The sequence below is a fragment of the Heloderma suspectum genome, chromosome 11, assembly GCF_057233095.1.
Source record: "Heloderma suspectum isolate Gila_16-S chromosome 11, 16-S_ref, whole genome shotgun sequence".
Taxonomy (NCBI): Eukaryota; Metazoa; Chordata; class Lepidosauria; order Squamata; family Helodermatidae; genus Heloderma; species Heloderma suspectum.
Window position 1 is genome coordinate 38,487,675 of NC_139468.1, and position 288,358 is coordinate 38,776,032.

Sequence of the window (288,358 nt, forward strand, 5' to 3'; positions counted from 1 at the left end):
AGTGGATACTGGAGTCATCATTCGATGTGCGCATGCATGTGTGAGCCAGGTGTACGGTCTGTGGGGTGGCCGCTATTGAATTGCCAAAAAGAGGAAACCAGCATGACTAAAGAGGACACCATTTTGCATAAAGCTGGAATTTGCCGATTTATAGAGAGAAATGCAAATTTGGAAATAGTTGGTTAAATAAAAATGTGGGACATCTCACCATAGTGTGGGAGACGGTGCCCAGGTGAGCTGGGTGCTTTGCTCAGTCTGCTGTCCAGGTGCTGTGGATGGGCACCTTCATGGCCCCTGCACTCTTCAAATGGGCACTTCACAGAACAGACTGTCCCCTGTAAAAGACGACACAGGGGCACCCTAACTCTGGTCTGAAATAGACAGGCATCACATTGCAGAGCAGCGAAGGAGGGGAGAGAGCATCATCAGGCAGTAAACCCAAGGAAAAAGCATTGCTCACCCTAAAGAGCCAGTCTTGAGCCCGGAGCTGCTTAGAGCACCTGGAAACACTCATGGGAGTCGGCTGATGCAGCGTACAGGCAGGTGGGCTCTGCAGCCTAGATGGCACCTTGGAAGCATGGAGCCCAGGCTTCCATGGGAGCATCCAGGCCAGGCTTTGATTATTCATGAAATTCATCATTCAATTTCATTCCTGGAATTTTGCAGACGCTCCAGATGATGTCATCTTCCACCTGTAACCCTCCCGTGTTTTCCCACTGCTTCCTCTGAACATCTCTACACCTGCAGTTTAGCGCACATCCATGATTGGCCACTCATGGACATTTGCGGGCCCATTACGCGATGTTGTAATCCTCCAGTGATTTTCCCGCCAATTCCCCCTGCCTATCCCATGTTATCCCCAAATGGAAAAATGCAGAGTTTCTTTAGCCTGTGCAACAGGGGTGCCATGACCTCCCTATGCATTTCTCCCATAGTGCGAAGAAATCATTGGGTGTTGCAGCTGTGGGAGGTGGTTTTGGTTTGTTGGGGGTGTGGTCATGAGGACGATGGCATTGACGTTGGGGTGGTGGGCATGCCGGTATATTGGCCTGCTAGTTTTGTCCCATGTCGGCTTGCTGCCATGCCGTGACTAACTGCAATGCACCAACTTTTGCTCCTGACGCTGGCTGCTTACTCATGAGACACAGAATGGCCGGCATGCCGGCATGCCAGCAGTTCACCGGGAAGCTGGTACCTGTGGGGGCAGGGTTTGGGCAGTTCGGTGGAGGTTGCTGTCCACCCGCATTGCGTGGCAATCAGGAGGGAAAGGGGCAGGAACCAGGGAGGAAATTTCGCAATGTCCCCAGTGCAGATAATGGCTTTTTGTGGAAAAGTAGCCACTCCATGAAAAGGTAAGGAATGGGATATAACGAGGTAGAAACAACTATGTGAAGTAGCCTGATCTAATCCCATGATGAAACCAGATGGGGAAAGCACTGGTATGGATGGAGATTTCTGCCCCCATGTCATGAACCCCTCTGTCTTTTCACTTACCAGAAAAAGATCCACTGAGGAGGAAAAGAGGGAATAGCTGCATCTGTGCCTTTTGATAAGTGGTGGTAGCCCTCCTCCTGGAAGAACCCTAGGCCTGCAGTGAAAACAGTTTCAGGATATTGATGATGATGATGGTTATTAACAACAACAACAATGATAATAATAACAATAAAAAATTCATAGCCCGCCTTTCCTCATGGCTCTCCCTCTGTATTTTATCCTCATAACAACACCGTGAGGGAGCTTAGGCTGAGAGATGGTTACTGGCTTAAGGCCACTCTGTGACCTCCATGGTTGAGTGAGGATTTGAACCAGGGTTGCCCCAGTCTTAGTTCAACACACTAACCACTACACTACACTGGCTCTCTGTGGTGGCATCTGAGATGCATGACAGCAAAGAGCTCTGGTTCAAGATCCCCTCCAGCCGCTCAGGATCATACAGGCTTGGAGGAGGCCCCCCCCCCACAATTATGAAATTATCTCCCCGACAAGGCCCCCCTGGTTATCTTTTTGGCACCAGGTTAAAACTGCCCTGTTCTCTCAGGCATTTGGCAGCACATAATGAGTTTTAATTAGGTCCTGGATCATCCTTGGCTGATTGTTTAAAATTGTTTTAAAAATTGTTTTTAGATCTGTCGTGTGTGCGATCTGTTTCTATGTCCTTACGTAAAAGGTTTTTGTATTTTGCGTAATGTATTTTAATAGTTTTTAATTTTTGTGAACTGCCCAGACAGCTTCAGCTATGGGGTGGTATAGAAACAGAATGAATGAATGAATGATTTGAAGAAGGAGAAGGAGAAGGAGAAGTCATTCTGAGAGGGAGTTCCAGCTATAAGGGGCAGCAAGAGAAAACTGACTGCGTGTCTATGTGTATATGCTGGAGTGCATTGATACTAAACCCTTGAAATGTGCAGTGTGAATGCTAAGTACTGTTATGCTCATGTCAATCAAAATACTTGGCATGAAATTGATGAGGAAGATGGTCCCGCTCTGCCCTCTTTGCCTCCACATCCTACTCAATCCACAGCATCCATTGCAGCAGGGTGTGTATGTATGTGTGGAAAGAATAGAATGAAGTAACTCAGACATTTTAAATAACACCCCCCCACACACACACACACACAAGGTGTGTTGGGCTGTTTAAACAGCAAATTGGATGAGCAAACTAGCCACAATACACTTCTATCAGATGTCTAATTGGACCGTGTTGCTGCCGAGACAGGCCATGTTATACTCATGCAGAGCGATCACTCAGTAAGGTGGTGAACAAGACCAAATGATCCTTCAGAGGCCTTGGAAGGCTTTTTCCATTCCAGAGGGGAGGCTTCCGTTTCTGAAACTTTTATTCCAGTCTTAATTGCACACAAATCCTCACATTGTGAGCCTCTCTGTGGACAAGTGGCACAACGCGGAGGCGGAGGGGTTGGTGCGCTGAATCGTTGGCCCGTTTGCAAACTAATCAGCAGGCTACACAACGGCGGGATGCCCACTGTGGGCGGATTGGTAAGCGCCCTGCGCTCCCTCTCTGCCTCCTCCCTAATTAGATGCTCAAATCCAATTATTATCTGTAGCCCCGAGAGCTGCCGGATGAAATAACAACAACACTCTTGCCCAATGAGTTGATGGCTGGAAAATTGTGTCTTTGGTTCGCCAGTTGTGGAGGCTGCACTCTTCCAAAAAATCTCGTGTTTGAGAAATGAGCAGTGGCCAGGGTGGCAGCTTTTATGGGAGGTCAAGGAGTATCAAAGGACCCACCCTGCCCTACTGCAGGTCAAGAGAGGCGTCTTCCTGGGTCTCTGGCAGGTTGCCCTGTAGTTCCTTTCTCTGGCCAGAGCTTGGGATGGTGGACATGGTGACTCCCCACCTGACATCCTGCTCTCCAGTTCAGGATCTGTTATGGGCTTGAATCCTCTTGTCAGATGCAAATATTGTCACTTGTCTTTTAATAACCAGCAATTCCAGACGACTGCAGTTATGACAACAGTTTAAATGGAAGGTCTTTTACAGCAGAGTTGGACAAACTGAAAGGTGATAGGAACAGCCAACAGGAAGTTCTGCACCTTGTACTTCCTGCCCCATAATTCTCTGTCTCATCCAGAACAGAACATTTGCCTCAGCTCCTTCCCAGTCTGCACTGACCAAGGAGAGACCATGTCCCCCAACATTTCACAAATGAAAACATGGGTGTGCTTGTAAGTAACTCCCAGGCACTCTGGGCCAGTTTGCATAATCAAACAGCCCACCGTGGCTTAATTAAGCCATGGTGGGCTGTGGTGCATGCCAGTTCATGCAGGCAGCCGTTTGAATATCACCCAGCTGCAGCTTGGTGTGCTATGTAAACCTGGGTGGCGGGGCTTGTGCGAGGGTTAAACAAGACTTGCAAACCCATGACCTTTAAGCCTCACACAAGCCCTGCTGCCTGGGTTCACACAACATGACAAGCCGCAGTAAGGCGTTGAATATCCAAATCCCACCCAGCACATGCTGGCATGTGTTGCAGCCCACCATGGTTTATTTAAACCATGGTTGGCTATTCTGATCGTGAGAACTGGGTTACTATGTCATATTGTTGAAAGCTCTTCTCCTCCTGGCTATATGCTATATCTCCTCCTCCTCCTCCTCCTGCTTTTAAGGATAGAAATATTTCCAAGATAGCTTACAAGTACAGTCAAAATACAATAGCAAAATCACAAAATCAGTTTACTCTGCAATAGCCCTGTCCTCAAATGATTCAAAAGCCAAGCACACCATTTTGATAAAGATATGCTTTTTTAAAAAAGCCATAACTGTCCAACAACGTATAATCAACAGCTCAAAATATAAGTCAGCAGCTGCAGTGTGTGAAATAGCAGGCTGCACACGGCACGGTGCCTTAGTGTTCATGCGCATGCACTTAGACGCACGTGGACTAGAGACAGGATACATTAATTTCACTTTTAGAGATCCTGTGAAGGACGCTGAGCCCTGAATGATTCTAGTAACTCACACTAACATCATTTCAATAAGACATCCACAAAAGGCAAAAATAGGGCTGGCCATTTACCACAGATATATACATTGCCCCTGGTAAGTGGGGAGCAGCTGGAACGTATGGGAAACCAAAGTCACAAACATTTATACTTATACTGATTAGAACTTTGATTGGAAGTTTGTACTTCTTAATGATTTAGTTAAGGGAAGCAGGGCCACTCCGTCGGCTCTGCAGAAAAGCCAGCCCAGTCAGGGTCGTCCTTCCATCAGGTGTCACCTGGCAACAGCCATTCCATCAGGCTGCAGCAGAGGGAGTGGTGGGAGGCAGGGCTGCCAGCAGCTCTGCTGAGAGACCAACTCTTTTTGGCTCCCCTTCCCCTGGACTGTTTCTAGTTCCATTAAAAGGACTTTGTAACTTCAAGATCCCTGAGTTTGCTTTTTTACTCCTCCCTCCCCATTTGTTTTCCTTTTTTTCTCCTGTCTTTTGGACTGCAAGCCTGAGGGCAGGGACTGTTTTATTATTGATCATTCTAAGCTGCTATATGAGTCTTTTGTGGCTGAAGAGTGAGTAAAAATGTGGCAATTAATTAATTAAGGGCTCAATCCTATGCATGTTTAGACCCAATAGAGTCCTACAACTCCCAGTATCCTTCCAGCCAGCCATTCTGGCTGAGGAATGCTGTGAGCTGTACAACTTTTTTTTTCTGTCTAAACAAGGATAGAAATGCATCCAAGGATAGGAATGATTCCTCTCCTCCCTTTCTGGGTTTTCTTTAATCCATGTCTTACTTTTGTTTAATGATCACTTTATTTTAAGATATTTATTTTAAATGTTTAGATTTGCATTTCATGAAATTGCTTAAAATCTTAAAATAAAGTCCTCTTCCTTGTCCTCGTCCTCGTCCTCGTCCTCCCCTTCCTCCTCCTTGTCCTCCTCCTCCTCCTCCTCCTCTTCTTCTTCTTCTTCTTCTTCTTCTTCTTCTTCTTCTTCTTCTTCTTCTTCTTCTAAAAGAGATGTTCTGATAAACTGTAACCTCTGTTTAGTGTGTCTCTGTTCATGTGCTCCTGTCCCATTTCATTAAACTGCCCTGCAAAAGAAGAGGGACCATCAACGGGGAGTGTGAGCCTTTCCTTTATTATCTTCTATCTTCTGCTCTTTTTTGTCTTGTTTTGAAGCAAAGGGGTGGCAACAGCATTGTCGATACCTTTCCTGAGGTCACTTCTATGCTGTGCCTCATCGAAAGAGGCCCAAGTCACAGACAGAAACCTTTCTGTGCCCACATAAGAGGGAAGGAACACAGACACTCCTTTTCTTCCTCTCATGTGAAGCCAGGCAAGAATGGCATCTGATGAAACAAAGCTGTTGTTGAAGATTTGGAATTTCGCACTCCGGATTGGGCCAAGTGGAGTTGCCAAGGCCTTTACACGCCTGGGATGACTCAATTAGAGAAGACATTTGGAGGAAGAAAAACATTCCATTTGGCATAGACGCTGGAGTGTATTTGTTTTAGCGTTGGGCCCACCTTTATGTCCCACCTTTTGCCTTCCTCCCCACTTTATATGGTTCTGTCCTTGTGCATCCTTGCCCCATAATCCTTTCCCCTCTTCTGCTGATACTGTGTCTTACTTGCTGCCTAGGTGCCATTTTCCTGGAAGAGTCAGAGGGAGGAAAAACATTGTTTTTGTAGTTGTCTAGCAACCAGATGGCATGCTGTTCAGTTGCTAGGCTGTCATGAAGTGCTCCTTCTCCATGAAGTGGTGTGAACAGTGGGGGCTGCATCGTGGTCACCAGGGGAGTGAGCATCTGGCTTTATGGAGCCATCTATGAGCACAGACAGTGTGTACTATATCCAAATGGAATACAAGAACTAAAGGTTAACAGGAGTTGCATTTCCTTCCTTCCTTCCTTCCTTCCTTCCTTCCTTCCTTCCTTCCTTGTATCTCATCCCACTCTGGCAGAGTCAGACCAGTGTTTTTCTGGATCTTTGGGCAAGAGGCTCTCAGTAAGATGTCCTTGTTTCATATCATCCATAGACATGTGTGAAGGTTTAAGACCTACAGAGGCAAAAGGAAAAAAGGTCGGGCTTAGAGGCCTGGGTTTTTCTATTGGGAAGGGTTTAGCCCTGAGAGGAGTAGTTTCATTTCCCCGGTTAAGTTTCATTTCTTCAGGTTTGAACCAGTACTTTCAGTTTTGAGGGAGGAGGGTATATAAAGAGTGAGAGAGCCAGTAAGAGCAGAGTTGAGGAGGCCAGAGCCTGAAGAGCGAGCAGGAAGAATCATCAGCCTAGAGAAGTCTAAGTACAGATAAAGGAACTTGGCGTTTTGCAACTTTTATTTTCTCTTAATGCCTTTTGTGTCACTCAGCTCTATTGCGTAAATACCTTTAGTTGTGGTTTGCTTGCTTTAATTGACCAGTAAACTGTTGTGGTTAAACCCTGTGTCCAGAGTGACAATCACCCCACGTCTATAGCCTAAACCCCATATTATTGGAAAGGGGAAGGTAAAAGAAGGAAGGTGGGGCTCTTAAGGAGGCAAGAGATCCTTAAGGACTTGCTCAGGGGCTCCAGGTCATATGGGGAACCCTGACAACATGTGAAGAAAAAACAAAGCCCTAGATAATGTACGGACTGATTTCTGACTCCGTAAGCACAGCAAGCTCCAGGGAAGTGGTATCCAAGGCAAAGGCCATTGGTTCTAGACAAGACTTCTAGTTGAACAGATGCATAGAATGTAGATCTGCAGATGACAGCAACGTTTCCTGAAGCTGGCGTGGATGGGGGTCGTAGGTCCCACATGCGACTGTGCACTAGCAAAGCATCTGGCAGTTTTGGGCTCTGCAACAGTCCTCTGGGCCTGGCAAAGGTGCAACCCCGACTGCTGCTGATGCCGAGCGTTTGCTGCTCCTGAACCTGCTCGATTTTCCTCACAGCGAGGCAGTCAGACTCTGCTTGGGTGGAGGCCTGATCGGTACGGAGCCTCCATCAACACACAGCCTCCAACCAATCACTCAGTAAGCAGCAATGATTCATGTCGGCAGCCCCTGCAAAGGCACCGTGGGACTTCAGACCCAGAATGATCTTTCCTGGCTGCTGGCAATGATCTCTGGAGGTGATACCATATGCTCTGTTATAAGAGCTGTAACAACAACAACAAAAGCAGTTCCCCCTTTTTTCCTTCAGAATTCTACATCTAAATCCAAGGACGCATAAGCATGTAAAAAGAGCCCTGCTGGATCAGACCGAAGTTCTATCTACTCTAGAATCCTGTTCCCACAATGTCCAACCAGGTGCCTCTAGGAAGCCAACAAGTAGGACGTGAGTGCAACAGCATCCTCCCACTCGCGTTTCCCAGCAACTGGCATTGAGAGACACGTGGTCTCTGATACTGGAGATATTACCTAGCCATCATGGCTAGTAGCCATTGATAGCCATATGATCTTTGTCTAATCCCCTCTTCACACCAAGTTGTTGGCCATCACCACATCCCATGGTAGCAAATTCTATAGTTTTACCATGCACTGTGTGAAGAAGTACTGGAATCTATCCCGAATCTCCCACCACTGAGCTTCATTGGATGACTCCAGGTTCTAGAGATGAGATATGGAGAAAACGGTCTCTCTATCCACTTTCTTCATACCATGCATCATTTTATACACCTCTATCATGTCTCCCCCCATTCACCTTTTTTTCTAAGCTAAGCAGTCCCACATGTTGGTCCAGTGTCAGGAGCGCCCTTGCTGCCTTCTGAAATCCTCAAGTAGCCAGAATCAACACGCAGACAAAAGGGCTCTTTTCCAAGGCTTTATTTCTATTCCACCTAATGATGCTTACAGATGCTAATTGCCTGAGCCTAAGAGGAAAACTTAAGGGAGCAGCCTACCAGGGGATTCTAGCCTTAGGGAGTCAGTTGGTCTCCATTTGGAGGGAAAGGGCAAGAAGCCTCTGAACTTAAGGGCTAGGAGGAGAGAGTCCACCCCTTTCCCATGGGGCATCAGGGCGCAGCTGTTGTCGTTGTGCCAAGCGGGCTGAGCGCCTCCTCTTGGCACCCACAACCTCCCACTTGTCTCTGTACTGGTGCCTTGCATCTAGAAGCTCCAGTTGTCCCTCCCTTTCCCTGCCAGGGTCACTGTCACTCTCAGGAATGTGAGCAGGGAGGGGCTCTTCCTCCAGCTGTGCCTCTGAACAGTGCGCAGGTTCCTCTCCCACGGTTTCTGTCTCTTCCTCAGAAACAGAACTGCTTTGGGACTCTATGGGCTCTGATCCAACCCTGACATCCAGTCCACTGAACATTTGAGCTGCCCTTTTCTGCACCTTTTCCAGCTCTACAATATCCTTTTTGAGGTGTGGTAACCAGAACTGTACACAGTGTATCAAGCATGGGTGCCTGACAGATTTGTATAAAGACATTATGATGTTGGCAGTTTGATTTTTGATTCCTTATCTAATGATCCCCACCATGGGATTTGCCCTTTTCATAGCAGCTGCACACTGGGTCAACGTTTTCGTGGAGCCGTCCATCACAATTCCAAGGTCCCTTTCCTGGTCAGTCACCATCAGCTCAGACCTCATCAGGGTACATGTGAAGTTAGATTTATTTTTTGCCCCAGTGCACTTGCTCACATTGAACCACATTTGCTGTTTTAGTGACCATTTCCTCAGATTATCAAGAGCTTTTGAGCTTTTCTCTGCCTCTTTTTGTCTTAATTGCCCTAAATAATTTGGTGTTGTCATCCAACTTGGCCACCTCACTGCTCACTCATAACTCCAGATCATTAGTGAACAAGTTAAAAAGCTCCAGTCCCAATACAGATAAACTTTTTACATCCCTTTTTACATTGTGAGAACTGACAATTTATTCGTACTCTCTGCTTAACCCCCAAGGTGGGTATCCATGTATGCAGTTGCCTGATTCCACATAGAGTGTTTAGGAGGAGGAGGAGGAGGAGACACTCGGAGAGACTGAAAGAACTGGGCCTGTTTAGCCTTGAGAAGAGAAGATGGAGGGGAGATATCATTCTTCAAGTACTTGAAAGGTTGTCACAGAGAAGAAGGCCGGGATCTCTTCTCTATCATCCCAGAGTGCAGGACACGGAATAATGGGCTCAAGTGACAGGAAGCCAGATTCCGGCTGAACATCAGGAAAAACGTCCTGACTGTTAGAGCAATACGACACTGGAACCAATCACCTAGGGAGGCGGTGGGCTCTCCCACACTGGAGGCATTCAAGACGAGGCTGGACAGCCACCTGTCAGGGATGCTCTGACTTGGATTCCTGCACAGAGCAGGGGGTTGGACTCGATGGTCTTGTAGGCCCCTTCCAACCCTACTATTCTATGATTCTATGAAACACCTCCACATCTTTATACTTTTTAGAGTTACTACCATGAACTCAGTGATGTGCTAAGAATATCCATCTGTGTGGATGTGCAAAAGCTGATACCGTCAGAATCCTATCTACATGGATCCTTGTTTCCTACCCCTGCCCCTGAGTCCCGCTGGGATTCACCCCATAAAAATAACATGGTTTTTGGCGAACAGTTTGTCTCTGTCTTCAGTGCCTATCTGCCCTATTCCAGCAATGGAACATTGTTAGCAGATATTACTTTAGGGCTTCTGTTAAGTAAGCACTATTGAGGGCAGTGGTGGCTGGTGGCTCCTATTTCAGTGGGGTTGCGAATCCACTCTGGACTAGAAAGCCTTTAGCGTGCATGAAAACTCCATCCCAAAGACAGTGGGCATTTGTGTGTGTGTGTACTAAACAACCCTTCTCTTTCTCCTGGTGTTTGTTATCATCTTTGGATGCCACGGGGCGGAGACAGACACTGGGATACTTGATTTTGTTGGCGGACATAATGGGTTGGGTCCATTCCAGACTTAGTCACACTTAGAGTAAACCCATTGACATAAGTGGAATGTAAGTGAGCCATGACCAACCAAAGTCCCTTTGATTTTGATGCATCTACTTTTAGTGTGACTATGTCTGGATCTATCCCAATGTACAGAGTGGGGGAGGGGGGAGGAATTTCATTAACAAAGGCAAAGTTCATTCCCCCTGCCTTGGATTATATCCCCATAGAGTGTTTCCTTCACCAACTCTCATTCAAAATAAATATATGAAACAATATTCAGGTGCTGTACTTTTGGAGGGAGGAAGGCATCTATGAATATGGGACACATATTAACCCGGTTTCAGTGGGGCTGCGCATCCATTCTTGGTTGCAGTTGGAACCAGCCAGAACTCTAAAGGTGCTATCCAAGATGCTGAACCTATGTTGGGGATAGGGTTCAGCACCTCTGATAGCTCCTTTAGAGTTGTGACTGAAACCCAGAATGGATTTGTAACCTCACTGAAATTGGAACCACCAGCCTCCATGTATCAGCCCATGAGTTGTTTCACTTGGGTTGTGAGAGCCATGCATGAGTGAGTGAGCAAGCAAGCTGCCTCCCACCTGCTCACCACTTCTGCTTTGCATCCAATTTAGTAAACAATGTTGGGTTGTTTGCTGCAGTGTCTGAACCTGACACTCTTGGTTGTTGTTGAGACAGAAACCCAGAGTTTTAACACATGGTTTGTTGTTGGGTTAAAACTCTGGGTTGTTTCTCCCTCAACCCAGAGCACCAAGTTTGGCCTCCTAGGTTGTTTACTAAACCAGAATCAAAATGGAATTAACCCATGGTTGGTTGTAATGTGCAAACCAGGTTATTATATAGTTACTCTGTTTCCTGGATCTAGCACAGGTAGATGAGAATCCATCAGTTTTCAGTGAACTGTGAAGGGTGGGGGCCGGGGGCGGAGGGGACGGGGACGGGGACGGACAGACTGCAATGTGGGGGAGAGAATGAGATGCTTAGAGGCTCTAGAACAGAAACTTTCATTTCAGATACGATCATGCTGTGTTTTTGGAAATGTCTTCTAGAAACAGATAATTCTTTAAATTCTTTGGGGAGATTGTTCTCTTCAAAAGAGAAATAGCTCAGTGAAGCTGGCAATAGCTTTCTATTTTATTTTATTTTGTTTTTTGTCGTCTAGTACAGAGGGTGGAGAGAATAATAATTACAGAGATCATTTGGCTGTTTCCTCCAGAGATGACAGAATGTGCTATTCTGCCATTTTCTGACTTTGCCTGCTTTTAACAAAATTCAAGAGAGATGGGGAACTGAATGGAACATTACAGATACAACAAAACGTTATCATATCCTCTGGTATTGCTGACCAAATATATCCAAACCAGAGTTGTTAGGAAGGGTGTGGGCAGGTTAGTTGATACATCCATCTTTGGTGAGAATGTTCCTCAGTGTGCCCCATCTGGAACATGGTCGCCACTTAATGCCAGGAATTTCTCTGCATTAGAACCAAACAACCCTAGATTTCTGCACAGGGACCTTCTTAAGCAATTACTTGTAGCAACAAGGTTCTGTATAAGCACACAAGAGGAATGCTAGCAATTGTAGGCCTTTTTTTCTGCCTAAGCATGCATAGAATTGTACCCTAAAAACTCTTTCTGTGTGTGAGATCTGCAGTGACCTGTTTATCTAGGGATATGCACCAACCACAAGATTTGATTCAGACCCTGATTTGGAAAACAGCAGAATTTGGCTTGGACTGATTCGGAGGGTGCCCATTTTGCTTGGGTCCAAATCCAAATGATTTGAAAATCCAAATCTTCATGCCTCCCATTGGCTATTGCTGGAAACCAAGAAATGGCTATATAAAGCTCTTTTTCTGTTTGTGAGAAGAGGGGTTATGTCTGCCAAATGCCAGACAAATAGGTGCAGGGTTGTTTTTTTTAATGCAACATGCCTTTAATTTTTGATTTTTTTCAAAAAAGTGAATTGCTGATAACTTTTTAATTGCTTTGCAGAATTGGATGAAATCTGCAGGGATAGTTTCCCCTTCTGAGGGGATCAAACCTGCCAAGTTTCAGATGAATAGATTCCATTCTTTTTAGTGCAAGAGCAGCTTTTACAATTTGGGGGTTTCAAAGAAAGCATGCCCTTATCCCCCTCTGTTTTTTGTGGGCTATTGTTATAAGGGACATACAGAGGTGGCCCTGGTTAAGAAACCTGCAAAATATCAGATGGATAGGTGCAGTGTTTTTTGTGGAAGGATTGGATCAGTGATTCACTTCCCTTTATCCCTCCACCCTCCATGGGCTTTTTGGCAATCTGTATGAATATGTCACAGAGGTCTCTGCAGGTAAGAAGCCTGCTAAATGTCAGATAGGTGCAGAGACTAGGCAGTTATGATGAATCAGAAGGTTTCTTTCTTTCTTTCTTTCTTTCTTTCTTTCTTTCTTTCTCTTTCTTTCTTTCTTTCTTTCTTTCATTTTCTGATCAATTGGTACCGAAGTCACAGAAAGCGCAACAGGACAGGAGTGAATGAGGAATGCGAAGCATACTGTGGCTTGATCATCCACCATTTTCTAAGCACGCACTCAGTGCTGCACCCTCCCAGGTCCCACAGACTCCATCAAACCTCTTTTAATGTTCCTGGTTGAGAGCAAAAAACACCGCGCTCTGGATCAGTCTTGCAATATTTCATTTCAACATCCCTCCCCCAAAGCACTGGGATTGGAGAGCCCCGGTAAACCGTTGTGATTAGAAGCTAGAACTACCAGTCACAAAACAACAACACCTCCTCTCCCTCCCCCTCCCCTGCCTGGTGTTTTCCTTATATGGAGAGCTTGGGGGGAAATGTATCAACTTTTGCAAACACGCTGAGCATTTCTACACGAGGCTTTTATTGCACGCTTGTGATTGGTCACTCACAGAAGTTTGCGGGTCCTTTACATGACATCATCAACCTCCAGAGTATCTTCTGCTCTTTTTGAACTTTATCCCACTTTTTAAAATATCAGAGATAAGCCAATAAGAAATGTTAATATGAGATATAGGCAGTGTGTAATGACAACATTATGCTATAATACAGCCACTAGATGGTGCTGTATAATGAAACATATAGAACATTGCCGTGAAAGGCAGTTTTCAATTCAAATCTGGTGGCCCCTGTGTAGAGGAGCCCATCATAATCCCATAAAGAAACTGGAAGCAGAAAGCCCCAGTAAGGATGAGGGATTTCAGCCTCATGTGATGAATCTCACTGTCTTTGTCTCTGTGTCCCTCTGAATCCCGAATATTCAGGAGTGTTCAGTTTTGGATTCGGTCCGCTTCAGAGGAGCCCCAAATTTGTCCAAAGCAACCAGATTCTGTTAGAGATTCAGTAGTATCTGAAATGCACCCTTACTGTTTACACATGCCAGTTGTCATCTGATGTTGCAGTAATGGAGCAACTGATGCACACATACGTGGGAACAAGCTGTACCACCCCTAAGCCATGTTACATGGGTTCTAGTTCATGGCACCTTTAGAATATATGTACCAGAAAGCTCATCTGAGGACACAGGTGATGAATGAAAATAGTGCTTTTAATATCATTTACAGCAAACTTACAGTACATTATTTCACATCATCACATATTTCTAAACTCATCTGGAAAATATAAGCTCGCAAAAATACAGAATGCAGCACTCAAAATATACTGAGCACAGCCTTTCTTTTTCTTTTCAATTTGTCTCCCTCTCAGTCAAACATATAGTTAGATTTTTCTCATTTCTTAAATAAATCTCTCTCCCCACCCCACAATTAAAATTTGTAAATGTTGGCAGAACCCCAGTCAAATGATGAACCAGCCAAGGCAGGAACACTCAGAGGATCATCATTTGCATTCTTTGGAACAAACCCTCTGTTTGGGGCATGATCAACTCGAAAGCATCAACATCCTGTCCGACAAAAATGGGGAATTGATGGGATAGGGCAATTAAGCACCAAAGTGAGTGAGGGTTAGGCCCTTAAAAGCGAAGGTGAGAGAGGATGTTTTGAGCCTCAACTAACCAGTGGAAGCTGGTGGCTCCGATGTCAATGGGGCGGTAAATCCACTCTGGGTTTCAGTCAGAACTCTAAAGGGGCTAGGTAGCTCCTTTAGGGTTCTGACTGGTTCTGACTGAAACCCGGAGTGGATTCACTGCCCACTGACATCGGAGCCACCAGCCTCCACTGCAACTAACCCCTCTTTTTTGTCCCAAGTGTTCTATGGGATATAAACAAGTCCACCGTTTCTGTAACTATTTAGACTCAAAATTCTGCACCAAGGCAATCCAAATTCTGTGCGAAGAACATCTCAGTTCTGTGCCTGGTATAAATAACGCAAATTTGCACAATGTCTGTTATCTTGCATAATTTCTTCTGCTGCTTTTAAGATTTTGCTTGATTTATTCCTGGTTTAGCCAGTCGTAGGGAGGGCTCGGAGCTCTGTAAGCCCCTGACCCTGAGGAATTTGGTTTAGTTCCCAGAGATCTCTGGGGTCATTTACCATACATGACCAAGCATATCTTTGCAACAAGAAGGACTAGAAGCTTGCTCTTCTTCAAATGAAAGCTGAATAATGAGCCCACAGCCACGCTCTGCTGATTTTCTGTGCTCCCATGGCCTTTCTGCTACACCATTGAGCCTGGAGCCGCTGCAGAAGTGTTCTCCTTGAGCAGAGGGGCCATAAGTAGGGAAACTGCTCACATGAAGACACACTCATACTCCCGTACTAAATCTTTCCCATCCCACTTTTTTTCACCATCACTATTTAATGGCTGCCAAGGGGGCAGGGAGAGGTGGCTATGTAGAAGCAGCATAAGGGCAGAGCTCTGTGCAACCCTCAGCCTCCGCTCATCATCTTGTACGGCTTTTTCCAAAATAAGATTTTTCTGGGCACCGCCTGCCTCCATTATGGTAAGCAGCATGTCTGCTCAGAACACCCGCTTCACTCACAAGGGAAGCAGCATGATGCCAAACACCAATGGCTTCCTTTAAATCAAGTCAAACGCCCTGATGCTGTCCATTTAAGTCCCACCTCTTGCTTCCATCACCGAACTCAAGGGGTTCCTGAACAGTCTCCCCTCCAAGCACCGGCCAGCCCCAAGCCTGCTTAGCTTCAGTCTGTGCCATATACCTTCAGGCCATGCCTGGGGATTCCTAGGCCCACTTGCCTTTGTTACAAATGTGCTTTGCTCGTGTTCCTGTGGACAGGCTCTCCTCCCTCTCTGGTATTATTCTGGCCATACATTTTGTTCTCCAGGCCTGTCATTGATGACTGGCACTAGTACGAAACAGCAGCTTCTTTTTCCAACCCCAGCCTGTGCTCCACACACAAACCAGGCCAAGGCCGCCTCCTTTTTCAACCCACCAGGACACACAAAATATTCGCAGGATACTCAACGCTGTGAAACTCAGAACTGAGAAACCCTCTTTGCAAATTTCATTTTTTCTCTGATGGAAAGGGAAGGCAAGGATATAACCACTCTGATAAATTATTTGCTCTAAGTTACAAGCTGTACCTGATACATTTCTTATTGCTTATGGCCATTTCAGAATGGCACTCAAGACACATGGATTTTTTCTGCACAAGACACAACTGGAACAAAAACGGGTATATATGTTTTTCATCTTTCCGTTAAAAACCACACCACTACCACGATGAACGGGGTACACATCGCGTGGTACGATGGACACTCTGAGTCCATAATGCACCATACACATTCCCCTAGAATTAATCAGAGGTTTCAACAAGGTTTTGGATGGCTGGATTGGAATGAACAATGCAGGGAAGATCCTTCCTATTGCTGCGAGAGGCCAACAAACACACTACTTATACCAGGGATGCAGAACCCTTTCCAGGCCAATGGCCAAATGCCATGTTGGGGATGCGCTCGGGGGCCACATTCCAGCAGTGGGTGGGGCTAAAGGCAAAAGGGGGCAGGGCCTCCAAACCCCAACTACCAGCATATTGTAGTTTAAAGCCCTTCCTGCCAGTAGCTAAGTCTTAAAAGGGGCATTTCAACCGTTAGAATGGGGAATAAACTGCAAAAACAGGAAACCCACCAAATGATCTGTGATTGGGGGAAAGGGATGGGGCCAGGGGAGTGGCCTTCTGGGGACCCCCAGAGGATGGGATTGGGGCCTCAGAGGGAGGAATATGGCTCCTGGGCCTGTACCCCTGGCTTATAGGATATTCCGGCTTCTTTCGGCAGCATAGAACATCTGGAACAAAGTAGGAACAGGCCATCACTTTTTGCGGATGCTGTTACGGAGATCCTTTATTCTAATGTGTATCATTTCAGTCTTGCTTTAGAAAATGTGTTTTGAAGATGATTTTCCATTTGCTTATGTGCCCTGCTCTGTTTGTGCAGCTTGGATGGTTGCCTGTATATGCCACATTTGTTGTGGCCTGAAATGAGCTTGGTGATGGCCTTGGAGGTTCAGCAAATAAAACTGACCAGCTGCCACCGTGCCCATGGTTAAAAACAGAACATACCAGAATCATAGAATAGTAGGGTTGGAAGGGGCCTTCAAGACCATCGAGTCCAAACCCTGCTCAATGCAGGAATCTAAGCCAAAGTATCCCTGACAAATGGCTGTCCAGCCTCGTCTTGAATGCCGCCAGTGTGGGAGAGCCCACCGCCTCCCTAGGGAATGGGTTCCATTGTCGTATTGCTCTAACAGTCAGGAAGTTTCTCCTCATGTTCAGCCGGAATCTGGCTTCCTGTAACTTGAGCCCATTATTCCGTGTCCTGCACTCTGGGATGATCAAGAAGAGATCCTGGCCTTCCTCTCTGTGACAACCTTTCAAGTACTTGAAGAGCCAAGAGCACTATCCTATCTCCCCTCAGTCTCCTCTTCTCAAGGCTAAACATGCCCAGTTCTTTCAGTCTCTCCTCAAAGGGCTTTGTTTCCAGTCCCCTGATCATCTTTGTTTCCCTCCTCTGAACCCTCTCCAGTTTGTCTGCATCCTTCTTAAAGTGTGGTGCCCAGAATTGGACACAGTACTCCAGATGAGGCCTAACCAGTGCTGAGTAGAGGGGAACTAGTACTTCCCGGGATTTGGAAGCTATGCTTCCATTAATGCAGCCCAAAATAGCATTTGCCTTTTTTGCCGCCATGATTTACCTCCAGGCTCATCCAAATTCTAACAATGGCTTCAGTGAAAACACAAGATACTCTGGAAACATCGTTTGGTGAATTTCTAAATCTTTCCAAAATGTACCTCAAAATGAATACTAAAGTTGTACAAATATTGGGGGATTAGAATACAAGCAAACCAGCCCAAAGTAGCATTGGCCTTTTTTGCAGCCACTTCTAAATTTGGCTGCAATCCTAAGGAAATAGGAGCCCTACGCAGAAGGCCAATGAGCCCCCCACCCCAGTGATTAGAATTGTGTGACGGGGAAAGCAGGGGTGAGACTATTGACTTACCCTGTCTGTCTGGGGTGGGCAGCAGTGAAGGCTGATGGTCCCCGATGACAGTGGGGTGGTGAATCCGCTCCAGGTTTCAGTCAAAACTAGTGGGAACTCTAAAGGAGCTGTCCAAGGTGAGCACTTTGGAGAGCTCCTTTAGAGTTCCCACTGGTTCTGAGTGAAACCCGGAGTGGATTCACTTCCCCACTGATATTGGAGCCACCAGCCTCCACTGGTGGGCAGCTGTTTCTACTTCCGTAGGCTCCTGATGTGATTAAGGGCCCAAGCAGGGATAAGTTGAAATCCATATGTATGTCTCTTCCCACCCCACCCCTGCATTTTTACTCTACACCTGGTGTAGGGGCTCAAAGCAATCCAGATTGGGACCCTGACTTGGGTGTTAGGAGGGCTTTTAAAATCCAGATTGGGGGCCCTGCATCTACCTTGGGGTAAAAAAAAGCCATAGCTACAAGACATAGATTAAAGTATGGTCTGTTTTGGTCTGCTCCAGGGAGGTTATAGGGAAGCCTTCTTCAACCTGGCACCTTCCAAATATTTTGGACTACAACTCCCATCAGCCCATCCAGCATAGCCCATGATCGTGGACGTTGGGGACTGTAGTCCAAACACTTGGAGTTTGGGGAAACCTGTTCTAAGATCTCTGTTGGAATCCTTGGACATTATCAAGAAAAAGGTGGGATGGGGATCTCTTGGGTCAGCCTTGTAGTCAAAGAGGAGCCTGGTGGCCAAAGGTGACCAGGACTTGCATGCAGGCGAGTGAGAGGGCTGGCGGAGGAGGGACCCCTCAGCACAGAAACCAAGTGGGCTGCTAGAGGAGGGAAGCCAGATTAGGGCCCTGACTTTGGGGTTAGGGGGGCTTTTAAGATCTGGATTGTGGCCCCTGCACCTACCCCAGAGTAAAAATGAAGGGGGGAAAGGCATAGCTGCTTGATACGACTTTAAAGTCATGTCTGTGATCTTCCAGGGATCTAAAGTACAGAGGGAGCCAAAAGAGGTGGAGCGGGCTTTCAGCTGCAGCAGTGCACCGAAGGCTGCAGAGACGGCCAAGAGAATGCAGCAGAGAGGCCGGGGGGGGGGGGCAGGCTTGTCCCTGCTCTCCCCCTCCTGCGGTCCTAATCGCATGGGGAGGAGGAACTTCTGGATAGGGCTAGCTCAGCCTTCCCCAGCTGGGTGCCTTCTCGATGTGTTGGACTGCAACTCCTATCATCCCCAACCAGCACGCTGGGAGTTTCAGTCCAATACCTCTGGAGGGCACCAGATTGGGGGAGGGTGGACTTCAGAGTGATGGACTTGGAGTCGGGAGACCTGGGCTAGAATCGCTGCTCCGCCATGAAGCTCCCCAGATGACCTGGAGGCAGCAAGTCTCTAGGTCTGAGCCCCTTTGAGGAAGCACGGGACGCAAGAGCGACACCCAAAAATAAAATTTAACAAAGGGTAGGCTGGCCATATGTACCATTTTAGACGGGACAGTACCGTTTTTTTCATATTTCCCGACCGTCCCGTCATTTTAATATAAATGTCAATTTTGTCCCGTTTTTAATTTTTTGTAAAAAAACCTGTACGCGTTTATCATAAGGCTCTATGCTAATCAAGGCGTGCAGTAAAACTACTAGTGTGACTGAAGAGGAAGCTCCATTTCCTTTGTCCAGCCAGGCCAGGCTTCTTGAGCTGGCGACGATCAGACGCCGCCCCCCGGCTTGTCGGCAGTGGCGGGGAATTCAAGAGGGGGCCGCTAAGCCCCATTCAGCGTGTGGGAGCCAGGAGGGGGAGTCTTACTGTTATTTCTACCATCATTCCGCCCATTGAGATTCTTTCTGCCCTACATTCAGTTTGATTCGGACTTTTCAGACTCGCATTTCGGTTCAACGGGCTGTTAGCTATTTTTTTATTACAGCGGAACTCTCCGGTGGGACGTTGGCATATACCGGCTTGTGATAGCAGTCGGGGTGCTCATTCCTTTTTCTTTTTCGTGTATGTTTATGATTTTTTGCAGTCTGGCCACTGCAGTCCTGCATTAGAGTGTTCAGTGTGGTATGCCATACAGATTTGTTTACTGCACATGTGATATTTTATATGTATTTTATATATATATATTTATGAGTGGGTTTTTTTGTGTATATGCAATAAATTAGTGTTATTCATTTGTGCCCCTTTCCATGTTCTTTCGCAGCAAGTTTAGGTTGTTTTTTAGGTCTCTTGTAGCCTGAGAGACCACAAAGGGAGCTGCAGTTGTTTCGTTATATTGTGGTTTTTCATGAATACGGAATATTACATAACCCCGTCCCATTTTTGTCATCCCAATATCCCGTTTTTGTCTCAAGGAAATATGGTCAGCCTAAAAGGGGCAACTACTAGGCGTGGCTGAAAGGACAGTTGTCAATGGTGCACCGGAGCAGATTTGAAGCCCTTGTAAAACATGGCCTTGAGAAAACACAAGCTTGGATTTCAGTGGCCTGCTTTTGTTTCTCTTTCCTGGGGAAAGGTTGTACTTCTTCTTTCTCTGTGGCCAACCCAAAGAAAACCACTGTGGCTTTAAAAAACCACTGTGGCTTTAAATTCCATGATAACCAAACCCAATCCCTGATAACATCTGCTTCCTTCTTTCTGGGTAATATTATGAAACTGGAAGGAGCTAGCTGTGTGTGTGTGTGTGTGTGTGTGTGTGTGTGTGTGTGTGATTAAAGACACATAAACTCAAAATAATTCTGAGGGTCCTCCATGGGAAGGATCTATATGTGTAACAGAATGAGTGGCAGAATGTGATGGAAGACAACTAGGGCAGGGTGGCAGGCTGGGGAATGCTGGGAGTTGTAGGACTTTTATTTGCCTAAGCATGCATAGGTTTATGGCCCTAACGTAGTAAATGGTTTATACCACTTCAGACTGCAGGTTGGGAGATCACTTTGAATGCTCCACTATATAAAAAATTATCTGCAAGTAGAAAACTAGCACAGCAGGGATAAGGCTGGGCTAGGAGCCTCTTGCAGAGCTAGGCTTTTACTTGCAGGGAAGGGTTTGTTTGTTTTTTACATGAGGGAACATTCACAAATGATACCCCTAACCTGCAGTCTAAAGTGACTCTAGGACTTTATTCAGGACTCAGGACTCTACCGCTGCATTCTGCTGCAGGCTTACATCCACGCTGAAGAATTTCAGGGGAAGCCAAAAGTATTTTGCAGTGGCCCATGATGTCTCCAAGGATTTCATGTAAAGTGAATTTCAGGGTAAATTAAAACATCAGAGGAATTTTGACGGAAATCAAAAACATTTTGATAAGACTGGACACTTTCTTAAAAGTAAAGAAATAGTTGAGCAAGAAATGGATAACTGCAGCCAGGCAGGGCATTTTTAGCAATGGTATAAAAAAGATGAAAAGCCAAGTCAAGCCAGTGATCAATTCCATGCCCAAAGAAGGAAAGAAAAGTGCACATATTTTTAAAAGGGTCCCAAAGTTTTATCCCACCCATAATGTACGGTGTTTGTACAATTATTACACGCACACCCCACAGATGCAAAAAGACCTTTGCTTGTGCAAAGGTTTGCTTGTGCATTCTATTATTCTCAATCCTCTTTCACTCCTAGCAAAGGGGTGCGGGGAGAGCACCCAAACTACAAAGTTGGATTTCAAGCAGTCAGGAATTAAGCACAAAGGCAGATTATGTCGCACAAATCTGAGCTGGGAAGGTCTTCACCACCTCAGAGGTCACCCAGATATGACAAGCACCAGAGTTCTGGCCAGACTCTTCTTCACACGTCTCTGGCTCATGGCTTCTCATTTGTACAGGCCACCCGACTTCCTGCTTTGCAAAGGTCAGCTCCTTAAATGTGTGGACCATTTCCTTACCAATCTCTCCCCATCCCCAAATCAGCCCAAAGCCCATTTTCCTGTCCATGAACAGAAAGCCAAAATGGGAGTGGGGATTTTGGCTCATCCCCAGCATTACCAAAATCAGTCACCAACTCTGCCAGACATAATGGCCGGGGTAGGTGGGTGGGTGGGCAGTGCAGGAGGCTGGCTGCTCTGGGATGGGAGGGACCAAATGGCAGCTCCTCCCACCCGAGCCCATGCAGAGCGGCCCTGTCTCACCTGTCGCTCGGAGAAGCTGACGTATCCACAATAACAGCATTTTACTATGCAATCCTATGCATGTTTGGACAGAAAAAAGTCCTACAACTCCCAGCAAAATGTGAAGTACCATGGAGAGCTCCTTCAGAGATCTGACTGAAGCCTGGTGTGGATTCACCACCCCACTGACATTGCAGCCACCAGCCTCCACTGTACCACACCTTATGTTAAGCCTGGCCAGTTTATTTTCCCTCGGAAATCAGCCATGTGGGGCTCTGATCTGGACCGGAAGCACAGTGCACAAAGAGGAGGCACTTGAAATCACCTCCCACCTGAAGCTCCAATTTTCATTTGCCTTTGGGTGCCAACAGCCATGCGGGAGGTTTCCAGCAGGAAACAGTGCCAGGGCAAACCCCCGTCCTTTCAATGCACCAGGTTCCCAGTCTGGTTCAGGGCTCCATGTGGCTGCTTTCTGAGGAAAGAAAACGGGCACACTGAATGTATCTCTTGGCCTGCAGGTGAGAGTGATGATTTCTGACAAGACCTCCCCGTGGAAAACGGAGGCCATCAAGTCAACCTCACAAGATCTTTACCTTCTCAGGTATGCATTTCTGCACTGACCCTAAATTTGTATGTTGCATGAATATGATCTAGTACGAAACACACAAAGAGCTGTGCGTAAATGGCCTCTTGAAGTTTTTCGCACTATTTGTGGGCAGAGAAAGTGAGGGGACATTTTCACTGAATTTCTCCAGGGAGAGGAGAAATTCTCCAGCAGGTCCTCACAGGCAGGTATCACCAGTGCCAGTGGGTGCAGCACAGCTTCAACTTCTTTTTACCCGATCATTGCAAGGTGGCTGAGGGTGCCATGTTCTTTCATTCTATTACACATCTCTCCATTGCCCTGCAGTCTCTTAGGCTGCCTGCACTTCCTAATGTGGAAAAAAACACTTATGGATTTACCACTTGATGTTTCCCCCTGGGCTTTAAACTGAAGTATGGGAAACTGAGGAGGCTACAGGCTGCTGGAGAGATGACTGTACAATGAAAGACAGGAACTCGCACACACTCCTCAGCCACCTCGTAAGTACGGTAAGCATAGGAACCCTGAACCCAACCCATGAGAATTTCTCTGAAATTTTATTCTCCTTTGAATCCCTTTTCTAAAGCAATTTCTTTTCTATCAAAGTGAATGAGAATGGTCGAAAAAAACATGGAAGAATTTTTTGGCACAGCACTACACACAAAGAGAGAGTATTTAAAGATAACAATCTGTAAGTATTTTTTTTTTTTAAATCTACACACAAATTTCAGGGGGTTGTACTTGTCAGTTATACAGACACAATCTAAGACAGATGCAGCGTCATGCTTTGACTTAATTAATTGGCTTAGGGAGACAATTACAGCTATTTTACCAGCTGCAATATACTAAAGCGATGTCCATGTTGCAGTGCAAAAAGCAGAGCTGACTGTCCAATGGGTATTAAAAATGGCACTCCATAGCTGTGTAATGACCCTCCATTTCTGCTCCCAAAGCCCTGGACCATGACTCCAAGCCAAGACCCACATATTAAAATTGACAAGCCAGGATTCAGAGAGCCAGACAAGCTAGTTCCCTGTGCCCAAGGGGGGCTTTGGGCTTGTGTTTTTTTTAATGGAGGGGAGCAGGTTGGAATATGGAAGAGAAGGAGGACTCCTGTTATGTCACGGACTGAAGCCGTGTAAAAAATAAATTGCGGCTTGTCTTAACACGGCCACTGTTGGGTGTTTTAGCACTGGTTGGTTTTATCTCCTCTTTAAAAAGAAACTTACTGTTATATTTTTCTTTAGAAAAACATGGCATTATATATTTTTATTATTGTTGTTGTTAGCTACTATGGGCAGTACATGTAGAAAGGCAGGATATGCACTGAAATAAACAAAGATTGCCCAGGACGTTGTGGGCTCCGGCCTCAGAGCCTTCCTGGGGCAGAGAAGTGAGGAGGGATGTGCAACTTCGGCCGATGCAACTGGAAAGCCACATGATTAGCTTTCTGGATTGGCTAATCCTGGTACAGATACCAGGACCCTGGCTATCTGCCTTGGCCAGGTCGAAAGAGCAGGGCCTTCTGGCTGCAGTCCCCCTAGCTCTAGCCCTTGTCCACATTTCCAGCTACTGACCCCAAAGAACCTCTCTTGGAAAACACACATTCAAGATCAGTCTTCAGGCATGGCTACCGATGCATCTGTTGGCGGCATATAAACCCAAGAGCAACGTTGAAGTAGCGCTTTGGATTCTTCTGGCCAAAATATTTGCTAAGCTTTTGGCACAGTGAAATATATTCCTAAAAACATAGGAAGCTGCCTTAGAGTGAGACAGACTATTGGTCCATCAATATCTATATTGCTTACGCTGACCAGCAGAGGTTCTTCGGGGTTTCAGGCAGGGCAGGGGTCTCTCCCTGCCTTACCTGGAGATGCTGAGGGTTGAACATGGGGCAATCTGCATGCAAAGCAGGGGCTCTCCCACTGTACTTTGGCCCGTCTCAAAGGGGAGGATTCAAAATCTTGAGTTCCTTCCCCTTGGTTCTTGTTCACCAAAGGCCTTCAATCCTGCAACTACATTTGAGGGTCAAGCCAGTGCACAATATTTTCCTTACATTTAAAAAAGAGCTAAGAAGATATTCCATGTTTTATTTCATATATGAAAATGGAATGAAAATGGTTCTTTGGGTTTCAAGTAACAATTCTGAACCTGTCACATCCCAAGATATTTCAAGGCCTCTGTCGCCAGCAATGGAGGAGATGTGGGAATGGGCAGCAACTCCTGGAGTCTTGCTGGGGTTACATCCTGGCCTTCAATACATCACAACATGCTCAGTAGCCTCTCTACAGATCAGCCTCCTCCAGGCTAGTGCCCTTGTGATGTACTGGACTACAACATCCATCATCCTCAGCCAGCATGGCTGGGAGTAGTAGTCCCACACATCTGGAAGGCACCAGAAAAGCTGCTCTAAGCATTTGTGAATTGACACACACAAAAGGAAAACGCTGGACTTTGCAACAATACCATCTCATCTGGATCCAGCATATTCCACTGGATCTATTGCTGATGCCGTGTTCTGGATAGTAAGAGGAAAAGTACACCTTACAGAATTTAGCTGGGCTTCTGAAAGCTCTCGGCCAAGAGATCCAAAGAACTCGGGCACATCCAGTGGTGGTTGGACATTTTCTTTTTTAGACAGCAGACCCCACTGTACCCACTCCTGGCGATCTGGCAAGCTGTGTTTGGAAGTGGCCTCCATTTCAAAAGCAGCATGCATGTGCACGCGGCTCTTTGAGGAACCAAATCCAGAAATCCCCTTGGGAGCACAGAACAGTTCTTTGGATCCCATTCCTAGTGAGGAGGAATTTAGCTGACTCAGTGTTCTCATGGTAACTGTGAAATCAGAGGACTGATTTCCAGAACCGATGTACCCGGGGCCTGCCTGCTTGTTATAGTTGGGTTTGCTGGTATGAAAGCTACAGCATAGGGCCAGATGGCTGCTGGTTATTCCACCAGAAGCCTTCCAAAACGGGCTGAGCCAGTCAAGGGTCAGCATGGCTGGGTACCTATGGAGGGCCCACACCTCAGCAGGGGGCCTACTGACAAGAGTGCCTGGACCTGTTCCTCCTCCTCCTCATTGCAACTTTTTCACCAGCATTGCAAAAAAGTTCATTGCAACTTTTTCACTTGACCTGGACAACAGTGGTGGTGTGAAAGAAGAGCGGTCGATGCCACGGTCTGCATGGTCCCTGGCTCTCTGCCTGGCAAGCAAGCAGGGGGTGGCCATGATGAGGAGGGGGGGGAGCAGCAGCAGGTGACAATGCTGGCGAGAAGGCAGGCTCACGGGGGGAGAGAGGGAGCAATGACGGGGGTCTTGCCCAAGGGCCCTCCAAAATCTGGAGCCCGTACTGGGTCGAGCATTGGGGCACCCACACACTCACGGTGGAGCTTTGACATCACCCTCTTCATCACAAGCAAACAGCAACCTTTACATACACATACGCCCACCCTGCCCCCAAACTGGTCCCTGAACTGAGCTTAATCAACATTACCCATTTAGAAAGCCTGGTTTCTTTGAGAGCCCATCTTCCCCTTATGCAGAATGAGGCACACTTCAAAATGTGGGGTGTGCGTTGGACTTTTGAATGCTCCCCCATGGGGAAAAGAAATCCCAGCTCCCTGCGTGCAGCACAGCTAGAACATCAGAGATAAGGGTTTGACATCCACCTTCTCCCTCCTCATTCCCAATATACAGAGAAGGGGCTTTTTTAAAGGCTGTTTTGTAATAAGTGACACAGTCCAGAGTCCTGGCATCTAATTCTGCATAATGCATGTAGATTTGCATTTACGAGACAACGTATCGGCATGACAGGTCTGTGGCTCTGAGCCCCACGCGCCACCCAGAGAAATCACACAACTGACTCTGTGTCCCAAGTGTTGCTTGGGACACACATTTCTCAAATCACACCCTTCCCCTCCACGCATCCTCGCTCCCCGTCTGTCCCATGCAAACTACTTTGGAACTTGAGGGCTTTTCAAAACCAGTGATAGTAGGAATTGAGGAGTTGCCATTCAAGGAAGACACAGGGTGAGACCCATTTGCACACACCCTAAATTCCCATTTGAAACCGACATGCATCCAGCTCCTATCACCCTGTGAAACAAAGTCATGGATTCCTGTACAAAAACAAACCGTGAAATAGTACACAATGCTGACATTCCTTTAACCCAGGTGGGGAACCTGTCTCCCTCCAGATTTGTTGGATTACAACTCCCGTCATTCCCACCCCTGACCATGCTGGCTGAGGCTCATGGGAACTGGAGTCCAACAATACCCTTGTTTTAACCCATCTTGTTCTCTTCAGGTAGCCTCCTCACCTTCACTCCCTTTATAGCATCTTTTTTAAAATATCAGTTTTAATTATTTTAGATTTACAATAAGCGAAGAACTAATAATCAAGAGCAATTAGAAAAACAGCACAGAACCAACCAGTTCCTTTCAATTATATGTATTTGGTCTACAGCAAATACCTGCTTGCTTCTCCCTCTCCGGTTCTTGTAAACCAGCCTTCCCCAACTTGGCGCTGTCCAGAAGTGTTGGGCTACAACTCCCATCACACCCACCCAGTGGCCACACTGGCTGTGGATGATGGGATCTGTAGTCAAACACATCTGGGCTGCGTCATGTTGGGGAAGGCTTGATGAACCTTTTAGCCCAGGAACTTCAGGACTGCAAGATCTCTTTTTACTAGAAACCCAAGATCCAGCAAGGCTGGTGCAAAAGACATACACTTAGAATTAAAGAATTCTGAGTCCAGGAATTTGTTTGGAGTACCAGAACTGAATGGAGCTCACAGTCCTTCCACACAGAAGTCCACTCCTGGTTATCCCAAGCTTTCTTTATTTCAGCAGGAGAACGTAGTGTGTCTGTGCGTGTTTGGGAGGGTGGGGGAGTAATTTTGGTACTGCTATCGTTAAACAATTGTGTCTTTGGTGATCTACTGCAGATCACCCAGAGATCTACCAGTAGATCCTGTGGTACCTTCGGCCCACTCCTGTGTTAGCCTCCTCTGCACTGGACACTCCTCTATTGCAGGTAAAGTTGACGAGGTATCCAGATACGAGAAAGCATCAATTATATTGGAAAAAATCTGCAGGTAGGTGAAAAGAGGGCAGCAGGGACAGGGAGTGGGACGGTGTGTGTGTGTTTTAACAGTTCTGCATACGGAACCCTGCCAGTGACTTAAGGGCTGACACAGGCTGGAATGCACACAAGTGTGCACTGCATATGCAACAGAAAGACTGAGGGCAGGTGAAGATAACTGTGTACGGTGAAGACACACATCACATCACAGGCACAACAGTTCACTTGCCTGCAGAGTGATTTTTATCTGAGCAGCTGATACTACGACATATTGTCACCTAGGGGTGGCCTGAACCGAAGGAGATGCTGGTGCTGAAAGAGACTCCCAAGATGTGGAGGGTTGTTTCATGAGGTGGGGGACACACACGAAATCAAAACATTTTGGGGTGTGTGTGTACTTACCTTTACTAGATGTATGCTAGCTGTTTCTTTATTAAATGTTTAAAAAGTTCTCTCCCTCTCTGGCAACGAAAGAGAGAGCGAGAGACAAAGAGAGAGAGAGAGTGCCACGGTCAGATGACTGCCATTACTCCACCCCAGAATACCTCCCTGGAATGATGCCACAGGAGGCATTTGGGGGGATAATAATGGGGGCGGGCAGCCCACAGCCCCAGATCTCTCTCTCTCTCTCTCTGTGTGTGTGTGTGTTTACTGCAGAGGGAGAGAGATTTTTAAAACTTTATGAGAGACACAGCCAGCATACAGCTAGTAAAGGTAAGCGCCCCCCAACATTTAGATTCAATTGCCCACCTCTGAAAAATGGCCCAAATTGCTCCTCCATTTCCTTATCCTTGAATAGGGCAGTGAATTGGGGAGGGGGCATTTTGTCCCGGCCCTATAAGACAGCACCACAAAACAGAATGTTGGATCAGCAAGATGCTTCCCACGGTAAGATGCTGTGTCTGCCCTCAACCCTGCCCCCATGTCACGGACTTCTTTTTCTTTTCTTTTTTAAAGTGGCACATATATTTATGTATTTGTTCATTTTTCGCTGTACCCCCTTCACTCAACCTGGAAAAAAAAAGATTTAAAAATTGCTCAGGGTATAGGAGCCTACTGTGCTCCCCCCGTCATGGCCCACTTTTCCCTGGTTTAAACTCTATTATACTAGAAACAGTTGTTTTTTCAGAGCTCGTACCAGGACAGAAAAATGTACATGTGTTAGGAAGGCAGTGATGGCTCAATCACACCTCTGCCACGTTTGAACCATAACATCCGTCTTCATCTTTCAACCATCTTCATCCTTGTGTAATTTTAAAAGCTTACAGAATGCAATCCAATGCCCCCCTCCCCCCACCAAAAAACCCTTTTCCAGCACGGCCAGGAAACCCCACCCCAGCCTATTCCCAAACCAGAATGGAACCAGACTCTGAAATATGTTAACTAAATGATGCTGGTGCTTCAAGAGTGGCGACATGACACGTGATGCCTTGGGCCATTTCAGCTGCTGTCTGGAATTGTGGCTGGTGAGGATGAAGTTGAATCAGCTGAGTAATTCCAACATGGCTCCCTCTTTGATGTCAGAGGGAGAGGGGGAAGGAGAGAAGAGAATGCTGGGACTGGATAGCCCCCAAGTTTACATCCTTTTCTAGCGTGTATTGCAAAGATTACCCCAGTGGTGCTCGAGTTTCAAATAGCGCATATTTTGGACATTGCTGTGGCTTGCGTCTTCATTCTGCTTTGCGGTTTGCTTGTTTGTTTTGCCTTTATGCCCAAGGACAGTCATCTGCTCAGCTCTCGATAGAATACTGGATCCCAAAACGTTGGCAGCCACCGGCCGATGTGTCTGGTGCATTGATGTTCAGCTTCACATCTCCACGTCTCATGCCAGACTTAAAAAATGATCCTGTTCTCTCGAATCTTGCCTGCGCCTGCTTTTGAGAAAAGGGCAGAGGTCCACCTCTGTCCCTAATGATGTATGAGAGTATTTTGGAACATTGTAATAGTTTTTGAGATACAATGGTGGCCGCCATTTTGCTTGTACTTTCCAAAATGTCTTTGGGTATTATATTACATTTTTTCGTCACTCTCTCTTTTTCAACTTTAAAAAGGACCTTTGGGTTAACAACCCACCCTTACAGTCACTATAAAACAGACTCCATGTTTTCGCACCACTCGTGGTCTTCAAGGTTGTAGATAAATTTTGTCCTATGGGATGGGTTCTGGCCAATGGGGTCCTGTCCCAGATTGTCCAGGGTCAACGTGGAGGCGAAGAACTCACTGGTACTGAGCCCACCTTCGTGGTTCTTGATGTATTTCTTATAGTTCTTCCTCAGGCATTGCCAAGTGGTGGTGTACAGGATGAATGCAAGTGATTTTAGGGTGATAGCGATGCTCACATACAGGTACCTGTAGACGACGTTGTCATACAGAGCACACGCTCCTTGTTCGCCACAGAATGTGCTCCAGAACAGGCATGTGGAATCAATTCCTGCTCCAAAGATCAGGGGAGGTGGGATAAAACCTGTGCAGGTAGAAAAAAAGAAATACTCATACCAGCCGGAACATATGTAAAGGGGACATCTTCGGAGCCCTTTAAGGATTTAAGGAAAGCCGGATCTACTGGATCAGACCAAAGGCTGTATTCTGTTCCCAGAGGGGCCAACGTGGCACCTCTAGGTAGCCCACAAGCAGGGGTCTTCCCACTCGTGTTCCTAAGCAACCGGTATTTAGAGCTGGGGTGGGGAACATGCAGTCCACAGGCCATATCTGGCCTGTGGGAGGCCTCCTTCTGGCTTCCGCCCTTATCTCCTGATTGCAATGGGGGAGGTGCAATTTTTCCATCAAAAATGCCCCTAGGCTGCAATTAGGCTTTTTCTTTTTAAAAGCCTCCATGGTCACCAATGGAGGCTTTTTAAAAAGCCTCCCGTGTAAAATGGGAGAGAGCAGGAGCAATCCATTCTCTCCCATCCTACAAGTGAGGCTTTTAAAAAAGCCTCCATTGATGACCATGGAGGCCTTTTTTAAAAAAACCTAATTACAGCCTAGGGCATTTTTGGCGGCAGGTGGTGCTGCTGGCTAACCCTCCCCTCCCCAATGCTGTGACCCCCCCTGGGAAAATCACCCCTCTCTCGCTGCAATCGTGCTTTTTGAAAGCCTCCATTGCCACCAATGGAGGCTTTTTAAAAAAGCTTGATCACAGCAGCAGAGGGATGAGGCGTGAGTGAGTGAATGAAGAGTGGACAATCACATTGAGGCTGCTAGCCCACTGCTAGCATGCAACCTCTGGCATGCTTGCCCAGAACCACTTCAGGCCGTAGGCTGAAAAAGGGTCCCCACACCTAGGGATGGACAGATTACTCACTGTCTGTTCCGTGGTCTTTTCTGCTGGGGGGGGGGGAAGGTGATCTGTTCCTCCCCCCCCGGAATCCTCCGGAGCGGCTCCGCTTCCAGAGGATTTCGCGGAGCTGCACTCCAGCTCCGTTGCGCTGGTGATACTGTAATGGCAGCCGCCATTACCATTTCTCTGTGAGGAGTACAGCCGCAAATGGCGTTTTTTACGGCTGCAATTAGGTAAAAAACAGCGCTTCATGGCCGCAAGTGGAGTCCACTACGCCATTTGCGGCTGTATTCCTCACAGAGTATCACCAGCGCAACAGAGCTGGAGTTCCGTTTCGCCGGAAATCCTCGGGAGGCGGAGTGAGTGTGCTGTTCTGCCGCGAATCCCAAAGCATCTGGCCTCATTTGAAAGGAATTCTCCATGGTGGAATTCTCTGCCATCCCTACCCACACCTGATCTACAGGCATACTGCCTCTGATACTGGAGAGAGCATATTGCCATCTTTCTTGACTAGTATCCACTGATGTAGTCTGGCAACATTTGATGCTGTAGCAGTGCGGACACCGTCGTTGTAGCTGACCATGCCACATATCCTTAAGCATTAACTTAAGTGACAACAGCCTGAGCAGTTTTAACAGCGCAGAATTAAAAGAACTACTTTGGTTTTACTTACCTAACAATCGGAGGAGAAGGAAGAGGACCCCCAAAGCATATGATTTCAGCTCAGGGCTCACTGTTCTGTACAGAAGAGATATTCCAGCAAGAAAGTAAAAATTAAATTTAAAAAGGGATTCCTATCTTCACATTGCTTTAATTAAAAGACCCCCACTACCCCCTATAGCTGTGCTTTGCTGTTAGCCAGGATGACATGGTCATATCTTGAAAAAATAAGATAATCAATGGGCTTTGTTCCCTCCCACTCTTGTTCCCAACCTTCCGCCTGCAAATCACAACCCTTGTAAGCCACCGCTTAAGGCTAGGGATACATGAGAAATATGTTTCAGTTCATGTTTGATCTGGATTTACCCAGTTCACACTTTCTGGATCAAACACAGACTCGGACGTAATCTGCAATCGAAGTCCATACATTTCCGAGCTTGCAATGTGATTTGCGGACCAAAAAAAATGCATTCAATGGCATGCATATATTTGAAAAACGCACAGGAAAAAATGCGCAGTTTTGAAAAATGTGCACAAATATGCTTGAATCAACAGGAGAAGGATGCATACAGTTCAGTGATGTGTACAACTGATGCGTATATTTGCAAAAGTATCTGCGGATTTTCATCCAGAAAGAAAAAGCAAGAAACAAAAGGCACAATCTGATACGGACTTGAGTCAGAATGAACTTCCAGATGGAATTCATAGAACTCAAGGTTTGCTGATTTGCACCTCCCTCCTTAAGGCATGGGTGGGGAAAGTCTGCGGTCCCAATCCGGCCCCTCAGAGTTCCCCTGAGGGGAACATACCTCCTTCTTCCCCTGGCCCCACCTCCTTTCCCCTGACCACCAATCATTTGGTGTTTCCTGCCTTTTGTGCAGTTTTTCCTCCACTCTAAAAGGTTGAAATGCCTCTCCTACCACTGGAATGCGGCCTGTGAGAGCTTCTCCGAAACTGAACACAGCCCTTAGGATGAGAGAGGTGTGCTACCCCTGACTTTCACATAAATCCATATGATTATATGCCAGACATAAAAGCAGCCCTGCTAGATCAGTCCCTCTAGTCCAGCATCCTGCTTCTGACAGTGGTCAGCAAGGTGCCACCAGAAAGATCACATGCAGGACATGAGCACAAAAGCCCTCTCATGTTTTCTGTACCCCGCCCCGCGCATCTGGTACTCGGAGGTGGATTGCTACTAAACAAACAGTTGACAGGTCGGGCTGATGAAGCTGATGGTGGAACACCCTTCCCATGGAGTTGTGACAGGGTGCCGACATTATAGTCTTTTCAGCGCCAGGTCAAAACGTATTTGTTTGCCCAGGCATTTTAAATGGATTTATGAAGCCGGGAGTTGTTGCCGCCTATTTTGTATACCTTGTCTTTTTGTTGTGGTTTTATTAAAAAGAAAGTCCCTTTGCATTTCCCCCCCCATGAGAGCAGTCAGGTGGGTGACCACATGTGAGAGAGCGCCTTCTTTGCGGTGGCCCCACACCTTTGGAACAAGTTGCCATCGGAGGTCTGCCATGCTCCGTCACTGCAGGCTTTTAAGAAGGTCTTGAAAACGAATTATGTGACCGTGGCCTTCTCTTGATACGATTGCTGTTGTTGCTGTTTTTGCTGCTGCTGTTAGTTTTATTATCGGCTTTTATTGTTGCTTTTATTGCTACTTTATTGTGCTTATATTTTTATCGCTTTTAATATTTTAATTTTCTTATGTATTGTATTGCTGTGAGCCGCCTTGGGAGGGCTTCTGCCCTGAAAGACAGTCAAGAAATATTTTTTTTTAAAAAATAAATTTTGTAAAACTCCCTTATACCGTGAGATGAAAGGCAATGTGTAAGTATTTTAAATAAATTATGGATTGTGCCCTTGTTAGACAGAAGCTTCCGATCTTGGAGGTTTCCAAGTATCTAATGCTCTGTCGGGCTGCTGCTGCCAGGGTGGGAGGACCAACAGAGAACGTCCTCCTTTTATCCCCTTTTATCTCTACACAGTCCTCTGGGCCCATCTAGCAGAGGTTTGCTGGTGAGGCTGGAGAGACCATAGGATTTAGAAAGCAGGCAGCATGGTTCTTTCCATGGTGGCTGTGAGCAGGCAGGGGGGGGGACTGGATTCCAGCATTGCCCTTCCAAGGTCATAGCAGTGTCTATGACCTTGGAGGAGGGCCTCCAAAGAATCCTATGGTCCCTGGGACACTCTGGACCATAGGATTGTACTCTAAATATTGTTCATTCATTCATTACATTTCTGTATCACCCAATAGCTGAAGCTCTCTGGGCAGTTGACAACGTGATGAAACATAATATAAACCCTTTAGCACACAAATATTTAGAGCACTTTGAATGGTAAAAAAAAATAATTAACACTAAAACTACCAGGACCCAATAAAAAACTAACATTAAAAAGCTCCATCGCATGCTGTCAAATGCCTGGGGGCAGAGGAAAGTCTTAACCTGATGCCAAAAAGGGACAATGTTGGCACCAGGAAGACCTTGCTGGTTTTTTAAAAAAAATAAAATAAAAACAAACTCTAAAATGTTAGGACATCACAGGGAAGGCAGAGAGAGTGAATTCACATGGAGATGATTCCCAGCTGTGTTACTCTGTTGCAGCCAAAACTACAAAGAGCCCTGTGGCACCTTAAAGGCTAGCCCATTTATTCTGGGATAAACTCTCATGAACTACAGTCCACTTCAAAGGCACTCTCCGAGCCTCACGTCCTAAGTGCTGTAGGACTGGCCAGCCAGGGCTGGATAAGGAGCTTTTGGTACTCAGGCGCATTGCTCATAAAAGGGAAGTTAGTGTTTGGACTGGCTTCGAATTGGGGGAGATGAAAGCTAGGCGCAATCACAGCTTTCTGCTCTGAAGCTGGGCTAGTAGCACCTTCAGAGCAAGCACTAATTAGCTCCTCACAGGCATCTTTCGTGCCATGGGAAGCCGCTCATTCGTCCTCAAGGCACCGCTGGGATGCGAGCATGGGAGAGCATCGTATCGCACTCTTTGCTCGTAATTAAACTGAATGCTGCACTAGAAATTGGCCTATTTGGGAAATAAAACACTAAATTTGGCAGCCTGCACAGAAAAGAGCAACCAAAACAGTCAAGGGGTTGGAGCACCTTTCCTATGAGGAGAAAATGAAGCGTTTGGGGCTTTTTGGTGTAGGAAAAAAGACCATTTAGTGCCTAACTGCATGTTATGTGAGTTGCGTGGCTTGCAGCCACGTCACAGAATTTTAAAAACTTAATCCAAGGTGGGTAGGTATAATTTGCATTGGGACTGCAGTTCACAGGGAGGGGTGGTTTAACCTGCCCCTCCCCAGTCACAGTCCTGACAAAAAGCCCCACTCCTTGTGCTGTGACTAGTAATGGGGGGTGGGGGGAGAAGCAAACGCCTGTTGGCGCCACTGGGACCTTTCCCCACGCTTGCTAATTGCAGGATGCGCGAGGTGGGGGAGGACGGTTTCAGTCAGGAGAGCGGCTGGGGAAAGCAGCGTCACATCCTCCCTCCAAGTGCGCTGCGCTCCTGAGGAAAACTGCCCTTCCCCGCTCCTAGGATGAAAGGGGCAACATTTCCCTGAAACAGCTGCAAGCCACGCAGTTCACACAATGGGCTCCGGGTTTCGGAGGGCCCTTGGGAAGTCACCCTCCATGCCCCCCCCTCAGGGAGTCTTCCTTCTCACCACATTATCATCAGCTGCTGTTGCTCCCCTGCCTCTTCCACATCATTGCTGCCTCATTCTTGCTCGACAGACGGAGAGCCAGGGAGCAAGTCGGCCATGGCATCTCCCGCTCCTCCTTCTCACCAGCTCCATCGTCTGGGCCAGAGCGAGAGGCGGGTGAACAAGCAGGTCGCGATGGGGAAGAGGAGGAGCAACTCTTGTCACCTGGCCCCCTGCTGTGGTGCGGGCCCTTGACCGGCGCCCAACCATGCCTGCCCTTGACGCTGGCCCTTCTACCTAGGCCCTGAGGGGTGAGTGCGGAGAAAAACACACATGTGGTAGATACTTATAAAACTATAGAATCACAGAATAGTAGGGTTGGAAGGGGCCTACAAGGCCATCGAGTTCGCCCCCCTGCTCAATGCAGGAATCCAAGTCAGAGCATCGCTGACAGATGGCTGCCCAGCCTCGTCTTGAATGCCTCCAGTGTGGGAGAGCCCACCGCCTCCCTGGGTCATTGGTTCCATTGTCGTGTTGCTCTAACAGTCAGGAAGCTTTTCCTGATGTTCATCCGGAATCTGGCTTCCTGTCACTTGAGCCCATTATTCCGTGTCCTGCACTCTGGGATGATCGAGAAGAGATCCTGGCCTTCCTCTCTGTGACAACCTTTCATGACTGGTCTAGGGAGACAAATTGGACAGAGAGACCCTCGCCCCCACAATGATGGCAAGGAAACTTTTACCCCCACTGGGGCCACATCCTTAGCGACTGGCAGTACCAAAACACACACACACACAAAACAAAAGCAAAACAGCTTCTGTGCTGTGTGGCGAGGGGTTGGCTCCCCTCCTCAATGTGCAGCACAGAAATGATGTGATCTGGCTTGGGGAGGGGCGTGTCCAGTGTGGAGGGGCGTGGCTTTGGGCAGTGGAGGCTGGTGGCTCCAATCTCAGTAGGGCAGGGAATCTGCTCCATGCTGGAGTCAGAACCAGTCAGAACTCTCAAGGAGCTCTCCTAGGTGATTTGCTCCTTGAGAGTTCTGACTGAAACCAGTAGAGGATTCACCACCCCACTGACATTGGAGCCACAAGCCTCCACTGACAGCTGGCTGGGGGATGCTGGGCATTGTAGTCCAACACATCTTGAGGGCACCAGGTTGGGGAAGGCTGGACTGGACGCACATTTAGCCTGTTGCAGGAGAGCTCTTCTTAGACGTCCTCCAATGGCATTTGGTCTGACTGCGAATGTCCTGAACAAGGGACAGCTCTTTAAAAACCACTGAATTTAAGAGAATATGTAAGTCACAGGTGCATGGAGGTTTGGGGGGGACTCCTCTTTCTCCCTCCCCACAACACTGTTGATTTTATACCCCACTACCACAGCTGCAGTACCACAGTGACTACAGGACTGAATTTTGATTTTTTTTAAAAAAATCGAGTTTGAATCTCACCTCTCCCATGATCCCAATAGGTGGCCTTAGGCAAGCTGCTCTCTCTCAGCCTCCCTGCCACCCTGCAATATGGGCTGAATAACACTGACCTACCTTACAGGGTTGCTGTTGTAAGCACTGCAACAAGATGACGGGTTGGATCCGAAGGTGCCCTTCCGCTCAAGGCACGCATCCTCTGTGAGTGGAAAGGCATCTTCCTTGAGTGGACACCTTGGGAGCCAACCTAATGTATGCAACATGTATTATTAACACTCTAGAGTGGTACTGAAATGCGAAGTACTCTGACCATCCGTTGTAGGCCTCTGTGCCCGCTTTTCAGTTCTTTTTCTCCCTAAACTGAGAATCCCCCCAACGCTAGAAGAGCCTCACCTGATCAGAATGATGACGGAGGGCGTCTGAGCCATGGCTCCAATCATGCTGCAGATGCACATCACGCAGAGGAATGTCAGGAAGGCTTGTTGGCATCCGGGGCTGGGGCACTTCCCAGGAATGACCGTGGCATTCTCGGCTGGGACCAAACTGAGGCATGCGCAGCTCGTGAGATTCTGGAAGAAAAGGCAGGGTGGCCTGGTTCAGGATGCTCACGCTCTCCTTATGCATCGCCAAAAATAGAGGACTCCAATGTGCATAACACTTGCATAGGCTAAGTTATACGTAGAGATGCACATTTAGAAATAATGACTGTAACTCCGCCACTGCAATGTTGGCTTTTTACACTGGAAGCAAAGAAGTCAGACACGAGGCAGGGAAATGGCACCCCCCCTCCTCTGCCATCTGGAAGGAGCAGAGCGGTCAGGACTCTTTATAAGGACTCTATATAACCAGCCCTAGATAAGTGGTGCGACTTCCCCTTCCCTTTGCGCTTTCCGCTTGGCTCTTCTAAGTCTTTGAAATAAGCACGGTTGCAAGAAAATTACCATTGGCTCAGACCCCTTGTGAATACAAGGATAAAAGGAAGAATCTGCGTTCCTGCGTTAGGTAAAAACATTTCCAAATTAAAGCTTCTAATTACTTTTTGATTTACCCTCCCCTTCACTTTCCACCCACCTCTCCTAATTATGCCGGAGTACATTAAAAAGTAAATTTGCATGGCCCTTTGTAGCCTCCTTTTGTAGCCTCAGAACAATGAGGAGACAAGTCAAATCCTCCTCTTGCAGAGTGTCGGCGGAGGCAATGCTGATAGCAGAACCCCCACCCCAGAAGGACAGTGGATGGCATTGGCTTTGGAGGGGATTTATGCAGGGGCTGGATGCTGGAACCACACAATCAACATGCAGTCAGAAAGGGAAGAAAGGACCACGTTCCCTTTGATCTTCTAGCCAGCACTGAATGTTGAAAAGAGCCTTTGTGTGCCATTCACAGATTCCCTCACTCCCTTTGAGTTTGCCTTTCTAGAATTTCTGGGTGGGGCGGAACATAAGAAGAGCCCTGCTGGATCAGACCAAGGGTCCATCTAGTCCAGCATTCTGTTCACACAGTGGTCACCCAGCAATCGACCAAGGACCCACAAACAAGACAAGAGTGCAACAGCAGCCTCCTGCCCATGTTCCCCAGCAATTGGTGTCCACAGGCTCATTGCCTCTGGTACTGGAGGTAGCACATAGCCATCAGGACTAGTAGCCATTGATAGCCTTCTCCTTCAGGAATTTGACTAACCCCCCTTTAAAGCCATCCAAGTTGGTGGCCATCACTACGTCTTGTGGTAGCGAACTCCATAGTTTGGCTACGCACTGTGCAAAGAAGCCCTTCCTTTTATCTGCCCTGAATCTCCCATCAGCAGAGTTAAGTGAGAAGTTCTGTAAAGACACACACAAAAATAAAAACCAGCCAGGGCTGGCTTTGCAGGAGGCATTCCAAGAGAGCGGCAGTTTTCAAGAGGTTCCCCATTCAGGGCATCCTTCCCACACTGGCTTGTTTGTTGAGGAAGCCCTCGGAAGATTCTGAGACACGTCCGAGTCTAGGCTGCACACTCCGTTCACGTTGGAGCACGGCCAGACTTGTTGGGCATCACTGTTCCCCTGTGTGAACTGTGTTTAGAACACAGCCGCCTCTCCCCAGGAGCTGAGAAGTCACAGGAGGAGTTTGGTAGAGGGTGGCCATCGGTCTCTCAGGGAAGCTTGCCTGCAATTTGAAAGCATTATATAAATATAAAGCCTTCGGTGGTACACAAGATCCTTGGAAAAGGGTTGCAGCTCAGTGGTCGAGCATCTGCTTTGCATGCAGGAGTTTGTTTGTTTACGATCCCATTTTTCTGCCAAAGAATGGCACTCAACACAGCTAACAATAAAAACCGAATTAAAATGAGATCTTAATTAAAACTTAGCATAAAAACAAACAAATTAAAGAACACAATTAAAACACACACACAAAAAAAGCAGGATCAGCAAATTAAAAACAAACAAACAAACCTTCAGTAGTAGGCTGGCTATATGCCAAAGGCCTGCCTGAATAAAAATGTATTTTCCTGCCAGTGGAAGGACAGCAGAGAGGGAGCCAACCAAGCCTCTCTCAGCAGGGAGTTCCACAGCATGGGAGCGGCTACCGAGAAGGCCCTCTCTCACGTCCCCACCAAATGTGCCTCCAGTGGTACCGAGAGAAGGGATCTGAAAACCCAAGCACACTTGTATGGGAGAAGGCAGCCTGTCCCCAAGCTGTTCAGGTCTTCATAGGTCATAACCAGCACTTTGAACTGTGCCCGGAAACCAGTGAAGCTGAGGTAACAAAGCAGTTGTGTGCCCCGGTCAACAGCCTGACTCCAGCATTCTGGACCAGCTGAAGCTTCCAAACAGTTTTCAAAGGCAGCCCCATGTAGAGCATGGTACAGTGGTCCCAATGGGATGTAACTAAGGCATTCATGGCAGTGTAAGTTCCCAGAGCCAGTCTTCAGTTAGGCCTGGGAAAGACCCCTGCCTGAAACCCCAGAGACCCATTGCTGCCAGCCAGTGTTGACAATTCTGGGCTAGTGGTCGGACTGCAACGGCTAATGGCCACTGACTAATGGCCAGTGGTTTGACTCCATGTAGAGCGGCTTCCTATTACTGATCTTCTCTGTGAAGAAGCCCCAGCAAGCTTCCAAAGAATCCCCAAGTTCCTCCTTGCAGTCTGAAAACAGTGGTTTTAGAGGAAAATAAAATGATGCCGTTAAAATAAAACAGGTTCCCATCAGGATCAGATTTTGCCTGTCATGCTGGGGCACCCTTGAAGTTCCACAACAGTTTAATTTGCAGCGGCTTCGTGGCCTCCAGTCTATGCTTTCTGATACTGAAACTATCAATATCCTTCTGAAGTCCAGATGCAGCTTCTCAGAAAACAACACCAGAGTGGGACAGTAAATGAGCGGCGTTTGGAGGGGCGAATTCCTGTAGCTGAGAGGCAGGAAGGAGAGCTGGTTGCAGCGCCACACAAGCCCAGCGGGATCTGGCCCTGCAGGCTGCTTGTTGCCGGCTGCTTTCCCAGATTCGTGGTTCAAAGTGTGAGAAGGAACTCCCTACAGAGGAGTGAGCAGTTGCTAGGGAAGATACACACTTCTTCCTTCAAGCCTGTGTGAAGCTGCCTTATACCGAATCCATCTAGCCCAGGGGTGGGGAACCACAGGCCTGGCGTCTCAAGCTGGCCCTCTGGGGCTCCTCAGTTGGACCCAGCTCCTTCCCCTGGCCTCCCCCCCTTTCTCCCAACCACCATTGTTTGATGGATTCCCGGCTTTTGTGCCCCCCCCCCCCCAAGTTGAAATGCTTCTTCTAAGATTTAGTTTCTGGCAGTGAGCTCTTCAAGCTAGAGCATGCAGGGTTTGGGTTTTTTTCGGTATTTTTGGCTCCACCCCTTTTGCCTTTGGCCCTGCCCACCACTGGAGTGTGGCTCCTTTGAGCTTCTCTGAAATTGGATCCAGCCCTCAGGCTGGAAGGGCAGGCTGTGTGGCCCACCGCTCTCTCCTCCAAACCTTGCTGCTGCCTCCCAGCATCTGCCGCCTGAGGCAACTGCCTCAGTCTGCCTAACGGTAGGGCCGGCCCTGCTTGCTCTGGTCCAGACAATGGGGGTGGTGAGAAGGAGGAGCAGCAGATGCCACGGCCGACTTGTTCCCTGGCTGTCTGCCTGTCAAGCAAGCCAGTGGTAGCAAAGATGAGAAAGAGGGCGGGGAGCAAGGGCAGCCGGTGACAATGGTGGTGGGAAGGCAGACTCACTGAGGGAGGGGGCCTACTGAGGGTGTCTTGCCCAAGGACCCTGGATTACCCGGAGCTAGCGCTGGCTGGCAAGTCAGGGTTGATGCCTGAAACCACCTGGCAGGTCAGGAGCTCTGCGCTTATTCCTACCCTCTGTATGGTGTTTTAGTCACCGTATTGGTTTTTATTTGATCTGTGGTTGTCTCTGTGTTCTTATTTTTCTCTTCTTGCGAGCTGCCTTGGGCACCTTTGGAGGCAGAAGTGGCAGGACGGGGAGTTTAAAATAAGGGTGGAGCCCCGGCAGAACCAGCTTGGTTCTGGGAAAAACCTGGCAGAATATGGAGTTTACTAATGTTTTGGACCCTGAACACAGTTTTACTAGTCAGAGCAGTAAGAAACACCAACTGTTTGGCCACCCTGAGAGAATGGATGCGCCTCCAAGGGCATTTGCTGTGGTGTTTGGTTACAGAAGGAAGCGATTTTAAGAACTGCACATGCACTTAGAGAAGGGGAGAAGAGAGGCTTGACTGGTAGCAGGTCTGGAGCAGAGGGGGGCTCATCTCTTCTCACAACAAAGGAGTAACCAAGAATGGAGGCTTCTTTGTGTTGCATGGGCCACCTTCCCCCACAAAAGAGAGAGGCCTGCTCTGCGCTTCCTGGCTTTTAAAAGTCTTTTTAGTCATTCTGGGAAAGTGGCTGCTTGCACCTTAAGGCTTATAGTCTTCTGCTTTTCCAGAAAGCTCCCACATGTTCTCCCCTCCCCGCAGTACCCACTCTTTTCTGGGCCTAATGGCAGCACAATGGCAACAAGCAAGCCTGCAAGGGTGTTTTCTTGTGTGCCACAATAGCAACAAAAGGACCTTCTGTTCAACCGCTACAGAAAGCAGCAATTTTGCACTTCCCGCCAGAGAACCTTGGCCCTTCGTAGACGCCATGGCACACATTCACTGAAGAGAAGAGAGGCAAAGGCTTTTGAAGATATCGCTGGAGCAGAGAACGGCAAAGGAATACAGTCTGGCGAGATAAAGAAAGAGCTGAAGCGATCGGGGATAATTGGATCTGGTGAGCTTTGCTGTTTGAGCAGTATAAAAAGCCCTGCTGCACTCTTTGCATTCAGCAAGATCCCCACATCCCTAGGTGGGTTCAGCAACATAGAGTTCATTTTCGGAATGTGATGCAATCAAGGCTCGCTGAGGATGCCGAGGTAGGAAGCATCACTTTACTTCTGCCGTGGGGACTCATTTTAACCAATTCGCCTTCAAACTTCAGTGATTGAAAATATGCAGACAAACACTCACAAACACAGTGTGCTTCCACACTAGGCACTAATTGGGGGACAGCTTCAGTTTGTTTACACATGTTTCATGGGCCGTCTACACACGACATCGGAATCAAATGGATCTTCTACTGTATTTTCCCCCTTGTTTTTGCCATCTCTTCTGAGATCACAGAAAATCTGACCTGGGCTAAATCTACCCTACTGCTTTATAGCGGTATTGCGGTGCGCTGATAACTGTTGGGGCATGTTACACATTCGATATACTGCCTTTGTAGTGCTATTTCCTGCTTGTTATTCCACGTTATCCAATATGCCGCGACAAATGTCATTGTGTGTCCTACAACAAGATAGGAATATGCAAGAAGGATATAGCGTTACCGTGCTGGGATTGTAATGATATGACACAAGGTGTCAATCTGGCCTTATTTTTGGCGAGGGACAGAACAGCGGTGCAATTGCCACAAGGCAAAAAAAGTAAGCAAGGTGTCTGGTAGGAGGAGCGGTCCACCGATGATGTGGCTGGGTGGAAAATGCCAATGGCTCTTTTTCTCTCGCCCCCACCTCACTTCCCAGAACAAGCCTGAGGGGATCTTCTCAGGGCTCCAGAACTCCTGATCACTATCAATGGTGCTGGTGGTCCTCTCTGCTTCCATATGATTAGGAGGCTTCCATTCCACAGCTCAATGAGGCTTGCTTCCATGAAGGTGGGTATGATGTGGAAACATGCCCCATGGAAGGCAACAGGACTTACCTCCAAGTAAACATGCAGAGCACTGGGCTGTAAAAGTGGCTATGCAAAAATGAAGCAAGCAGTTCCTTGCTGCGGACTCTGCTCTAACCTAGGGGCTAATCCCAGGGGTTGGGAGGACAGGAGGTAAAGGGTGGAGGGACACATATGCCCACTACAAAGGGAGAAGAGGTGCAGCTAGCGCATAGGGCACCTTCCCCCCTTGGACTTGCTGCTCTGTCCCAGGACTGGAGCAGCTCTGTGGCTGGTAACATGAGTGCCTGAGTTCCAGAAGATTCCCCCTCCCAAGCCATGTACAGGTTCATTGTTGGTATACTTAAAAAACATTGTAGACACTGTGGGGATGTTCACACAACATGCTAACCCACACTCAGTGGTTGAGTGTGGGTCGTTTTGAACTGTGGGTTGTTTGTTGAACCGTGGCTTAGCGTGTTGTCTGAATGCAGCCAGCATGGCTTGTTAACCATGTAGTGTGGCTTGTTAACCGCCCTGAACAACAAACCATAGGTTCTCAAGGTGGCTTATTTGAGAAAAATAAGCCACACTTCATGGTTAACAAGCCACCTTGCCTGTGTTCAGACAACATGATAACCCACTGTTCAACAAACAGCCCACGTTTCAAAACAACCCATAGTCAACCACTGAGTGCAGGTTAGTGTGTTGTGTGACCAGCCCCATTATAGTGGAATTACATTGACAGTCGCCCTGGGACTGGAGTGCACAAGGGAATCACGCTCTGGCTTCTGCCATCTGCCAGGGGACTCAGGGCCATTGGCAGTCTGCACCCATTTCCCAGGAATAACATCAAGGCAAGTGGAGGCCAGCCTGGCCCATCCATCGGCCAGAGAAGATGGCAGCTGCAGGGAATTTGCTTGGGGAAAACTCCCTGCCAGAAAGAACACTCCATTCCAAGGGACAGTTGCCCTGGGAATGCAGAAGTGTGTGTGTGTGTGGGGGATGCCCTGGCCCCATCCGTCAGCCAACGGAACCAGAGCCCACAATTGCTACTGCAGCAAGAAGACCAGCAAGGGAAGATCAGCCTGGCTGGCCTGCAGCATGTTTAGAGGCCCGCTTGGAGCTCATCACCTCCTCCTGGCCTTGAAAACTGATCTCCCTCCACTCCCCTTCCCTGCTGTGTCTCTTGTCTTTTTCGTTGGTAAGCCTCATGCCAGGGTGTCTCTCTCTCTCTCTCTCTCTCTCTCATTCTCTCCCTCTCCCTGATGAGAGTGGCTTTGGGAGACAATAGCTGTCTGAAAGGTGGGATAAAAATGCAGTAAATAATAAATAAATTGTGTTCCAAATCATTAAAATAAAATAAAAAAATCCAGGAAGTGGTCACTTCCTCCATGCCTTTTGAGAAGCGGACATTTTCCTCCTTTGCTATGTGGACAGGCATAGAGCATAATAAATGGAGAAAACCATGCTCTGTTCAGGGCCTTGGGGAATCCTTGCTTTTCAGCAGCATTAAAAGGCCTCCAGTGCTGAAGAAGCGACCCACAGGGACACACACATCTCAGATACCAGCTCTGGCTTGTCTGCACAAATTAGTTGTCTTTCTCTCCAAATATCGGGGTTTTGAGAACAAAGAGAAATTATTTTCTTTGTCAAGCTTTAGAGATTTGCTGAATTCACAGCCTGTCATTGCCTCTCTCCTGAGAGAAGTCGAGAGAGATGAAAGCTGTGGGGGGAGCAAGGATGAAGGAAATGTAGCCGGAAAGGTGTTACTTTGGAGATAAATGAGCCTCTTGAAGAAGAGCAGGTTTTCTTCACCAGCGATAGCTAGTTAGCAATTGCAAAGACACTCCCCCCGCCTCCAGACATACACCTTGCCTGGTGGTCCTTGCAAAGGAGAACTTCCCAGCTGCTAATGCGGCTGGTCGCCTCGCCTGCACCAGCTCAATTCCTTTTCCACTTGGTTCTGGGGCTGGGTTGGTGGAGAAGACTCAAGGAAAAGCAGCTGCCACCACAGAAAATGGGAAGCGACTGGAGGTGGTGCAGGATGAGAACTTGGCTGCAGGATGCTGCAATTCTGCAGGAGCAAAATTCAGCAGGCTGTAGCAACACGGTGATTCTCAAACAGTGCAGCAGGCCCCCTGGGGAAGGGAGGTGCAGAATTCCTGGGAAGGAGAGGTTCCTGCAGCAGCAGGAGTCAGAAGCACTGTCCTCCAAGGAGCAGAGGTTTCCGTGTTGCAGCCACCCAAACTGCTCCGCTGATCTTGGAAGCTGCAGAGAGGCAGTGTGGGTCAAGCTAGTGTCTGGCCACAGGAGCTCCTCCTTGCTCCCACCTTCTTTGGCTGGCTGGTCTTAGAGGGGAATCTGAGATGCGATTCTGGTCCTCTTCTAACACCAGTGTTGTGTATTAGCACCCCAGTACACACTGGGCTCCATGCATACAGCAGTGGTGCAGGGATTCTGTCGGCTTGTCTGCCTAACCTGGCTGGGTGTGTGTGTGCTCAGGGTGTAGAATATAATCGGAAAGGGGAGGGATTTGAAAAGGTGGCAACAAAGGCAGAATTCATCTTCCTGAAAATCCCATCTTCCAGGTTTTTAAAAAATTAAGTTTCTAGCCCCTATGGATGCAAAATATATGCTTGAAAGTACATAGTCAAGTGCATGGTTCCTGAAAGCTCAGAAACCAGAGGGTTGGCAGGGTCTGCTTTCCTGCTGTTGGGAATGTGGCCTCAGGGTCCCATGACTAGCAGAAGCAGAATAAATGATCCACAATAGCCAAAAGTTGTACATGAATTTATACTAAATAGGAGACATTGTGCTAATGTGCTCTGTATTTGAAATGTTGCTATCACTCTTGGCCCTTTTATGAGAAGGCAGCGCATAAATGTTTTAACTAAATATGCGTAATTTACTCAGGTTGCTGAATTCCACCTTTCGCACCTTGGATAGCTCCTTCAGAGTTCTGATTGAAACCTGGGGCAGATTCACCACCCCGCTGGCATCGGAGGCATCAGCCTCCACTGGAACAGTGTCAACAGATGCAGATTGTCTCTGAGAATAAGCATGGCTTACCGTACTAGTGCACCCAGCAAAGCAGGCAGATAAGTACGTGATTCCATCTGCCCCACAGACAGGAGTGAAGGAATCTGTTTGGCATTTACAGTCGTTATTGCAGGCAGAATATGGGGTCAAGCTGGAAGATGCTCCTGATCTGAAAGAGAGAGGGAAAGGGTGGCAGGGCAGTTTGGGGTGGGGTGGGGAGAGAGATGAAAGTAAGAAAGGAAGAAGATCCAGCACTATTTCTCGCCCAGGAAACCTTTGCTTCCAACAAGCTCAGAAGTCCTTATAGGTACAGATCGCACAGAAGGTGAAAAAGGAATGGAAGGAACTCCAGGGTTTGACAGATGGAGGTTAATTATACTGAGCAGCCATCTTTCCTCTTGGCTGGAACAGATGCATGCTGGGAAAACCAGAAGTGATGTTCAGCGGAGGCTGCCTTGGCACTGAGAAGCTAAGAGATGCTCAAAGCCTTTATGTCATAAGAACACTAAAGCCCAGCTGGATCAGACCAGGGCCTCTCTAGTCCAGCACCCTGCTTGCCACTGTGGCCGAATTGATGCCTCTGGGAAGCCCACGAGTGGGACGTGAGGGCAACAGCACCCTTCCACCCGTGTTCTCCAGCAGCTGGAACTCAAGAGGTGTGCTGACGCTGATCCTGGAGGGAGCATACAACTATACCGACTAGTTCTCATTGACAGTCTGATCCTCCATGAATTTGTGCTTTTTCATCCCAGCCAATATGCTGTTGGGAGTGAAACAGGGGTGTTTCTGGCCCACCTGGGGTTCCAACACAGCCTCTAGGGATCCCCAGAAGCCCCCCCCAACCCCCCCAACTGCTTGATGGTTTCCAGGCATTTGCTCTTTCCCCCCATCCTAAAAAGCTGAAATGCCTCTCCTAAGCCTTAGGTACTGGCGGTCAGAGCTTTAAGCTACAATAGGCTGGTATCTTTGGTAATTTTTGTCCCTCCTCCGGCCCCTTCTGTGTCACCCCCCCCCCCCCGTGGCCACTGAGAGCTTCTCTGAAATTGAATTGGGCCCATGAGCAAAAAGCAGTTCGACACCCCTGGGGTAAAGTTTTCCAGGCAAAACCTGATCCAATGGGGCTAACAGCAGCTGGAGGACAAGTGTTTTAGATGTGTGTGTATGTGTGTGTGCACGCACATATGTAAGTGTGTATATAACACCACCATCCCAGCGCTGGTGCACCAATCTAAATCAGAATCCCCTGAAACAGCATTAAGGTAGAAAGAAAGAAAGAAAGAAAGAAAGAAAGAAAGAAAGAAAGAAAGAAAATTGTGAGAACCAATCACAGATCCCTTGCATAACATCTGTTTTGGCCCTTAGATTGCTCTCATGATCAAACAGAAGCCGTGGACAAGAATCTTTGCATTCAACAGCATATCGGGTCCTAATTGTACAGAGAAGGCCCCTCCAAAGCAATCCCCCATGGGAAGGCTTAGAAGTCTGGAAAATCTGATGCATTTTATGATGAGTTCATTAAAGAGAGTTTTATTCAGTTAAATATGAAAACCAATTGCTGCTTTAATTTTTTTAAAAATGAAATGCAGAACACTGTAATATTTCTTTTTGTACCAGGGAAGCAGAGTTAACTGCACTTATTGATTTTTTCCCCTAATCAGTTTTTTTTTCCAGTTCAGATACTCTTGAAGCACTTAAAAGAAAACCCTAAGTGTTTCTTGTAAATATAATTCACACTTGCTAAATGAGATCCCAATCTATTCAGGGCCTGGGGGAACTTCCCCAAAAGTTTCACGTTCTAAATTTGCCAGAAAGCCCACATCGCTGGTAACAAATTGTCTCTCTTATACTCACTTGTTTCCATAGGGAACAGTCACCCCAGCCACGGGTCCCGTGTCACAGCCCAGGAAGAGGAAAGAGACGTAGCAAGCTGTGGACACCAGGTTGACCAGCATGGCCATCCGAATGGCTCCCAGTGCAGAGAGGCTCAGCTTCTTGACTAAGAGGCCTCCCAGGAAGATGCCCAGACATGCGCAGGGAATGGCCGTCATGCCTGCAGAAACAGCAGAAGGTTGCAAAGGACTCCTGATGGGGGAGACCCAGGTTCAAATCCCTATTCAGCTATGGGGCTCAATTGGGCCAGTCACCATCTCCCACCTCACAGGGTTGATGTGCGGATAAAACGTGGCATCAAAGGATGTGGTATCAATGTAACAAATAAATCTAGAAATGGTTTTTAGTTGATGGACGCATGTATTATAGCAGGTGCCATGATATGAGGTGCATTCCCCGCTTTGTGCAAGAGAAGGGACAACGCCTCACCTAAGATGGGGCCTCATAGAATAGGAGGGTTGGAAGGGGCCTATAAGACCCTCAAGTCCAGCCCCCTGCCTCCCGCAGTTCTTGCATTCATATAAGGAATCTTTTTGTTCCCCAGCAGGCTGCTTAGTTGCTCCCCTAATCTTCATGTTCATATATCTGGGCAGATACTCTAACAGCATTTGTGCCAAAGTACTAATGGACACACAGGAAGAGACAGTGCGAGAGAAACCGAAGCAGGGAGCTTTGGACAGAAAATGTCATTGCAATGTGTGTGTGGGGTGGGGGGTGGCAATTGCTCCGGATCAGCCCTCGCCACCGATCTCTTGCTGGCTGCATTTCCAAACGGAGATGTGCCAGATTAAATGGGAGGCATGAGGTCCTTTATCAGGCCACACAGAAGAGCGGGGAGAAATACCAGGAAGCCAAACTAAGCAAGCACCCAGGGGTGGGTGGGACCTGTAGGCACAAGGGAGGGACAGGAGGGGTGTGGGTGGTGTGTGCATGCATTCCCTTCCATATTCCAGCTCTGCTTACAGAGGCCAGGCATGACCCCATTTATTCTCTGCCATTTTGTGCAGATGACGTCTGTCCATATGCGCTGGCTAACGCGCATTCTGAAAGCTCGATGAGCAAGGATATCAGGCTGTGATATGGCCTGTCTGGGCATCACCGGCTGAGCACAGCTTAGTTTTACACGAGATGCATGCCAATGCGCAACTTGCATACTGGATCTGCACTGAGGAGAGCTGCCATCACCGGGACAAAGGGCTGTCTGGCAGATCAGAACAGCGGTGGGTTACCCCACACTTCCCTTCATTGAAGAGGGAAACCTCTACAACAACTCACTGAGGGCTTTCTGGGTAAGCTCCTGTCAGGGTTGGATCTGAGCCCATAGAGTCCCAAAGTAGCTCTGAGTCTGAGGAGGAGATAGAGTCTGTGGGAGAGGATGCCCCTCAGTTTTCAGAGGTGCAGATAGAGGGGGAGCCCCCCCCAGCTTATATTCCTGGGAGTGAAACTGACCCTGGCATGGAAAGGGAGGGACAACTTGAGCGAGGCGCAGCATCAAGCGAGAGGTTGTGGGAGCCGAGCTGAGGTGCTCAGCCCGTTTGGCTCGATGCCAGCAGCTCCGCCCCGAGGCCCCATGGGAAAGGGGGAGAATTTCCCCTCCTACTCCTTAAGTTCAGAGACTTGCCACGCTTTTCTCCAAACAGAGACCAACTGACGTCCTAACCCTTAGAAACCCCTGGTAGACTGTTCCTTTGTCTTTCCTCTGAGTCTCAGGCAATTAGCATCTGTAAGCCTCATCAGGTTGAATGGAAATAAAGCTTTGGAAAGCAGCCCTTTTGTCTGACTGTTGATTCTGGCTATTGGAGGGCTCAGAAGACTACAGGGGCATTCCTGACAGCTCCAGCACCTTGAATTGGCCCTGGGGATGAACAGCAAGCCTGTGCAGTTGACATAAAACGGGTGTCACGTGGTCTGAAGAGCACACGCTGGAAAGCCCTCTGCCTGCGGTAATCTGCTCCAGTGCTGGCTCCAGATTCCGGAGGGGCCTTGGGCAAGACCCTCCAAAGGCCCCTCCCTCAGCGAGTCTAACTGCCGTGGCCCCCAGCTGCTCTCACTGCTCCTCTCGCTCCTTGTTCCTCCCACTGGCTTGTTGGACCGGCAGAGAGCCCAGGAACAAGTCGGCCACGGCCTCTGCTGCTCCTCTTCTCAGTGCCACCATTGCCTGGGCCAGAGCAAGAGGCAGGTGAACCAACGGGCCGCAGTGGTGCAGAGGAAGAGCCGCTCCAGGGGGCGCTTGCTGGTGGGCTCCTGCTGGGGTGTGGGCCCTTGGCAGGGCCTGTCCATGCCCACCCTGACACCAGCCCTGCTCTGCACCAGCTGCCTGGGATGGCAAAGGGAGGCGTCAGCATCGGGATGGGTGGCCTGCTCCAGCTACTCACCCAGCAGCTGGTTGGCTGACGACGTCGTGAGATTGAACTGCTGCTCCAGATACTTGCCCAGGAAGGCCGCAAAGCCGGCAACCACGGCGATCTCCATGCAGGCAGCAAGGACAATGCAGGTGAACACTGGGTTGGAAAGCAGGTGCTTGGTGACTTTGGGGATCACTGGAGGGAAGACGAGGGAAGGCGGTGTCACAAAGGCATTCTGTTTGAGCATCCCTAGGCACCCTTGAGACGTGCTCCTGGCTGCCTTGGAGCCAGCTGTCTGCGCACAGTTCCCGTGTGGCTGGGAGAACGCTTCAGTGCGCCTGCCACATGGGTGGGAGACTCCATCATGGGGCCTTGTGCTGCTGGTCCTGTGGGAAAGATCCACGCCATCGAGCCATTTAACCCTTTCCTAGCCAGGCACATCTGCTCATGGATACGTGACTCCTAGGCGGCCCTCTTAGGACATGTGTCTGTGTGGGAGGGCAGGATGAGAACTAAGGGATGGACATTTCAGGAGTGGGTATTCTGGCTAAACATTAGGAGAAACATCCTCAAGGTATTAACTGCCTGATGGTCCAATGGACTGCCTGGGCAGGTGGAGGGCTCTCCTTCACTGGAGGCATTTAAGCAGAGGCTGGATCACCATCTCCTGCGTTGCAGATCCTGTTCTGAGCAGGAGGTTGGACTAGATGACCACTAACATCCCTTCCAACTCTATGATTCCATGAAGTGGCTCTTGTTTTGGCAGTGGCACTGGTGGTGCCAGATTCCAGGGTTGGAATATTTGAGATTTCCTGAAGGAGACTGTGAGTCCGAAGGGCACAATCCTATTGACTGCACCCTCAGGGATTGGAGGCCCCCAAACTCACGTCATCTAGTGCAGAGTGAGAGGAGTGGCAGAGGTGATCTTCACCTCCCTTTTCGCCTCCCCTGCAGATTTGACTGGATGGAGTTTTTAGCCTGTCTAGTGAGGGCACCGGTGGGGGAGGGAAGGAGGCTGGAAAAGGCTCAGGATAGCTTGTATCCTGGCCTCTCCAGTCTCCTCCCCTCCCAGCTCACCAGAATGTTCCCTTTCCTCCTCGGAGGTCACTTTTCTGACCTTGGAAGGCAGCCAGCGTGGCTCTTTCTGTGCCGGCCACGAGGGGGTGCGGGAGGCGGTCAGATCTCCAGCTCCCCTCCTGAGGTTGGAGCACTGTCTCTGACCTCGGAAGGGGGAATCCAAACAGTCCTATGGTCCCTGGGACGCTTGCCCAGGGACCATAGGATTGCTCTCTAACTGAAGTGACATATTTATCCCACGCCATCTTTGGGATTGAATTCCAGGTGTTATATAACATCCTATATAGTGTACTATATAGCATCAGATTGAATTCACAGAATTCTTTGAAATCCAAATCCTCAAACTACTGGAAACACTAGCCGTGTGCTCCTCCAGAATGGTGAAGGTTTCTGTGTTTTGGGGCATTTTTGGCCACAGTGCAGCCCGGAATCAAAATCTGCGGCCCCCCACATGCCTGACTCACACGCATTTCTATGGGGAAGGGTCATCGCTTGGTGGCAGGCCTCCACTGGTCTGACGTGGTATAAGGCAGCTTACTGCCAACAAAGAAACAGTACAATGCATTTTGGAGAAGGGCCCCAGGGCTGGGAAAGACCAGTGTAGATAATCTTGGTCCAGTCCAGTGTAGATAATCTCGGGGTAGATGGGCCAATGGTCTACCTCTGCAGAAGTCAGCTTATTATTCTATTTACTTATAGCATAGTCTTATACGTATCTACTCAGGAATAAATCCATTGAGTCAATGGGATTCTCTCCCAAGTAAGTTGGCACAGGACTGAATCCTAAAGCTGAAGAATTTCCAATTCCTTACATTCTCATTGCTGACTTTGAATTGGAGGATTTAAGAGAAGGTTAACATTTACTTACTTACTCATTTATTTATTACATTTATACCCCACTTTTCTTCCATTGTGGAACTCAAGGTGGCTACATGTGGTTCCCAGGTGGTCTCCCCTTCAAGCACTGACTGGACCCAGACCTGCTTAGCTTCAGCAAGGTGGCTGCCTGCGGTGCCTTTGGACCATGCCCTGGGACCAACAGCCAAAGGCTGTTGAGGGAAACTGCGTCCATCATGGAAGGGCTGTCCCTCCATTTTCCAAGAGGTTATTAGAAGTTGTCATCACAAGATGCTTATCTTTGGATTGGTTTCATCTAGTGATTTCACCCAGCGTTGATTCTGTTAGTCACGTCGAGCAGGCTAAATGGAAAGGTGGGGTATACATGTAATAAATGCCCCCCCCACCACTGTGACGGCCCTCCTCAGCTTGCATCGCTATAAGGATCGCGCAGGGCCATCTAGTGGCTACAGAGCATATTATGAGTACACACAGTCCACGTTGAATTACTGGGTCAGTAGCACAAACCCCCGGGCGTGTTGTGCACCAATCTGGCTCTTTGGTTGTGCCTCAAACGTTGGGCTAGGGAGGTACTCGCCTCCCATTAAAGAGCAGTTGCAGAGACAACCCACCAGAGGTAAATGGGCATCTCTTTGTGGGTAACGACAGCAAATTTCTACTAAACAAGTTAACCTGGTTTGCTCTACGACGTTTGCTCTTTGCTGTTTTTACAGATCTTCCTCATCTGCCTGGTGCAGAGACGTTCAGACTACTGTCTATCTTTCCCCTCCGCTCCCCGCTCCGCAACTCACAGTTTGTTTTTAAGGAAGGGAGTGTGTGACAATCAGTCACCCCCTGATCCCTGAAGCCTCTGCAGAGATGCATATTACATCCATGGGTCTGTTTGCTGCACAAATCACCAGCAATGTTGAATTCTCCCAGGCCAAAGCTGGATCATCTGTATCTTGCACAAGTTGCACCCAGTACCATCCCATCCACTCGTGTGTGCATATGTACATGTGTGAAATCCCCATGTTCGTTTCCAATTAACCCTATGTTCTCCTCAAGACCTGGCCTTCAGCCACAAGGCTCAAGCGAGATGCTCTCTTTGTTTCCGAGGAGGGAACATGAGAGCAGAGAAAGAGAGAGAGAGATTGCCTTACAAAGTGACTCTCAAGCTATTGAATCAGACAGAGCATTTTCTACTTCAGTGAGCATTTTAATTATTCCGGAGATAACACAGCTTGAGCGAGATGGAATGCTAATACAAGCGAGAAGAACCTCGTCTCGCCTTAATACCTGGTGACTAACTCCTCCGTGAATTAAATGTGAAAATCATTACATTTGAAAATTATCTCTCTGAAGTGCTGCTGAAGCCACAGCGGGGCTTGTTCACTTTTTACAAATTCCCCCTCCCCCCCTCCCTCCTCCTTCCTTCCTTCCTTCTTTCCCAATGTGCTTTGCATTTTGGGGGTTTGAAGAGCAGTTGCATTCTCCTGTGTCAATTCATTGCCGACTCTTCCTTTGCATGCTCAAATGTGAAACTCGCTGACCGCCACAGCTGGGGGGCAAGAAGTGACAGTAGGCAAACACAACACACACACCCCCACAGCCACCAGGGAGGGGGGTTTAGGCTCACCTTTCCTCTGACATGGTGGTTTAGGATGTATAACAGCCATGAGGAACATGCGGCTGTCCAGATGCAGTTGGACTGGAACTCCCAATAGCCAAGCCAGCATAGCCAATGGTAAAGGATGATGGGAGTTGCAGTTATGAAACATTTGGAGGGTCACACATCCCCCATCTCTGATGGATAGGGAGCAAATTTTAATGGAGCAAAATATGCAAATATTTGACCTGCACACTGCAGACTGAAATGGTATGGCCTGGCAAGAGATAACTAGCAGGCAGGTGGGAGGGTGTGCGTGCTTTTGCTTCTCTAGTTCCAGCCAGCCAGCGCAGGGAGAGGAGCAGGGGGAGAGAGTGCACGAGGCAGCGCCAGGATGGAAGATGCTGCCACTCCTGTTATCAAGATAAGCGCAACATCAAGGAGATGCTGCTCCCTTTGATTTCTCCATCTGCCTCTGTTGATCAAAGGCCTCCTTTTTTTCATTGCAGATGTAAAAACCCATCTCCTCATCCAGGCACAGAAACATCCCTGGGGAGAGATGTAATGTCATTGCCCCAGCTGGGCGGTCCCACTCTCACTTTGGGAAAGCAAAGCTTCACTTTGGAAGCTCTGAGCCACCTCTTCCGCTTGGACATCCGCCAGCGATCCAGCACCCCAATACCCTGCCCCGCAACCACGGACACCTGTTTTGCCCACCTCCTTAAAATAATTATTTTTCTGGCCTGATGCACCGAGCATTGCTGATTGGTGATGTCTAGCCACCACATTAGTTTCTGACAACACCCCAAAGCAAGGCTACATTACAAGAAATCAAAATGGGGGCATAAAGCAGCTGGCTGAGGCCACTCAGTGTTGCTGCTCACCTCTGGGGTCCACTGGAGGGCACTTTGTTCAGGGCCCCTTGAACCTGGGGGTGGTTCTGGGACTCAAACCCGATGGTGGGTTCAAGTTACCTGCAGCCTCTCTCTGGCTCTGGCTCTGTGGTTCTCCATCCCACTGTCTTTTCCAGCAAAGCTCATCATGTCTGCAGCGTAGAGTCAAACTACACATTATGTTCATTCTGTCGTTTGTAGCTGACCCTTCACTTTGTTTTTTACTCTACTATTAGCATGCATGGCCCGATTTGGACTGGGACCACAGTGAACCAGGAGGGAAGGATTAAACCTCCCCTGCCACAGTTTGCTTCTTGAAAGGTGCTGCCCATGGGGTGGTGTGTGTGTGTGTGTGTGTTAAAAAAAAAAGAAAAACGTCTCCATTGGTGCCAATGGAGTTTTCCCCCCTCTTTTTTGCAACCTCCCCATGGGGGTTGGGAAGCAAATGACGTGCTGTCATCCCAATCTGAATCAGGGCCATGCGTACTTCTGGTAGAGTAAAAAACTAAGCGAGCAGTCAGGTACCCACTATGGTGTTAATGTAACATGCAGTTTGACCCTTACTCCTGCAATGGTTTCTGTAGGTTGGTTCATGCAGCACTTTCCTGAGGTTTCTGTGCTCACCCTGACCTTTAAAATCTGCAGTGGCAGTCCCTGTGCGAGACCAGGTCACGACACAGCATTTGGTACTGGTTGCAAATATTCAATATCCAGAGTCTGGAAACTCTGAGAAGCTACTTTGCTGGATCGAGCCAAGGTCCATAAAAAAGAGCCCTGCTGGATCAGACCAAAGGTCCATTTAGGGCGCAATCCTATGGAGTTTAGACAGAAAAAAAGTCTTACAATGCCCAGCAACCCCCAGCCAGCCTAGCACTGCACCCTTCGTCTTTCATGCTGTGCCCCAGCCAACAGAAGCAATTCTCTAGTGATCTGAGCCCTGACAAGGCCCCCTATTAAAACCACAGCAACAATAATGCTGGGAAATAATTAGAGGCTGGGGGGTGAATGATCTGCAGGCGGGTAGCGAGGCGAGTGAGTTAGCCAGTTTCTGGGTCAGGAGATGCATCTAACCAGTCATTAACCTGCCGGCTTCCGCGGAAGCTATATGGACTACAAGGGAAGTGTGTCACCTCTCAGCTGCTGGAAGCAGGAGGGGGTGTCTTCGGCTCCCACAGAATGCCTCGGGAGGATGCCATTGCTTGGCTTCGGCCGCTCGTAGTCCCCGTCTGGCAGCATGGCTTGCTCAGCCTCTGTCATTTGCTCCGGCCGGCGGGTCAGAGACTGCGGAAATCCAAACATCGGGAGAGACGAGAAGAAGAGTAAGGCACCACAGAGCAAGAAGCCCGCCCACCATGCGCCGATCCACCTTGGGTCATCGGGGGTGATGTCCAGCTTGCCTGTAAAGAAGAAAAAGACAGGCTGTTTATTCATTGGTTTTTTTCGGGGTGGGGGGCACAAGGAAACCCGCAAGTAACTTGGAAAAGGTTGCAGAACATCCACCCACATGACGGGACTCAGGAGTCGGGATGTATAAGAAATTCATTTCAGTTCATTTTTGATCAGGTTTTACTCAATGAGCACCTCCTGGATTGAACATGGAATCGAACACAATCAGCTGTTGAGGTCTGAACATTTCCAAGACTGCAACGTGATTTGTGGACCAAAAAAGTGGGCTGGACAGCATGCGTACATTTAAAAAAACATGCATTACAAAATGCACACTTTTGAAAAATGCGTGCTAACATGCTTTAATCAATGGGAGAAGAACACATATGTTTCAAAGATGCACACAACTGGTCCATACGTTTGGGAAAATATGTAAGAAAATACACACAAATTTTCATGCGAAAAGAAGAAAACAAGGATTGCAATCCCAGATGGACATGAGTTGGAATGAGCTTCGAGTTGGAATTTGGAGAACTTTGGCAAGCTTGAGTTTTACTTATATGCACATCTCTATTCAGGAGCACACCAAATGTCAGCCAGCGGTCTTAGAACATCAGAGTAGGACATCACACCTTGGGGAAGAAATTACACGTCAGCACAGCCTTCCCTAACCTGGCGCCCTCCAGATGTTTCAAATTACAATTCCCATCAGCACAGCCAGCACAGCCAATAGTCAGGGATGCTGCGAATTGTTGTTCAAAACATCTGGAGGGCACCAGGTTTTAGCATTTCAACAGCACTTCTGAGTATTGAAGGACTTCACTGATATGATCTTATTGCAGTCTTTACAACAAAGATTGGCTTCTTTGTAAATAGGCAATATTGTCGCATTACAGATGGCAGCAGTGGAGCTAATTTAAACCAAAGGCTCCCCAGTTTGTAAAGCACCATGTACACTGATGGTACTGTATAAATAAATAGTCTTTGAACAATGCTTGCTATTGCTTTAAAAAGGAACGGTGGGGGATGAGCGGCATTTGGGATGCAGCTCTGTACAGGTGCTTCTGGACAGAGCACTCCTCGTGGTACCAGTCAAAAGACATTGAGCAGCAAATTCCATCTTTTCCTCCTCAACACATTTTTTTTTTCCTGATAAGAAAAGTGGTGGGCGTAGAGGTGGGAAAACCCGGGAGAGTTACAAATGGAAGATGATCATATTTGGACCCCTTGAAAATTTTGTAAATGAAGTAGGGAAATTGGACAAAAAAAAGTGCCTCATTTGGAAGCATCCTAATCAAGGGCCAGACAAAACATCCTGCTAATTATGCAGAGCAGAGCTACGTGCAATTGGGTTACTTACTTTAGTGTAAGTGCATGTGGGCCTGATTTGTATCAGGACAGTGACAATTTGGGAGTGGGGATTTAAGCTTCCCTCCTCCAGTTTTCATGCAGAAATTCTACCTGCCCCCCCCCCCCAGAGTGGGGGTGGGGGTTCATCTCCACTAGAATCCAATGGAGATGTGTTTTCTTTTTTTAACCCCACCCCCAGTGTTGGGGGGCAGGGCAGAATTTCAGCATGTAAATGGGGGGGGGAGCTTAAATCCCCCCTCTTGAATCACTGTACTCCCATGTAAAGTAAGCCAATCACACGTGATTAGCAGAACATTTAATTTTAGTTTGGCCTGCAGCTCCATGGATCGTTACCCTTCTCTAGCCAATTAAGTCTTTCTGGGTTTCCCCATCATCCTCCAGCCCTGCCCAAATGCACCAAGGTGGCAGCCTGTCTTCACTTGCCATGTGATGCTTGGGCAGCCCTCAACCCCCTACCCCACCTTTACACACACACCAGGGCCCAATCCGAGCTGATCCAGCCTCTGTTTCCTTGTGACAGAGACAGCTGCCTGCTTCACTCTCTCCCTCTTGCCCTCCTTTCCTTTCCTGGCTTGCACTGCCTCCCACCACTGTGCAGTGGCCATGCAGAAAGTACCACCCCATTCACGACTCATTTCCTCACACATTGTGGGGCTTTGTTTTTCACCACAGTTTTGCAGCAGTGCGCCAACAGAAGCGAAAATAATGATTAGGAAAAATGATTATGCACTCGTACTGGAACACACCAAAGGGATTTTAAAAAATTACTACATTTATCCTAAAATGTTTTAAAAGCAATGAAATATTGTGAAAATTCTGGGACAGCAATTGCATTGCAATTTTTTTTTTTAAAAAAAGGTCTACAAATCTGATCTTTACAAAGACAGAGGACAACTTTAAAGATAGTGGAATTCAATAGCCTGCAGTGCTGTTGAGCTTCTCTACATGAGCAATTTATTGCAAGCTTGTCACTGGTCTCTCATGGAGGTTTGTGGATCCGTTACACAACATCGTCAACCCCAGGGATGTCTCCCGCGCTTCCCCCCCTTTATCCCACTTTCAAAAAAATCGGAGATAAGCTGTACTTAACATTAATGGCACCATATCGGCATATTCAGCCACTAGATGGCACTATTTAGGCATTGCCAAGAAGGGAGGTTTTCAATTCCAAATCATGTGTTCTCCATCTAAAGGAGCCCACTGTAAACTCAGAAAGACTCCGGAAGAAGAAAGTCTGGTAAGGAAATAGGATTTTTGCTTAATGTAGAGAACCCATAGACTGGATTATTTGTAGTCAGTGAGTGATGAAGGAGAGCAATTCTGGAGAAAAGGGATAGTGTGGAAGCAGCCAAAAGTGGAGAAAGAGAGATGTGTCGCTTCCACATGAAGGGCTCCTATCCCTACCAGTCACTGCTCTTCTACAGTAATTTCTTTTGGGGGAGGGGGGTCATCTCGCTATGTTCCATCTACAAGGTGGGTGTGACATAGCCCTGCAGGCAGTGAAATCGCTTCTCCTTCCCCCCACCCCCTCATTGGTTGATCAACACACCCATCCTTCCACAATCTGCAGCAGGTGTTTCTCCGCACCATTTTAGCACCTGCTCTGTGTGTTTTTACAGTTTTTGAAGCAGCACAGTTGCAAAAAAGAAGAAAAAGAAGTTTTTGTTGCTGCTATTCTGACTATTTCTCCTTAACAGATTTTTTTTTTTTTTTTGTAGTAGAAAAAAGATGGAAGAAGCAGTGGGGAAACATGGGAGGGTTACAAGTGGAAGATGCTACTCTCTGGATCCCTGTAAAATTCTATGAATGTGGTTATACTCATCCAGAAGCACCCCTGGTCTACTCAGGATCAGAGCCCGATATAATCAGACAACCTAATTTAGTCTCAGCTTCACATCCGGATCTAGTCAGTTCCACAACCAGACTAGAAAACAAGCCAACTTGATTTCCCCTGGTTGCTAGTTGGCTTTGAAACCAGAAGCTCATGGCCAGCGCTAGAGAAAGGAAGGGGACCTCCAACTAGGGATGTTCGGATTTTGTGAAATCCATCCCATGTGTGTTTCATGAATTGTCATTTATTCCAGTGTCTGTTCATAGACGGATTCAATTTTTTTTCCTGTTATGTGGAAAAATACACAAATAATTCTGTAAGAGGGTTCGCAATAATTTACGTAATTTACATTATCATAGAATCATAGAGTCATAGAGTAGTAGGGTTGGAAGGGGCCTACAAGGCCATCGAGTCCAACCCCCTGCTCAATGCAGGAATCCAAATCAGAGCATTCCCGACAGATGGCTGTCCAGCCTCCTCTTGAATGCCGCCAGTGTGGGAGAGCCCACCGCCTCCATGGGTCATTGGTTCCATTGTCGTATTGTTCTAACAGTCAGGAAGTTTCTCCTCATGTTCAGCCGGAATCTGGCTTCCTGTCACTTGAGCCCAGTATTCTGTGTCCTGCACTCTGGGATAATCAAGAAGAGATCCTGGCCTTCCTCTCTGGGACAGCCTTTCAAGTATTTGAAGAGCGCTATCTTATCTCCCCTCAGTCTTCTCTTCTCAAGGCTAAACATGCCCAATTATTTCAGTCTCTCCTCAAAGGGCTTTGTTTCCAGTCCCCTGATCATCTTTGTTGCCCTCCTCTGAACCCTCTCCAGCTTGTCTGCATCCTTCTTAAAGTGTGGTGCCCAGAACTGGACACAGAACTCCAGATGAGGCCTAACCAGTGCTGAGTAGAGGGGAACTAGTACTTCCTGGGATTTGGAAGCTATGCTTCTATTAATGCAGCCTAAAAGAGCATTTCCCTTTTTTGCAGCCACATCATATTGTTGGCTCATATTCAGCTTGTGATCGACAACAATTCCAAGATCCTTCTTGTTGGTAGTGTGGTTGAACCATGTATCCCCCATCTTGTAACTGTGCATTTGGTTTCTTTTTCCCAAGTGCAGAACGTGGCATTTATCTCTATTACATTTCATTCTGTTGCTTTCTGCCCAGCGCAACAGAATGTAATTAGTACCCCATTAGTACATAACATTTAGCGCATTGTCCCCCATTCCATTCAACGTTTCCCCACTTATATTTTCCAGAAATTTGTGTATTTTCCTATGAATAAATCTGCATAAATTTTGGGGTGTGGGGGAGATCCGAAAGTCCATGGACTCCGTGCAGCCTGGGGAGACTGGTCTGCAGCGGATTCCGCACGTCAGATTCTTAGCAATCCGAACTCATTTTAGTCTGTCTCAAATTTCTCCAGTGTCCCCATCTCCAACACATCCGCCTCCTCCAGGGGGGTCTCCACTTGTTGTGCCTCAATTGCACACTTTCCTATCCACATATTCAGAGATATTGAGCTGCTTACTGTGCTCTTTCCTTCCTAACAGATTTTCTAGGGTCAGAAAAAAGTCAGAAGAAATGGTGGAAAGTTTACAACGATGATGATAATTATGATAATTGGATGATGTCATTGTCTGGAGCCTTCATAAAACGGCATAAGCAAGCAATGGCAACTGCACATTAAAAGCCTTGTCTGGAAGCACCCATGATGTGACAGAGGGAGCTCAATGCCTGAGCTGCTATGCGACACCAAGAAGACTCAGCACAGAGCTACTGGGGTTGGGTTGTAGCTCAGTGGTAGAGCAGCTGCTTTGCATGCAAAAGGTGATCCCAGGTTCGGTCCCCAACACCTCTGGGTAGGGCTGGGAAAAACATCTGAAACCCTGGAGAGCCTCTCTGGGCTGGCCATGCTGGCTAGGATGATGGGAGTTGTAGTCCAACATACCTGGAGGACAGCAGCTTGGGGCATGGCTGGTGCAGATAATATCAAGCTAGGTGGATCCATGGCCTGGCTTGGAATAAGGCAGCTCCCTGTGTTCTACAGGGCAGGGGCTGCAGGCCTGTCCATGATGTAGGAGGAGTGAGAGGCTGTAGCTTGGTGGTAGAGCACCTGCTTTGCAACAAAAAGTCTGAGGTTCAACCACTGGCAGCATCTCCAGCTAGAGCTTGGAAAGGCCCCTGTCTGAAGCCCTGGACAACCACTGCCAGTCAAGGCAGACAATGCTGGCCTCAGTGAACCAAAGATTTAAATCACCCCAAGGCGACTTTCTAAAGCTACCACCTGGGGGTGCCCAAGGGATCATTTTCTCAGCTAAAGAAACCCGAAGTCTGCACGTGGGCATCCTTCATAGAGCCTGGGGCTTCAAGGTCCTCGGATGGCAACGACGTTCTACAAGCAGACATTCTACTTAGAGACAGATCAAAGGCTCTATGCTCTCGGTGCCAGATTTAGGAACAAGCCAAGGAAGCCACGGCTTAGGGCCTCATATTACAAGGGGCCTCTAAATACTTTGGAGATATCTAAGATTTATTATAATTGAAATTGCTTTGGCTTAAGTAACTTTTCATATGAAGCCCACCACCAAAATTCTGAACCTTGACCTCCCCATCCCAATCCACACCCAGTCCCATCCCCTTCCAGGACTGCTGGACCACTCGCATCATCCACAGGTTGCCCAGCCTCACCTCAGACCTCAGGGAAAACAGTGGGGGCCAGGATTACTGCAAGCCTGTATATGCTTTGTTCCGAATGCTAGTATTAATTTTTCATTACAAGATACGTACATCACTACTTCCATTAACCGAGTTCTGATCTTCGCAAGTGCTCTGGTGTTTCTATAAATTAAAAGACTTCCGTTTCCGTATGGAGTTTGACAAATGGCAGAGTCAGGTCAAGTGCGGAACCTACTGCACGGGTATCCTATATGCTGTTTATTAAATGTATAAAGGCTTGTATAGTATTGAATACTGGGCAGTTTTCCTGTAGGTTTCTCTACCAGAGAGATTGGTATCAAGCAGGCACCAATTCACATGTTAACAATTGCTAGCTGTCTGACGCTGATAATGGTGTAATCCTCATGTCAACAGTTATGCAGCTGTCTAATCTCCTCTGTTTGCTGTTCTTTCCTATCGCACTGAGGAAATGAGGGGGATTTCTTCACCCCTGTGTTGGAATGTTGGAACTTCTGAGTCATAGGGAAAGGTAACCCATTACCTGCCTGTGGTGCTTCGGGCACGTACTAAAATATCCGAAAAGAGTATAAAAGATTGGGCTGCAGCCTAGCCAATTGGGCTTCACTCTATGGGGGAACAACCAACCTGGAGAACTTTGGGTCCTAGGAATGATCTTGTATTGGCCCCAGGCCTGTAACCAAGTCACCTGTTGTGTTAGAGGGGCCTAGAGATCCATAATGCTTTGCTTAAGTTCATTATTAGTGCAATTGCCTTGCTAGTGGGCCTCTGAGCATGTGAGATGAGTCAAAGGTCGATAGTGCAGCCCAGCACATTCCATGCTAACGAAGGCTAGTATCTTATCAGGGCCTAGGATGTGCCTAGGAAGTGAGGCTATGTTTATGCCAAGCTGCAGGTGTCTGTGCTGGGAAAGTTTCCTTCTGAACAAGCGCTGTTAGTCTATGCTGAGAATGAACGCTAATTAACGCTTGCTGCTGTCATGCTGCCACACTGCTAACATGTATGGTATAAAACCCACTTTACCCCATGGCTCTGGGTTCAGAGAAGCTGTCTGATCCAACCATTGGGTACGCCTGTGTGCTCATTGTACTTAATAAAGTATCTCCTTGTAAGTAAACCTGGATCTGATTTATCACTATCTTGGCACCTCTAAATTAAGAGTTCGAAGCCTACTGCAGGAGCAATACAGATCTCTAATATGCTGTTGATTGGGCCCCCGGCATATGCCAGCTGTGAGGGAGTTGCCACCTCCATGGGCTGAAGAGATGTGTAAGCTTTCTTTGTATTTTTATTCTGCATCCATTTTCTATCAATAAACTGTCATTCCTTTCAAAAGTGGTCTAGCTTCATCTTGGTAATCCAAAGAATCTACTATGACTGGGTCCTGAATAGATCAGGCCTCCAGATTAAAACAGTTTCATACAGGGTAATTAAGAAATCATAAGGTATATGATAACGCAAAAAAAAACTTTTAGCAATAAGTGTCTTCTATTTAGTTGTTTCTCACTGCATCTTTGCCAGTGTACATATGCAAATATAATGGTTTATCTTTCTGTTATAATGTAATACACATTTTTCTCTTTATTTTTTTATGGTATGAGGCCCCTGAATCTTGACATCGTTTAGGGCCTCAGCATGTCTTAATTTGTCCCTGGGTGCTCCGCCCACTTTTCAGTGATCACCCACTGATCAGCTGGGCTACAGGGGGAAAATACTGTTCCTGGGCTTCCAAGATCACGGTTTTCTTGCTGCTAGTAGGGAGGGAGAAACAGCCATCGTAGTGGTGACTGTTGGTGGAGGGGAGAGGCTTTTACCCCCTCTTTCCCCAGCAATCCCTAGACCCCGGGGGGCAGGGAGAGGAGGTGTGTGCATATGTGTGTGGGGGAGTGGGTGTGCATTTGTGTGTGTGTGTGTGTCTGTGTGTGTGAGCAGCCCTAGCACCTCAGCCAACACTGGATGTGTCCTTCAGGGCCAGGAAAGTTGTGCACCCCTGCTCTATGGAGACTTCGGGGATGGCATTAAAAGCAAAGGTTATGCAGAAGTTCTAGATTTTGCAATGAAGGAACAAAGTGTGAGGAAAGCCATAGGGGGGAAACCGTTGCTTTACAGCTACCTCTACTGGCCAAAGGAATCAGTCGTGTCACATTGAAAGAGTCCACTCTCAAGTTCTTCACACCTGCATCGGTTGCTCCAGAATGAGAAGTGAGGAAATGCAGTTTGTTGGACAAACTGGCTTTCACAGTAATAAATACAGGCTTTCAAGTTACACTGACCTTTTCTTCAAGCTCTGGAGTTCAGACATTATATGCTCAGACTTGTGAGCGATACAGAGGACTCTGATGTTTTGAACAGTTACGGAATGGGTGGTTGGAGAAGCCAATGAGATTAGTTACGCTTTGCTGATCTTCAGGTCTGTTCACAGGCTGACCACGACACACCCCATGTTCTGCGTGCTCCTTCACAGGGGATGCCTTCTGAGCAAACCCATCCCAATGCGCCACCTGGCTAAGTATTGCCTTCACTGATGGGAAGTGGCTTGTCAGGTGGCTGAAACAGGAATCTTTCCCAGCCCTACCCTGGTGACTGAACCTGGAACCTTTTGCATGCACTGAGCTACAGTTCTTCCTTTAAAAATAAAATAAGATTCCAGTCCTAGTGATTCTAACTGAAGACCTGCTTTAAACAGTGGAGGGTGGTGCTCCGATTTTGGTAGGGGTGTGAATCCATTCTGGGTTTCAATCAGAACCAGCCAGAACTCTAAAGGAGTTATCCAAGGTGCCAAACCTATTTGGGGGATAGGGTTCAGCACATTGGATAGCTCTTTTAGAGTTCTGGAAACCCAGAATGGATCATAGCCCTACCAAAATCGGAGCCCCTACCCTCCACTGGGTTTGAACAGGAACCTACGAAGCTGCCTGTCACATTCCTTTGTCCTCCCCCTTCGCAGTCAACACACTCCAGGATGCCAGGCTTCAGGCTCACTACTTTATTAGTTAAGGACCAGCTTCCTTACAAATGCAAATTCTAGGAAACTCTCAGACTACAGTGGAAACAGCTACTCCACACAATTAGGAATATCAGTAGTGGAGTTGAAGCGGAAGTTAGAGAAGTTGCCAGCAGTCTGGGCAAGAACTTCTCGGCCAGGCTAGCTTAGGGGGGATGCCCCTCCCTGACGGCAGCTCCCTCCCATGTAGGCTTTCACGTGTAGCCAACCTGGTGGAGCGTCTGAGCTCCACCACTGACTTTTCCTGCTTTGCTCTGCGACGGATCCTGGCATCCCTCAAGTCACGCCCCACGCTCTCCTCCTTGCCCGAAACCTGGGTTCTCATGGAGGAGGAAAGGGGGGGGGGCTTCAGACTGAGCCATCTCTGCGCCAAGTTCTTGGGAAGAAGGCCTTGCCCTATTTGAGCTTGCTAGGGAGGGAGCCTCCCCCTATCCTGGCTCTTCCCATTCTGAATCTGAGCTGCTAGACGTCTCCACACGCTCAGATTCATTCCTGACACTGCCTTGAATCTAATCGTACCACTCCTCCATCTATGTACTGGCTGGCAGCAATAGCTCTCCATCTTTCCCATCCCTACCTAGAGATGCCAGGGATTGAACCAAGGACCTTCTGCATGCAAAACATGTGGTCTCCTATTGAGCTACAGTCCTTGCCCAATGTGACTCAAAGGCCAGTGAGGTCTTTTGACAATTAAGCGGCCTGTGAAAAAGAAATGGTATCTTCCCATACTAAGTCTTTCAAAATGCAACGGGTTCCCTCCTGCCCCGCCCCCCTTGACAGTACATATCTTCCCATGCAACGATCCATCACTTCTTATTCACACACAGGAAAAAAAAGAAGAGTCTCCTTACTTGTGTCAATGAAGACGGCATCCACATAGATTTTGGTACAGAAAGAGCCCAAGATAAATCCACAGGCTGGTCCAAATACCAGCATTGTAAACAAGATCCCTGCAAGGAAACACAAAACAACACAGCAGAGGTTAGTGAGAAGTGCGTCCTGAGGGTAGAGCCAAGTTCTCATGGAGTTGGTCAACCTTTGTTATTATTATTATTTATTAAATTTATTAATTGCCCATCTGGCTGGTCACCCCGCCACTCTGGGCGATGTACAGCATATAATAAAACAGTTTAAAACAATAAAATTCTACAATAAAAACATTTTCTAAAATACTCTAACCCACCCCAAATGCCTGCCTGAACAACCACATTTTTAATGCACGGTGGAAGCTTTGTCTGGGCTGTACCACTTTGGACTGCTGGGGCAGGAGGATGGGTTAGGGATCAAATGATTAAATGTTGGTCCTGACAGAAATATTCCCTTTGCATACAAAACTATCAGGGAGGAGGATTAGTTTTCTATGTGGATTGCTACAGCCCTTCTTTGGAGTAACTGAGATCTGATTACAAATGTTAGGTTTGAAAGCACTATGCAGTATTAAGGCTCCAGCAGCAAGGGCACAACACCAGGTCCCTCTCTATTCCAATACGATAACTTCCCAGTCCTTATAGTTCTAAATGTAGAGCTGGTTTAAATAGGAAAAAAAAGGAACCTCACAGCATCATTTTCCCCTCTGACAAATCTGCTAGCAAAAGTGCAAAAATCGCCCTCCAGAAACTGGACCATAGAAAAATTGGTACGTGAACAGACAAAACATTTGAGAAAGTGTTTCTCATTATGGACGGATTACTGGGAGATTCTTTTTCTTCTTCTTCCAGTCTGAGATTACATCGCTAGAGGGTGCTGTGAGCTAAAACACTTACGCAGGAAAAAAACCCACGGGGTTTCTTAACAAGCCAGCATGCCATAGAAAACAGCAACAGATAATGTTCGTTATGTGTTACAATGGAGCAATAAATGTATTTTAATACTTTAATAATATGAAGCATTCTAAAGGACTTTGGAGAGAGAGGCTGCAATCCTACGGTCCCTGAGATAGCTTCCCAGGAGCCATAGGATAGATTGGACCTATTCCTCCTTCGAGACTGGAGGCAGAGCTCCAACCTTGAAGGCGGAGATCTGAGGTCGGATCCCTGCTTCCTGCAGAAAGATCCCCAATCGTCCCCTCTCTGACATTGGAGCTCTGATGTTGGAGGAGGGGGGCAAAGGGGAGGGCTGGGGGCACCGTGTGGGAAGAGTGGGGTAGGCTCTGGATCCGAACCCCTCCAAGCCCTTGATCATGCCCCCAACTGGGCCCTCCACATTGCTTGCAATGGGAAGGACATTGCTTTTTAAAAAACCCAAATAAACCAGGAGTAAGAGCAGTGAATGCTGCTCCTCTCCCCCTACAGCACTGCTGGCAGGAGGTCAGCTGGGCATTGGAAGCTACACTCCTCCCTCCATCAACTGTCACCTGACAGCAGCATTAGGCTACAGATAGGGATGTATAGATTTTGTAAAATCCATTCCATCTGCATTTCGTGGATTGTCAGGGGCCTTTCGTTCTGTCATCCGCACATTGACGGAATCAGATTTTTCCACTTTCTTGAATTTGCGCAAATTCACATTTGTGCAAATTTGTACTTGCAACAATATGCAACCCCCGCCCCCATGTGCATTTTCATGCTTTAAGGCTATGGGGGAAATGGAAATTTTGGCTGCTGGTTTTTTTTTTTTTTAATGTTAAGCATTTTTCTATAACTAAAATTCCGGAAAGTAAAAAACAAAACAAAAAACTATGGTCAGCAAGTCTGCAAAATCTGTGTGACTCGGGAAAAGCCAGTCCACTGTGGGTCAGATTCACAGAAATTTGAGCTCGTTTGATTCTGTTGTGGATTTCTCCGACATCCCAAGCTACAGCAGAGGGAGGAAGACAAATGAAGCAGGGCCAACATCCCCTCTGCTGAGAGACCAGCAACCTTGAACTGTTTCCTATTCCTACGCCTCTCCTTGAACTGTTTCCTATTCCAGCTGGTTGGCATAAGAACTTTATAACTAAGAGTTTGCTTTTTTCCTCTTCTCTCCCAAGCACTTTTTCTTTTGTGTCATGCCATTTTAATTGTGAGTCTGAGGTTAAGGACTATCTTGCTTTTTATTGAAACGTAAGCTGATCTGAGAGCCTTTCTTTGGTTAAATCCTTAAATAAATAAATAACTCTAGGTTTTTATTATTATTGTGTAATCTTTTGGTTGCAAGCTATCGCGTATTTTATATAGTTTGTCAGGTATAAATACCATGAAAGAAGTGAATATTACATTTAAAAATAAAGTTTGCAGACTGGGATGGTGGCTTGATTAAGACCACATGGCACGTTCATGGCAGTGGAGAGATTTGAACTGGGGACTCTTCTTTGCTCCTGCACTATTTTACAGCTCCCTCTGCAAGAGTGGTAATCTGGCTTTGGATCCAGAGACTGCCCTACGATAAGGAAGGATCTGATAACCATTAAGAATGGCAAAATGGGAGACACCCATGGACAGGGTGGCCAAAATGTCCTACTTTACAGAGAACAGTCCTCTAACTGAAGTGCTGTCAGAGGACAGTCCTCTCTTTCTAGGTGTCACTTATTTGACGGGCTACCTAGTCCAAGTCCACTTTAAAGATAAAGAACTGTAAGATGGGAGAGCAGCAGGGGCCTTGAAGTTTCCCAAACGAAGCGGGGGGGGGGAGATTTACAAGTCGTTCTGCCAGGTGAGGTCTGGTAATGGAAAGGTACTAATGCAGGAAACAATTTGATGGCGATGAATTTAAAACAGAACTTTGTTAAGCACTTACATCATAGAATCACAGAATCATAGAATAGTAGGGTTGGAAGGGGCCTACAAGGCCATCAAGTCCAACCCCCTGCTCAATGCAGGAATCCAAGTCAGAGCATCCCTCATCTTGAATGCCTCCAGTGTGGGAGAGCCCACCACCTCTCGGGGTAATTGGTTCATAGAATCACAGAATCATGGAATAGTAGGGTTGGAAGGGGCTTATAAGGCCGTCGAGTCCAACCCCCTGCTCAATGCAGGAATCCAAGGCAGAGCATCCCTGACAGATGGCTGTCCAACCTCCTCTTGAATGCCTCCAGTGTGGCAGAGCCCACCACCTCCCTAGGTATCTTACCATCAGTGGTATCTTACACCACATAAGATCAAGCAGATATAAAATCTGACTCACAATAAATGTTGGAGAAGAAGGTGCGGGCTACATGCATATTTTGGGGCATTGTGGTAAAATAAAGCCACACTGGACTTTGACTCTCTATTACATTGAGATTGTAATGGGTTATAAAATACCAGTGGATCCACTGCAGGTGTTTCTGAGTTATTTAAAAGGATGTGTAGAAATCTTTGATGTAGACATGGTTATTAATTTGTTGACAGCAGATAAAATTTACATCGTGTCACACTGGAAAAAGCATATTGCCCCTCCATTGTCTGATTGGTTTTTCAAGATATGGGACATTGCTATTATGATGAAAATGACTTATTATATAAGAGTAAGAGAGAATCAAATGTTTGAGAATAGGTTTATTGTGGAAGGGAGTGTTTGTGTTATATTTTGGAATGACAAATGTTATTTTCCTTAGTTTGATTTTATGTGTTACATACTATGTATTTGTATGATGAGTTATTATTCAATTTGTCTATTTCTTATTATGTAATTTGTCTATTTCTTATTATTGTTTTAATAAAAATGTACAAAAAGAAAAAGAACTGGCCCATGGAGGGGCTGAAGCTCAGTGGCAGAGCCCCTGTTTTGCATGCAGAAGGTCCCGGGTTCAAATCAGTTTCGACCTTTTGCATGCAGAAGGCCCCGGGCATCTCCAGGGAGGGCTGGAAAAACTCCTGCCTGAAACCCTGGAGAGGCATCGCTGCCAGTCAGTGTCGACGATACTGGGCTGGATGGACCCAGGGCCTGACTCAGTAGAAGGCAGTTTCCTATGTTCCTAGTTTGCACCTGGACAGCAGATGGAGCAGAAACATGGGCCATGTAGTCACAGTCTTCTCCACTATAGTGAAAGGCATTACACTTCTATTTAAAATAACTATTTCTAAATTTGCATTGATACATATAGACTAGCATATGCAAGTTTCATGCAAATCTGCACCTTCTTTTGTTTCCTTCTAGTGTGGTGCAATGGTGAGAGAGTTAGACTCAGACTGGGGAGACCCTGGTTCTTGTCCCCCCCACTCTGCCATGAAGCTCACTGGATGACTTTGGGCCAGTCACTGACTCTCCGCCTAACCTTCTTCACAAGGCTGTTGTGAGGGTAGAATGGAGAGAAGGAGAGTCATGTATTTATTTTTTTATTACATTTATTAATCGCCTATCTGGCTGGTCACCCAGCCATTTTGGGCGATGTACAACAATAAAAACAGTTCAAAACAATAAAATTCTACATTAAAAACATCACATTTCTAAAATTACCCTAAGACACCCCAAATGCCTGCCTGTACAACCACGTTTTTAACGTGTGGCGGAAGCTCATTAAAGAGGGGGCATGGAGGGGTTCCCTAGGGAGGGAGAGCCACAGAGTGGGGGCCACCACAGAGAAGGCCCTCTCCCTCATCCTCACCAGCCTAGCTGTCCTGGCTGATGGGACAGAAAGAAGGCCATCCGAGGCTGATCTTGTTAGCGGCCTGCCTGGTGTTGCTGGAGGCGCTCCTTGAGGTAGGCTGGGCCGGAGCCATATAGGGTTTTAAAGGTCAAAACCAACACCTTGAATTTGGCCCGGAAAACAACTGGTAACCAGTGCAGTTCCTTCAGCACTGGAGTGATGTGATCTCGCCGGCAGCTGTGTTTAAGCAGGCGAGCCGCTGCGTTCTGTACCAGCTGCAGCTTCCGAACTGTCTTCAAGGGTAACCCCACGTAGAGCACATTACATGTACACCGCCTTGTGCTCCTTAGAGGAAAAGGTGGGATATAAATGTAACAACAACAACAACAACGTAACAAATAAATAAATAATAAATAATTTTGGGGTGAGGCATCAGTGGCGTGCCCACCTATGAGGCACAACTCACTGGAGCATTCTTTGACACAAGCCCCACTGAAGAGAGTGAGAATGGTCTTGCTCAGCTCCCATTCATTCCAACAAGGCTCATGCTGGAGAACTTCCAAAAGGTCTGTGGCCTGTAATAGCAGGCATGCCATGTGGGTTTTCCTCCATGGCTTAGTTTTGCCTTCGTCTGGCCAGGGGTTGCTGAATTTCCTTCAGCACCCAACTCCTTCCTCGAATGTATCAACTGGTAGTTCTCAAACTACGTCCTGGGAAACCCTTTGGGTTCCTCAGAAGCTTATCAGGAGTTAGGAGCTATAGTAGTGGGCGAGCTTCTCTGGAGGACAGCTTTCCAAACAACCACCCACCTCCCCAGGATGGCTGGTGTCATGGCCCCAGTCTTGAGATCACAGCCAGCTGAGTCCACGGATGCTCTGCTATCGGCTGGGAAAGCAGACCACGTCCCTAAGAATGAACCTGTGGCTACTGGTCAGGGGCCTGAAAAACCCGAGCCAGGGCCCTCGCGGAGGCCTTCTCCCACACCCCGCTCACCCGAGGAGTCAAGTAGCTCCCGCTCCACCACACCTGTCCAGGGGCACAGGGAGGGGGCACAGAACAGAGGACAGGCGGTCATCTTCAAGCCAAGGGGTTGGCCCTTGAAGCGTTTGTGCTCTTCAGGAAGTTGGGCGAGCCCAGAGAGGGGCAGACTGGATGGAAAGACTCAAAGGACCTCAGCCCACCTCCATAAGCCCTTAGGGAGCACGTTGCACGCTTGGAGCTTTCCATGGTGCTGCAACCAACAGCCTGCTGGGTGTCAGGGTTGGATCGGAGCCCATAGAGCCCCAAAGCAGTTCTGATTCTGAGGAAGAGACAGAAACCATGGGAGAGGAACCCGCGTGCTGTTCAGAGGTGCCGCTGGAGGGGGAGCCCCTCCCTGCTCACACTCCTGAGAGTGGTAGCGACCCTGGCAGGCAGGGGGAGGGACAACTGGAGCTTTGGGACGCGAGGCGTTGGCACAGGGACAAGCGGGAGATGGAGGGCGCTGAGAGGAGGTGCTCAGCCCGCTTGGCACGACATCAACAGCTGCGCCCCAATGCCCCACAGGAAAGGGGCGGACTTCCGCCTCCTAGCCCTTAAATCCAGGTTTCCCGCCTCTGTCCTCCAAACGGAGATCAACTGATTTCTCTAAGGCTAGCAACCTCTGTTAGGCAGCTCTCTAAAGCTTCCCTCATTAGGCTCATGCGATTAGCATCTGTAAGCATCACTAGCTTGAATGGAAATAAAGCCTTGGAAAAGAGCCCTATTGTCCGTGTTTTGATTCTGGCTACCTGAGGATTCAGAAGGCAGCAAGGGCGCTCCTGACAGTGGGATTGTAAGGTCAGAAGACCCGGCCATCAGCGGGGCATGGGGTGTGTGTGTGCTAGGTCGTGCACACCGTTTACATGGGGCAAACGGGAGTCCCAAGGGACTTGGCAAGAGGGCTGCACGAACGGAGGGTGAGCTCTAGGACATGGCCCAGAATTCTCTGCAACACACAAAGGCTCCACAGCAGACAGGCAGGGCTACCCCGCCCCTTCCCAAGGCGTCACCTCCTTTTCCCTGACCACTGATCGTTTGGTTGTTTCCTGGCTTTTGTGAAGTCCCCCCCCCCTTCTAAAAGATTGAAATGCCTCTCTGAAGACTGAATTACTGACAGTAAAAGCTTCAAGCTAAAATATGCTGGTACATTTTAGGTATTCCAACCCTCCCCCTTTTGCCTTTGACCCTGCCCCTTCTGTGTTCAGCCCCACCCACCCCCGGAACGTGCCTCCTAGAGCTTCCCTGAAATAGAATCTGGGCCCTGGGCTCAAAGAGGTTCCCCACTCCTGCCCTAAAAGCAGGACATTTTAGCCCTGTCCTTGTAATAGACTTCCAAAGAAAAGTCATTACTGATGGCAAATTCCACTTGGATGACATAGCAGACGTGATTTTGAATTTCATGAGCTGGCTGGCAAGCGTCTCCAGAGCAGCTTGGCATAAGACTCCAGAAGCCATTTGCCAAAATGGCCACTGGCCATCCTCATGCACCACCTGACTCATGAACCATTTATGTGAAGCTATAGGGTTTTTTTTTTGGTGTAACAAACCCAATGGTAACACCACCAGAGATGTATCAATGAACCGTTTGACGTTACAGAGCAAAGTATCGAAATGTATATTTTTACAATTCCAAGTTGGAAAAAATGCAATTGAGAATCATTTATTAACAACATCACCACCAACGAAAGAACCCAGCATGAGGAACGAGTGTGTTGTTAGGAGTGAAACAAGATTACAAATGATGAATATGTAAATGGAGATGAATGGAAAGACACAATTACAATACGTGTTAGTTGCATTGACATATTTGCAAAATACAGTGCAACAGACATCCATTCTATGATAGGTACATTTTTGGGGTGTGCATTGTTTTAGACAGCCACAAACTGCAAGCAGTTGAATGAAATGATGTAGTAATTTTTTTGAGAGTAATAGCACACCAACAGATTCATACCATACCATAAGGCTTAAACCCCCATTTATTTTGTCCCTCTGAGGAAATAGGTTGTGCAGGTCTGCAAACGATACACAAACCTGACAAACTTGCTTACCAGAACCAAAACTGGAAGGAGTGTCCACCAGTGATGCAGTTAGGTAATTCTAGAACCTGACTTAACGGTTTTATGCAGGCCATGTGTATTACTTCAGTTTTGAGGCATGCAACTGACATTTTTCTTTCTCCCCTCCAACTGCCATTCCATGCTTTAAAACTGCTTCTGCATTCCTGATATGTTAGAACAACAACAACAAAAGTGTTTGCCAGCCCTGATTTAAAAAAAATACTCTGAGCATCTGCAAGTTTGCATTTTAAACTCACTTAAATAATAGCACCATAATGACTACAGGAATAAAATAGAGTTTGCTTCTGCTGCCCGGAGGCCCTCATCACCTGCCACTCTCCAGCTGGTCATTGGGGGACATCTGGGCTGCAGGGCGTTGGACCCCAAGGTCCAGTCCAAGCTGCACTGCTGCTGTCCACGCCACAGGCAGGCCTCCCTCTCTCAAACTGCTTTTCAACCATCTGAAATGGCTTCCAACGTCTCTCTCAGCCAAAGGGAATAGCTGCCCCTTTAAAGCCCCAGTTAATCCCAAAACCCTGCTTGTCCCACATTTTCCTGCTGCCGTGGTGGATAATAAAGGGGTGTGCCTCCCCTATGGGGGAGATTACTGGGATATATTTAGCCGAGGCAGCTGCACGTGCCTTTAGAGCAGTGGTTCTCAACCTTCCTAATGCCGCGACCCTTTAATACAGTTCCTCATGTTGTGGTGACCCCCAACCATAAAATTATTTTCGTTGCTACTTCATAACTGTAATTTTGCTACTGTTATGAATCGTAATGTAAATATCTGATACGCAGGATGTATTTTCAGTGTTACAAAACCATACTGTAAAAAATCCTCACTATATTTTCTTTTCTTAATGTTCTTCTCTACACGATCCATTGTCATGGGATGGTTTGCTAATGAAAATAATATATAACAATAGTTTTAATAATACAAAAGATGATACATGGCATAGTTCAGTCAATACAGTTCATTAAAGTTTCCTATGATTTACCATTCTCTGCGTTGCTGTTTTTACATACCTGTTACTATCACAAGGGGGCATTCACATCAACCACAGCTGAATATAAAAAGACCAATCAGCATCCAGATTAAGTTCCCATGGTACAGATATTTTTTTTTGCAGTAGTTGATGATTTTACAGTACATGATTTTACATTTACCCAGTAATTATAATTCATGAAGTGTCGTTTTACCTCCAATACTGCTGCTTTCAACACAGTAGCTGCTTTCAACACAGCAGCTGGTTTCTACACAGCAGCTGCTCTCTACACATGTGTGACTGGTCCGCATAAGTACATTATGGTGCCAACCCTGTCACATACACCTGTATTTGTACGGGGTGTATGTGATGGGGTTGGCGCGATGATGTCATCACGTCGGGTACTCGTATGTGGGCGTATCTGCATGTGGGTGGAGCCGCCTGGTGACGGATAGAGGAGCGGTGTCTCGGTTCCTAAGACCATCGGAAATATGTGTTTTCCGTAGGGATGGGGGAGAATTTCTCCCCGAAACTTCAGGGGGCCGAGTGCCAACGTATTCGGGCCCCCGAAGTAGTTTCGGGGAGAAATTCTCCGCACCCCCCGCACCCCCCCCCAGGATGGGACTTACCTTTCCCGAATGTCCCTCCCGGTGGCGGGTCCCGGTGGCGGTTCGGCAGGTCTTCGACAGGGGCAGAGGCAGCAGCCGGTCTTTCGACCGGCTGCTGCCGCCGCCATTCCAATAAAAGTAAAAAAAAAACCACGCCCCCGTGATAGGCTACGTGACGATTAACATAGCCTATCATGGCTAGATTTGCAAAGTCAGCCGTGATAGGCTACGTAAATTGTCACGTAGCCTACCACGAGTGACTTAAAAAAAAAAAGCGCGTACGCTAATGGCAGCCCCCATAGGGAGCCGCCATTCACGTTCCTTATTTGGTCGCTGTAGTCTACGTAAAGATTTACGTAGACTACAGTGACCAAATAAGGAACGCGAATGGCGGCTCCCTATGGGGGCCGCCATTTGCGTATGCGCTTTTTTTTTTTTTTAAAGTCACCCGTGATAGGCTACGTGACGATTAACGTAGCCTATCATGGCTGACTTTGCAGATCTAGCCGTGATAGGCTATGTTAATCGTCACGTAGCCTATCACGGGGGCGTTTTTTTTTTTAACTTTTTATTTCGCGGCCAGGCGAGGCAAGGCGCCTCCTCCCCGGCCTGAATTTTGGCCGGGCAAGGCGGGAAGCCTCCCCGCTCAGCCTGAATTTCGGCCGGGCGAGGAGAGAAGCCTCCCCCCACCAGCCTGAACTTCGGGGGGAGCAGCGAAGCGCCTCCCCCCCACCGCGAAGCAAGCTGCAAGACCAGGTAAGTGGCTTTCGTGCACCCCTAGTTTTCCGATGGTCTTAGGCAACCCCTGTGAAAGGGTCGTTTGACCCCCAAAGGGGTCGCAACCCACAGGTTGAGAACCGCTGCTTTAGAAAGACAGGGCTGCAGAGGAGAGGAAGGGATTCCAAGGAGACCGATGACTGTTGTCTCTTGCGGCTGGACGCTGTTCCTTGGCGACTGGAGACCAAACTGGCAGGACTCTTTCCCTACTGTTGCATAACAGAAATGAGTTCATGATGAAGAGATGATTTACACAGCAAAGCCCCCTTTGGAGGTGCAGTTTTCGTACACCAAGGCCAGTCAACAGATGGCTGCTTCTGGACATGGTATCACGAGGGAGCTGCTCTCTCTGGTCCATTGCCCCAGCGTTGGGCCCTGAACTGACTCTCCATATGTGGAGCAGGACCTTTCCCTCACCACTGAGTAATCATGTTGCTAGGACAGCGGCATAAGAAGCTACTTTACACTGAGTCAGATGGCTGGCTCATCTAGGGCCCCATCTACATGGCACCGCTTTCACCCTTCACTCCAACACAACTGCACAGCACTGCAGCTTCGAATTAGCTTCTGGTAGTATACATTCGCAATTTACTGCGTGCTTCCCCAACAGACTCCATCGCACCCTCTTTTTTTGCCATTATACTTTAATGTGAAGCTGTGCAGCCCCATGGGTGTGGGGGTGTGACACGGCAGTGGCTGTTTTGTATTTTAGGGGTTCTGTTGTGTCTTTCCGTCCCTTGCTAGGTAAAAAGTTCTGTGTTCTGTGCTCCTTCATTTCCATGCCATCTGTTTGTCAGTTCCCCAGCCTGAGACTCTCGCGATGGTTCGTACTCACAAGCATGAGCGGTATGTGCCTACCCATCATTCTGAAATGGTGGCTGGAGCGAAGTTGGTCCTCCCCCAAGGCCCCCCCCCAGCCCTTGGGCACTGAGTCCAAAAGCAACCGTTGCGAAGATATGGAGCTGCAAAAATGTGCGAAAGTGTGATGAAATAATGAAAACGCCTCTTTGCCTCTGTAACTGCGTGGCTGTGAAGGCATGGGGGGAGTAAAGGGGCATCACAGAGCAACGCAAGCACTATGCATGCCTACAACATGCCTGCTGTAAAATGCAAAGTCGGTTTGGGGAAGGGACGGACAGCCTGCAACCGTGGGGAAACCTGCAGCAAACGAAAAACATCACAGCAAAACGCCACCTAGGAAATCTGCAGTTTCCGGGAGAAAACTATGGATGGCTGCGAAATGGCGACTGCGTCATCTGTCCTGAGGGACCTCAACTCACAGCCGCCCCGGAGTAAAAGGCTCGTGTAGATGGGGTCAGTACTGACTAGGAATAGATGAACCTGTCCATTTCATTTTCTCCCACCTTCCTTTTAAAAAAAATCTCAAGTTCTTTCCATCCTGTTAACAAAGACATTTGGGAATTTTGGTAAGTTCTTATCAAAAAACAAACCAATCAAAAATTCTCACCCATCTGCATTGGCCAAATTCAATAGATGCAGCAATGCCTAGAATGGAGAGAACCACACTGGGGCCTCTCAGAAAAAATGTTGGAGGGGGGGCAACCCTAATTCAGCCCCACCAACATGGCTGAATACACAGGGATTCAAATGCAGACTTTGAGGAGGCAAATACTCAAAGCCCTCTGCCTGGATGGATGAATCTGTCAGTTTTGCTTTTCACACACACACACACCCTTTCCACTTACTTCATTTCTTATATTTCTATAGCGCCCCATAGCCGAAGCTCTCTGGGCAATTCACAGAAATTAAAAACCATTAAAATTACACTATACAAAGCGCAAAACCATGTACATAAAAACATATAAACAGACAGCATTGCCACAGACAACATATATCTAAAAACAACTTTTAAACAATCAACCAAAGACAATCCAGGACCTGATTAAAAACTCATTACATGCTGCCAAATGCCTGATAGAAGAGGACGGTTTTAACTTGGCACTGAAAAGATAGCAATGTTGGTGCCAGGTGGGGCTCATTGGGGAGGTCATTCCACAATTGGAGGGCCACCACTGGGAAGACCCTCTCCCTTGTTGCCACCCTCTGAGCCTCCTTCAGAGGAGGCACCTCGAGATGATGATCGTAGTGTATATGGGTCAGTTCAGGCCAGGAGAGGCGTTTCATCTGGTATAAGTTCTTCAGTTCTTTCTGTCCCATTTATGGAGACGTTTGAGAGTTTTGGAAAGTTCTTATCAAAAAACAAACTGAACAAAATTCTCACCCATCCCTAGTAGTGACTGGTGGGACTCTCCAGGGTTTCAGACATGGTGTTTTTTCCCCAACCCTACCTGGAGATGGCAGGTATTGAAGCTGGGACCTTCTGTATGCAACACATATGCTCTGCCACAGAGCTATAAACTTCCCTGTAGAACACAAGAAGCTGCCTTCTACCAAATCAGAACATGGCTCCATCTAGCCCAGAATTGTCTACACTGACTGACAGCAGCTCTCCAGGGTTTCAGACAGGGGGTCTTTTCCCCCAGACCTAGCTAGTGATGCTGGAAATTGAACCTAGGTCCTTTTGTATGTATGTATGTATGTATTTTCTATATCGCCCAATAGCCGAAGCTCTCTGGGTGGTTCACAAAAATTAAAACCACAAAGTACAACATAAAGCAATATAAAATATGAAAGCTTAAAACTACAATATAGAAGTAGAACCAGAATAAAACTTAGCATCAATGCAGAGATTTAAAATACAGATTTAAAACAGAGCTAAAAGACAAGAGTGCTAAAATGCTGGGAAAATAGAAAGGCTGTCACCTGGCACAGCATGGCCTACCACGGAGTTGTGGCCCCTCTACTGGAAAACAGGAAGCTGCTTTATACTAAGCCAGACCACTGGTCCATCTGGCCAGTGGAGGCTGGTTGCTCCGATGTCAGTGGGGCTTATTTTCTTGAACAAGCCACCTTGAGAAGCCACGGTTGGTTGCTGGGTTGTTCAGGGTGGTTAACAAGCCACCCTGTGGATGTTCAGACAAAATGCTAACCCATTGTTCAATGAACCCACGGTTCAACAACAACTCACACTCAACCACTGAATTTGGGTTACCGTGTTGTCTGAATAACAGTAGCCAGACTCTGAGAAGCTGAAAGCAGGGCACAAAGTCAACAGCCCTTCCCTGTTTGTCTCTAGTATTTGGTGCTCAGCAGTACCAATATGTGGAAAACTAGCATGCAAAAGAAAGGGGGTTCTAGCTAAACTTTCCCCAGCATCCTATTTTTCTACATGCAGGGGGAAGGATTTTTGTGTGTGAAAGGGCACACTCAAATGTACCAGCATTCCTGTCTACCAGCATACCTGTCTGCCAGCAATAACAACCTGAAGCAGTACCAAAGGAAAGCTTTAGCACTTGATTCTGCTGAACATAAAAACTGGTCCTGAATTGGTACCTTCAATTTTTCCATAGTTTGAATTGTTAAGTTCAGATTGCCAAATCCAGATTCTCTAATTTGGGACTTTCACAGTGGAGCAAATGTGTGAAAATGTGATTTCCAATTGGAAGCTTTAGTACTGAAATGACATTCAGAACATGTGGGTTGTATCCAGTGTTGGTCCTACTTAGAGTAGGAGAAACATGGGACTTTAGTCAGACTAACATTGGATACAGCCCTAAGATGCTCAGTCATCCAGGGTCTTTTATGTGGGTCTTCCTCCTGCCATCTCCAAACCTGCTCTACAGAGTCTTGATTTTCTTGTTCCTAGACCAAACAAACGGAGAGAAGCACCTGTCATTTGCTTTGACATTTGACTATCACCTTGATCGGCCTGCCCCTTGTTATTTCCAGCTTTCTGGTGCTGTTGCTGTTGAAACACAGAAAACTCAAAAGAAAAGAAATAGAAAAGAAAATCAAAAACCAAACATCTCAGGTTTTGCTAAAACAAGGGCTCATTTCGATTCATTCTCCTCTCTCGCTGCAGTCCTTAGAGCAAAGGGAATGTCAAAGCACCCCTGCCAGATCTTGAAAGTGCCTGCAGCTGGTAATTAAAGAGAGGCAAGGCTGGGGCGATTTGCTTTAATGTTTTGCTTTTATTCTGATGGGGATCAAAGCGGTTCCAACCAGACGCTTGTACCAAGTTGGTTATGGAGTCTGGCCGTGGCCACGATATGGAGGGGGGGAGGGGAGCAGGACTAGGGAAAGAAAGAGGGACAAAAAGTAAGGGAGAAGGAGGGAGCTTTTTTAAAAAGAATAAATATTTTTGTGATCTCCATTGCTGCGCACCCATGCATACCTGAAACAGGACTGCAGCTGGCGAACAAGATTTGCGGAAGTTGGGAGCTGCTTTAGCAGCCTACTAATGGGGAAGCTGTCTGTGTACTTTCCATATGAGATATCTCAGACAGGTTTACTAAGAGCCACTCGTCTAGTTACCTGTGGTAATCAGGCCTGCCTCCAGGCGACCAAGCAACGAGTGTGTGTTCTTGCCTGTAGGAGGCAGGGAAGCTGGTGAAACACAGTCGTGGGGAAAAGAACTTTTGTGGACTGGCCCAGTTCTCAGGCTGGTGCTCCCATCTCAGCCCCACCCTCCCAGGAGGAACTGGTGAGGCAGCCAGGAGTCCTGGCACTGTGGGAGATGACTCCGAAAATGGCGCCGGTCACCATGGCAGCTAGCAGGGATGGACAGATCGAGCTATTTCTGGTCACTTTGACATGCGTTCACTCGCCAGTCAGTTCTGTCACATTTCTGAATTAATCTGTGATATATATATATATATATATATATATTTCTAAATGTTTGTTCTCTCAGAATAGTATTTTCTCTCAAGATACACATTTGTAAACGTATTTTCCCTCAAAGCACGCATCTTGAAGAATGTGCTGATACCGTTTTTTGAGTCAAGAACTGCATCGGAACGTTTTGGAAGTGTGAAATCCGGTGGACAATCGAATTCTGATCAGCAGGTTCATCTGGTTCAGGTCAGTTTGCATTGGAACGTGCCAAGATGGAACTCCTCAAGCACCCCTAGTGACTGGACACAGACTGGGGGGACTCTGGCGACGAGGAGGCCGGGCCCCTGCCTCAGCAGGCCCATCTGTCTTGCAGGAGGGATTGGGGCCTGGAGACTATGAGGCTTGCTAGATGGTGTCTAAAGCTCAACGGGTCTGGGTGGAGGAGGACAACCCCATGGCTTCCTTTTTTAAGGGGCACGAAGGAGCATGGGAAGGGGGAGGAGAAAGAAGCAAGGTGCATTAAACACCCTTCCGTCTACTACTGCGGTTGAGGCGAGGAAAGAAAAGGAACAGAATGGAACCCCAAAGATGGGCCTGGCGGTGACAGTCTCTGACTGGGCCCCTGAACAGAGATTCCTTCATCTACGTATTGTATTTATATCCTACTTTGTAGCTGAAATTGGCTCCTGTGGCTTACAATTAAAATCCACGGCAAGCTACAGCATATTGGGGATATAGCACTCCACAATAAAGAAGGTCTATATTTTGACCTGAAATCTTTATGATTCATATTGTCAATCCCTAGACCTCGCCTGTTAAGACTAAACCCGAGTCAAAGCGACATCAGCCTCTGGCTCCTTTCAGCACCAACGTGATAAGAATGCTTGACCTTCCGCTAAAAATCTAACATGAACAGTTTGATATTGGGGAGGGGAGGGGAAGGAAGAAACGGCACCTGTAACCAGTGGATTTAGGTTGTCAGATTGAATCAGTAAGCTTTCACTATGTTGCATCATTTATTCTGTGTCTCCCAGTTGAGGGTGGGGGACGGGCATGGGGGGCTATATAGGGCACTGAAGCCCTGTAGCCCTCTGACCACTTGCATCCTATTAAGCAACTTCTCTGGCTTCTGAGATTTTGGCAGACATTTTCTATACATTTTCACAAGTGTCTTCAAAACCATATGGACTGGAAACGCAGGTGACAGCTGAGATTCTTTGAAAGCACAGTTGTGTGGCCAATACCACAAAACCACTGCAGTGTGGCTGCTGATTTCTATCCTTTGGAGGGAACCGATCGGATGAAAGAGGGAGATGACAAAAGATAAATCTCAGCAGCCTTACCTGAGGCATTCCGACACTCTGCGACAATAATGGAATAGATTTAAATACACCCAAGCCAGAGGTGCAAATGGACATGGTACCTGGGACTGCCACTGATAGGCTACATGATCTGCAGTGGTGCAGCTGATGCCCTTGGAATGAAGCCCTTGGACAGTACATTTTAACAGTTAAGAGAAAGATGCCACCCTTTCCTGCAAATGACCATTAGCCAGCCGTAGCTTCAGAGCAATATGATGATGACGACGATGATGTCTAGCCTGCTTTTCAGGGTAAAAACTCCCACAAAGGAAATAGCAGCATATTGTATAATGCAAAATAAATAATCAAACCATAAAAACCAATATTAAACCTTAAAATAACAAATAAAATAGCAACAGCACATAAAACCTCAGTGAAGAGCACAGCACACAAAAATTAAAATCCTCCTGAAGGCCTGCAAAGAGGGGGCCATGCAGCCTTCCCAAGGGAGGTCATTCCAAAGATTTGGGGCCACCACGGTAAAGGCCCTGTACCTGGATCTCACCAATCTCACAGCACCCATTAGTGGTCCAGATAGCAGGGCCTCAGATACTGATCATAAAACTTAGGCAGGCTCATACAACTACGGGTGGTACTTCAGATAACCTGGTCCCAAACCATTTACTATTTAGAGGAATGCCACTTGTTTCTACTATATGTCTACAACAGGCACCTGCTGAACAACACAACAAACCTCATACAACACAAAGATTGAAACACATATAAGTACAGCTATCAATCTATTAAGGTTTTCAATTGACATTTAAATAAATTGGCATAAGATTCCACCCAACATGGAACAGGACCTCCACTGTAGTGGCACCAATCCTTAGGAACTCCATCTCCAGGGAGACTCAATAAGCCACCCCCTGCTTTTCTTCCACTGGCTAATGAAAACCTTTCCATTCTTAAAGGCTTTCCACACGGATGTACTTTTTTTCCCCCACCGATTGGAGAATTCTCCACTGCCCTATTATCAATGGAAATCAGATTTACAGCACAATCCTATGCATATTTACTCAGAAATAAACCCCCCTGGCTGTGTGGGCACAGGACAGTATATGCCTTGATTCTGGCAAATTCTGGCTCACTCTGAACAAGTTGCATGCTCCTGCACGCCACACATTTGTTTCCCCTTGGCTCCTCTTGCTAATGTGACTGGCTAAAAAAAAAAAAAAGTTTGTTTAGCATGCCATCTGAACATGGGATCCTGGTTTGTTGCTCTCAAACAAGCCAGGATCCGTAAGCTAAGAACAACAAACCAAGATCCCGGGTTCAGACATCATGGTAAGCTTTCTACTTTTGGTTAGTTCAGGGCGCAATCCTTAACCGCTTTCACTAGCTGGAGGAGACAAATGGGCACGAACAAGCTGCACGCATGAGCAGACATCCTGCTCATGGTAAGCCAGGATTTGTTCCAATCCTGGCTTACTGTGTTTAACAGGGCTTACTTCCAGGGATGTGTATATAAGAGGGGTGTCAGACCTCTTTCAGCCCAAAGCCGAATTCGGTTTCAGAGAAGCTCTCGGGGGCCACACTGCAGTGGTGGGCAGGGCCAAAGGCAGAAGGGCAGAGCCAAATGCCAAAATTACCAGCACATTTTAGCTTAATACTCTTGTTGCCAGCCACGAAATCTTAGGAGAGGCATTCCCACCATTTAGAGAGGCATTCCCACCATTTAGAATAGGGGAAAGAACTGCGCAAAAGCGGGGAAACCACTAACCAACTGACAGTTGGGGGATAGATACTGGGTTCAGGGGAAGGAGAGGTGGCCACCGGGGGAACCCTGGAAGGCGGGATTTGGCCCCTGGTGGGCCAGATTTGACCCAGGAGCCTGAGGTCTAAAACCCCTGGTTGCAGCCTTATCATGTTTTATGTCTCATACTTAGTAAACAAAACTTTTAAAAGCAGGTCACTTTAATGCGATGTGCTGTAGAAAGACGCGAAAAGTTTTTGCAGTAACCAAAAGTAGTTGATCTGAAATATTGGATTGTTGGGTGGGCGGGATGGGAGTGGGGTAATAAAAACAGCTCACTTAGGCTGCAGTCCTGTGGTTATCTACTCAGAAGTACATCCTATGGAATTCAGTGGAATTTACTCCTTGGTAAGTGGGTGCAGGCTAGCAGCCTTAATGTGGTTTAAATATTATGTGTAAACACATTCAAAGTTTTATTTGGAAACTAATGGAATACTTATAAATATTTTAGCACACGACAACTAAATCACATAAACTTCCCTTACATTATTTAGATTTTAAGGGCTGGAGAGATGAAGGCCCTGATAACTGTTAACAGGCTAGGGGTGCAATCCTATGCATGTTTAGACAGAAAAAAGCCCTACAGTTCCCAGCATTCCCCAGCCAGCTTAGCTGGTTGGGGGATGCTAGGAATTATAGGACTTTTTTCTGTCTAAACATGCATAGGATTGCATCCTAATTTCAGTATGCTTGAAGAGCTAAATATAAATAACTATACGTGCCTTCCAGGGATATACTCTTAACTGCAACAAAACGTTGCAGCGTAGAATGCTCCTGTTCAGTACTTCAGCCAGCCACGCCCTCCTACATAATACTCCATTCCATTCCCTCACCCACCTGGTTTCACCCTCTCCCAGCAGTCAGTCAGCATTTTGTGTTCACTGAGCATGTTCAGTCCTCATTGGGTTGTTTTGGGGGTCTCTCACCCACCGGTCAACCTTAAGAGGCTTTTTCCCCTAATTTTTTTTTTGTACTCGGGGTTCCCTCTAGTCTGCTGATACCTCCCTCTTGTGTGTGAGTGGTGCCATTTTGGCTACATAAGGAAGTGGCACTCACAGCCTGAACTTCAAAAATAGAGGGATGATGCATTTTGCAGGAAAAAATATACTGCCATAACACTGGCTTTTCCTCCAAATGCTGCTATCGCAGCTTATTCCACACCTTAACTAGGGTGTTTGATCTTTTCGCAGCTTTCATTCCAGTTGTTCTGTATATTCTCTTGCATATTATTCTCTGCTCCTAGCTGTTTATGCCTCCACTGGAAACAAAACAAAACAAAACAGAGTTCTCCCACCTTACAGCAACCACCTTTCTGGCTTTTAATCCTAAACAGTATTAGACCCATTCCAGTTTCGACCTGGTTACAGGACTGAATCAGCCTTGGTCGCCCTGATGGATGACTTTTATCGAAAGAGGGATGGGGGAGCGCAATCCTGTTAATTGTGCTTGACCTCTCATCGGCTTTTGCTACCATTAACTGTGGTACCCTCCTGGATTGGCTCCGAGGGATGGGCACTGGAGGCACTGTGTTACAGTGGTTCAGGTCTTACCTGCGGGGTCCATTTCAGAGAGTAACATGGGTGACCATTCCTCGGCCCCTTGGCAACTGAGCTACAGGGTTCTGCAGGGTACCATCCTGCCCCCAATGTTATTTAACATCTATAAGAAGCCACTGGGAGTGGTCATTAGGGGTCTTGGAGCCAAGTGCCATCAGTATGCTGATGACACACCGCTCTATCTCCCTGTGATGTCTGAAAAAGGAGAGGCCGTGCAAGTACTGGACCAGTGTCTAGATGCAGTAATGGGCTGGATGAAGGCCAATAAACTGAAGCTGAATCCTGGCAAGACGGAAGCCCTGTGGGTGAGTGGTTCCTAGGTCCAGGAGATAGAATCATTGCCTGTTCTGGATGGGGTTGCACTCCCTCTGAAAGATCAGGTCCGTAGTCTGGGGGTACTCCTAGATTCATCATTGTCGCTGGAGGCTCAAATGGCCGTGGCGGCTTGGAGTGCCTTTTGCCAGCTGGTTCACCAGCTAAGGACTCTCCTGGATCGGGGCGGCTCGGCCACAGTGCTACAGGCGCTAGTAACCTCAGGACTGGATTACTGCAATGTGCTCTGTGTGGGGCTGCCCTTAAGGCCACTCTGGAAGCTGGAGTTAGTGCAGAATGCAGCAGCTTGGCTGTTATTGGGACCTGCCCCTTTTCACCATGCAACTCCTTGCTGCAGGAACCGCACTGGCTACCTACCGGGCCAGGTTTCAGGTTTGGCTACTAGTAGGGATGTCAGAGAATTCTGCCACGGACTCCAGTGAGGCTGGATTCTTTAGAATCCTCCCCCCCTGCCACCCCACGGAATCCCCCTGAGATGGACCTACCTGGTGGCGGATGCGGCGGCAGCTCTGGTGGCGGATGAAGCGGTGGCGGCGGCAGCTCCAGCCGCTGCCGGGCTGCTGTGGCCGCAAATGGTGGCCGTCGTAGCGGCCGCCATTTGCATCCCTACACTAGCCCGTGATAGGCTACATAAATATTTACGTAGCCTATCACGGCTAAAGCAGGGGCGCAAATGGCGTCCCCTACGCCATTTGCGTCCCTGCTTTAGCTGTGATAGGCTACGTAAATATTTACGTAGCCTATCACGGCCTAGTGTAGGGACGCAAATGGCATCCCCTATGCAGCAGCCTGGCAGTGGCTGTAGGCCCTGCTGCAGATTGGCCTGGCTGGAGGCTCTGTCGACTGACTGCGGAGCGGAGCCGGCTGGGTAGGATTCGGGGGGGGGGAGGACCGGATCGCCTCACCCCCCATCGAGGATTCCGGGGGGAGGAATGGATCACCTCCCCCCCATCGAGGATTCTGGGGGGAGGAACGGATCGCCTCCCCCCACCCGCAGACCCCAGCGGAGCCAGGTAAGTGGGATTTCGTACACCCCTAGCTACTAGTGTGCAAAGACCTAAAGAACTTGGGACCAGGATACCTGAGAGAGTGTCTCCTCCCTTACCGACCTGCCCGGTCACTGAGGTCATCAGAGGACATGTTCGTGGTGGTTCCACATGGACCTCTGGCCCAACTGGAGTCCCTACCCGGACAAGAGCCTTCAGTGTGGTGGCTCCCATCCTGTGGAACTCCCTGCCTCTGGAAGCAGGCAGGTGCCAACACTGGGTCATTTTCAGTGCTTCCTGAAAACAGCTCTTTTCCAGGGAGCCTTTCTTGGTTAACTAGCCTCAGTTTTAATAGCACTCTGTTTTTTGTTTTGTTTTTAAGAATAATCTTAATATCATTTTTCTTCTTTTTATCCTTTGTTCATTTTATCTCTTGTTGTTCACCGCTCCGGGTATGCAGAAGTTGCAAATAACAAACAAACGGTGACGTCTTGCTGGGCCATCTTGTGTTTAAAAAAAGCATGGTTGGCTTTATAGCCCTGTTAATGTCTGGCCAATTGGTCATTGCCGCAGCTAAAAGTCACGCTTCCACTAGAGAATTAAAACGGCTTTGCTTTGCCATGGATCATTAGCTGGTTAACTCCCCATTAACTTGGGGGTAATGATTACTATCGTTTCTTTTTTAAGAGAGTTATTTATCCTGCCTGGTGCCTGTGGTGGGGCTGTAGCTCAGTGGCGGAGCACGCACATTGAATAGAGAAGTTCCCATGTTCAATCCCCACCACCTCCAGTTTATTTATTTATTGATTTTTAAAAGATCTTTGGTAGCAGATCTGGAAAATGCCCCCGTCTGAAGCCTTGGAGAGCCACTGCCAGTTCCAGCAGATGATATCAGGGTGGAGTGTGGGGTAATAAATAGATCACACAAGGTCATATTGTCTGAAGGGGCAAGTTCCGGTTATGCACACTTTGTAGACTCCTCCCCAATGGGCAGTATCCAGTGCTGGCAATGTGCCAGCTCTAAACATGTTGCACTTGCAGGAATGACTGCTAATGCAACGGGAAAGTAGCACTTTCTGTTGTGGCCCAAGAGACTACCCAAAACCGCCACTTCCAGGATGTGGAAGATACAAGAGGGCCAGATGGTGATCCAGCTGGGGCTGGTTTGCGGAACATACATGCACTGCCCAGACCAGACCAGAGTGGCCCCCACGAACACACAGCTGAATGGCCTGGTTCTAGCAAAGCACCCCTTTGCTGGGGTCAGGGTTGGATCGGAGCCCAGAGAGCCCCAAAGCAGTTCTGATTCTGAGGAAGAGATAGAAACCGCAGGAGAGGAACCTGCGCGCTGTTCAGAGGCGCAGCCGGGGGACAGATCCTCCCTGTACACATTCCTGAGAGTGATAGTGACCCTGGCAGGAGAGGGAGGCGCAACAGCAGTTTCTGGACGCTAGGCACTGGTGCAGCGTCAAGCGGGAGATGGCAGGCGCTGGGAGGCGGCGCTCAGCCCGCTTGACGCGACGGCAACGGCGGTGCCCCGATGCCCCATGGGAAAGGGGTGGTCTCTCTGCTCCTAGCCCATAGGTTCAGAGGTTTCCCGCCTGACCCTCCAAACAGAGATCAACCGATTCTTAAGGCTAGAACCCCCGAGGAGGCAGCTCTCTTAAGTCTCACTCATAGGAGCAAGCAATTAGCATCTGTAAGCATCATTAGGTTGAATGGAAATAAAGCCTTAGAAAAGAGCCCTATTGTCTGCATGTTGATTCTGGCTACCTGAGGATTTCAGAAGGCAGCAGGGGCGACCTCCTGACAGCTGGGGTCAAAAGATGCCTTTTCTATTGGAACAAAAGATCCCTATTTTGGCCAGCATTGTGCTGGTATCTGTGGGTTTGCAACAGTTTACGCGAGCTTATAAGATCCGTGTGTGTGTCTTGCTCTTGGTTAAAGCGGAACCCGTAGGGAGATAAATGGAACTCAATACCACAACACAACCCAGCAGTTAACATCCCTTCCAGCAGAGGGCAGTGTTGCACCAACATTTTCCTCCATCAAACAACCCTCTGTTTCAGGGGTCCCCATCTTTTTGGACCAGTGGGCATGTTTGGGAATTTGCGAAACTAATGTGGACACCACCACAAAATGCCTGATCAGCGGATTGCCACTTTGGCGTCTACCTGTTGCATCTATGGATCTTAGGCTGTGTCTTATTCAGCAAAAATGTTTGTTTTGTTGCTGTTGGACACCGCAACGTTGCTTTAATAAGGGATGGTCTAATTTGGCTAATTGCTGGTGGTGCAGCACAGCTAATGCTTCTTTTAAACATATATTTTGGCAATGTCCAGGAGTTGCTTCTTTTTGGAAAGAGGTTAAATTCTGTACTGGAACAGTCCTTGATATTCACCGATGTACACGCTCTTCTAAATTATTTGCCCGCTTCATGGAAATTAACAAATGGCCAGTGTAAATTGGTTCTCTGTGCCCTTTTGACAGCTAAAAGACTAATATTACAACACTCAAAGGACAAATGCTCACCTCCTATAATACAATGGATTGAGGACCTTATAATACTTTCAATATTTGAACGGGTGGCATATAGACACCACCTTCAAATGGATACTTATTTCGATATTTGGTCCACTTTTGTTGAAGCCCATGTGTAATTGCTAGACAGTTGTATGCATTTCATATGTATTCATTGCTATGGATATATACAAATCCATGTATGTATATTTAAAAAATGGGGGAGGGGGGGTTTACTGGCACCCACAGGTGCCACACTGGGGACTCCTGCTCTGCTTTAAACAAGATGTTCACTCAAATTCCATACCCAAGATGATGCCTATTTGGGGCAGGTGAATCCAGAAAATCACCCATCTCCCTGAGCAGACAATGATAGGTGATAAGGAATCACATCACTTCAATGGCCCTGCTCATGCTGTTCTGTGATTTAAAGGTCACTGGAGTGTTATGGGAAGAAGCCACAGCTTCCATGGTAATATATAAAATTGTCACACAAACACACACATACACACCAAAAAAAGAACCTAAGTGTGGACCACCTTCTTCCATACAAACCTACCCTGGTTTTAATATTGGTCCTAGCAGCACCCATAGTCTCCTGGGGTCTCGAGAGAAGGCCTTCTCAGTGGCTACTCCTAGATACTGAAACTCACAGAGGCCCTGTCTAACCCCATCTCTGGCAACCTTTGGCTAACTGGTTAATACCTTTTCCATTTAGACCAGCTTTTAGCCTGTCTCACTGATTTGTTTTCTTTGGCGCCATAGGTTTTTAAATTGTTTGAAATGGTCACTGGGTTGCTGACTTGGTTTCATCTGCTCGAGTTTTGATTGTATTTTTATTTTGTTCTTGTCTTTATTGTTGTTAATCGCCTTGGGTGTCATTTGTGTATGGAAAGGGAGGATACAACCCTAAATCTCAAACAGACCAATAAACAGGCAGGTGAAGGGGTGAGGCCATGCTGATAGAGGCGGGCTCAGTCTTCATTGATGCCCGTTGAGTTCTATGAGACAAAGCCACACAGACTCCAAGAAAGCAATGAAGCCAGTCTGTTCCCAAGTGCAGATTGCATGGACTTGTTTGCACATCAGAACACAGCAAGTATCCTTAAACCGAACTGCAAATTTGCACTGGTAAGGACACTGTTTCAGAAGACCAGCAGTTGGGCCTTTTTTGTGGTGGTGCTGTCTCTTTGGAATGCCCCCCTCCCACCACCCAAGAGGAACAGTCAGCTAAGTTCTATCAAAGGTTTTACAAAGCATCCCATTATTTTCTTATTCTTCTGGGCATTGAAAGCTAGTTTTATAGCGGGCTGAATTCATTCCAGTTTCCCTTTGGCGTTATATTTATTACCAACAGGTGATGTTGTTTCTTAAATCCAGTATTGCTGGTGGATTTTAAAGATGTTGTTTCCATTTTTCCGTTTCTGCCTCTTTTTTATATTTTTCTTTTCATTGTTAGCTGCCTCAGCGTGTCTGTGTCCCAAATTGGAACCAAAGGGTGGCATACAAATGTAAATATACATACTCAAATAAACAGAGAGAGGATTCGACAATCATTTAATGGCAATTGCTTTGCGGCATGCTAGCAGCTTAAAGATATTTGCCAAGGCCTTCCAATTATCTTTCCTCTTAGTAAGCTGCTTTAAAATAAAATTTAAAAACCTCAAAAGGAAGAAAAAGAGACAAACTAATGGGTGAAAACAGGATTGTAAGAGACTGTTGTACTGGCAAATTATGAATAAACACCATGCAATTTAATTTTCAGGGCCTTCGTTAGGAATAATACTGTCCCATTGTGTCGTCTTCATCTGCCTCCTAATAAACTGATTACAGACTAACGCCCCAAAGCCCTGTGCACCATTATCCATTATTTAGGTCCCTGAAAAGATGATAATTAACCCACAGGTCTGGAGATGCACCGTTGTCACACAGACAATAGGCAGCTGCACAGCACAGGCAGAGAATGTGTTGCTCCTTCCCTTCAATTTAATTACTTGGGCAGGGTGCCAGGGCCATTCTGGAGGAAAAAGAACCCCCCACAACTTTAAGCTCTGCCTAGAGAACGTGCACACCAATTTGCGGCTCGTCACAACCGCAGCAAATGCAGGGCTGCAGTGCTCAAACGCTGCATCCCTTCCACACACCCAAAACGTGGCAGGGCTTGTTGCTTTCATTTTTTCAGTCAGGGAATGTCTCTGCTGGGACTTTGGCTAGAGCACCGGTTTGAGTCTGTATTTTCTCGGGATGTGTGAATCAGCAAAATTCCATCTTGAAATTTGTTCCACATTGCAACCTTTGTTTCTTCCTTTCTGCATGACAAACCATGCATATTTTCGTGCGTATTTTCCCAAATGTACGCATCCATTGTGAGCATCTTTGAAATGTACACATCCTTCTCCCATTGGTTAAAGCGTGTTTGTGTGCATTTTTGAAAAGTACGCATTTTATGTGTGTTTTTCAAATGTATGTATGGTGTCGGACACATTTTTTGCGTGTCCACGAATCACACTGCAAATGTACTGACTTTGATGGCAGTTTGTGTCCAATTCCATGTTCAGTTCAGAAGGTGCAAACTGGGTAAATCCTGATAAAAAATGAACTGAAACAAACTTCTCATGCATGCCTAGTATTTTCCCCACCTGCCTGCCACAGGTAATATAAAAACTCCAGTTTGCTGGAGAGGAGGGGTGTCAGCTGGCTCAGCCTCAGATCCAAGCACTTTGGAACGTCAGCACTGCTTTGCTGGGTCGGAACAAAGGTCCATTGAGCCCAGTGTTTGAGTCCAGATGCAGCAAAGCCATTCTCTGTTGCTCCAGAAGGCAGAGCTAGAAACAATGGGTGGAAACTGTGTGGGAGCTGATTTTGGCTAAACGTTAGGAAATACTTCCCATTGGTACCAACTGTGGCGCAGTCCGCCTCCAGAGGTGGCGGGCTCTTCTTTGGTGGAGGTATTTAAAGAAGAGCCTGGATGGCCATGTGCCAGGTATGCTGCAGTTGCATCTTGCATGGAGCAGGTTTGAACTGGATGACCTCAAAGGTCATCTAGTACTTTTGCATCTGCGCTGGCTGTCAGTCCAGGTCTGGGCCTGATTCAAAGTGCTGGTGTTAACCTTCAAAGCCTTAAACAGCGTGGAGTCAGGGTACATGAAGGATTATCTCCTCCCATATGTACCTGCCCAGACCCTGCGACCAGCTTCAGCTGTCCTTCTCTGGGAGCCCCTAGCAAAGGAAGTGAGGTGGGTGGCTACCAAGAAGAGGGCCTTTTCAGCTATGGCACCCTGGCTGTGGAATGAACTTCCTAGAGAGGCTTGCCTGGTGCCTACATTGTGTTCTTTCTGGTGCCAGGTGAAGACCTTTTTATTTCCCCAGGCATTTTAGTCTTTTAGCTCTGTTGTTTTAAATCTGTTATTGTATTTTAAATCTCTGCATTGTTGCTAGGTTGTGTTTTGGTTTTACTTTTATACTGTAGTTTCAAACTTTTATATTGTATATAAAAATATATTTTTAAAAATATTTATAAATATAAATATAAGTTTTATATTGTATTTTATGCTGAATTTTGTGGTTTTAATTGTTGTGAACCGCCCAGAGAGTTTCGGCTATTGGGTGGTGTAGAAATGCAATAAAGAAACGAATGAACTCTACCATTCTGTTTCCAAGAACAGCTAGCCAGGTGCCTCTCTCTTTTCTCTTTTCTCTCTTGCTGCCTGTTCTACCTTGAACTTCCTAATTGAACACTTATGTGCTGTTGCCTCTCTCTCTCTCTGTTCCTTCATGTCCCTCCTCAAACCCACTTTTTCTGGGAACCCCCTAGAGTGACCCCGTGGTCCTCAGTTCCTTCTGAAACAAAGTACATCCCCCTCGCCTGGTTTACCCTCACCTCCGTCTTCCTCCCCTCCCTCTCTTGCCTCCCCTCTGCTTAATTATATTTATTTATTTACCTAACTGACATCTTGCACCTTTGATGTAAATTTGTGTTGTCAGAGTGGGTAGCAAAACACTACGATACAAAAAAGTACAGTAAAAATATCAGGCACCCAAACTTAGCACAGCAAACTAAACGAGCAACTGTACATTCAAATTGACAGAAACCGCTAGCATTAGCGGTTCTTAAGATCCCAGGAAGCAGGAATGTTTGTGCCTGGCAACTGATGATGGTAACAAGGGCCCCACATGGGTCACCCCGGAGCTGCCATCTGAGAGGTGAGGAGCAGCCATCCCAAGAGCTCTCCCTCCGGTCACCGCCTGCTGCACTCCCGATGACGGAGGCACCAGGAGAAAAACCTCCGGCGACAGGCTGAACTGCACACTGCCTTTAATTGCATTGCATGCGGCTTCCTTGCCTGTTTCTCTTTTACATTAAAGTAAGCGTGAGAATGAGAATGACAGCGTCTTCCCTGCCCAGTTACTTCTCTCCCGAAACTCTTTAACTGTGGCATGTGGCCAGGGGCAGGGGGCAAAGGAGAAAAGCCTGCACTGCTGTCCATGGGAGGCTTTTTCTTTTTAAAAAACAATAACGCCTGCGAGCAGGAGGGGTGGAGTTTCAGGAAGGAAGCCCTGGGGAGAGAAGGATTAAACCTCTCCTTCCTGCACACAGTGATCCTGATCAGGATTAGCAACAACCCACACTTTTACTTTACAGCAGCCTTCCCCAATCTGTTGCTCTCCAGATATGCTGGCCTGCAATCTCCATCATCCCCAGCTATCATGGCCATGCTGGCTGGGGATGACGGGGATCGCAGGCCAACACATCTGGAGGGCTCCAGGCTGGAGGAGGCAGCATTAGAGTTAAAACACACACACACAGAAAACAAGAAAGGGAGCGGCTGCATGCGACATAATTTTTGTAATGTGTCGTCTGACCCCCAGTGGATGGTCAGACTGGTGCAGGAGGTTTGATCGAACTGCGTCCTAAGACCTGTGCGGGCTTTAAAGGTTAAGACTGGCTCTCTGAATCAAGCTTAAAAACATGCTGGGATCCATTGGTGTTGTTCCAGTACAGATGAGATTGTGCTCTCTTAGCCTGGTCCCTACTAACAGGGTAAGCCCAGGATTCAGAACGGGAACCTTGTAGCCCAGGAGTCTGCAACGCAGCACCCGCAGAAGTCTCCAGCTGCACCCACAAAGCTGTCCACTCCCTGCCCCCTTCAAAAATGTATTTTTAATTTTAACAAACTTGAAAAAAAGTTAGGGCACCAGGTTCACCTGCCTGTTCCTGTACCTGCCACTGATCAGCTGTTCAGAGGGCAAGAAGAGAAGGAAAGGGTTGCTTCTTGGCTCCACCCAATCTCCTTCCATCCACACAGTCCTTTGCTCTCTCTCCCTTTCCGCTCCCATCCTCTAGCCTTGCTGTTTCTCTCCATCCAACCCATTTCCTTGCTCTTTCTCTCCCTTACTCCCTAGCCTTCTTCTTTCTCTCCCATCCTAGCCCCTAGCTTTGCTCTTTCTCTCCCGCTCACCCTTTTACCTTGCTGTTTCTCTCCCCTCCTAGCCTCTAGCCTTGCTATTTCTTTCCCCCCACCCAGTACTTCTTTTGAATTGCCAGGCCCCCACTGCAGCCACTATGTGACTAGCCACACCCTCTATGGGAGCCATTTTGTGATGGTGCCCAAAGCAGTTTCTCAAATTCTCAGATGTGCCCACGGGTCCAAAAAGGTTGGGGACCCCTGTCATAGCCTGACCCCAGCAACTGGTGTTCAGAGGTATGTTGCCTTCGCATATAGAAGCTCTACTGATGTATCAGTGCTGAAATTCGGGGTTTTGCTGCATGCCCCCTCCATAGTTAACGTGCATTTTGAGTAAAACCATTCTAAGAACCAGCCCTCAGACAAGCTTCGTTTTGCATTCAATTTGAACACCACAAAGCTGCTGAATTTGCCTCAAGCCCACGAAACAGTTACACGGTCTAGTCCCTGTCCGAATGTACGACATTTTGGGCAATTGCTGTGCTAAGAGGCTGGCACCTGTCCATGGCGTGTAAGCCTTCTTCATTATGGATTCACTAAGAAAAGATCCTGATTGGCAAGGGCGTTGCTTGTGAAGTCAGAGCGCTGGAGATTTATTCAAGTGTTGCTCCTGCAGCTTCTCCAACTATCATATCTCTGATTGAGGCACACAGAGCACCAAGCCCTGGAACAAATGCATCACATCCCCTGCAGAAGCCAAAAGTTGAGCACAGGGGGGTCTTTCCATGCAGACTCCCCATGTCAGCTGTAAAATAAGTAGATAAGTAAGTGCCAAGATGTCTTTTTTATTCTGAGTTTCTCTTTCTCTTGTTGCTCCCATGCCCACCACTCTCCTATCTTTATCCTGTTTGCCTTTTGACCCAGAAATGCAGATCCAAATACAGCACCATGTTGTTGTTGTTCAGTCGTTCAGTCGTGTCCGACTCTTCGTGACCCCATGGACCATAGCACGCCAGGCCTTCCTGTCCTGCGCTCTCTCCCGGAGCGACAGCACCATGACTCTGAATTAAAATACCGATTACGATGTTTTCCCCATCTTCCTTCCTCCTTTTCCAGGTGAGGCAGAAATGCCTTGTCAGGTGACCAGACTTTTTAGGAAACTGTACCGTACGATGTGAAGGAATTCTATAGAACAGGGGTGGGTGGGCAGAAAGAAGATCTCCAGATGTTTTGGACTTCAACTCCTAGCATTCCTGACCATTGGAAATGCTGGCAGAGGCTTCTGGGAGATGAAGTCCAAAACTTCTGGAGATGTATCTTCTGCCCACCCGTTTTATAGCAGTGGTGGAGGTGATTGGCTGAATTACCCTGATGTCACAGAGAGATGCAGCAGGCAGAAGACTCTGGCTATCATTGGTTGAAAGCTGTTCTGATCTACCAGGGCAACATCTGGAGGGAGGTGGGCACATGCAGCCTGTCCTGCCTTAAAACATCTCATTTTTCTTTCTTTTTTAAACATGTGACTCTTTGTCGTGTCTAGAACTGGAAGAATCAATAAGTATGATGTATATAATGTATGATGTTTTACAGATGCTGCTACCAAAATCCAGCAGTTGCCTCGAATATCCCATGGTAATAAATTGTGCTAATGCTATTTTGCATTTTACTTGACAGCGCCCCCAAATGGGGCATTATCTTTTCCTTCCAGTTCAGATGCTGCAAAGATCCAGCCTCATAATCTGCAATGGCAACTGATGCGCCCATCAGACTGCACTCCACCCCCGCCCCCGCCCCAGTAGCTGGAGAGAGGAAACCTGCCATATAAAGGAGATCACAGAAGTGCTTTAAAAATGGCTTAAAGCTCGGGTGGGCAAATTGTGGCCCTCCAGATGTTTTGGCCTATAACTCCCATTGCGTGTTACCATTGGCTATGTTGGCGAGGCCTGACAGGACTTGCAGGCCAAAACATCTGGAGGGCCACAAATTGCCCACACCAGCTTAAAGGAAGGGTCTTTAGGCACTGTGGGGAGAGACTACCAGCTCTTCTAGCCTGAACGCATTTACCATTCACCAGCCAGCCAGACAGCAAACCAGGAGAATATTGAACATTGGTGGGTCCTATATGTGGTTGGTAGTTTCCGTCTGACATGGCAGGTCACCAAATGTGCAGGCCTGATTTGACGTGCATATTTTGGAAGGCACCATCTGCTGTTCCTTGGGCCTGCTTTAGCCAAGGGTTTCCTTTCTTAGGGGCTGTGGTGGCTTAGTGGTTAAGATGTTGAACTGCAGACCGGAAGGTCGGCAGGACAGCAGTTCAAGACCCGAGTGCCGCGTGACGGAGTGAGCTCCCGTCTTCAGTCCCAGCTTCTGCCAACCTCGCAGTTCGAAAGCAAGAAATTGCAAGTAGATAAATAGGCGCCGCTTCGGCGGGAAAGGTAACAGCGCTCCGTGCACCTCGGTGTTCAGTCATGCCGGCCACATGACCACGGAAGCGTCTTCGGACAGCGCTGGCTCTTCGGCTTGGAAACAGGGATGAGCACCGCACCCTAGAGTCGGACACGACTGGTTGGGGACACCTTTACCTTTACTTTTCCTTTCTGGGGATGGCAACAGTTGCTCATTAAGATCATTTAGCTCTCACCAGGATATCTGTGAATGGTAGACATACAATGCTCACCCCTCAGGAGGAAAAGGAGCAGGAGGATAACACTGCCAAGCTGCCAAGCGCCTCAGGAAGCCCGTGAGCACTTTGCTTCAGTGCAAACCCTCCTCCAGCTCCGTTTGTTCCTTTTGTGCTGCTCAAAAGCGCTTCCCACAATCCGTTAAGTAACTCCAGAGACCTCTGTGCAAATGCTTTAGCGATTCCCTCTGGAGGGAATACGGGGGGCTCTACGAAGCATAGCCACTCCTCCTCAGATGCGCACGAGAGACAGAGCAAATCATCAAGAGCCTGCCGTGCACCAGGATTAAACGGGGAAAGGGCCAATTTGCTCAGGCCGTCACTTCCACCTGTTTAAGGTGGCTGTAATCAAGGATGGAAGGAGTCTTCTCCCCCTCCCTCCTTCCCTACCCCTGGCTACAGAAACCCACAAGACATAAACGTGCTCCTACTGGTGCGTCTGAGAGAATCAGCTGCCATGAATTGGTTCGGTAGCCTTAAGCAAGCTACGCTTTCTCTCTGTCGGTCTCTGCCTCAGTGTCCACCACCACTGCAATATGGGGGGAATATCACTGGCCTACTTTACAGGGCTGTTGTAAGGATTACTGCGGGAGTGAGCTGTAGTTTCGAACACTGAAGTGCATGGAGCGTGACCTGCTTTGTGTCTGACAGCCACACAGGGTCCCAGGCCAACAACAGAAATAAGATGTTTATTGGGTCCCTTGTGGTGAGCAGTATGAGTAGGTCTCAAGCTGTGCAACTCTGTTACAGTTGCGCCTGAGCTTTGGGGCTGGGAAAAGGGAGCAACCAACTTTCCTGGCTCAACATACCCAACGAGATGGATGCAGTTTGCTTCAGTTTGAACTGGCAAGTCCCTTTTTATTCAGGCGGCTTGCACATCACTCCTGAGCACGGCACACTGAGCAGGTACCAGCCATCCTTCCTGCCTCAGCCTTTCAGAGTCCCTTTGTCTGCCATGTGCTGAGGGGAGGTTGAAACCAGTGCTCCTGGGTTCAGGGCACAGATTCCCTTCTCCACAGAACCTCTTCTTGGATCAGGCAGAGTCTGGCCCACTCAGCAAAATGGCTTCTCTTCCCTGGGGAGGACTGTGGCTCAGTGGCTCCAGCATCTCCACGCAGGGCTAGGAAGGATTCCTGCCTGAAACCCAGGAGAGCCATTGCTGCCAGTCAGTGCTGACAATACTGGGCGAGGTGGCCAATGTGTGCACCACATGCAGCCCCCCCGCCCCCCAACAAGATGGCACCCAAAGTGGCCATTCTGAAGCTTTTCTGCTACTATGCAGAAAAATATTAAAAATATTTTTTATAGCTACTATGGAGCACCAAAAGTTCAGGATTAGCTTAAAAACAAGCTAATTTTCAACCTTCCAGAGCTCTGTAGCTGCTCTGGATGCCATTGAGGGGTGTGTGTGTGTGTGTGTAAAGCAGCACAACAGAATACTCTGTTGCTCGTCTTTCTATCTTATGAGAAACAGAGTATTCAAAAGTATATTTAAGCTAAACGTTTCGGCTTCTGCCCTCATCAGCAGCGCTGCTGTCAAATGGATATCAGGAGTGCAGTTTGGAATGCCTGGAAATGGAAGGTCCTTAGGAGAAAAAACAGAGGTACGAGCGGTATAATCCCTCCTTGTTGTTTTGCTGTTGTTCTGCTTTACACCTCTCTCTCTCTCTCTCTCTCTCTCTGGCACCAATTTTATATATGTGTGTGTGTGTAGCCAGTAGGGGTGAAAATGGCCCCCAGACCTCCCCAAGTTGCCCACCCCTGGGCTAGATGGACCAATAGTCAGACTCCGTATAAGGCAGCTTCCTATGTTCCCTGGGTCCTTCCTGGCACTTTCCCTGTCTCGCCCCCACGGGCGTACCAAGGCTCTGTTTTTCCCTTCCCTGTCTCTGGCAGGGCTCGCCTGACCCCTTCTCCTGCACCAAGCCCCCCTGCTTCCCGGTTCAAGCTCGCATCCTGGCCTGCCCACAGATGACTTCATGTCCAGGTGCCCCAGGCTGCACCTGAGCGGCACAGGCCTGGAGAGCGGGCAAGTGCCCGGGTGGCTCGGGCCTGCAGGACCAGCGACTTATTGCTCCCAAGAATGGATTGTGCCATTCACGAAAATAACACACAAGCTGCACTGAATCCTGTGCAGCTCAAATAAGCCATTAAGCCATGGAATTGCAGCCGGCCATATGATCTGCTGAGTGTTGAAGATGCTGCCCATCCTACTTTGCAAACCCTGGGGACTCTGCAACACCACTGTTTAAAAATAGCATGATGTACGGCGGAAGCAGGATTAGTTGCTTCCAAAACTAGCCTCTCAGGATAGGTTGTCTGTTGCCCCCTTCAGAGGGGCCAGTTTACAGCGCTCACGTCAGCTGCGGCCTGCAGGATTTCTCACACTGCGGAAACATCGCTGGCAGAAGGCGTCCGGATTGAGGTGGTGAGGGCTCTCAAACAACCATTCCGGAGTAAGGGTCGGCCATTCACTCTTCACAGAAATGGAGAGCCCAGCTCTGCCTGCCCCTCTCGCATTGATTTCTCTCTCATTGGGTTTGGCAGAGGTGTTAAAACCAGCGGAGGCGGGCTGGAACCGGGTTAGAAGTTCCTTTAGAGTTCTGACTGAAACCCGGAGCGGATTTACTACCCCACTGACATCGGAGTCACTAGCCTCCGCTGGGTAAAGCATGCTTCAGTTTGACAACCAGCCACCCAACTTGTTGCCAACTGTGTTCCAGGGTCACAGCTCCTTGTTACAGCACATGCTGTGCAGGCAAAATGTGGTCCCTGGCACTGGGGCCTCCACTGGGGCCCACAGACTCCTCCCTTGGTAAATGAGGCCCCCGGCCCCTCCTTATGGGTCAGGATGCTGGAGAAATTCGAGATGGACTAAAATGAGCTTGCATTTCTAAGAATCCAACCTGCAGAATCCACTGTGGAGCGACCCCCTCATTAGGGATGTTAGAGAATTCTGCCACGGACTCCAATGAGGCCGGATTCTTTAGAATCAGCCCCCCCCTGGAGTCCATGGCGGAATGGAGCACTCCCCCCCGCTGCAAAATTTTCCCAGGACGGACCCTACCTGGCATCGGCTGGTCCAGTCCTTCTGCCAGAGCCCGGCAGCGGACAAAAGTCCGGTTGTGGATGGGCCGGGCCGGCGGCTCCGCGGATTCCCCGTGGAGCAGAGCCATCCGGGGAAGATTTGGGGGGAGGAATGGATCGCCTCCCCCCACTAGGGGACGCCCCCACCCAGGGTAAGTAATCCACCCATCCCTACCCCTCAGGCCGCAGAGAGTCTGCGGACTTTTGGAATTTTTTTACTTTCCTTAAAATTTACGCATATTTATCGTATGAAAATATGTACATTTCTGCTGAGGAAAAGTTGAATGGAATGGGGATATGCTTGCAAGAATGTGCTTGCGAAATGTTATATATTAAGATAAATTATGTAAATTGTTATGAAACCTCTTACATACTTATTTGCATATTTTTCTACATGGCAGCAAAATAATTGCATCTGTCTGTGAGCGGATGATGGAACAAAAGTTGCCTGACAATCAGCAAAACACAGACAGACAGAGCGGATTTTACACAGTTCGTACAACCCTACTTATGGGTCTTTTAAAAGTAAAATTAAAAGTCAGTGTATTGGTGACACAAAATTGGGCGGGACAGCTAATACTTTGGAAGACAGAAACAAAATTCAAAGTGATCTTGATAGACTGGAGCACTGGGCAGAAAACAACAGGATGAAATTGAATAGGGATCAATGCCAAGTTCTGCACTTGGGAAAAAGAAACCAAATGCACAGTTACAAGATGGGGGATACGTGGCTCAACAACACTACAAGCGAGAAGGATCTTGGAATTGTTGTCGATCACAAGCTGAATATGAGCAAACAATGTGATGTGGCTGCAAAAAAGGCAAATGCTCTTTTGGGCTGCATTAATAGAAGCATAGCTTCCAAATCCCAGGAAGTACTAGTTCCCCTCTACTCAGCCTCTTCTGGAGTACTATGTCCAGTTCTGGGCAGCGCACTTTAAGAAGGATGCAGACAAGCTGGAGAGGGTTCAGAGGAGGACAACGAAGATGATCAGGGGACTGGAAACAAAGCCCTATGAAGAGAGACTGAAAGAACTGGGCCTGTTTGGCCTTGAGAAGAGAAGACTGAGGGGAGATAGGATAGCGCTTTTCAAGTACTTGAAAGTTTGTCACAGAGAAGAAGGCCAGGATGTCTTCTTGATCATCCCAGAGTGCAGGACACAGAATAATGGGCTCAAGTGACAGGAAGCCAGATTCCGGCTGAACATCAGGAAAAACTTCCTGTTAGAGCAATACGACAATGGAACCAATCACCTGGGGAGGCGGTGGGCTCTCCCACACTGGAGGCATTCAAGACGAGGCTGGACAGCCATCTGTCAGCGATGCTCTGACTTGGATTCCTGCACTGAGCAGGGGGTTGGACTTGATGGCCTTGTAGGCCCCTTCCAACCCTACTATTCTATGATTCTATGTATTGTTTTGTTTATAACCTCGGGCAGTTGCGAAGTGAAATACCTGGCTTGCAGCCCCCCACCATCTTAATTTCCTTTCCCCAGAATGCCCCTGGGCCCCAAAGGCTGTGAAATGGGTGTTTTGTGACTGGCTGTGCCCACCATGGCAGCCATTTTATGAATGGTCACCCCTCCCCCGCCGCCCAAGAGCACAGCTGATTTGTGATAGCGTCCATGACATTTTCTCAAAATATTAAATGTGACCACCAGTTCTAAAAGGTTGGGGGCTCCTGCCAGGGCCAGCCCTGCCGGAAGATAGAGCGAGGCAGTCACCTGAGCCAGCAGACTTGGGGTGTCATGGAAGGGCAGCAAATGGTTAGTTATTATTTGTTTTTATTGTATTTCTACTGCCAGGGACGGGAGAGGTGCTTATGGGATTTTCTGCCTCATTTACCAAAATAACTTGGCTGGCTTTGGATACTATGCACTTTGACTTGAGTAAGTGGGTGAGGTGTCATTTGCTGCTCTGCCTCAGGCAGCAAAATGTCATGGGCTGGCCCTGACTCCTGCCCTGGTATCTCCAGGTAGAGCTGGGAAAGATTCCTGTCTGGAACTCTGGAGGACTCCCGCCAGCCAGCTACACGGTCCAATGTTTACTGTGTTCCTGACCCTGGAGTCCCTTGGAAGCTTATTAGGGGATCCTCAATGAGAGGATTGGTAATGATGGGCAAATGACTCCAAAACAGCTTGGCCTCCATTCCTGATCTTCCCCTGCAAAGTGCAGTCAACATGTCATAGAATCAGAACCACAGAATTGGAAGTGACCTCAGAGATCATGTAGTCCAACCCCCCTTCAATGCAGGCTCTGCACTGCAAGGTGCAGCTATAGCATTCCTGATGGATGGCCATTCTGCGTCTGCTTAAAAACCTCCAGCGAAGGATCCCCCACCCCACCCCCACCAGTCTGTTCCATTGCTGAACGGCTCTTGCTGTCATGAAATTTCTCCTAACATTACGCTGAAATGTGCATCCTTGCAATTTCCACCCGTTGGTTCTAGTCCTGCCCTCAGGTGCAACAGAGAACAAGTCTTCTCTATTTTCTGCATGACAGCCATTCAGATATTTGAACACCACTATCATGTCTCCTTCTTCTCTTCCCCAGCTCATTCAACCACTCCTCATAGGACTTGGTTTCCAGACCCCTCACCAACACTGCATTCACTTTCTTAGCTGCTGCACTGCATTGCTGGCTCATGTTCAGCTTGTGATCCACTAAAGGTGCAATCCTATGCACGTTTAGACAGAAAAAAGTCTTACAACTCCCAGCATTCCCCAAGAATGCTGGGAGTTATAGGATTGCGCCTTAAGACACCCAAGTCCTTTTCAAGGTACTGCTGCCAAGGCAGGTCTCCCCCATCCTCTATATAAAGACTATATGTCTTTGATTTTTTTGCAAGACTTCACGTATCTCTGCCAGTCTTACAGCACCTCAACTGTTCTCTTGTTAGATTTGGCCCAGTGTTCCAGCCTCTCTAGATCCTTTTGAATCTCAATCCTGTCTTCTGTGGTGTTTGCTATCCCTCTTAACTTTATGTCATCTGTAAATTTGATAAGCAACTCCTCTTCACCCTCATCCAGGACATTTATACAAATGCTGAACAGCACAAGGCCTAGGACAGAGCCCTGCGGCACTCCACTTGAGACCTCCCTCCAGGAGGATGCTGAGCCATTAATTAGCACTCGTTGAGTACAGTTGCTCAACCAGCTGTGGATCCACCTACTTGTAGTGTTGTCCAGCCCACATTTTACCATCTGGTCAGCAAGGATGATGGTAACCTTGTTGGGAAACCTTGTCAAATGCTTTGCTGAAATCAAGATATACTATGTCCACAGCATTCCCATGCTCTACCAAACTAGTAAGTCTATTAAAAAAGGAGATAAGGTTGTTCTGGCATGACTTAATCCTGACTCCTAGTAATCAGTGCATTGTTTTCTAGATGCTTACAGACTGGCTGCTTAATCATCGTCTTGTGAATTTTGCCCAGTATTATGTCATGCTAACTGGTCTCCTGAATCTACCTTTTTCTCCTTCTTGAAGATGGGGACAGCATTCGCCCATCTCCAGTCTCCTGACACTTAACCTACTCTCCAGCATTTCTCAAAGATTACAGACAGCAGCTCTGAAACAACATCCACAAGCTCCTTCAGTACCCAGGGATGTAATTCATTTGGTCCTTGAGACCTGAACTTGTTTAAAGTAGCTAAGTGCTCTCTAACCATGTCCTTACTTATTCTGGGCTAAAAACCCCTCTGTATATCATTTGTTCTCCTTGTCCCAGGTTGAACACAACTCCCCTTGTGGGAGAAGACTAAGGCAAAATAGGGGTTGAATAGTTCCGCCTTCTCTCCATCATCTGTTAATAATTCACCATCTTCCCCATGCAAAGGAGCTACCCCTTCCTTGATCTTCTTGCTTCTAACACAGGCAAAGAAGCCCCTTTTGTTGTTTTTAGCATCCCTTGCCAGCCTCAGCTCATTCTGGGCTTTCGCCTTCCTGACCCCATCCTTACATGTCCGGGCAACTCTACTGTACTCCTTCTGTTTCCTGTACATGATCCTTTTAAGTCTCTTTTGACGCTTCTTTAAATGTCCTGTTTTCCTTCTCATGGGAATAGTTTGTGCTTGTGCCTTCAGTATTTCAGTTTTTAGGAAATAAAGTTTTTCCTAAAAACTGAAATACTGAATATTTTCTACAGTATTTCAGTTTTTAGGAAATACCCGTCCCTTTTAAGCTCTCTCTTTCTTTCAGAATTTCTATCCATGGTATCTCACCCTACTTTTCTCTGAGCTGTCCTAAAGTCCAAGGTATTCAACCAACTAAGCTCAGTTTTGACAGCCCTACCATGAATTCCAAGATGACATGGTCACTTTACCCTAAGATTCCTGCCACTTTTTCTTCTACTACCCTTTCTTCCCTGTTGATCACGATTAAGTCTAGGACAGCAAATCCCCCCCCCCCCGTTTCTTCTTCCACTTCCAGAAAGATGAAGTTGTCAGCAAGACAAGTCAAAAATTTATTGGATACTCCATTGTCTTCAGAGTTAGGCTTCCAGCAGATGTCAGGATAGTTGAAATCCCCCATTACTATAATTGCTTGCCTCTGTGAAAGTTTTGCCATCTGTTCCAGGAAAGCACCACCCATGTCTTCTGGCTCTTGGCATGCTGAAGAGACTCTTGGGCATGCTGTTGGTAGAACACTGTGTTTAGAGGGGGCAAGTGAGGCCCAACAGTCCTGGCCAGAAATCTCCATGAGCTGAGTGTGTCTTAGAAGATGCCCCCAAATCCACTGCAATGCTACGCTGACCCACTGTTTACTCTTACCACCACCATTATGCATGGTGTGAAGAGAGTGGATAGGGAGACATTTTTCTCCCTCCCTCTCTCATAGTACTAGAACCGAGGGTCATCCCATGAAGCTGATTGGTGGGAGATTCAGGACAGATAAAAGGAAGGACTTCTCCACACAGCACATAGTTAAACTATGGAATTGGCTACCACATGAGGTGGTGATGGCCACCAATTTGGATGGCTTTAAAAGGGGATTGGACAAATGCTTGGAGGAGAAGGCTATCAATGGCTACTAGTCCTGATGGCTCTATGCTACGTCCAGTATCAGAGGCAGTATGCATATGTACACCAGTTGCTGGGGAACATGGGTGGGAGGGTGCTGTTGCACTCCTGTCCTGCTTGTGGGTTCCCGGTCAACAGCTGGTTGGCCACTGTGTGAACAGAATGCTGAACTAGATGGACCCATGGTCTGATCCAGCAGGGCACTTCTTAAATTGATTGTGTCATTGCCAAATAGTTGTGAATGGTCACTGTGTTAATTTTGTATACATTTAAACTGGAATTGAATTCTCAGGGTGTACGTTTTCATTGTAATTTGACCCTCGGGTTCCCCCCCCAAGCACCCATGTGCCAACTGAGGATAACACTTCATGCATTCGATCCAGCTGGACTCTGCTGTGCAAAAGGTTATGGTTATGCCATAATAAGCACAGGGTCTCTCTGCTGATGAGTGCTGTTGAAAGAGTTCCTGGAAGGCAGAACGTTTGAGCAACTTTGTCCTTCAGGAAAGTCTGTTTGCTTTTAAAATGACAAAAGCAGCTGGTGGGACAGTTAGTTCAAAATGTCACAGAACAATAGTTACAAACACCCTTGGAAAAGTCTAAGATGCTAGGATTCTCTGGCTATTAGCACCTCACAGTTGCTGCGGCAACCGCCACACAAGGACACAACAAGATCTCTGAAGACTGAAGTGCTCTTGAAACGTTTATTTGCTCAACCTTCCTTCCCACCTCCTACGGGGGCTTAGCAAATGCTTACTATCCACCATCTGTCTCTCGGCTTTTCTTTCAGTCAGTAGAGCAGCCTTGAGAAGCTGTTGCAAGTTGTGCTGGTTTGGGACCCCCAGGAAAATTTTGTTTCCATGGAACGAAGGGACGGATTCCCTTTGAAGGTTCCAGTCCAAATGTGTGCACACATACACACCTCAATGCCACATGGCAAACCTCTTTGACATCTGAGGGTATTTTCAAAAACAGTTGGGAATTTCACATGGGGATATTGCATCCTGGTCACAGAAAAAAAAAAAATCAAACCTCCCCCAGGCCACATGAAAGCCTCTGGGCAAACCTAATGTATCTCTTCGGAACCTGGCTGCTGTATATATTCCTAATTAAAATTAGCTGTACCCTGCCACAGTTTGCTCTGCGGTCTTTAAGATGTATACAACCCGAATGTGGTTGTGTATGCACAGGTTGAGTGTGATGTCACGCTTTGGCCAGTAATACCTCTCCTTCATCTCAGGTTTGCTGCTCTCCCCTCCCTGCCTGATGCACAGCTCGGGTTGCCCAATCAGCCACAGTGTGATTTGCCTGACTAGTAAAACCACAGAGACATAAGAAGCTGCCTTCAACCAAGTCAGACCCTTAGTTCATCTAGCTCAGCATTGTCCCATTCAGTGGCAGCAGCTCTCTGGGGTTTCCCAGCCCTACCTGGAGATGCTGGAAATGGAACCTGGGAGCACCTTTCACATTCAAAGCGTGCCCTCTACCGCCACGCTATGGACCTTCCCTTAACTAGTTTTGGGGTCTGGATTGTAAATTCTAGATTCTGCCAGGCTCCATCCCTGGGATCAGGGTCAGACAAAACTGGAGAACATCCAAAATAACCTGATGGAAAAGAGAGAACAAGTCTTGGGATGTAGAAAAATAAAGTGTTATTCTTCAAAGCAGCCCAGTATGTTTCAGCCCTGTGGCATATATTTCTGGGCCTTTAATTTCCAGGATTTATTCTTAGGGATGGATGGACTCACCCGCGCCTGGCTTCCTTGGACGTTCACTGAGCTGCTGCTGCCACCCACCCCTGTTCACGGTGTAGCGTGAGCTTCTGGACAGCCCGGTGAGAGCCCAATGAAGCTGCAGGGCCGTCTGCCCTCATACACTTTAGGCGCCCTTTTGCCCCAACAGGGGTGACAGAAAGGTGATGTGTCCCCACTGCAAGCTCTGGCCATTTCCCCCATCATCAAGATGCTGCAGGTATCTCTCCAAGGATGACTTATTATCTCTCCAGGACTAGTCATGTGCTTGGCGATGTACGAACACAGGACTCTGCCTGAGATGGGCTTGTAATGGAGAGGGTGTGTGGGGTTGGGGTGGGGTGGGGAAAGACATTTGAGGATTTTACTGATCTAACCCAACCAATAACTCAACAGACCACAAAATCCAAGTTAATGACAGCCTTTGATCTCCACAGTTATGGTGCTCTGGGTCAGCGAATAAGAAAATACATCACATCGTTTTACACATCAGAGATCTGGAAAATCCTTCCAAAGAGCGTATGCAGGCACAGTAGCCACACAGGCCTTTCTCCTCTCAGTCCCAAGAGATGGCTCTCACTGTGAATTTTTTCTGGTGGCTTTTGAGGTTTCGAGTTAATGATACTAGGCCTAGAATATGCATGAATGAGAAAGGGGCAGGGGCCAGTGGACAAAAGCAGCCTTCCTTTTCTCTCATTCTTTTTTTCATGCAATATAGCAGTGTGGATTTGAAACTTTCTACCATCAGGAACCCTTTCCACATTCGAGAGTTCACTTGAACTCCCTCACACGCAATTCCCAGTATGGCTGGCTGGGTCATGCTGGGAGTTGTAGACCTTTTTACAGCCTAAACATACATAGGATTCTTTCCCTTAGGCTTTTAATCAGGATTATCTTGGCCATCTAAGTCAGTCCACCTGTTCCTTTTCCTACTGTTAATTTTTACAGTGTTCCCACTCCTCTAGAAAACGTCTTGCCTCTCCTTCTTGAACTGCATTCTGCCTAACAACATCAGAATGTATTTACTCCTTTAAATTCAACAGAAATCTTCTCAGTAACAGGCACTCCCTCTCATTGCCAAAAGCGTTTAAGAATTCACAGGTGAGCACATAGTATGAAATCCTCTTATCCCCTTTGAAGATGGGAGCCAAAGTGGGGACCCTGAGAGTCATTGGAAACAACACAACATCGATCTGAGGCAGGTATTTTTGAATAGAGTTTTCAAAGGCATCCCACAGTGTGGTTGTCTTTAACAGAAATCTAACTATCGGTAAGGCTGCACAGACTAATTAGAAAAACTGCTTATCTGAGTAGGACACAGCAGTCCACGCTTATCTGCAGCAAAGGCAATAAATTTCTCCTGCATTTTTCATGTCTAATATGTAATTTTCCTTTCTGTCCCCAAATTTCCTGTCCCCAACTTCCATTTCAATTTGGCTCAGGAAGACTAGAAAAAAAAAATTATCCGGGAGGACTTAAACATCAGTAGTAGTGAAGCTGGCCAGGGGAATGTCGAGTCAAACTTACAAAGGTAAAAGTATTCCAGAATGACATATCACCTAGTTCTCAAAGCATTTATGATTCTCAAATTTCCTGTATCAATTTCCAGGCTAGAAGGGAGCAAATCCATGAGGCCGCCTGCTATGGGGAAGTCCCAGGGAATCCTCCAATTTGCAGTTCACTGATGCATGTTTGGATGTCTGGGTGAAAACTGCTCTGTGAAGGATCCAAAATGGCATGCTGACTTCCATTGCCCCAGTGACCAGGACTGTTGCACTGCTGGGATTTCAACCTTCAGATGTCTGAGTGCTGCATGCTTCTATTTATAATGGCTACAGATCAGCACTTGACGAGCAAGGAACAGCTGCCTTCTTTGCCATATTTTGGATGAATGTTGGAGTTCCTGAAAGGCCAAGCCGGCTTTATGCATGAGATGATGATCCATTTCCCACCCATGCCCTTATGTGTGCTAAGGCTAGCTCTGAGAAGATTTCCCTCTGGTTGGCTTGGTTTTCTTCATCAGCCCAATTGTGGGAAAGTCAAGCTTCCAGAGAGGAAATGAGATATCCTTAATGTTTGTGTAAATATTACGGTGGCAAAGATAATTCCCCAGTCTCTCCGTGACGCTACAGGACAATCTGATCTAAGGTGGACAATCCAAGCTTTTCTCTCCGACAGCTAAAAACGAAGACAAGATAAAATTTCTTTTGGGAAATCAATCTGTGGAGAAATGATGCCATTCACTCAGGATCAAATTTTCTATGACTGATTAAAGGCCAGTTTTTCTACTTGACCTTGACAGACCTTGGAAAATATGTGTATTGACTTGATGTACACAAGAAGCTGCATCGTACATCCACTCACACACCTGCATGGAAGGATGTGACAATAAGGATTACTCCTCACTGCAACGATGTGGGCCACAGATGGTTTGCTTGCCCAGTCAGGTTATGTTCCTCTCACTGGTAAAGTGCTGAGAATCAGCTTAGGACAAGAACAATTTTTTGTGCTATGAAAAAACACCAGCAGTTAGGGATGGACAAATCCTGCTTCGTCTCATAAGGAATATTGTGGGCTTCCTGGATTAATTCTGGATGAGGCCCCTCGTTTGGTGGTGTCTAGGCTCCAGAACACTGAGCCTGTAGTAGGGTCTTGTCAGGGGTGCTTCTGAGCGCAGGGAGTGGGGGAGTAGTTCAGAGTCTGAAGAAGAAGAGCCACCAGACATGGGGGAGGTATGTTCCCAGGCTAGTCCAGACTTGGCTCCCCAGGTTTCAAAGGTGCAGCTGGAGGAAGGTCCCTCTTCACCCCCCCCCACCCCCTGTTAGAGATAGTGAACAGGGAGAGGTGGTGTTTGGCAAGTCTGAATTAATAGATGCAAGGCGCAGACACACAGCCAAGAGGGAAATGGCCAGGGCAGAACTCAGGAGGTCCTCGATTGGCCCTGTGTGAACAGTGGTGCTTAGAAGCCTCACGAGAGAGAGAAAGAGAGGGAGAGAGACCTCCCCCAACCCCTTAAGTTAGGCTACTGAGCCTGCCTTTCTTTCAAATGGTAGGCAACTTTTGTAGCTACCTTTTGAACCCCCTGAAGGCATTTCCTTACAGACTGAGAGACACTGAGAATTTGCATCCCTATGACCCTTTGTGGTAATGGAATTAAAAGCTGTAGATTGAAGCCTCTTGTCTGTGTTTGAGTCAGCGTTTGAAGATCAGTGGGGGCAAAGGGAATCCTGACAGGTCTACAGCTCCCAAGCCTTCTCTGCTGCTTCTAGCTTTCACAGCCATCGCTGTTCTCCCCACGGTATCTCAGGGTACAGAGCGCAGGAGAGAGCAATCCATGCTGGGAGGGACACAGCAAGCTCAGGGGCCTGTTGGCCCTGACACGGACCCGATGTTTGGGGGCTAGAGGGCACCAAGTGAGACACTGAAGCCTCTAGGTCCAAGTGATGGCCTGATCGGCACAGCCTAGTTCTGGCGCCAGGGGTCAGCCAAGGCTCACACTCCAGCAGATATCTGGTGATTTAAATTGGACATCCAAAATAGTTCCAAAAACTCCAGACCAGCCCCTTCCCACCCCCAAAATACCTGGTGCCAGTAGAGGCTGGTGGCTCCGATTTTGGTGGGGTTGATCTGGGTTTAAGTCAGAACCTGCCAGACCTCTAAAGGAGCTATCCAAGGTTCTGAATCCCATCTCCAAAATAGGTTCAGCACCTTGGGTAGCTCCTTTAGAGTCCTCACTGAAACCCAGAATTGATTCACAGCCCCACTGAAATTGCCACCCCCAGCTTCCCCTGCCTGGTGCCCTACAAATGTGTCGAACTGGAACTCCTTTCATTTCCAGCCAGCATGGTGGCCCTGGTTGCTGGCTATGGTGGGACACATCTAGAGGGCACCAGGTTGGGGGAGGCTGATCTAGAACTCTCCCTTCCCAGTCCAGCATAAGGTGACCATATTTTTAGAGAGGACCATCCTCTATTTGAAAGGCTGTCCTGTCCAAGTCTGGTTTAAAGATAAAGAACCATACCACCTGTTGCCCATCAACAGTGAGCACCTGACCGGCAGGCTGAACAGGCAGGTACACAGGGCACCTGGTCACAATCTTCCACACTACGGGGAGATGTGCTGCATTTCTATTTAAAGTAAAATAATTATTTCTAAATTTACATCCATACATATCTATTAGCACATGCAAATTTGATACAAATCACTGTCCTCTTTTGGTGATGCATGCCCTCTCTTTGGGAAATGTGGGGCCACCGTAATCCAGCACAAGGATTCACTCAAGCAATGGCTGGTAACGTCTTGCACTGCAGATTTAATACAGTTAACCGGATCACAGCAGAGAAGCAGCTGGCAATGGAAAAACAGAAGGCGTCCAACTGAGCATCTCAGTTGTGCACAAGCAGCCGATGCTGAACTCCTCAGCTAACAGCAGAATGGTTTTTATTTGTGGACAAAGGAGGGCTTCAGTGCCTTGGAGGTTTAAAAGAGAAAAACTGAAGCTGGCTGGTAGCGATTCAACACTCTTCAGGTTCAAAATGATACTTCCTTCCCCTCTGTTTCTGCCTCTGCCTCTGCAAATGTTTGAGTCTGCTGCAGAACAGGCATTTTCTGCTAGGGGAACAGAAACATGTTAGGCTGTAAGGAAGGGAGCTCCACCTTGCTGGAGAACGGAGACAGGGATGGGAGCTGATAGGTTTCTAGGAGGCTGACATGAGCAATCAGAGTGTGACCTGCAACAAAATGTTGCTGCATGGACAAAATGTTGCAGCATGGAGTACTCCTATTTCTAATTCCAGCCAGCCGATCATGACCTCTTCCAGGATATTCCATTCCATTCCTCCTCTCCCTAGTTTTCCATTCTGTCCCCTCCAACAGTCAGCCAACATTCTATGGCTACTGAACATATTCACACTTTCCCCCTCCAAATACATATCACACTTTCCCCCTCCAAATACATATTATGAGAGAGAGAGAGAAAGAGAAAGAGTTTGGTGTAAAGTGGCACAACAGCAAAGCAACAAGGAGGCTCTGGATCCACTGTGGATACCATCAGTCTGAAGGTAAAATGTATAAGGAAGATAGAAAGACTAACAACAGAGTATTTAAAATATATTTTAAGCGAAATGTTTTGGCTTCCACCCTCATTGGTAGCTGTGCTGTTCACTGGATATCAGGAGTGGCAGTTTGGAATGCCTGGAGATGAAAGTTCCTTAGGAGACAAAACAGAGGTATGATTGGTGTAATGCTTTCGAATTGTCCTCCAGACTAAGGCCATTGGGACTAAGAGTTCTAAGTCTATAGATCCAGAAATTTTCCCTTTTGTCAAGCATATCAGGGTCTTTTGTTTGTTCTATTGAAACCAACTGCAAAATCCGAGAGACTATGTGCAGGAGAGTTGAAATGTCTTGCAACAGGCAGCTCCAGTTTTTTGGTAAGAATCGCAGATTTGTGGTTATGGACTTAGGTCCGTTGTAGTTTTCCCTACATATTGCATACCACATCCATTTTTTTAACATTCAATTAAATAAACCACATAAATAGAAGTGCATATTAACGACTGTCTAATGCAATACATTTTGTTAGTAATTGTGCTCCTGAAAGAAGTAGTTTCTAAGTGGTGTTACATAGATGACATTTTTGTCAACTGGGACTATGGGAAGGGATAGCCTGGAGACCTTTACTAAGTTTATCAACACTATCCACTCAACGATAAAATTTACCAGAAACACCACAACTGAAAACCCAAAATTACCCTTCCTGGATGTCCTCTTAACTATTGAAAACCATCAAATCGTCACAAACCTCTATTGTAAACCTACAAATTCCCACCTGTACCTTAACTTCAAGTCATGTCATCTGAACTTCAAGTCATGTCACCTAAAGAATAACATTTTATGTAGTTTGGCTCTTAGAATAAAACACGTTTGTAATAACAAAGAAAAATTCTCAAGAAGATGTAAAGAACTTAAAGAACATCTCCAACAATGCAGATACCCTAGTCACATCACTGACTACAGTATAAATCATCAGTTATATCCAGGGATACCCTTCTTTCTGAAGGCTCTTTGTTGTGGACTACCATCCTGCTGCCCCTAATTACAAGATAATTAAAGATAGTTACCCTATTATACCCCTTCATGGATCACTGCCTTGTTGTGGCGAAGGGGCTTGCGTAACTCAGTGAAGCCATAAGTTATGCCATGCAGGGCCACCCAAGACGGACAGGTCATGGTGGAGAGTTCTGACAAAATGTGGTCCACTGGAGAAGGAAATGGCAACCCACTCCAGTATTCTTGCCAAGAAAACCCCATGGAACGTATCACAAGGCTAAAAGATATGATGCCGGAAGATGAGCCCCTCAGGTCAGAAGGTGTCCAATATACTACTGGGGAAGAGCAGAGGGAATTTCCAAGTAGTGCCAGAAAGAGTGAAGTGGCTGGGCCAAAGCCAAAAGGACATTCAGCTGTGGATGTGTCTGGTGGTGAAAAGAAAGTCCGATGCTGTAAAGAACAATATTGTTTAGGAACCTGGAATGTATGGTCAATGAATCAAGGTAAGCTGGAGGTGGTCAAACATGAGATGGCAAGTTTGAACATCAACATCTTGGGAATCAGCGAACTAAAATGGACAGGCATGGGCGAATTTAATTCAGGTGACCATTATATCTACTACTGTGGGCAAGAATCCCTTAGAAGAAATGGAGTAGCACTCATAGTCAACAAAAGGGTGGGAAAAGCAGTACTGGGGCACAATCTCAAAAATGACAGAATGTTCTCAGTACGAATCCAAGGCAAACCATTCAACATCACAGTAATTCAAGTCTATGCCCCAACCACCGAGGCCGAAGAAGCTGAGGTTGATCGGTTCTATGAAGACCTACAACACCTTCTAGAACTAACACCAAAAAAAGATGTCCTCTTCATCATAGAGGATTTGAATGCTAAAGTAGGAAGTCAAGAAATCACTGGGATAACAAGCAAGCATAGCCATGGTGTACAAAATGAAGCAGGACAAAGGCTAATAGAGTTCTGTCAAGAGAACACGCCGATCATAGCAAACACTCTTTCCAACAGCACAAGAGGCGACTCTACACATGGACATGACCAGATGGTTAATATTGAAATCAGACTGATTATATCCTTTGCAGCCAAAGATGGAGAAGCTCTATACAGTCAGTAAAAACAAGACCTGGAGCTGACTGTGGCTCAGATCATAAGCTTCTTATTGCAACATTTTGGCTTAAATTGAAGAACGTAGGGAAAACCACTAAACCATTCAGGTATGACCTAAATCATATCCCTTATGAATATACAGTGGAGGTGAGAAATAGATTTAAGGGATTAGACCTGATAGACAGAGCGCCTGAGGAACTATGGACGGAGGTCCGTAACATTGTTCAGGAGGCAGCAACTCAAGCCATCCCAAAGACAAAGAAATGCAAGAAAGCAAAGTGGCTGTCTGAGGAGGCTTTACGAGCAGCTGAGGAAAGAAGGGAAGCGAAAAGCAAGGGAGAAAGGAGAAGATATATCCAACTGAATGCAGAGTTCCAGAGAATAGCAAGGAGAGACAAGAAGGCCTTCTTAAATGAACAATGCAAAGAAATCGAAGAAAACAATAGAATGGGAAAGGCTAGAGAACTTTTCAAGAAAATTGGAGATATCAAGGGAACGTTTTGGGCAAAGATGGGCATGATAAAGGACAAAGAAGGCAGGGACATAACAGAAGCAGATGAGATTAAGAAGAGGTGGAAAGAATACACAGAAGAACTATACAGGAAAGATCTGAATGTCCCTGATAGCCATGATAGTGCGGTCACTGAACTTGAGCCGGACATCCTAGAGAGTGAAGTCAAGTGGGCCTTAGGAAGCATTACTAACAACAAAGCTAGCGGAGATGACAGTATTCCAGCTGACCTATTTAAAATCCTAAAAGATGATGCTGTTAAAGTGCTGGATTCAATATGCCAACAAATTTGGAACACTCAACAGTGGCCACAAGACTGGAAAAGGTTAGTTTACATTCCAATTCCAAAGAAGGGCGATGCCAAAGAGTGTTCAACCTACCGTACAATTGCGCTCATTTCACATGCCAGCAAGGTGATGCTCAAAATCCTACAAGCTAGGCTTCAGCAGCATGAGAACTGAGAACTACCAGAAGTACAAGCGGGGTTTCGAAGAGGCAGAGGAACTAGAGATCAAATCGCCAGCATTCGCTGGATCATGGAGAAAGCAAGGGAATTCCAGAAAAACGTCTATTTCTGCTTCATTGACTACGCTAAAGCCTTTGATTGTGTGGATCACAACAAGTTCTGGCAAATTCTTAAAGAGATGGGAGTCCCAGACCACCTTACCTGTCTCCTGAGAAACCTGTACAAGGGTCAAGAAGCAACAGTAAGAACCGGAGATGGAAAAACCGATTGGTTCAAAATTGGGACAGGAGTACGACAATGTTGTATATTGTCGCCCTGCTTATTTAATTTATATGCAGAGTACATCATGAGAAACACCGGGTTGGATGAATCACAGGTCAGAATTAAGATTGTCGGGAGAATTATCAACAACCTCAGATACGCAGATGATACCACCCTAATGACAGAAAGCGAAGAGGATCTAAAGAGCCTCTTGTGGAGGGTGAAAGTGGAGAGTGCAAAAGCTGGTTTGAAACTCAACATTAAAAAAAACTAAGATCATGGCTTCTGGCCCCATCATTTCCTGGCACATAGAAGGAGAAGAAATGGAAGCAGTGACAAATTTTACTTTCTTGGGCTCCAAGATCACCGCAGACGGCGACTGTAGCCATGAAATTAAAAGACGCTTGCTCCTTGGGAGGAAAGCTATGGCACACCTAGACAGCATAGTAAGAAGCAGAGACATCACCTTGCCAACAAAGATTTGTATAATCAAAGCTATGGTTTTCCCAGTAGTAATGTCTGGCTGTGAGAGCTGGACTATAAGGAAGGCTGAGCGCTGAAGAATTGATGCTTTCGAACTGTGGTGCTGGAGAAGACTCTTATGAGTCCCCTGGACTGCAAGGAGATCCAATCAGTCCATCCTAAAGGAAATCACCCCTGACTGCTCATTGGAAGGACAGATATTGAAGCTGAAGCTCAAATATTTTGGCCACCTAATGCGAAGAGAAAAGTCACTGGAAAAGACCCTGATGCTGGGAAAGATTGAAGGCAAAAGGAGAAGGGGATGGCAGGGGATGAGATGGCTAGATAGCATCACCGATGCAATGAATATGGACTTGAGCACACTCTGGGAGAGAGCGGAGGACAGGAAGGCCTGGCGTGCTATGGTCCATGGGGTCAAGACACGACTTAACGAACAACAAACAACAACAACCCTATTATATCCTATTGTGCTTGTTTAATGGAAGCCATTACTTCTCCACCATGCACTGCATTCAGAAAACCACCCAATCTGCATAAATTGTTAGTTAAAGCTGCACTTAAACAAGTTATTTGCAACCCAGGATCATACTATTGTAAATCAACCTGATGCATTACCTGCAGTTGCCTCCAAGAAGCCAGTTTTTTGGCTTTAATCTGGAGGACAATTTGTAAGCATTACACCACTCATACCTCTGTTTTTTCTCCTAAGGAACTTTCATCTCCAGGCATTCCAAACCGCTACTCCTGATATCCAGTTAACAGCATAGCTACTGATGAGGGCAGAAGCCAAAACATTTCACTTAAAATATATTTTTAGTACTCTGTTGTTAGTCTTTACACACACACACACACACACACTTCTGCAAATCTTGGGATTCCCCCAAGGCTGCTCACACTTCTCTCTTGTGTATGGATGGTGCCACTTGGCTACCTAAGTATTGATATATACAAGGGGGACCTGTAACAGGCTGTTGCAGTGTGGAGTGCTCCTGTTCAGGCTTCCAGCCAGCCATGCACTCTTCCAAGGTACTACATTCCATCCTCTGGTTTTCTGTTCTCCCCCTTGCAACAGTCAGTCTGCAGTCCTTGCCCACTGAGCACACTCAGTTTTCATTGGCCTGTTTTGGGGGATGGAGTCCTACCCTTTATTTCCCCTATTTTTTTAAAAAAAACAATTGTACTTCTGCAAAACTTGGGATTCTCCCAAGCCTGCTGATACCTCCCTCTTGTGCGTGGGGGGGTGCCATTTTGGCTACCAAAGGACCAGCATTTAGCAGAATGAGTTCACTATTAGTATATACTCTCCCCATGTGCCTTCTTCTCCATTTAAATTGCACTCCCAACAGCCTGCCAAACAGAGAGGGGGCAATGCTGCCTGAATCTTTCTCATTTGCATCCCCAGCACAGAAGCCAAGACCCCTGACCTATGGCCTCCAGAGACAGATGCTCCTTAGTCCAACCCCTTGAGGAATCAAGTCTTATTCTTGTTGGCACATAACCACCTGAATTCACTATTAGAAGGCATGATAATGAACTCTACACAGGGCTGCCCTTGAAGACTGCTGAGAAACTACAGCTGGTGAAGAATGCTGTCCACTGACAGGCATAAGTCGGGTCTCAAACCATCTGCATTGGCATCACCCACACCAGAAAACTCTCACTCCCCACTGGCTGTTCACTGCCTTGAGCCATCTTTTTGTGGTGGTGGCCATTTCCCCCCCCCACACACACACACACACACAGAGCTCCAAAATGACTCAACTTCTAGGGCATTGTCGGGCAAATCAAAGATGGCACTGGAAGGATGTTGTAAATCAGTCTTCCCCAACCTGGCACCACCCAGATGTGTTAGACTACAACCCCCATCATCCCCAGTCAGCACAGGCCCACTGACTGTGGATTATTGGAATTGTAGTCCAACATGGCTGGAGGCCTCCAATTGGGGAAAGCTGCTATAGAGATTCCATTTCATTACAAATCTTTAAATGCTCAAAGATTCCATGAACTGCCAGATGATCGGACCTAAGTGAAGATTCCTTATCTCCTCAAAATATATTTAGCTAGTGAATGTTCTTCCAAAGATGAAGTCTGGGATCACACAAGATTAAAGCTTCATATACAATGAATCACTTTCAGAGATCCTACAGACTTATCAGACTAGCCACACATCACCAGAGATACACGTTGGAGCTGGTGCTGTTATTGCTGTGTGTGTGTGTGTGTGTGTGTGTGTGTGTGTAGCTTGCTTTATTTTTGGATTCCAAGGCACCTTGAAGACCTTTCAATGGAGAGACAGGATATAAAACATTTCATATTTTTTTAAACAAATATTCACAATATAATGGCAAGAGCCCTTCATGCTAAATAATTACATGGCATAAATATATTCTTGATAGGTCACCCACAAATCTTGGTCTAGGGTAGAAAAGCAAATCCCTTTCCTTACACAGAAGGTAATTCTTCCACAAACAAAATATCTACATGATGTCCTCTATTTTCAGGGGCGTTGATTCTTTTCTCTGAAAGGGTTTTAAATGAGGAACAATGATTAACGGCACTTTCTGAAGGTGGCTCACACAGAGTTTTAGTTGTATGTCTCTTGTTCATTTTAATTAGAACCACATGGCAGCAGTGGTGACCGGTGCTTCAAAAAACCTGGAGTGGATTGCGGTATTTTTTATTTCAGTGGGAAAGAGAAAGGGAGAGAGAGGTGGACTGGGTTGTTTGACTAGGTGCATTCTAGAACGCACAGCAGCTTGAACGGCTGAGAAAATGTTTAACAAACAATGTTTACACTAACCCCCCCCTCGTAACCAAGGTGGAGATTCATTTGATCTCCCTGTGATGTAGTGCCTAGAGCATCCTTCCCCAACCTGGTGCCCATCCAGTGGTGTTGATATAACGTAGCAGCAAAATATAATGTAGCAGCAGCTGTCCTGCTCTTTTCTTCTCAAGACACATATCTAGAAATCAATCTGTACTGCGTGGCTGCAAGTTTGCCAGGAAGAGCCAGCATGGTGTAGTGGCGAGAGTGTTGGACTAGGAGTCGGGAGATCGGGGTTCTAGTCCCCACTCAGACATAGAAGCTCACTGGGTGACTTTGGGCCAGTCACAGACTCTCAGCCCAACCCACCTCACAGGGTTGTGGTTGTGAGGATAAACTGGAGGATTGTGTAAGCCGCTTTGGGTTCCTTAAGGAGGAAAAAAGGCAGGATATAAATGTAATAAATAAATAAATAAGAAATGTGCCTCTGAGCTCATGCAGAGTGCCTTGCCCTTCCATTGCATCCAATTCACAAATGCAAGGTCATTACTCCTTGACATCAAAGCAGTGGCTTGTATGGATCAATCAATCAATCAATCAGTTTCATTTCTTATGTGACCAAAGGATCTAACACCAGCATGGCTGAATCGCCCACCACACCAATAATCACACAACTCAGACAGAATGCCGCCATTCCTGGATGTCACGCCTAAAAGCAGAACTTTCCAGGGAGGCAAGATCGCACATTTAGGGCGCAATCCTATGCGTGGGTGGTGTAGTGGCTAGAGTGCTGGACTGGGAGTCGGGAGATCCGGGTTCTAGTCCCCACTCAGCCATGGAAGCTCACTGGGTGACTTTGGGCCAGTCACAGATTCTCAGCCCAAACTACCTCACAGGGTTGTAGTTGTAAGGATAAAATGGAGGAGGAAGAGGATTATGTATGCCACCTTGGGTTCCTTAAGGAGGAACAAAATGCAATAAATAAATAAAGTTTTAGAGAGAAAAGGTCTACAACTCCCTTGGCTGGCTGGGAGATGCAGGCCTTTTTTCTGCCTAAACATACATAGGATTGTGTCCTTAGCGGAGAGTCATCCAGTGCAAAGACATCAAGTGATCAAGCCCAGGCTTTCTGAGGCCTAGGAAGATATATGAAAAATAAGCTTTCCCATCACAGCTACGAATAGAATCTCATTCCTTGGATAGTAATTACCAAATGCTGGCTACTTCCACCATGCCCTGTTGGGCAGTATCCAACAGTGTCATTCCACCAGCGCAAATGACAATGCATTAGTGGAATAAAGGTTCTGAACTATGCGGAAGAGGAGAATCCAAGTACAGTTATGTTTTCGCAAGCGCGGTTGTAACCAGTTGTGGATTATGGCTTACACGAGTGTAATGGGCAACTGCTTGCACAGCAGAAAGATTAGGCAGAGCTCCACTAGGGCTATTTGAGTTTGTGGATTGAGACTGTTGGATACTGCCCAAACTTCCCAGGGATATATACGGTGCAGCTCCAGGTTTTGCGGGAGGGCTCTTGGGCTAGATGCCCCCATTAGGCTTAGTCAAAGAGGGGACCCGCCTCCTCACCACGGTCACAATCTGCTCCTGTGCTTGTCCTCCCCTCTGGGCCAAACCTGCACAGCTGCCCAGATGGAGAGAGCGAGGCGAGTGGAGGTGCTGCTTGCTCCCCTCCCTTGTGGCCCTTCTTGCTGTGCTCAGAGAGAGCAGCTGAGCAGGCAGCAACAAGGAGGAGCAGGGTCAGAAGCCACCCAGGCTTGGCAATGGGCCCATTGCAAGGCTGTGGGCCCCAGCAGGCGCCTGGCGACGCTGAGCTCTGAAGCTGGCCCTGGATATATGACGCCGTTGGAGCCAGAATGTAGCTACATCAAGAGCAAGCAGCCCCTGGCTCGTGGGCTGCATGGGACCCTTGACCTGCTTTTGCAGCCCCCGCCGCTGTGCCTGGCAGGGCAATAGCAAAATGCTGCATTTCCCCTTTAAAACAACACGAGTGCACAGCCCGTTTCACGGCAAATAGCGTTCTTCCAGAAATGCTGCTTTTTTGCTGCCGTTGCACAGCAATTTGGTGACACAGCAGCAGCCATTTTGGCAGGTGGAGGTGTGTCTGCTGCCCCCAGCAGGGTCTGGGGGCAAACGTCAGCCCACCAGGCCCTCCAAAGTTGCCCACACCTGAACGAGTTGGGCCTTCCTGGCCTGAAGGCAAGTCCTACAATCTTTCAAAAGGACGGAAGCTCGACTGAGCTGGAGTCAACAACAGCAAAGCAGCTGACCAGGCGAAGGTGGAAAAGCAGACGGAAGGCAGAGCGGAGCTGAAATTAAAATGGGCTGTGGGGACTAGCAAAGGATTGTTTGTCAGCCTTGACCTGGCTGTGCTTCCTAACGCAGACTGCACAGAGCCTGGTATGTGTAGGTAAGCAGAAGCCAAGAAGGAAGCCTTTTTTCAGCCCTGCTTGGGGGTGGGGAGGGGAGAGGCAGTGCATTTTCTCAGATGTGAAAAGAGGGCCCACTGGGTATAAGCTGTGATTCTAAACACAATTAACACTGCTCTTTTCAGGAGGTTGCTTCTGCTGCTCCAAATAAAACTCATGGGGAACTGGGGGGGAATAAACCCCCAAAGGCTTACATCTGATAGCAACGCCTGTGCTCAGAATACAGCTTTCAGCAAATCCCCTCTCAAAAGCAGCTCCTGCGTCCTGCACTGCTGGGAAATGCTCAGATGCGCCAGAATGTGCCAAGAGCCGTTCAGCCAATCAGGCAGGCTTTTCTTCCTCATTTTTCCCCGTGCGGATCAATCGCCTCTATGGGTCCTTGGCCCAGTCCCACGGAAAGAGAGAAGCTGCCACCCAGCAAACACAGAAACCACCTTTGACCAAGCCAGACCGCCAGTCCATGCGGCTCACGCTTGTCTGCACAGACCGGCAACATGGGCTCCCCGAAGTTCCACACCGGAGATGCCAGGGACTGAACCGGGGACGTTGTGCGTGCAGTGTATGTGCTCAGCCACGGAGCCGAGGCCCTTCAGGGTGGTTCAGCATGAGCAGCGGCATCGCAAGCCAGCACGGAAGATCTGCACGTGGAAGTGCACGGAGTTGAAACCGACTTGCAACAGATTCCGGAGAGACAAAAGGGATCGCTCCTTCGCACAGCGCAGATTTCAATTTGCTGCCACCAGATGTAGCGATGCTCACTGGGCTCAGATGGCTTTAAAAGGGGATTAGATACATTCATGGAGAACAGAGTTTTGCAGCACAGAGGCAGAGCCCCTGCCTTGCATGCCGAAGGTGCCAGGTTCGATCCCTGGGATCTCCAGGTAGGGCTAGGCAAGAATCCTGCCTGAAACCCTGCAGAGCCATTGCTGCCAGTCAGTGTCGGCCACACTGGGCTAGGGGGACCAGAGGTCTGACTTGAGGTTTGGAGGCACCACATCTCTGAGGACCAGTTGCAAGGCAGGAGCAATGGGAGGGGTCTCTGCTCATGGGAAGGAGGATGCTGGACTCCAAATGGAACTTTGGGCTGATCCCGCAGGGCTCTTACATTTGCAAAGCAAGCCCATGAAAGCACAGTAACTCCCCTGCTAAACTGGGAGCTAGGTAGAATTCAGATTAGCACCCAGGTGTAAAGCATCTCACGTTGGTCCCATCTGCATAGCGTGGCCTGAATTGGAATGTCTCCCAATGAAAATCCCCCCCCTCTGCCCCCACTGTCTTGAGCTAACTCGCCACACATGTAACACATGTGAATGAGTATCTCTGGATTGGGGCCTTATAATGTAGATGCTAAAGGACACATAAAAACAAAAATACATCATCATTATGGACCTAAAAATTCATAGGAGCTGTGCAAGTTTTAAAAAACTACACAGTCCCAACTGATAGGCTCAAAATCCAATAAAAATTTCTATTATTTCAAATCTCTTTCCAAATTCTGCAGCATGTATACATGATGCAATGTGAAAAAATCTGCATACATTTCTTCTAGTTAGCATAATTTATTCTGGTTCTGCAAATCTTGGGGAAGAGCAAGGAGCTATTATGGGGATTCACACCACACCTTCTGCTCGCTGGATCTCTTAGTGAACTCTTCCTCTGGCTCTGGAGTTTTCAGCAGGCACTGCACACACAGTTTTAGGGAGCAATCCTATGACTGCTGGAGAGCGGCTGGCCATAGGATATCCGGTTTTCCAGGAACCGACCTCGGAGCCCGCACTTCGAGGTCAGCTCCCGGAGAACCGACCTCCCCCCACTTCCGTGCTGCCTCAGAGGCAGCACGAAACAGCCCTGTGCTCTGCGCTCACAAGAGGAGCATGGAGCGGCCGAAAGGGGGCATTCCGGGGTGGGGAGGGTGGAAATGCCTGTACGACACATCCCAAGTGTCGTACAGCAGCCTCCTCCCCCGCTCAGCCTCCTCCCGCGGCTAGACAGCTGCAATCAGCTGTCTAGCCAAAAATGCAGGGCAGGAGAAGCACAGAGGGAATGATCCCCTCCATGCTTCTCCTGCCCTGCACTGGATAGGCGGTCGCCTCTGAGTTCGGAGGCGAACGCTTATCCCCATAGGATTGCGCCCTTAGACATATTTTCACAGTCATAAGGGCTAGGAACTTGGTATTTGGAAAACAGAAGAAGAAAAAGATGAGAGCTGAGATTGTCAGAAAACTAACAACTGTGCCTGATAACACAGTCTGCACTTTTCTTCAATGAATGGGATTGCAGCAAAATATGCAGCCCCCTGGCTATGTTGCAGCTATTCCCCCAATGAGGACTTTGGTGTGGAGGCGGTTTGCTTTGGCCACCTCATTTTTGGTGCGAACAGTGAAATCATACATATGCCCAGTCTGTGCCAAAATCATCCTTCCTTCTCATTCTTCTACAACAGGAGTCAGGACTGGCCTCAACAGGAGGCATGACTGGGCAGCCGCCAAGGGCCCACACCCCAGCAGGGCCCCACGGACAAGAGCCGCCTGGATGGTCTCCCCCTCTTCCCCATTGCGACCTGCTTGTTCACCTGCCTCTTGCTCTGGCCCAGACCATGGTGGTGGTGGGAAGAGGGAGCAGGAGATGCCATGGTCTCCTTGCTCCCTGGCGCTCTGCCCGTCAAACAAGAATGAGGTAGCAGTGATGAGGAAGAGGAGCAACAGCAGCGGGTGACAAATTCATTTTATTATTTATTTATTTAAAACATTTGTCTCCCACCCTATATCATTAAGATCTCAGGGCGGCATACAGATAAAACCTATTAAAACAGTATAAAACAATGATTTAAATAACTAAAAATGTATTAAATCATTAAGCTAGCTAATAATACCAGTATAAAATCTAAAACAATAAAACAGTTAAAGCTGTGCGCTACTTTAGGGAATGCATTTATCCTTCAAAGCCTTTGATTAAAAAAAAACACGTTTTAACTTGGCGCCAAAATGAAACCATTGTCTGTGCCAGTCGGGCCTCCAAGGGGAAGGCATTCCACAACTGGGGTGCCACAGCAGAGAAGACCCTCTCCCACATCCCACCACAGGGTACGTCTCACACCAGTGGGACGCAGAGAAGGGCCCCTCCAACAGATCTCAAACCTTGGGCAGGCACATACAGGGGGAGTCGCTCCCTCAAAGATGGAAGTCCCAAGCCACTTAGGGCTTTAAATGTCACCACCGGCACCTTGCATTCGGACCAGAAGTGCACTGGCAGCCAGTGCAGTTCCTTTAAGACTGGTGTTATGTGATCTTTGCAAGATGTTCCAGTCAGCAGTCTAGCTGCTGCATTTTGCACTAGCTGCAGCTTCCGAGTCGTCTTCAAGGGCAGCCCCATGTAAAATGCACTGCGGTAGTCTAATCAGGAAGTTACCAGCGCATGCACTACTGTGGCCAGGTTATCCCTGTGCAGGAAAGGCCATAGCTGGCAGATCAACTGAAGCTGGCCCCAAGTGCTCAGGGCCATGGAGTCTACCTGGGGCTCCAGTGACAGGGATGGATCTAGGAGTACTCCCAAGCTATGCACCTGCTCCTTCAGGGGAGTGCAGCCCCATCCAGGATAGGTTGCTTACCCAATTCCCAGACTTGGGAGCCACTAATCCAGACAGCTTCTATCTTGTCAGGATTCAGCTTCAGTTTACTGGCCCTCATCCAGCCCATTACAGCCTCCAGGCACTGGTCCAGTACCTTCACTGCCCCAGCTGACTCCGACAAGGAGAAGTAGAGCTGAGCGTTGGCTCAGTGAGAAGGCAGACTCACTGAGGGATGGGCCTGTTGAGGGTGTCTTGCCCAAGGGCCCTCTAAAACCTGGAGCTGGCACTGACAGGGGTACAGAACCCCAGGCCCAGAAGCCAAATCCAGCCCTCTCGGAGTTCTCCAGAAGGCTATGCCCCCTTCCCCTGGCCCCCTCCTTTTCTCCCAACAACCAATCATCTGGTGGTCTCCTGGCTTTTCTGAAGATTTCCCCCCCATTGAAATGCTTCTCCTAAGGCTTACTCACCTGCAGGAAGAGCTTTAAACCAAAAATATGCCGGTATTTGGGGGGGTGGCCACTGGAATGTGGCACCCTGTCAGAAATGGAATCTGCCCCTTGGGCTGAAGAGGTCTTGCATCCCTGCTTTACAATCTGTGAAGCAGACTCAGCTGCATAGGAAGAAGAGCCATCCAGCGAACGAGAAGGAATCAATACACGACAATGGCGCTTCTCCACTCAATAATTGCATGAGGTTTACGCCTTTCAGCTGGATTCTTAGTATTGATCTCGAAAAAACAGTCCTGTGTGAGAATCACAGGTGTAATGCGACGCTGCCTCCGCAGACTTTGCAGCATATTGGTTTTAAAATGAATAAACGCATCTTCTGTATCCACTCTGGTAAATAAGGATAGATCATCACTGCATGCTATCTCTCCTTTCCTCTAGCTTTTAATGACAACGATAGTCAGTGCTTCATTTCTTAAAAAGAGACGCCGGGGCTGAAGACAGATGCCACGTCTCCCAACTCTGACTCCGTTTGCACGTCATACCTCCACACGCCCTCATGCAACTGCGCGGAAGCCCTCGGAGCTGCCTGAAATGGAGACATTTTGCTGCCTGAAACGGAGCCCAAATGCACTGCTGGGGCCAACAGTTTAAAGCAGGCTTCCCCAATCCGGCTGGCTGCTGGGAACTGTAGTCTCACACACCTGGGGGAACCAGGTTGGGGAAGGCTGCCTCAAAAAGCCGTGATGCACCATTCGGACATCCATTCCTGTCTTCACTGGCAGGGAGGGGCCGTAGCTGAGTGGTAGAGCCCCTGCTTTGCATGCAGAAGGTCTCAGGTTCAGTCCCCAGCATCTCCAGGCAGGACTGGAAAAACTCCTGCCTGAAACCCTGGATAGCCTCTGCTGCCAGTCAGTGTCGACATGACTGGGCCAGATGGACCAAGGGCTTGACTCCGTAGAAGGCAGCTTCCTGTGGGCGTATGTTCCCCATGCCTGGTGGTACCTGAAGCAGATTGCTTCTCCCTGCCCAGCTTGGCCCCAGCCACCCGCAATCTCACGGACAAGCTGTGCTCACATGCGTGTGAACAAGGAATTCCATGTTGGCAGTGTGGCTGTGCTTGCCTCAGTTTCCCATGACGGCTGGTCCAGGGGTTTGTCTCCATCACACAGGTGAGCTCTAGATTTGACTTCTCGAGCTGAACTCTTGCTGTTGCTGGAATCTCTCCCAGAGGCCTGGACTGGCTCTCTTCTCTGCCAGCCTGGCTCCTCTCTGCCAGCCATCGCCTCCTAGGCTGGGCAAACTTTGTTCGGCAGCCTGCAGCTCTCGGTGGGGCTGGAACAAGACAGTTGCTAGGTGTGGCTCCAGCTTGACCCCAAAGGTGCAAGCGTTTTACCCCGTTTGCAGTATTTGGGGATTTCTCCTTTTGACTTGCTCTGAACAAAATGCGATCCCCTGTAAGATGCAGAGCCTCCTGTTATGAATTTCATTCCTCCCAGTACAAAGTGAAATGAAGACCGGCTGTCATTCTCCGCTCCTCGGTGAGAACATGGATGCTCTTAATAATAAATGTCCCTGTTTTATAAGCATGACTCAAGTTTTCCACAATTGCTCTGTAAAAGTCTTATTGCTTCACATTTAATCCAAGAAGAATTTTATGAGCAGCTTGCTGAAGAGGATAATCGGTCCATCTCCCCGGGGTTTAGCTGGAGCGTTGCTCTGTGACCATCACCCCATCCCAACCCTTCAGGTGACTCAGAATCCTCAGGCTCAGCTCAGGTGTACTACATTCAGAGGCTCACACATTCTGGCTGGCTTCGGGAACCAAGTGAAAATGTCTGGTTGTTAGAACCAGTGGAGGCTGGTGGCTCCGATGTCAGTGGGGCGGTGCATCCACTCCGGGTTTCAGTCAGAATTCTAAGGGACCTATTCAAGGTGTTTTGCACCTTGGATAGCTCCTGTAGCATTCTGACTGGTTCTGTCTGAAACCCAGAGTGGATTTACCGCTCCACTGACATTGGCGCCACCAACCCCAATGGGTTAGAACCCTGCCCCACCCCTTACTGCAATCCTACACATGTTTCCCAGAAGTAAGTCCCACTGAATTCAACGGGGCCTATTCCCAGGTAAGTGTGAACAGGATGGCAGCCTTTGTCCCCGAACTTGTTCTGTGCCTATGCGAGAGATCTGGGACCATCCTGTGCTCCCTGCTCAAGCTTCCCCTTCAGAGTTTTGGTGCAAGGTGGCTGAGACCATCTGAGGAGCTCAGATATCCCCTGCATGCAACCATCCATCTTCAAGCTGGAAAATTGTGGCTTTGGGCTGCAATTTTGGTGATGGCAAGGAGGGGTGTGGCTCGCCTTGTGGGTTCCAAGGAGGGAATTAACCCCCGGATCCACCAAACTTGCACACCTTTGCTTTTTAAGCAGAGGCTGGATGGCCACCTGTCAGGAATGCTGTAGCTGCACCCGGCAGTGCAGAACCTGCATTAAGCAGGGGGTTGGACTAGATGAACTCCATGCTCCCTTCCAACTCTATGATTCTATAGCATGGAGGTCCAAACTGTTTGGAGCCAGGGCAGAGAGGAGCAGGGATTTATTTGGGCAGCGAGCAGCCAAGGCACTCCATGAACCCTGCTCAGCTGCTTCCAAAAAAAGAGCCATTCCAACCTACTTGAGCGGAGTCTTAGATTTCAGAACATATGCAGAATTATTTGCAGAGAGGATGGTCTGAGATAGAGATGTTTGGCTTCCTGATTAGATGTTGCCAGGAAAACCCAGACTGAGAGCAAAGTCTCACATATTTATGGGGATCTAAGATCATAAAAGCTGCCCCCTTAGTAGAGATAGGCTGTTGTTTTGCCCAATCAGGTAATACGCTCCATTTCTGATATCAGTGGTCTAGCTAGCTAATCAGAAAATTATTTAGAGGCCAGGTCCACCTGGCTCTGAATTTACATTATAAAAGAGCTGGCTGGTCCCAACTAGCTATGGCATTGTGAGAAAGAGTTAACTTCTGGATGAGTTCAGGGACAAAACCCAAGATTTGGGATTCACAGTGGGGTTCCAAAATCGCTGGTGCTCTAGGTGGCACCATTGAGCTGCATCAGAATATAGGGGTTTGTCACAGTAGGACACCCTAGGAAAAAGCAGTCAGGTAACTTGGAATAAAGTTGTCAGCAAAGGAGGATGAACTTGAGCTGAATTATTTACCAATGATCAAAAAGATGGGGGGAAAGATATGACAGAATGGGGAAAGAAATTAAGCCTACCACAGTTTGCAAGGATACCAGAAGTCAAAATGATGCTGATACCAAAAACTCTTTAAATTTTTTTAGTGCTAATACAAATTGCAACTGCCAAAGTGGAAGCATGGAAATATGAACAAAAATGTTATTAATGAGATAAAGAGAGTGAGAATTTCATTCCTGTTACTTTGCCAGAGAGTGAAGGATGGGGGAATTAATATTCCAAATATCTGCTTTTATTATTTAGCATCACAGGTGACTGCTTTGCCAGGTTGGTTTTTAGAAGGTTCACAACTTTCTTGGAAGAAGAAGCAGAAACAAGAAGAAATTTAAACGCCCTTACAAATCATTATTATGATTTAAAATGAAGAATATGTTATACTTAATGGGACATTAATTTTGAACTGGGAAAAGGTGTGAGGGATGTGGACTGCATATATGTCACCCTTAACAATTTTTTAAAAAACAATGAATGTAAATTAAAGTCATTATTGGAAAATATACAAAGATGGATTCAAATTAGCTTTGTAAGAATAAAGAATTTATTTGAGGATGGAGAGCTTCTACCATATGAAGCAATCTCTCAAAAAATGCCCATTGCTTTTCCAGTTGTTTCAAATTAGGATTTTCTTGAAAAAAATTGATAGAGCAATTTAATATTAATAGACAATTAAAAGACCTTGAAAAGCTCTCAGCTGAATTTACAAAAATCCTTTTATCTAAGGACTATAACATTTCTGTGCTAAGTGTGGAAAGGAAGGATTCCAAAACTAAAAGATGAGTAGAGTTGCTATTGTAATGAGAATAACACTGAATAGATGTAGAGTTTCAGGACGAGCAACAACATTCTGCTTCTGCTAATCTACATGAAAAATATTATGAAGGGCCATATAATGAACAGTCTTTGATCAAGCCAATTGCTAACAGGCTAGGGATGACAATGTTTTGTGCCCTTGTGGTTAAGAAGGCCCAGGGGCTAGAGGACTGGCCGAGTTAGGCATGCTCAAGCCATCTGACATCAATAGGCCCTGATGTGTCCGATCATTCATAGGAGGATCTTAGCCCAGCAGCAGGAGAGGCAACAAGAGCAGGGCCATTGCATTGCTGCACGGGTGGGGAACCTCTGGCCACGTTTTCCCATCTGGCCCGCAGTGTCTTCTCCCAAGCTCTGACTCCATCTCACCTCCCCACTGCAGCGAGCTGCCGACTGCTTTTCTCGGCACGCAGCATGGGAGCCAAGCCAGCGACTGATGGAGAAAGGGACAGCTCTCTTCCTCCGCGAGCAGCTCGTTGCATTTCCCTGCCAATCAAGGGAGCAAGGCAGGGGTGGTTGCAGGTGGCAGTGGCTGTATTCACTGTATGTGCTCAGAGGAATACTATAATCCCACGGGCTAAGGAATGCAGGCAGTTTTACTATATTCCTTTGCACGGCTTGGGACCACAATACCTGATGGAGCGCCTTCCTGACTTGAACCAACCCGGACACTAAGATCAACACCTGGGGTCTTCCTCCGAGTGCCTCCTCTGAGGGAGGCTCGGAAGGTGGCAACAAGGGAGAGGGCCTTCTCAGTGGTGGCCCTGATTATGGAATGATCTCCCCACTGAGGCCTGCCTGGCGCTAACACAGGTTAAAAATGTCCTCTACTTCCAAGCATTTCATGGCACGTAATGGGGCATTTATGCCAGTTGTTTCTATATGGGGCATTTATGTCAAGTTGTGTATTCTATTGTAAATGTTTTAGCTGTTTAAGGGCATAATCCTATGCATGTTTAGACAGAAATAAGTCTTGCAACACCCAGCATTCCCCAGCCAGCCAGTGCTAGGAGTTGTAGGACTTATTTTTGTCTAAACGTATGTACGGTTGCACCCTAAATTGTTTTAAATTTTGTATGTTAGAGCTTTTATATTATGTTTTCTTGTATTATGTATTTTTGTGAACTGCCCAGACAGCCTTGGCTATTGGAAGAATTAGAAATAAATAAATAAATAAATAAATGGAAAAATCATTGTTGGTTGCTGTTTTCAACAACTTATTCCTATTTTTAAGGGGGAATAAAGAGCTATGCAGAGCATCAGGGTCCCTCCCCTCATTACAAACCTTACTCAGCCCCCACCCCCGGCTTTTCTGAGACTCCAGCAGGTATCACCAATGCATATTCAAAATATCTTCACAGCCATGAGGACTAGAAGCGTTTCTTAAAAAAAAAAATAATTCTGCACCCTGGATCACCTTCTGCACTCATGCGGAATCACAGCACAGACAAGGCCCTCTCCCCTATTCCTGAGATCTCTATTTCAACTCTAATGCTGCAGTGGAGGCCTCATGCACCTCAACAGGGCAGCAACTTGCCATATGGTGATGGTTTCCAGTGCTCCTGCAGAATCAGGGCATACACACAGATCACTGCCATGAAAGGTTGTCACAGAGAGGAAGGCCAGGATCTCTTCTTGATCATCCCAGACTGCAGGACACAGAATAATGGGGTCAAGTTACAGGAAGCCAGATTCCGGCTGAATATCAGGAAAAACTTCCCAACTGTTAGAGCAACACAGCAATGGAACCCATGACCTAGGGAGGCGGTGGGCTCTCCCACACCGGAGGCATTCAAGATGAAGCTGGACAGCCACCTGTCAGGGATGCTCTGACTTGGATTCCTGCATTGAGCAGGGGGTTGGACTCGATGGCCTTGTAGGCCCCTTCCAACCCTACTATTCTATGATTCTATGCATCTAGCCCAATGCTGACTTCCCTGGCCAGTGCTGGCTCCAGGCTTCTGAGGGCCCTTGGGCAAGGCACCCTTCATGGGCCTCAGGGAGTCTACCATCTCACCACCATCACCACCAGCTGCTATTTGTCCTCATCCTCTTTCTCCCCATCGCTACCACGTGCTTGCTTGACATGCAGAGAGCCAGAGAACAAGTTGGCCGTGGCATCTCCTGCTCCTCGTTCTCACCACCACCTTTGTCTAGGCCAGAGCGCGAGCCAGGTAAACAAGCAGGTCGCAATGGTGAAGAGGGGAAGCTAGTCCAGGGGGCTCCTAATGGGGTATAGCCCCTTGGCAGGTGCCTGACCATGCCTACCCTTGACCCCGACACTGTCGCTGACCGATAGGGGTGTTCTAGGACCTCCAGTGAAGGCCCTGCTAGGTGAGATGCTAAGAACTGAACCTGGGACCCTCTGCATGGAAAGCATGTGTTCTGCCACTAGCTATGGGCTCAGCCAGGAAAAAAATTCTCCAGATGTAGGCCTTGTTGCCCTCCAGCAAGCCAGAGAGGAAGGGAAGAGGCACATAGTCACTACTTCACCATGCAGATTGCAGCCACTGACTGGTGATAGGAGTATGAACTGGGCCTTGGGTTTCCCCAACAAGGGGTTAACAGCCTCAGTCCTTCGCCACTGACAAAAGATGCTTTTCTTCCCACACAAACTCCCACCATCCTGGTCCAGGGAATCAGGCAGCCTCTGTCATTATAGTCCCACAGTCATAAACCCATAAAACTCTTTGGAGTTCTCGGCTTACTATTTTATTCTTTTGATGCTTGGGACTGATTAAATTACGAGGACTGCGTGTAGTTAGCTGACTGCTAATAAGATCCAGGTGGTCTTGATTGCAGGATAATTGCAACATATACTAATTACAAATAACATTTGCTAGCACAAACTGGGCTTGTTTGCATTTACTTTCTATGTTAAACAAGTTTATTTTAAATCCCCCACTAATAGGAATAATGTGGGTTCACGCTGTGCTTATCACAGCCCTGGGAACATTTTAAAATAGAGAACGTACGACGCCATAGCTCAGAAATCAAGATGGAAAGGAAACCCAACCAGGAGCAAACCTCCGCTAATCAAACACCATCAGAAACATTACCTGTCAAATGGAGAAGTAATTCGGACATCAAGTATCACAGGGTGTCAAATGCAGATTGCATAAGAACTTAAGAAAAGCCCTGACAGATCAGACTGAGGCCCCGGTTTGCACATCACAACAACCCGGGGCTTTTTAAAAGCATGCTGGCTCCAGCCCCTTGATTGCTCCCACTGCAAATGCCTGGGGCTAAGCAACCCAGGGACATCCCTCACCCCTGGGTTGTTTCTAGTTTTGCAAATGAACCCAGACTTCTGGCTTGTCTTTCCCCCAGAAAGCCAGAGAAAGACCCCATAGTTTGTTTTTCAGTGGTTTATCTGGCTTGTTGGGGGAGAAGCAAGCCAGAGGTTCCGGCTCATATACAGTGCTAAACAACCCAGGGATGGGGTGTCCCTGGGTTGTTTAGCCCATCCTGATTGCAGAGGGACTGATTGGGCAGTGGGAGGCTCATTCCCAACCCCGTGTGTGTGTGTGTGTGTGTGTGTGTGTGTACATTTAAAAAAAACGCCTGTGTTGCTGTGACACGCGAACTGGGACCCAAAGTCCATCTAATCTAGCATCCCTGTTGCTAACAATAGGCATCCAGGTGCCTCCAGAAAACACACAAGGAGAGCATAAAAACCCTTCCTCATTATTTGCCATCAGCAGCTTGTATTCAGTGGTACACTGCCTCTAACCATGAAGGCTCCATTAGCTATTGCATTTAAAAGCCACTGAGAAACCTCCCCTCCACTAATTTTTTTACATCTCCTGATCTTCAAGTAGTGCCTGGGAAATAGGTATCCACAGGAACCTTCCCCAACTTTGTGCCCTCCAGATGTATTGGACTACAACTCCTAGTATCTCTCAGCACCAAGCTGGGGAAGGCTGATCTACAGACTGTGTGGATTTCTGTCTGCTTAGGCCATCAACTGAGGCCCTGCTCCAGGTAGCTTCACCTTCAGCAGTTAGCCAGGTGGCTATCTGAAGCGGCACCTTTTCTGTGGTGGCACCCTGACTATCTCCTTTTGAGGCACATTTGCCTATTGCCAAAGCCTAGTGCCAGGCTAAAACTGTCTTGTTCTCCCGCACCTTAGGGAGCAAATATACATCTGCATTTATTTTAATTGTTGTTTGTTAGTGTCATTCTGTATGTCCCATGTTTTAAACTGCTGTTTTTAAAGCAGACCTCCCCAACCTGGGTTCCTGCGATGGTTTTGGCCTACAACTCCCATCAGATCCAGCCAGTATGGCCAATGGTCAGGGATGATGGGAGTTGTAGGCCAGAACATCTGGAGGGACCCAGGTTAGGGAAAGCTATTTTAAACTGTATTATTGTATCATCGTCTTATCTTCTTATATATATCTATATAAACGGAGGTGTTTGTTGGTTATGCCCTCGATGGACTAAAAAACTGTACATTGGATTGTTATGAAACTTTCAGGTGAAACTTTGTTGCACCTCTATCTGGGATGGCATTAGGCATTGTGAAAGTTTGAGGCCTACAGAGGCAAGGAAAAGAAAAAGGTCAGGCCTAGAGGCCTGGAGTTTTTTGTTTGGGGGGGGGGTTCCCCACGAGGAGTAGTTTCATTTCCCTGGTTATGTTTCATTTTCATTTCCCCAGTTAAGTTTCATTTCTTCAGGTTTGAAGCAGTACTTTCGGTTTTGAGGGAGGAGGATATATAAAGAGTGCAAGAGAGCCAGTAAAAGCAGAGTCAGGCAACCTGAGTCTGAAGAGGGAGCAGGAAGAAGCAGTCTAGAGGAGCGTAAGTTACAGCCAGGGTAAAGGAACTTGCATTTTGCAACTTTTATTTTCTTTTAGGGCTTTCTGTATCACTCAGCTCCATTGCGCAAATACCTATAGGTGTGATTGCTTGCTTTACATTTCCCAGTAAACTGTTGTGGTTAAACCCCAAGTGTCTGGCATGTCAATCACCCCATGTCTACAGCCTAAACCCCACATTATTGGGAAGGGAAAGTTTAATTGAAGGAAGGTGGGACTCTTAAGGAGGCAAGAGATGCTTAAGGAGTTGCTCAGGGAGTTCAGGTTACAGGTGGAACCCTAACAGGCATAATGAAATGTTTGATCGTCATCAGATACTCAGCCTATATTATCACATAGATACAGCGGGGGCTGGTGAAGGCAGCAAGTTGCCCAGGTAATGAAAGAAGAATAGTGCCACTTGACGTGGTGGGGGGGGGGAAGAGAAGGAAGAGCAGAGAAGGGAGTAACTTTGCTAGAAGGCTTCACCATATCCAACTCGGACAGGTGTGTAAGGCTTTGTTGTATCAAACTAAGGGCTCTTCCCAACCTGTGCAAAGCTGGGTCCATTTGTTAGTTTAAAATAAACGGTAAACCAATCTTAGTAGAAAGGAAGGACAACATTTTTAAAGCAAGTAAGGTCACAATCCTATCTATGTTTAGACAAAAAAGGTCCTACAGCTCCCAGCATTCCCCAGCCAGCATGGTTGGCTGGGGAATGATGGGAGTTGTAGGACCTTCTTGTCTAAACTTGCATAGGATTGTGCCCTATATGACTAAAATAATGGGTTGGGATACTCAAAAGTACTTCCTCTTGGTTGGCAGGCAGGGCCTCTAGAAAAAATGGCATCCAAAGGAAAGGCTTTAACTTGACTGCCAGACTTATCCAGAGCCTGGAGAAAGCTCTACCTGGCCCACCCAAATGAAAACTAGATATAAAAACACAGGAAACATTCCGTGGTATAATTGCACTAAAAGGTACACACTGAAGAAAAAGAAACATTAGGACTTTCCCATAAGGCTGGCCACCCATCAAACAAAACAGAAAAGAAAAGGTAAAAGAAACAGAACAGAAATTATTGCCCCATACACTGTTACTCCTGAGAATGGAAACTGAAGTGTCCCTTTTCCAGTAGATCTGAGTGGGCTAATGTAGAAAAGCAGTCCATCTCCAGGGTTTCTTTTTTGGTTTAGGTTAAAGAAGGAGAAAGACAGAAAAAGAAAAAGCAGAGGTGAAAGAGAGAAAGGTCGGTTGATGATGAAGTATAATGCTAATTGCTGTTTTGAAAAGAGAATCTCAGTGGAGGTAAGCGGGAACCTACCAAAATTCTCTCCTTTGTATCTGGACTTCTTAAGAGAGAAGAACTGGTATATACAGTCAAACAATCAAAAGCAAGGCCCATGTTGTAGCTTTGGAAACTAAACCAGAGTCCCCAAAAGGTTGGAGATTGATGGCTTCACCCATTTTTAAAGCCATCCATCTCAGGGGCCATGATTACTTCTTGTCAAGTATTCAGCGGAGTATCCTGGAAAATATTCAACGTCAAGGTTCACAGAAGACAATGTTGAGGAGCAGCAAGGGCAGATCTCAAGACCTTGGATGTATGTACATAAGTGTACAAGGGTTATTATAGCTGTAGAGCATGATATTCACAAACATGGCAAACATTACACATCAGACCATATGCGCTACATCAGCACTGGCTTTATTAACAATATGGGAAGAACAAAATGCAAAAGTGACATCTAAGGTATTAATTGTGTTCATGCTCATGCTAATAGCTAAAAGCTGGAAAACTGTAGAATTTCTAACACTGAAGTCTTGATATATGGAGCTGTGGCAAATAGCCATAGCAGAAAAATTGATGTACCAACTGAAATCAGCTAAGGGCAAAGTCAAAATAACTTATTTTTATAAAATATGGCATGGTGTTATTTTATATGCAGGTCAGGAACATATGCAGCAATATTTGTCAAGGCCTTTGCTCAGATTATGGGAAAGAAACTAAAGTTGTTAGGATGAAGAACCATAAAGAGAACCGCCAAACAGCTAATGGATTCTACCTATATTTTTGTCTTTAAAGTAAAGCGGGGGTAGGGGGATGTTAAATGTACTACCCTCTGTTACGTGTACTACTCTTTAAATAACTAAATTTGACTCGATGTATTTTTTGTTTGTTTATCTGTTGTTCTTATTTAGAAAATTAATAAAATTTATAATTAAAAAAAAATTCTACAAGGATACCATATGGAAAGCAAAACACACTCTCCCTGTGTGTGTGTGTGTGTGTGTGTGTGTGTTAGCTATCCCACCTTTCCCTCCTTCACAAATTATTTTTCTGGTAAGGAAAAACACGGAACAGTGGGCGGGGGGGAAGGCTGGATGCGCCTGATTTCGCCAGCTAAGCAGGGTCAGCCCTGGTTAGTACTTGGATGGGAGACCGCCTGGGAATCAGGCGTCCTGCATTGAACAGGGGGTTGGACTCGATGGTCTTGCAGGCCCCTTCCAATCCTATGATTCTATGAAAACATGTGAGGATTACAAATGGAAGACAATGTCATCTGGACCCCCTGTAAAATTCCCTGAATGAGGCAGGGGGATGGCACGTTAAACGCCTCACCTGGAAGGTCCCAAGGAGTAAGGAATGGCATGCCACACAACGGGGTGGGGTGCGATTTCCCTCAAGGTGAAGTTGCGACCAGTCGAGGCCGTGGGCTCTGATGTCAGTGGGGCCATGAATCTGCTCTGGGTTTCAGTCAGAACTCTAAAGCAGCTATCCGAGGTGCTTTGCTCTGCACCTTGGATATCTCCTTTAGAGTTCTGACCAAACTCCGGAGCGGTTTCACGGCCCCACTGACATCGGAGCCCACGGCCTCCACCAGTTGCATCTGCAGTTGTCTTCGATATTTGGAGAACTGAGGACTCCACAGGATGAGCTCCATTAATCACCACTCAATTATTTGCTCAGAGATCAGTGACATGGATGCCAAGCAGCAGGGAGATGGTTGTAACATGAGTTCAAGGTGTTAAGAAGCCCCTGGAAACAGGCCAGGCTGATACGTGGGGTTAGCACGATCCTATTAATCACCAGGGCCACAGATCCCCCAGGTGGGAGGGCGAGAGAGACGGATAAGAAACCCATTGTCCTGGAACAAAGGACAGTGAATGGGTTGCTGCGGCTGCAACCAGAAGCCACAACAATGAGCTGTTTATTAACGAGCAACGAAGTTTCTACAAAGCGCTCCTTGATTACACGCAAGAAAAATATTCGTTATCTAGGCATCCCAGACCCAACATCCATCTGACAAATTCCAAAGGGAGACCCAGGAGAGCACCTTAAAAGCTAACAGATTTCTTGTTAATGTCATCTGAAACCTAGATAAGACTTATGCCCCTGCTTAAATATATATTACTGTGGTTTGATCCATATAATTCTGCAAATTTGTTTACAAATCTCTTTAGTATGGACTAGGGAACAGACCCGGCTTTGTGTGGGCTGGAATAGTCCATAGTTTGACACAGCGCAGCCTTCAAGCAAACTTACACGGCTGTCAGAGTTGGACAGATTGTGCCCCGCCCCCCGTCTAACTGAAGCCATACTGCGCTGACTCCCCTAAGTGCAGTGCCTGCCATGTTGCACCCCATATATACCTGCCCAGACCCTAACATCTTCTTCAGAAGCCCTCCTCCTGGTGCCCCTGCCAAATGAGGTGAGGTCAATGGCTACTAAGGAGAGGGCCTTTTCAGCTGTGGCACCCCAGTAGTGGAATGCCCTCCCCAGGGAGGCTCGCCTGGCACATGCATTGTTGCATTTTCAGTGCCAGGTGAAGAACTTTTGACTGCCCCAGGCTTTTCAGTCCTTCAGTTTTGTTTTTACATGTGTTACTGCGTTTTTAGATTTTTACTCTGCTGCTAGTTTTTACCCTGGTTTTCCTTTGGTTTCATTCTGTTTTACACTTTTATATCTTTATCATGTTGTATTTTAGGGCTTTCATTTTTGTGAATTGCCAAGAAAGCTTTGGCTATTGGGCAGCATAGAAATGTAATAAACAGATAAATGCAGCCTGCCGAGGGAAGGCTCTGTCCACTCCATTCCCCTGAGGGAATGGAGTATAACTCTCTCCATCAGCATACTAATCTCCCCTGGCAGTGGTTGGGCACCTATGGCCTTACAAATGTTGTTGAACTACAAGTCCCATAATCCCTGACCCTTAACCATACTGGCTGGGACCGATGGGAGATGAACAACATGGAGGGCCACTGCTGAGTGGACTTGAAAGCAATGCGCTCCTCAGGGAAGTCCTCCCTAGTGGCCATAGGTGTTACTGCAGGCTTCAACCACATGGATGTATTTAAATTAGCGCTGTGCCAAAGATTTTGATTCTTCCATTTTCGGCATTTCGTGGGGCTGGGGATGAAATAAAAACTCTGGTGAAAGAGACTGGAAGGGGTGAGAATTTCAATTAACTTTCTCCTTGGGGAGGAGGACAGGATTTCAGCTTCCTTTTTAAAGTGCAGGCAGTGGCAGAGAGGTCTTCTTTCTATTTTTTGTATTCAAAACAAAAACAAAAACCACCCCCTGCACTTGCAGGAGCCCAGGACTCTTCTCCAGCCTGGCAGCTGTTTCTGAACTCCCAGGAGACCGCGTGACCTCTCCCTCTCCAACAGGCATTCAGGGAAGGCTCGGGGGCTGCTGTGCTTTGGCAATTGCAGATTTTAGAGTTTTAGAAATCAGCAACAAATACCTCCCAAACTTAAAAAGGTAGGGGAAACCCAGTCCCCCTCCCCAAGAAGAAAATTCTCTGAAATTCTCCCCCTCCCTGTGAAAGAGGTAGAAAAAACAATACCTCTTTCACAGGGAGAGAAAAAAATCCTGAAAATAGGGGGCAGGATTCAACACAGCACTAATTTAAATTAAGTAAAATTAATGCATTTTAAAAACAAAATAACACCGAGGTGCAAATCCCTAGGGTCCCCTTGGCATATATGCCAAGTTTCAGGCGTCTAGGTTTCACAATTCTGGCACTAGGGTGCTGATGGACAGACAGTCAGAGACACACATTCTCTTATAACAAGTTGCACGTTCTCAACTCTTTTAAAAAAATTTTTAACAGAGGGGATCTCTGCAATTGGAAGTTAGCCACTGTTCAGGATCTGACACAGGTGGAGAATATGCAAAGGCTGTATTTAGGACATGATGCTGTTGTTGAGGAACAGGAAGCACAAGGGACTTCCACATCCTCTTCTTGGGCAGAAGGCAATTCCCAAAAGGGTTATCTCAGGTGTGAACTAATAGCAATACTTGTATGTAGCACAACAGACTGTTCCAAGAGCTTCATATATTTATGTCCAGAAACCTTTACAACAGCCCTGTATGGTAGGTCAGTATAATGATCCCTACATTGCAGACTGTGTGAGGAGGGGCAGGACTGAGCGACAGCTTGCCTAAGTAGGGGCTGCCTGGTCCAGGTCTGGTTTAAAGACAAAGGACCATCACAAGGAAGCACAGAGGCCTCGGACTTGCCCATCCACCATTAGGAGCCCCTGGAGAGCAGACTGAGTAAGGCACGCACTGCTGAGGTGTGCTGTATTTCTATTATCATCATCTTCTTCTACTTCTTCTTCATTACTACAAAGTAGCACATGCAAATTTTATGCAAATTGCTGCCCTCTTTTCTGGCGATTCTTAAGTGGCATCTCTCTGAAACCACAAAGGTGAGAAGCCTGCTTCTACTATTACTTTTTAAGAAAATGAAAGAAACTCTGTTGACCTTGGGGCAAGTAAGTTATGGGCATCACAGAAAGCCAGAGATCCTAATTATGTTTGTTTCTCTCTCTCTCTCTCTGTTTCGCACGCACACACGCGCACACATGCGCACACACATCTTGAATGAGCTATTTAGGGCACAATCCTTTGCAGGTTTAGACAGAAGACAGTCCTACAACTCCCAGCATTCCCCAGCCAGCATAGCTACTGCTACTAGCTTGAAGTCCCCCAGTCAGCTTTACGGCTGACGGGGAGAATTTCAACCAGGGTTGCCACTGCCCAGTGTTTCCCCATGCTGGCTGGGAATGATGGGAGTTGTAGTCCAACACATCTGGGGGACACCAGGTTGGGAGAGGCTGGGCTAGCCACTCCACCCTGCTGGCTCTCTAGATAGCTAGCAGTTAAGGCCGTGATCTCCTTCTACCGTTACATCCTGCATCACTCAGCATATTGCTCAGCTCTTGGTGCAAGGTGAAAAGGGCATAGCTGGATTCTCGAAAGCTCCGTCTTGCTCATTTGGCTGAGGGCAGCTGGAATAATCTTCCCCGACAGGCCTTGAAAGTATCTTTAGCACCAAATTCTTCCTCTGTTGTTATCGCCTGGGCAAACTGGCATCGGATGAGGGAGATGGGAGCAGAGTGCATCTCAGGCTTGAGAAAAAACTGTGAGGAGGGGGAACAGCTGAGTCACCCATTCCTATGCGGAGCAGCACAGGAACGGATCGTTTTGGAGACGGTCACTCTGATGCCAAAGGCAAAATGGTCAGAAATGTATTCGCCCACCTTTTCAAAATAGTAACATGAAGTGTTTCCTAAAGTTTTGTTTTTTTTTAAGTGAACTGGACACACACTGCACTCTTGCCATTTTCCCCCCCACACACACTCACACCAAGAACATAAGAAGAACCCTGATGGATCAGACTAAGGGTCCATCTAGGCCAGTGTTCTGTTCCTCAGTGGCCAACCAGCTGCCCACAGGAAGCCCACATGCTGCACAGGAGCACACAGCACCCTCCGGTTTGTGTTCCCTTAGCAACTGGGGTTCAGAGGCATACTGCCTCTGACACTGGTAGCCACTGATAGCCTTACCCCACATGAATTTGTCTAATCCCGTTTTAAAGCCATCCAAGTTGGTAGCCATCACTACATCTTGTGGTAGCACTGTGCAAGAAATGACTTCCCTTTGTCCTGAATCTCCCATCATTCTGCTTTATTACATGACCCTGGGTTCAAGCATCATGAGAGAGGTTTCCTTTTAGAGTGAAATAATAAGAATTAACTGCCCACAAAGGGAGCCCACCCCTTCCTGTTTCTGTGAGAGTCGTGATGCCTTCCAACTGGCAGTTCAGAAACTCACACAGAGATGCAACAGGCAAGTAATTCTGAGGGTGGGGTAATTTTGTTGCATCCAAATAGGAATAGCTGGATAATCCAAACACATGCAAATGCAGTCAGACTGCATTTGCTCAGACTCATCCCTTTGTATCCTTGCCTCAGCTTCCTCAGCTTCACTCCCGGAATGGAAATTCCTTTGGGGCAACCTGTGTCTTTTTCACTTGTGCTACCTGTAAATCATCAGGTACATGGCACCAAAGCACTACCAGAAACACAAGCTCATCTCTTACATTTCACATTAATGATTCTCAAGTAAACACTACTGCTTGGTTCTGAACCCATAATAACCCATAATAACTCATACAGAGACTGGAATCGGCACTTCACCCATAATAAGCAGAACATCAAAGATTGCGAGAAAGCACAAACAAGGAAGCAGAACGGGGTCAAATGAGCTGCACAGTTAGCATTCCTACATACAAAGACCAGCTGCAATAGGAGATATAAGAAGTCCACATTTTTATTCTGTATGTATATTTTCTCCATTTCCATGCAATTTAAAATATCCTTCGTATTCATTTATGGTGTGACAGACCTTAAAAAGTTTTTAAAATGTACAATCTGCCAATAGAAACTTCTTTTTTAGCTGGGGGCAGTGTATTTTGGGAAAAAAAAGTGGCTGGTTTGGGAAGGTCTGAACCTCCTCTACCTGCACAGAGTGGTCCTGATCCAGATCGGGGTTGTGCATGCTTACTTGTGACTAAAAAACAAAGAAACGGTCAGCTGCATGCTATGTATTTAACTATCACCTAATCTGACCCTCAGTCCTAGGAACAGAAGCAACTGAGTAACCTGCCAAAGGTGTGCAAATCATATTTGCATCACATGCAAATTAAGCCCCTGGGTCTTGAGGAATTCTGGGTCTAGCAAAATCTCAGTAGCACAATGCAGCACTTTTAACTAGCCAGTAATTGCTATGTCCCGTGGCTTCAACCAACGAATTCTCATGAAAACTAGGAGGACGATCCGATGGCAGGCCTGCATTGATATTCTGCCTGCCTCCCACCTTGCTTATTCAGTTCAAGCCCCAGAAAGCTATTAGCAAAGTGAGGTGAAGTGAAGCAATTGCTCTAATATATTGGAGTCTCAGAGTGATGATGATGCGGTGTATATTTTTTCTTTTTAATTTAATACATACATCTGCTTAAGTGCCCTCACAATTTCCCCCTGCAACATGTAAAGGCGCTTTCCATTAATTGATTATAGTTTTGACCCTAAATGAACTACAACCTTATTTATGTTTCCATTTAATTTTCTGGTTTATCGCCATCACCAGTAGGGACATGGCAACCTATCCAGGCCTGCTAAGAAAAGGCAATTAGAAAACAACATGGATCTCTCCAGAGAACGGTTGTTCATTTAAAAGGGCTCAGGCTATCAGTGGATTAATGACCTATGACACAGCAGCCACTACCCCAACATGCCCGTGCAGCTTTACAATTTAATCTTATAGGTCTCTGTTCACACGGCCAAACGAGAAATGAGTCTGATGTGGACAGAGAGCGGTTGTTGTTAATAACATAGGGGACTTTTGGGAACGGCTCCGCCTAGACTGCAATTAATACCTCGTTCCCTTCTCAGTGTGCGCCAGGGTGGGGGTGGCATGAAATAGATCGGGCAGAAGCATAAAGGAGTTTTACTCATCTGGGATTATGGAAAGGAAAAAAGAAACCAAATGCACAGTTACAAGATGGGGGATGCTTGGCTCAACAATACTACAAGCGAGAAGGATCTTGGAATTGCTGTAGATCACAAGCTGAATAAGAGCCAACAATATAATGTGGCTGCAAGAAAGGCAAATACTATTTTGGGCTGCATTCATAGAAGTATAGCTTCCAAATCACGTGAAGTACTAGTTCCCCTCAACTCAGCACTGGTTAGGCCTCATCTGGAGTACTCTGTCCAGTTCTAGGCACCACATTTTAAGAAGGATGCAGACAAACTGGAGAGGGTTCAGAGGAGGGGAACAAAGATGATCAGGGGACCGGAAACAAAGCCCTATGAAGAGAGACTGAAAGGACTGGGCATGTTTAGCCTTGACACGAGAAGACGGAGGGGAGATAGGATAGCGCTCTTCAAGTACTTGAAAGGTTGTCACAGAGAGGAAGGCCAGCATCTCTTCTCAATCATCCAAGAATGCAGGACACAGAATAATGGGCTCGAGTGACAGGAAGCCAGATTCCGGTTGAACATGAGGAAAAACATCCTGACTGTTAGACCAATATGACAATGGAACCATTTCCCTGGGGAGGTGGTGGGCTATCCCACACTGGAGGTATTCAAGACGAGGCTGGACAGCCATCTGTCTCTGACTTGGATTTCTGCATTGAGCAGGGGGGTGGACTCGATGGTCTTATAGACCCCTTCCAACCCTACTATTCTATGATTCTATGAAATAAAATGTCAGGTATTCTCCATGGAAAATATTATGTACATCTATGTAAGGCTACAATGTTTAATCAATCCCTTTGTTTAATTTGATCTACTTTTATCTACTGCTTTTATTTGTGATCCGTTTTAGAATGTGGTATTTTAAATTGCTGGGGGGGGGCACATTGGCTCTTATGCTGTTGTAAATCACCTTGGAATCAATTTTGATGAAGAGTGATATAAAAATATTTCAAATAAAGTAATTCAAAACATCCATTCAAAACTGTGGGAGTTCTGGGAGCTATCTTTGCTCCCTGGACCTGGTCACCCTGCAGGCCACAATCTGTTGGGTGCTACACAGTCTTGCAGGGCACCACCGAAAAAGAAAGTGGTGGCTGGCCACCAAAATCTGGTAGCAAATCAGTCCATAGTGCTACAGAGCACTACAAGGAATAAATTTAGCTTGCAAACAAGGTAATTTCTATGGGTGTTGCACACCCCTTATTTAAATTGTGACCATGCTTTAATTATTATTTTTTAAAAATACTAATTCTTATTAAAATGGCAGATGGAAGGCGCTATCTCAGAAGAGGCATTCTGCTGCCGCTCTCACCAGGAAGAAAGCCTCTTTGATGATGTATTTGCTGTGACACATGCCTACATCATCTAAAACAGGGACAGGCAGACAGTAGATTGGGATCTACTGGTAGATCTCTGGGTGATCTGCAGTAGATCGACATGGATTTTTTTGACTCTCACTGGTTTTAAAGTAGCAAGTAAAACTGGAAATAAAAAAATGTATCTCTCTGCTATGGCTGGCTTATGCTAACTGCTTATCTCTTAGGGTGCTTTTAGACAGACGGCTCCCTAGTGCTACCAGTCAAGAGTACATTGGGGGCATTTTTTATTCACCTCATGCATGCGACCCCAGAAAGTTTAATCCCTCTCTCCAGGATACTTACTCTTTTTCTTTTGGTTTACAAACTTCTATACTTCTGCATATCCCCCTCCCTAAGTATGGAGGAACCACTCTGTTATTTTCAGGTGGCCACGTTTCACTTCCAAACTGACAGGCACTCAACCATCCGAGTTTGCAAGTAGAGGGAACAAGTGGCTCTGCAACAGAATTTTGCAGTATATCCACATTCCCTAAAAAGACTGCTCCTGTTCAGGATGTAAGCCTGCCTGCCATGCCTTTATCCAGGATACTATAAATTGTTAAGAGCTCAAGCAAGTCAACTCACTCTTTCCATTCCATTCCCCCATTTTGAGGGAGTGGGGATTGCCCCCTTTTGCTGCTTTTTGTATTTCTGCAGACCTCAAGGTCCCCCCAAGAATGATGACAACTCTCTTGTTTCTCAGTGACCTCATTTTGGCTCCAGTTTTGTTGGCACGGGGTCACTGAGTCCACTATTAGGGGGAGCGATACTGGGGTCACAAGCCTGTTGTCAACCTACATTTCCCCCAAGCACCTTTCCAGTAATGACCAGTACAAAGGCACTGTTACGGTCACTGGTTCCCCTGCAAGCAGGAGCCAATGAAATGGAGCACAGATGAAGGAATACTCACCACAACAATGATGTCATATCATCACAAATGTCTTCTACGGGACTCAACTGAGGAAATGCGGGTGGGCAACTTCTAAGCATCCCCTGTAATCCTTAGTGATGCCCTTAGAAAATGGGGGTTGGGAATTGGAAAAAGGAGTGGCCCAGAGGGGAAAGAGAAACCAGAGAGAAGTGAATTGACAATCATGAGACCATCTTGTCCAACCCCCTGCTGGATGCAGGAAATAAAGGAAAGGGAGCCCACTTTCCTTCCCCACGAGACTTGAACTCACAGCCTTGGTATTTTCAATAGTACTTGACGGTACTATTTATTTTATTATTAGATTTAAATCCCACCTTTCCTCAAAGGAACCCAAGGTGGCACACATGATCCTCCTCCTCGTCCTCTCCATTTTAACCTCACAACAACCCTGTGAAGCAGATTAGGCTGAGAGTCTGTGACTGGCCCAAAATCACCCAGTGAGCTTCATGGCTGACTGGGGACTAGAGCCCGGATCTCCATAGTTCCAGTCCAACACTCTCACCACTACACCACACTGGCTACTATGAACAGCTGGGCTACCTTGCCAACTTCAGAAACAGAATGCTGTGAGAGGAGCAGCAGTACACCACTGGGAGGGATGAGGAATTGCATACTGGTTTGAAATAAGCAGCCACATTTTTGGCCGCCAGCCTCTCTTTGTCTTTTGTTGTCATTGCTATCATGATCTCTTCAGCTGACAAACTCTTGCTGAGGAACATTCATTGCCCAGCATGAGCAGGAAAAGGACAGTGTCCTGGAAAACCAACTTGTGCTTGCATCTGAACATCCTCTTTAGGCTTGTGGGGCAGCGGTGGGGGTGCTTTGGAGTTGATTTTTCTCCAGCGCTCCCCCTCCTTGTGTTCCTATGAACAGTTGCTATAGTGCTACTCTCTGCTTGTGGCCAGCTAACAACATTTACAGCATGCGCTATAGTCAGGACCTGGCACCACTTTTCTAACAGCAAGCTCAGGTGCTGACTGCTGCCAAAACAGCAGCCAAAATGAGGCCACTGAGAAACAAGAGAGAGGTTGTCAGGAATGAGTTCCAGACCTTTCAGATGTCTGACAGCACCAATTCTGAGTCAGAGTTAGAACGGCTAGATCAAAGCCTGAGGGAGGAGGGACCCTCCCTAGAGCACCTAGATGCTGGGAGATTCCTCTGAAGGCCTTGACAAACAGATGGCCCAGGCCGAGTCCCTGCCCCCTCTCCACCATTGGAACTCAAGTTTCCGAGGAGGAGGAGGAAGAGGGGTGTGACTTGAGAGATGCTAGGGCACGTCGCAAAGCTAAATGGGAAAAGTTAGGGGCAGGGTTCAGACGCTCCACCACGACAGCCAGTCCTAGAAAGCAAGATAGGAGGAAGCCACCCTAAGGGAGGGGCATCACTGCAGGAGGGTCATACCCAAACTACCAGCAACTTTCTCTACCCTGTGGTTTGTTTCCTCTGTTTAGAGATTGTTGATTAGTTGTTTAGGGCCTGGGGCAGTCTGAGAGTTTCCTTGAATCTGCCTTTGTACAGAGGCTAGTCTCTAGCAAAATAGTCATATTACCTTGAAGCTGTGTCTATTCTGGTGTTGATTGTGAAGGGAAACGACAATCCATTTCTGGCAGAGGTATCAGCTCTGGGGAATGCCGTGGCTTGCAGAGGTACAAAAACTCTTTAAAAAAATCCTTAGGGGCAGCCCCGCCCCAACAGCCAAGTGGGGGCTGAACATGCTCAGTAGAGCGACAGCTGGAAAAGGAAAAACGGAACACCATGCTTAGAGAGGGAATGGCTAGCTGGAACCCTGAACAGGAGCACTCCTGCTAGGTGGGAGGATACACTGCAACATTTTGTTGCAGGTCACACTTGTCTCATCAGGATACAGTGTTGGACTAGGAGTGAGGAGGGCCAGGTTCCAATCTCCACTCAGTCCTGGCGCTCACCAGGAGATTTTGGATGAGTCACAATCTCTCAGCATAACCTACCTCAAGGGTGAGGATAAAATGTGGGGGCGCGGGGGGTTGAGAGACATATATACCACTCTGAGCAACTTGGAGGATGGTCAGGATATTATTCATTCATTCATTCATTCATTCATTCATTCATCCATCCATCCATCCATTCCATTCCATTCCATTCCATTCCATTCCATTTCTATACCACCCAATGGCTGAAGCTCTCTATGATATGAATGTCATCAAGAAGTAGGGTTCTCCCAGAATCCCCCCCTCCAAGACCAGCCTTGCAACATCCCTCCCTTTTTCGGGCAGCAAGAACCTTCACCAGCAAGCCAGCATGAGAAGCTCCATCAGGAGGACCAAAAAGGCCAACTGATAAAGGCCTTCTATTTGAGGCCGCCCATCATTTCCGCAACGATGAGATCACGGAGCAGAAATCTAAAGGCAGAAATAGTAATAGGCATAATCTGGGATTGCCAAGTCACCACTGGAGCCAACTGTATTTTGGAACAAGAGGTAACGTAGTAACCGAGGGGCTTGCTGATACAGGCACCGCTTTCTGGCAGCCAGCCACAATGGATCAAGTGAGGAAGGGCAGAAATATATGCCTGCAGAGCACACATAACTGGGATGACGAGAAGCCAGGCGGGGTTTCTGCAAAGTCTCTATGCAAGGGACTCCAGGCAAAAACTTCTTTGGTTCCCCTAATTAACTCCTTATTGCAGCCATGCTGAGAAACCATGAGGACAAAGTGTATGCGTGCGTGTTCCCCCCTCCAAAGGACACAGATCTGGGGTAGCCTTCCTCGTGCTTCCACAATGCTCAGAGGGTGAAAGCATGGCTCTTCTCACAGGTGAGCGCTTATATGACTCACGTGCTACACCTGCAGTTGAGGGTTTCCTTGCCCTGTTTTCCAGCTTGGCCTTCAGCGGCAAGGGAAGAGTTGCCTGCAGTGATGGACATCTGAAGGGCAAGTGCAGCCTGATTTTTCATGACAGTCCGCACTGCCGCGCCCTCAAGGAGAGCCTGAAAAATCAGGCTGCTGTGTTCATCCACATCTCCACCAGGAGCAGGTGTTTTGTAAAACTCATGGGTCTTAAACGTCCATTCAGGACCAAGCCATTCGGAAATACGTTGCATCACAACAGGGAACAATGTACTGTTATTGGGAAAACTCATGCCCCCCACCCGCCGCACCAGCTACTGTGAAGACTGCAGATCAGCTCAGTGGGAACAGGGAGGCCTGAGGGGGGTGGCAGATGATGTCAGCATCCCTGCTCATAAAACGGGAGGGGATGCGTCCCTGGGGCCCTGACTCCTCTATACCACAGGCCACCCCCATTTGCTCCTGGTGACAAGGACCCTTCCCCTGGCTTCATGGGAGGAATCCTCTTCTTCCCACCCTTCCCAGGAGGTTTTGGAGCAGTGGGGCTTGGATGTAGTGTTGGCACATCTGGTGAAGAAGCTTCCCAAGGCCAGGCAGAGAGCTCCTCTTCCATATAAGAACATAAGGAGAGCCCTGCTGGATCAGACCAAGGGTCCATCTAGTCCAGCATTCTGTTCACATAGTGGTCAACCAGCTGTTGACCAGGAACCCACAAGCAGGACACGAGTGCAAGAGAACCCTCCTGCCTATGTTCCCCAGCAACTGGTGTATATAGGCATACTGCCTCTGATACTGGAGATAGTCTATAGCCATCAGGACTAGTAGCCATTGATAGCCTTCGCCTCCAAGCATTTGTCCTACCCCCTTTTAAAGCCATCCAAAGTTGTGGCCATCACTAGATCCTGTGGCAGCAAATTCCATAGTTTAACTATGTGCTGTGTGGAGAAGTCCTTCCTTTTATCTGTCCTGAATCTCCCACCAATCAGCTTCATGGTTGACCCCACTGGGTTCTAAAGTTATGAGAGAGGGAGAAAAATGTCTCCCTGTCTCCCATATACCAGCCTTCTGCTCCTTCTTCAACAATGCACCCACTTTTGAGGTCCATCTGGCATGTCCAATGCAAAGCTAGAAGTCTGTCCCTTTCACCAGTCCACAGTGCCGCCAAACTGTCACCTTGGGGTGACATCATTATGAGCCGATGTTGACACCATTGCTGTGTCACTCAGAGAGTGTTTGCACAAGGCCAGTGCATGAAAAGTCTTGATTCCTGGTCCCAAGATCAAAACAAATGTCAAACGTTAGCACATGCCGACACAACTTGCAGCTTTGTAAGGAAAACAGGTACTTCCTGTGGGACCAGAGGTGGGAGGAACCTACGGCCCTCCAGATGTTGTTAGACTACAACTCCTATCATCCCTGAACATTAGCTATGCTGGCTGGGGGGGGCTGATGGTAGTTGGGGTCCAACAACATCTGGAGGGTCACAATTACCCAACACCTGCACTAGACAGAAACTAAAGCACTAGGCAGATAGGGTTGCACTCGCTCTGAAAGATCAGGTTCGTAGTCTGGGGGTACTCTTAGATCCATCATTGTTGCTGGAGGCCCAAGTGACCATGGCAGCTTGGAGTGCCTTTTGCCAGCTTCGGCTGGTTCGCCAGCTACAGCCTCTCCCAGACAGGAATAGCTTGACTACTGTGGTACAGGCATTAGTAACCTCAAGGCTGGATTACTGCAACATGCTCTATGTGGGGCTGCCCTTAAGGCTCCTCCAGAAGCTGGAGCTAGTGCAGAAGGCAGCACCTTGGCTGTTGTCAGGAGCTGCCCCTTTTCAGCATGCAGCTCCTTTGCTGAGGGAACTGCACTGGCTGCCTATTCGCTATCAGGCCAGGTTTAAGGTAAAAGCCCCAAACAACCTGGGATCAGGATACCTGAGAGAGCACCTCCTTCTTTACCATCCTGCCCAGTCACTGAGGTCATCAGAGGGCACGTCCCTGGTGGTTCCACTTGGACCCATGCCCCAGCTGGCCTTCACCAGGAAAAGAGCCTTCTGTGTGGTGGCCCCCTTTCTATGGAATTTCCTGCCTTTGGAGGTCAGGCAGGTGCCAACGTTATGCTCCTTCCAGCGCCTCCTGAAGACATTGTTATTTCGAGAGGCCTTCCTTGCGTGACCAGCCATGGTTTATTAAACTCGACTTTATTGGAATTTGTCTTTTAAAAAATAAATGTGTTAACTCATAGAATCATAGAATAGTAGGGTTGGAAGGGGCCTAGAAAGCCACTGAGTCCAACCCCTGCTCAGTGAAGGAATCCAAGTCAGAGAATCCCTGACAGATGGCCTCCAGTCCAGCCTCCTCTTGAATGCCTCCAGTGTGAGAGAGCCCACCACCTCCTTAGGTCATTGGTTCCATTGTCGTATTGCTCTAACAGTCAGGAAGTTTTTCCTGATGTTCAGCCGAAATCTGGCTTCCTCTAACTGGAGCCCATTATTCTGTGTCCTGCACTCTGGGAGGATTGAGAAGAGATCCTGGCCTTCCTCTCTGTGACAACCTTTCAAGTACTTAAAGAGCGCTATCCAATTTCCCCTCAGTCTTCTCTTCTCAAGGCTAAACAGGCCCAGTTCTTTCAGTCTCTCTTCATAGGGCTTTGTTTCCAGTCCCCTGATCATCTTTGTTGCCCTCCTCTGAACCCTCTCCAGTTTGTCTGCATCCTTCTTAAAGTGTGGTGCTCAAAACTGGACACAGTACTCCAGATGAGGCCTAACCAGTGCTGAGTTGAGGGGAACTAGTACTTCACATGATTTGGAAGCTATACTTCTATTAATGCAGCCCAAAATAGTATTTGCCTTTTTTGCAGCCACATCACATTGTTGGCTCATATTCAGCTTGTGATCTACAACAATTCCAAGATCCTTCTCGCTTGTAGTGTGGTTGAGCCACATATCCCCCATCTTGTAACTGTGCATTTGGTTTCTTTTTCCTAGGTGCAGAACTTGGCATTTGTCCCTATTAAATGTCATTCTGTTGTTTTCTGCCCAGCGCTCCAGTCTATCAAGATCACTTTGAATTTGGTTTCTGTCTTCCAAAGTATTAGCTATCCCGCCCAATTTTATTGGGAATGCAAATTTGATCAGCATTCCCTGCACCTCCTCCTCCAAGTCATTAACAAAAATGTTGAAGAGCACTGGACCCAGGACTGAGCCCTGTGGTACCCCGCTCGTTACCTCTCCCCAGTTTGAGATGATCCCATTGAGAAGCAATCTTTGAGTCCGATTCTGTAGCCAACTGTGGGTCCCTGATCGTTGTTTCATCTAGCCCACTTTGAGCTAGTTTGCTCATCAGGATATCATGGGGCACTTTGTCGAAAGCTTTGCTGAAGTCGAGGTATATAAAGTCAAGATATATATGCATTCCCACAGTCCACAAGGGAGGTGACTTGATCAAAAAATGAGATCAGATTCGTCTGGCAGGATTTGTTCTTGACAAATCCATGTTGGCTTCGAGTCATTACTGCATTGTTTTCAAGGTGCTTACAGATGGATTGCTTTATAATCTGCTCCAGAATTTTCCCAGGGATTGATGTCAAACTGACTGGTCTGTAGTTCCCAGGTTCCTCCTTTTTACCCTTTTTGAAGATAGGAACATTAGCCCTCCTCCAGTCATCTGGCACTTCCCCTGTCCTCCATGATTTCTCAAAGATAATAGACAGTGGTTCTGAGAGTTCTTCTGCCAGTTCCTGTTTTAACCTGGTGTTTTATTCTTTTTCCTTTTTGTTCACTGCTCCGAAATCTTCTGATGTGGAGCGGTATATAAATATTGTAAATAAATAATAATGATAATAATAAAAATAAATAAAGCAAAGAACATCCTGAAAGTTGGGTTAGGGTGCAATCCTATGCATGTTTAGAGAGAGTAAAGTCCTACAATTCCCAGCATTCCCCAGCCCGCATGGCTGGCTGGGGAATGCTGGGAGTTGTAGGACTTTTCTCTCTCTAAACATGCATAGGATTGTGCCCTTAAAGTAATTAAGAGTACTTTAGAGGGAAGAAACCTTACTGTCCAGAAAGCCATAATAGATAACTTTCAAGTCAATCAAAAGTTATTCATATGATTAAAGTTAGGGGGCTTTTCACTCACAGACAACATTACGAGAATATCTTACTAATTAACCACTGCCTCATTACAGTTGTCAGACCAAATGGATTATTAACAGATCACCATCTTTCCCTAATGCCAGCAACCGTGAATAAATAGAATGATCAGGGTGCCATTCCAATTACAAATGCAAGCAGACAAGGCAAGGCAAGACGGGTTATCCATAATTATTTATTTCCCTGCCACCACCCGCTCCCCACCCCCTGCCACGGACATCCACAAAATGCACCCAGTTTCAAGACATTCTTTTTCTGTCATAAGGATTTTGGTCTATGAACTGTGCATGTTTCTGCTCTGAAGCAAATAACTGTTTGCTGAGGAGCAGAACAAAAATGGAGCACTGAATTAATCAGCAGCACAGAAGCATATGTTGTAACACTATAATCTCAGGATGAAGAGGAGTAACATCTGGACACAATGGAATTTTGTGATGGAATTTGGCAATGGTATTTGGTAATATCCAGACATGATGGAATTTGGTGGACACTGCAAGATCAACCTCTAGATGCTGGCTGCTTCTACATGCTGGCTAAGGATGATAGAAGTTGTAGTCCAACACATCTGGAGGGCACCAGGCTGGGGAAGGCTGCTCTAGGGCAGGCCTACAACAACCTATGACCCATCAAGCCACATGCAACCCACAAGCTGAGTTTGGTAGCCCACCAGGGGCTTAATGAAACTTCTGGTGTTGTCACTGCCTGGAACTGAAAAATGGGATGTGCTCAAGCACCTTGCATGCAACAAAACAAGAGTGATGGGCTACATTACACATGGAGGGTCACAAGTCATGCAGGCCTTGTCCAGACCAGTGGAAGATGAGTTCCTATTTCCTACACAAACTAAGAAGCAAATTTTGAATGGGGACACTTTAAGCGTACATGACAAGTTACTGTTTTGTTAAGGTTCAATGGCCCCCTGATCCTAGAACACAAGTGCAAGGGCTGTGGCAAGAGGAACTGAGGAAGCAAAGGTTCAGAAGATCTCTTGGAAAGGCTTGGCCAGCCCCATACAGCCCAGCATCCACGTACTAAAGAGCCAGGCTCTAAACTAACAGCTTTTTTCTCTCTCGTCCAAGTAAGTATATTTGAAGCAGGATGAAGCTACTAGCTAGACGCAAGAGAAAGCAATCTGCATTGGTTATATCATGGCCAGGCCCAGCCACACCACAAATAAAGCATCAACTGGTTCAGGAGGCAGATTTGTAAGGGGTCACCATGTTGTTTTGGTCTCCAACCTCCTTCTCTGTGAGCACAGGGAGTGGAGCGGGAGAGAATCAAATCTGTACCATTTTTCATACAGCTGCAAAAAATACCAAGTTGCACTGAAAAGGTTTAATGCTTTCTTCCAGAAAGCTGCATCGCTTACCTATATACAGGGAAGAATCTTTCCGTCTCACGTGGTCGTCAATGTAGGAAACGCCTAACGGTTGGACAGGTGTAGCCCCAATCCCTAGGAGGACTTGTGCTCCAATGAGAAGCAAATACATCATGTTTGTGGCAGTCCTGCTCCTGCAGATAAGATCCGGGTCTGGTCCCTCATCACTGGTGGATCCGTTGACCACACACACGTCCCTCCCTTCGGCCCCCCACCGAATCTCCCCAGATTCGTATTTGTACTGGTGGGTCAGGAATTCCGGCAGTGCTGAGAGCAGCGCCCCGAGGGCCATGACAATCCCTCCGCAGCCTATCAAACGGGGCCGGTGGCCCCGAGCCCCGAAGTAGCTCACAAAAAGGATGAGGGCCAAGTTCCCAATCTCAAAGCTGCTGGCGATGACACCCACATCGGCACTCTGGAGGTTGAATCTTCGTTCCAAGGTGGTCAGGACACTCACCTGTGAGGAAAGAGAGAGATTTCGGCACGGATTATTTAACATCCGGTCCGTCTATTCTGCTGCAGAGCCTTCTCCCATGATAACAGCAAAGCTCTTTGAACAGCTTTATTACATGCACAGGGACACAAATAGTTTCTCCTGAAAAGGTTTGTTTTACACAAAACAATTCTGGAGTAAAAGTAATATTATTCTACAGCAAGCCCAGTAATTTTTTTTAAAGACTTTTTAAAAAATCAAACAATAAACAGCTTAAAAACAAAAAGACAGCCTCAGGAGCAAAGCAGAAATAGTTAGGACCAGAGGCAATCACAACCTTTGCCCATTTTTGTCCTTAAAAGCAGAAGATGTTCTACAGCTGGAGTCCAAGAGGTTCTGACAGCCTCTGTCCTCTTTGAGCAGGGGGCTGTTCTCAGTGTACATCGCAATGCTGATAGGACATTTAAAAGATCACTGGTCAACACAGAGAGGAAGTATTAGTGGGCACGCTAACGCTTGCTGTGTTATTTGGTAAGGAAAATGAAAGAAAAAATTCCCTGCCTCCTCCAGAACAGCCTTCCCCAACTTGGTGCCCGCCAAATGGGTTAGACTACAATTCCCATAATCCCCAGTTGGCATTGCCAACAACCATGCTGGCTGAGGATGGTGGGAACTGGAGTTCAACACATCTGGAGGGCACCAGATGGGGGAATGCTGGCTTAGCAACATAGGGAACTGCCTTATACTGGATCTGGCTCATTGCCCATCTAACCCAGTATTGTCTCTTCTGACCAGCAGCGGCTCTTCTAGTCTCTGGCGGAGAGATTCCTTTCCCATGACCTGCTCCTTGATCCTTCTAACTGCAGATGCCAGGGATCGAACCTGGGACCTTCGGCATGCAAGCTGCGTGCTTGCCACGCTGAGCCACGACCCCTCTCCTGAAAGAGGGAACATCTTACTGCCTTGGAAGTTGGGCAGAACTGAAGCCAATACATCACCGAGCCTGGGTCCCGCTGCAGTTTCTGCCTCGTTTGTGGTTTCTGAACACACCCCAGCATTAACACACACTTCGCCGGAAAACCGAAAACGATGAGCTGCAGTGTAACGAGTAGCCATTTGTCACGAGGAGCACATGTTGAGCAGCAGGAAGGACGGAATAAGGCGCACACCAGTCAGCACTCCTACTGTGCACGAGAACATGCCATATTCCTCCCCGCCTCAGCTGTAACTGAGAATCTTTCCCCCCGTGGCACGTCTCTCTCCCATGCTGACCCAAAGAACAATCCAGGACTTGCTGGTGCAGCAGGCCTGTCAGACTGCATTTGGGTCACTGGGCTGTGCCACCACAAGACATTCCTCTCCCATTCCCTGCTTCAGCCCTGCCAGCCAAGTCAACGACAGAGCCAGAAAAACGCAGGCCTTTTTCCACAGAGGGGGGCCTGGCAAAGCAGGCAAGGATTAATGTGAAGTATTATTACTCCAACTTTCAGTAAAGTATTTTCAAGGCGGCCTATAATTTTTATTATTATTATTATTATTATTATTATTATTTACAATATTTATACACCGCTCCACATCAAAAGATTTCGGAGCGGTGAACAGCAAAGATAAAGGAGTAAAACACTATGTTAAAACAATTTAAAACATTTCAAACAGAAACAAGTTCTGATAAGACCAAATTTAATAAACAGTGGCTGGTCACTCAAGGAAGGCTTCCTGAAATAGCAAGGTCTTCAGGAGGCCCTGGAAGCAACACAGTGTTGGCCTGTCTGACCTCCGAAGGCAGGGAGTTCCATAGGAAAGGGGCCACCATGCTGAAGGCTCTTTTCCTGGTGGACTCCAGCAAGGCCATGGGTCCATGTGGAACCACCAGGGACAGGCCTTCTGATGACCGCAGTGACTGTCTAGGTTGGTAAGGGAGAAGGTGCTCTCTTGGGTATCCTGGTCCCAAGGTGTTTAGGGCTTTGTACGCTAGTACTAATACCTTAAACCTGGCCCGGTAGAGAATATAATATATATATATTGTTATGCGTGCTGGTTCCGTCATAACTTTTATCAGCCAAATTCCTTGGTAATGATGTTTAGGGAATGACTCTTCTTGGGGATTCATTTATGGAGATTGCTGGCTAACTGCTCAGGAAGGAGATTTGAAGTTTTCTCAATGGCAGAGAAGCTATAGAACAGGAAGGTGACACATCTCCCCTCTTCCCCCAACCTCAGCTAAGGAGGTCTCGGTGCAAGCAAAACTTTGCTTTGAGGATCTGGAAGCAATTTGGGGTGCAGCAGGTATCTTTCTCTGGGAAATCTGAAGGCCAAAACAGACATTATTTTAAATCCATATCTAGCAACCTTTACTCTCAAGTAGGCACAGAGGGGCCGGATCAGGGACCTAGCATGGGCGGGGGCTTTTAAGGTCTGGACCTACTCTACAGTGAAAATGGGGGGGGGAACCATAGGTGCTCGATATGGATTTAACAGAAAGTTTATTTTGGCTCTGATGTGATGTGAGAATAGCCGGTATGTTGCCAAGCTGAAGTTTGCTTCCAACCCATGTTCTAGTTGTATGTTTGTAAATAAACCCAAATATTACAAAAATACCATAAGTCTCCACTTATTTCTCCTTTCAAAGAATCCAACTCCAAGTAAGTGCTGCCCCTGGAACTTGTTGGCGCATGGGGAAGTCGGCAGCATGCAATTATTTTTTTTAAAAAATACAAAATAAAACAATAAAAACAACAAGCAGGATAAAACAGAGCAATTTCTAACGCTGGCAAGTCATACCACAAAGGCCACAAAAAACCACTTTCAGAGCCATCTGAACTTCTTATAGCATGGGAAAACACGATAGTCTTTACATAGCACCTAAAAGACATCTGATTTGGGACTAGGGAAAAAAAATAGAGGTGATAATTCCACAGCTGAGGTACCATCACCAAGGAGGCACAACCAGAGTTGGGCCTCTGACAAAGTTCTATTAGGCAGCTTCATATGAGAGGAGGCAGCTCTCCAAATAACCTGGTAGGGGGGTAAATAAAAGGGTATGGAACTAGTATGGAAGAGGATGCCCTTCCTAAATAACACCCTTTGTGCCACCGGAGCTTCTGTGGCATGACAGTGAAACTGACAAAAGCCTGATGTTATGGCTTCCATTTACAACGTTCCTGCTGCCATCTGTACAATATAAAGCCACACACATACACCCAGATGGAGCTTGGAGCCAAACCAATGGAAAGCGGAACGCAAGATCCTGCCAGGGGCTTTGGCACCAGTGCACTGCATTGCATCTCTGGTGCCTGTACTCGGTGTAGCCGAGTACTTTGCAAGACAAAGCGACCAGTGGCCACAGCATGAATACACAGGGCAAAGGGAATCCCTGCCCTTAATGTCTGGCACTTGGAGGCAGTGGCGGGGGAATCGCAGTTAACACTGGCCAAATACACAGCTGCTAAACAGATAATCGTTCCTGCTGACTGCTGCAGCTGCCAAACATCCAGCATGAAAACACATTTTCCTTCAAGATAGTTTCTCCTTAAGCCTACAAAATGCTGTATAATAGCAGAATTGCGATTACTGCCATCCTTCCGTGAGAAGCTGAAGAATGAAGAGATGTTACATTCTCAAGAGTATCGCTGTACAGGGCCTTCCTTATACATCGGTCTCTCGGGATGAATTTACATAATCCACCCTTCATTTTGTCCATGCTCCTATCTCCCCAAAGGCACTTTGTGGCAACTAGAAAACACAGGTAACACTTCACACACATCTCCAGAGCTTTTAAACCTAAGGGACTGTACTTTTTCTGCTGTGTGGGTGAGCAAAAGGAAGATGGCTTGCATGTCTTGGAAAAGGTGGAGGAAAAGTAGCTAAGAGGGGGAGCAGTTGATGCATGTTTCAATGGCCCAGAGTCCATTCACAGGACCACTGGACCTAATGCAAGTTAGCTACACACAGAGCTCGTCTGCTTTTGCTGACAGCAGGGCCAACATCATGAGTAGGCACGGTCAGGCACCTGCCAAGGGCCCACACCCCAGCAATAGCCCACTGAAACAAGCCCCTTGGACTTGTTCCTTGTCTTCATCATTGCAACCTGCCTGTTCACCTGCCTCTTCCTCTGGACCAGGTAATGGTAGTTAGGGATGTACGGACTGTGTAAAATCTGCTCCGTCTGGGTTTCACAGATTGTCAGGTGCTTTTTGTTCCATCGTCCAGAGACAGATGCAATCTTTTTTTTTGTCATGTGGAAAAATATGTAAATAATTACACAGGAGGTTTCATAAGAATTTACATAATTTACCTTAGTACGTAACATTTAGCATGTTGTCCCCCATTCCATTCCACTTTTCCACAGCAGAAACTTGAGTATTTTCCTATGAATAAATATGCATAAATTTGGGGGAAGTAAAAAAAAAAATCCAAAAGTCCACAGACTCCTCGCAGCCTGCAGGGCTCGCTCCACAGTGGATTCTGCAGGTCAGGTTCTTAGAAATCCGAGCTCATTTTATCCCATTTCGAATTTCTCCAGCGTCCCTAATGGTAGTGGTGATAATTTAGTTTAGAAAGCAATATGAAAGGTTTGCGAATTGCTGGAATAACAGATTCTTTCAGGAAATTTAAGACATATTGTCATTTTTGTAACAATAGATATTGATTTGCACAACACAACAGCCCATCATAGTTTAATTTACCCACAGGGGCTGTTGCGTTCTGCTGGACACCCGTGGGTGCCTTTTTTGCATGGTGCCTATAGGCACCCTGTTTGCTGTGGCTTATTGTGTCATGCAAACCGAGGCGGCAGGGGTTGTTTGAGGGTTAGACAACCCGCAAATGACACTAAAAGAAGCCATGGGTTGAGGGTTGTCCAACCATCAAACAACCCCTGCCGCTTGGGTTCGCATGGCATGACAAACCACGGGAAGCTGAGTGGCATGCAAAAATGCTACCCGCGGGCTCCCAGCATGATGCGACAGCCTCCATGTGTAACTTAACCCACGATGGGTTGTTGTGACATGTGAACAGGCTCATTATATTGGGTTGCAATAGCTTTAACAGTCCTGGCTCCAAATATGTATTCCTTTTTAATGTGTTTTTAAAGCATGGATCTTGTTTCTGTGTATTTGGTTAAAAACAGCACAGTAATGTTGTTGTGGGGTTGGGTTTTTAAATTTTGTTTTTACTTCTATCAATTAAAAAAGAACTGGTCCGTTTGCTCAGACCCACTAAACAGAATCCTGTGGATTCCACAATTGGATGATTATGTGCAGGGATTTGTCTTGAGCACAGAGCGTGCCATCTGGGGAAATCTCAGCTTCCATTTAAGAACAATGAACAACAAGAGCAAATTTCTAGCCCTTATGGTTGCAGTGATAGGTGGGCAATGCTGCCGCAATTTCAGAGGCCAGAGGGCGACTTTCAACTGTCTGGGGAAAAGCTTCCAGTGTCTCAACAATAAAAGAAATTAAGGCAATAATGCCAAATTCATTTGATACCCTGTTTGCCTATTTTCTAGGCAAAAAAAAATCCATTAAGGAAGAAAAGATGAAATAACTGCACAATGTCTTTTGATTGGTAGTGCTAGGAGCCCTCTGTCTGAAAGCACCCTTGGTAATTTTAATGCAGTTTTAAATAGCATTTTGCCTCTTGTATGCTGTTTTGAGACTCAAGTTGGCTAACTGCGTGCAAAGCACACGCTCTGCTACCAAGTGATGGACTCTCCCCAACAAAAATCCTTAAGAAAAGAAACCACTACATCCCAACGACATCCCAGCTAACATATTTTAAAACTGAATTGGGGAACCAATTTTATTTTCAAGCAATTTTGTCTCTAAGAGTATCTGTTTCAGAATCCCCACCCACCCACCACACACACACAAAAAATCATTACTGTCAGGGTTGGATCAGAGCCCAAAGCAGTTCTGATTCTGAGGAAGAGATAGAAACCATGGGAGAGGAACCCGCACGCTGTTCAGAGGTGCAGCTGGGGGAAGAACTCCTCCCGGTACACATTCCTGAGAGTGATAGTGACCCTGGCAGGGAGAGGGAGGTGCAACAGCAGTTTCTGGATGCTAGGTGCCGGCGCAGCGTCAAGCGGGAGATGGCAGGCGCCGAGAGGAGGCACTCAGTCAGCTTGGCGTGACAGCAACAGCAGTGCCCCGATGCCCCACGGGAAAGGGGTGGACTCTCTCCTAGCCCATAAGTTCAGAGGTTTCCCGCCTTCCCCTCCAAACGGAGATCAACCGATTCCTAAGGCTAGAACCCCCGAGTAGGCAGCTCTCTTAAGTCTCACTCGTAGGAGCAAGCAATTAGCATCTGTAAGCATCATTAGGTTGAATGGAAGTAAAGCCTTGGAAAAGAGCCCTATTGTCTGCGTGTTGATTCTGGCCACCTGAGGATTTCAGAAGGCAGCAGCGGCGACCTCCTGACAATTACTATTCTAACAATGACCTCTGAACACGGATTCAGCAAGCAGATCCACCCTTCCCCTTTCTCATGCTGAAGCACCTCTGGATATTCCTTGTCACAAACTCTGACCTTCAATGCCAAAAGATAGCCGTGCTCACCATCCTTACAGAAACAGCCAGATGGGTGAAAAGCTCCTGACCTCAGCATCTATCCACCCCAAATGTCCTCTCTGTCACAAAAAGGATTTACTGAGATTATTTATTTATTTACTTACTTACTTTGTATAGCGCCATGGATGCACATGGCACTGCACAGAATAAAACAATAAAACAGGAAATCCCTGCCACAAAGGCTTACATTCTAATAAAATCACAAAATAAAACTAAAAGGAAAGGAGGAGAAGACAGCAGACAGGCACAGGAAAACACTATGAAACTAAATAGTCAACATTACCAGCAATAATAAAATCTAAAGTTCCAGATGCTTTGGAAAAGAGAAAGGTTTTTAACTGAGATTTAAAAGCAGTAATTGAATCAATGGTGCGCAAATACTCTGGAAGAGAATTCCAAGAGGAAGGAGCAGCAAGAGAGAATGGATGGAGCCAGGCAAGAGAAGTAGAAACCCTTGGAGGATGGGTAAGAAGCAACGCATTCAAAGAGCAAAGAACTCGAGCAGGTCTATGGTGCGAAATAAGGCTGAAACATACGGAGAAGCTAAACAATGACAGGCTTTAAAAGTCAAAAGAAGCAGCTTATACTGAAACCTAGACTGAATAGGGAGCCAGTGAAGAGATGGGAAGAATCAGACTTGCAGCCAAAGGATCTGCAGAAATTGGACAGACTGACAATAGCCCCCGTTTTCCACTTCAGCATTTATTATTACGGCCAATATATATCCTGCATCCTTTGCAAGATTGCATCGTAGGCACACCTCATCTTCCATTCTCCAAGGAAGACACTCCCATGGCTATTCCTGCAAGCACATCCATTCCTAGCTTTGGGAGGGTGGTATGAGCATATATGTACATTCATTAGTGCAGGCCTGGGGCTAATGAGGGGGTTGCATTTGTGGCCTTGATTAATACACTTCCACCTAGAGATAGGAGGGGCAATTGCACCTTCCTAATCTTCTTAAGTCTTTATGCAGCTTTTGGTGTAATCAGTCATGAGATGTTGGTGGCATGACTGCAAGTCATCACAGAATTCACAAGACCCATTTTGAGTGGTTTCAGCCTAGTTTTGAGTGGTTTCAGCCACGTGCAGAAGGGTGATGACAGGCAGCTGTTTATCACTGGGCTAGGAGGCAGATCCCTTTGTCGAGCAAAGGCTGGCAATATGTTTCCATGGGATCTAAATAGTTGGCCAATTACTTCTTGATACAGGACCATTTGGGGGGATGTTCTAAATAGAGAGAACCATCAAGGAAGGTTTCCCCTGCCTAGCTACGGATGTAGTAATCCAGGTGTCTCTGTGAAAAGAAACAGCCATTTGGGGGCAGATTGAGAAAGACACAGTTTGGGGTTGGTGGCTTGCTTACTCCCTGGACACCTGATCTAGGGGAGCAGTAGATTTGGCTGTATCAGGGTGCTTCAGCCAGCCTTCCTCAACCCAGTGCACTCCAGATGAGTTGGACTACAGCTCCCATCATAACTTAAGCTGTGTTGTCGGTTTCTTTTCAATTTGTGCAGCCCGAGGATGTGGACAGGATCCTTGGAGGGGTGAGAGCCACCACATATATGCTGGATCCTTGCCCCTCCTGGCTTATTAAAGAGGCCAGAGGAGGACTGGCTGAGTGGATAATGGGAGTGGTTAATGCCTCTTTGGAACAAGGTATTGTTCCATTATGCTTAAAAGAGGTGGTTGTGAGACCTCTGTTGAAGAAGCCTTCCCTGAATCCCACCATACTAGATAACTATCGTCCAGTCTAACGTACCATTTTTGGGCAAGGTATTAGAGCGTGTGGTGACTTCCCAGCTCCAGGGGTTCCTGGATGAAATGGATTATCTTGATTCATTTCAGTTGGTTTCAGGCCTGGGTAAGGAACGGAGACAGCTTTGGTCGCCTTGATGGATGACCTACGCTGGGAACTGGACAGGGGGAGTGTGTCCCTGTTAGTTCTGCTGGACCTCTCAGCAGCATTCGATACCATCGACCATGGTATTCTTCTGGGATGCCTCGCTGGGATGGGACTTGGGGGTACTGTTTTACAGTGACTCCAAGCAGGCCAACTCAGAAGGATGCCCGTTCGACTCTGTGGCCGTTAGCTTGCGGGGTGTCTCAGGGGTCTGTTCTGTCCCCCATGCTGTTTAATATCTACATGAAACTGCTGGGAGAGGTTGTCCGGAGTTTTGGAGTTCGATGCCACCAATATGCTGATGACACCCAGCTCTACTACTCCTTTCCACCAGATTCTAAGGCAGCTGTTTCTGTCCTTAAACAGTGTTTGGCATCAGTAATGAACTGGATGAGGGAGAACAAATTGAAACTTAATCCAGAAAGACAGAGGTGCTTCTGGTCAGTCGAAAGGCAGACCAGGGAATAGGAATTCAGCCTGTGTTGGATGGGGTTACACTCAGGTTCGCAGTTTGGGGGTGCTCCTGGATTCAGCCCTAAGCCTGGATGCTCAGGTTTCAGCGGTGGCCAGGAGTGCTTTTGCACAGTTAAAACTGGTGCACCAACTGTGCCCGTTCCTGGAGATGTCTGATTTGGCCACGGTGACACATACCTTAGTTACATCCCATCTGGATTACTGTAACGTGCTTTACATGGGGCTGCCTATGAAGAGTGTTCAGAAACTGCAGCTGGTCCAAAGAGCTGCTGCCAGACTGTTGACTGGGGCTGGTTATGGGGAGCGTACAACTCCCTTGTTAAAACAGCTTCACTGGCTTCCAGTCTGTTTTCAGGCACAATTCAAAGTGCTGACTATGACCCATAAAGCCCTATATGGCTCCAGTCCAGGTTACCTGAAAGACCGTATCCTCCCTTATGAACCTGCCCATGTCCTGAGATCTTCTGGGGAGGCCCTTCTCTCAGTCCCACCACTGTCACGTTTCTGGGAAACCCAGGAGAAGGCCTTCTCGGTGGCTGCCCCACAGCTGTGGAACACCCTTCCCAGGGAGGCTAGGATGGCTCCCTCCTTGATGTGTTTCCGGAGGCAGACTAAAACATTATTGTTCCAGCAGGCTTTTGGGACATAGTTGGAACCTGGGGGTAAGCTGCTAAAATGCTGGTTTAAAATGCTGTTTTAATGTTTTAATGTAATTTTAATTGTATTGTCGTTTAATTTACATTTTAATTTTTGTATATTTTCACATGCTTTAATTGTATATGTTTTAATTTTTGTAAGCCACCTTGTGTCCCAGTACTGGGGAAAAGGCAGGGTATAAATAGAAGGAGAAGGAGAAGGAGAAGAAGAAGAAGCAGCAGCAGCTGTGCCTCCCACTAGGCTCAAATGGTATATTTGTAAATAAACACAAGTATTACGAAACACCAATAATCTTCTAGCAAAAGCAAAGTAAACCAAGCCTGGAACCAGGTAGGGATGCTGGAGAAATTTGAGACAGCTTAAAATGAGCTCAGATTTCTAAGAATCCGAGCTGCGGAATCCGTTGCAGAGCCACCCCCTCAGGCCCTGCGGAGTCTGTGGACTTTCGAATGATTTTTTTACTTTCCCAAAATTTACGCATATAAATCCGTAGAAAAATACGTACGTTTCTGCTGAGGAAACGTAGAATGGAATAGGGGACAATACACTAAATGTTACGTACTGGGGTAAATTATGTAAATACTTATGTAAATCCTTACATAAATACGTAATTATTTCCATATTTTTCCGCATGATGAAAAAAAATATTCGCATCCGTCTGTGAGAGGATGACAGAATGAAAGGCACCTGACAATCCGCAAAACACAGACGGAGCAGATTTTACACAGTCCATACATCCCTAGAACCAGGTCTGGCCCTCCTATGAAGCAGAGTGAATCCCTTTGCTCAGGCGATGGTGCAGGAGGAGCCATGAATGTACATGCCCCCTCCCCCACACACCAGGAGGGCCTGCCACCACCTCCAGCAGGTGCTGCAGAGACCCCCACCAATCCCACTGTGGCAAATATCACAGCAAGGAAGCGGATGGTAGGGCTCTCTGGAGCAGCCACCCATCCTCTGTTTTGCTCTGAGGGGATCTTCAGAGCAAAACAGGACAGGAAGTTAATCCCAGACACCCATCTTCTTGCTCCAGACCATTGTACAGGCGAGCTCCTGGGACATCCCTCCCACAATGCCCGGCTCTGAGGAATGACCCCTTCAGAAACAGGCATGTGGGCCCGGCTGGCTCTCTGAAGATCCATGCTGGCCACTTCCTCTAGCCGACGCAGCTCTTCAGAGGGCCCACAGTGGCAAGGGGTGGTGTGGGGTGCTGCTGACAACAACAGCAAGGGGTGTGTGTGACCATGATAGCAAGGGGGTGGGGAAGGGGCTGCATGGAAATGGTGTGGGTGTGCTCCCCCACTTGGAACTACTCACTGCTCTAAGAAGCACACATTATTTTGATGAGGGGGAAGGCATGAAGGCACTGACCACTGTTAATAAAGGGCGCAATTCTATGCATGTTCAGACAGAAAAAAAAGTCCTACAACTCCCAAGATGCCCCAGCCAGTATAGCTGGCTGGGGCATGGTGGGAATTGTAGGACTTTTTTCTGTCTGAACACGCATAGGATTGCACCCTAATTTTAGCATGAGCTACATGCATAAATATATGTGCTTCCTAGGGACTATCATATCAAAAAAGTAAATTACAACTTTGATTTTAGATTTGACTGGTATCATAGATGCCCAGTTGACTTGTATAGTGTTCATTCATTATGTTACTAATTAATTTTAGGAAAAGATGTGTTTCTACAAGTGGGAAATATTCTGTAGAGCATTCTGCACTCACCCCACATTCATGACAAGACATTTTAAAATAAGACAAAAAAGCAAGAGGTACTGAAGTATTTAAAAAGCTCCAACTGAATAATGTTGAAGAATAAAAGAAACAAAAAAGAAAAATAATAAAAGAGAGAGAGAGTTGGCAACGGTCAGATTTGGCTCCCATAAAATTTACAGCGCGGCAAGGCAAAATAAAACGAAGGCAGAGGGGAGGCAATAGGTAACTAACAAGGAACAAAAAGAGTGGCGTCTCCTACTTGCTGAGATCAACAAGCAAGCCAGACCGGGAAGCCTTTTTATAGAGGTCAGTGTGTATCACCTGACCCGCTCAGCCCTATAGGGGTGAAGATGCTTCCTTCGCAGAGCTGCAGTTCCCTCCTTTGGCCAGAGCTGAGTGGTGGCAGCACACAGGCATAATTCGCTCAGGTCTCCAGTTCAAGATTTACCATAGACTTGGGTTTTGACAAGGAGCTGGGAACAGGAGAATGAATAAACTTTAGCAATGTGGAATCAAGAACAATGTGGGCCAGGAGGTGGGTATTTGATCACTATAAGCAATGAGACAACTGGGAAAGGGGAGTGCTGTGCTATGATGCTTTATTTCTGTTTCTTGCATTCCAAATAATTTGCAAAATAAATCTCCCAGCACATTAAGGTTCCATCTGTGGAGCTAATAAACAGCTCTAATTTGTATTTGAAGTGCTCCCGACACATTTTACTTGCCAGATGTAACAAAAAGATTAGTCTTACTTGCTCCATTTTTCTTGAAGTAGAGCCTGTGCTCCCTAGGCAGCTGGGAATCCAAACACCCGGGAGCCAAATTTATATACGTAAGAGAGTTACATAAGTGCCTCTCCCTCCCTCTCTTACACACCCCTACCTGCCAGGCTGTTAAAACACTTACACATCTCACAGGCACATATGTAGGTGAGAAGAATAAAAGTTCCCTGTTTCTTAAATGTTCAGACGCAGATGAACTGGAATTAGTTAACAAATCTGACATCATTTTTCGAAGACTGAATAAGGAATATGGCTAATTTTCTAGCTATAAAAAGCAGTAATGGCATATGACGGGGCATTTATACCAGTTGTCTAAACAGGTCTAGTATTGTACTGAAACTGTTTTAGCTGTCTAAATTGTTTTAAATTTTGCATATTTAAATTTTTATGCTGTATTTTATTGTCGTATAAGTTGTTGTAAACTGCCCACAGAGCTTTGGCTATTGGGCGGTATAGAGATGATGATGATAATGCACTACACAAATGCATAGGCATGTGCAGCACATTTCATTAGGGTGTGCACCCAGGGACTTTTTTTTTTTTTTTAAGGCGAACAGTTATTCAATACTCAGTCATAAAGGACATTATTTTTATTCATCAAACAAACTACAGAAACTAAAAACTAACTAAACTTAAAAAAAAATTAACGACTACTTAAAAAATACAATCTTAAAAAATGAGACACAAAATACCCCCCCCAAATTGCGGCTGTTTTTATAGGTCAAAGATTTTTCTGGAATAGTAGTCGGAGGGGGAGCATTACAATACAATGGTAATGTGGTGGCGCAGTAGTGGGGACGCATGCTGCAAAGCAAACGTGGCTTCCTATACATTTCTACAGCATCTGTATTACGCAATTCGGCGCTTATTGCATAATATAACAATCCATACTTTAAACTAAAGGAGCGTATCATGCAATTAAATTAAAATGCAAATCCACTTGGGGGGGCATTAGGGTGTGCCTGGGCACATCCAGCACACCCTGTACGCACGCCTATGCACAAATGCATATCGATTTCATGCTAGTTTCTGTATACTAGTATACTGCACGATCAGGGTTCCAGGACTGGGGAAAAGCCGGTCTAAGCATGTAGCCAACTCTGCATGGACGGTGAGGGTGGGAGGAGTTTCCAGCCGCTTTTCAGATGCTTTGCCCCTTCATGTGAGTTAACATGTGAAGCGGGCTAGCGATGCAGCTACATCACAGTCAGGTTCTCAGAACTGCTAGTAAACCTTAATATATAAAAGATACAACCACTGAGGGGAGTAATAATCTCTCACTGAGAAGCTCCAGCATGATGGCTTTGTATACGTGCAGTGCAATGTTTTGGTATTTGCTTGGCATGAGCCTCTGCCTTGTCTAATATGCACTGTTGTTCTGGGAGAGGCTGGCTGAGCAAGGGCTTCACAGAAGCAGCAGGGCCCTGGCATTACTATGCCTGCTTTTAATGCAATGGAAGTTCATTGGCCTGTGCATCCTTCTGCATTACGCAAAGCTTGGAAACTCCAGATCTATCCAAGTGCCTTCCTGACTGCCAAGTTGCTACCCTAGTCAGGTGACTCAGGAGGGTACCTTTAAAATGCACAAACCAGAACAGGAGTGCACAACCTTTTTGTTCCCTGAGGGCCACATATGTGTACATACACGCACGCACTCACTGTTTAGGAGCAGAGAAGCTTGCTTTTAGGGTTCTCATCCTATCCTTTTTGTAACAAACACCCCTCACCTCCCCATCCATCTATTTCATTTCCAGTTATCCCATTTTATCTCATCCCATCCCTTTTTATAATGTACGCTCCCCCCAATCTACCCCATCTGTTTTTTATCTTTTGTATTTTCTATCATATATCTTTATTGATTGATTGATTGATCGCATTTATATCCTGCCTTTTTTCCTCTTGCAAGGAACCCAAGGTGGCTTACGTTATCCTCCTCCTCTCCATTTATCCTCACAACAACAACCCTGTGAGGTAGGTTGGGCTGAGAGTCTGTGACTGGCCCAAAGTCACCCAGTGAGCTTCCATGGCCAAGTGGTGACTAGAACCCTGATCTCCTGGATCCCAGTCCAACACTCTAGCCACTACACCACACTGGCTCTCGTTGTGTTGTGTTGTATTATAATGAACGCCCCACATCCCATCTATTTCTCTTATAATACAGAACACTCCTCGGTTTAAGTATTCTATCCCATAACGAATACCCACATCCCTTTGCATTTATTTTATTTTCTATTATCACACCTTTCATTTTATCCCTTTGTATAATGAACACTCTTCCCTCATCCCATCTCGCCTTATTTCCCCCCTCTATTTCTATTTCACCCCCCCTTCTTCTAAGCATCCACTCACTTTCGCTGTGCAAAGCAGCAATTTGTTGAGCCTCTTGACCACAGCCACTGCTGTTTGGCAGATAGCCTTCCAGGTGACACGCTGGGTGGGAGATGCTCCCAAGGGGCTCTACGGCTCCTGCCACAAAAGCCCCATTCCCAGAGTGTTCCTGGAAGTAAGCAGGAAGTAAGCAATCTCATGGCTGTTGTGGCGCCCTTTCGTTCTGCATACTTCTACCCACCTGTCCCTTGGAAGCATGGCGTTTGTAATGTTCAGGAAGCTCGCTTTACCTCATGGAAGAAGCCATTCCCCAAAGCCTATTGATCCCTTTGTTCTACCCCATTCAGAGTCTGCCCAAAGTCAATTACCCTTTGTTTGAAGTCTTTGTTTGAAAACCCCTTGTTTGACGTTTGAGTTTGGGGCCCCTGCAATCCTTTTCATCATGGACCCAGCATGGACAGACCCTCTGTCACGCAGCTCCAAGATCCACCCAAGGTTTGCTCAGCTTTCAGCCCATTCCTCATGATCCCACCTAGTTCTCTCCCTCTCCTACTTTGGCGCCTAACCCACCTTTCCTGGGTCAGAGTTTCTCTCACTCTCCCTTTTGCCCGAACCTCCTCCTTGCCTTATATGCCCTGATAGATCTGTTGCCTTGCATATCCAGATAGAGCTTCACCCTTGAGGAAACACCCATTATGAATTTCTGTTCAGCTTCCATTTGTGGTGCAGCCCAATTACATTCTGTGCTCAATCTTTCTGCCTAGGACACCCACAAACCTCCCTTTCCTGGGTACGTGCATGCAATCTTGACATCGTGAGCTATGCATCACAGGGCGTTGTGTCTAGGGATGCTGGAGAAATTCGAGATGGATTAAAATGAGCTCAGATTTCTAAGAATCGGGCCTGCGCAATCTACTGCGGAATGCCCCCTCAGGCTGTGTGGAGTCCGTGGACTTTGGGATGTTTTTTTTACTTTCTCAAAATTTACACATATAAATCCATAGAAAAATACGTTAAGTTTCTGCTGAGGAAATGTTGAATGGACTGGGGGACAAATACACTAAATGTTACATACTGAGGTAAATTATGTAAATAATTACGTAAATACTTACATAATTATTTACGTAATTATTTCCATATTTTTTCGCATGATGAAAAAAAAATATTCGCATCCATCTGTGGGCAGATGACGGAATGAAAGGTGCCTGACACTCTGCGAAACACAGACAGAGTGGATTTTAGGCAGTCCGTACATCCCTAGTTGTGTCACAAGTCATGACCTGCTGTCTCAAAGCCCAACACACACTACACATGCACATAGAGAGCTTCCCTTCCTTCCCTCCTTCCCCCAAGTTTCCTTGTCTCTCCCTTTGTTTGACATTTTCTTCAGATTAGTCAGGGTCCACGGAGAAACCTTGCCTCAGGGTTCTCCATTCTCCATTTTATCTTTACAACGAGATTCAGTGTAGCTCAAGGATCCCTCATAACAGCTTAGCCAATTGTTTGGTCTCCTCATCATTACCTTTTTTTGCTATTTCGAGGTAACCAAGATATCTGGACACCCAGGTTAAGAACGTAAGAAGATCCATGCTGGATCGGATCAAGGGTTCCTCTAGTCCAGCATTCTGTTCACACAGTGGCCAACTAGCTGTTGGCCAGGGGCCTACAAGCAGGACACGAGTGCAACAGCATCCTCCAACTCATGTTCCCCAGCAACTGGTGTATATAGGCTCACAGCCTCTGGTACTGGAGGTAGCACATAGCCATCAAGACTAGTAGCCATTGATAGCCTTTTCCTCTAGGAATTTGTCTAATCCCCTTTTAATGTCTTCCAAATTGGTGGCCATCACTACATCCTGTGGCAGTGAATTCCATAGTTTTAACCATGTGCTGTATGAAGAAGTCCTTCCTTTGATCTGTCCTGAATCTCCCACTGATCAGCTTCAGGCTATTGGGTGGTATAGAAATTAAATTAAATAAATAAATAAATAAATAAATTCATAGGATGACCCCTCTGGGTTCTAGTATATTGAGAGAGGACTAGGATACCTGCACTGAGCAGGGGGGTTGGACTTGATGGTCTTATAGGTCCCTTCCAACCCTACTGTTCTATGATTCTAGAAAGAGAAATGTCTCCCTATCAACATTCTCCACACCATGCATAATTTTGTACACCTCTATCATGTCTCCCCTTACCTTCCTTTTTTGAGGGTTGATGGCACCATTTTGAATTTGTGTCCAAAACTCTATAGACTGGAGAGTAGCCTGTGCCCGCTGTGAGTTTCCAAGTATCCATGAACAACCAGGCAGTGATTGGGTTCCCCTTACCCTGAAAAATGGTAAATATACCCATGGTGACTTTATTTCTTTCTCCTTCTCCTAAAATCACTCTGAATTTAGCCACTCTGCCCCTTGTGAGGCTGCCATTAAAATCTGAAGGAAAGCCTGTCACACACAGCCTCCCAAGCCCTGCCTCACCGTTTTCCTAGCACCACTCCTTACTTGATGAACCACAACTCCCTGTTGTTTCAGTCTCTTATTTCATGATCTCTGTCACAGGAATAGTTTGCCAGTCCAAGTTCTGGGGGTTGTTATACAAATCAAGAACCCTTCTTCTTTCTGTTAACATGTGTGGTAAAAAATAAACTTCTTTGATCCAACTATAATTACTCTTGAGTTAATTTCCCATTTTATTGAAGCGCAGTGTAGGATCTACCATGCAGGCACCATGCCACTGTACAAGATCCCTATATTGTGTATAATGTGAGTACACAAACACATGTGAACAAGGACATTTGATAACAGATCAGATCTCATATCAGAGGTGTTCCATCGCGTGTATTCTATCACAGTCCTGCCTCATACTCAGAACAATTCCCCTCAGCTGGGCCAATTTCACCTACTAAAGCACCGTCCCTCTGACCAAGGAAAGTGCCAGGTTATGTGCTCACTCCCAATTTCTCTCTTGCCAATCTTAATTAATTAATTTAAGGCACTCATATACTACTCTTCACAATAAGTGTGCCTGGCTGATTTCCAAGACATTAAAAAATATATATAGTAAGCCAAAACCAAGTGTAAATCCAGAATGCACTAAAAACACCTAAAAACAGCAGAATAAATGATAAAGTAGAACTACCAGTCTTTTTTAAAAAAGTATTTAAGGAGCAGTTAAAAAGCCTGGTAAAACAGAAAAGTGTTTGCTTGGTGCCTAAAAGATAACAGAGAAGGTACAAAGCATGCTTATTGGGGGAAGGAGGTTCCAAGAAATGGGGCACCAAAACTGAAAAAAAATCTCTGCCTAGCCACCACCCATTTCATCTCAGAAAGTGGCGTTACCCAGAGAAGGGCCTCAGGAGAAGATCTGAACATTCAAGGCAGGTTTATCCAAAAAGAGCTTCAGGTTCTTCTGGAAGAACCTAGAGTTACTACAGCCACCTTCCCCAACCTTATGCCTCCAGATATTTTGGAGTACAACTCCCATCAATCCTGACCACTGGCCATGCTGGCTGGGGCTGATGGGCACTGAAGCCCCAAACAGTTGGAGGACACCAGGTTGGAGAAGGCTGTACAAGAGATATAGGATCCTAACAGCCTCACTTAGAAAGGAAAAGGGGAGAATGTCTTTGGGGTTTGTTGCTATTATTAAACAATGAGAAGTCACAAACCCTTGCTGATCTACTGCAAATCATTCCAGGATGTACCAGTAGATCCCAATCTACATTCTGCCCTTTCCAGGTCTACTGTAAGTACATAAGAAGAGCCCTGCTGGATCAGACTAAGGGTCCATATAGTTCAGCATTCTGTTCACACAGTGGCCAACCAGCTGTTGACTGGAAACCCACAAGCAGGGCATAAATACTGTAATTGGCAGCAGCTCTCCAAAGACAGGCAGGAGTCTTTCCTTCCCACCTTGCTGCCCAAGATCTTTCATTGGGGAAGCCGGGAATTGAACCTGGGACCTTCAGTATCCAAAGCTACTGAAGGTACTCTACTACCAAGCCCTTCCACCCACCATCCAACAGACAGCATAATCAATGTCTAGCATGGTGTTGTTCCAGTTCAGATGAAAGGCACTTTCACTGAGCAGGGAGACGAAAGCTGTGACATGCAAGGGGAGCTGAGATGGCTCTGACAACTCCAAGAAGCATCACGGAAAGAGAGGCGCTAGAGTCAAAAACATTTGCTGACTGCAGCGGGGATGCCAATCACTGTCAAACTGCCAGCATCAACTATGCCTGCACAGTGGCTGCCCACCTGAAGGAGAGAAGCTGTGTGTTGTCCTGTCCTTCTAACTCCCTTCTCTTGCTTCTCCTATCTTTCAAATGGGGCTTGCGCAGGAGGGCTTAGTGGGCCGTGTCCAACTTCTCCAGGTCTGGGATCTGGCAATGCTGCTTGAGACAAAGGTCAAAGAGCTACAGCAATCCCTAAGCATAAATGCTTCCAGCTCTCTCTGAGGTTATGACAAAGGTGAAGACACAGTATTTCAGACTTCTGGCAACTGTTACACAAAGGGCCGATAACCTATACACCCTCAAATTAAAGGACATTACAATCGCTTTCTGCATTCAAAGGGCCCTGATCCAGCTCACCACTCTATCAGCCTCCCAAATAATTAGCACAAGTGCTCCTAATCTATACACACACACACACGCGCACACGCACGCGCGCACACACACACACAATCTATCCCTACCCAACCCATTGAAAATGCAGACACTATCCAAGATAAAACAACCCTCATATAGGTATCCAGCATGGTGTAGTGGTTAGAGTGTCAGACTTGGACTGGAGAGACCCGGGTTCTAGTCCCCTCTCTGCCATGAAGTTCACTGGGTGACTTTGGGCCAGTCACTAACTCTATGTGGGGCTCCACAAATAGAGGATTTTATATATATATCTGTGAACTGTATGCCAATCCCAGGAAAAAAAGATTTCTTGTACCTTTGCTGGGAGGAATGTCTGACAGAACTTTGGCTGAGCAGATGTATAAACTACTTGTACATACGGATCCTCATGTAACTAATCAAGTAGCCTTATTTGCAGCAGCTGCTAAAATGTAGAGAGAAAAGGGCCTAAAAACAGTTGCTGTAGATTGTGCACATGATGATCTCAGTGGTTTGCTCAACCTCTTTCTTCCTGTGGCTGTCTCTTTTGTTGTTGTGGCAAAATTGTAATAAATAAATAGGTCATCTGTTAAGTTGTTATGGCATCACAAGGTTTTTTCCTGTTTTCTGCAACAGACTAGCACAGCTGCCCTTCTGCAATCTGCATCTGAAAAGTGCAAATTGCCACTTAGCCTCAGTGTCTTAAATGTCGGGGCTTAGGCCTGCCGGAACAGAAGGCCCTCTCACCTAGAAACTCTGCTGCTCTCCATGTCCTCAAAGGAGTTCCCATTAGTATAGATGAGTTAAAGGCCTGTGACGTTTTCATAAGCAGGATGTTAGCGCACAGCTTGATGCAGATCTTTGCCCCATTGCCTCCCCCAAACTACCTGTATTTCTTTGGTTTCTTTGACATGCTCAAAGGTCTGGTTCGCACACCGATATGAAATAACCGGTGAAGGCTGGTGGCTCCAATGTCAGTGGGGTAATGAATCCGTTCTGGGTTTCAGTCAGAACTCTAAAGAAGCTACCCAAGGTGCTTCACACCTTGGATAGCTCCTTTAGAGTTCTGACTGGTTCTGACTGAAACCCGGAGACATTGGAGCTACCAGCCTCCACTGGAAATAACTTGATTTCTGTATGCTTAATGACTGACGGCTGAATGTTTGAACCGAACCCACGGAGGAACACTGTGCCTGAGGTGATACCAAAGTTCTGTCTGTAGCATTATATCTTTGTGGTGGGTCCATTCTCACATACAAGTCATCATTTGATAGCGCCCACCATAAGGCACCAGGGGAGGGGGGCTTCCAACGGTCAGGCTTGACCTTACCCCCGACCTCTTATCTCCACTCTCGTTCTGGTGTAAGATCAGCAGCAGGGCTGGACGAAGACATTTTGCTGCCTGAGGTGAAGGCCCAAATGGCACTCCCTCCGCATTCCTCATACAGAAGTTGACTGGACTGGCAGTTAACAGGATAGCATCCTCCACCACGTCTAGGGCAGGAGGTTAGAGTTTCGGGTCACCAGAACACGCTATGTGGCATATGCAGCTCCATCCGCCAAGAGATGGGAATGGCTGGACGGCTCAGGAGGAACAGCCAAGGGGCTGCTGCCTGCCGCAGTTGCCTGATTCTGCCTAATGGTAGGGCAGGCCCTGCTTGGCAGCGTGAGCGCTGTGATTCGAGGGCGCCATCTGGGCTTCCATAGCAACCTGCCTGAGCATTCCATCAGCTGACCCCAAAAGCCAGTCCCACCTGGCCCTATAAAGCCTCAGCGCTTCCTGCTCAGTCCAAGTAACCTTCCTCTGGTGTGTCAGCTCTGCCAAGCATAGGCTCTCTTGAACCACACACACATGCGTCTGGCCCAGTAAGACTCACAGCCTGCTCCTCCTGGGTCCTGGAACCTGACAGCTTGACACACATATCATGTGCTGAACATGCAATGTGTGAGCTGAGTTGGAGAGTAACAAACATGCTAAAAAAGATTACATGTTGGGAACTGATTGTGAGAGGCAGATAAAGAGACAGTGGTGTAGTGAACCCAGGGCTCACAGCTCCAGCACTTTTTTATTAGCAGGGACACTGATGTCATCGCTCTCTCACACACACACGCCTCAGGCTTCCCAGTTCCCTCTGAGCTTAGGTGAAAACCTTGGGGGGGGGGGGATAAATTTTCACAGCAATAATATATTGTTCCCTGTTGTAATGCCAAGTATTTGGGGGTGGCTTAGTCCTGAGTGGACAATTAAGACCCATTAGCTCTAGCAAAGACCTGCTCCTACTGAAGACGAAAATTGCTAGAACTGGATTGTTGAGATGGCCTGCCTGAATCTTTGGACTCTCCTTGGGGGGGTGGCTACGGGGACTGTCATGATGAATGCCTGCACTTCAAAATTTACCACCACACCACTGTAGATAGATGCCCTAAGGCTTGGCTCTAGCACTAAAAACCAGTTCTGAGGTGACATCCCAAACTGAACCTAGATCCCCCTAGATTTCCCCATTATTTTGCTTTTTCCCTGCCACCCTGCCCCACCTCCTTCCTGCCGCTCAATCAACCTCACATGAATAGCCACATTCAGCGCCAGTGGGGGCGAGTGGCGAGTGACATCTCAAGCGATCTCGGTCAAAACAACCTCCCCGAAGTACTGATGGAACCGTTGTCTTCTGCAACACATTCCCCAGATGGAAAGAGTCTTTATCTAAAGCACCCCCCTGATGCCGGCAGATGCTGGGTCCTTGCAACTAGGTCAGCCTGAACTGGAGCTCTTTCATGCTCTCGAAGGCTACAGATTGAAGAGAGAAAATTAAATCAGGCTCTTTGCTGCGAAAAGAAAAAAAATCGGGGAGCTGTCAGACACCAAGTGTTTTGCTTCTTGCTGCAAAAGGGATGATTTCACCTCTGGTTATGCCAAGAAATAACAACAAAATTTCAGCAGCAGCATAGGCCTGGTGGGTTAGGCAGGAAAAGAGCTACACAACACTCTCTTCTTTAAAAAGAGCTTTATAAGAGGAAGGAGCGAGGGGGCAGCGGAAGGAAACCTACTTGCTGTGAACAGTTTCATCTCCCTTCACTTCCCTGGCACATGTGGAAATATGATTTTTCTGAATCTTTTAAGCTTTCTAGATTGCCAGGTTCCATCAAACCTCCCAGGACGACAACTGCATTCAGGGTTTGGCAATACGCAAATTGACCGAAATTTAAAACCAAGGAATAAATCGATTAAAAATGAAAAGGCAGATGAGTGAAAACATCTTTAAGTGGCCGACAGCTCTAATAAGAAGAATACTTAGCATTTGTGGTTGAAGCTTATCACATATGCCCCAGCAATCTTACAACAACCTCATAATGTAGGCCAGGTTTATCATCCCTTTGTTACACATAGAACAGTGAGGTTAAATGTTCACACACACAAGGACAGGCAAGGTCGAGTCACTGTTTTCTCTATATGCCTCCCCACTGTAATTTAGAGGGTGCTCAGGAAGAAGAGAAACCCACCCCGTGCACACAGCTGATCCCAATGTTTTTAAAAAGATACTTGATGTGTTCATAGAAGCATGAGCATTCCCCTACTCTCTCACAGAGAGCGCGCCCCTCCTTTTTTGCCCTAGTCAATATTGACCTCTACCACTTTTTAAAGTCGCCAAATACTTTACAGTGTGCTCACATGACTACTAAGGCCAGGGCTGATTCCCATTTTTGCAGATGGAGAACCGAGGCTGAAAGAAAAAAATAATTTCCCCAAGCCCAGCTGTCTGTTTAAACACATCTTTGGGGGTCCAACAATAACACAGGGTCTCAATTATGACCTCTGAAGCCCCAAATGCCCTGGCATGATCGCAGATCCTTGGCCTGGCTTCCCATTTCCACTTGCATCTTGCCAGTCTCGAAACAGCTTCGCTGGCTCCCAGTCCATTTCCAAGCCCAATTCAAGGAGTTGCTTTTAAGTTTCAAAGCCCTCTAGCAGCCTTCTCCAAGCCGGTGCTCTCCAGATAGGTGCATTTATTTATTTCTTTATGACATTTATATCCCACCTTTTTTCCTCTGGCAAGGAACCCAAGGCAGCGTACATGGCCTTCCCCCTCTCCACTGTACCCTGTGAGGTGGGTTAGGCTGAGAGTCAGGGACTGGCCCAAAGCCAACCCATGAGCTTCAAGGCCAACAGGGGACTAGAACTAGGATCTCCCGAGTCCCAGTCCCACATGCTAACCACTGCGCCACACTGCTGGACTACAACCATCATCACCCCCAGTCAGAATGGCTAGGGATGATGGGGATTGTAGTCCAACACTTCTGGAGGGCACCAGATTGGAGAAAGCTATGATATAGCATTAGGATACCTGGAGGACCACCTGTGTTCACACGAACCTGCCCTGGTATTAAGATTCTCATCACAGGCCCTTCTGCAAGTCCCTGCACCATCTGAGGTGAGGCAGCCAGGAAGAGGCGGATGATCTGGCAACCTGGGATAGAGCCTTTTTTGCAGTGGTGACCTGCCTCAAACTCCCTCCACAAAGCTCACCTGACCCCTTATTCTTTATCATTTGACAACAGGTGAGGACTTCTTTAAAAATTCACCCAGGCTCTGGGGGTCTTATCATATTCATCTTTTCTGATACTCTATTGTTTCAATATTTTTTTAAACAGCATTGGGAGGTTGTATACTGAGACGTGGCCTATAGAATTACTTAAAACTTAATAACCCAAAAGGCCATGAGAGGTACAAGCCCACAAAACCTTTCTGGCCTGCCTGCCCTCAACAAACCAATTCAATTATTTATTATTTATTTATTGACATTTATATACCACCTTATTTGCTAAAAAGCCATCAAAGTGGTGTGAAACAATAAACAAACATTAACATAATAAAAGCAAGAACATTCAAGATAGTAAACATTAAAACATCTAGATAATTTGAGTGTCGGTGTGGTGTAGTGGTTAGAGCGTTGGACCAGGGCTCAGGAGATCTGGGTTCTAGTACCCACTCGAACATGGAAGCTCACTGAGTGGCTTTGGGCCAGGCACAGACTCTCAGCCCACCCCACCTCACAGGGTTATTGTTGTGAGGCTAAAATGGAGAGGAGGGGGAAGATCATGTATGCCATCTTAGGCTCATTGGAGATAAATGTAACAAATAAAGAAATCATTCAGAAGGTTAAAAGAAGGCTCGATATGTCTTCACTATCTTTCTAAAAGCCAGAAGGCAGGCAGAGCAATCATAGTTTTGAGGGTGCGCATTCCACAGTTTGGGAGGGACGCAGAAGAAAGCTCTTTCACGTGGGCACGACAAACGGGCCTCTGCAGGTAAGTGTGCCCTGTCCTGCAGATCTTTATTCGGGCAGGTTCACAGCAAGACAGCCAGTCCCTTAGATGGCCAGGTCCTGACAGTATAGGCCTTGAAAGGTTAAAACCAACACCCTGAATGGAGCCCAGAAAGCAACTGGCAACCAGTGCAGGTCTTTCAAGGCAGGTGCAATATGGTTCTAACACCCAATACTCCTCACCCAGAGGTAGCCAGAAAAGTAGTTCTTATCAAGGCTGCTGTGAAGTTAGTTCCCATGCAGGGAATAAATTTGGGCTAACCTCGATTGTGTGAACAAAGCCTCAGCTGGGTCTTTGCCAGTGTCACTCCAGTCCGTGATAATTTCTATTTTTCAAAGGGCTTATGGGATAATTAGACAGGAGCCAAACAAGAGTATAAACAGAACATTAAGAGGACGTGAAAATAGCAGGGTGCATGCAGCCGCCTCGGAAATGGAGCAAGCAGCGTGGGTTTCCATTTGCATAAGCTATGCAAAGTGGACACAGCACGGCAAAGACAACCCCTTCCAGATACGTGAAATTTCAGCTGAGAGCCACTGCACGGCTGGGCAGAAGCATGCTTTGCGCTGCCATTTGTCAGATGTTCTAGGAGACGTTACCAAGGCTACATCAGAAGAAGAAGAAAACACGGATGTGTAGGCATGGTGCATTGCTAGCAAGGAGAGGGAGGATTCGTCTACTGCAGTGGGTCTCAAACGTCTTACCTTTAGGAGCACACAGAATCATAGAATAGTGGGGTTGGAAGGGGCCTACAAGGCCATCGAGTCCAACCCCCTGCTCAGTGCAGGAATCCAAGTCAGACCATCCCCGACAGATGGCTGTCCAGCCTCATCCTGAACGCCTCCAGTCTGGGAGAGCCCACCACCTCCCTAGGGAATTGGTTCCATCGTCACATTGCTCTTACAGTCAGGACGTTTTTCCTGATGTTCAGCTGGAATCCGGCTTCCTGTCACTTGAGCCCATTATTCCATGTCCTGCACTCTGGGACGATTGAAAAGAGATCCCGGCCTTCCTCTCTGTGACAACCTTTCAAGTACTGGAAGAGTGCTATCCTATCTCCCCTCAGTCTCCTCTTCTCAAGGCTGAACATCCCCAGTTCTTTCAGTCTCTCTTCATAGGGCTTTGTTTCCAGTCCCCTGATCATCTTTGTTGTCCTCCTCTGAACCCTCTCCAGCGTGTCTGCATCCTTCTTAAAGTGCACAGCCCGAACTGGACACAGTACTCCAGATGAGGCCTAGCCAGTGCTGAGTAGAGGGGAACTAGTACTTCCCAGGATTTGGAAGCTATGCTTCTATGAATGCAGCCCAAAAGAGCATTTGCCTTTTTTTGCAGCCACATCACATTGTTCGCTCATATTCAGCTTGTGATCAACAACAATTCCAAGATCCTTCTCGCTTGTAGTGTTGTTGAGCCACGTATCCCCCATCTTGTAACTCTGTATTTGGTTTCTTTTTCCTAGGTGCAGAACTTGGCATTTTCCCCTATTAAATGTCATTCTGTTGTTTTCTGCCCAGCGCTCCAGTCTAACAAGATCACTTTGAATTTTGAAAACTTTCCGCATTTCGCCTTTTTAAAAATGGCGAGTCAACTCTGATCATTCTATTATCTGCCCTGCTGTTTCTTTTCTTTTAGCGTTTAATTGTTAATGACTTGTCCTATTGTATTTTTGGAATGCTGCTACCCACTTTGAGAGAAGGTGGGGTGTAAATTATCCTAATAAATACTTGAATTATTATGTCTGCTGAGGAAATGAGCAGCAGAAGCTCCGATATCAGTGGGGCAGTGAATCTGCTCCAGGTTTCAGTCAGAACTCTAAAGGAGCTCTCCAAGCTGCTTGGCTTTGCACCTTGGAGAGCTCCTTTAGAGTTTTGACTGGTTCTGACCTGGAGCGGATTCACCAGCCCACCGACATCAGAGCCACCAGCCCCATTAGAAATGAGGCAAGGGAAGCCATAGCTCAGTGGAAGAACACACGCTTTGCCTGCAAAAGGTCCCAAGTTCAATCCCTGGCCTCTCCAGTTGAAAGGATTCGGTAGCAGATGATGTGAAACACCCTTCTCTCCCTGAGGGCCTGAGGAGCAGCTGCCAGTCCAAATAGGCAATACTGGGCCCAATGGAAAAATGGACCTGGTATAACGCCGCTAAGGGCCTCCTATGAAACACATCTGGAGGACACCAGCTTGGAGAAGGCTGCTGTAAAGACACAAAAATGGGGGAGGGGGTCAGTTGTCTTCCCCAGAGCCCAAGATGTTCTCTGTAGGTTATGTGGAAAACTGCAACCTACCATATGTAGCTGTTCCAAGGATGGATGATGGAACTGGGACTGTAAAACTTTCTCTCTTTGTGCATAGCTGAAGTCTTCTATAAATGTTAACTAAAAAAAAACTATTAATGCCACACAAAGGTGAGTTTGACCTTCGAGATCAAAGATAAGCCTCTCGTTTTAAATACACTATCACATCTGTAATATATAACACCCTTGTGGGTAGCAGAAATGCGCAGTTTTAAAGAACCCCCACAAAAAAGCGAGCGAGATTGTTTCTGTCACAAGTCAGTCTCACAGAGGAACTCCTCCTGCACACTCATTGGTTGCACAGAGGATACCCTTGGCTTTGTTTTGGCCAGGGTCGTCATAATAACAGGTTACACAGGAGGGGAGAGTAAACTTGGAGCGCTGGTATGGCAACTCTGATGCAGCTCTTAAGACACTCTGGATTTGCATCATGATTGTACCTATCTATTGCTGTGCATACTCAGCTAGGCGTTAAAGGCTGAATGCCATCACACAATCCATCACAGAGAAAGGATCTCCTTTTGTCAAATTGTACTCATTCTCTGAACCACTGCAGCCTTGCCTTGCTTCTCCCTCCACCATCATCACTTACTCCTGCAACTGTCTTGTCTATCTCTTTTAGGTTTCAGCCACTCCTGTCCTGTCTACCTATTTTTGGTTACAGCCAGGAGCAAACGTAAATTTAAATCCAGTGGGAAGCCCCTAATACACTCCAATACAGGAGTAATCGGGTCTTCAAAAGCTGCCAGCAATGCAGGGAAGCAGAGAGTGCCTCTTTCGAAAGGGCACCGTACTACGTCTCATGCCGGGATGCAGTGCACAGCGCTAGAGTCAAACTAGACTTTGACATTCTACGCATGCATACCAGTTACATGCACATTTTTGATATGTAAGTGGAAGCCACCGAAGCAGGGAGGGCAGAGAGCGAGCAGCATTGAAAACAGCAGGGATGGAAAGGGAACGTAACCCTTCCCTGACCTGCCATGGCCCTGAGGAAAATGCCCCCCACCCTGCCCCAAGCTGCTATTTGTAACAGGAATGTGTTTGTGGTGCCAATAGATGCTTTCCTCCCAATGCAAACAGCAGCTTGGGGCGAGACAGTTTTCACAGGGATCATGGCAGGAGGAAGGGCTAAACTCCTTCCCAGTCTCCTGCGGTCTTGGTGCTATTTGCGTAACAAAAATGCACGCCCACAGCATTCACACACATAATGTCACCTCTGATTTGGCTCTCAGTGCCATGGGTTGGAGGAAAAGGTTGCTATGGACACATACACATGCGTGCATGGACCACATCCACTCCTCTCCTCTTCCTCCTCTCCAAAACACCATCACCAGGCAGTGGGGACAAGAGGGAAGCAGGAAGTGAGAACCTAGAAATTACTGGCTACCAAGCCTGGCCAAAATGTGGGAACCCCTGGTTATGGGCAGGGCCCACATGATGCCCTCATCCTGTACAATGCTTTGCACACTATTGGCACAAGTGGGCATATGAAGCTGCCTTATTACAAGTCAAACCGTGGGTCCCCACTCTGAACGGTAGGAGTTCTCTAAGGGGCTCTGGCCAGAACTACAGGCTATGGTTGATACGAAACCAGTGACCCCATAACTTTCCTCTCCCTCCCCTGTGCTGCTGATTCTACTGCACGTTTCACCACCCCTGTGCAGGTGAGGAAAGCTGAAGTGCAAAGACATCATGTCAGACGTCTTGTTGTCTTAGGGTTTTAAAGGGAAAGAGGAGAAGTGGATGTGAGGCCTCTCCTTCCCCTTGCAGCGGCACCACGTTGCTCAGGCTTACGGCAAAAGTATGTTATGGTCCTGCTACCTGAAATCATTTGACTGGAGAGAAAAATGCCAGAAGCTGTCAGGGCCTGGCCCCAGTGCTGTAGTGGACTCCATTGTTTACAGTCAGAATCTAAGAAGCTCATCTGTGCAACCTGATTTTGCTAGCAATAAGACAGACAAGTTTAATTATGGTCACAGACCAACCACTGACAATACAAAATATGAAAACAAGCTGACAAATGCATATATAAGCTGCAAAATATACATACAACAGCAGATTCAAACCAGAACTAACTTCAATGACAGTATCTATCAGCATCAGCTAATACAAAATTGTAATGAGGTTTAACCACCTGATTCCTAACAGAACCTGCCTTGGCACAACATTTTGCCACCTTCAGAGTACTTTCCTTGGTAGAGTCTGAGAGAAGAAGGGAGGAGTGAAACTTATCAGATCTACCTGGAAAGTTTATTAAAATTAGAGCAATATAATGGGAGTGAATATCCTTATAATATAAGCAGCATAATAGGATATGTTCATCTGTTTCAACCATGCTCAATTGGCAGGGGCAAACGTGTTGAGAATGAGGGATTCAAAAGCATCTCCCTTCCAAAAAAGCTGATGGCTTGCTACCAATAAAACATCTCAGTGTTTCTGGCATTTTGTGCTCGCTGGCCAGAATGTGTTTGTGCCAAAAGGTGGGCACAGGATGCAAGCCACCTTATATCAAGTCATACCACTGGTCAGTCAGAACCAGTCAGAACTCTCAAGGAGCTATCCAAGGTGCAAACCAGTGAGAGTTCTGCCTGAAACCCAGAGCGGATTCACCACCCTACTGACATCGGTGCCACCAGCCTCCACTGGTACTGTCAACACCAGAGGTGTAGAACCTCATGCCCCAGGGCATAATCCAGCACCCTGGGTTCCCAATCTGGGGTTCTCCAGAAGGCCGTTACCCCTTCTTCATGCCCCCATTCCTCCAATCTCCGATTGTTTGATGGTTTCCTGGCTTTTGCACAGTTTCTCCCCCCCCCCCGCCCCCATTATAAAAGGTTGGAATGCCTCTCCTGAAGCTTAGATATTGGCAGTAAGAGTTTTAAGCTAAAATAAGCTGGGCTTTTTGGTCTTTGGGCCTGGCCCCCTTTTGCCTTTGGCCCCACTCACCACTGGAATGCACTCCCCCCGCCCTGCCACCCCAATAGCTTCTTCAAAATGGAATGTGCCCCCTCTGGCTAACGGAGGTTCTGCACTCCTGCTCTGCACAGACTGGCAGCAATTGACCAGGGTTTCAGACCAGGGTTCTTCCAACCCCTACTGGGAGATGCTAGGAATTGATCCCGAGGCCTCCTCCATGCAAAGCAGGTGCTCTACCACCGAGCCACAGCCATCTAGTAACTTCCAGGTTAGACTAGTGTAATGTGCTTCTACATGGGGCTGCCTTTGTAGTCAGTAAGAGAGCTGCATTGATCTATCTAGCCCAGTATTGTTGACACTGACTGGCAGCAACGGCTCTCCAGGGTTTCAGGCAGGAGCCTCTCCCAGCCCTACCTGGAGATGCCAGGAATGAAACCAGGCAAAGCATACTCGATCACCGAGCATCTGGCCCTCACATAAATGATAACAGAGACTGACCCTGGGGCTTTCTGTATGCAAAAAGGATTGCGCCTCGGATCTTAGGCTTACAGACCAGGTACTTTACTATACCTGGTCTATAGCTGAATTGGTCACATAGTTAAACAGTGGCAGAAAATTACAGATGTTTGGAGCTGTTGTTGTTCAGTCGTTAAGTCGTGTCCGAGTCTTCGTGACCCCATGGACCACAGCACACCAGGCACGTCTGTGTTGCAACTTGCCTTTAGAACCATTTTATTTTCCTGGCACAGCTTGTCAGGGTAAGCTAGGGCTCACCAGTTATTTGGCCACTCTGAGCAAGGTAGATTTTAACGTGGTTGTTGTAAGCTGTCTGCTTCTTTGTGATTGTTGTAAGCTGTTGAAAATTGCCTTAGCAATAAAATGGTGGAAAAACAGAATCCGAAAGTTTCAAAGGGTTTGTCAGGGTTTCTCTTATAACCTGGACCCCCTGAGCAACTCCTTAAGGATCTCTTGCCTCCTGAAGAGCCCCACCTTCCTTCTTTTACCTTCCCCTTTCTAATAATGTGGGGTTTAGGCTGTAGACATGGGGCGATTGACACTCTAGACACAGTGTTTAACCACAACAGTTTACTGGTAAATTAAAGCAAGCAAATCACAACTAAAGGTATTTACACAATAAAACTGAGTGATACAATAGGCCTTAAAAGAAAAAAAAAGTTGCAGAATGCAAGTTCCTTTATTTAGATTTCTCCAGACTGCTTATAGAATCATGGAATCATAGAATAGTAGGGTTGGAAGGGGGCTACAAGGCCATCGAGTCCAACCCCCTGCTCAGTGCAGGAATCCAAGTCAGAGCATCCCTGACAGATGGCTGTCCGATTCTGTAGCCAACTGTGGATCCACCGGATCGTTGTTTCATCTAGCCCACTTTGAGCTAGTTTGCTCATCAGGATATCATGGGGCACTTTGTCGAAAGCTTTGCTGAAGTCGAGGTATATGATGTCTACAGCATTCCCACGGTCTACAAGGGAGGTTACTTGATCAAAAAATGAGATCAGATTTGTCTGGCAGGACTTGTTTTTGACAAATCCATGTTGGCTTCGAGTAATCACGGCATTGTTGTCAAGGTGCTTCCAGATGGATTGCTTTATGATCTGCTCCAGAATTTTCCCAGGGATTGATGTCAGACTGACTGGTCTGTAGTTCCCAGGTTCCTCCTTTTTACCCTTTTTGAAGATAGGGACAACGTTAGCCCTCCTCCAGTCATCTGGCACTTCCCCCGTCCTCCATGATTTCTCTAAGAGAATAGACAGCGGTTCTGAGAGTTCTTCTGACAGTTCCTTTATGACTCTAGGGTGCAGTTCATCTGGCCCTGGAGATTTGAACTCATTCAAAGTAATTAGGTGTTCCTTGACCATATGCCTGTCGATCTCAAGCTGCAATCCTGCCCCTTCAGCCTGTACTTCGCCTTTGCCAGCGGGGTCATAGACCCTCTTTTGGGAGAAGACTGAGCCAAACTAGGAATTGAGCACTTCTGCCTTTTCTTTATCATCTGTTATCGTTTTGCCATCCTTATTTAATAGCTGAACCACCACTTCTTTCCTCTGCCTTTTACTATGCACGTAGCTGAAGAAAGCCTTTTTGTTGTTTTTAACATCCCTTGCTAACCTCAGCTCATTCTCAGCTTTAGCCTTCCTGACGCCATCCCTGCAATTCTGTGCTATCTGCCTGTACTCTTCCTTTGTTACTTGGCCTTCTTTCCACTTCCTATATGTGTCCTTTTTTGTTTTCAGGTCATCCTTTTTGTGAAGCCACATTGGCTTCTTCTGTTGTCTTCCACCTTTTCTTCTTGTTGGAATTGCTTGTGATTGTGCCTTGAGAATTTCCTTTTTTAAAAGCTCCCACCCATCTTGGACTCCTTTTCTCGCTAGCATCGCTTGCCATGGGACCTTACTGATCATTGTTCTGAGTTTATGAAAATCAGCTTTCCTAAAATCCAGGGTACGCGTTTGACTACACTCGGCTTTTGCTTCCCTTAGAACCAAGAACTCAAGTACAACATGGTCGCTTTCACCCAGAGTTCCTGTAACTGCTACTTTATCCACTAAGTCGTCTCTGTTGGTTAGGATCAAGTCAAGGATAGCCGATCCTCTAGTTCCTTCCTCTACTTTCTGTAGGAGGAAGTTATCCGCCACACAAGTCAGGAATTTCCTGGAGGGGCCATGTTTTGCAGAATTTGTCTCCCAACAAATATCGGGGAAATTGAAGTCCCCCATTACTACTACATCATGCTTCCTTAAAACATTGGCTATTTGCTTTTCAAAAGTTTCATCCTTGTCTTCTCCTTGATTGGGTGGCCGGTAGTAGACTCCGACCACCAGGTTCCTTTTATTCTTTGCTCCATTTATTTCAACCCAGATGCTCTCGATGGGGCTACCAAGCTCCTCCTCCTGTATTTCTGTGCAGAGATATGTATTTTTCACATACAGTGCAACCCCACCTCCCTTTCTGTTCCTCCTGTTCTTTTTGAACAAGTAATATACTTCCTTCTTCCTCTTCAAGCTCTGGTCTCCCCAGCTCTGCCTTTACTGGCTCCCTAGCTCTCTTTATATACTCTCCTCCCTCAAAACCAAAAGTACTGTTTCACACTTGAAGAAATGAAACTTAACTGGGGAATTGATACTGAAACTTAACCAGGGAAATGAAACTACTCCTCTGAGGGATACTCCCTCCCAACAAAAACTCCAGGCCTCTAAGCCTGACCTTTCTTTGCCTCTGTAGACCTCAAATCTTCACAGGGTTACATTGTGCAGCAGCAGCTAAGGCCTTCCAGGCAGGCTCTTAGCCACATCTAAACTGCAACTTAGCCGTTGACTCCTTTCTAAGCTGCTGTGATGTCACAGAATGCTCACAAAACATTCCAACAGCTCAGCATAAAGGTGACCACAACCGAATGTTAAGCAATAATATGGTTTCTGTGATGCTTTGTGCTGGTGGGGGGTGGGGGTGGCTGTGGACTCAGAAGCTAAAGAGACAGTGTGATCAAAGAAGAGGTACAGCACCTGCTATACTATGGATATTCTCAATTACCTTCCAACTAGAGAACAGAATTCCACCACTACCCTTGCGAAAAGAACTCCGGCTCCCGCCCAGCACAGTCACTCTATTATAAAGCAAGAGAACACCTTGCTTTTGGGTAGGCAAACAGCAGTCAGGGTTAATATAAAATCTGGGGTTCAGGGAATATAAGAAACCTAATTAAGGGAGCAAACCTCAGAGCGAGAAGACTCCAAGCTAATTCAGTCCTAGCCAGATTCCTCAATTGGACTACAACCTTTGTTCTGCGAAGCAGAACGGTCAAACCAGCTCATGATGGTTCACTTCTCTCAATGCATATGCACATGACATTTTATTTCTCCGTCATTACCGGTGTACCTGTCTCATACTGGCATATGTGACAATATTTGAACACCCAGCCCAGCCCTGCACGTTGAAGCATGCCTCTCCCAACTCTTTCCACCGCTTGGTTTCCATCTATTCCCAAGAGCTGACCAGAAGAATTTGCCGCCTCTCCCTAACGACCCACGCGCAAGCCATTCGGGACGACGCAGCCGATAACAAGCATGCGGGCTTGTGCTATTGATCGGCCTTCGCCTTTACTGAACGTCGAGCGACCAAGACACGCTGGGGCACTCCTGCGCACATAACTGTTGCCCTGTCATTTGGCTCCAGCAGGGAAAACAGAGCAACAAAGGAGAAGGAGAGGTTACCTTATCCCTCTTCTTCTGACCGCCTTACCAGAGCACAGGCACCCTGATATCTGATCTTAGTGCAGGCCAGCTGGTCACCTTACCAAGCCTATTCTTGATTCCCATTCATGCCCGCTCCGATTCCAAATGCAATCCCTGATCTTCCCTTGCATGCATGCGTTTGTTCTCTTCCCTGCTCCCACCCCACACGAAGGCAACCCCAGAGCGAATGCTGAGTCACTTATGACAGTGTCAAGTACGTTAACAGCCCCTCACTGCAAAGTGGTCCTCAGAGGAGGTTTGCAAGCCATGCGGCTGTAGAAAATCCCTCCTGCCCCTACTAGCTGTTCATGTTGCCTGTTTCCATTTCTCTTTAACCTTCAGGGCAAAGAGTCTCACAGCATTACTCCTGTGGGAAGCACACATTTAAACATCAGCACCGCAAAGCACATTAGCTCATCAGATAGGGTAACATTTCCCACTGCCAGCAAAAGGTGGTTCTTGGAGCAGAACAAAATCAAATAAATGCCTACAAAGAGCCCGGAGCGCTGAACTGAGCCGTAATAACACTTAGAGTGCCATCCTATGTGCGTTTAGACTGAAAGAAGTCCTACAGTGTGTGTTTAGACCTACAAAAGTCCTACATGGCTGGCTGCAGAATGCTGGGAGTTGTAGGACTTTTTTTCTGCCTAAACATGCACAGCTGGCTGGACATGCAGGGAGTTGTAGGACATTTTCCTATTTAAATATGCATGGCTGGCTGGGGCATGCAGGGCCTTTAGACAGAAAAAAGTCCTACAAACATGCATAGGATTGTGCCCAAGGGGTTAGCATCATCATCCACCATCACTACATCGCCTTCAACAGGCATGGTGGATCCTAAGCAGAACGATCCCTGGCCCCGAAAGCTTACACTTAGGGTTGCCAGCTTCTCTTTTCTTTTCACCAGCTGTTGCTTTTATGCCTTTAAGCGTGCAATCCTACCCATGTTAGGCAGAAAAAAGTCCTAAACTCCAGCATTCCCCAGCTGGCTGGGAGTTGTAGGACTTTTTTCTGTCTAAACATGGGTAGGATTGCACCTGAAGCTGCTTTGATCTGCAGACATTAGCAGGTGATGATAATGCTTATTTCCATCCCCTGAAGAGCTTTTCCTGCTGATCTCTGCAGATCAGGCTGCTTTTACAAGGCACAGGTGAGGATTCCCCGCCCCCCCTAGTCAGCTGGCAACCCATACTTACAATTTACATTTTGATGGAGGAAAGATGAAGAGTGAAGCAGGAGGGGGAAGGGAGGGGAGGGGAAGCAGATGCATGAGATGACTATAACCCAAATGCAGTTAGGTATACTTAGGCCTTTTGGGGGGTGTACAGGAGGGGAGAACTTAACGATATAGTAATACTCTGAGTGTTTGAAGCACGTTACATGATCTCAGAAATCTGTGTCAGCCCTGTATGACAGGCCAGAATAATTACCGCCACGTTAGAGGCGCGGGCATGAGGCCAAGAGCGGGCAGTCGGCCTAAGGCAACGGATGTGTTTGTGGCCAAAGGGAGGTACGACCCAGGCACCACCTGGCTCATGGCGCAGGCCCATAACCACCACGCTAACGCTGTGCGGGCTTTCGGCTCATCGTCCGCCGGACCAACACTGGGCCAAGTTGACTGGGTCGGGGAAGGGCTGGAGGGCGGCTTCCTCTCTTGAATGAAAGTGGTTCCGTTCCCCGATTCCAGCTCTTAGCGATACAGACACCGGCAGACGCCGCCCTCGCCCGCCAGGAAGACGGGGAGCTGCGAGGACACCGCCGGGGCTGCCCCCCCCCATGTCCCCCCTGCAAAGGTCGCATCTCTTTTCGCCCACAGGGGCTTGATCCGGAGGGACCAACGGCCACGAGCCAGGTCAGCGGAGCACCGCCAGCTGCGGGCGCGGCGGCGAGCTGCTGCCCAGAAACGCACATCGAATTGCCGGGCGGGCGGGCTGCAAGCCCGGCAGGGCGGCACAGGAGCGAGAGGGAGCCGCGGCGAGGGCAAGCGGCGTGCGCCCGGCATGCGCCCGGCCTCGCTCGCTCGCCCGCCGGAGGGGAAGCCTTGCGGCTGGCTGTCAGTCAAGGCACCTGCGCTAAACCCGCCCCTTCGCATCACTTTCACTTCTGCAAATTATCTGAGCCCGAGCCCGAGCCCGGGCCCGGCCGGGGGGGGGGGGCGAGAGGCCAGCGCCCCCGTCTCTCCCCAGCCCAGCCCCCGAACCTGCCGCTCGCCCGTTCTTCCCTCCGCGGGCTTGGCTGAGACTAACCGGGGGAGGGGAGCTTAAAACGACCCCCCCCCGCAACGCACGAGCCTCCGGCGCCCCAGCGGAGACCTCGCGTCCCTCCGCCACGCTGTCTGCGGGCGGGCCCGCCAGCAGCATGAGCAGCCCCCCGCACTTCGCTGCCCCCCCCCGCTCACCAGGTAGGCGCCCACCGTGCCCTGGGCCAGCATGAGGGCGCACTCGGACACCAGGAAGATCCGGATGCTGGAGGAGCAGGCGCCCTTCTTTTTCCTCTTCCTGGCGCGCTGCGCCTCGTCCTCCTGCAGCTCGCCGCCGCCGTCGCCCTCGCCGCCCCCCGCGCCTTCTCCTCCCGGGGAGCCGCGGCGCTTGGTGCCCTGCATCCTCCTCCTCGGCGGGCCCCGATCGCCCCGTCCGCCTCGCCAGGAGCTGCCCAGGCGCCGCAGCAGCCGCGGGGCGGCGGCTCCCGGCCGGGGTCAATCAAGCGCGCAGCGCCGGCGCTGGCCGGCGCGCGCCTCGCCACCCGCCGCCGCCAGCGCTGCCATGGCCGGCCGCCGCCTCGCTCCTTCCTCGCTCCCCGCGCCCGCTCTGCCTGCTGGCGCCCGCCTTCCTCCTCGCGCGCTCTCCTCCCTCGCGCCGAAGGGCTGGCGGCGGCGCTGCTGCTGGGCCCACCCCGCCCCTCTCGCGGCCGCCTCCCGCTGCTGGGCTGGAGCCAAGCGCGGAGAGCGGCGCTCCCCCAGGGGCGGGCGGGAGGCGTCCCCCCCGGCGGGGAGGGTGTGGGTGCCGCGCCGCTTCTCGCGGGGAGAGGGGCCCGAGCGGGCGCGGTCGTCGAGGGAGCGCGCAGGCAGGAGCGGCCGGAGCCGAGGTGGAGGGCGCCGGGGGGCTCCCGGGCCGCAGCGGAGCGGGGCTGGTCCCTGGCGCGGGGAAAGGAGGCGGCTGCGGGAGCCAGGTGAGGAGGACAGGGCGGCGGCGGCGGCGGGCGCGGGGCTCCGGCCGAGGGGCAGGCTGCGCCCGGGGGGGGGAGACGGGGGAGCCCCTCTCCCAGGGCGGGGAGGCCGGTGCTGCTGGGGGAGGGGGGGCACAGTGGGGACGGGTCTGTTGGCAGGCGAGGCTGCTGGCCGGCCGCCCCGCGGGTGAGTGGGAGCAACGGCCCGGGAATAGGGCGTGAGCAGTGCGAAGGAGGCAGCGCGCTGAGATGGGTCTGTGAGCCCCACCGCACCCAGCCCGCGCCTTGAGGCAGCCCCGGCGGAACCCGCCCCGTGGGACTGGAGTTGGGCCTTCGAGCGGCAAGGCAAACTTCCGGCCATCCTCACGCTTTGATGGCCCATCTCCGCCCTTTGCCACATGGCAGCGCACCCCCCACCAGGCCCAGAGCCGGACCCCCGTTCCCAGGCCCCTGGCGCGTGCCCGCTCCAGGTTTTGGAGGGCCCTGGGGCAAGGCCCGCTCCCTTGGGGACGCTGCCCTCTCACTGCCGCTGCCCCAGGCAGCTGTTGCTACTCCACCTCCTCCTCGTTGCTCCCACCTGCTTGCTTGACAGGCAAAGAGCCCGTGAGCAAGGAGGCCGTGGCATCCGCTCCACCTCCTCACCACCGCTGCCGCCTGGGCCAGGCAAGAAGCAGGTGAACAAGCTAGTGGAGAGGTGGAGCAAGCCCAGGGGACTCTCGTCAGTGGGCCCCTGCTGGGGTGTGGGCCCTCAGCGGTTGCCCAACCATGCCTACCTGTGATGCTGCCCCTGGCGCACTTTGCAGACTCCACCACCCCTGGGCATTTTTCAAGAGACCTCGGGGCTAACCAACTGCCATCGGTCCAACACCGTCAGGCCATCATTTGCGGGCACTGTTGGTTGTGCAAACCACATGCTTCCATTCCAGCCTCTTGCAGTCATTCTGTTCCGATGCCGATTTTCTCAGGCTTGTCCGAGTCTTCTTTTCCCCCCCAGTGATGAGAGAGATCTTTTTCAAGGAAAACTGTAATTAGCCTGGCTTCTCTCCAGGATGTTGTTGTGTTCAAACTCTCTAGCCCTCTGGATGGTGCCTTTGGAAGGAGTGCTCTGGAAACCAAACCTGGGGCCAGTGTAAGAACTTCCACTCCTTCAGTATTCCAACTCAAGGAGCACATGAGCCGCTGTGGCCCAAAGGTTAAACACACAACTTGCACGCAAAGTACAAGCAGCCTCTGTGGTTTCCCAGCTCCTGCTCATCCAGGAGCTGCCTGTCCACAAAACGATCAGACAGGAGCCAGAAATAGCTCCCAACAGTGATCCACTCTGCCTGCTCTTCTCTTGTGGTGGAAGGCGAGGGGGGAAGGGAACTGAGCTGTCCTACTGGGAAACCAAGCAGGACGAGATCTTTTCCTTATCCCTAGAAACTGAATAAAAGCTGAGATCCAATACTGCTGGCGCTCAGCAAGACACGGCTTACATTTTTCCAGCTTCAGCTTTCTCCTGTGAGCTGCAAGTCAGACAACAGGTGGGTGGGAGACGAGTCCACTCATTCAGCTGAGAACCATGCAGCGATGGAGGCCAAGTCACGAATACACCCATTTTACAGATGGAGAAATGGCTTGTCTAAAAGGCCGCTCTGGCTGAGCAAACATTTTAAACCAGGCTCTCAAACCAAAATCCAGCTCTCCTCTCTCCTTCCACAGGAAGGCATGCGGACAGAAGGTAAAACATACCCTTGCACGGCCAGCCAATAAGAAAAGGGAAAAGTGAGCAGCAGGATATTGATTTCCAAGAGCAGATGAAGGCAGCTGAGCTCTGCAGGGGATCAGGGGATGTGGGGTGGCCGCTGCTTGGATCAGCATACAAGGGAAGGGAATGTCCCCTGTTACCAAGGCAACCAGGGTTGATGCTCCCCTGTCTAGCCATGCTGTGGGGATTTCATTGCCTGCCTGTTGTCAAGGCAACGGTTGGTGTATTCCTGCCTGCTGCACCTTTCTGACTCCACACTGGCCTTGGGCTAGGAAAGCTCAGGTACCACCGGCTGTCATAGAATCATAGAATAGTAGGGTTGGAAGGGGCCTACAAAGGTGTGGGTGGGTGCTGGATCTACGCTTTGTGCAAACGCTTTCACCATCATCTCTCCCCACCCCCAAGAAAAACAATATCCCTAAAGAGTGGGGCTCTTTTGCAGCTTGCCAAAGAAATTCACAAAACAGCGAACACCCTATTTAAATTTCTGTACTATACCTTCTATGCCCTTAGAAGGCTGCCCTTGAAAAGTGTTCATAAACCACACCTGGTCCAAACTGCAGCAGCCAGAATATGCTCTGGTGCTCACTTTTTTGAGCGTACCATTATCTTATTTAATTTCCACTGGCTTCCATTTCATCTCTGGGCTAGGTTCAAGGAGCTGGTTATTATCCAGAAAGCCCTAAATAGCCTAGGACTAGGATATTTAAAGGACCCTCTCCCACATGAACCTCCCCATCAGCTGCTGTGTTCCACTACCAAGAGAGATTTGATTGGCTGGGATGCAAGACAGGGCCTTTTTGGTAGTGGCATCCTGATTGTGGAACTCCCTCCTAAGGGAAGTCAGATTGAACCCTTCATTGATGATTTTTAGGTAGGCGATTAAGAATATTTTATTCAGTCAAGTTTTTGGTTTATTTTGCTTCTTAACTGTGTATGGATTTGTTTTCTTGGCTTGTTTTAATGCTCTGGGTTATGTTTTACTGAAAGTTATTGAACCACTATGGGGCCCCCTGTGAGGATCAAAATATGGCACATCAGTGATTTTATAAATAAAAAATATGCATATTTTGTTGCAGTCATTTGTTGAGGGACCGCTTTCAACATCACCCTGTCTGCAAAAAAACCCCTCATGAATCATTGGCCATCAAATTCCTGTCCATGGGAGAGGCTTCTGCTGCATGTTCTGGGCACATGGTTCACACGGGGTACTGGACTGGCCTTCTGGCCCTCAGTGTTGCTCTACATGAATTGAAAGGGCATCCTGCAATGCTGTCAACACTCTATTCTCGCTGCACTTTGCAGGAGAAGATCAGTCGCCACTGACACAGCCTTGCAAATAAGCCTACAAAAGTTACAAAAAAAATAGCCTGCAAAAAAAAAAAAAAAAATAGCACTCATCTGCTTAAGGCTGGCAGAGAAGGGACAGAGTTGTATTTTTATGCTAGGCATGGAGGAAGGGTCTTCCCTGCCCCCTACCAACCAGCAGCCTGCTTTATTTCTATGCTGGACACAGAGGAGAAACGGAGTGTCCCATCCTGCTCACTTGCCTGCATGCAATTCCTGTGGCTACCAAGCTAGTGCTAAAATGCAAGGCTGAGTTGGCATGCTGGCTTTCAGGAAAGTTGGTCCACCATTAGGATGTTCTCAGTGAAGGAGCCCAATAAACTGCAAAGTACCCCCAGGGTTCTCTGGAATACAGTTTGAAAACCTCTGCATGATGCAATGCAGATTGCACAAATCAAACCTGTTCAATAACAGCTAACCATCCAAAGTTTCCATTTCCCAATACCCCACCCTGGGAAAAGAAAGGTAGCAAAAAACAGATATTGAATAAAAAGTGTCCCGTCCCGTCCCCCCCCGCACGCCACTTTCTCGTGCATCCATCAGAAAATTGAGTTTGTATCAAAGCCTGATGTGGAGTTTTGAGCCAGAAGGTCAGTGACCAGGAATAATTTTTAATTACATGCTGATGCTGAATGCATTTGTGATTAAACCAAGTATGCCGCTTAAACGAGCAACCAGGCAGTTTAGTGGATTGAAGGACCAGAACAGAGAATCATAGAATAGTAGGGTTGGAAGGGGCCTACAAGGCCATTGCGTCCAACCCCCTGCTCAGTGCAGGAATCCAAGTCGGAGCATCCCTGACAGATGGCTGTCCAGCCTAGTCTTGAACGCTTCTAGTGTGGGAGAGCCCACCACCTCCCTAGGTCATGGGTTTCATTGTCATATTGCTCTAACAGGACATTTCTCATATTCAGCCGGAATCTGGCTTCCTGTCACTTGAGCCCATTATTCCGTGTCCTGCACTCTGGGGTGATCAAGAAGAGATCCTGGCCTTCCTCTCTGTGACAACCTGTCAAGTATTTGAAGAGCGCTATCCTATCTCCCCTCAGTCTTCTCTTCTCAAGGCTAAACATGCCCAGTTCTTTCAGTCTCTCTTCATAGGGCTTTGTTTCCAGAAGATAACAGGTGGAGCGACAGCAAGCAGCACAATGCACTAAAGTGGCAGTGGGTAGCCGGGAGAGAGCGGAGGACAGGAAGGCCTGGCGTGCTATGGTCTATGGGGTCACGAGTCAGACACGACTGAACAACAACAACAAAGTCATAAGCAAACTCAAACCAAATATTTTACCCCAGGGACCTCCAGGTTCTGCTTTAATTAGCTGAATACTGTACCTATGGCACAAGAGCACTTTAGCCAGAATGAACAAGTGTTCCACCATTACAAAGCCTGAATATTCCAAATCTTTAAACAAAATCCAGAAGCTTCGTCCAAACTGCCTGATATTTGACATGCTGTATCTACATATTATGCATCACCCTGGCCCAGTTTGAGACAAATCTGTTTGGAAGTGGCTGAGATACAGTTTGAGACCTTCCCCCTTGTGCATTTTCCCTTCATTTGCAACCATTCTTGGCCCAGGCATAAAATACTTCCATGTCTGGGTTCTTCCCACCTTTCTGTGTCCAGAAATTCAAGGAAATAGTAGAGGCCTTGCCCTTCCTGTTTTGATTTTTGCCTAAAAGAAAACCACCATTGTATATTTATTAATTTTAGAATGATTTAACACCTCGATGCAAGTTTAAATGCATTTTCAGTTAGCGTCATTTTTTCTTTCATTTGAAAATCTTATCAAAAAAGAACTTGAAGCAGCTTACAACAATAATACAGCCAAACAATATATAAAACTTGTAGGTCAAACAGTACATAAAACAATAACAATGGAAGACAGCAGTTAATGTAACAAACCTCGGAATCAATTAAATAACAAGAACAGCAGTTCATAAAGGAATTATTAACATACATGCTCAGTCCTGTCTTTGAATCTCCCAGGTGGAGCCTTTTCCCTAAACAAAGATGGTTGCTACTGCAATGGGAATCCTACAAGTCAATTACAGAAAGTTAGGGTGGGTATCTGTCATATTTTACAAGAGGACAGCCCTCTGTTTAAAGGGCTCTTCAATCCAATTTATGTCCAGTTAAAGAAAAAGAACCATCCGAAGGGTGAGCAGCAGGGTCCTTGAAGTTGCCCGTCAACGGTTAGTACCTGGACAGTGGACTGAGCAGGCACACAGCTCACTTGCACTGTCTTCCCCACTCTGGTGAGATGGATGCATTTGTATTGAAATTATTATCACGATTTCTAAACGTGCCTCCTTACCTATGAAATTGCAAGAAGGGAACATTCATCACCCCCCAAAAAGGGCAAGAGGGCACAAATGTTATGTAAATCTGTGCCAATTTTATGTAAATCTGTGCTCTTGTCCCCTTCCTTTTTTTGTTGATGCATTTCCTCCTCCTATCCTTCCTTCCTTCCTTCCAATGTACAAATGGCAACCCTAGGAAAAGTTCTCTGTGTGTTTTTATTTGGGAGGGAAGGTGAGAGGGAGTAGTGCTTGGAGGAAGCAAAGGTTTCCTCTATCTTACAGAGAAAGAGGATTGGGGCTGCAAGACCAAAGGAAAGTGTGGGTGGGTTCCAGAGACTTAGTTGTCAGGGAGCACAACACAAGACACTGTAGAATGTATTGACTTCTTCCATAGCACAGAAGGAAAGGCCTGGTGCCTTAACTGGCAATTTCCATGCTGGGGCGGGGGTGCATGAGTGAATTTGAAAGTAGCTTAACTCTTTTAAGCTGAAGAGGTTTTTTTCATATTCAGATGCAGAGATATGGGCAAGGGCTGGCTGTCGCCTGTTAGTTTACAAGCTGATGGAGCATACTCAGATGGAGTATATCTGATGGAGCATACTCAGATGGAGCATTCCAACTGCTCAGGATGAATGTGTCAGTAATGGAGAGATGGCAGAGAGGGAGGGAGCAATTTCTGTACCGAAAAGATGAAGGTGGCTGTTCTTCACAGTTCCCTCACATATTTAAAGCAACATCTTTCCCCATATGCTCCTGCCCACCCACTGCAATTGCCAGCAGAGGCCCTGCCCCGCATCAGAAACCTGGCTGGAGGGGACAGTGCCTTTTCAGTTGTGGCACCCAGGTTGTGGAACTCCTTACCCAAAAGGCCCAGTTAGCCCCTTCTTGATAGGCATTCCGGTGTATCATTAAGACCTTTTAGTTTTGCCACACTTTGGGCTTGGTTTGATTCACCCCACCCCACCCCACCCTCTTCTGTGGTCTTATGATTTTGGAGGCTGCCTCTCAACTTTGAGCTTTTGTTTTCATGGGTGATTGATTGATCGAATGATCTGTTTTAAAACTGATGTCATGTGAGCCACGTGTTTGGGGGTGCTTTGGGGAAGAAAGGGGGGATATAAGTAAATATTTTAATTAATAAAATGTGGCTGCAATGTTGAATCAGTTAGGTTACCAATTTAAAACACACACACACACTTTAATAATCTAAAAGGATACCCTTTATTAAGAAGTCAGCATATAATTGCACATATACATGCACACGTGTATATAATGTGTGTGTGTGTGTGTGTATAATGCATATAACAGCCTCCCCCAACCTGGTGCCGCCCAGATGTGTTGAGCTAGAATTCCCATCAGCCCAGCCAGCCATGATGCGAGTTGTACTCCTGCACATCTAGATGACACTAGATTGGGTGAGGCTGACCTATGAATGCTGCTGTTGACCAGCACCATCTCCTCCCTTCTCTCTTACACAGTTTACTCCGCCAAACTGCTTCCTGCTTCAACACATGTGAGCATCATCTAAAGACAAAAAAAAAATATACTTCTTGCTTCAGAAATATTGGGTTGGATCTGGACTTTGTCATACTCAGAGTAGACCCACTGAAACCAGTGGTCAAATTCAGTGAGTCTGCTCCAAGTATGACTAAGTCTGGATCCAACCTAATATTCTTACCCACATGTGAATTTAATCAACATATTAATTTATTAACCAAGCAAACCTCATAGGATTAACTGATGTCTTTAGTCTTTAAGGGCACAATCCTATGAAGATAGTCAGCAGCCTCCGAACTCAGAGGCTGTCAAGTATCCAATGCAAGACAGCTGGAGCACAGAGGCAAGGATTGCCTCTGTGCCCCAGCTGCCCTGCATTCTTGCTCAACGGGTGATTTCGCTGCCTTGTCACAACGCTTCCGAGCAGGAGGGAAGGAGGTTGGGGTGAGCACAGGATAAGCTGCATAAAGCTCCTTCCCCAGTCTCCTCCTGACCTCCTGAGTCTCTGCACTCAGGTTTCCAAGCATGGAGAAGCAGCCGGTGTGGTTCTCTCCATGCCGAGGGGGTGGGGAGCACGGTTTACTGCCCCAAGGTCAGAGCCCTGTCAAGGGGCCATGGGGAATACTGTCTAAGGGCCATAGGATTGCTCTCTCCAGGTGTAATCCTATGCATGCTAGGAGTTGCAAGACTTTTCTGTCTAAACATGCATAGGATTGCACCTTAAATGTCTTTAGCTGGGTTGTAGTACCAACATGCTCCCCCTCGCCTCATGCGATGGTAGTGCCAAAACCCGGAACCGAAAGGCATCGTGATCCTTGTCTTCAGTGGGGTTTGGTGCAGCCATTTCTGGTTTTGTGGGGTTGTGACCACCCTCCTCCTGCCACACGTGCACCTGATGGTCCTAGAACAGTCTTCCCCAATTTGGTGCCCTAATGACAACTGCTATAAACCCTGACCATTAGCCATGCTGGCCGGGTCTGATGGAAGTTGAAGGCCAAAAGATGTGGAGGGTGTGAAGTGGGGGGAGGCTGTCGCGTGGGATGCCCATGGAAGCACCTCTGTTTCCAGCCATCCTGCTGGTTCTGTTCTCTGCACAGCTATTTTTAATGAACCAAAGGGAGCCAGAAGAGCCCTGCGGCTCAAGCCAAAGGTGGCCATTCGCTGCTTCTGGAAATCCACAAGCTGGGCAGGATGGCAACAGCTCCCTCCCGCGTTGTTCCTCAGCAGCCGGCATTCAATGGTACAGTGCCCTTGAACATGGAGGCAGTCAAAGCTGTGGCTCCGATGTCAGTGGGGGGGGATCTGGGCTGGGTTTCAGTCAGAACCAGTCAGAACTCTAAGGGAGCTAACCAAAGTTCTGACTGAAACCCCGAGTGGAATCCCCACCCCACTGACATCGGAGCCACCAGCTTCCACCACATGGGGGTCTTACTTGCTATACACATACATACAATCTGCCTTTCATCCAGTTCCATTCCCATTCCCCCTTCTCCCCTAGAGCAAAAGGAAGAGTTGCCCATTTATTTATTACATCCCTACCTCCTCCAAGGAGTTCAAAGCAGCATACATAGGGGTGTACAAAACCTACTTACCCATCTGCTGAAGGGGTCCGCGGGGGGAGGGGGGGGTGATCCGTTCCTCGCCCCAGAATCCTCCCCAGCCAGCTCCGCTCTGCGGCGAGTCCGCGGAGGAGCCGGCCGGGCCTGTCCACAGCTGGACTTCTGGCCACTGCCACGCAAATGGCGTCCAGCGTAGCGGACGCCATTTGTGTCCCAGCCCTTGGACGTGATAGCCTATGTAAATATTTACGTAGCCTATTACGGCAAAGAGCAGGGACACAAATGGCATAGCAGACACCATTTGCATCCCTGCCCTTGGCCGTGATAGGCTACGTAATATTTATGTAGCCTATCACTGCCAAGGGCAGAGACGCAAATGGCGTCTGCTACGCCGGACATAATTTTTATCCACAGCCCAGCAGTGGATGGCTGTGGAACGAAGACTATGGACCCGGACCAGCCGCCACCAGGTAGGGTCCATCCTGACCGGCCTTCACGGGGTGTCGGGCAGGAGCAGTCCATTCTTCCACGGACTCGGGGGGGCGGACTCTAAAGAATCTGGCCTCATTGGAGTCCGTGGCGGATTTCTCCGCCATCCCTAAGCATACATTCCCCCCCTCCCCATTTTTAACCACACAACAACCCCGGCCCCATCTACATGAGTCATTTACTTCAGGGCCACTGCGATTCGAGGTCCTTCGGGACATATGACACAGTTGCCACTTCACAGCCTAACTGGCTTTCACCGAGAAAATGCGGATTTCCAAAGATGCGTTTTGCTGCAATGTTTTCGGTTTGCTGCAGGTTTCCCGCAATTGCAAACTGTCTGTCCCTTCCCCGAAACGACTTGGCATTTTGTTGTGGGCATGTGGTAGGCGTGGCTAGTGCTTCTGTCACTCTGTGATGCCCCTTCACTCCTCCCCATTCCTCCGCAGCTGCACAATTATAGAGGCACAGGGAAGTGTGCTCATTTCTTCAACCACACTTTCACACACCTTCGCAGCTTCGTATCTTTGCAATGACTGCTTTGGAGTCAGTGGCCAAGGCCTGGGGGGGGGGGGGCTTGGGGGAGCAGAAGGTCCAGGACCAACTTCGCTCCAACCGCCATTTTGGAATGATGGGTAGGCACCTACCTCTCAAGGTCACGTGCCTTGGCGATCCATCGCGAGAGTCTCGGGCTGAAGAACTGCCAAACGAGGAATGGAGAGATACAAAAGAACCCCTAAAATATCAAACAGCCACTAAACCCCAAAGTGTCACACCGCCACCCTCACATGCCTGCACACAGGCGCATTTAAATGTAATGGTAAAAGGGGGGGCAGTGTGACTGCCACAGTTTACTTCGCTTCAACGGCTATGTGTCAGGGCACAGCGGATTTTCCTGTTGGAGACGTCCACCGTAAAACATGCATATACCATGGCAGAAGCTAATTTGCAGCTGCAATGCTGCGCAGTTACAACGGAGTGAAGGTTGAAAGCAGTGTCGTGTAGACCCCACTCCCGTAAGGTAAGTTAGGCAGAGAAGTAGCGGCTGGTCAAAACTGAGCTACATGCCTGATTTGAACCCAATTCTCCCCAGTCTTAGTCTGACACACTAACCACTACACCACTCTGTCAGCATAGAAAACAGAGGGAAAATACTATGGATTGCTGCTGGGCCCAAATCTCCCCTCCCACACCCAGTTTTGTTGGTCCCATGGGCTGGTTCCAAAAGTGGGCTGCTCCAAGGATTGGGGGGCCGGGGGTGCAGGGTTGATTTTTTTTTGCAGTCTGCCTGCCTTCTGTCATTAGCACCCCTTGATTCAGCCAGATCTTCCAAGCAAATTCCCCCCACGGCTCTATTCCCCTTTCAGTTATATCTGGAGTTTGCAATGACGAAAGCACTGCTACAGAAAGGATACAATTGCTGGAGCAAAATATCCATCCTAGACCTTGTGAAGCTGGTAACACACTGTGTTCTTTGTGCAGCTCTGGGAGGACCAGCTTATGCAGTAATAAATGAGACATCTTATTTCTTGTCAAGCTGTTGCATTCCCTACCGCTAGTTTTAGCAATTGCCTTGCATTTGCACTCACCTTCTGTTTTCATTGTCACTATTATTAAATATATGAAAAGAACTGAGATGTTACCTGGGGACCAAAAGAATATCCAGATTTAATTTTCTTGCCTGCACTTCTTAAGGTATTGTTGATGAATGTGTTTTCACTACAAACAATAGCCAATAATCAGGCTTTCGCTTCAACAAGTGTTTCTTCTTTTTTTGAGAAACTAGTCTGGGTGGAAACAACATGGGGATAAAAGGAGTTTGGCTGAGAAGTTCGTCTGGATGTCACTGGGAATACCAAGTCCAAAGGTATGCAAAAGAAGAAATGTTTGCAGTGCAGAACTTTTTTTTAGGAACCAGGACACCCACCCACCCACCCCACACACACACACCATGCATCCCTACTCACTTCTGCCCCCATGTGATAGCTTCAGGTGCTTTAAGAACAAATGGAATTATTAATATTAATATTTCTCTGCCACCTTTCAGGACAGAAGCCCTCTCAAGGTGGCTTACAACAATAAAACACATAATCATTAAGATATTAAAAGCAATAAAAACATAAACACTCTAAAAACAGCAATAAAAACAACCAAACAGCAATAAAATCCAACGATAAAACCAGCATAACTAATAAGAGAAAGCTGCTTAGTTATGAGCTGTCTCATGCACCCTTAAACGAGGATCAAATCAAAACTGGGATAACTGTGGCTGATACAGAATTGGATTTTTAATAACAGACAACCAGAAGCTCTTTCTGGTTTAACTTGTTTAAGGGTAACTCTAGTCTGGTTTGTATTTTCAGAATTTAACAAATGTTCCACTTCAATAGGCTTTCACAGCATTAAGACTCTAGTCCAACTTTCCCATGCTGGGAGTTGTAGTCCCACACATCTGAAGGAGACCAGGCTGAAGAAGGCTGTTCCAGTCTATGCCCTCGGCTTGGTTGGAGGGTAAATATATAATCAAATCCCCACAAACCAACAGTTTTGTCTTTGCGATAACAGAGAAAATAGCAGATACTGCCCTCTTAGGTTCTCTCTGTCCTGCTTATAGAGATCCCAGGGAAAGATCCACAAACTTGGGGGGGGGGGCGAGGAGGGCCACCTTCAGACTGTGTGTTGCCCACCCTCAACTTAGGGGAACATTTAAAAATGGACTAATCCCATCACTGAAGAAACCACCTTCATGCTCACTGTTTTCCACTGAATTCCTCTATCTTGTCCCTGTTCATTTGCCAGTGCTGGAAATATTATTGAAAAGGAACAGCCACTTAAAATGATACATGATAAAGCAGTTTGGCTGGTTATCTGTGCATTGGAACTCTGCCAGTTTATGAATAAAGATAGACTGATTTACATATTTATTAGATGCATTTTAGAATAGGAGTTGTTTCTTTGACTTGGTTCTGGCTCTGTGCCAGGAAAAGTGTGGTTTGGTTTGGTTTTTTTGTATGGGGAAATGTTGTACAAATAGCCTTCCTGGATCGCATCGGCCAGCTTGCCACCTAGTTCCGTCACCTGCCAGGTGCCTGTGGGAGCTCAATGGGGCATGAAGGTGATAGTTACCTTCCCTTGCTCATCCCCAACATCCGGCACTCCCAATGCATCCTGAATTTTCACATTTGGGTGTAGGTGCCAGCACAGCTGGCCCTACCATTAGGCAGAGTGAGGCAGAGTGGTAATGGCTGAGTCCACTGGCCATTCCCATCTTTCCAAGCCAGCACCCCAATGGCAGTGAAGCTTCCCTAACCCGGTCCCCTCCAGATGTGTGCAAATCCTTCCAACGTAGAAAGCAATAGTTGATAGACACAGGCCCGGTGCGAGATCTCTTGCCGTCTGAAGCAGAACTCGCACCGCCACCATGCAACCCTCCCTGCCTCCCTCCCAGCTGTTGCCGCTGCCACACCTGCACACATGTAAGGTAAGCAAAGCACCTGACCTTTGCTTCTGCGTGGGGGGTCTCACGAGATCTCAGCACATGGCCGAGATCTCACGAGATGCCGTGGGACACGACCGAGATCTCATGACAGATCCAGAGCCCTGCAGCAGCAAAGGGCTGTCAGCTGCTCCAAATGGTCCCGCCAGCCACTTTCTCGCTGTGGCAAATGTGACGGGGAGGAAGCAGCTGGTGGGGCTCTCTAGCACCCCCACTGAAGGTGGCAATTCACCACTCTTCCAGCTCCGCCACCTCACGGAGAAGCCGCACTCTGCCTCATGGGTCAGCCGGCCCTGGAGGGGTGACCATATATGACTTCTCTTGTGAATAATGTATTAATGGATTCATATACGACTTCTCTTCAGTGAATGAAAGGAAGAAACTCAAATGTGGGGAAAATGTCATCAACAGGTTGTGAACAGATTCCTCAGTTCCATTTTTTAAAAACATTTATAATAGAGGATGCCGGCACATTTAGGATGCGGGGAGGAGCCATGATCTCGTGCAATTTCCTTCCTGAAATGGGCCGGTTTGGTTCCTGCACTGCTTTACTCCTACTGCAGGCAGCAAACTGAGAGCCAAGGAAAGTAAATCACATCTGGATGCTTCCTTGTTACTGGGCACCCTCATCTATAATGTTTCAAAATGGGTAATTCACTCGCACGCAATTTAGAAAGGCAATAGGTCATAGAATCACAGAGTTGAAAGGGATCTTGGAGATCATCTAGTCCAGTCCCCTACTCACTGCAGGCTCTGCACTGCAGGGCGCAGCTACAACATTGCTGACTGATGGGCATCCAGTCTTGGCTTAAATACCTCCAGGGAAGGAAAGTAAACTCCAGATATTGAGTGGTGAGGGCATTACTTCTTTTAGGTCAATGGACAAGGTGTTTGTGTTTTTTTTAATATACACCTAGGAATGTATTGTGTGAATCAGACACACATGGGTATAGAAACACAATAGAGATTATAGAGGATTCAGATGACTTGACACACATTGGAAGGATGTGTGAGGGGGGCCGTGGGGTGGGTGTCTCCCCCCCACACACACCAGCATGTTCAGAGTGTATCGGAAGGTGCCCTACATGCATGATAATGCATGGAAACAGAGCTCCCCCGCCCCTCATGGAAGAGCTCTATGTATGTGCATACAGCCCCTTCATATGTAGGTGGGGGGCTAGTGTGTGATCCCCTGTGCATTTTTTCCAGTATGTGGAGGGGTGTCATTTGAACCACCATGTACTCATCACAGAACCAGGATTTGCTAACACTCCCTGTAAAGGCCACCACGTAATCTATGAAAAGGCCTTTAGCCATAGTGAGGAGAAGACCCAGGATCAGTGGAGGCTGGTGGCTCCGATGTCAGGGGGCAGTGGATCCGCTCCGGGTTTCAGTCAGAACTCTAAAGGCACCTTGGAGAGCTCCTTTAGAGTTCTGACTGAAACCCGGAGCAGATCCACTGCCCCCTGACATCGGAGCCACCAGCCTTCACCGCCCAGGATAGTCCCTACAAGTGGGGAAGTGATTTCTCTTCTGGATAATGGATTTCATTATGGGAAGATGCACAGAGAATATATTATTTTTTGTCAGTCTCTCAAACAGGCATTGTGGGAAAGGCAATTAATCTCTTGTCATTTCAGTATATTCTCAAGCCTCTAATTTCAGTGTAATTGGGTTCCAGCAAGGGGTGGGAGCTACCACGGCATGTGGGCGTGCGGGTGATTGCAGGGGGTCATTTTTAACAACCAAGAAGTGAGTGGATGAATTAAGCTGGTGCATCAGAACCTCTGAGCCTTTGTTCTGCAGAGTGCTTGGCATGATTTCGCTTGTTGCTACCTCCTTTGATGTGCTGGAGACATAGAGTGTGCCACAGGTAAGAGAAGACTTGGGAAATTCATTCAAAGCTTACACAAAGAGGCAAACATCAAGGAATCGGCACTGTGAAGTAATAGTCCCTACATCAGCAATCAACTTTTGTCATGCCACCAGGTGGCAGATTCTTCGGCAGAGGAAGATGAACCCATTTGCCCGAGATGCTAGATTTCTGCTTGCTTGCTTGCTTGCTTGCTTGTTTGCTTGCTTGCTTGCTGCACTTCTGTACTACCCAATTGCCAAAGTTCTCTGGGTGATTCACAAAGCATGCAAACAAAAATCGTAAAACACATACATAGAGCCAGCGTGGCATAGTGGCGAGAGTGTTGGACTGGGAGTCAGGAGATCCAGGTTCTAGTCCCCACTCAGCCATGGAAGCGCACTGGGTGACCTTGGGCCAGTCACAGACTCTCAGCCCAACCCACCACACAGGGTTGTTGTTGTGAGGATAAAATGGAGGAGAAGGAGGACTATGTACGCTGCCTTGGGTTCCTTAAGGAGGAAAAAAGGCGGGATATAAATGTAATAAACAAATAGAATAAAACCATGAAAATCCAAAAGCAAATTAAAAACAGAGTAAAAGCAACAGTGGGGGAGAGCAGCAGTGCAGGGCCTAAAAATCACCAATCACACGTTTTTAAACAAAGACTGGAATGCCTGGGAGAATAAAATTGCTTGCAAAAATGTGTGTGTTAGGCAAAAATGCAAAAGTACATGTATTAGGAGAACCGTGCACAAAAATGCTTATGAATTTTCATTCAAACTTTTCATTAAAAAAGTTTGGGGGAAATTAAGCTTGGAAAATGAGGAACCAAAAGAGATAGATTCATCCATCCCTATTTCTCGCTCTGTTACTGGGAATAGCCTACCAGTCCAGCACCAGGGAGTGGTATACAAATCAATTATTCTTTTCCGTGAACATTTGTGGTAAAATAAAATGGCTCTGCTCTAAGCTAAAGCAATGTTGGGGTTCCTGAGCTAGTTTTCCCTAGCCCAGTGTACAGTCCACCATGTGCGTGCAACGCCTCTGCCCAAGATCCTACTATTTCCACGTCCATTCAGTTGTGTACAGATGCATGTCTTTTTACCTGTGTATATGATTGAGGACATGCAATAACATCATCTATTTAACAAGAGGAACTCTGGTTCCCAGGGCATTCCCCAGTCTCTACCCCACATCCATTCTTTTCATTTTGACTGTTCATTTTCTCTGGGAGTTTTACAGCCTTCTAAGTTCAACCAGTATTGAACATCAAACAAACCATAATTTCATTCAGAATGAATAATTCAGATAATTTTAATGTAGTTCCTTTTTTGAGCTGATCTTTGACCATAATAAAGTTTTATTCTATTAATTCAGAACATAATCCGTAGCATTCCACTGCATATCCAAGCCTCAGCTATATCCCCAGAGCAGAGTCCATCATTTCATGGCACTGTCTTCAGCTACTAAAAATAGCACACAAAATACAGTTTAGCTCTCATGCTTCTAGAAGCTAGATGATAATTTATGGTAGAGGAGGAAGCAGTTCATGGCGCATCCAATTTGTACACTGCTTTACAATCTTCATATTTAACAAAAACAAAAAGAAACCCATGGAACTTCACTCTTTTTCCTCCCCAGAGTTTGTTTCTGAAAGAGAAACTCTGGCAGGGAAAAGAGCAACATCCATTTTATTTTATTTTAAAGAAAATGAAGATTGTAAAGCTGTCCATATGTTGGAAGTGCAGCGAAGCATGCAAGGGCCCCTGTCACTCAAGCAAACAGCTCAGGATCCGATGCATAAATGGAACCACACTAAGTCTGTAGGAAGAAATGGATTTTCTGGGGAAATCCATAACACAGATCACAGGGATTCAGGTGTCCATATTCTCACCTGTGAAACATTGAAGGTGATCTTGAAAGGCCCATCTTTTTTGTGCCACTGCCTGAGATCAGTCTCCTAGATGCATTGCACCTTCATTTGGGGCCAGCCCTACCATTAAGCAGACTGAGCCGACCACCTCAGGCAGCTGATTTGTGGTGTTATGAAAGGGCAGCAAATTGTTATTTAATGTATTATTATTGTATCTTTACTGGCAGGGTCAGGGAGAGTGGTTATGGGATTTTCTGTGTCAGAAAATTTGACTTGTAGGATGGGGTAGTGGGGAAACCATTTGGTACTCTGCCTCAGGCAGCAAAATATCTTGGGTTGTCCCTGCCCTCAGTCAGCTCACTGCCAAAGGAAGTTACTCAGGTCTCCCTTTGCGCTTCCTGCCTGCCCGCCCTGACGGGACATACTAAAATAGGTGTGCCAGGGTTCCCCTTATGACCTGGACTGCCTGAACAACTGCTTAAGGATCTCTTAAGAGTCCCACCTTCCTTCTTTGAAACTTCCCCTTCCCAATAATGTGGGGTTTAGGCTGTAGACATGGGGTGATTAGCACTTCTGACACCTGGGTGGTAACCACAACAGTTTACTGGTAAATTAAAACAACCAAATTACAACTAAAAGTATTTACAGAATAGAGCTGTGTGATACATAAGGCATGAAGAGAAAATAAAGGTTGCAAAAATGTGAGTTCCTCTACCTTAGCCGCACTTAGGACTTCACCAGGCTGCTTCTTCCTGCTGTCTCTTCAGGCTCTGGTCTCCCCCTCTTTGGTCTGCCTCTCTCTCACTCTCTCTGCCTTTATAGCCCTTCCTTCCCCAAAACCAAAAGTACTGCTTCAGACCTGGAGAACTGAAACCTAACTCAGGATAATGAAACTTACTGGGGAAATGAAACTATTCCTCTCAGGGATAACGCCCCCCCCCCCCCTGCAATCCCAGATTTCTAGGCCTGACCTCTTCCTTTTCCTTGCCTCTGTAGGCCTCAAACCTTCATGGGTGATAGTGAATGACCACTGAAATATATTGTTTCCTTCCCAGTGACCATAGGAATGCAGTGAATTTCCAAATGGCAATCTGAAGGCATTAAACGCAGAGTGACTGGTTCATTACACGAATGGTTTTCAATCCTTTGGGGATGGGTTGAGGAAGGAACCTCCCATGACATGTCATGAAATTCTTTGGTAACCCATCTGCCTCTTCCTCCCCCTCACAAAGTACATAAGAACATAAGAAGAGCCTTGCTGAGTCAGACCAAGGGTCTAACTAGTCCAGCGTTCTATACACAGTGGCCAATCAGTTGCCTGTGGGAAACTCACAAGTAGGACATGAGAGCAAAGGGAAAACAAGGGGGGAAAGGAAGTAAAAACCGGTAATAAGTAATATACTGTGACTCATTCACACTTCCACTCTCAGGGTGGAGCTGACTGGGCCACCACAAGAATGGAAAGTGAAGTGGGAGGTTGTAATATTTGGAATGGACATTGGAATGCACTGAGATGGGTTGGATCCTATACTCTGAATAAAACTAAATAAAAAGCATCTTGCCAAGTCTCTCCTTTTGGTCATTTGTGGACAGTCCCTAAATCCACAATGTGAGCAACCAATCACTTTGGGTTTAAATGCATCCCTATGGTCCTTTGGAAAGTCAATACATTTTTATGGCCATTTGGAAGGCAGCCAGTGTATTTCCATTGCCACTCACTGTCATTTGTTTTAGCATGTTGTTTTAGCCTGCCTGCCACTCACCTTGTTTTAGGCTTGTTTTAGCCTGCCTGCCACTCACCATGGCTCCAAGTATTAGCTGCATCTGAACTGCGCTCACTTAGCATGGGTTAAGAACCTGCAGGAATCTTCTAGGATCCCAGCAGAAGATGCTAAGGGTGGCCAGCAACATATAAACATCTTAATGCCCAACTGTAATTACTGCAAAGCAAATGTAAACTTGTTAGAGCCTTTAGCAGCTGATCACTTATTGTTCCCCAAGTTTATCACCCTTTGGGTACTTTGAAACGTAAAATGCAGACAATGCCATGCCCTGAGGCTCTGTTAATGAAAGTGCTGACTTCAGTCTTGGAAGGACGGCCAGAAGACTATTAAACCGGACCAGGATGCTTGGTCTTGATTGATGACCTGCTGGAGCTTGCTGGCCTGCCCAGCCCTCCATGCAAAATTACTACTTCCGAAGGTCATCCCAAAATCCTGTCAGCTGCCTTTTGCTCAGAGCAGGACTGTGTGAGCTGAGTCAGCTATGGGTGGATAGTCCTCAGGGAGATCTCACATGAGGGCAGTGGAGGCTGGTGCCTCCAATGTCAGTGGGCAGTGAATCCACTCCAGGTTTCAGTCAGAAATCTAAAGGAACTATCCAAGGTGCAAAGCTCCTTTTATCCTTTGGAGAGCTCCTTTAGAGTTCTGACTGAAACCCGGAACAGATTTACTGCCCCACTGATGTCAGAGCCACCCTCCTCCACTGCATGAGGGAGTCAATTTATAACTTTGAAGAAGAAATGTTTGTGAGCCTCAATACAGCTTCAATAGACCCAGGCACCTGCAGTGTAGTGTTCAGTGATGTGCAGGCGTTCAGCATGATGTGCAGGTGTTCCCCATAGTCACACACCCAAGGAGAGTCCAAAAATGCAGGCTGCTGTGTTGATCCATCTGTGTGTGTGAGAGAGTGTGTTATATGTCTTTTGCAAAGCTAATGAGTCTTAATTACCCATTCAAGACCAAACCACCCCAAAATACTTTGCATTACAACAGGGATAGTTCACAACAATATAATGTTGCTGGGAAAACCCATTTTCCCCCTGCTATTGTGAGGGTTGCAGCTAAACTTGGAGGGAACAAGGAAGTCTTGGGGTGGAGTGAAGACATCACTGTTGCGCGACACTCTAATCCCTGACACATGTATGTATGTATGTATGTATGTATTTTATTACATTTATATCCTGCCCTTTCCCCTCTTGCAAGGAACCCAAGGCGGCTTACATTCTCCTCCTCCTCTCCATGTTATCCTCACCACAACAACCCTGCGAGGTAGGTTGGGCTGAGAGTCTGTGACTGGCCCAAAGTCACCCAGTGAGCTTCCATGGCCAAGTGGGGACTAGAACCTGGATCTCCCAGCTCCCAGTCCAACACTCAAGCCACTACACCACGTTGGCTCTCCACAGGGCTCACGATATGATCCCTGATGTGGAAATGGGCCAAACGTAAAATTGAAAAACAGAGAGCAAACAGAATTAAGAAACGAACCCATCCCTGCTGGGGAGACTGGGCCGATCACCCGTTCACACAATCAGCTGTGATCCTAGTTGTGTCAGAGCTGAGGAAAAGGTGGAGCTGGTGACAGGAATGGAGGAGGTGGCAGAAGCCACACGGCATTAGCCACGCTGCAGCCTCAGCCTCCACTGGCAACTGGTCATCAGTGGCCCATTCTCCTCAACCCCAGCCCTGAATGTCTACAGCCACCACATGCCCCCTTGCTTGCCTGCCTCCCCCGCCCCCACAAATCCCAGAACTAGCACCTTCTTTTCCAGGTTATAAGATGGAGCATTTTAAAGCCTTCTTTCCACAGGAATAAAAGCCACTTTCTGCCCCTGTTCATGTGCCCTTTTCAGTCCAGTGTAGACGAAAACCAGAACTACTTCCAAGGTGTTTTTGCACCCAAGTGACCCCCATGAGTTAGCCCTAACCATTTCCCCCCACCTCTTGGGGAAAGATTAAAAAAGGTAAAGGTAAAGGTGTCCCCAACCAGTCGTGTCCGACTCTAGGGTGCGGTGCTCATCCCCATTTCTAAGCCGAAGAGCCAGCACTGTCCGAAGACACTTCTGTGGTCATGTGGCCGGCATGACTGAACACCGAGGTGCACAGAACGCTGTCACCTTTCCCGCTGAAGCGGTATCTATTTATCTACTTGCAATTTCTTGCTTTCGAACTGCTAGGTTGGCAGGAGCTGGGACTGAAGACGGGAGCTCACTCTGTCACGCGGCACTCAGGTCTCGAACTGCTGTCCCGCCGACCTTCCAGTCTGTAGTTCAGCGTCTTAACCCCTAAGCCACCACGGCCCCTGGGGAAAGATTGCTGCTTACCTATTCTCCTGATGTGATGTGATATGACACTTCCATCGCTTTGTGTCTGAGCATATGCTCATGATGGCTATTATTCCCACTGAAGCAAGGACAGGAAAAGACAGAACAATTATCACAACCTTCCAGAGAGCAGGAAGTAAGCTTTTGTCTGCCTGTCTGCAGGTAATATAAAAGATAGCAATCCCTAACGTGCTCATTCCTCCATACCTTAAACAAGGTGACTGACTCCGCCTTTTGAGTAATGCAGTGCGGTCACCTATGTTCACAAATACAAGAATTGGGGGCCAAGTCTGAAGGTTTAGACAACTGACTATTCTGAAAATGCAATCATTTGCTCAAATCCATTGCGTCTTCATCCTGCCCGTGATGCATGCAAATGATTGCTGTTGTTTTCATTAGACTTTTGATTCCACCAAAACTCAACATCTGAAAAGCCTATAAATACCATGTTATGGAGCAGCTGTAAGATAAAACACAGACGTGCAGCACTTCCAGAACCTGGTGCAAACATTATGTAATATATGCAGCTTCTAACAAATTTTGTCACTTTCCCTCTTCAGCAACCCTCCTTCCAGTGCCCTGCATTCTCATATTTGCTTCACAGAATGCTGTTGGGATTGTTTGTTTGGGGAAATTACCTAGTATATGCTCCAAATGCCATGTTACAGAAAAAATTTGAAATGCATGTACCTGGTGGTTATGTTTACAAACTGAACACTGCAAAGCCCATGGTTTCAACCTGTCAGGGGCACTAAAGCAAAAGTGAATCACTTGTGGCCCTCCAGACATTTTGGACCACAATTCCATCAGCCCTAGCCAGCATAGCCAATATTGAGGGATAATAGGAGTTCCTAAAATCCATAAAAAAGACTTTCCACCCCCTGGCACACCGATTATTTCTGGATTGGGTTCTTTCCTAGAACCTTAGCCCAGTACATGGGTTCTTTTCTCTTACCAGCTGTTGCTTCGACAACTTCATACATTAAAGATACTGGACATTTCATTTGACAAGTTGAGAGTCTTAGTTTGGATGGTACCATGTGTTTGATTGCTTTGGATGTTAATTCGTCGTATACCTCAATACCCCAGAAGGATGCTACATCCACTGTGGAAGACGTACTGAATTCTTGCCCTGCAGATAAAACTTCTACTCGTTTTCTTATAGATTTAATATATATTATTTTAGAAAAGAATTATTTTTGGTCTCATACTCAATTCTTCTTACAAACCAAGGGAGTTACATAGGAAGATAGGACACTGCCTTATACTGAGTCAGACCATAGGTCCATCTAGCCCAGTATTGTCAGCACTGACTGGCAGCAATCGCTCTCCTGGGTTTTAGGCAGGAATTGATCCAGCCCTATCTGGAGATGCCGGGGATCGAACCTGAGGCCTTCTGCATGTGAGGCAGGCATGCTACCACTGAGGCACTGTTGTAGGCCAAATATCTGGACTGGAGGGCCACAAGTTGCTGGCCTACCCTGCACTGAGGGCATTGCCCAACCTGACCAGAATGCCTGTTGAAGAGATGAAGTGAGCAGGGTCACTTCAGTGCCCGGGAATCCTCCACTGTCCAGGGAAATACTCTGACCTGTATCCTTGGTTGTTCACACACCTGTGTCAAGTGTGCACAGAGTGGTGGATTTCTAGTTGTATCCCTAGTAGTGCATGACACCATCCTTAAAAAGACAGATGTTGCTAGCTTGGGCTGGCTCTGTCTTGCCTAGTTGCCTTCCCTCAACGGGTCAGAAACAGGACCACTGGGAATGGACCCTGACTGAGTGAGCAGGCAGAGAGGTAGCCAGCCCACAAGAGCCATTTCTGGGATCCAAGTGAACCGAGGGAATGTCGAAATGGATTGATCACAAGAGTTTCAAATGAGTATATGGCTTTTTGCAATGATAACCAAAAGGAATCATGCAGTTGAAGAGTTGGGAGGGACGTTGGGGGTCATTCTGTCCACCCCCACCCCCACCCGACGCAGGATCTGTAATGGAGGATGCAGTTACAGCATCCCTGAGAGATGGTGGTCCAGCCTCTGCTCAAACACTTCCAGGGAAGGACAGCCCACCATCTCCCAAGTCAATCTGTTCCAAGGTCTAACAGCAAATATTGTTAGGACACAGTGGAGGCTGGTGGCTCCAATGTCAGTGGGGTGGTGCATCTGCTCTGGTTTTCAGTCAGAACCAGTCAGAAGGACCTTGGATAGCTCCTTGAGAGTTCTGACTGGTTCTAACTGAAACCCAAAGCGGATCCATAACCCCACTTACATCACAGCCACCAGCTTCCACTGTCAGGACATTTCTCCCAATATTTAGCCAGAATTGGCTTCCCTGCAATTTCCACCCACTGATTCTACCCCACTGCCCTCTGGAGCAACAGAGAACAGGTCTGCTCCACCTCCTGCCTGACAGTCCTTCAGTTATTTGAAGAGCCTCCAAGCTCAGAGATACAATATATTTTACTATAAGATACTGGTAATAAGCAGTGTGGGTCTTTTAAGAAGGCCTTGAAAACATATTATTTTACTCTGGCCTTCTCCTGATCCGATTCCGGGTGTTGCTGTTTTTGTTGCAGTTCTTGCTGTTGGTTTTTTATTGCTGATTTTATTGTGTTCTTACTGTTTTATTGTGCTCTTATCACTCTCAATATTGTATTTGTTTTATGCGTTTGTATTGTTGTTGTATGCTGCCTGGGAGGGCTTCGGCCCTGAAAGGCAGCCAAGAAATATTTTAAATGAATAAAAATAAAATGTAGCAAGGCTGATCCCTTCATGCCTGGCCTCTGTGGGAAACAGACTGCTCAAATAGTTGGATCGTAGGGTTGACCTAAAGTGCGTTCCATTTGTTGTAGACCCACTGAAATGAATGGGACTTAAGTTAGACCAACACTGGATACAACCCAAAGTCTATTCCAGCCAAGCTGTTATGCTCTTATGTTTTTAAATTTTCTTCCTTAACATTTTGGGAATAATCCACATTATGACGTTGCATTAAAAATCATGTTGCTCCCTTTCTTTCTTATTCAGTTAAGGCAGAGGCAAAAGGAGTGTGTGTGTATGGGTACAATCTATACTGTGTGCTATGGGGTTTTGCAGTGGTAACTTTGGTGATGATGACCTGTGCTGCCTTAATGTCACAAGGGGAGAAGCAGAGTTCATGTTTTGACTGGAGAGGCACAAAAGCAAACAAGTAACATTTTAATGGGGCTTCAAGGCTACGCGGTTGGGCTTGATCGTGCAGTAGCATCACACAGGTTTGAAACTCACCGGCAAATGTTGTTGTAAATATCACTTTGCCAAGCCAAGAAATGACTCCCCATTCATTTAAGTTGCTCCTTCTATATTTGTCCCAAAATTCACTATTTGCACATTTCGGTACGAGTCTTAATTAGGGATGTACAGATTTTATAAAATCTGTTCCATCTGCATTTCACAGATTATCAGGTGGCTTTTGTTCCGTCATCTGCTCATTCATGGAATTGGATTTTTTCCAATTTCCTGAATTTGCGCGAATTTGCATTTGTGCAAATTTGCACTTGCAAAACTGCACAAAGCCCCCCCAAAATGTGCAGATCCCCCCAATGCACATATTCATGCTTTAGCCTTTGGGGGAAATGCGCATTTTTGAGTGGTGCTTTTTTTAACGTATTTTTCTACAACTAAATTTGCATAATATTCTGGAAAGTTTTTTGTTTTGTTTTTTAAACCTAGTCTGCAAGTCTGTGGAATCCAGTCAATTTGGGAAAAGCCATCTGCTGAAGACTCTGCAGGTCTGATCCACAGAAATCCAAACTTACTTGATTCCATTGCAGATTTCTCTGACATCCCTAGGCTTAATGCAGAACCCAAGAATGGTCTTGGCTGATGAGTTGGATCCAGTTTTAGACACATGCAACAGGGCTGGCAGAAGCAGGCTTCTCTGCCCCCTCCACCCCATGGCAATCCCTCCAGCCCACTGAGATTGTTACACAGAGAGCTGAGGGGGGCTGCTGAATGGGATGGGCTGTGGTGTAGGTGGGAGAGCGATCCCCCAGAATCAGGTGGATTCACCTTCCATGAGCAGAGCCCTTCCATCCACAAAAAGCAGATCCTGGATCCACCCCTCCAAGTTAGGGGTTCGAAGCCTCAGGTCTGGGAGAAAATCCAACCTACCTGGGGTCCCAATCCATCCCTCAGGGTTTCTCAGAAGGCCACACTCCTTCCCCTTCCTTTGGCCCCACCCCCTTTCCCCCAATTACCCATTGGGTGGTTTCCTCGTTTTTGTGTAGGTTTTTCCCCATTCTAAAAGGTTGAAATGTCTCTCCTAATGCTGAGTTACTGGCAGGAAGAACTTTAAGCTAAACTATGCTGGTATTTTTGGCCCCACCCCTTTTGCCATCAGCTCCACCCACCACAGGAATGTGGCCCCCCCAAGAGCTTCTCTGAAGTTGAATTTGGGCCTCGACTAGAAGAGGTTTGACACCCCTGCTCTAAGTATCCTGCTGCAATGGAGGATGAGTGCAGGAGGAAGCTTCCTTGGTGTGTTGCTTCTTGAGGATTCCCCCGCCCCCGCGCTCTGTAAATCCCACCACCTTGTGCCAATCTGCACGTGTGTCAGAGATTCATGTTGTACATGCAAGAGGACATGCCTACCTCAGCTCAGTGGACAAGCCTGTGTTTTGCATGTGGGCCATCCCCGGTTCAGTCTGTGGGTGTTTGCACTTAGGATCTCAAGCAGCATGGCTAAGGAACACTGTTGTGCCTATGACCTTAGAGCAAAGGCGGAGATGTATGAGAAACATGTTTCAGTTCATTTTTTATCAGGATTTACCCAGTTTGCATCTTCTGGACTGAACACAGACTTGGAGACAAACTGCAGTTGAAGTCTGTACATTTCTGAGCTTGCAGTGTGATTTGCAGGGTGGGTGGGGCGCCCCAAAATGTATTCAACAGCATGCGTACATTTGAAAAATGTGCATGAAAAATGTGTACTGTTGAAAAATGCACACAGATATGCTTTAATTGATGCAAGACAAATGCATACATTTCAAAGATCTGCACAACTGATGTGTACATTTGGAAAATACACACAAATTTTTGTGCAAAATGAAAAAAAACAAAGCTCGCAATATGATAAGGACTTGAATCAGAATGAGCTTTGAGATGGAATGTGGAGAACATCAATGTGCTCAGGTTTTGCTGATTATCTCTAAGCGAAGTGCAAACTAAATGTTCCAACATGAAGTTCCATTGTTGCAGCTTCTGCAAAATGCAGCGGCCAGATTGATAGCAGGGACCAGAAGGTCCGAACATATTAACACTGATTCTGGCCTGCTTGCACTGGCTGCCTGTACATTTCTGAGCCCAGTTCAAGGTGCTGTTTTTGACCTATAAAGCCTTTCATGGCCTGTGACCACAATACCCAATAGAGCATCTCTTCCATGAATGTACCTGTACACTATGATCATCATCTGAGGCCATCCCACAAGTTCCTCCCCAAAGGGTGGTTCGGATGATGGCAACAAGGGAGACAGCACTCTTCTTCGTGGCTGCGCACTGTGGAATACTCTTCACAGTGAGGTCCGCCTCCCGCCAGCACTGTCATCTTTTCAACACTAGGTTAAGACCTTCCTCTACTCCCAGGCATTTGATACCATATGTTCAGGTTTCTAACAGGTCCTGGGATTTCTTATTGTTAACACTGTTTATATCTTTTGTATGTAAATGGTTTTTTATATTACTATATTATATTTATGTTACTATATTGTATTTTTAAGGTTTTAATCTTTGTAAACTGCCCAGAGAGCTTTGGCTGTTGGGCAGAATAGAAATGTAATAAAGGAAAGGAATTATTTTCCTCTGAGTTTAAAAAACAAAAACACACTGGGCGGGCTGCAAGCAGATGCATTTTGCCACAACTCCCCCACCCCAGAATCCCACTAACTTCAGGACCAACCATTGCTAAACAATGGGTGAGGGGAGAAGTCACCAAACAAACATCCCAATGGCCTTCCGCCATCCATTTGCTGAATTCAATTCAACACACTTTAGAAAGGAACACAGATTGTGGCTGTGGCTGCTGCTTCACCGATTAAATGTTAAATTTTTTGGAAATGGCATCAGCGGCGTTCGCATCTTAGTAACGGATGCCCTGCCCCCACATCAAGAAAAAAGGACATTGACACTGAGTGAGAATGAAGAGGCCTAAAATGAACATTCACTCCTCGAGCCTCTGAATCTTAAAAAGGGTCTGCAAGAAACCTCTGTGAATCTGCCGCATAAAACCCTGTGTGCTTGGCCAAAGGATTTTGAGGAGGGATGTCCAAGGATGCCCATTCAGTTCAAGTACAGTGCTAGTAAAAGCTTATCTCTCAGCCCAAACAAAGGGCATGTGCTCCCTCCACCATGGCTGTGTGCCATGGCAGTGCACAGCCACTATTAGCTCTCAGCCCAAACAAAGGGTATGTGCTCCCTCCACCATGGATGTGTGCCATGGGTGTGCACAGCCGCCATGGCTGTGCACAGCCGCCATGGCTGTGTGAGAGCTTAGCGCTCAGCCCAAACAAAGGGCATGTGCTCCCTCCACCATGGCTCTGCACTGGGAGAAATTGAATATAATAGGCAAGATGTCTTTCAGGAAGCTTATCCACCGTTATCTGTTCTTCTAATTGAGGAACCCCTGATAAGCCACCAAGGACCCCAAGGGTTCTCTGGAACACATTTTTACATCCACCAAATTAGCCAAGCCAAGGGATGTCGTGAGCACTCGGGTTGGTCCAGGAGGCTAGCAGACTCCCCCGTGCCCAGCCCCCCCAGCTCCCACTTGGCGAGCCATGGAGCTTGGCAAGCTGCTGGGAGCAGTACGGAGTTGTCGCCACGCACACACTCTCGCGATCTCCTCTGTGCAAGGTGGAGATGGCCAGAGCAGTTGGGGTGTACGCAGCGCCAAGGACTTGTCCTGCCTCTGCCGGCTGTCCAACAAGCCCTTTACAGCCAGTGGGGGCTGGGCAAGGCCTCCACACCCCAACCATGCTAGCCATCTTCTCGTGAGAAGATGGCTAGAGCACTCGGGGCGCAAGCGGCACTGATGACTCTGGCAGTCAAGCCCATGTGCACATAGAGCACAACGGCTTGACTGCTGGAGACCTCAGTGCACAGAGGAGGGGTGGCTTGTGTGGCTCGGCGGGCGGGGGCGGGGTAAGCAGGGAGGCTCGCTGAGTGGGGCTCAGGGGGCGCTCGTCAAGCTCCCTGCACTCTGGACCATCCATCCCAAGCCATCACATGCTACACCCTCCAAAATAAACAGCAGAGTGTTTGCCAAGAGTTTGTAGTGCTAGTTGGTCCTGAAGCCGGAGCAAACAAGCCAAAGCTCCCCGATAAACACGGATTGTTTGCAGACCAAACTCTATATAATTACTCTGCTGCCATTAACATCGCACTGTTTATCTGCAGCTTTATTCTGGATCAGCACAAAACCAGACTCCAGAGAGGACTCCAGAGAGGGTGGGAGAAGCTCTCCTGCCTGGGCCACCAGTTTGCATGGAGAAAGAGCAAGCTGGTTTGGGGCCTAAAATCCATCTGTAGGCCAAAGCAGACGTTACTTTAAATCTGTGCCTAGCAGGTACATCTTTTGTTTATTTTTATTCTAGAGTAGGCACAGAGAAGCTGATTTGGATCACAACCCATGTGTGTGTGGGGGGGGGAGTAGATAGGGGACTTTTAAGATCCAGATTGGATCTTACAATCCAAAACAGAGGACTGAAAAGTAGGACCATGGTCACCCTGCTGGCAGTTCTGCATTGTCAGATGCTTGAGTAAAGGGGGTTATTTGGGATGGTGTCCACCATTCCTGCTCCAAACCTCCATGCATCTGGTGGGAGGTCTGAGCAAATCCTCAGTATGTACAACTGGAGAGCCAGTGTAGTGGTTAGAGCAAAGAACTGGGAAGCCCCAGGTTCTAGTCCCCACTTGGCCATGAAGCTCACTGGGTGACTTTGGGCCAGTCACTGATTCTCAGCCTAGCCTACCTCACGGGGTTGTTGTGAGGATAACATGGAGAGGAGGAGGAGGCTCATGTACGTCACCTTGGGCTCCTTGGAGGAAAAGGAGGGATAAAAATATAGCAAATCAGTAATCAATACATGTGCAATAGATAGGCTCTGTTTAGACCTCAGGGAGATCAGGAGCAGAGACGTTGGACACAACCCAGATTCACATACATCCCCTTTGCACACATGTTTGCGTTCAACTTAAACAGAGAGTATGTGGGGTGTGGGGAGCAGAGCAACGAAGGGGCAGGTGGAGAAAGAAGTTGATGGGACAGTTCTAGAGAGAACTGCTTAGGTACAAAGCTCAGAGGAAATGCAAAAGGGCAGAAAGTTGGACCACATGTCCAACTTTACAACGGAGACTTCCCTATTTGAAAGCCTTCTCCATTTGAAGGGATGTCCGGTCCAAGGGAATTTCTACATGAGGCTTTTATCCCACACCTTTACCGAAGCTTCTGTTTCCAGATTCACTGTGGGATTAAGATCCACTCCTTTACATGTGCTTTTTCCCGGGCGGTTTCTTTCTCTGCCTTTCTATATGTTTCATTATATAACCACTAGATGGTGCTGTGGTATAGCAGAATTGCGTAATTACGTGAATCCCATTCCGCCATCTCTAAATCATACCGGACTTTACTCGTTAGGGGGAAAAAACTCTGATAATGGTTGAAAGCATGGGAGAGGCCATGGAGGAGGATGACATCATGTAAAGGGCCTACAAACTACCATGAGTGAGCTGTCACGAGTGCACAAGGCTCCAAGTCTGGTTTAAAGAGAGAAAGCCATAAGAAGGGGGAGAAACTGGGTCCCCAAAGATGCCCATCAACAGTGGGGGCTTGGATAACAGACTGAGCAGACCACACACAGGTCACCTGGTCACTGCCTTTCCCACTATAGTGAGATCTATTGTATTTCTCTGTTTAAATTATAGTAATGTTTTCTGCATTTACATCTGTACATATATCTTTGCATACACACATTTTATGCAAATCGGTGCCCTCTTTTACCCTCTTTTTTTTGTGGGGCGGGGGTGAAGAGTAAGTGGCCACCCTACCAGGAGATCCATTCACTGATCTTCATTGTCTTGTCTAGTTAGGCTCTAAAAATAGCCACTATTCTAAAGAGGGAGAAAAGTCAGAACGGCATTGTGCTCCGGTGCAATCAACACAGCTGGGGTTGGAAACCCTCCCAGGAGGAAAATAAGAAGGGAAACTGAAAACATGACCCAGCCTGGGGAAAGGAGGAAGGGCAAAGACAGAAGGAGAGCAATCCCCCTTGCAAGGAAATGATCCCAGTGGGTTTGCTGACCTGGCAGACTGGTGGCATCTCTGTGCTTCTGGGAGCTACGCTTCCCTCTGTGGAGCAAACTACTTACGCGCTCTGATTTTAAGGGCCCTGAGATATGGTTGTTGTACACTGCCTCGGGCACCCTTTTAATAAATAGATAATAAAAACCAGGCCTCCGCACCATGGGTCCCTCTTGTGATATAAGGTGAGGGGGGGCATCTTGCTTGCCCCAAGCCAGTACTTACATATAGATGGTCCACCCTGGAAGTTGTAAATCCTGCCCCCCCAATAAATGTTTACCTGTAAGGAGGTTTTCAGCAGATTTGTCAATTATTGGACTGTTCCATGGATCCAGAAAAGGTGGCTTGTCCCAGAGCATCAAGCATTAATCTTGGATCTCTGAGATGTTGGTTGAAAGCCAGCCTCCATGACCTTGGGACAATTTTCTCTCTTGCCTTCTCAGCGTTAGCATTCCATCTGTAAAATGCGGTGTATATGCTCCCAAGGTAAGGATCAGTATAGATTCAGGCAAGACAATCCTATACTTAGATTACCCCAGAACAAAATATGGATAAAATAGTGGGGCACTCGGCTGGTTTCTATATGCTCTCTTGGGCAAAATGAGAGCTGGAGACCAGTCACCCCGGTGTGATAGAAGGAAACAATTCACACCATGGACGTTGCGCTGCGGGGAACGCTGGGGTTTGCTTTTGCAGCTGCCATGGTGTTATTTTCTGCCTCTTGCATTTTTCTGAACACTTTGAAAACTGTAAAAAAAATTCCTTCACAGGCATATTTTGGGATGGGTTTGTAAGACCTGTCAAAATGGTGCTTATCAAAGGAGATGTTTTCAATCTGGTCTTTCTTGTTCTCTCTTTTGCTGTAACCAGCGCACACAGGACGATTTGCATAAAACTTCATTCTATAGAGCAAGGACGGGTAACTTGCGGCTGCCAAGAATGGGAGGGTAGAAGAGGGAGCCGCGAGGGCCTCTTGGGTCCTCACGTAGGAAGTAGCCACCTGGAGGTTGAGTGTTTTGGGGCCGTTTCTCTCAGCCCAGCAGCTCAAGGCCACGCTCTGCTCCGGCTAACCGGGAAAATGATAACAGCCGTGCCTGGTGGGAAGATTCAGCCCCTTTGGGGGGTGGAGTGGGGTGTCCCGGGACTGGGTTTGGATTGGGTGCTCCAAATCTGCCTGGAGTTGCTAGGGCTGGGTAATAAAAAGAGAGCTAAGGAAGGGGCAGGTGTCTCTTCTTGGCCCTGACAGTACTAGGCTGTGCCGCTGGTCGATGGCTATCCTGAGAGGCCCATACTTTGGTGTGTATAGGATAGGCTGGCCAGCTTTGTTATTTTGCTCTTGAGAGTGTGTGCCTTGCTGAGTGGCGTTTCCGGTTTTGCTTTGAGTATTGAAACTTGCTCGTAATTTCCTGCACAAACTACCACCTCTCCCCTTTCCTTCCCCGTTGTTTCTTTCCCCTAATAAACTTTTATCCAACTTGCAGTTGGTGTGGTGTGTCCTGTATAACTTCAGTGCTAAATACAGCGCCTACTGGCCTGGGTGGGAAGCTACGGGGTCAACTTTGGGGAACTTGTAGCCAAGTTGGGCCTGGCCTACCTTGCAGGGTTGTTGGGGTGAGACCAACGATCCTTTACGGTGGCCTTCTAGATGTTTTGGCCTACAATTCCATCAGCCCTAACAGGCATAGCCAATGGTGAAGGATGATGAGATTTGTAGGCCAAAACGTCAGGAAGACCACACGTTTTCCATGCCTAATACAGAGAGATGGGGTGACCTTATACCTTGTTAGTACAGCTTAGACCTTGTTATACCTTTGAAGATGGTCTGGAAACTTCTGCTGGTGAAGAATGTGGCTGCCCAGGTGCTGGTGGGGGCAAGGGGATCAGATCATATAACACCTACACTGCGCCAGCTGCACTGGTTACCAGTGTGTTTCCAAGTCCTGTTTACGGAGGTTTTGACCTTAAAGCTTTAAATGGTTTTGGAACAAATTACCTGAAGGACCACCTTCACCCACATCAGCCTGTCTGCACTTTAAGATCAGCAACGGAGAACCTTCTCACTTGTCCACCTCTGAGGGCATTTAGGTGGGCGAGTACATGAGAGGGGAGGACCTTTTCCACAGTGGCTCCACACCTCTGGAATAGGTTGCCATCAGGGGTCTGCCAGTCCCCATCATTGCAAGGCTATTAGGAAGGCCCTGAAGACTTACTTGTTTAATCAGACTGTTCTGGTCTGCAGCTGCAATTGTCTTGCAGGTTTTGTCTTATGCTGCTGTTTATTGTTTTAGAGTGCTTGCTGTTTTTACTACCTCATCCATTCTTATTACATGCATTTTATTAGGCTACCCTGGGAGGGTACCTGCCTTGAAAGGCAGCCTAGAAATATTTTAAATACATACATTTTAAAATAAATAAGTCAGACATAACAAAAGTTCTCCATGTTCATCATGAAAGTCATTCTTGATAGTCCAACATTGGACGACTAGCTCGTGCTGATCTCCAGATGCTGGTGGGCATAGATCCAAGGCCACAAAGAGGAGTGTTACCAGGAACAGTGTTATACACATGGTAAATTGGCCGCCATTCCCACTATTCTGTCTGCTGGGAAAAGTGCAGCCACATTCACAAAGATGGCCACCGGTGCCAGGTGGTTTACAAGAGTGTTTCTTAAAGATGCTGCTCTTTCATTGTTAAGGGAAAGCACAGTGGGGCCAGGCTACCTGAAAGACCACCTTCTGGGTTTTAAGATCTTCTGGGGAGGCCCTTCTCTCAGTCCTGCCACCATTGGAGGCGTGTTTGGTGGAGACACAAGAGAGGGCCTTCTTAGTGGTGGCTCCCAGGCTCTGCAACTCCCTGCCAAGGGAGGCTAGATTGGCTCACTCTCTGTTGTCCTTCTGTCAGCAGGCAAAGACATGTTTATTCAAGCAGGCGTTTGGCATGTAAGCTGGTCTGTTGATGAAAGGGGCTCTATTTAGAGCTGCGCACAAATGGCCTCTTGAAAGTCTCCACCCTATTTGTAGGCAGAGAAATTGGGGAAACAATTTCACCGAATTTCTCCAGGAGGAGCAGAAATTCTCCAGCAATTTCTCACAGGTAGGGCTCACCATCGGCAAGGGTTGTAGCAGAGCTTCTTTCTTTTTTTCCTAAGTGTTGTTTTTATTTTTTTGCACTGCCGCTGCAAGTAGCAACCGCATCAACTGCATTGGCATCCTGGCCCCCCTTTTGCATCCCCCATAATACCCCAAAGCTAGCATCATTCCAGGGCAGGGGGTGGCTGGGAGAGGGAATGCAGCCACCACAAAACATAACAGCAAAGAAAATTTGGAGAAAACTCTGCAAAGTGGCCTTTTCTTTCTAGAGGGGTACAAAAAGAAATATCTCAGGACTTTTCTGAGAAAAATGTCTTCTGAGAAATTTGGCTCAACTTTAGTTGTCGTTCAGGGTTCAGCGCCTTCCAAATGTTAAATTTATGAGGGGTGATTGTGGATACATCTTGTCTCTAATACAGATGCTTATAATATCAGTGGGTGTGAGGGGATGGGCAGCGCTGCGTCCAGCTCCAGGGAATGAGTGGAGCTAGTGCTGTGCCAAAATCTGACCTCCAATTTCCTGAAAGTTTTCTTCCCCCATGAAAAAGGCTTCCTTTTTTCTGCCTCATTCTCAGGGTTTTTTCTATTTTATTTTGAATTCCTTTTGGTGGTGTTTTTGACCTTACCTGATCACTGTGAGGTGGCCAAAAGTACCGTGTGTGTGTTTTTCTTTGTTTTACATGTCTCTCCATTGCTGTGCAGTCTCCCAGGCTGCCTGCACTTCCTGATCTGAAAAAGCCCTATGGGAGGAATTGCCTCCTGATTTCTGGGCAGGAAGTGCAGGAAGCTCAGGAGGCTGCCGGCTGCCAGACAGATGATTGTACAATGAAAGACAGGACACTCACACACTCTACTTAGCCACATCATAAGTAAGATAAGTACAAGAACCCTGAACCAAACCCATGAGAATTTCTCCAAAATTTCTTCTCCTTTGAATTTCTTTTTGAAAGCTATTTCTTGTCTATCCAATTGAATGAATGAGAATGGTTGAAAAATATGTGAGAGAAATTTTCACCACAGTACTACTTCTATTAGGTTGGGGGTTGTTCTAATTCCTTTTACTATTGTGTTTTTAATATATTTGTTTTTATGCTTGTTTTAACTACGAGTTTTTCTACACCAGGTTGTTAATCCACTGTATCTACTTTTGGTATCTTCGCAGAACTGAGAACCAAGTGGTACACAAAGAGCTTTTCCTTTCCTGCTTTTCTGCTACATAACCTCTAGGTGGTGTTGTGGTATACCGGTATAGTGGAATAATGCAATTATACAAGTGGGGATATGTGTTTTGTTTCACTTTCATAAAAAAATGCTGCATTTTCCCCACTCTAAAAACCCCCATGAAAGTGCTCTTAAAAAACAGAAGCAAAACTGGCGGGTCATGTCATCTAAAGAACCCATAAAAATCACGAGTGATTAATGATGAGCACACAATAAATGCCTCATGTAGAAAAGCGCGAAGTTTATTTTAATGTTGGTTTTATTACTGTTAGCTGCCTGGAATGCCATTTTTTTGGTGGAAAGGTGGGGTATAGATCAAATGCATAAATAGTTGTTAGCAATAGGTTTGCTGGCAATATGGGAAACTTGCAACCAACATTACCAGCAGAGAGCTGAAGTTTGTCCAGGCAGCAAAGGGGATACAGTTATATGGAGCCCTGGGGCAGATCTGCAGGAGCGACAATCTGGAGGCAGAAACCATCTCAGGCTATGGGAAGAAGACTGAAATGGGGATGGAAGAAGGTTGCAGCCAAGCTGCCAAACTAGGAAGGTAGCAGGCAGGCAGGCAGGCAGGTAGAGGCAAGACTAGATAGCAGCACAAGCAAGGCCTTTGTCTGGACCAGCCTGGAAATGTTTATAATCAAACGAATTTGGGTGAAGGCCACACGGGCTGTGTCGGGATGGAGCGATGGTGGGACCAGGGAAGGCAGTTCTGCTTCTTCCACTCAGTGGCCTTAAATAACACTACCAAAGCAGATGGTTCTAATGATCTGCTCTCCTTTTGTGCTATGGAGAAAAAAATGCCAGTGGTGTGTCCAAGGGCACAGCCCCCCTCCTGTCCCTGTGCACAATGACATTTTCTTCAAATTCTTCTTTGTCTACTGGGCTTTTCTTCCATAGCAAATAAAAGAAAGCGGATGAGAATCACCTCCTTTGATAAGCTACTTGCAGCCATAGAGTGGAGGAAGGGAAGAAAAGAGGCCCAGTGCATCAACCAGGAGGCTCCCCGTTCAAAGGCTTAGCTGCACCTGCATGAATGCACTCTTCTCTTCAGAGCATCTTTGGCAGCAGAGGGTGGGTAGATGCCCTGCTTGTGGGCTTCCCATGGGCCTCCGGTTGACCACTGTGGGAAACAGGACACTGGATTTGAGAGGCCTTTTTGGTCTGATCCAGCACAGCCCTTTTTATGTTCTTATGTTTTTTCCTGTCTCTAGAATATTTGCTCTGAGCTGCTCACCTGGCACCTAGTTTACTGAGCATTAGATACCAGGCGAAGACCTTATTGTTTGCCCTGGCTTGTCATGTTTAATGGATTTTGCTGGTGGGTTATTGTAGTTTGGTATATTTTTACTGCGGCTTTTTATTTCTGAGTCTTTTTAAGGGATGTTTTTAACCAATACGAGCCACCTTGAAAAATTTTAAAAAACAGTATGGCATGTTTACCATTTTGAATCAACTACTTTTAAAAACAACTTTGAAATACAATTTAGAAGACATTTCAAAATTTAAAACCAGGTTTTAAATAAGCTAAATAATTTAAAGAAAAGCTAAATTGGCTGATCCTGCTACAGAGCCATAACCAATTCCCAGCCCTTTGGAGAAGGTTTTAAATAACTATGCAATAAAACAATATCTGAGCCAATCATTTTGGCTTGGCTTCTACTCCATCCATAGCTAGTACAGAGTGGTGGATCAAACTGAATGGGTTGCATGGCTTCCTTCCATTCCCAAGTGCCAGGAAACTGTGAAAGCTTATTCCACTCGTTGTAGACAGATGAGGCTCTGCCAGGAAGAGAGAGAAATGCAAAGCAAGCTTGTATAACCAAGAAGGCAGTTGAATCTGTCTTTATTTGCATCTTATAGGCAAAAAGGGACAGTAGATGTTATCTAGTTGACTCCTTGATTGATCTTCCCCAAATCCACAGCAATTCCTTCCTTTCCTTGCAACCGGTTTTGGCAGAGTTGTTCTGGAAAACCCAGACCGGGGTAGCGGGGGTGGGGGTGGGGACTCTTTGTGTGAAAAGTACCTGGAGAAGCAAAGTAGTAATCTAGAAGATAAACATGAAGCCCCTGCTGTTTTCAAGAGAAGGATTTGTAGGGGCCTAGTAGACTGCAAAGGATCCCCAGATTTGGATGAGATCATTAAGGGCACAATCCTATGCATGTTCAGAGAGAAAAAAGGTCCTACAACTCCCAGCATTCCCCAGCCAAGTGTCTTGCCTTATTTCCCCACGTGTAGCAGGTTTTCTTTACTGTCTGTGCTATTAATAAAGTCAATAAATTAATATCAAGAGCATCTCTACCCCAGACTAAAATCCAGCATTTAAAAGGGGGCTTTCTGCTTCCGTTTTAAATGCAGGATCACGACGGGCTCCCTTTTTCACCTGCTTCCTTTCCCCCTACCCCCTTCCCCCTCCTTCTCCCCGCATCTGAGTCTTCCATTATCTTTCATTGATCTCACTCCTCTTCTTGCAGCTTTTCTTTTTTCACATAGGGAACTGAACTGGAACACAAGCACAGTAATTTAATAGCTCGTTATCTCCAATCTATTTAAAAACAGAATAAAGGTCATTTGGTGGAGGAGACACCCTGGAGGTTGACAACATCATCTAAAGGGCCCACAAACTTCCCTGAGTGAGCAATCTCAGTAGCAGGATAAAAGCTCTGTGTAAAGAAGCCCCAAGTCATTGCAAAGTCATCAGTTTCTTGTTGGGCCAATCTACACTTACGTTTTTTTTCCGCTTCCAATGAACTTTCACTGCCTGTCTTTCTCATGACGTAGTATCCGCCTCGAATTGGAACTGGAATTTCTCGCTTCCGTGCTACCGCTTTCAATACCCTGATATCTCGGTATTTCCCCTTAATGTGCCCTGATTTTCCACGTTCGTTACCGTATCTGGTTGTAGTCCCCTCCCACGCCTGTCTATATATGGCGGTGTTTGTATTTCCTTCTTGTCCAATCACAGCTCTCGACGGCCCCATATTGTCTTCCGGCTACTGTTTGCATAGGTTCCTCAGCACTCCTCGTTTCCTCAGCAACAAGCAAAGGGCTGGATGTGCGCGCGCTTGTCTGATCTCGGAAGCTCAGCAGGATCATTCCCAGTCAGTACTTGGATGGGAGACTAGGGATGTCAGAGAAATCCGCTGCGGATTCAAATGAGGCCAGATTCTTTGGAATCCAACCTCAGGAATCTGCAGCGGATCGGGACCACTTACCTCTGCTCCAGGAGGACTGGAGGCAGAACGGCACTCGGCTGCTTCTTCCAGCCAGAGCTGTTCGCCTCCTCCCTGTCCCTGCCGATTGCCTTTTTAAAAAAGTCTTCTTTTTTTTTTTAAGGCGATCGGGAAGATGTGCCCATAGACTTATATGCAAATAGAGTCATGAATCTTGTGTATAAGTCCATGTGTCCATAGGCTTATATGCAAGATTCACCGCTCTATTTTGCGTACAAGTCTATGGGCACATCCTCTCGATTGCCTTAAAAAAAAAAGAAAATACTTTTTTTTAAAGGCAATCGGCAGGGACAGGGAGGAGGCGAACAGCTCTGGCTGGAAGGAGAGAAGGTAAGCACCCCCAAGCCAGTCCCCCCCCCTCGGAATCCGAGCAGAGCGGAACCGCTCTGGAGGATTCCGGGGGGGGGGGAGGAATGGTTTGCCTCTCCCCGCCCACGGATTCCCCACCAGAACAGATGGTGGAGAATCCGTACACCCCTATGAGAGACCGCCTGGGAATCAGGCTTCTTGCACTGAGCAGGGGGTTGTTCTATCCCTTCAAATGAGACTAAGTTTTACCCCCCTCTATCCCCCACTTCAGCTTTTTTTTTTTTTTACTTAAGGCATTATCTTCAAAGCTTCAAAGAAGTGAATCTTTGAAGAAGCGAATCTTCGAAGAATCGTAGCTTCTCCAGCCCGATTGCTCCGCAAACTTGCCCAGGCAAGCGTAAATGTTTTCACAGTCCCATCCATGCTTGCTGCACGGAAAACACACACATATCCAGGCAGACAGTCCTCAGTGTCCACGGACTAACATCGATAAAAATGCCCATGGACAATTTTAATGTCATCTGAGGAGCAGGGGACAAACACAGGGCAGTCTTTGAAGTTGCAAAGCTTTGAAGAAGCTAGCAGCCCCCCCAAAACATGAGCGCTGGGTGCCGTCACCGCTGCCCCTCTTCCTCGTGCCGGCTGCAAAGGGTTGGTGTGAAGAAAAGAGCATTGGCAGACACCTCCCAGCCTCTCACTCTGGCCTCCAGCAGCTGGGAGGCGGGGAGAAGAGGATAGGTGCTTCCTTCCTCCCTCCATCCCTACCTGCTACAGTGGCGGTGGCAAGGGACAAGCTCTCACTGGGCTTCGAGCCCCAACAGGATGCTCACACCATCCCTACACACATACACACACACAGGGATAGAGGAAGAGAGGGATGGTGGGCGGGGAATCAGCAGAAACAGGAAGAGTTTCTGCTCCTCCAATGAGAGCTGCCATCTTTAAGAGCAGGAAAACAGCACAGATCTCGAGTGTGAACCGAGCTCGCGCATTCGATCAAGAACTGCAATGGGGAAAATGGGTGAGTGTGGATGTTGTTGTTGTTCAGTCGTTCAGTCGTGTCCGACTCTTCGTGACCCCATGGACCATAGCACGCCAGGCCTTCCTGTCCTGCGCTCTCTCCCGGAGCGTGCTCAAGTTCATATTCATTGCATCGGTGATGCTATCTAGCCATCTCATCCTCTGCCGTCCCCTTCTCCTTTTGCCTTCAGTCTTTCCCAGCATCATGTTTTAATGACCCTGACTTCGGTGCGATGGCGGGCGCAATGTAGATCGGGCCATTGTCTTCTGATGGCCTTTAGTTGCTTGGTCAGTTCTTCCAATGACAAAAGAGAATGGGAAGAAACACACACAGTCACACACATGCTTTGCATGGGAATGTTGCCGGTTCTGCCCCAAGGGTGGCCACACATCCTACTTTACAGAGGACAGTCCTCTATTTGAAGGGCTGTCAGAGGAGAGTCCTCTTTTGAAGGCATCCTCTATTTGAGGGGCTGTCCAGACCAAGTCTGGTTTAAAGATAAAGAACTCTAAGGGGGGAGAACAGTGGGGCACTTGAGGCTGCTCAAGAATAGTTAGACCTGGACAGCAGACTGAGCAGCAGGTCAAAGTCTTCACCTGGAGTCTTCTCCACTATGGTAAGGTGTATTTCATTTCTCTTTAAATTATAGTAATTATTTCTAAATTATACCTATAAATTAGCATATGTAAATACCAATCTGGGGACCCTTTTGTCCACTTTTTGGGTGATGGCGACAAGGATATCACCCTATCGATCCCTGGCAGGCAGGGCTGGGGGAGACCCCTGCCTGAAACCCTGGACAGCTGCTGCCAGTCAGTGCAGTCAATACTGGGCTAGAGGGACCCAGGGCCTGACTTGGTACATGGCACTTTCCCATGCTCCGTTATGGGAAAGATAAAACCCCTCCTCTTACAAGCACTGCAATGCCATCCAGGGCCCCATCTACACCCAGGTTTTACTCCGGGGCGGGTGCGAGTCGAGGTCCCTCATGATAGATGATACAGTTGTGACTTCGCAGCCATCTGTGGTTTTTGCCCAGAAAATGCGGAGTTCCAAGGAGTTGTTTTACTGTGATTTTGGGGTGTTGCTGTAGGTTTCCCCGTGGTTGCGGGCCATCTGTTCCTTCCCTAAACTGACTTTGCATTTTGCAGTGGGCATGTGTAGTGCCTGTGTCACTCTGTGACACCCTTTTACTCCCCCATCCCTTCGCAGCTGCGCAGTTACAGAGGCACAGAGGGGCGTTTACATCTATTTAATCACACTTTTGAACAGTTTTGCAGCTTTGTATCTTCGCAACAGTTGTGGAGTCAGTACCCAAGGGCCAGGGGGGGCGGTTGGGGGAGGACCAACATTGCTCCAGCCACCATTTCGGAGCGATGGGCAGGCATGTAGTGCTCATACTTGTGAGTGCGAACCATCACGAGAGTCTCAGGCTGGGGAACTGACAAACTGATGGTGCAGAAATGAAGGAGCACAAAACACCCACTTTTTACCTAAAAAGGGACAGAAGGACACAGCAGAGCTCCTCAAATACAAAACAGCCACTGAAGGGTCGCACCCCCACACTCATGGGACTGCACAGCTGCACATTTCAGTAAAATGGCAAAAAAAAAAAAAGGGCATGGCAAGCCTGTAAGGGAAGCGCACAGTAAATCACGACTGTATCGTGGGACATGCTGATTCGAAGCCGCATTGCTGCACAGTTGAGATAGGGTTGGGTGTCAAAGGGGTACCACATAGATGGGGCCCTGCTTTTTAAAGCTGACTATTATATGCTGCATATAACATTTGGGTTTCTTTGTTCTTAATCAGTAGGTCTGTGGGTTCAGAATTCACAGGCATGGTTAGGGCCGGTATCGGATTTGATTTCGGAAGAATGGCAAGGAGTCAGGGGTGAACTTGCACGGAGACATATGCAGTGTCTAGTAGCATATGCATGCTTATTTGGTAGAGCAGTTGGCAACTATTATGAAGTTAGAGTTGGTTCAGACAGATGTAGTGAAGGTTAGTGCTTTTTTGCTACTACAACAAAGCAGATAGCCATTCTGTACATGTCATACTTTCTGAAGGTAAGATTGTTTTTCTCTGCTGTGAGAAACCTTCTTTCCTGCCAAGAAATTACCCCCCCCCCCATCCTTTTCTTCTTAGTGAAGAGAGGGATGTGTGTGTATGTGCTGACAGTTTCTGGAACTTAGGAGAGACACTTATAAAATCCAAACACACTGGCTTGCTCTTGGTTTTCATCTGGGCGGGGAAGGTACACCACCTCCTCAGATCAATAGCCCCTGGGATGACGCCTGCTGCTTCAAGGGAACCGGGACAGCTCCAGCTTCGAGTTGAGGGAGGGACATGCTTAAGCTTTTCTTTGTTTTTATTGTCCGCATCCATTTTCCATCAATAAACTGTATATCACTCTTTCACACAAGTAGACATATGTCGTACCTTAGAACCTGTTTAGTGTGGGTTCTGGCTGGATAAGGCTCCAGGTTTAAGACATGTCCAAATGTGATTTGTGATCAGACTGGAGCCTCCATTTTTTCATTGGAGAAGGGGTGTTAGGAAAGGGTGTGTTTAACCCATTCCCCTGCTGTTTTTCAGATCTAAGTGCTTCCGTTCCCCCAAGCTGCTGTTTGCTCTGCGGTAGAAAAAAGTATATAGGCATCTTCTGGGTATGTGTTATTTAGATCTTGGAAACACTGTGGGAGAAAGGGATTGTGCACGTGCACGTGCATATATATACACACACACGCTGCTGTTGTTCTGATGGAAATTTGGAACTCCACAGCTTTGGTTCTTAAATTCCAGTTTTTGTTGTACTAAGCAATGAACACTTCGAACATCCTGCACTTATTGCTTGGAAGTTAATATTATACTTTACTGCCAACACCCTCCTCCCATAATATTTACACAGGGCAATTTATAGACATGCAATATAGCTTACCAATGTTCTGTACCGGTTGAGGAGGAAAGGATGCGATAACAGAATAGCTTTATTTACATTCTGTGCAGATGGCACATTAGGCAGGTGCAAAACGTACAGGATTAGGAGACAACTGTAGCGTCAGGTTAATGCTACAGAAGCCTTCATTGTCTGCTTCTCAGATTGCATGACCTTTTGCTCCACGTGAGTGCATCACCTGCCTGGGCTGGGATGAGGCCGGCCTCCTTCTCACCAGTGACTAGGTCAGAGATGGGGAACGTGTGGCCCTCCAGATGTTGATGGACTGCAACTCCCATCAGCCCTAGCCAGCCTAGCCATTGGTGAAGGACAATGGGAACTGCAGTCCAACCACATCTTGAGGCTCACAAGTTCCCCAGACCTGGACTAGAGTGACCAGATGCACTGCTGCACTTTTAGTGGTTGTGCAGAAGAGGGAATTTCAGCAGAGGGAGTTTGCAAAAAAAGACGGGGCTCCCGCACCTTTCATTGACTGTGTAGATTAGAAAATGGAAATTCAGCCGGTATAGCTTGGATGACAAACTGCACCTGCTGAAATTCCCTCTTCTACACAACTATGAAAGATGCAGAAGCCCTGCCCTGCTCTCTTTTGCGTCTGGCTACCCTATGCCAGTTTTGCCACCCATCTCTCACCCTCCTGCCTTGGCAAAGATAACCACCCTGATAACCAACAGGGTGGCCTCATCTTATACTGTAAATTGTTGCTTTATCTCTGTAGTAAAGCAACAAGAGTAAATTATAGAGAAACGCAATACAGTATTTTTTAACTAGTTCTTTGCCTGTGAAGGCAGCCAAACCACCAAGGCTGTTTGAGGAATCCCTGAGGGTTCATAGGCAACACCAGAGGTAGGCAAGGGTCCCTTGCCCTCCGGCTCACCAACAAGTCACTTGCCCGCCAACCTACCCCCATCTCTCTCTCTCTCTCTCTCTCTCTCTCTCTCTCTCATCTCAGAGTGCTTTCCTGCTTTCAGATATTAAGCTATAAGTTTGCCGAATGGTTGCAAAGGTTCAGTGGGGCTTTTTTTTATGCCAACCACTCAGGATTTGTAATAGGCAGGATTGGCCTATTACAAATCTACATGCACAACACACACACACACACACACCTCTAGGGATCTTTGTAATCTTGAATTACACTCTGTAAGTGTAATTCACAATCCATGTATAACTGGACTGCGTGTGCGCGTGCGCGTGCACGCACGGGCACACACACATACAAGCAATTCCCAATGTCCCACTGCACGTTAGTATGACCCAGAGACAGACCCCAGGGCTGGGTTAGGCAGATGAGGTCCTCCTGCTCTGTTCTCTGGAAGAAAATAAACAGCATGAGGGACAAAAAAGAGGAAATGCATCACCCAAAAATATGACAAAAGAGGACATAGGTTTGGCGGCGGGAGTGGGAAAAGCATATGCTAATTTACAGCAAAGATGGACATTGAGAAAGAATTGCTATAACTGGAATAGAAAAGCAATACATCTCATCATAGTGGGGAAGATGGTGGCTAGGCCGAGATCAACACCCGTGTTTTTAATTGGTAGTGAAGTGCACCAATAACTGTTGGGGAACACGATGCATTCTTCTCTGGTGTTCTTTCCCACTTTTTATTCTGTATTACGCAAAATACTGCAACAGATGTCATTCTGTGCATGACGAGGTATAAGGCGTAGATCTGGCCCCAGGGCCTCTGCGCCTGCTCCGTCTGCTGCCCGTGCGCAATACTGATGGGTGCCTTCGAGGCCCCTGCTGCTCTGCCTCGTGAGGGTTCTTTCTCTTCAAACCAGGCTCGGACAGGACAACCCTCCAAGCACAGAACACCATCTAATAGAGGACTGTCCTCTGTAGGACACGTGGCTCCCATAGATACAGTTGAAACAGAACTAAGCCTGCTTTTCGCTCTCTCTGCCCAGGGCATTTCTCACACTGCAAATGCCCTCTTTCCTTTCTTCCATGTACCTGCTCAGCTTCCATTGATATGCAACTTGATGTGCAAGTTCTGCCTGCAGGGTGAGGTGATCAGGCTGTTCCCAGGGAGGAGGTTGCATGGGGAGCAAAATGTGCTTCTCCCAAGTCCCAGCAGGCAGGCTGAGCTGCCGAACTTTGCCTGCATGTGTGCGCCCGTCAAGGTTCCACTTGTGACCTGGGGGGGATCTTCACGACAACAGAATGAGAAGCGCGTTGGAGGATTCCCCAGATTTTCATGGAATTGGCTTTGCTCCGGCAGGGCAGGCGAAGCAAGATAAGCCGAGTGCGGCACACCTTTAGAATCTGGGTTTCAGGGGTCAAACAGCACTTGAAAGGAACCATACCTCAGGTTGGGGACGGGGAGAACAGGCGCTGAACATCATCAACTTTGCTCTGGCAGGGGCTGGTCAACCAATGAGAGAGCCCCCCCCCCATCAGCCTCCCCCTTGCTACTATGTTATTTTGAATGCAGAGCAACTAATGTTCCCCACGTGTGCAGATTTCCCTGAAGAAGCCAAAATCCCTGGTTCTCGAGTGCAGCATTTGAGAGCAGCCCCCCCTGCCCCCGAGAGCAGCTCAGCTCCTCAATTTTGCCCCATTCCAGCATTCTGCCCCAGAGTTATTGCTTCCAAACCCCCCTTTCTCCCTTTCTCCTTCTCCCTGCTCACAATGAGGAGCTCCCATAAACTCGAAAGATCGTTACTGCGATAAAGTGGAGAAGGGACTTTACATAACAACAGAGAAACGACTATACATCAGAGAAACTACAGACCATCAAAGATGCACAACACAGCAACAGTGATTTAAGAGAGCACCGGAGAAGCGAAAGAGCGCTTTAGGGCAAGTTACTAAAGTTAGCCTTTAACCCTTTCACTGCAGGTGATTGAGATTTATTTCTTACTTCTGAGGGGGGATATGTTAAAAATTAAAAGCAGGCTACCTAAGGTGAATGAGTGTCCCCACTACTGCCATAATGTGAGGGTTCACTGCTGTGCTCCTGGAGATTTTCTCAATGGGAAAAACTACTTCCATTGGGGAAACAAGAGAGAATGGGGTGTCCCACCCCCTTGACCATGTCACTGCCAGGTCACAGAGGCATGCCCAGGATTTAATGCGGCAGCGGGGGGGACGGGGACATAGCACACTGTGGTAAAACCACCAGGGCACCGCTTTCAGTAAAAAAGTAGGAGTAAAAGGAATTTCAGAAAATGCAGCTTCTCAAGAGGGAAGCAGCTGGTTGGCAGTGGATTGTTGACGACGTCATCTGTCACAAAGGAATTCAGACCGCTCTAACTTTGCACTAAATTGCTCGTGAAGACAGCCCCCTGGACCCCCTGAGCAACTCCTTAAGGATCTCTTGCCTCCATAAGAGTCCCACTTTCCTTCTTTTAAACTTCCCTTCCCAGTAGCGTGGGGTTAGGCTGTAGATGTGGGGTTACTAACACTCTACATGCAGGGTTTAACCACAACTGTTTACTAGTAGATTTAAAGTAAACAAATTACAACTAGAGGTATTTACACAATACAGCTGAGTGATACAAAAGTCATTAAGAGAAAATAAAAGTAGCAAAAATGCAAGATGGGAGTGATGCCATCAGCCCTCAAGGAGGACCGCTCTTAAAGAAGCCTGCTTGGATCCCCAAGTCTCGAACAACTTAAGCCCAGTCTCGAAGCTGCCATTTTTGGGCAAGATAATTGAGCGGGTGGTGGCGATGCAGTTGAAGGCACACTTGGAAGAAACCGATTATCTAGATCCATTTCAATCTAGGCATGGGCATGGGACAGAAATGGCCTTGGTCACCTTGGTGGATGATATGAGGAGGGCTCTGGATAGGGGTGAATGCTCCTTCCTTGTTCTCCTCGACCTCTTGGCAGTTTTTGATACCGTTGACCACGGTATCCTCCTGGACTGTCTGGAGGGGTTGGGCATTGGAGACATCGTATTATGGTGGTTCCGGTCCTTCTTCTCCAGCAGGTACCAGAGGGTAGCACTGGGAGAGGAGCTTTCGGACCCGTGGCCGCTCACTTGTGGGGTGCCACAGGGTTCCATCCTCTCCCTGATGCCGTTTAACATCTATGTGAAGTCGCTGGGGGCTATTATCAGGAGGTTTGGGGTGCGGTGTCATCAATATGCAGATGACACACAGCTCTACCTCTCGTTCAAATCTTCACCAAGGTTGGCCGTAGAATCCCTGTCCAAATGTCTGGAGATGGTCAGTGACTGGATGGGGAGGAATAAGCTGAAGCTGAACCCTGACAAGACTGAGGTACTTTTGGTGGGAGACAAGAGGAGGTTGGGGGATGTTGACCTGGTGTTGAATGGGGTACGGCTACCCTTGAAAGACCAGGTCCGCAGCCTGGGGGTCATTTTAGACTCCCAGCTGTCCATGGAGGCTCAGATGTCAGCTGTGAGCTGGACAGCGCTGTATCAACTCCATCTGATACGGCGGATGCACCCCTACCTTCCCAACCATCTGCTCCCATCGGTAGTACATGCCCTAGTCTCCTCTCATCTAGACTACTGTAATGTGCTCTACATGGGGTTACCCTTGAAGACAGTTTGGAAGCTGCAGCTGGTGCAGAACGCAGTGGCTCACCTGATTAAAGGCAGCTGCCGGCGTGATCGCATCACTCCGGTGCTGAAGGGGTTACACTGGCTACCAGTTGTTTTCCGGGCCAAATTCAAGGTGTTGGTTTTTACCTTTAAAACCCTATAGTGTTCCGGCCCAGCCTATCTCAAGGAGCGCCTCCAGCAACACCAGACAGGCTGCTCAACAAGATCAGCCTCGGATGGCCTTCTCTCTGTCCCATCAGCCAGGACAGCTAGCTCATGAGGACATGGGAGAGGGCCTTCTCTGTGGTGGCCCCCACTCTGTGGAACTCCCTCCCTAGGGAACTCCGCCATGCCTCCTCTTTAATGAGCTTCCACCAAGCACTGAAAACTTGGTTATCCAGGCAGGCATTTGGGGTGGGTTAGGGTATTTTTTAAATAATGTTTAATGTGTAATTTTACTGTTTTAAATTGTACTGTTGTACATCGCTGTCTTTATATAATGTGTAATTTTACTGTTTTAAATTGTGCTGTTGTACATCGCCCAGAGTGGCCGGGTGAATAAATAAATTTAAATAAATAAATAAATAGTTCCTTTACGCTAGCTGTCCTCAGACATTTTTAGGCTGCTTCTTGCTGCTCACTCTTCAGACTCTGCTCTCAGTTCAGGTTCTGGCTGCCTCTGCTCTTACTGGCTCTCTCGCGCTCTTTTATACCCTCTTCCCTCAAAACTGAAAGTATTGTTGCAAACCTGAAGAAATGAAACTTAAGTGAAGAAATGAAACTGACCCTTTAACCAGATAAATGAAACTACTCCTCTCAGGGTTATCCCCTCCCAACAAAAAACTCCAGGCCCCTAAGCCTGACTGTTTTCCCTTTGCCTCTGTAAGCCTCAAACCTTCACAGCACCCCTGCCTGCCTAACACCCCTGTGTTAGCTTTAGTCCTTCACAGTTGGAACCAAGGATGTTACGTAATAGAGGAGGCAAAAGGAATCTAGGGAGGGGAGGCATTTCTACTGCAGGATGCAGGTCCTAGCAGGGGAGAGTTGGCCGTCTTCCTAAGCTCTTGTTCTGACCGTGCCAGAATGCATTTAATTAAACCCTCATCTTGCTAGCTCAGCAACCACTGGCAAGGCCCCTGACGGAGCCATCGCTCTTGCGAGTAGAATTCTGCATGGGAGATTAGGGGATGAGCTCAGCCTGGCCTTCTCATCTGCTGGCTAAAAGGCAGGGAACAGTTTTCCGGGGGCTCCCATATGCTCCTTCTTAAGCACAGCTATGAATCAAAAGCCCTGGCCAGCTACTAGCTTTATTGGAGGACTACTTTGAGGAGGGGATGTTGGCTTCCCCTCCCCCTTGAAAAGGGACCTTGCTAGTCCCATGTCCACCAGTATATGTATGCAGATATATATCCATATACACACACACACACACACACACCCCATCTTAGCAGGGAGGGATGGGGAGGTTCAACCCCCACCTCCCTACCACTGAGACGGTGTTGTTTGTGGGGGGGTTAAAGCCTCTCCCACCCCCCAGTGAACCTCTCTGAGATATTTCAACAGCGATCTCAGCAGCATGCAGCCCACAGGTTGCAGATTCCCCCTGCCCCCCGGCTTACGTGGTAGTGAGTAGGCCTGCGCTAAAAATTGTTCAGTTGAACAATTTCAGCCCTGAAATGGCATTGTTTCAGCAGCGAAAAGGCTGGCAAAACTGGGAGCAAATTTTTTGGCAGGGGAGAGGGAATAGGCAAATCATTTCAGTGGGGCTGCGCCACACAACAGCCCCCCCCCCCTTTTAATCTAAGTGCTCTCTCACTCAATAACAGGAAGCCACCATAGGTGAATTTCCCTGCGGGGGTTGTCATGGCAGCAGCTGCCATTTTGAATATTTCAGTCATGGCAGAAGCACACCGTAGCTTGTCGTTATGTGCAAATCCAGTGAGGGTGGGTTGTTGGGGTGGTTAACAAGCCACCCAGAACCCATGGGCTGTTTTAGGGTTGCAGGTAGCTTGTTAACCACCTCAACAACCCACCTTCCCCAGGTCTGCATGTAATGACAAGCTATGGGGTTCTCCTGCCATGCCTCAATATTCAAAATGGCAGCTGCCACCGCATTGAGAAGCCCCATGGGGAAATTCACCCACAGTGGCTTCTTGTTACATGCAAACCAAGTCTCAGTGAGGGCGGGGGGACAGAGGGAGGGTATCTCTACACCAGCCAAAAATCCTGCATTTAAAACGGGGCTTTCTGCTTCCGTTTTAAATGCAGGATCACAACAACTCCCTTTTTCACATGCTTCCTTTTCCTCCACCCCTTCCCCCCTCCTTCTCCCCCATTGTTAGAAACTCATTTATCTAATCATGACTTGTAAAATAACTTTGTGACACACGTTCAAGCAGCACTCTATGTTTATTAAGCACATTTGCAAAGGTGGGTGTCCTAGCTGAGTAGGCACACCTGGTAATCAAAGCGCACCGTTTTTATTCCCTTTCCCTGGCCACCGAGTCCCTCGTTTCCCCACTGGCTGGGTACTCCAAAGTTCATAGCCTATCCTGTCCGCCTTTTTCGGCCCCGTGCCACTCCACCCCTGTTTACATCTCCCCTTACTCTACTTCTAAAGCCCCTTGCCCATGTTTATAATTCTCCTTTTATGGCGTCCACTTTGCTTGGCTTACCCACACTCTGACCTCAGTCTACGTTTCCGACCACAAAGTACCTTAGACAATTGTTTCCACATCCTGTCTCAGCTCAGCTAGTGCTCAAAAGCATTTGCGACCTATGTAATGCAAAAGCAACATTTTAACCCTTTCCTACACCATGGCTGAGTCTTCCATTCTCTGTCATTGATCTCGCTCCTCTTCTTGCCACTTTTCCTCTTTTCACAGAGGGAACTGAAGCAGAACACAACGGGGTAATTTGATCTGCAATCTATTTAAAAATGGAACAAAGGGCATTTAGTGCAGGAGACGCCCTGGAGGTTCACGGCGTCATGTAAAGAGCCCGCAAACTTCTGCGAGAGAGCCATCTCAACAGCAGGATAAAAGCTCCATGTGAAGAGGCCCAGAGACTGTTACCACTTGCTGTCCACCTTTCCCTGCTCCCCAGAAGACTACATCAGCACGGCCATCACCTTGGGGGAGTGGGGGGAAAGAGCAGCTAGCAGCAGTCTCTTGAGCACATACACATGCACTCATCTCTGTTTTTTAAAGGAAGGAAAGCAGTGCAGTTCCCTGTCCCCAAAACTATTTACCAATGCCCCCCCATCAAAATTGACCCCTCCTTGTTTTGCCACCCCTGAATAGGATGGTGAAATGGGGAGGGTGTTACAGCCTCTGGGCAGAAGTGGCAGCAGTCAAATCAGTCCCTGGAGGCCAGGGGTCACCACTTCCATTTCCTACAGCGTCCTGGAGTGAGAAGTAACTCAAGAGGCTAACATGCTGCCACTGATCACAGCAGCCTTCCTATTTGCAGAGTGCTCTTCGATGTTTAGCTGTCATCCGGAAGGAAAAACCTCATTGAAAACAGCCAGTGACTGCAGTGGGAAATATCTCTTTGGACGTATTTCCCTGTATATATTTCTCACCAAGGTTATCCAAAAAAAAAAAGCAAAGTAAAAATGCCCTTGAGACACTGCAGGTTATAAGAGAAGTCTTTGGTGCACATCAAAAAGCTGAAGTGCTGGCTTGTCACCCCAAATACAGTATCTTCTGCCTGCTGTTACAAGCTTTTTCCTTTGAAACCGTAAAGCTTTTGGACACTTTAATTCAGCAGACATAATAACTTGAGCATATCAGGCTGCAAAAAAACCATAAAGCAAAACACAGCAGGAGAACACATTTTTCCTTTCAGCAGAGCGTAGAGAGTGAAAATAAGAAACCAAGAATTTGTGCAAGTGTATTTTATACACCAATTTATTTATTTATTTATTCATTCATTTCATTTCATTTCTATACTGCCCAATAGCCGAAGCTCTCTGGGTGGTTCACAAAAATTAAAACCAAAGAGCACACAATAAAACAATATAAAATATATAAAACATTAAAACCACAGTATAACAATACAACCAGAATAAAACCTAGCAGCAATGCAAGGATTTAAAATGCAGATTTAAAACAGCAAAGCTAAAAGCCTAGAAAGCCAAAATGCTAAAATGCCTGGGAAAATAAAAAGGTCTTCACCTGGCACTGGAAGGAATACAAGGTGGGTGCCAGGCAAACCTCACTAGGGAGCTCATTCCATAGCCGGGGTGCCACAGCAGAAAAGGCCCTCCTCCTAGTAGCCACCTGCCTCACTTCCTTTGGCAGGGGCTCACAGAGGAGGGCCGCTGAAGACAATCTGAAGGATATATAAAAGAATTTGGGTCTCAACTGTGTGTCAGTTGCCACTGGGCTTGAGCCAGGACCCCGACAAGCTGGCAGCTGGTTCCCCCTTCCCCTGGTCAGCAACCACAGGGCAGATTTGAGATGGGAATGCATGGTGGAAGGCCAGTACATCTGCTCTCCTCCCTGAAACGTGGGCTACCAGCGAATTCTGTTGACTCACATTTGCTACACTTCTTTTGCATCTAGGGTGTTAGCTGGAAGGCCTGGCAACATTGCTGGGGGGCTGTATTTGGGTCAGGGGCTCCAACTGCTGAATGCTACTCTATTTCCTGGACCACTGGTTAGGGGGAAAAAAACTTCAGGCCATCAAAGCCATGATAAAATAGTGACTGTGATCCTTCTTCCCTTCAGTTTATAATTGGGCTCAGTTTAGACCATTTACAAGAGAAAATTGGATCCCAGCAGGCTCCCAATGACATCATTGGGAGTGTAACGGGATCCGATCCCTCCCCTCAATTTTCCTTCCCTTCCCATGAGCCCCCAATTCCTCTTGCCTCAGGGGTATTGGTGCTTCAGTGATAGCAGGCAGGGACTTTCCCTGACATGTTCTAGGATGATTACATTTCCCAGTTCTCTTGGTGCCCGGGCTGCTGCCGCCACAGCAAACTTCTAGGCACTGGGAGGGATCTCTCTTCTTCCCACTCCAGGAGAAAGAGTCCTCCAGGTGGGTGGGACGGAGGAGTTTGCCCTTGGCTCACATTAAATCTTAGCTGGGGAACTCCGGTTATAATGCTTGCCTTATTTATGTATATTTTATTTATTACATTTATATCCCAGTTTTTCCTCAAAGGAACCCAAGGTGGTATACATGATCCTTCTCCTACTCCTCTCCATTTTATCCTCACAACAACCCTGTGAGGTAGGTTAGGCTGAAAGTCAGTGACTGGACGAAGCCATCTATTGAGCTTCATAGTTGAGTGGGGAGTAGAACCCAGGTCTCCTGACTCCCAGTCCAATATTCTCACCACTACACCACACTGTTCTTGTGCCTTGTCTTTAAGGTGAGCACCAAAAGTCACTGAGATTTGTATTCTGAACTGAGGGATCAGGAACTTTAGTGATGTCAATAATACAAACACCACAAATAGAATTCCGTGATCCCACAGAGTCAGTCTCGTGCCACTGTCTGCCGTGTAGCCTTGAGGTCTAGCATGCTTCCTCAGTCGGTGAAACTGACTCTCAAGTGAAGCTTGCTCCTACAAGCTCTCAGGCTGTTCCTATGGCTGCTGTTTCTTCTACCTCTGGGTACCTGCAGCTACCAACAGGGATGGGGGAGAAATTTGTTCAGTTCACATTTTCATTTTAATGTGAACTTACCTAATTTTGCATTCAAAGCAATATGTGAACTGAAACTCAGTTATCCTTCAAAATTTGCACTTCTTTGAACTTTGCATTGGAGCTCTCCAATCAAAACTGTGTATTGCATCCAAAAAGGCATGTATTAGGATAAGTGTGCATAAAAATGCACGTGGATTTCTAATGCAAACTTTAAACAAAAACATTCTCAACATTCACGACAAATTCAACCTAAGACTGAAAATCTTCTCAAAGTTCAGGATGAACTGAATTTAAGGTTGGAAAAATGAGAAACCAAAATGGATGGATTTGTCTGCCCCTAGGTACAGAGGCTGGGCTTTGCCCACAGAGATCTTTCTTGGCGGTGCTATCCCAGATGCTTTTGTAATTGGAGATGCCGCCAGGGACTGAACCTGGGACTTTTGTTTGCAAAGGTATGCACTCTATCTCTGAGCTATGGCCCCTGCCCAAATAATGTGCAGGCATGCTCTGTGTAGGGCTGCTATTAAAGGCAGTTTGGAAACTTGAATTGATGCTTGTCAGGGCCAGGTGTTGCTATTATATTACATCAACACTATGCCAGCTGAATTGGCTGCCTATTTGTTTCTAGGCTCAGTTTAATGTGCTGCTTTCACTTTTAAAGCTCTTAATGGTTTGGGATCGGATTATCTGAAGGACCATCTGCTCCCATATGAAGTTGCCCGTGCCCTGCGATTGGCTCCATAGCTCTGCTCTCCGGCCTGCCATCCAGAGCCAACAGTTTAGTGGGTACAGGGTCTTTTCAATGGTGGCCTCACATTTCTGGAATTGCTTTCCCTGGGAAGGCTGTATGATACCTTGATTTAAGCAGACCTTTCAAACATTTTTAAAAATTCATTGAGTTTTGTTGATTTTATACAGATTGGTATTTTAGGTGCTACTCTTTTAATTTTGGGTGTGTTTTCACCATATTTCAAATTGTATATTATATCGTGTGTCTACTTGGTAAGCCATCTTGGCAAGAGGTGTTAACTGAGCCATTGCTCCAGATTGCTCACGCAACTGAGTTGAACTATGGCTGGCAGAGAAAGTCAGAGAAGCATGCTTGTCTTTCTAATTGGTTGCTCCGCTTCTTACCAACCAATCTATTGTAATGGTTTCCCTAGGAAATCACATCATGCAAGACAGATGAGAAAGCAAACACCAGAAACCAGATGCCCCCCTTCTGCCCCCTTCCCCCATGGTCATCATGAAATTATTTGGCAGAGATGAAACTACAAGGAAGAAGAGTAAAGTGGTACCAAAAATATTTGGACGTGATATATATGAAGTTGCATGAATTAAGACAAATGGGAAAAAGCAGGAACTTCCAATAAATCATACTCATTTGCTCCTTATGTGTTAAATTGTGGTTTACATATAAATTTACAGATATAATTTGTCTAGCTTTCAAAGAATAGGTAAGTTGGTCAGAGGACTTATAAACATATTTATCCTTTCATACTATTTTTGGAGCCCAGCTTTAAGCAAGCAGAAGTGATAAAGTGCTCCTTTCAAAGTCATTAGCTTGTGCCTCCGAGGGACTGGAGACAACACCTGAGGTTTAATTTTGGCCAAGAAGAAGCAAAGGAGAGGTGTATAAATCACCTTGAAATGCAAGGGATGATGGACTAATATTATGTAACCAAATTATTCAGTGGTGATGTTAAAATATGCAGAGGCAGAAGATGTTATTAGACACATTAACTAAACTGCCCCTAAAGACTGCATACTAACCCCTTTCCCTTTAAGTAAAAGGCTCAGAGCACCTTTTATCAGCTTAGGTTGATATACCAGCTATAACCCTGCTTGGACAGAGATAGCTTTGTGATAGTTATTCATGCTCTGGCAATCTTCCATTTGGGTTATTGCAATGCATTATACATAGGGATGCCTTTGAGAACAGTCCAGAAACTTTAGCTGGTGCAAAATATGGTGGTTAGACCTCTAACTGGGACTGACTGATGTGATCGTGCTGTGAATGTACTTTATCATCTGCACTAGCTGCCAAATCCTTTTCCAGGCCCAATTCAAAGTGCTGGCTTTAACTTTTAAAGCCCTAAGTAGCTTGGGACCAGGTTACTTGAAGGAACATCTCCTCCCATATTTACCTACAGGGACACTAAGGTTATCATCTGAGGCCCTCCTCCAGGTGCCCCCACCAAATGAAGTGAGGTGCGTGGCTACAAGTTAGGGGGCCTTTCTAGTGGTGGCATCTGGTTGTGAAATGTCCTCCACAGAGCGGCTTGTGTGGTGCCTATGCTATGGTCTTTTCAGCACCAGGTAAAGATCTTTTTATTCACATAGGCATTTTAAGAATTGTATTTAGTGCTTTTAGATCATGGCACTTCTATTGCTCCTGGTTTTTCATTAGTGTTATGTGCTGGGTGGTTTTACTTTTCTCTGATGATAAGCAAATTCCATTGCTTATAAAAATGACACCTCTTGAGCTAATATCTTGAAATGTAGCATGCATGATCTACCTAATGAGGTCTACAGGAGTGCAAAATTTAAAACTGATCCACTAAAAAGTACCACAGGTAAAACAAGTAAAAATGTTGGGAATTTATAGACGGACCAATTTGTGCTTGCTTACAAGCAAGAAACAGGTGTCGGTCACCTCACAGTAGGATTCCTCTAGCAATTGTCAGGCTCAGGTGCTTCATAAGGCAAGGCAAGACCAGGACAACATGGGGCATCTTTGCTGGTTCCAGGCACTCCACCTCCCCATCTGGATTTGGGCCTGAAAGACCAAGGAAAAGTGTGGGTGCATGGACGGTAAGCAAGCACAAATTGTGACATCACTGATCATGGGGCATGTCAATTAAGGCATCAACCTTAGCTTCCAGTTTTCTGGCTTTGTGGAGCTTGAGCCTTAGCTCTGTTCTTAAACTGGCAGGTTTTTTGATTCTCACAAGAAGCGTAACATAAAATTGCTAAAAGAACAGGAAGCACTTTTTTGACATTCACAAAAACAAACACAAACCTGGGTAAGCAGCTTCAGTGCATTTGTAGTACTTTTCCTCACAGGGGGGTTATCTCCATGTAGGAAAATCATAATGTGTGAAGCAGCCACCTTCCCCCATTACATCAGTTTCAGCCCTCTAAATTGAGGTTGATTTAGGTGGTTAAAAGTGCACCTCAGCTGGAATACAGTCAGCTGTTTTCAGATCTCCGTCTTGAAATAAATTTAGCCTCTGAATTCCCAGAGAGAGGAAGAGGGTTGCCATAGTAACCACAGCCTACCATATTGCCTCTGTATAATCACCCCCATGGAGCTTTGGGAGAGAAGATCAGTCAGTTTTAGCACAATAGAAATGTGTCACTTTCAAAAGATTTTAAAAATGTTAGATTTTTGCAGTGACAGAGCATTTTGTTAAACATCTGTGCCTGCTGGTCCCTAAAGGTCACCCACTGACCCCCTCCTCCCTCCCAGTCATTACCCTTGCAAAAGTTATCAATGACTTAGATATGCAGGGGTATTTAAAAAAAAAATCTGAGGCTGCAGTAAATAGCTAACAAGAACTGTAACTTTATTTTTAAAAGATTATTACATTTTTATTAGCTGCAGCCTCAGATTACGCGCCTGCCATTTTTCCAAAAACGTAGGGCAGGTAAAACAATTTAAAAATATATAGTGCAACAAAGCTAATGCCAGAGCTCGACGTAAGGCACACATGTGGTTCCCTTCTCCCCGTCTCCCAATAATGTCTCATAATGCAAACTTTATTGTAAGATTTGAAACTGCCTTTCTGTTCCTTAAGGAAGTGCTTAAGGCGGCCGACGTGTGATTTGACATCATCGCGTTAGTGGAAGCCAATGGAGTGGAGCCGGAGAGGAGAAGGGCCTGTAAGAATCCTATATATTACTGCTAAAAACATACCTTTCCCAGCAAGCATTCTCAGTAAGGGAATCATGTCCTTTGTACACCGCTTAGAAACATCTTCAATATAAGCTATTAATAACCACCACTAAATAGATAATTAAATGAATGATATTTACTTAAGGTAACTAAATATACCCCGGCTTCAATAGCATTCCAGGATGGCTTCCCGATACAAAGATAGTCAGCAGAATTAAAAACAAACCCCAAGCAGCATAAAAGCAACACACCGAGGAAAATCTAAAGGTCTTTCTCTGTGTCAAAATGACATCAAGGTAGATGCAAGGTGAGCCTCTCTGGGGGAGGGCATTCTACATCGTCGAGGTGCCACTACCAAGTAAAGCCATGGCTGAAGAACCTCTTTCAGCCTGAGGGCTGAATTCCATTTTGGAGAATCTCTAGGGGGTAGGGATGGCGGAGAATTTCTCCCCGAAACTTCGGGGGGCCGAGCGCCAACGTGTTCGGCCCCCCAAACACATTTCGGGGAGAAATCCTCCGAACCCCCCCTGCCCCCTGCGCCCCCCCCCCGGATGGGACTTACCTTCGCTGAATGTCCCTCCCGGCGGCGGGTCCGGCCGGCGGTTCGGCGGGTGTTCGAGCGGGGCGGGAGCGGCAGCCGGTCTTTTGACCGGCTGCCGCCGCCGCCATTCCAATGAAAGAAAAAAAAACAAACGCCCCCTGATAGGCTACATGACGATTCACGTAGCCTATCACGGCTAGATTTGCAAAGTCAGCCGTGATAGGCTACGTCAATCGTCACGTAGCCTATCACGGGTGACTTAAAAAAAAAAAAAAAAAGTGTGTACGGATAATGGCGGCCCCCATAGGGAGCCGCCATTCCCGTTCCTTATTTGGTCGCCGTAGTCTACGTAAACATTTACGTAGACTACAGCGACTAAATAAGGAACGCGAATGGCGGCTCCCTATGGGGGCCGCCATTAGCGTACGCGCTTTTTTTTTTTAAAGTCACCCGTGATAGGCTACATGATGATTGACGTAGCCTATCACGGATGACTTTGCAGATCTAGCCGTGATAGGCTACGAGAATCGTCACGTAGCCTATCAGGGGGCATTTTTTGTTTTTTTTTTAAACTTTCGCGTTCGCGGCCGGGCGAGGCGGGAAGCCTCCTCCCCGGCCTGAATTTCGGCCAGGCCGAGGCGGGAAGCCTCGCCCCCCGGCCTGAACTTCGCGGGGGGAGCAGCGAAGCGCCTCCCCCCCACCGCGAACGTCCTTCGACGACAAGTAAGGGACTTTCGTCCACCCCTACTCAGGGCCCGCATTTCAGCGGTGGGTGTGGCTGAAGTCAAAAGGGGTGGAGCCAACCCCCCCACCAATACCAATGCATTGTAGCTTAAAGCTCTCAGTGTCACTTACTAAGCTTTAGGAGAGGGAAAAACCTTTTATAATGGCTGGGGGGAGACTGCAGAAATTCTGGGAAATCCCCAAATGGTCGGTGATCAGAGCAAAGGGGTGGGCCAGTGGAAGAAGGTGTAGCTAACTGGGGTACACCAGAGGGCCAGATGGGGACACCCAAAGGGCTGGATTTGGCTGCCAGGCCTGAGATTCTGCGCTCCTGAAGTAAGCCCTTTCCCCTGTAGCCACACTATGAGCTTTTCTAGACAACACATTTATTGGGTGCTCGTCATTCCTTACTCACGGTTGTTTATGGGTTCCTTAGGTGACGTGGTGATCCTCCAGTTTCACTTCTGTTTTTTAAGAGCACTTTCCAAGTTGTTGTTGTTTTTTAGTGTGGGGAAAAAGGAATATTATTTGTGAAAGCGAAAAAAAGTATCTTCCTACTTGCGTAATTGCATTATTCTGCTATAGCACAGCAGTAACCTAAAGGTTGTGTCGTGGAACAGCAGGAAAGGAAATTCTCTTTGTGTAAAGCTCAGATCTCAGTTCTGCTAAAACTGAAAGTAGATACAGTGGATTAACAGCCTTGTGTAGAAAAGCTTTATAATATAACAATGTTACTAAATGTTACCAGCGGGGGTATGGGGTGGGGGTGGAGATGCAGGACCGTTGCTTGCAGAGGCATCTTAACGTGGCCCGTAGCACCTAGTTCCAGTCACACATGGCATGTTGAAATAAAAATACCATTACAGACTACCATGCTCATCCTCAATAATCACTGACCCTGAATAAACCTTTACAGGACTCATAGAAGATACTCACATATAACGTTTCTTGTCCACTTTCGAGGAAGATGATGCCCAGCAGGGATGTGGCACCAAAATTGGCTCCCAGCCAATGCCCTGTTCTCTGATGATGGCCGATTATTGTATTCTGTTACTAAGTGCAGTGACATCTACAGACATGGTTTAGAGCTCTGTGCAGACGCAAGCAAAGGGTTTGCGCGTTCCCTCCTCCCTTCCCCTCCTCTGACACGACTCTGGTTAGCCTTGGAAGGGTTAAGGTCCCCGAAAGACAGGATATAAGTAATAAGTAATTGTAATAAATAGATAAATATTTATTTCAATAAATAATAAATGTTTTAAAATAAATATTTTAAACCAGGGGTAAGGAAACTGTTTTTTTTCTGTCAAAGGCCATGTTCCTTCAGGGGTAATTGTCAGGGGCCACATGCCAGCAGTGAGTGGGGGCAAAATCAGCAGTGGGTGAAGCCAGAGCTAAAAGGGGGCAGGTCATCCCTTCTCTTTCCTCCCCTTCCCCCACCCAGATGGGGAGGGATAGGTTACCTGTGCCAGAGGTCTGAATTGATGGCTTGCAAATAGATTTTGAAATTAAGGTCTCATGGGACCTATGGCTGCAGGTTGCCCCCCTGTCTTAAATTGTAGTTTGTTAACAAGCAAGGATTATAAACTATGGTTCGATCCTGGCTTGTACGAACAAACTGTAGTTTAAACTAACCAGAGTTTCCCCAGGTTTGGCTGTAACGGGGAACTCTAATTAATTTAAAAGTGAAAGAGGGTGGTTCCAATCTCCTTCTCACAGCTGTGCCAGAGGAGGAAGGGGGAGTGTGAGCCAGAGGTTCACTGCTGCTCATGCACAAGGCACTAAATTATAGTTTAGTGTTACATGCACAATGGGCCATTAACAACATTAAATGGCACTGTGAGAGTTTAATGCCAAGCCCCAAATCAGTGGAGAGCAGAGGCACATCCAGAGAGGTAATATCTTTGAAAACAGAAGTCACAGTTGTCTATTGCTAAACCCAGATAACCAGCAACTGCAGATGTATAACCAGGTAGGATGATGGTGTAATATGCCATGCTGTATTCTGAGCTGAGCATATGGACTGCTGCAACAGAACAACGCAAACCATGATACTGATCTGCAAAATATTATCCACATGAATCTGCCTGTACGTTCAGGCAAACTACGGCACCCTTCCCCGAATTCCCCCACATCTACAGTGAGGTGGACGGTGACAAGGGAGACAGCCTCCTCGGTAGGGGTGTCCTGTCCTTGGAATGCTCTTCCTAAAAATGCCCGTTTAGTGCCCACTTTGTTCCTTTTGGCACCAGGGCCAGGCAGAGACCTCTTGATGTGCCCAGGACTTTTCAGTTCTGTTTTTGCTTTTAGCAAAATGTTTTATTTTGCTCAATTTTATCTCAGTGTTTTATTTCCAGAGAGGGATCCATGCTGGTCTTCTGCAGCGAAAACAATAAAGAGTCTTCTGGCACCTTCAGGGCCGGCAAATTTATTATGACATAATCTTTCGTGGATTCTGCTGGAATCAATCCATCAATAAAATATTCATTTCAGCAGGACAGAGTGCTATGACATAAGCTTTTGTATTTTGTGCTTCTGAAATGAATGTTTTATGCTGCTGCTTTTCTCATCTTTAGATTGATGTTTTAAATTTTGTGTGTGTGGGGGTATTGTTTCACTGAAATAATATAAGCTGCTCTGGAAATACAATGCATTGAAAGGCAGGATATTAAAAACTGCAATGAACACTGCACAAGCAGCACAAAGAGATCCCATGCATTGAAAGGCAAATCTGTAGGGAATGTCAGAGAATTCCGCCACAGAACTCAGGGAGGCCGAATGCCAGCTCATTCGGCCCCCCAAAATCGGTGGCGGAACGGTCTGCCCCCCCCCCCGGGACGAGACTTACCTGGGGCAGATCTTCCTGGCAGCGGCGGCTCTGGCGGCGGCGCCGGCCAGTCTTCTGACCGGCTGCCGCCACCGCCATTTCCAGTTAAAAACAAAACAAAACAAACAAACAAAAAATGTGATACGTAAATCTTTACGTAGCCTATCACAGCTAAGTTTAAAAAAAAAAAACCATGATAGGCTACGTAAATGTTTATGTAGCCTATCACGGCTGACTTAAAAAAACAACAACAATGCGCGTACGCAAATGTTTGGCACGTCTTAGTCTATGTCAAGATTTACATAGACTAAGACGGTGAAAATAAGGGGAACCTTATTCCCGTGGCCGCTGCCATTTGTGTATGCGTGTTGTTATTGTTTTAAGTCAGCCGTGATAGGCTACATAAACATTTACATAGCCTATCACGGCTGACTGCAGGGACGCAAACGGCAGCGGCTACGGCCGCCGCCATTTGCGTCCCTGCTAGCCAGCGGCCGGATGTCCAGCTGCTGGCGGAGCCGGCCGGCGGCTCTGCAGAATCCCTGCGGAGCGCCTCCCCCCCCATCAATATAATCCGCGAAAGGTAAGTACCTTTCGTACATCCCTACAAATCTGTTGATGCAACTCAGTGCTATTTTATTTGTTTGTTTCATACCTTTTATCCAAGGAACTCAAAGTGATGTATGTAGTTTTCCCTCTACCCTTTTATCCTCACAACAACCCAGTGAGGTAGGCCAGGCTGAGAAATAGTGTCTGGCCCCTGGTCACCCAGTGAGCTTCATGGCTGAGTTGGGATTTGAACCTGGGACTCCCTGTCCCAAATCCGACACTCTACCATGCTGACACCATTCTGCTTATATTCAAAAGTTTCACTTGCACGCGTTTTGGATTAAAAGCTTACAACAAATAACTGACTGGGAATTTGCAGCTTCTTCCTGAAGGGCCTGGCAACTGATAAGCCAAAGTAACACTGTACACAATTCAGCAAGAGGGAGAAATGGGAAATAATGCTTCCCCCTCCCCTGGCCCACAGTCCAGGACAAAAGGAATTTATTTTGTGTATATTATACTGAGATTTCAAAGGAAAGCTGCATGCTTCTCTTGCAAGCTCTTCAGATGAGGAACAGAATCTGCAGTCGCTCAGCTGCAGATTAGGAGCAGACTGACTCTGTGGCAATTTGAGCATTCTTCCCTCCTGCTTGACTTAGCTGTGTGCAGATAATCACCCTGAAATTTGGAGGCTTGCACAAAACTTGTCTAAACAAACTGCTTTTAAAAAACAACAACCCACCACTCTGCTTTGATCTGCACATCCTGTACTGGAAATAACTTCACTTTTGCATTTGGGGAGTCATCCTTTCTGGTTCTGCTTTGAATAAGATGGACAAAAACACTGCAGTGTGAAGGGTTGCAGGCTGCAGCAGAGGGAAATGAGAAGCAAAGCACGGCCATTCCACCAGCCCTCCTGAAACATGTGGTGCCCCCCCTGTTCCCTCCCCTCCCTTTTCCCTTTTTTGTCAGGCCTTTTTAGATTGTAAGACTGCAGGGTCGGACCCTCTTGTTTTCACTGACTGTAGGTAAGCTTTGCCGGGAGCCTTTTTGACTGAGCAGGATAAAAATGCTTTAAATAAAAATAAATAAATAAATAAAGGCTTTGCTGGGCGTTTGATGTACTGGCACCCCCAAATACATCCTTAACTAGTGTTCTATCTGCAATAATTATCACCTTTTAACATTTGTAAGCATGGCGGTGAATCCGCTCTGGGTTTCAGTCAGAACCGGTCGGAACGAAGCACCTTGGAGAGCTCCTTGAGAGTTCTGACTGCAACCTGAAGCAGATTCACTGCCCCACTGACATCGGAGCCACCCGCCTCCAGTGAATATACGTGGGGCTTCACTGTGGTAATGGGGGGAATACAGGTATCTTGGCTCAGGGTCCCGCACTCAGGCATCATGCAAAGGGACGGGGGTTGCACACCACCCAGTTGTCCTGCTCCTGCTCCTGATCTCAGCTGTCAAGCACCCAGCTGAGATCTTGGAGAATCCTCCCTGCAGTGGCAGCCTCTAGGGTTTTAGGGTTCTAAAGAATCCAGCCCCGCAGAGTCCCTGGCAGAATTCTCCGCCATCCTTAATGTGGAGATGCATGGTGTGATGTATCGTATTTCTATTTAAATTATAGTTATGATTTCTAAATTTGCATCTATTCATATAAATTAGCATATGCAAAAGTTATGCAAATCAGTGCCCTCTTTTGTACTCTTTTTGGTGATGTATTTCCTCTTTGGGGGCGATGTGTGAGTGGCCACCCGACTCTGTAAACAAGCAGAAGTGGGTCTGGAGCCGAGGCTGCCGTGTCACGGGAGATGGCGGGCACTTCATGGCGACCAGCACTCAGGCTGCAGCAGAGGGAGTGAAGGGAAGTAGGCTCACCCTCCACTCTGCTGAAGCCAGCTCTCCTCCCTCCATCAGCAGTCACCTGGCAACAGCTATTATGTGGGGCCGCCGCCGAGACCGGAAAAAACGGAAGCGGCGCCGCTCCATTGACTTACCTACGCCTCCCTGCGGAATCCTCTTCAGCCGGATCCTCCGGCTCCAGATTGCCAGCGACATGGCCGCCATGCCTTATCGCTGGCTGAAGGGGACTGACTGCAGATGCAAATGGCATCCAGGACACCATTTGTGGCTGTAAAGGCCTTAGTTTAAGGTAAATGGAGCCATAAATGGCTGCATTTACCTTAAACCAAGGCCTTTAGGGCCGCAAATGGCGTCCTGGGCGCCATTTGCGTCCGTGCTTTTCATTCACGCGATAGGCTATGCAAATATTTGTGTAGCCTATCGCGTAAAAGCAGGGATGCAAATGGCATCCTCGATGCCATTAATGTCCGCCGTCAGTCCAATCCCCCTCAGCCAGTAATACGGCATGGCAGCCGTATCGCTGGTGGTTCGGAGCCGGCCAGCGGCTCTGCGGAATCTCCGCTGAGCGGAGCCGGCCAACGTGGATTCTGGGGGGGAGGAACGGATCACCTCCCCCCCACCCCTGGACTGGTAGGTAGGGGATTCGTACATCCCTACTCCACATCTCATGGAGAAGATGGTGACCAGGTGACCTCAGTGCCTGTTCAGGCTGTTCTGTTACCAGCTGTTGATGGGCAACTTCACGGCCCCAGTGTAACTCACTGGTATGTTTTTCTTTAAGAATTCAGAGTAGGAATATTCCTGAACATGCTCAGTGAAGGAGTGCGTTAGGGAGTGGCCACCATTTTAGGCAGTTACCAGTTCTACCAGTGTAGAAGAAGCTTGCTTTCTCTTCCCTGTAAGACCGTGAACCCTTGAAACAGGTTAGAAGGGAGGTTTCCTTTTGAAATTTTTTTAAAGAGTTATGATTTTTTTTTACAAACACTATGAGTTCCTTGTTTGTTTATGTTCTTTTATATTGTTTAAAGGGCCGTTTAACAAAGTTCCTGTGTTGCTGGATCCTGATCCATATTGAGAAGATTGCTGCAGAGCTAGAGTGAACCGAGCAGAGACTGTTTCTTTCTTTGGCCAGCAGAAAAAATCAAGCTTCACAGAGAAGTTTCATTAATATTTTTGTTGTGGACTCCAGCTGAAAAAAAAAGACAGAACTTTGAGAGGGCTGTGCTCTGTTTTATTGTTTTAGTGATAAGTAAACTGTTATGCATGTAAAATTATTACATGTGCATTATTATTGTTTTAATTAAGATATTAAACTATATGTTAATTCTCCCTGTACAAAGCCTTTGCTGTGCGTCCCTTTAGAGACCCTGAAGAAAAGTGTTACAGCAGCTCCCTGTTTTTCTTATGTTTCTTTATCTTTGGACTTGACTTGGACTGGACAGCCCTTCAAATAGAGGGTACCGTCAAACTGAGAAATGTACTTTGACAGCACTTCAAATAGAGGACTGTGTTCTATAAAGTTGGGCTGCTTGCGGACCACTGGCCTGTACATTTACAATCCATCTTAAATCAGAAGTTAAAAGGAAAGGAGCGGGGGGGTGGGGGGAGAAATTATCACCGAGATTTGTTCCTGCTGAATTGAGTGATGCATCCAGATGCAGTCACCCACATTTGCTTCCCAACGTGGTCTGATGCTGAACTTTCTGCCAATATTTTCTTTATGTTCCAATATTTGCAAATATTCTCCAGATATTTGATATCCTGCAATACCTGATTTCAAGATTTTATATTTAACAGTTGATATTTAATTGTATTTGATAGCTGACATGTAATCATAGAATCATAGATAGAATCATAGAATAGTAGGGTTGGAAGGGGCCTACAAGGCCATCGAGTCCAACCCCCTGCTCAATGCGGGAATCCAAGTCAGAGCATCCCTGACAAATGGCTGTCCAGCCTCATCTTGAGTGCCTCCAGCGTGGGAGAGCCCCCCACCTCCCTAGGTAATCAGTTCTACTGTTGTATTGCTCTAACAGTCAGGAGGTTTTTCCTGATGTTCAGCCGGAATCTGGCTTCCTCTCACTGGAGCCCATTATTCCGTGTCCTGCACTCTGGGATGATGGAGAAGAGATCCTGGCCTTCCTCTCTGTGACAACCTTTCACGTCCTTGAAGAGCGCTATCATATCTCCCCTCAGTCTTCCCTTCTCAGGGCTAAACATGCCCAATTCTTTCAGTCTCTCTTCCTAGGGCTTTGTTTCCAGTCCCCTGATCATCTTTGTTGCCCTCCTCTGAACCCTCCCCAGTTTGTCTGCATCCTTCTTAAAATGTGGTGCCCAGAACTGGACACAGTACTCCAGATGAGGCCTAACCAGTGCTGAGTAGAGGGGAACTAGTACTTCCCGGGATTTGGAAGCGATGCTTCTATGAATGCAGCCCCAAATAGCATTGGCCTTTTTTGCAGCTGCATCACATTGTTGGCTCATATTCAGCTTGTGATCAACAACAATTCCAAGATCTTTCTCGCTTGTAGTGTTGTTCAGCCACGTATCCCCCATTTTGTAACTGTGCATTTGGTTTCTTTTTCCTAGGTGCAGAACTTGGCATTTGTCCCTATTAAATGTCATTCTGTTGTTTTCTGCCCAGCGCTCCAGTCTATCAAGATCACTTTGAATTTTGTTTCTGTCTTCCAAAGTATTAGCTATCCCACCCACTTTTGTGTCATCTGCAAATTTGATCAGCATTCCCTGCACCACCTCCTCCAGGTCATTCATAAAAATGTTGAAGAGCACTGGGCCCAGGACTGAGCCCTGCGGTACCCCGCTCATTACCTCTTCCCAGTTTGAGAAGATCCCATTGATCAGCACTCTTTGAGTCCGATTCTGTAGCCAACTGTGGATCCACCGGATCGTTGTTTCATCTAGCCCACTTTGAGCTAGTTTGCTCATCAGGATATCATGGGGCACTTTGTTGAAATCTTTGCTGAAGTCAAGTTATATTATGTCCACAGCATTCCCACAGTCCACAAGGGAGGTGACTTGATCAAAAAATAAGATCAGATTCGTCTGGCAGGATTTGTTCTTGACAAATCCATGTTGGCTTCGAGACATCACTGCATTGCTTTCAAGGTGCTTCCAGATGGATTGCTTGATAATCTGCTCCAGAATTTTCCCAGGGATTGATGTCAGACTGACTGGTCTGTAGTTCCCAGGTTCGTCCTTTTCACCCTTTTTGAAGATAGGGACAACATTAGCCCTCCTCCAGTCATCTGGCACTTCACCCGTCCTCCATGATTGCTCAAAGAGAATAGACAGTGGTTCTGAGAGTTCTTCTGCCAGTTCCTCTATTACCCTAGGATGCAGTTCATCTGGCCCTGGAGATCTGAACTCATTCAAAGTAATTAGGTGTTCCTTGACCATATGCCTATCGATCTCAAGCTGCAATCCTGCCCCTTCAGCCTGTACTTCGCCTTTGCCAGGGGGGTTATAGACCCTCTTTTGGGAGAAGACAGAGCCAAAGTAGGAATTGAGCACCTCTGCCTTTTCTTTGTCATCTGTTAACATTTTGCCATCCTTATTTAATAGTTGAACCACCATTTCTTTCCTCTGCCTTTTACTATGCACATAGCTGAAGAAAGCCTTTTTGTTGCTTTTAGCATCCTTCACTAACCTCAGCTCGTTCTCAGCTTTAGCCTTCCTGACGCCATCCCTGCAATTCTGTGCTACCTGCCTGCCCTCTTCCTTTGTTGCTTGGCCTTCTTTCCACTTCCTATATGTGTCCTTTTTTGTTTTCAGGTCATCCCTAAGCTTGTTGTGAAGCCAGATTGGTTTCTTCTGTTGTCTTCCACCTTTTTTTCTTGTTGGAATTGTTTGTAATTGTGCCTTGAGAATTTCCTTTTTTAAAAGCTCCCACCCAGCTTAGTATAATGAAGCTTAATATTTGACAGCAGTTAATAGATGACTTGCAATAGTTCTTAGCACCCAACAGCATTTGATAGCAGACAAGACAAGACTTTTAAATAAATAAAATTATTTGATGGTGTTTGACAGCTAACTACTTATAAGATTTCATATTTGACACCAGCCATAACAATCAGAAGGTGGCAGGAAGTCTCAAGGACATTAATGATGAGGTAAAATGTTACACTTAATGTTTAAGGTGCCAGGTTGCAAAAAAAAAGAAAAGAAAAAAAGTAATGTTGATGATTTACGAATATTCACTGCAACTTTCAGCTCAGGTCGCAGGGGGGGGAATTTTTTTCTGATGAAGGGACATTGACCTATAGGAAATGTCAGTGGCGGGGGGGGGGGTGCAGCCAATAGTAGGTGAAGCCAGAGCCAAAGTAGGGCAGAGTTTGCAGGACTGGGTAGCGTGCTCTCTCTCTCCCCCTCTCTGCCACCCCATCTCTCTCTCTCCCCCTCTCACTCTGCCACCCCATCTCTCTCTCTCCCCCTCTCTCTCTGCCACCCCATCTCTCTCCCCCTCCCCCCCCACCTCACATGAGGCTGGAGGTTCCTCATGCCAACAATAAAGTAGTAACGTGCTAAACTCAATAATGTATACCCTATTTTCTCCTTAAATACATCACCATCTATAACTGGAATTATTATTTAAAAATTGAATCAGAAGAATATACATTCAAAATTTCAGCGAGCACTTTGATAGATTTGTTTTATATTTATTTCCTGCACCATTTATTTTAGATCTAGCCATCACCCACCATTCTGCCATAGCTATGGATGTAAATAAGTATGAGATGTCATAGTGGGGTTAATGAACAGTCAAACTGAAGAAGCAATTGCAGCTCATCCTTTTATTTTTCTCCTCCAGGCCAACAACCCTCCTCCCCAACACAATTCTACCTGCTTCAGTGGGATTCTGGGCTATGTATGGCTTTCCATTAGAGCAAGACATTTTTAATTTTTCATTTTCAAAATGGAACTTGCTGTTGGTTTTTTAAAAATCTATAAAAATCTGAGTCCTTCACTTCTTAGAAATACAGGGTGTGTAACTCTTACCTGCTACTGCACTTTTTCTTTTCTTTTGCTGCTTAGTAAAGCTGCCTGGAACAGAAGATGACTTTGGGGCAGGAAGAAATGAGTTTGGAAGCTCATAATCTAAGGAAAGATGGCCCTAAATGTCCTTTTCAGAAAGAACCCTTCTCTTAATTTTTCAGTCATGGGATCCTGGTCAGGACACCCAGCAAGAGATCAGAATGGATTATGGATGAAAGTGTTAGTTAAGAATTTAATGAGGAGGGAAATATAATATGTTAGAGAAGAGTTATCCCAGCCAAGCCAAGAGATAAATTTATGAAAGGTATTGATTACGCAGCTAAATAAATGTCAGCCAGAAACACTGCCGACACCTTTCACACCACCTTACATGGATGCATGAGAATTTCATTTGATTCATTTTTTACAAGGACTCTACAAAATTCACAAATTTTTCCATAAATGGAATAGAAATAATTTGAGATGAATAATACTTTTTAAAAGATCCTTGGAGAAAGTGAAATGGACAGATTAATCCATCCAGGCAGAGGGCTTTGAGTGCTTTGCTCTTAACAGTCTCTCTTTGAATCCCCGCGTAGGGATTCGACCATATTTGTGGTGCTGAATTCGGGTCGCCACCTCTTTTTTTTCAGGGTCCTCACAGGCAGGTGCAACAGGGTCCCCTCCATGCTGGGAACAGTTACACCTATTGAGTTTGGCTGATGCAGATGAGTGAGAATTTTGCTCCGTTCATTGCTTGATAAGAACTTAAGAACATGTCTTCATAAACAGGATGGAAAGAACCTGAGATTTTTTAAAAAAATGAATGTGTGAGAAAGCAAAACAATCTCGGGGGCTGGGGGGGGGGGTTGGATGGTGAACCCCTTGGGAGCCTGGCTCTCTGAATGGGACCTTGCAGCCTGGCTCTCTGAATGGGACCTTGCAGCCATCATCCATGCATCCATCTTTAGAAATGGCTTGGAGGGTTCAGCTACTGCCGAATGCAGTGGTCTACCTCTTTGCAGATGTGGGCAAGAGAGAGGGTGTCCCCCTCCCCTCACTTAGCCACAGTTCCCCCAAGTTCCCTCAGGAGAGGGAATGACTATCAAACTAGAGAGAGGGCCTTTTTGGAATGTATGGAATGCCCCTCCCCAAGGAGGCTTACCTGGGGCCAACTCTGAAGTTATTCTGGTGCCATCCAGTGGAGGCCAGTGGCTCCAGTGTCAGTGGGGTGGTGAATCCAGGTTTCAGTCAGAACTCTAAAGGAGCTATTCAAGGTGCTTCACACTTTGGAGAGATCCTTTAGAGTTCTGACTGGTTTTGACTGCAATCCGGAGCACATTCACTGCCCCACCGACATTGGAGCCACCAGACTCCACTGGTGCCAGGTGAAGATGTTTTTATTTAGAATTTCCACAATGAACTAGTGCAGGGGTGCAGAGCCTTGGGCCTGGGGTCCCAATGTAGCCCTCTGGGGTTCCCTAGGTGGCAACACTGACCACCAATGTGCAGTTCTTCCCCCATTCTAAGAGGCTGAAATGCCCCTCCAAAGGCTTCATTAGTCACCAAGAGCTTTAAGCTTAAATAGGCTGGTGTTTGGGGGTCCCACCTGTTTTGCCTGTGACCCCGCCCACCACAGAAATGCGGCCCCCGAGAGCTTCTCTGAAATGGGATTTGGCCCTTGGGCTAAAAGAGGTTCCACAGCCCTGAACCAGCGCATGATGGTTGTACTCGTGCCACTCTATTTCTGTGCTGATTTTTTAAATGCTGCTGCTTTTGTTTTAAGATTGTGGCTTCAGATTGACTTCGAATCATCCAAGCCACTTCATGGCCAAATGGGGATTTGAACCCATGGTCAGAGCTCAGCACTGTGTCCGTTATTGTTCTTTTAGCACAAAGTTGAAAATCAAACAAGCAAGCAACTATCACATAAGGAATATTCCGTTGTTGTTCAGCCTACAAATCCTCCTTGCATTCAGAGACTAGTGAAGCAAGGTGGCAACACCCTGTTATGATCTCTCTCTATCTCCCTCTCCCTCTCCCTCTCTCTCTCTCTCACACACACACACACACACACGCACACATCCTGCTAAGCAATTGCTGCACATAAAATCTACAAGGGTGCTTGGAAAATCTATTTCAATGAAACCATTACGATTAAGCAGCAGAGATCATTGTCCAAGGGTATATTACCTTTTACATGACAAGGTGCTCACTTTAAGAGTGCCGCTGCTTTCAAGTGTAATCTTTGACTAAGGGCTTCTATATATTTCTTTCCAAAATAAAGAAGAGAAAGAGATGCAAAGAGGGGAAATTGTGCAAGCGGAGCTAGCGGATGGCAGAACGATCAGCAGCTGTTCCATCATTCGTTTCCTATTAATGATCTGGAATAATGAAGAGTGAATTTGAGCATGCTGCAGTTGGCTTGACAGCCATCAAGACACTCAGGCGCCCTCTGATTGGGACCGGAGAGGGCGAGCGAGTGTAAATAGCGAGCGGTGGAAAAAGCAAACAAGCCGTGAAAATGGGTAGCCAGATGGATTGGAAGAACGGACTATGGAAACAAAGCTGGAGATTGTAGCCAGGGACACAGACATTTTCAGAAGCTGGCTGATGGGGGAGGAGTGTAAGCTGTGGTGTAATGAACACGTGCCGGCATCGAGAGGAGGCCTGGTCGGGCACTTGCCAAGGGCCCATGCCCCAGCAGGGGCCCACTGGCAAGAGCCCCCTGGACTTGCTCCTTCTCCTCACCATTGCAACCCGCTTCTTCACCTGCCTCTCGCCTGGCTCAGACAACGGTGGCGAGAAGGAGGAGCAGTGGATGTCCCTGGCTTTCAGTCTGGCAAGCAGGTGAGTGGCAGCGGTGACGAGAAAGAGGAGGAGGAGCAAAAGCAGTTGGGGACAGTGACGGTGAGAAGGGAGACTCGCTGAAGGCGGAGGCCCATGGAGGGTACCGTGCCCAAGAGCCCTCAGAAGTCTGCAGTCAGCACTGCATGAATGCATCTTTAAGGGCCCTGCTATGGAACAGTCCGGCTTCCCTTCTGACTCCTGCCTGGTGTGGCCTGGTCCCGCTGGACCTGGCTCTCATTTGTTCCATTTCTGCATGTGCATGTTAGAGTGAGTGAAAGGCTGTCTGCACTGCTCTGGCTGGCTGCAAAATAGCTGTCTTTCCATGTGTTTTGGTAATAAAAGGAAGCCATTTATCATCCTACTTGTGTCTGTTGAGTGCTGACCTGGGAGCCGAACCTATTGGGGCATGGAAGTCTGAGTAAGGACTCCACTCCTGGAAACCACAAGCTACGAGGAAATATTATAAAAGCAATTAACTTGGGGGTGCCCCACAGGACACAGCGGCCTCCCCTTCTTTGCAGTATAGGAGGAATACATGGCGGAATAACTCGCTGGCCGTCACCTTCCTATATCTACCAGCCACCGGAAGATAATGCTTCATGCATCTGATGAAGTACACCCCTATTTTTCCACAACGAATGTTTAAGATGCTGCAAGACTCTTTGCTGCCTTTATGATGGGATAGTTATCACCTTCCTAAATAGGTGGCCACTTCAGACCAGTTGGCTATTGTGAAAAAGGGATTCAACTGATAACGGGGACAGGATATAAAACCAAAGATATTAGTGCATGTAGAGCAGCGGTCGGAGTAAAGCAGATCTTCAGATGCTTTGGATTTCAGCTCCCGGAGGTTCTTGCCAGCATGGCCAAAAGTGGGGCATACTGGGAGCCGAAATCCCGAATATCTGGAGATATACTTTCTGCCCACCCCTGATGTAGGGGGTTTCAGCGGGGGTCTGTGGTCTCAGGCACTCTAGATTGCCCTGTTGGTCTGTATCGGCATATTGGGGTTCATTGAATCATCAAATCATGGAATAGTAGGGTTGGAAGGGGTCTGTAAAGCCATCGAGTCCACCCCCCTGCTCAATGCAGGAATCCAAGGCAGAGCATCCCTGACAGATGGCTGTCCAGCCTCATCTTGAATGCCTCCAGTGTAGGAGAGCCCCCCACCTCCCTGGGTAATCGGTTCCATTGTCGTATTTCTCTAACAGTCAGGAAGTTTTTCCTGATGTTCAGCCGGAATCTGGCTTCCTGTCACTTGAGCCCATTATTCCGTGTCCTGCACTCTGGGATGATGGAGAAGAGATCCTGGCCTTCCACTCTGTGACCACCTTTCAAGTACTTGAAGAGCGCTATCCTATCTCCCCTCAGTCTTCTCTTCTCAAGGCTTAACATGCCCAGTTCTTTCAGTCTCTCCTCACAGGGCTTTGTTTCCAGCCCCCTGATCATCTTTGTTGCCCTCCTCTGAATCCTCTCCAGTTTGTCTGCATCCTTCTTAAAGTGTGGTGCCCAGAACTGGACACAGTACTCCAGATGAGGCCTAACCAGTGCTGAATAGAGGGGAACTAGGACTTCCCGGGATTTGGAAGTGATGCTTCTATGAATGCAGCCCAAAATAGCATTTGCCTTTTTTGCAGCCACATCACATTGTTGGCTCATATTCACCTTGTGATCTGCAACAATTCCAAGATCCTTCTCGCTTGTAGTGTTGTTCAGCCACGTATCCCCCATCTTGTAACTGTGCATTTGGTGCATAGGCTTATCATGGAAAGTCATAATAGCTCGACTTCCTGTTTGTGGGGGGACTATACCTCTCAGTACCAGATGCTGGAGGCAAATAACAAGGGAAGATCATCACTGCTGTGTCCTGCTTATGAGCTTTCTGGAGGCATCTATGTGGCCACTATCTGAAACTAGATTAGGGTGGAGATGTGAAGGCCCAGAAAAAAAACAGGAAAAGTTGAGATGTTTAAAATGTTCACGTTCCCCCCTCCCAGGAGTATATTTCAATTTTTGTAATTTTTTAATAATTTTTTTGTAAATTTTGTAAAATATAAAAATTGAAATTTTGGGAACACTGAAAAAAAAAAGCTCTGCCATGAAATACTTCATTTTTTAGAATGAGTGAAAATTGTAGTATGAAGTGTTTTGTTTTGTTTTTAATTATAAGACAGTCTACAGCTGCCTTCACCAACTGGGTGCCCTCCAGATGTTTTGGACTGCAACTCCCAGCCTTCTTGAAGATTGGCCATTCTGGCTGGGGCTGATGGGAGATTAAGTCTAAAACATCTGCAGGGACCCAGGTTGGGGAAAGCTGATCTACAGCATTGGAGAATGATAATACACTGTTGAATAGTTCAATTGTGGTACGAAGTTTAAAGCAATATCCAAATATGCTGCTAAACCTTAATATTGTGACTATAAGACCATAACCATTTCTGGCAGGTATGCAGTTTTCTCTCTAGTATTGAGTGTATTTGCAATTTTGCTTGTACAAAACTAAGAGTGCAATCCTACGCATGTTTAGACAGAAAAAAGTCCTACAACTCCCAGCATTCTGGAGTTGTATGACTTTTTTCTGTCTAAAGATGCATAGGATTGTGCCCTAAGGCATTTACATTTTTTGATTCTACAATTCTATGCACACTTACCTGGGAGTAAGCTCCAGTCAGAGTAGGTCTTATTTCTAGGTAAACATGAATAGGATTCTTTGATGTAAAGGACCTTGAGAGGGTTTTCACCCTTAAAGGTGGCTTAAAAAGACAGACAGACACAGACAGACAGACAGACAGACAGAAGTTCTGTAAATCTCATAAATACGCTAAATGCTACAATTGTATATGTTAACTAAGTTATAAATCATGGTTTGGGAACCTCTTTCAGCCTGAAGGCCAAATTAAATTATGGAGAAGTTCTGAGGGGTTGCATTCCAGTGGGCTGAAGGCGGGGGGGGGGGTGAAGCCAAAGGCAAAAGGGGTGGGGGTTAAAGCTCTTCCTGCTAAGATAACAAAAGGCACCATCCTGGCTGGGGCATGCTGGGAGTTGTGGGACTTTTCTCTGTCTTAACATGTATAGGATGGCACCCTAAGCCTTAGGAGAGGCATTTCAACCTTTTAGAATGGGGGAAAAACTGCACAAAACCCAGAAAATCACCAAACAATCGGTGGTTGGGGGGAAAGGGTGTGTGATTAGGGCAAGGAACCCCAGAGGGCTGGATCAGGACTCCAGGAGAAACAGATTGGGACTGCTGCGCCTGAGGCTCTGAAACCCAGTTACAAATTATGCATTTTATGTTGTTAAAGCAGTACAGTACGTTTAGCTTGAATGAGAAAACAAATATTACATAATCATATATCTTCCAAAATCGTGTTTATTTCAAGATGAAATGTTTTCGTCCCATGGCTTCAGAGGCTCTGGAAAGGAAATCTCACATTTCTAGACAAGGGGGACCCAACGTCAGATCCAGCAGGGCCCTTCTTATATTCGTATTCTCGCACACTTCAGCCTGGGCGTCCACCTGGCAAACATGGAGCTGACAGCACTGATGATGCCACCACCGGTCCTTTCCCGAACCCAACAGCTGTGTTGGCTCTTGGTTATGCATGTTTCAGGATAACTAACCTCTTTCGCACTGGAAATTTCTCTGTGCCTCTTAGCTTGTTCATGTGGAACTGGGTTACTCCATTGCACTTGTTTTAAAATGTGCTAGCAGGCAGTGACGTGTCCGAATGAACACAGGAGGCATGTTCTGGGTGATGGTGTGGAAGGACATACAGTGACCCCTTTTCCAGCAGCTCCTGCTCGGAATCCAGAGAAACAGATTAACCACAGCCCAAGAAGCTGTTTAGCTGGCCTTTATCTATACCGCCCAGACTGCCGTGGCTTCACCAAAGAATTTGGTGAGGGTGCAGAGATCCCTTCTTCCTCCTCTCACAACAATGCACTTCACTGAATTCTGTGGAGAGAAAGGAATGGGTATCAATCCAATTTAAGCCTATGGTGTAGATGCTACACTGTAGAAGACTTTGTACCTGGGGGAGGGTCCTCTGAGTCAGGAGCCCAGGGTTGAAGCCAAGAATACGGTTCAATGGAATTTGGCCTGTCATCTGTGTCTTGGCTCACTTTTTTGAGTTGTTTGCTCCGCGTGCACTGTTAATTCCCCCCTCCTTTTTGATTGTAATACAGTTGTTATCTGGATTGTGTGGGCCTGCTATCATGCAAGGATGGTCTTGCTTGGCAGCAACTGCCTTTGTAGACTGCCCAGAGAGCTTCGGCTATGGGGCAGTATAGAAATGTAATAAATAATAAAATCATAATAACCAGGAAACTTGTAAGAATATGCTGTTTTCCCACACTACTGAATAACCAAAACTTAGAATCATAGAATAGTAGGGTTGGAAGGGGCCTACAAGGCCATCGAGTCCAACCCCCTGCTCAATGCAGGAATCCAGGTCAGAGCATCCCTGACAGATGGCTGTCCACCCTCCTCTTGAATGCCTCCAGTGTGGGAGAGCCCACCGCCTCCCCAGGGAATTGGTTCCATTGTCGTATTTCTCTAACAGTCAGGAAGTTTTTCCTGATGTCCAGCCGGAATCTGGCTTCCTGTCACTTGAGCCCATTATTCCGTGTCCTGCACTCTGGGATGATGGAGAAGAGACCCTGGCCTTCCTCTCTGTGACAGCCTTTCAAGTACTTGACAAGCGCTATCATATCTCCCCTCAGTCTTCTCTTCTCAAGGCTAAACATGCTCAGTTCTTTCAGTCTCTCCTCATAGGGCTTTGTTTCCAGTCCCTTGATCATCTTTGTTGCCCTCCTCTGAACCCTCTCCAGCTTGTCTGCATCCTTCTTAAAGTGTGGTGCCCGGAACTGGACACAGTACTCCAGATGAGGCCTAACCAGTGCTGAGTAGAGGGGAACTAGTATTTCCCGGGATTTGGAAGCTATGCTTCTTTGAATGCAGCCCCAAATAGCATTTGTCTTTTTTGCAGCCACATCACATTGTTGGCTCTTATTTAGCTTGTGATTGACAACAATTCCAAGAACTTAACTGCTATAACTTGCTATTAAGGAGTTACAGGCAGGTACAGGCAGGGATGAGCCCTGGTGTGTCTCTTTTAAAAATTAAGCCCAGGTCTTTATGAAGTTTCAGCTTAGAACTTGATGTTAGAAGCCCTGATCTGTAGTTGTGATTAGCTCTTCCTCTTGGACCATTATTTTTGTACTGGATCAATTCTCCACAGACCATGATGTTGTGACTGGCTGTAGATGGATAGACGCTGTGGCTCTGGGGGGAAAAAACAAGTGGATGGGTGGGAGGACAGGCCATGAGGAGAGTGTGAATTTTCTGTTGCAGGTACGGATGTACAGATTTTGTTAAATCCATTCTGACTGTGTTTTGTGGATTGTTGGTGTCTTTCATTCTATCATCTGCTCACTGATTGTGGGGGGGTAGGGATGTATGAGAGTTTTGTTCCACTTGCGCAAGTGCACAGTAGTGCTAATGTGCATAGTGCAAGTACGCACTTTCGCTAATGTAGATCAACGCTTTTACACACACGTGCTAATGTACATTAATGTCAAAGCAAATGAAAACTGGTCTGCTGCAAAATCCAGAGGTCAGATTCATAGAAATCTGAACTCCTTTGAATCCATTGTGAATTTTCCAACATCCCTAGTTGCAGCCTCCACTATTTACGACTCTGCAGGACAAGCAGCCCATGGTTCGAGGAGGGGCACGCTTCTCATAAGAATGAGCAGCTACCAAAGTAGTTCCTTGGCACACGCCTCAAGGCCACATGAAATACATCCACCAAGTCTGTACACTTAGGGTTGTATCCAATGTTAGTCCTACTTAAAGTAGACCGATTGAAATGAATGGAACTTAAGTTAGGCTGACATTGAATACTACCCATTGGCTACCACCAGTAGGGTTGCACCTGGGAGAACAAGAGGAGAGCAAAATGCCTGTTTGGAGAACTTAGTTTCTATAATATTCCTTAAGGAGGATAAAAGGTGGGATATAAATGTAATAAATACATAAAATAAATAATATTAAAAGAAGTGATCCTGACCCTTTGGAATAGGCAGCAATGTTAAGGATTAATTCAATTTTATACAAGAGGCGAGAGAAGCATGGGTAGGGGTTTACGGATTCGCCACTGTCTGTTCTGGTGGGGAATCCATGGGGAAGGGAGGCGATCTGTTCCTCCCCCCCAGAATCCTCGCGGAGTGGCTCCGCTCTGCGAGGATGCTGCAGAGCTGAGGGCCGCCCCGTTCCACTGCCTGCCTGCCCCAGATTCCCCCCTCCCATTTTTTTTGGCTCCGGAACTTACGTAAATACTTTCATAATTCCTGCTGAAAAATCCTTTCCATGCACCCTCGGTCTCCGTAAGAGTAAAGCCCTTTGTGGAGATTCCCCGTGTAACTTCCAGGCACCTGACCTCACCTGACCTCACCTCAGCTGACCTCACCGGAGCTGTGCTGACCTCACCTCACCTGACCTCATCGGACCTGACCTCACCTCACCTGACCTCCACAGACAATAAACTGAAAAGATGGAGGATTTCCGTGGACGACTCAGACCCAGCGAAAGAAAGCCTCCGGAAAATGCCTCATAAAAAGGGTAAAGCCACTCGCAGTCTTTCTTCCTCCATTTCCGATTTACATTTTTATTTTCGTAATTATTTTCAAAAAATCTACCCTTTGGCGGAGAAAAAAAAATTGGGTCCACAGGGTCGACCTGGCCACCCTGTTCCGAGGAGGATTCCATGGACCGGATTTGTCAGAATTCAAGCCCATGTAAAATCCGGGCAGAATTCTCTGACATCCCTAAGCATGAGTGGCAAACAAGTCTAGAATTATAATCTACACTTCTTATGGTGATACTAACAAACTTGTATATGACTGGGACTGGAAACAAAGCTCTGTGAGGAGAGACTGAAAGAACTGGGCATGTTTAGCCTTGAGAAGAGAAAACTGAGGGGAGATAGAATAGCGCTCTTCAAGTCCTTGAAAGGCTGTCACAGAGAGGAAGTCCAGGATCACTTCTCAGTCATCCCAGAGAGCAGGAGATGGAATAATGGGCTGAAGTTACAGGAAGCCAGATTCCGGCTGAACATCAGAAAAAACGTCATGAGCAATACGGCAATGGAACCCTTTCCCTAGGGAGGTGGTGGGCTCTCCCACATTGGAGGCATTCAAGATGGAGCTGAACAGCCATGTGTCAGGGATGCTTTGACTTGGATTCCTTCGTTGAGCAGGTGGCTGGACTCGATGTTCTCATAGGCCCCTTCCAGCTAGGGGTGTACGAGACAGACTCACCAGTCCGCTGGGGGGGTCCACGGGGGGGGAGGTGATCCATCCCTCCCCCGGAATCCTGGCCTGCTGGCTCCACTCCGCGGCGAGTCCACGGAGCCGCCGGCTGGGCCTGTCTGCAGCCGGACTTCCGGCTGCTGCCACGCAAATGGTGTCCAGCGTAGCAGATGCCATTTGCGTCCCTGCCTTTTGCCATGATAGGCTACGTAAAGATTTACGTAGCCTATCACAGCAAAGAGCAGGGAGGGACACAAATGGCGTAGTGGATCACTGTTTCCAATTGGTTCAACAATGTGATTCTATGATTCTATGACTAATGTTGAATTTCTATTGCTTTTATGAACTGACTCTGTACTAACATTTTAGTTAAATTAATTGTTGAAGAAATATGGGCCACTTAGCGAAAGCACCAAATTTGAAGTAGTAGTTTCTAACAAACATGATACTGAGAATGGTATACAATTTGATAGGAGACCTGAATATATTTAGGAATGTATACCAACAAAAATGAGAATTGAATTTAACAGAGGAAGTACCATCAGAGGTGCGGAAGTGGATATGGAAATATATACTGCAGTAAACAGCTTACATGAATGTTAAGGAAAGTTTCTACAAAATTCTATTTCAGTAGTATTTAACTCAAATCAACTTATATCCCCATACCAAAAATGGGAAACACTAAAGAATGTTCAAACTATCGAATAGTGGCACTTATTTCACATGCCAGTAAGGTAACGCTCAAGATCTTGCAAGGTAGACTCCAGCAATTCATGGAACGAGAATTGCCAGATGTACAAGCTGGGTTTGGAAAAGGCAGAGGAACTAGAGACCAAATTGCCAATATCCGCTGGATAATGGAGAAAGCCAGGGAGTTTCAGAAAAACATCTATTTCTGTTTTATTGACTATTCTAAAGCCTGTCATTGTGTGGATCATAGGGATGTCAGAGAATTCTGCCATGGATCTCGGTGAGGCTGAATGCCAGTGCATTCGGCCCCTCGAACTCCATGGTGGAACGGCCTGCCACCCCCCGCCCCCCTGAGGATCCCCCCTGGGACGAGACTTACCTGGGGCAGATCTTCCGGGCAGCGGCAGCTCCAGCAGCAGCTCCGGTGGCAGCTCCGGCAGCGGCAGCCGCAGCTGGTCTTCTGAACGGCTGCCACCACCGCCATGTCCAGTCTTGTAAAAAAAAAAAAAAAGATGTGATAGGCTATGTAAAGATTTACATAGCCTATCATGGTTGGGTTTAAAAAAAAAAACATGACGTGATAGGCTACGGAAATCTTTACGTAGCCTATCATGGCTGGGTGGGTTTAAAAAACAAAACAAAACCGCGTACACAAATGGTGACGGCTACAGCAGCCGCCATTTGCGTTCCTTATTTTTGGCCGTCTTAGTCTACGTAAATATTTACGTAGACTATGACGGCGAAAATAAAGGGGAACGCAAATAGCATAGTGGGCGCTATTTGCGTCCCTTTCTGATTCGCCGTTTTAGCCTACGTAAAGATTTACGTAGGCTAAAACGGTGAATCAAAAAGGGATGCAAATAGCGCCCACTACGCAATTTGCGTTCCCCTTTATTTTCGCCGTCATAGTCTACGTAAATATTTACGTAGATTCAGACGGCCAAAAATAAGGAACGCAAATGGCGGCGGCCATAGCCGCCGCCATTTGCGTACGCGGTTCCCCCCCCCCCGAGCCCTCCGCGGCCGGAAATCTGGCTGCGAACGGCTCTGGGCTGGGCTGTGCCTGGCTGGCTGCTCTGCGGAGCTGCCACGGAGCACAGCTGGCCATTGAGGATTCCAGGCGGGAGGAACGGATCGCCTCCCCCCACGTCGAGGATTCTGGGGGGAGGGACGGAATGCCTCCCCCCCCACCATCAACATAATCCGCGAAAGGTAAGTCACTTTCATACATCCCTAGTGGATCATAACAAATTGTGGCAAGTTCTTGGTGGGATGGGGATACCAAGTCATCTTGTCTGCCTCCTGAGGAATCTGTATAACGACCAAGTAGCAACGGCAAGAACAGACCACGGAACAACGGACTGGTTTAAGATTGGGAAAGGAGTACGGCAGGGTTGTATACTCTCACCCTACCTATTCAACCTGTACGCAGAACACATCATGCGACGTGCTGGGCTTGATGAAGCCAAGGCTGGAGTTAAAATCACTGGAAGAAACATTAACAATCCCAGATATGCAGATGATACCACTTTGATGGCTGAAAGCGAGGAGGAGCTGAGGAACCTCATGAAGAAGGTGAAAGAAGAAAGTGCAAAAGCTGGGTTGCAGTTAAACCTCAAAAAACCCAAGATTATGACAACCAGCTTGATTGATAACTGGCAAATAGAGGGAGAAAACATGGAGGCCGTGACAAACTTTGTCTTTCTAGGCACAAAGATTACTGCAGACGCTGACTGCAGCCAGGAAATCAGAAGACGTTTACTTCTTGGGAGGAGAGCAATGACAAATCTTGATAAAATAGTTAAGAGTAGAGACATCACACTGACAACAAAGGTCCGCATAGTTAAAGCAATGGTATTCTCCGTAGTAACCTATGGCTGCGACTGCGAGAGCTGGACCATAAGGAAGCCTGAATGAAGGAAGATAGATGCGTTTGAACTGTGGTGTTGGAGGAAAATTCTGAGAGTGCCTTGGACTGCAAGAAGATCAAACTAGTCCATACTCCAGGAAATAAAGCCAGACTGCTCACTTGAGGGAAGAATATTAAAGGCAAAACTGAAGTACTTTGGCCACGTAATGAGAAGACAGGATACTAGGGTTGGTGGAGAATTTCTCCCCGAAACTTCGGGGGGCCGAGCGCCAACGTGTTCGCCCCCCCGAACAAGTTTCAGGGAGAAATTCTCCGCACCCCCCCTGCACCCCGCACCCCCCCCCCCAGGATGGGACTTACCTTTGGCGAATGTCCCTCCCGGCGGCGGGTCCGGCCGGCGGTTCGGCGGGTGTTCGCCCGGGGCAGGAGCGGCAGCCGGTCTTTCGACCGGCTGCCGCTGCTGCCGCCATTCCAATCAAAGAAAAAAAAACAAAAACGCTCCCGTGATAGGCTACGTGACAATTAACGTAGCCTATCATGGCTAGATTTGCAAAGTCAGCCGTGATAGGCTACGTAAATCGTCACGTAGCCTATCACGGGTGACTTTAAAAAAAAAATGCGTACGGATAATGGCGGCCCCCATAGGGAGCCGCCATTCCCGTTCCTTATTTGGTCGCTGTAGTCTACGTAAAGATTTACGTAGACTACAGCGACCAAATAAGGAACGCGAATGGCGGCTCCCTATGGGGGCCGCCATTAGCATACGCGCTTTTTTTTTTTTTTTAAGTCACCCGTGATAGGCTACGTGACGATTAACGTAGCCTATCATGGCTGACTTTGCAGATCTAGCCATGATAGGCTATGTTAATCGTCACGTAGCCTATCACGGGGGCGTGTTTTTTTTTTTAAAAAAAACTTCTTAGTTCGCGTCCGGGCGAGGCGAGGCGCCTCCCCCCCGGCCTGAATTTCGGCCGGGTGAGGCGGGAAGCCTCCCCCCTCCGGCCTGAACTTCGCGGGGGGAGCAGCGAAGCGCCTCCCCCCAACCACGAACAAGCTTCGAGGACAGGTAAGTGACTTTCGTCCATCCCTACAGGATACCCTGGCGAAGATGCTGATGCTAGGGAAAGTGGAAGGCAAAAGGAAGAGGGGCCGATCAAGGGCAAGATGGATGGAGGATATTCTGGAGGTGATGGACTCGATCTTGGGGGAGCTGGGGGTGGCGACGGCCGACAGGAAGCTCTGGCGTGGGCTGGTCCATGAAGTCATGAAGAGTCGGAAGTGACTGAACAAATAAACAACAACAAAATAGAATTTCTACAAGATAAGAGATGTAGCCCACCTAAGGTAGACCTATTTAATATATTTTAGTTGTGTCCTAAGATAAGATCATAGAACCATAGAATCACAGAATAGTAGGGTTGGAAGGGGCCTACAAGGCCATCGAGTCCAACCCCCTGCTCAATGCAGGAATCCAAGTCAGAGCATCCCCGACAGATGGCTGTTCAGCCTCGTCTTAAATGCCTCCAGTGTGGGAGAGCCCACCGCCTCCCTATTGGATCTTATTGGATATCTATTCTAAGTGAAATCAAAATATCATAGGATATGAACTGCAGTTACATCTGAATGTTATACTTATGCTATATTAAAAATATAATTGTATTTGATGATAGAAAATGATAGTTCATTCACTGACTGCTGACTGCATAACCATAGGTTGGAAACGGGGGGAAAATCAATCCTTCTACTATTGATGAATGGCTACTGAGTGTATGGGGTACACTGTACATGATTAAACGTACAAGGCAATCAGAGTAAGAGAAGGGAGCACACAACATAATCCATTTATCAAGAAGTGGAGTTTATTATGTACAAGAACAATAGCATTCAAAATCCTGCACAACCATATTCATTATTAGGAGTATTATAGAATATCAATGGTTTGCACTGCCATCTTTTCAGCACTAGGCGAAGACATATTTCTTTTCCCAGGCATGTGGACATTAATTATGGGCTGACTGCTTGCAGGCTGCTTTTGCGGTGTTCATGGGGGGGAGGGCAGGAGGAGTGGTGCGTGTATTGTGGATGATCACTTTTGTTTTTAGGTTATGCTTTATGGCGCTTATTCTTATTTGTATTATTGTGCTACGGTTTATACTGATGTTGAGTTTCTGTTACATTAATTATGAATGTTTGTATTTGTGTGTATGTGTAAGTCTCTAGAAGACTTCCCACTGTTTTTTGCAGTGGGAAGCGATGCATTAATTTAAATAAATAAATAAATAAATATTTCTTGGCTGCCTTTCAGGGCAGAAGTCCTCTCAAAGCGGTGGTGTATGACAATAAAACCACATAAAAACAAATGTGTAGTTGTATGTAAAGCAGGGACATTGCTAGGTTCTTAAAAGATCCAGGACACAGGCCCATAACACAAATTCGCACATATATATGTAATATATCCAAGTCTAAGCGCACCTCATATATATATGTGTGTGTGTGTGTGTGTGTGTGTGTGTGGTGTGTGCATGTGGTGTGCTTGCGTGTGTGTATGGATTACATACAAGTACAAAAAAGAATTGGATAAACATTTCAGAATTCATTGCCCCATCAGAGGAGATCATGTCTGCCAAATTTCAGAATGAATAGCCACAAGGATTTTTGTGCAAGGGTGGCCTTGACATTTTGACATCTCCAAAAGAGGACATACTTATCTCCCTATGTTCCTTGTGGACCATTGTTCTGAAAATTACAGACAGCCTAGAGTTGTCCCTAAGTAAGAAACCAGCAAAGTTTCAGAAGGATAGGTGCAGCAGTTCATGTGGAAGGGGAGTTCTCCAATTTGGGGGAGGGAGTGATTTGCTTTCCCTTCCCTTCACCCTTCCCCAATAGTTTTTGGGTAAGTTTGTATGAAAATGCACAGGTCATCAGAGGTGTCCCCCAGGCAAGAAACCTGCACGAAGGATATACATCCATGCAAATTTAGAAATACTAGAATTTATTTACATTTCACCAATGTTAGCAGCAGGGGAACATGGGTGGGAAGGTGCTATTGCACTCATGTCCTGCTTGTGGGTTTCCTGTGGGCATCTGGTTGGCCACTGTGTGAACAGAATGCTGGACTAGATGGACCTTGGTCTGATGCAGCATGGCTCTTCTTCTGTTCTTAAATATAGAGTGCCTCTGAGCATGTGCAGAATGCTTTTCTTTCACCACTGCACACTTACATTCTCCCTCTACCAATTCTATTCCCCTCTATGCAACCATCCTTCCTCATCCTACCATCCTCCAGCATCTCTTCACAAAAATAGATGTCTTGTTTTGTGCAACTGTCCTCTACCTCCTCCTTGTTATGCACAAACTCTCATTGTATCTTCCTCCCCATAACTTCATTTGTGCCAAGACTTCACCATGATTCAGCCAATGAGTCTGTTTTCAAAACTAGGGTTAAGTTATGGAGAAGCTCTGAGCATGTACTAAGTGCCTTTCCCTCACCACTGAAGCTAGAGTTCATGCAAAAAAAACCAACCCCCACACAAATGACAAAACATGCATAGGACTGAGCTGAAAGGGTAGTCAATTCATTAGACGGAATTGGGCAGGCACTGTATTAAGCCTGCAGTACCATGTTCACAACTCAGGACTTATTTCTGAGTAAACATGCAGAACATCAAGGTGCAAATCTCCGTACAAAAGTAATTTGTGCTGGAATCCCATGCACACTTCTCTTGAGGCGAGGCCTCATTAAACATAATGGGGCTTCTGAGTAGGCATACATAGGATTATATAAATGAGCAGTATTTATCTCCCCTCCACTTAAAAAACAAAGTTCAAACTCCTATTTTTTTTATTAAAGCTTTATGTTTATAGTAACATAGGAAGCTGCCTTATACTGAGTCAGGCCCTGGGTCCATCTAGCCCAGTATTGTTGACACTGAATGGCCGCAGTGGCTTTCCAGGATTTCAGGCCAGATTCTTTCCTAGCCCTACCTGGGGATGCCGGGGATTGAACCTGGGACATCCTGCATGCCAGGCATGAGCTCTACCGCTGAGCTACGGCCCTTCCTATTGCTGGATAATGGCAACTGACAAACAAAACAGGTCCAGATTTGTTTCTCTGCAACCATGTGAACCCACTCTTCTCAAAGGCTTGAGTGAGAAGGAGAAAACCCATCCCTCTTGTTTGTTTGTATAAAGTCAAATACAGTTCAGAACTTCTCTTGCCCACCGAAGAGAATTCTCTTTAAGAATTCCCCACGATATGCTCTGGGTGGAATAAAGACGAGTGTCAGGAGCGCCCTAGTTGCCTCTTAAAGTCCCCTCCAATAGCCAACTCAAGACACAGACAGAAGGGATTCTTTCCAAGGCTTTATTCCTTTACAACTTAATGACTCTTTCAGATGCTAATTTCCAGTGACTAAGCAAGGAACTGCACTGGGGTAGTTAGCAGAGTAGCCTAAGCTCCAGGTAAGGCAGTTGGTCCCTGTTTGAAGGAGGAGGGTGGGAAAACTCTGAACTTATGGGCTATGGAGAGGTCCTCCCTCTTACCCGTGGGTCCTCAGGACGTGACCGTTCTCATAGCACCAAGCGGGCAAAGTGCCTCCTCTCGGCACCCTCCATTTGGCACCTCTCCCTGCATCTGCGCCGAGCGTCCAGCAAGCCCCCCTCCCCCGCTCTCTCGCTGCCAGGGTCACTATCTCTTCCAGGAATGCTGGCAGGAGGAATCTCTGCCAGCTGCTGTGCCTGTGAGAGATGAGCGAGCTCCTCTCCCACAGATTGCTGTTCCTCCTCAGAATCAGAACTGCTCTGGGGCTCTATGGGCTCAGTTTCCACCCTGACAGTGACAACAAGAAAGAACAGGATAGGGGGAGGAAGAAGAAAAGAAGAATGTGATTGGAAATGCATTGGGGTGGGGGCTAGAGGAAAAAGAGCCAAGTGGCTCCTTTCAGAGAGGTAGTACTTCAGAGGAATTTGGGAGGCTGTGGAGGGTTTGTAAGGATTACATGTACTTTAATTAACTTTATGAAGTGGGGTGGCTGAGGGCTTTTTCTACCTTTTTAAAAACTGTGCAACCTATTTAAAAGCTTCAGCAGTTCTTTGATCATGACACCACAGAGTCCTAACCCTCCTTTTGGAATAATTTGAGTCCTACAGCTATTTAGGTGAAATTAAAGTGGAGGGGGAGAAAGACGTTTGTGGAGGCTGATTGGATCCTTTGCTGTACTGAAGCTACTAAACTTCTGCAGAATCCAAAGGTTCCATTTGGGGTAGTAAAATCAGATGTGGTGTGAAATACCAGTATTTTGCATGGAGCTCTTTCTTCTCCCTCTTGAAAATTTCATTACAAGCAAGCTCCCAACAGTGGGCATGGAAGAGCAGAAAAGTAGGGGGAGAGAGGTTTTTTGCACCTCAAAAAAAACCCTACACCAGAGATTAGGGATAGTGACCTCCTTATGGTCACCTTAAACACCTTCTGATTAGGATCTCTAATCCCCTGTACGACTTGACAGTTTTTTACTTTTTGTTTTAGTCTTTGAGAAAAAGACAATGTATGCATGGCTAGCACAAAAGCCACTGGACCTAACTGTCTGAAATTTGGCAGGTTCAGTCAGTTCCATAGGGGCTGCCAGGTCTCCAAATTCCATAAACTTATGTGGACGCTCACAAAAAAATATAGCTCTTTAATTTGACAGATTTTCTTGAAAAAAGCAGATTTTACCTGTGGCTAGCACAAAAGCCACTGGACCTAACAGTCTGAGATTTTTTAGGTTCAATAAGCTCCATGGGGGATCCCAGGTCTCCCAATTCCATGCATGTATGTGGAAGCATTAAAAAATATAGCTCTTTGCTTTGACAGATTTTCTTGAAAATAGCAAATTTTATCTGTGACTAGCACAAAAGCCACCAGGCCTAACTGCCTAAAATTGTGCAGGTTCAATAAGCTCCATGGGGGCTACCAGTTCTCCAAATCTCATGTATTTATCGTACAAACTAAAAAAGTTATGGCCATTTCTGTTTTCCAATGCAAGTAAATGGGAAAATGTAAAAAAAAAAATGGCAATTAGGACAGCTCCAAAGATCCGGGGCACAGCTCAAAAAAGATCCAGGGCCTGCGCCCAGGTAGGCCTTTCTTAACGACACCCTTGATGTAAAGAATACTTCTGGGCTATTTACTGTTTCTTTCACTATTTTACAAGAATTATATGGAAGTACTGTATGGTTTTATAATTGCAAACAAATGGGATACGTCACGCAGTCTTGAATTCTGCCCACAGCTGACCTAATGTGTACTGATAAAGACAAACAAATCAGCTGAGTGGGAAAATATAGCACTGACTCTTGATTTTATGGCAACTGGGCCAAAAGCAAATAAACAAACATAGGCTATGTGTGATTCTTTTCTGATTGGTTTGCAACCTTAGATACTAAAAAAGTTTTTAATGCAAAAGGGTGACCTATACCACAAAGCTAAATTTGTCATTCCCCCTCTTCAGGGAACCCTTTGAGCTTTGGTTTTGTGAGGGGGCCTAAGGAACCTGTAACTGTGAGAATTCTCCTTTTGGCATGCCCCATAGAAAGCTGCCATGTGCTAAAATGGTTGTCTGTACTCATTCACCCTCTGGGACAGATATTTCTGTCATTTTATTGTAGAGATAATCTGAGAAGGACAAGGCAGCGGCTATTGTACAGTACACTTGCTTTACACCTGCAAAAAGCAGAGACAAGGGGCTCAGTTTCACAGAGGAAGTATTGATCCTGTCTTAAGAAGCCACCAAGGACAGCAAGACTAAATTGGTTTATCTTTCAACTGACTGATAGTGTGCCATGTTCTCCATAAGCAGCATTCAATTGGACTAGTGTGGTGAGAGCCAGTGTGGTGTAGTGGCGAGAGTGGTGGACTGGGACCCAGGAGCTCCACATTCTAGTCCCCACTCAGCCATGGAAGCTCACTGGGTGACTTTGGGCCAGTGACAGGCTCTCAGCCCAACCTACCTCACAGGGTTGTTGTTGTGAGGATAAAATGGAGAGGAGGAGGATAATGTAAGCCACTTTGGGTTCCTTGCAAGAGGAAAAAAGGCAGGATATAAATGCAATAAATAAATAAATAAATAAATAGGTGATGGGCATGATTGTGTATGTAAATGATCTGCTAAAAATTAACGTGTATTAATTTTTATGATGAAAAGATGAAACTTATGGTTCAAGGTGACTCTTCATTTGTGGGAAGTAGGTTTTTATTCTGTTCTTTGCATCCAAAAAGGCAAGGCAAAATATTATTATTATTATTATTATTATTATTATTATTATTTTAAAAAGCAGGGCTTTCTGTTGAAGATTTATTCTGAACCATCCATGGATTCAGCCATTTTATGCACTGAATTAAAGATCCCCTGTATTGACCCAGAAATTCAATCTGTTACTACCCACAGTCAGTGGTCACATGTTTTAAGTCACAAGCCCCCAAGTCTGGGCAGAAAGTGCTTTTGCTCGGCATTGGCTGTTGTGCCAGTTCCTGCGTCCGTTCCTGGTACAGCGAAACCTGACCATGGCCCTGCAAGCATAAGTTACATCTCGACTGGATTACTTTAACATGCCCTGTGCTGCAAACCCCCAAAACCACTCCGAAATTTCAACCAGTGCAGAATGTTGCTAGAAGGTTGACTAAAGCAAAGTGCTGGGATCACGTGACCCCTTTATTGTATCAGCTGTACTGACCGCCAGTTGTGGCTCAGTGGTAGAGACCCTGCTTTGCATGCAGGAGGTCCCAGGTTCGAACCCTGTATCTCCAGATACAGCTGGAAAACTCCTGCCTAAAACCCTGGAGAGCTGCTGCCAGTCAGTGTCAATAATACTGGGCTAGATGGACTGATGATCTGACTTGGTTTGGTATAAGGCAGCTTCACGTGTTGCTTTGAGTGCTGGCTCTCACTTTTAAAGCCCTAAACAAGCTTCAAGACCTGGCTACCTAAAGGGGCATCTCCCACCCTGTGAATCTACCCATCCTTTAAGAGTAGCTTTTGCATCCTTCTTGCATGGGCTGTTGTCTTCAGAGGCACAAATGCTACAAGAGGGCCTTCTCGGTGGTGGTACCTCGTATGTGCAACTCCCTGCCCTGCGAAATTGTGTCATTGTCCTCTTTATTGGTGTTCTGCCAGCCAGAGAAGCTGGTTTCTTTTTAAATAAGCATTTGACTCCTGTTGTGTAATTGTATTATAGACCCTGTTCAGACACACACCGGAACAGGGTGGTTAGTGCTAACCACTGTGAGAGCCCCTGCCACACATGCAGCTAACTGTGGCCTGCAGCATGGTTAGCGTAACCACGCTCTAACCACCCTCGCTCCTACAGTCCCCCCACCGCTCCTTCACGCATCCCAGAAGGCTCAGTGGCTCACACGGCCGTTACAGGAACGGAGCTGCTGCTGGCTGCTGGTGGCCATTTTCTTCCTTCTTTCTGATTCCGTTACAAAAATAAGATAAAAAAATAAATAAAACACTGAAAAATTGTGTAAGAATTGCCAAGAATTGCACATTTACACAACATCGCCTATACGGCTAAAATGTGCATTAACGTGCTTTTGCGCATATGCACAAAATTGCTATATCAATATAACGATTATGTGCACTTGTGCATATGCATGTTTTAGCAATATACAGGGATAATGCACATTTTAGCAATATGGTGATTTTTGCACTTTTGGCTTATTTCTGTAAGGGGAGCAGAAAGAAGGAAGAAAATGGCTGCCATCACCAGCTCCACTCCTGTAATGGTCATTTTCAGCTGCTCTTGCTACGGAGCTCTATGGAAGTGCTCCATTAACCACAGGGCCTGTTCAGATATCACTCTAAGCTATGGTTAGTGCTGCTAACCGTCTTGCCCTATGAAGCAAAGGAAACAAAGCCCTATGAAGAGAGACTGAAAGAATTGGGCATGTTTAGCCCTGAGAAGAGAAGACTGAGGGGAGATATGATAGCGCTCTTCAAGTACTTGGAAGGTTGTCACAGAGAGGACGGCCAGGATCTCTTCTCGATCATCCCAGAGTGCAGGACACGGAATCATGGGCTCAAGTGACGGGAAGCCAGATTCCGGCTGAACATCGGGAAAAACCTCCTGACCGTTAGAGCAATACGATAATGGAACCCATTCCGTAGGGAGGTGGTGGGCTCTCCACACTGGAGGCATTCAAGACGAGGCTGGACAGCCATCTGTCAGGGATGCTCTGACTTGGATTCCTGCGCTGAGCAGGGGGTTGGACTCGATGGCCTTGTAGGCCCCTTCCAACCCTACTATTCTATTATTCTATGCAGCAGGTGGTTAGTGAGTGTGGCTTGTGTGTGGCTAATAAACTGCCATGGTTGAGTCTGACCTCCATTCAGATGTCATGCCACCAAGGTTAGCTCAAAAACACTAACTATCATGGCTTAGCGGAACGTCTGAACGTGCTCAATGATTTAGTGTATGCGTGTATGTGTGTTTGTTTTTGCTGCTGTTTTTAGCTTGTTGAAAATGTGTTTTAATGCATGTTGTTTTAATGTTTTTAATATTCTGTAAGCAGCTCCTTTTTGGAGGGGAAGAAGCAAGGTAAAAAGTTCTCAAATATAAAATAAATAAAATAAATAAAAGTGGAGCTATATAATCCCTTCCCTCAAGTTATGCCAGTGTGTTGATGAAAAGGATCCTACAACAGAATGAATACAGTAGATTATTTGTGTGTGCGTGTAGATGGATAGGTAGATAAACAGACAGAAAGACAGATAGATAGATCCTATGAGTCACAACCTTGCTATAAGCCCAAGAGTACTCCCCATATAATTTCATGTGAAATGGTGGCCATCTGGAAGATTCCTGTTAAAAGTTCTAATATCAGCATTCCAATTCTATCTATTTACCCATGGCTTATCAGTTCTCCGTCCCTCAAGTAGGGAGCACCACTGTTATTTGGAAAACCAAATATAAACTCTAAGTAGGGCACCTCTTTGCCCCTGGTGAATAGACTCTTGATGGAACAAGAATGAATCCATTGCAGTGTCTTGTAGTATTGGATTAGTGTCACTGAACAGAAGGAAAGTTTTTTATACTGATTGAAACGCCAGCAAACGTTGTGAGGGCTGTTACAGGTCCAGCTGGGTCAGAGCAAGAAGCAAGCACAAAATGGACTGTCGAAGAGAAGATTCATCTGCGGCCATTGCGTCTCCAAATACAAAGGAGTAGGTGAGGGCACCCCTCCACACTGCAGGATGAAACACGGGATGCATTTGCTGCAGTGACACCAAAGGAATGCTCCGAAGCCCCCCCTCCAGATTTTTTAGCACCAAAATTTGCAGCAGAAATACAACTTAATATGAGCCTCATCAACCTGTGCCAGCAGATTATTAAATTCTCCTAGACCTGCTTCAAGGTAAAAACAAATGGCCTCTTTCCTCCGCATGCAGACAGCGACACGAGAACAGTTGATAACAGGTATGGAGCCAGGAGGCCTGTTATTACAGATGTTATTATAAATATCCCTTATTATACAGTACCGTCAATGTATATGGCCCTCTGCAGAGTTTCATAAGCAAAGAAGACAGCCCCTTGCCCCTAGGATCTTACAGTCTAGATTTTGAGAGTAGGGGTGCAATGTGGAGAGGAGAGAAAACGGGAAGGAAGCAAAGGATGAAATGGAGCAAATGCAGTTACACGGATGTAAAGTGCAACCCTAAACACACTGACCAGGGAGGAACAAGGCAGCTCGGGTTGCCCTGTGTCCAATGTGGGCATAGGGTTTGCTGAGGAATCCCAGCCTCTTCTTCCAAAGACATCTCCCTTGGGCTTGGGTCAGCCAGGAGCCCAACACCAGGGCTGTTGGATGAAGTGGAAGTGCCACTCAGCTGATGGAGACGCAGGCCTGGTGGCAGGATGGCTCATCATCCACCGCCAAAGTTGAGCCCCCACCCCGCCGTGGTGGCTCCGCTTCAGAATCCCCCCTTCACATAGGATCACACTGCTCATGGTCTTGATTATGTCCCAAAGAGTTCTGGGAATGATCTGATAGAGATCCCTATCTCCCTGCCCCCTGCTCCCAGAGCTAGCAGTTTCCAGAGTTCCTTGGGGAAAGGAGGATTACTACGAAAACAGTGGCGGCGATACATTTTCCATCTTTCTTTGCTCTGAGAGAGAGAGGTTGGTGCTGCAGTTTTTCTGATGGACATGATAAGAAGTTATAGAAGTCATAGAATCATAGGGTTGGGAGGGGCCTACAAGACCATCAGGTCCAACCCCCTGCTCAGTGCAGGAAGCCTGATTCCCAGGCGGTCTCCCATCCAGTTTATTTACTTAGATTATTTATAAGCTGCCTTTTGTTGGCCCTCCCAAGCCGACATACAATAAAAATGTTTAAACAATACAATAAAACCTTCTGCTGCTTATGAAGCAGAAACTTCCACAGCTTATGAAAAAGCCATAGAAAAGAGCCATCTCATGACCGAGAATGGACAATCAGGCGGCCTGTTCTGATATCTAGGCTAGGTTTCAGGTCAGATTTGTGAGTACATCAATCTCTTTACCTGAGTTTTCGGATACATTCTGGCCCTGGGTGCCCCCTCCTCTAATTACCTGCCTTTGGTACCACAGCCCTTAACAGATGTTGACACCCGAACGCCGCTCCCAATGGGCTGCCTTCACATTGACAAGGCAGATGAGTTTGTTACTGCTCAGAGGAAAGCCAGCCGCCCGCTGTGGGCAGCCTGCCTGATCCTGTTGACCAGCCCACGCCATAGTGAAGTTGTGGTACAGCAGGACACACACACACCCGCTGCCGCCGCCATTGTCTGGCTTTGGAGCACATTTATGCCATCCTGTGTGGCTTCTACAGCCAAAAAGAGGCTTGCGCAATGAAACAAAATGGCCTGGCAGACACACATTGTGGTGCTTGAACCTAAAGACTGATTCCAGGAGCCTTGGTGCAATACGCAGGAACAGAGGAAGCTGCCTTAGACTGAGTCAGATGAGGGTCTCAGACAGAGTTCTTTCCCAGCCCACGTGGAGATGCCAGAGATCACACCTGGGACTTTCTGCTGGTGCTCTACCACCGAGCTACAGCCCCTCCATGAGGGCTAGTGCAAAGTGCCAGAAGTTTAACAGTGGGGAGGACACAAGCGCCTTATTCTCTATGCCCCTGTGGCCGCTTGCTGGAGTAATTTCCTGCTGGCCTGACCTCTGCTGTCCTGCAGCACCATCACTGGCCAGAGGGTGGTACTGCAGCTCCCAAATAAGCAAGGATCAGGTGATACAAGGGGCCAGTAGGATTCAACGTGGCCCTATAAAGTGACTGACTGCCCTGGCTCCTCAGTCTGGGTTCCTCTAGATAGACTGCTTAGCCCCAAGCCCTGGCACTCACAGCTGGAACCCCAGGGTGTGGGAGAGGCGTCCAAGGACCTGGCACCTTCAGGGTATTGCAGGCTTAGGAACTAGGCCTCTTTGAATTTTCAGGTTTCACTTTTAAAAGAATAAGCAAATCTGTAACCTTTTTACTTACAATGATATCAATGAAAGAGTGTGTGGGTGGTATTTCTATCCAATTGCTTACTGCATCTGCTCCAGCCTTCCTGTGTTCTGGGCTGGCCCATGAGTGCAAAGTCCCTGGGATGACTGATAAACACTTAGATATTTAAACATCCATGAATAATCAGGGTGTGTTACTCTAGTCTATGAGGATATGTGGTTTAAATACAAGATCAGGAAATAGCTTTTTTCAGTATGTTCAGCATAGAAACATGGTACTGAAACTGTTGAGGAATCATAATTTGGGGAGGAACTTAACTGACTTTTATTCATTTAAAGTACTTTTAAGGCTGTGTTTTAGGGCCGAGTTCTCACAAGGCATCACATAACGATAAAATACAATGTCATGACATTTAATAAAAGTCACCAGTAGGGGTCAATTGCAATAGAAGAGAAATAGAACGGCAAAAGCAAAACATAGTATCAATCATCCCAGCATACTGTAATTAGTAAACAGGGTGAGAAGGGTTTGCTTCCTAAAATGTATGTGCTGATCAAATGAGATTCCTCTATGGAGGAATTTTGGCTTAGCTGGGCAGAGAATTTGTGGAGAAAAAAGAGCAACAACCTGGTTTTGCAATTTAAATCAATAACAGACTGTTAAATCAATAACAGACTGCTAAATCAATAACATAATTAAATCAATAACAGACTGCTAAATCAATAATCAGACTGTTAAATCAATAACAGACTGTTAAATCAATAAAATAATTAAATCAATAACACTGCTAAATCAATAAAATAATTAAATCAATAACAGTCTGCTAAATCAATAAAATAATTAAATCAATAATCAGACTGTTAAATCAATAATAATAATCAAATCAATAACAGACTGCTAAATCAATAATCAGACTGTCAAATCAATAATAATAATTAAATCAATAACAGACTGCTAAATCAATAATCAGACTGTCAAATCAATAATAATAATTAAATCAATAACAGACTGCTAAATCAATAATCAGACTGTTAAATCAATAATAATAATTAAATCAATAACAGTCTGCTAAATCAATAAAATAATTAAATCAATAATCAGACTGTTAAATCAATAATAATAATCAAATCAATAACAGACTGCTAAATCAATAATCAGACTGTCAAATCAATAATAATAATTAAATCAATAACAGACTGCTAAATCAATAAAATAATTAAATCAATAATCAGACTGTTAAATCAATAATAATAATCAAATCAATAACAGACTGCTAAATCAATAATCAGACTGTCAAATCAATAATAATAATTAAATCAATAACAGTCTGCTAAATCAATAAAATAATTAAATCAATAATCAGACTGTCAAATCAATAATAATAATCAAATCAATAACAGACTGCTAAATCAATAATCAGACTGTCAAATCAATAATAATAATCAAATCAATAACAGACTGCTAAATCAATAATCAGACTGTCAAATCAATAATAATAATCAAATCAATAACAGACTGCTAAATCAATAATCAGACTGTCAAATCAATAATAATAATCAAATCAATAACAGACTGCTAAATCAATAATCAGACTGCTAAATCAGTAACAGACTGCTCTGCTGCTGCTGCTGCTGCTGCTGCTGCTCTCTTACATTAATAGACAAGGTTTTGTAGACTGTACCTGCAGGTACAGGACTGTAGGTCTGTAGCAGGCCTGCAGTAGGTCTGTAGGTCCAACACTTTGGGAAGCTACGGCCTACTTTACATAGGACAGTCTTCTGGCTGAAAGCATCCTCTATTTCAGGCATAGAGAACCTCAGGCCAGAGGCCAAATCCCACCCTCCTGGGCTCCCAATTCAGCCCTCTGGTGCCCACCCGTTTCCCCCAATCACCAATCGTCGGGTGGTTTCCCAGCTTCTGTGCAGTGTTTCCCCCATTCTAAAAGGCTTCCTTGCTGCCAGTCAGAGCGCTAAGCTACAACACACTGGCATTTTTTTGTAATTTTGGCCCCGCCCCTCTGCCTTTGCCCCACCCACCACTGGGATGTTGCCCCAAGAGCTTCTCCAAATTGGAATCCGACCCTCAGGCAGGCAGAGGTTGCTCCCCCTTGCGGTATGTGAAGGGCTGCCCAGTCCAAGTCAGGTTTGCAATCAAAGAACCCTCAGAAGGAGGCCCCGGGGGCTTGCAGTTGCCCATCCAGAGCGAGCACCTGGACCGCGGCCTGAGCGGTAGTATGAAATGGCCGCTCCAGTGACCACGTACCTTCCAGCCAGTCAGAAAGAGGCAGGGAGGGAGGCCCACCTATCAACTCCATAGTGATGAACCCTCCAGGGACCCAGCACGGTGGTCTGCTCTGTCACTGACCTGCAGCCCCTCCCCTAGAGCGCTTAGCCAGGGTCATGGCAGCCTCCTTTATCCAAAAGTGCCACCCTGACTGCAGTGGAGGCTTGTGGCTCCAATGTCAGTGGGGAGGTAAATCCACTCTGGGTCAGCCAGAACCAGCTCCGCACCTTAGAGAGCTCCTTTTTAGTTCTGGCTGGTTCTGACTAAAACCCGGAGCGGATTCGCTGCCCCACTGACATCGGAGCCACCAGCCTCCGCTGCTCGAGCGGGGAAGGAGGGGAGGGCAAGGGACTCTCCTTCTGCCTCCTTGCTCTTCCGTAGCCCACAAAGGCAATGCTGGGGGACAGAGATAAGCCACGGTGTTGAAAGGCTCACAGACGGCAGTTGCTATAAAACAGCACAAAGGATTCTTTAATTAAGTCTTCCTCTCCCCACTGATTAAAATTCTGAAAAGCTTAATCATGGCATCCGTACTCTATCAGAAGAACAAATCCTAACAATTGCACCAGGACTGGCTCAAACGTGGCTTATTATTCTGGTGGAGGCTAGATACGCATGCATGTTGAAATGCTGGGAGGCCATCGAAGCCTGGCTCACAAGAGACGCCTTCTTATTTTATTTATTTATTTATTTATTTATTTATTTCATTTCTATACCACCCAATAGCCGAAGCTCTCTGGGCGGTTCGCAAAAATTAAGGTTTTGTAGACTGTCTTCTCCTAGAAGACAGGCTGGAAGCAAGGTTGGCAGGCTCTGTCTTCCGCTGGAGCTGCTGTAGGCTGCTGTGCAAATTCACCACGGGCGTGGATGGTTTATGTTCAGGAACAGGGGATTTGGTGAGGGATCCTACACGGACATTTCCTCGGCAGTGGTGAAGACAGGGCTCTAGAAAAGACTAGAAAAGGTGCTCCTGTCGAAGCCCAGGTCGCTCTGTGGAATGCAGAGATGACTCGGGCGGTTGACACGATCGCACCCAAGCGCCCTCTCCCTCTGAGCAGAGCCCGGCCAGCTCCTTGGTATACACCTGAGCTGAGGGCAATGAAGCAAGAGGGGAGACGGCTAGAACGCAGGTGGAGGAAAACTCGTGCTGAGTCTGAGCGAACACAGGTAAGAGCCCACTATCGAGCCTACTCTGTGGCGCTGAGGGTGGCAAAGAGACGGTTCTTTTCCATCAGCATTGCATCTTCTCAGTGTCATCCAGTGGAGCTTTTCTGAGTGGTTCGCAGCTTGTTACATTCTGGGCCAGGGAGAGAGACGGTGGAACCCTCGGTGGCACACTGTGATGAGTTTGCACGGCACTTTGAGGATAAAGTCGCTCAGATTCGTCATGAATTGGACACCACCATTAATGCAGTTCCATTGGTAGAGGCGTTCAGAGCACCGTCTGGTCCAGTTTTATTGGATGAGTTTCAGTTACTGAGGCCTGAGGATGCAGACAAGGTGCTTGGCCAAGTCTGATCGACCACTTGTGTGCTTGACCCTTGCCCTTCATGGCTTATTAAATCAAACAAGGAGGGGATGTCTGGCTGGGTCCAGGAGGCTGTAAATTCCTCCTTGAGAGAGGGAGTGGTGCCTGCCGCTTTAAAAGAGGCAGTAATTAGACCACTCCTGAAAAAGCCTAACCTGGACCCAGAGGATGTTAACAATTATAGGCCAGTGGCCAACATCCCCTTCCTGGGCAAGGTGCTTGAGCGGGTGGTTGTAGGACAGCTCCAGGCACTCTTGAATGAAACGGATTATCTAGATCCATTTCAATCGGGCTTCAGGCCTGGTTTTGGAACGGAAACTGCCTTGGTCGCCCTGTGGGATGACCTCTGCCGGGAGAGGGACAGGGGGGTGCGACCCTGTTGATTCTCCTGGACCTCTCAGCGGCTTTCGATACCATCGACCATAGTATCCTTCTGGATAGGTTGTCTGGGTTAGGAGTTGGAGGCACTGCACTACAGTGGTTCCGCTCCTACTTGGATGGCCGATTCCAGAAGGTGGTGCTGGGGGATTATTGCTCTGTGCCATGGCAATTGTGCCATGGGGTTCCACAGGGCTCTATTTTATCCCCCATGCTGTTTAACATCTACATGAAACTGCTGGGGGAGGTTATCCGGAGGTGTGGGCTGAGGTGCCATCAATATGCAGATGACACCCAGCTCTACATCAAAACCAGGTGATGCAGTGGCTGTTCTGAATCAGTGCCTGGGCATGGTAATGGACTGGATGAGGGCCAATAAACTGAAACTCAATCCAGACAAGATGGAGGTACTGTTAGTGGGTGGTTCGTCTGCCCGGCTAGGTGATATTCAACCTGTTCTGGAGGGGGTTGCACTCCCCCTAAAGGATCAGGTTCGTAGTTTGGGGGTGCTCTTGGATCCAGAACTGTCACTTGAGGCACAGGTGAACTCAGTGGCATGGAGCACTTTTTATCAGCTTAGGCTGGTATACCAACTACGCCCTTATCTGGACAGAGATAGCCTAGCTACAGTTATCCATGCTCCGATAACTTCTCGTCTGGATTACTGCAATGCGTTATACGTGGGGCTGCCTTTGAAAACGGTCCGGAAACTTCAGCTGGTCCAAAATAAGGCAGCAAGATTGTTAACAGGGACTGGCCTGCGAGCTCATATTACGCCAGTACTTTTCCAGCTGCACTGGCTGCCAGTCCATTTCCAGGCCCAATTCAAAGTGCTGGTGTTAACATTCAAAGCCCTTAACAGCTTGGGGCCAGGTTACCTGAAGGATCGCCTCCTCCCATATGTGCCTGCCTGGACCTTAAGATCATTGTCAGCGGCCCTTCTCCGTGAGCCCCTGCCAAAGGAAGTGAGTGGGTGGCTACTAGGAGGAGGGCTTTTTCTGCTGTGGCACCCCGGCTCTGGAATGAGCTCCCTAGTGAGGTTCGCCTGGCACCTACATTGTATTCCTTTCGGCGCCAGGTGAAGACCTTTTTATTTTCCCAGGCATTTTAGCATTCTAAATTTTTAGCTTTGCTGTTTTAAATCTGTATTTTAAACTCCTGCTGCTAGGTTTTATTGTGGTTGTATTGTTATATTGTGGTTTTAATGTTCTATATATTTTAAATTGTTTTATTGTGTGTTGTTTGGTTTTAATTTTTGTGAACTGCCCAGAGAGCTTCGGCTATTGGGCAGTCTAGAAATGAAATAATAAATAAATAAATAAATAAATTAAGTTCAGTTTG

At 47.1% G+C, this 288,358-nt stretch overlaps 1 protein-coding gene across 3 annotated transcripts; it reads right to left on the reverse strand.

Moving 5' to 3' along the window:
• Positions 1–26,849: 26,849 nt before the first annotated feature.
• SLCO3A1 (solute carrier organic anion transporter family member 3A1) lies at positions 26,850–190,309 on the reverse strand. 3 transcript variants are annotated; one of them, XM_084817438.1, is made up of 10 exons: positions 189,856–190,309; positions 153,191–153,656; positions 65,512–65,610; positions 55,508–55,774; positions 49,992–50,156; positions 47,578–47,776; positions 45,757–45,895; positions 36,918–37,093; positions 31,454–31,518; positions 26,850–29,964 (listed from the first exon to the last, which is right to left on the reverse strand). In XM_084817438.1, exons 1-10 carry the CDS (start codon positions 190,057–190,059, stop codon positions 29,585–29,587), a joined length of 2,160 nt encoding a protein of 719 aa, XP_084673564.1. In that variant the 5' UTR covers positions 190,060–190,309; the 3' UTR covers positions 26,850–29,584. The 3 variants fall into 3 exon arrangements, with proteins under 3 accessions (XP_084673564.1, XP_084673565.1, XP_084673566.1); XM_084817439.1 differs by lacking the exon at positions 189,856–190,309 and adding an exon at positions 172,324–183,093; XM_084817440.1 differs by lacking the exon at positions 189,856–190,309 and adding an exon at positions 154,405–159,467.
• Positions 190,310–288,358: the final 98,049 nt, after the last annotated feature.

Coding starts and splice junctions, on each gene's coding strand:
- SLCO3A1 (XM_084817438.1), bottom strand. CDS start 190,059: ATGCAGGGCACCAAGCGCCGCGGCTCCCCGGGAGGAGAAGGCGCGGGG. Junction 47,777..49,991: donor GTCAGCCAACCAGCTGCTGG/GTGAGTAGCTGG, acceptor CTGTTTCTGCAG/GCATGACGGCCATTCCCTGC. Junction 37,094..45,756: donor TTGCTGGGTGCACTAGTACG/GTAAGCCATGCT, acceptor CTTTTCTTCCAG/AATCTCACGAGCTGCGCATG.